The sequence below is a fragment of the Argopecten irradians genome, chromosome 2 (assembly GCF_041381155.1).
Source record: "Argopecten irradians isolate NY chromosome 2, Ai_NY, whole genome shotgun sequence".
In the NCBI taxonomy this organism is placed as follows: domain Eukaryota; kingdom Metazoa; phylum Mollusca; class Bivalvia; order Pectinida; family Pectinidae; genus Argopecten; species Argopecten irradians.
In genome coordinates, this window is record NC_091135.1 from 3,428,874 (window position 1) to 3,670,580 (window position 241,707).

Sequence of the window (241,707 nt, forward strand, 5' to 3'; positions counted from 1 at the left end):
TCGATTAGTGTTGTTGTTCGATACTGCTAGTACAATCAGAAGCATGATTATTTTATAATATCGATTAGTGTTGTTGTTCGATACTGCTAGTACAATCAGAAGCATGATTATTTTATAATATCGATTAGTGTTGTTGTTCGATACTGCTAGTACAATCAGAAGCATGATTATTTTATATTTTTTAGTTAAGGATGTATTTTTCTTAGCAGTCAAAATTTCTTGTAATAAACTTTTTTTTCTCATATAAATTTTTGGAAACAGGAGTTCAGACCATTGCAGAAAACGGAAGAAAAAACAGATGTCCGTGTTCTCGTTTTTGAGCTATTGTCTCTCAAAGATACCTAATTGACAAGATATTGAATTATATGTGAATTTTACCGTTTTGACCATAAACATGATAGATTAAAGCCGTTACTTCCTAATGAGGTGTTTGATATGTATGGGTGTTGACGGACTTTTTGTTCTAGTGGTCTTCTTTAAAAATAGACCTGTTATGATTAATAAGACACATGTTTTTTCTCAGAATAACAACTTATGCTACCCCTTAATTTTAAACTACAAAATCCACCATTTTCAGCCATTTTTGCCAAAATTAACCCGTTCTAGAAAGAGTTCTGGTATAAAACTTTTATAAATATTTTGTATATCAATAGGGAAAATATTGCTCTTTCTAAACCAGACAGAAAAATGGGGTCCGTTTGCTTGAACATGTGAAAAAATGACAAAAGTGTATCATTTCACACATAAATGCTCAATATTTTAATTAGCACGATCCTAATACAGATTTTCAACAAAACTTACCTCGATACAGCTAAAACTGCTGGAGCAGTATGATTTAAGTAGAAACAATTTAAGTAAAACTTTGGCTCAACTCAAAGAGAAAAAGACACATTTTCAAAATAGCGTTTCCGCAATTTACCCCGTGCCCCATTTGGTTTATCATCTCATAAACTAAACAAAGTAAGAAGTTAATCCTAAAATAATCGCAGTCGAGATTGTTACGTTTGTTTTTCACCGCGTCATCAACTTTCAAACTGGGGTAGGAGTAGCAACTCGTATTTAAAAATGCATTTTATTTAATTTGAAGTATTAAAAAGTAATATATAGTTTACCGGTAATGAAATGGTATATTTAGTTGAAGAGAATGTGTTTAAATTTTGAAGCGAGTTGAAGGCGAGAGCGAGTGTTAGGGGTCACCACGTGACGGCTCTCCGCCAATCATTTGGAGACATTTTGTCCGACGTGCGATAAATATATGTAATGTATACGCATGCCTAGAAATACTTTCCAAATATTACTAAGATAACCAAACAGAAAAAAATGCATCTCTGATAACGAAGACCACGTGATTGGATCTTTATTACAAACAACAGGGGTGACGGACCATTGGAGGAAATGTCGTAAGTGACACTTAACAGTCCATTAAGATTTTGAAAATATTTCACATTAACGAATCTTACGATCTGCATAGAAGGACGAAAGGTAATATACTTCAACATCTTGACTTTATACTTATACGGCTTATATACCAGATATATACCAGATTTCTGTCTATTTTAAGCAAAGCCTCTTGACCACCTAAATCTATAGTCTGTACAGAATCATAATCATATTTGCGCAAAACTCAAAAACTTGAACTAATGAAATATTGAGCACATCCAGTTCTATACCTTATATACAAAATATACACTATATGTCCCTTGTTTTAGCCTGCTTATAGTAATGTCTTCAATAACAGCTAGGGTAAAACTTAATGTCACAGTTCTTCCAATACGTGTTTATGAGGGTCTTGAATCTGTTCACCGACTCGGCATTAACAATTTCCGAAGGTAGGGAGTTCCAGTCGTTGATCACTCTTATTGCAAATGAATGTTTCCGAATGTTAAGTCTCGTATGAGGTTTCAGTAATCTTTTATTGTGTCCCCATGATAAGATAAATATAGCTATATATAAACAAGTCAAGCATAACGATGTGGGTGTTTGTAAAATCGTTGATACGTTTATGTCATCAATAAGGTGTAAAGAATTAGGAGCTTCTAACGTTAGAAATACCTAAATATTGTATAGACAAATACTATACGGCATGGAACTTTAAACCTATAAATCTGTATTATCTTAATTAAATTCAGCATAACATCAGATGAAATTTGCAAATCAAAATTGCAATTGTAGAGCCTGCATTTCATACAATGAAATTGAAACATTAACATTATATCATCACATTGTGTGGTGATTGTTCCAATCCGTAATTATAACTGGTGATACAATAAAAGTATCCACTTATGCTAAGCCTTGTTCGTTTTCAAAACAGCCCGGAATTCAAACGGTTGTGGTAGGGTTGCCCCTGGAACGGGAAGTAAGGTTGGTAAATCATCGGGGTCAGCAGGTACAAGGTCAAACCTCTGTACCAGTGACGTCAGAATCAGAAAGAGTTCCAGTCGTGCAAGAGATTCACCCATACACACCCGTCTACCGAGAGAAAATGTCAAGACCTGTTTCTCCTTTCCAGTGAGTTGTCCGTCGTTTCCCAGGTATCTGTTGGGATCAAATTTTGCTGGATCAGGAAACATTGTAGGGTCCATTAGTACAGAGTCTAGATTGGCAGTGATTAACGATCCTTTAGGGATGGTCATCCCCCGGAACTGAATGTCATGTTTTGCTCCATAAGGAAGTCCTACGGGCGCAATATTGCCCTTGCGACTGACCTCTGTGATGAAGGCCTGATAGTAAGGCATGTTCGGTTTGTCGTTGAGTGACGGGTACCGACCAGTGCCCACTACAGAACTAATTTCTCCTCGTAACTTTATCTGAATGTCTGGATAATGGAGGAGATACAGAATGGCCCATTGTGTGGTTGCTGCTGTGGTTCCCGTCCCGGCAACAAACAGATTCATAACTGATATCTCAATATTAAAATCATCAAATACGGGATCGTTCAGTTCGTGTTTGGACTTCTCTCTCAGGAACGCATCGATAAAGTCTCGTATGTTGCCCTCATCTAGTGTACGCTTGTGCTCTGCAATTTCTTCTTGGATGAAATCGCGAACAGCGTGAAATACTTTGGTGAACAGTTTTATGCCGATGAGGTCTCCCGGGAAATATCGTAGCCAAGGGATAACATTAATACATCCTCTGAAAGGGATCAAACTGAAAAGCTTTTCCAGTAAAGCTAATAGTTTCTTGAATTTGTCGTCATCGTACTCGAATCTATCCCCAAACACGATACTACAAATGACGTTGGAGACAGCGGTCTCAATAAGCCTATTAGCATTATAAGGCTTACCGTTCTGTTCGTTGATCACTCCGAGAAATGCCTCCACTTCCTCCAACACACGACCTTCTAAAGTCTTCTTCCCGAATCCAAACTCACGAAGACAGGCGATGGAAAGTGTACGTGTGCGTTTCCAGTGTTCACCAGAGGATGCCACGATTCCTTTATTTTTCATAAGATAAGACAGTAAGTAGCTGCCACTTGGCCGATCAGAGAAATCATCTCCTTGTTTTACAAATGCATCCCTTAACGCGTCACAACCATTAATTACAACAGAGTATGTACGACCGAGTTTAAGACAGAAAACGTCCCCATACTGTGCGCGAAGTTCTCGGTATAAATCCTCGGGTTTTTCTTTCAATAAGAGGGGAATGTGTCCAACAATAAGGTAGCCCGGAGGACTGGGCGGTAGATTGGCCGGTCGGTGTGTGACCCATCTGACAAGTAACATTAACAGTAAAACACAAACGCCTACCGTCACAGCGTTAAATACCAGCAAGCTATCTAGCTCCATTGCAGATTACAGACAGCTTGTATGGCTAAATTGTAGTTTCTAACCCACGGAAAAGTACGATAGCCGACAACGACAAAGCTGCACAAATCATTATCTACAACAGATAATCGGTACATGCATTTTTATGATAGGAGAAACAAATATGTGCGAATGCTGATTGTTTTATATTTCAGCGATCTCACTAGTAACTACCTGTATATACGCTAACTCCTGTGTCAGAGTCTCCCTAGATGTACTGTATGTAACTCCTCTTGCAGTCACTCGCTTCCATATGTTATTTATCCACTAGTGTCGAATTCTTACAAGGTCAAGGCTACGCATATCGTATATACAACTTCACGTTACATATATTATATAGACTAAGGCTTCTTAAACTGCCAAAGGAAGTGGATCAAATCTGAATTTAAATAACAACCCATCTTAGAATGAATGTTACTACTTTTTGTTACCAGACAAAAGGATAAAAAAAACGTTTTACTTGTCACATCATTGACAATGACGAAAAGGAATCGATGTGTATGAGTTTGTAAAGCTGAATTCTCCCAAACAGACGCTCCTTGTACATGCTATAGACATGAGTTAACATATTTACATGGTTATGTGGTGACATATATATGCATCGAGCCATGTGGACTTGTTTAACTCACAGGGACTTGTAACGTAGGTTGTGAGAAAGTCTGTTGTGTATACATGTGTACTATAGGCCTATATACTATATAAAAGGACAAGGGAACCAACGGCTCGCTTGGAAGAGGTACACCTGCCTCTACAAAAGTCGCCGGTATTCCGTCAAACATATATAAATATGTATATATTTAATACTAATATATTCTTAAATAAATTTTCGATACGGAAAACACAACTTCAGACACGAAATAATATATTAACATACCTTTATTTCACTATGAACGCGGAAAATGCAGTCAGATTTCCTCACTGTCGTTTTGCCTGTCCAGTGAAATCTAGGTCAAAGGCACTCATATTCCCTTGTAACAAATTTTGTATGCATTCATTTCACTTTCTGGTGATATTTTCCCATTGCAAATACAAATAGGCTATCTCCGATAACTCTTTCATTAATCCAATCCAACAACTAAGCGAGGAATCACACTTTTTTTTTATCCAGCACTCGACTCTTGTTCGTATAATCCGCCATATTGTAATTGATGATGGGTACCTTTTTAGTGTACCCGCCCTTACCCGATACTGCACTGGAATTCTGTACCCATACTCTGTATAAATTAAGTTTCATGGTTAGGGTTTTTAGAAGTACCTATATTTGAAATACACATATCATTAATTGAAGAATCTAACTTAAGTCGAGACTCTAATGTTTTACTTTACCGCTACCACATTAATATTGTAGCTTTTAGTATACAGGCACTGTGTATATGGGGTTTCCAGTTCGGGTCCGGGTATGGGGTACACAATATCCACTCAAACGTGTTTAACCTAGATTTCAGTGGACAAGCAAAACGACAGTGAGGAAATCTGACTGCATTTTCCGCGTTCATAGTGAAATAAAGGTATGTTAATATATTATTTCGTGTCTGAAGTTGTGTTTTCCGTATCGAAAATTTATTTAAGAATATATTAGTATTAAATATATACATATTTATCCATGTTTGACGGAATACCGGCGACTTTTGTAGAGGCAGGTGTACCTCTTCCAAACGAGCCGTTGGTTCCCTTGTCCTTTTATATAGTATATAGGCCTATAGTACACATGTATACACAACAGACTTTCTCACAACCTACGTTACAAGTCCCTGTGGTTTAACTCAACTGTACATTTTTTTCCATATTTTGCCAATTTACAAACAGCACAACGATCTATAGGTATATCAAATATCACTAGTTCATATATATCAACCTTCTTGTGTCATCGTTGAATTAAACATTTTTTTACCATCCTGAGTATATGTACTGTTTAACATAGCCTGTTTGATTCAACTCTTTATTTAGATTATTGAATTTTCTATTTTCTTTTTTTTTTAAAAAGATGCAGACACAATTAACAACAATGTAATCATATATTTTATTTAAACATTGATGTCACTATTTTTTAACTTCATCGGGGTATGAAAGAAATTTTGTTTGAGATTTTCTTGGGGTAAATAGTAAAAAGAATACTAAGTAAGTGCAATGACAGTGAGTCTCTTTTTAGCACATTATCATTTTTCAGATCAATGTATTGATAAATGTCAGCCTTGATGAAGAGCAGTCCTTTGCTAATGTCGGAACTATAGAAGAAATCATAAAACCGACCACCTAAACTACATGTATATGCTGCTTTGGATAACTCAATATTTGAATCTCTTGGGGAAGAAATCAAGAATTTGTGTTCAAAGAACTCTGGTAGCAGCCTAGAGAACACAGACAAAAACTCTATGCAAAAATTTCTTTTCAAGCAATTGAAATGGAAGGTGGATGCTCCTTTATTCTATCGCTTTTGGATGCACAGTGTTCAGTAAATCCAAAATCAAAAGCTCGAAATCAAAGAAAAACAGTAACAGATGTCCTTGCTGCGCATGTATCTGCTGGCTGTAAATTATGAAGCATATACAACAGGGATATGAAACCTTGACAACACATTCCCTTTGCATGACGCAAAAAAGGCTGCATTATTCCAGTTATTCAAGGTCAAAAAGAAAAAGAAACTATATTAGAGAACTTTTCATTTCTGGTAGCGAAAGTGTGGGGAAAGTATATATCATTTGCAGCTGGACTACCAGATTTCATTACACATCCGTTTATGGCCGAAACTACCACTAAAACCAAAAGGCTATGTTATAGCTATTTACTGAATCTAATCATTAAATTTATCGATGATTTTACAAAACTTAGATAGAGTTATGATGCATGTGTGTGTGTGTGTGTTTATGTAAGTATGTAAACTATATACACATGCTTTCGCGTGTATGTATATAGGTAAATATAAACCCATATTAGATCAGATGTATGAAAGAACAAAGTATTTAATTTACTGTTTTAGTTATAATCAAGATTATTGATCTATAAACTTAAACAGGTCAACATGGGTGTTTTAAAGAAAAAAGAGGCCAAACATGATGAGATGGTGGATATATGTCAGTTTATGAACAAGTATGCACCAAACACTGCAACTCCAGTCAAAAGTTTGAGTGGCGGTGACTATCTCACATTTGAGAGGCATATCCCATCGAGACCAAGATACACCATACAACAGATAAGAAACTCTTGTACCGAAAATGGAAGAATTTCACAACCAAGCTAAGTTGTTAAAGGTAAGTTGATTTTCTGTGGTGTTATCTTTTAAGATTTCTACAATGGAATACTGAATGAAGAAGAGTCAGCTAATGCAGTTGATAATTTGTTATTAAAATTTTTAATAAATTGTCTAGAGACATTTTATGGAAATGTTCTTAATGTCAACAGTTTCTATACAACTCTCGTTATATATATATGACATACGTTTAGTTGATTGATTGATGTATATTATTTGTATTCCAATTTTGTACATATAACTATTAATCATTCTTATATAATGGTAAAGAACACTAACTATTTAAACATGTTCTTTTGGTCTGTTGATAGGTGATGTGGAAAATATTATATTCTCCCAGAGACATTGGAACACTCTATCAAGGAACATTACGGATTCCAGAAATGTTCCTAATGATCATCCATCTGCAAACTTCTATGCATCTTAGTTATGGCAGAAAAGCTTACGGATGCATATCTGGTAGCAGGTGCTATAAAGCATTTCGGAATGAGTTCAATGGCAACACAACCAACGAACAACATGTATGATGGACAGATGGGTGACATCTGGGATGAAACAAAACAACTTTTTGGACCTTGATACAACAGAATTCCCTGATGACGGATCGCAGTAAAATAATTACATATGCAGATATTGTGGCAAAAGATACATCCAAAGTCAAGAACTGCGCAAGCATGAGAATAATATCCATGGCCATCCTGAGCCTCTCTATGAAGCACCATCAGAAGTTCTACCAACAAGGATTACATTTTTAATTACACAAACAGCGTTCGTCTTCTCGGCCTTTTACAAAGGAATCACAATGATTCTATTTCTATGGGGACGGGGAACGCATGATGTTGTTCAACCAGTATCTCTGCCTGCTGTATAAGGTATCGGGATGTCAAAAGTATGCATTTGAATTTTGGAAACTATTTGTCAATCAAAGGTTTTGCTGTCTCCAAGATTTGCACATCAACTTAATGAAACCGGACAGTTAATCACCGTGGAAAGGTTGACACCAATCATCCAAATGATTTGGATCTAGAGCACTGTAACAAAAGTGTTCAAAGATGAGGCATAGCTTCCGGGGTATATTCAGTGACAAAACCATTGCACGGGTTAGCTCTAGCTACATATCTAATTGTGAAAAACTTTGACAAGGAGACTGAAACACATAGCCCCTCTGCTATACATAAGGCAGATCTAACGGAAAATGTCCATATAATTGTCACCCAACTGCTGCAACAGAATGTTTATGATAACATTCCCGGGAGGAGACATGATGCTTTCCCACAAACAAAATCAAATCCTTTCAGAAATCTTGACATGGATGCGGTCACAGACTGGATAAGTAGTTTCTTACGCAAGTTTGTTGCCAAACACTTTTAACCGATACCAGACCAATGGGGTATGTGTTTCATTATAGAGATCGTGGTTCAATATTAACAATTAATTCCTCTATGGCTCAAAGTTACACACATGAATTGATGCAACATATCATTAAGTTTCAAACTAGGGGGAGATAATCTAGCATAAAACTGCTGAGAAAGTGTTATCAACCACTTAGGGTCTGGTGGCCAGTCTGCATTTGTCGGAACTTGCTAAATCTTCACCATGAGAGATATGCCGAGAGCGACCGCTCGACCCGGGAAACGTATAAGCGTTAGATGTTATCAAACATTGATGGTCGAAAAAAGCACAAAGGCGAAATCTGTTACACGGAGAGAACATCTGATGAAAATCAATATGTGCTTATTGTGACCTCTTAGTGTTTGATTACAATGAGTTTTCTCGAGAAGGGAGAAAAAGCGAAGGGAGTTATGTATACATTGTCGACCATTTTGGAATATACTGCCTGCCCCATTTTATTCAAATATCCGAATTCAATCGTTGTATCTTAATTCCGATAGAAAAGTTTGTCTGTCAACATCTTGATTCATAATTTGCAAATACTGTTTCTCTGTGTATAAGGTTACACAGTTCAACTTGTTTTTGTAAGTGTTGATCATTATGGCCTCAGTGTTGCCGTCGTTTTCTATTGATTATTGACCTCTGCTTGATTCTCCAGTAAACGGGACCGGTTATCAAAAGTAACAGGGTCGTCAACTGGTCATAGGATAATTCACTAATAGGACTTCGCTAGACAGACTTGAGGGCGATATATATCAAATACTAGCAAATGGCACAACAAAACTATACTAACTTTAATCGCCATGTTAAAGGACATAATAACAGATGCAAAACATTTTCACTGTCCCAGATACGAGACGTTCTAATGATGACTTGGGGGGAGGAGGAGGGGGATAGACATGGAAATATGTCATGGTGGAAATCGTAGCATTGGACGATATGAGACGTTCTGATGATAAATTTGGGGGATAAACATGGAAATATGTCATGGTGGAAATCGTAGCATTGGACGATATGAGACGTTCTGATGATAAATTTGGGGGATAAACATGGAAATATGTCATGGTGGAAATCGTAGCATTGGACGATATGAGACGTTCTGATGATAAATTTGGGGGATAAACATGGAAATATGTCATGGTGGAAATCGTAGCATTGGACGATATGAGACGTTCTGATGATAAATTTGGGGGATAAACATGGAAATGGTCATGGTGGAAATCGTAGCATTGGACATATGAGACGTTCTGATGATAAATTTGGGGATAAACATGGAAATGTGTCATGGGGAAATCGTAGCTTGGACGATATGAGACGTTCTGATGATAAATTTGGGGATAAACATGGAAATATGTCATGGTGGAAATCGTAGCATTGGACGATATGAGACGTTCTGATGATAAATTTGGGGGATAAACATGGAAATATGTCATGGTGGAAATCGTAGCATTGGACGATATGAGACGTTCTGATGATAAATTTGGGGGATAAACATGGAAATAAACATGGAAATGTGTCATGGACGATATGAGACGTTCTGATGATAAATTTGGGGGATAAACATGGAAATATGTCATGGTGGAAATCGTAGCATTGGACGATATGAGACGTTCTGATGATAAATTTGGGGGATAAACATGGAAATATGTCATGGTGGAAATCGTAGCATTGGACGATATGAGACGTTCTGATGATAAATTTGGGGGATAAACATGGAAATATGTCATGGTGGAAATCGTTGCATTAGACAATATGAGACGTTCTGATGATAAATTTGGGGATAGACATGGAAATATGTCATGGTGGAAATCGTAGCATTGAACGGGGCGGGAGGTTTTAAAAAATGACTGCGAAATTGGCACAAGTCAAAGATCACCACATGCCAAAATTTCAAATCAACGTAAACTTGGTTAAATGGCTTTCTATGCCATCCATCTGTGCTCTTTTGATGATATTTCATTAGATATTTATACCTCCCTATGTTTCTGTTTGTTGTTTACTTTGTTTTTCAGTTCTGGATTTGTATACCTAAATTCTTAGTACTGTTGTGGATTCTATATTTCTTTTGGTGGAATAATATCTGTCAATCTTTTGTTCGCATATTTCCCCCTTTTAACATGTTTTATTGTTCCAGTTGCAATGCTGCCTACCAATGTATAGAACGAATAAATACAAAAAAAAAAAAACCCAAATCAGTTTGGATGATTTTAATGATGATTAAGTGACATATTTTAATAATATTGATGAAATGGTTTAAACCATAAATTAAATCAAATGTATTTATTACAAATGGAATGCTTCTTTTCCATTATAATATCCACTCACTTAACAATTTTGATGTGACTAAAACAGTATTGATTTCACTGTCATTACTCATTTCTCTTCTTCATGCAGACACTGTAAAATTGGCCCATGTCTCCAATTGGTGAATTTTTCTCCATACTTTCCCAATTAACAGTCTCTACTCCTACACAGACTGTCTCCCTCGTTTCCCACGTCCACAGACTGACTATTTTCCACGCCCACAGAGCACTTGCTCTTTTTTAACATTTAAGTCAAAAAATACAATTTCGATTGTCACATCGGACCAATTCAGCACATTTTGTAATCTCGTATTGTTGGTGATGGACATTTCCCTCTGATGTCATTTTCCTGGATTAAAGCACCAATAGCTGTTCCAAGCTTTCTTCCTCTGTAGGACCTTCACTGTTTAACATTTTATATATTGGGTCACTAAACATGTTTCCTAGGTTAAATGTCACCTTCACAAGTCAGTGTCCATTACTGGATCATCTCACACCAATGATCTGTCTGTTACTGATCTGCCGCCAGCTGCTGTAGAAGAAGTCTGCGTCGTTTCTCCAGTTCCCCTTCACTGACATCACTCTCTGTGTCATAGTCTCCCTACAATACACAAAGAACATCAGCAGAGTCACAATAGGATACAGTTAATCAAATCACATTGTTTCAGCTGATCATTACAACAGCTAACGATGATAATTAACTTTATTATGAACATTTACAACAAAGTAGCAAAAATTGTCAAAATATATCAGTGACACTTGATATCACGTATATATAATTGGTCAGTTCTGTATAATGAGATAGATATATTAAATATTATTATATGAAGATCCATGATAATACAAGTCCTGTTTTCAAATTTCTATGTATACCCATGCAGTTCTATGATAACAATTCATGGAATTTGTCTGTGTAGTTTCCCCTCCTGCCTGTTGGAGTTGACAGTCGCAATCTCTCCTTAACCTTCCCTCAAAACTCCTGTGGCATTTATTTATATCATTATCCTCTGCTTGTATAATATTAAGCTACAAAGCATTGTTATGAATATTTTATCTATCAACTGCTGTGTGAATTAAACAGCAATCCAAGCAGACTTTGGTACCTCAGTTTGACTTAAATGTTAATTGTTAGTCTACACCCTCCCAAAAAGATTGATGTAATTCCCTCCAACACCATGGAAGTATTATTTATCAATAGGCACCATTTCACAAAACCGACATGATAATCCAACACCAAGCTGAATGAAAGCTAGTCCCCTAGCAACACAGATAGGTTTATATGTTAACCTTCTCTTACATAGCTTCAGCTTTACTTCTGACATAGCTTATAGTAAAGTTTGACCTCTAAACTATAGATTAATTTGATCTTTGAACTCTGACATAACTTTCTATGACTAAGAATGCAATTACATTATAATCTTTGACAAAAATGCATTGGTTCAAGGTATACCTTTACATGACCGTTAATAAAAAACATGTTTATAATGTATTATTTTAGGCATACATGGATGTAGTATAAAACACAATATCTGATATAGATCCAATAGTAATTCTTGATTTGTTACGTTTTTTCTTCTATAGTTTTTTATGGTTTGTTGGTATCGGGTTTTAAAAGATATTTTTCTTGCTTAACCAAACTAGAATCAAGATTGCAGCAAATGAAGGCAGTGAAAGCGCAGTTAGCAATACTAAACAACCTCTCCCTTCTGATATTAGCCCTTTGTTTCCTCATGGCCTACTATCTGGTGTCAGCAACAATACCATTCTTGTGAGAGTGTTTGATGGTAGTTTGGATTGTTACAAAGACAGTGTTGACTGGCATTTACTGTGTCGAAATTCGGGTTTTTATTGTATTAATCTATTGTGTACTGGACTTTCTGGCTGACAATATTTATCTTTATCGCTGAATAAGCACAAGGTTTTTATTGTGGTAGGGATTTATCATTTATTGTTTGTGTACTGGATTTCTGGCTGACAATATTTATCTTTATCGCCGAATAATCACAAGGTTTTTATCATTTATTGTTTGTGCACTGGATTTCTGGATGACAATATTTATCTTTATCACTGAATAAGCACAAGGTTTTTATTGTGGTAGGGATTTATCATTTATTGTTTGTGTACTGGATTTCTGGCTGACAATATTTATCTTTATCGCTGAATAAGCACAAGGTTTTTATTGTGGTAGGGATTTATCATTTATTGTTTGTGCACTGGATTTCTGGATGACAACAAAATCTTTATCACTGAATAAGCACAAGGTTTTTATTGTGGTAGGGATTTATCATTTATTGTTTGTGTACTGGATTTCTGGCTGACAATATTTATCTTTATCACTGAATAAGCACAAGGTTTTTATTGTGGTAGGGATTGTGTACTGGATTTCTGGATGACAACAAAATCTTTATCACTGAATAAGCACAAGGTTTTTATTGTGGTAGGGATTTATCATTTATTGTTTGTGTACTGGATTTCTGGCTGACAATATTTATCTTTATCACTGAATAAGCACAAGGTTTTTATTGTGGTAGGGATTTATCATTTATTGTTTGTGCACTGGATTTCTGGATGACAATATTTATCTTTATCACTGAATAAGCACAAGGTTTTTATTGTGGTAGGGATTTATCATTTATTGTTTGTGTACTGGATTTCTGGCTGACAATATTTATCTTTATCACTGAATAAGCACAAGGTTTTTATTGTGGTAGGGATTTATCATTAATTGTTGTGCACTTGACTTTTTGCCTGAAAATATATATCTTTATCGCTGAATAAGCACAAGCAAACTAAATGTAAATAGAAATAACTCACAGCACGTTCACATGCACCAGTGGTATCGTGTTTCTACAGCAGAAAGATAGAAAAGTTGGTGTTCTAGGATTAATTTGACTGTCAATTGAAACTAAGGTATCACAACAAACTAGCAAGTCTTCCTTACCAACCTGAAATCTAAGGTAGACCATGTACCCTGTCCCACCTACTGAAATCTAAGGTAGACCATGTACCCTGCCCAACCTATTGAAATCTAAGGTAGACCATGTACCCTGCCCGACCTATTGAAATCTAAGGTAGACCATGTACCCTGTCCCACCTATTGAAATCTAAGGTAGACCATGTACCCTGCCCGACCTATTGAAATCTAAGGTAGACCATGTACCCTGTCCGACCTATTGAAATCTAAGGTAGACCATGTACCCTGTCCGACCTATTGAAATCTAAGGTAGACCATGTACCCTGTCCGACCTATTGAAATCTAAGGTAGACATTGTACCCTGCCCGACCTATTGAAATCTAAGGTAGACCATGTACCCTGCCCGACCTATTGAAATCTAAGGTAGACCATGTACCCTGCCCGACCTATTGAAATCTAAGGTAGACATTGTACCCTGCCCGACCTATTGAAATCTAAGGTAGACCATGTACCCTGTCCTACCTATTGAAATCTAAGGTAGACCATGTACCCTGTCCCACCTATTGAAATCTAAGGTAGACATTGTACTCTGCCCTACGTATTGAAATCTAAGGTAGACCATGACCTATATTACACATGGGAACTAGTTGCAATCTCTTTGTATCTGGATCTACCGCAGTGTCTTTAGCACAGATCATAGAAGTGGTTTAGGAGTTTCATTCTAAATAATTTGAACTATCAAACACCTAAAGGGGAAAAAAGTCACAATATCCTAGCTATGAGATTATGAACCTATCGTAACTGAGACCCCAACAAATCTTTATACCTGAGTCCCACAGCACCTACCTAATCTGGCTTTTCTATATTAGCTGTGAGACTCCAACAACACTTAATATCCTAGCGCCCACAGCTCAAACCTAACATAGCTTTACTATCCTATCTCTGAGATCCCAACAACACTTTTAATATCATAGCTCCCACAGCTCCAACCTAACATAGCTTTACTATCCTAGCTCTGAGACCCCAACAACACTTTTAATATCCTAGCCCCAGCAACTCAAACCTAACATAGCTTTACTATCCTATCTCTCAGACCCCAACAACACTTTGAATATCCTAGCTACAAGAGCATCAACCTGAGCTGAATCCTGCCTAGTAGCTCACATAGTCCTGTAAGTAACTAAGCCTAGTTTAGTAGCTATTTGGCCTCCACCTACGTTGTATAATATATATCCTAACTTAGCTACCTTACCCTAGACTTATCTTTCCTCCTTCTCTTAGACTTAGATGATTTGTGATCATCACGATCAGCATCACTGCCACTGTCGTCCTAAAATACAAGATTTTCTTATCACACAAAACAGCATTCCTAAAACTTTTGTTACCTCCCTTGGAATTCTATTAAGGGTTTGATCTCGTCAATGGGCTATAACTCTAATAGCTAAGTGTGTGGAGAAATTCTCAAATAAAACCATCAAGGGAACAATTTGCACAAAATTATGGTCCTTCTCAGCAATTTGAACTATATATTTTAAGAAAGACAAACAGCATAAGTATATCTTTTAGAATTCTAACATGAATCAAGATTCATCGTTAAAAGCAATCAATCAAGACTTTATTGACATGAAATATATACTAAAGATGGCACCATTTGTCTACACACTTCACTAAACTGAATGATGTTAAAGTGTTTAGATATAATTCATGCAACAAACAATTATGGTCTATTCTATGAAATAAATAAAATTAACAAATCAAAATTCTTCTATAAATATCTGAATTCCCTTATTAATATTCATATTTCTAAGTCACACAGATAATATAAAGCATGCCTATATAATGACAAACAATGTATTATCACTCACAAGCAAAAGCCATTCAACACAATGATAGAAATCACATTTCCATGATTTACCATATTTTTCTTATTAAGAGTGTGTCCTCTTATAAGGCCACCCCAAACTTTTGTCAATAAAATGCAATTCTTTTCATATAAAATTTGCAGTAGCTGGGCCAATTCTGTCAAAGCAGGTGCCAATGAAATAATGTTTCACAAATGTTTGATGCTTAAAACGTCAATATCATGTCGTATAAGTACTGAAATGTTTCTGAATAGAAATGGTGAGATCTCCTTGTTAAATCACAATATACATACACCTTTTTGTTTGAAGATGTGTTTAAAAGATTTAATAAATTATTTACTCTATATTTATAAATGCAGCTTAATAATACACATGTTATAAGCGTTTTAAATTTTCCATTGGCACAAATTGGCAAAAGCAGTGTCCGCCATCCCCTATACAGCCTTTATTACCAACACTAAGCACCCATATTGAAGAAAATTTTGTAAATTAATTCTAACTATATAAACGAGGTCTACAAACCACTTAGCCATTGATCCTCTAATGGAGTGTCCATGTTTTATAGTGACCAGTTATTAATATCAACTGATCTACCTCAACCCCAAACAAAAATCTTACAGTACTTTGATGGCTAGACAGTTGGGGACAGACAATAAATGATGTACACAATATAACACCATACAGACCTATACAATATCGACATAACATATACTGAGAGAGACTCTCCATACAGACCTATACCAACACAACATATACTGAGAGAGACTCTCCATACTGACCTATACCAACACAACATATACTGAGAGAGACTCTCCATACTGACCTATACCAACACAACATAGACTGAGAGAGAGTCTCCATACTGACCTATACCAACACAACATATACTGAGAGAGAGTCTCCATACTGACCTATACCAACACAACATTGACTGAGAGAGACTCTCCATACTGACCTATACCAATACAACAACATTGACTGAGAGAGACTCTCCATACTGACCTATACCAACACAACATTGACTGAGAGAGAGTCTCCATACTGACCTATACCAACACAACATATACTGAGAGAGAGTCTCCATACTGACCTATACCAACACAACATTGACTGAGAGAGAGTCTCCATACTGACCTATACCAACACAACATATACTGAGAGTGAGTCTCCATACTGACCTATACCAACAAAACATATACTGAGAGAGAGTCTCCATACTGACCTATACAAAACACAACATATACTGAGAGAGACTCTCCATACTGACCTATACCAACACAACATAGACTGAGAGAGAGTCTCCATACTGACCTATACCAACACAACATATACTGAGAGAGACTCTCCATACTGACCTATACCAACACAACATATACTGAGAGAGACTCTCCATACAGACCTATATACCAACACAACATAGACTGAGAGAGAGTCTCCATACTGACCTATACCAACACAACATATACTGAGAGAGAGTCTCCATACTGACCTATACCAACACAACATTGACTGAGAGAGAGTCTCCATACTGACCTATACCAACACAACATAGACTGAGAGAGAGTCTCCATACTGACCTATACCAACACAACATTGACTGAGAGAGAGTCTCCATACTGACCTATACCAACACAACATAGACTGAGAGAGAGTCTCCATACTGACCTATACCAACACAACATTGACTGAGAGAGAGTCTCCATACTGACCTATACCAACACAACATATACTGAGAGAGAGTCTCCATACTGACCTATACCAACACAACATATACTGAGAGAGAGTCTCCATACTGACCTATACCAACACAACATATACTGAGAGAGAGTCTCCATACTGACCTATACCAACACAACATATACTGAGAGAGAGTCTCCATACTGACCTATACCAACACAACATATACTGAGAGAGAGTCTCCATACTGACCTATACCAACACAACATATACTGAGAGAGACTCTCCATACTGACCTATACCAAAACAACATATACTGGAGAGAGTCTCCATACTGACCTATACAAACAACATATACTGAGAGAGTCTCCATACTGACCTATACCAACACAACATATACTGAGAGAGGGTCTCCATACTGACCTATACCAACACAACATATACTGAGAGAGAGTCTCCATACTGACCTATACCAACACAACATATACTGAGAGAGAGTCTCCATACTGACCTATACCAACACAACATATACTGAGAGAGAGTCTCCATACTGACCTATACCAACACAACATAGATTGAGACTCTCCATACTGACCTATACCAACACAACATAGACTGAGAGAGAGTCTCCATACTGACCTATACCAACACAACATTGACTGAGAGTGAGTCTCCATACTGACCTATACCAACACAACATAGACTGAGAGAGAGTCTCCATACTGACCTATACCAACACAACATATACTGAGAGAGAGTCTCCATACTGACCTATACCAACACAACATAGACTGAGAGAGAGTCTCCATACTGACCTATACCAACACAACATATACTGAGAGAGAGTCTCCATACTGACCTATACCAACACAACATAGACTGAGAGAGACTCTCCATACTGACCTATACCAACACAACATTGACTGAGAGAGACTCTCCATACTGACCTATACCAACACAACATAGACTGAGAGAGAGAGTCTCCATACTGACCTATACCAACACAACAATTACTGAGAGAGAGTCTCCATACTGACCTATACCAACACAACATGACTGAGAGAGACTCTCCATACTGACCTATACAATACCAACACAACATATACTGAGAGAGAGTCTCCATACTGACCTATACCAACACAACATATACTGAGAGAGAGTCTCCATACTGACCTATACCAACACAACATATACTGAGAGAGAGTCTCCATACTGACCTATACCAACACAACATATACTGAGAGAGAGTCTCCATACTGACCTATACCAACACAACATATACTGAGAGAGAGTCTCCATACTGACCTATACCAACACAACATATACTGAGAGAGAGTCTCCATACTGACCTATACCAACACAACATATACTGAGAGAGAGTCTCCATACTGACCTATACCAACACAACATATACTGAGAGAGAGTCTCCATACAGACCTATACCAACACAACATAGACTGAGAGAGAGTCTCCATACTGACCTATACCAACACAACATATACTGAGAGAGAGTCTCCATACAGACCTATACCAACACAACATAGATTGAGAGTCTCCATACTGACCTATACCAACACAACATATACTGAGAGAGAGTCTCCATACTGACCTATACCAACACAACATAGACTGAGAGAGAGTCTCCATACTGACCTATACCAACACAACATATACTGAGAGAGAGTCTCCATACTGACCTATACCAACACAACATATACTGAGAGAGAGTCTCCATACTGACCTATACCAACACAACATATACTGAGAGAGAGTCTCCATACTGACCTATACCAACACAACATATACTGGGAGAGAGTCTCCATACTGACCTATACCAACACAACATATACTGAGAGAGAGTCTCCATACTGACCTATACCAACACAACATATACTGAGAGAGAGTCTCCATACTGACCTATACCAACACAACATATACTGAGAGAGAGTCTCCATACTGACCTATACCAACACAACATATACTGAGAGAGAGTCTCCATACTGACCTATAATACCAACACAACATATACTGAGAGAGAGTCTCCATACTGACCTATACCAACACAACATAACTGAGAGAGAGTCTCCATACTGACCTATACCACACAACAACATGACTGAGAGAGAGTCTCCATACTGACCTATACCAACACAACATTGACTGAGAGAGAGTCTCCATACTGACCTATACCAACACAACATATACTGAGAGTGAGTCTCCATACTGACCTATACCAACACAACATATACTGAGAGAGAGTCTCCATACTGACCTATACCAACACAACATATACTGAGAGAGAGTCTCCATACTGACCTATACCAACACAACATATACTGAGAGAGAGTCTCCATACTGACCTATACCAACACAACATATACTGAGAGAGAGTCTCCATACTGACCTATACCAACACAACATATACTGAGAGAGAGTCTCCATACTGACCTATACCAACACAACATATACTGAGAGAGAGTCTCCATACTGACCTATACCAACACAACATATACTGAGAGAGAGTCTCCATACTGACCTATACCAACACAACATATACTGAGAGAGAGTCTCCATACTGACCTATACCAACACAACATATACTGAGAGAGAGTCTCCATACTGACCTATACCAACACAACATATACTGAGAGAGAGTCTCCATACTGACCTATACCAACACAACATATACTGAGAGAGAGTCTCCATACTGACCTATACCAACACAACATATACTGAGAGAGAGTCTCCATACTGACCTATACCAACACAACATATACTGAGAGAGAGTCTCCATACTGACCTATACCAACACAACATATACTGAGAGTGAGTCTCCATACTGACCTATACCAACACAACATATACTGAGAGAGAGTCTCCATACTGACCTATACCAACACAACATATACTGAGAGAGAGTCTCCATACTGACCTATACCAACACAACATATACTGAGAGAGAGTCTCCATACTGACCTATACCAACACAACATATACTGAGAGAGAGTCTCCATACTGACCTATACCAACACAACATATACTGAGAGAGAGTCTCCATACTGACCTATACCAACACAACATATACTGAGAGAGAGTCTCCATACTGACCTATACCAACACAACATATACTGGAGAGAGTCTCCATACTGACCTATACCAACACAACATAGACTGAGAGAGTCTCCATACTGACCTATACCAACACAACATTGACTGAGAGAGAGTCTCCATACTGACCTATACCAACACAACATTGACTGAGAGAGAGTCTCCATACTGACCTATACCAACACAACATATACTGGAGAGAGAGTCTCCATACTGACCTATACCAACACAACATATACTGAGAGAGAGTCTCCATACTGACCTATACCAACACAACATATACTGAGAGAGAGTCTCCATACTGACCTATACCAACACAACATATACTGAGAGAGAGTCTCCATACTGACCTATACCAACACAACATTGACTGAGAGAGAGTCTCCATACTGACCTATACCAACACAACATTGACTGAGAGAGAGTCTCCATACTGACCTATACCAACACAACATATACTGAGAGAGAGTCTCCATACTGACCTATACCAACACAACATATACTGAGAGAGACTCTCCATACTGACCTATACCAACACAACATTGACTGAGAGAGAGTCTCCATACTGACCTATACCAACACAACATATACTGAGAGAGAGTCTCCATACTGACCTATACCAACACAACATTGACTGAGAGAGAGTCTCCATACTGACCTATACCAACACAACATAGACTGAGAGAGAGTCTCCATACTGACCTATACCAACACAACATATACTGAGAGAGAGTCTCCATACTGACCTATACCAACACAACATATACTGAGAGAGAGTCTCCATACTGACCTATACCAACACAACATTGACTGAGAGAGAGTCTCCATACTGACCTATACCAACACAACATATACTGAGAGAGAGTCTCCATACTGACCTATACCAACACAACATATACTGAGAGAGAGTCTCCATACTGACCTATACCAACACAACATTGACTGAGAGAGAGTCTCCATACTGACCTATACCAACACAACATAGACTGAGAGAGAGTCTCCATACTGACCTATACCAACACAACATTGACTGAGAGAGACTCTCCATACTGACCTATACCAACACAACATATACTGAGAGAGAGTCTCCATACTGACCTATACCAACACAACATATACTGAGAGAGAGTCTCCATACTGACCTATACCAACACAACATTGACTGAGAGAGAGTCTCCATACTGACCTATACCAACACAACATTGACTGAGAGAGAGTCTCCATACTGACCTATACCAACACAACATATACTGAGAGAGAGTCTCCATACTGACCTATACCAACACAACATATACTGAGAGAGAGTCTCCATACTGACCTATACCAACACAACATTGACTGAGAGAGAGTCTCCATACTGACCTATACCAACACAACATATACTGAGAGAGAGTCTCCATACTGACCTATACCAACACAACATTGACTGAGAGAGAGTCTCCATACTGACCTATACCAACACAACATTGACTGAGAGAGAGTCTCCATACTGACCTATACCAACACAACATATACTGAGAGAGAGTCTCCATACTGACCTATACCAACACAACATATACTGAGAGAGACTCTCCATACTGACCTATACCAACACAACATATACTGAGAGAGAGTCTCCATACTGACCTATACCAACACAACATATACTGAGAGAGACTCTCCATACTGACCTATACCAACACAACATTGACTGAGAGAGAGTCTCCATACTGACCTATACCAACACAACATTGACTGAGAGAGAGTCTCCATACTGACCTATACCAACACAACATATACTGAGAGAGAGTCTCCATACTGACCTATACCAACACAACATATACTGAGAGAGACTCTCCATACTGACCTATACCAACACAACATTGACTGAGAGAGACTCTCCATACTGACCTATACCAACACAACATTGACTGAGAGAGAGTCTCCATACTGACCTATACCAACACAACATATACTGAGAGAGAGTCTCCATACTGACCTATACCAACACACAACATATACTGAGAGAGAGTCTCCATACTGACCTATACCAACACAACATATACTGAGAGAGAGTCTCCATACTGACCTATACCAACACAACATATACTGGGAGAGACTCTCCATACTGACCTATACCAACACAACATTGACTGAGAGAGACTCTCCATACTGACCTATACCAACACAACATAGACTGGGAGAGAGTCTCCATACTGACCTATACCAACACAACATTGACTGGAGAGAGTCTCCATACTGACCTATACCAACACAACATTGACTGAGAGAGACTCTCCATACTGACCTATACCAACACAACATATACTGAGAGAGAGTCTCCATACTGACCTATACCAACACAACATATACTGAGAGAGAGAGTCTCCATACTGACCTATACCAACACAACATATACTGAGAGAGAGTCTCCATACTGACCTATACCAACACAACATATACTGAGAGAGAGTCTCCATACTGACCTATACCAACACAACATATACTGAGAGAGAGTCTCCATACTGACCTATACCAACACAACATATACTGAGAGAGATCTCCATACTGACCTATACCAACACAACATATACTGAGAGAGAGTCTCCATACTGACCTATACCAACACAACATTGACTGAGAGAGAGTCTCCATACTGACCTATACCAACACAACATTGACTGAGAGAGAGTCTCCATACTGACCTATACCAACACAACATATACTGAGAGAGAGTCTCCATACTGACCTATACCAACACAACATATACTGAGAGAGAGTCTCCATACTGACCTATACCAACACAACATATACTGAGAGAGAGTCTCCATACTGACCTATACCAACACAACATATACTGAGAGAGAGTCTCCATACTGACCTTTACCAACACAACATATACTGAGAGAGACTCTCCATACTGACCTTTACCAACACAACATATACTGAGAGAGAGTCTCCATACTGACCTATACAATACCAACACAACACATACTGAGAGAGAGTCTCCATACTGACCTATACGAACACAACATATACTGAGAGAGAGTCTCCATAAAATATACTTACAGATCTAGAAGCATGTTTTTTCTTCTTTGATTTCTTTTTGTGTCTTCTCTTCTCCCTCTCTTCTCGATCATGGTCTATAAGGGAAAATATTTTATATAAATTATAGGTCTCTTTAAAAACATTTTTAATTTTCTGTTTCTCACAATGCGAGATCTTAAATGGGACCAGAGTATTTAAAGTACAAACCTGAGTCTGGTATATAACTTGGTGACCTTGTGAGAACGTAAAGTACAAACCTGAGTCTGGTATATAACTTGGTGACCTTGAGAGTACGTAAAGTACAAACCTGAGTCTGGTATATAACTTGGTGACCTTGAGAGTACGTAAAGTACAAACCTGAGTCTGGTATATAACTTGGTGACCTTGAGAGTACGTAAAGTACAAACCTGAGTCTGGTATATAACTTGGTGAGAGTACGTAAAGTACAAACCTGAGTCTGGTATATAACTTGGTGACCTTGAGAGTACGTAAAGTACAAACCTGAGTCTGGTATATAACTTGGTGACCTTGAGAGTATGTAAAGTACAAACCTGAGTCTGGTATATAACTTGGTGACCTTGAGAGTACGTAAAGTACAAACCTGAGTCTGGTATATAACTTGGTGACCTTGAGAGTATGTAAAGTACAAACCTGTATCTGGTATATACCTTGGTGACCTTGAGAGTATGTAAAGTACAAACCTGTATCTGGTATATAACTTGGTGACCTTGAGAGTACATAAAGTACAAACCTGTGTCTGGTATATACCTTGGTGACCTTGAGAGTACGTAAAGTACAAACCCGAGTCTGGTATATAACTTGGTGACCTTGAGAGTTCGTAAAGTACAAACCCGAGTCTGGTATATAACTTGGTGACCTTGAGAGTACATAAAGTACAAACCTGAGTCTGATATATAACTTGGTGACCTTGAGAGTACGTAAAGTACAAACCTGAGTCTGATGTATACCTTGGTGACCTTGAGAGTATGTTAAATACAAACCTGAGTCTGATATATAACTTGGTGACCTTGAGGGTATGTAAAGTACATACCTGAGTCTGATGTATAACTAAGTGACCTTGAGAGTATGTAAAGTACAAACCTGAGTCTGGTATATACCTTGGTGACCTTGAGAGTACGTAAAGTACAAACCTGAGTCTGATATATAACTTGGTGACCTTGAGAGTACATAAAGTACAAACCCGAGTCTGGTATATAACTTGGTGACCTTGAGAGTACGTAAAGTACAAACCTGAGTCTGGTATATAACTTGGTGACCTTGAGAGTACGTAAAGTACAAACCTGAGTCTGATATATAACTTGGTGACCTTGAGAGTATGTAAAGTACAAACCTGAGTCTGATATATAACTTGGTGACCTTGAGAGTACGTAAAGTACAAACCTGAGTCTGATATATAACTTGGTGACCTTGAGAGTACGTAAAGTACAAACCTGAGTCTGATATATAACTTAGTGACCTTGAGAATACGTTAAGAACAAACCTGAGTCAGATATATAACTTGGCGACCTTGACCTTGACACTGATCGAGATTTCTTCTTTTTCTTTGATTTATGTCTTGATGACTGTTGTTCTTCCTCTGAATCACTGATTGGCTGAAAGGTAGACAACTTGGGTTATTTCTTTTATCAAATGGAAATATAACTATTTTGAAAACAAATTCAGAACTTGTGGGCATGCCACTGACCCTTGATATGTACCTAATTCTCCTAAAGGAAACATTGATATAGATGTGTACCCAATGCTCCTACAGGCAACATTGATATAGATGTGTACCCAATGCTCCTACAGGCAACATTGATATAGATGTGTACCCAATGCTCCTACAGGCAACATTGATATAGATGTGTACCCAATGCTCCTACAGCCAACATTGATATAGATGTGTACCCAATGCTCCTACAGCCAACATTGATATAGATGTGTACCCAATGCTCCTACAGCCAACATTGATATAGATGTGTACCCAATGCTCCTACAGGCAACATTGATATAGATGTGTACCCAATGCTCCTACAGGCAACATTGATATAGATGTGTACCCAATGCTCCTACAGGCAACATTGATATAGATGTGTACCCAATGCTCCTACAGGCAACATTGATATAGATGTGTACCCAATGCTCCTACAGGCAACATTGATATAGATGTGTACCCAATGCTCCTTAAGTTAACATTGATATAGATGTGTACCCAATGCTCCTACAGGCAACATTGATATAGATGTGTACCCAATGCTCCTACAGCCAACATTGATATAGATGTGTACCCAATGCTCCTACAGGCAACATTGATATAGATGTGTACCCAATGCTCCTTAAGGCAACATTGATATAGATGTGTACCCAATGCTCCTACAGGCAACATTGATATAGATGTGTACCCAATGCTCCTACAGGCAACATTGATATAGATGTGTACCCAATGCTCCTACAGGCAACATTGATATAGATGTGTACCCAATGCTCCTACAGGCAACATTGATATAGATGTGTACCCAATGCTCCTACAGCCAACATTGATATAGATGTGTACCCAATGCTCCTACAGCCAACATTGATATAGATGTGTACCCAATGCTCCTACAGCCAACATTGATATAGATGTGTACCCAATGCTCCTACAGCCAACATTGATATAGATGTGTACCCAATGCTCCTACAGCCAACATTGATATAGATGTGTACCCAATGCTCCTACAGCCAACATTGATATAGATGTGTACCCAATGCTCCTACAGGCAACATTGATATAGATGTGTACCCAATGCTCCTACAGGCAACATTGATATAGATGTGTACCCAATGCTCCTACAGCCAACATTGATATAGATGTGTACCCAATGCTCCTACAGCCAACATTGATATAGATGTGTACCCAATGCTCCTACAGCCAACATTGATATAGATGTGTACCCAATGCTCCTACAGCCAACATTGATATAGATGTGTACCCAATGCTCCTACAGCCAACATTGATATAGATGTGTACCCAATGCTCCTACAGCCAACATTGATATAGATGTGTACCCAATGCTCCTACAGCCAACATTGATATAGATGTGTACCCAATGCTCCTACAGGCAACATTGATATAGATGTGTACCCAATGCTCCTACAGGCAACATTGATATAGATGTGTACCCAATGCTCCTACAGCCAACATTGATATAGATGTGTACCCAATGCTCCTACAGCCAACATTGATATAGATGTGTACCCAATGCTCCTACAGCCAACATTGATATAGATGTGTACCCAATGCTCCTACAGCCAACATTGATATAGATGTGTACCCAATGCTCCTACAGGCAACATTGATATAGATGTGTACCCAATGCTCCTACAGCCAACATTGATATAGATGTGTACCCAATGCTCCTACAGCCAACATTGATATAGATGTGTACCCAATGCTCCTAAAGGCAACATTGATATAGATGTGTACCCAATGCTCCTACAGCCAACATTGATATAGATGTGTACCCAATGCTCCTACAGCCAACATTGATATAGATGTGTACCCAATGCTCCTACAGCCAACATTGATATAGATGTGTACCCAATGCTCCTACAGGCAACATTGATATAGATGTGTACCCAATGCTCCTACAGCCAACATTGATATAGATGTGTACCCAATGCTCCTACAGCCAACATTGATATAGATGTGTACCCAATGCTCCTAAAGGCAACATTGATATAGATGTGTACCCAATGCTCCTACAGGCAACATTGATATAGATGTGTACCCAATGCTCCTACAGCCAACATTGATATAGATGTGTACCCAATGCTCCTACAGGCAACATTGATATAGATGTGTACCCAATGCTCCTACAGCCAACATTGATATAGATGTGTACCCAATGCTCCTACAGGCAACATTGATATAGATGTGTACCCAATGCTCCTACAGGCAACATTGATATAGATGTGTACCCAATGCTCCTACAGCCAACATTGATATAGATGTGTACCCAATGCTCCTACAGCCAACATTGATATAGATGTGTACCCAATGCTCCTACAGCCAACATTGATATAGATGTGTACCCAATGCTCCTACAGGCAACATTGATATAGATGTGTACCCAATGCTCCTACAGCCAACATTGATATAGATGTGTACCCAATGCTCCTACAGCCAACATTGATATAGATGTGTACCCAATGCTCCTACAGGCAACATTGATATAGATGTGTACCCAATGCTCCTACAGCCAACATTGATATAGATGTGTACCCAATGCTCCTACAGGCAACATTGATATAGATGTGTACCCAATGCTCCTACAGGCAACATTGATATAGATGTGTACCCAATGCTCCTACAGCCAACATTGATATAGATGTGTACCCAATGCTCCTACAGGCAACATTGATATAGATGTGTACCCAATGCTCCTACAGCCAACATTGATATAGATGTGTACCCAATGCTCCTACAGGCAACATTGATATAGATGTGTACCCAATGCTCCTACAGGCAACATTGATATAGATGTGTACCCAATGCTCCTACAGCCAACATTGATATAGATGTGTACCCAATGCTCCTACAGGCAACATTGATATAGATGTGTACCCAATGCTCCTAAAGGCAACATTGATATAGATGTGTACCCAATGCTCCTACAGGCAACATTGATATAGATGTGTACCCAATGCTCCTACAGGCAACATTGATATAGATGTGTACCCAATGCTCCTACAGGCAACATTGATATAGATGTGTACCCAATGCTCCTACAGGCAACATTGATATAGATGTGTACCCAATGCTCCTACAGGCAACATTGATATAGATGTGTACCCAATGCTCCTAAAGGCAACATTGATATAGATGTGTACCCAATGCTCCTACAGGCAACATTGATATAGATGTGTACCCAATGCTCCTACAGCCAACATTGATATAGATGTGTACCCAATGCTCCTACAGCCAACATTGATATAGATGTGTACCCAATGCTCCTACAGCCAACATTGATATAGATGTGTACCCAATGCTCCTACAGCCAACATTGATATAGATGTGTACCCAATGCTCCTACAGCAACATTGATATAGATGTGTACCCAATGCTCCTTAAGGCAACATTGATATAGATGTGTACCCAATGCTCCTACAGGCAACATTGATATAGATGTGTACCCAATGCTCCTACAGGCAACATTGATATAGATGTGTACCCAATGCTCCTACAGCCAACATTGATATAGATGTGTACCCAATGCTCCTACAGCCAACATTGATATAGATGTGTACCCAATGCTCCTACAGGCAACATTGATATAGATGTGTACCCAATGCTCCTACAGGCAACATTGATATAGATGTGTACCCAATGCTCCTACAGGCAACATTTGATATAGATGTGTACCCAATGCTCCTACAGGCAACATTGATATAGATGTGTACCCAATGCTCCTACAGGCAACATTGATATAGATGTGTACCCAATGCTCCTACAGCAACATTGATATAGATGTGTACCCAATGCTCCTACAGGCAACATTGATATAGATGTGTACCCAATGCTCCTACAGCCAACATTGATATAGATGTGTACCCAATGCTCCTACAGGCAACATTGATATAGATGTGTACCCAATGCTCCTACAGGCAACATTGATATAGATGTGTACCCAATGCTCCTACAGGCAACATTGATATAGATGTGTACCCAATGCTCCTACAGGCAACATTGATATAGATGTGTACCCAATGCTCCTACAGGCAACATTGATATAGATGTGTACCCAATGCTCCTACAGCCAACATTGATATAGATGTGTACCCAATGCTCCTACAGGCAACATTGATATAGATGTGTACCCAATGCTCCTACAGGCAACATTGATATAGATGTGTACCCAATGCTCCTACAGGCAACATTGATATAGATGTGTACCCAATGCTCCTACAGCCAACATTGATATAGATGTGTACCCAATGCTCCTACAGCCAACATTGATATAGATGTGTACCCAATGCTCCTACAGCCAACATTGATATAGATGTGTACCCAATGCTCCTACAGGCAACATTGATATAGATGTGTACCCAATGCTCCTACAGCCAACATTGATATAGATGTGTACCCAATGCTCCTACAGGCAACATTGATATAGATGTGTACCCAATGCTCCTACAGGCAACATTGATATAGATGTGTACCCAATGCTCCTACAGGCAACATTGATATAGATGTGTACCCAATGCTCCTACAGCCAACATTGATATAGATGTGTACCCAATGCTCCTACAGCCAACATTGATATAGATGTGTACCCAATGCTCCTACAGGCAACATTGATATAGATGTGTACCCAATTCTCCAAAAGGCAACATTGATATAGATGTGTACCCAATGCTCCTACAGGCAACATTGATATAGATGTGTACCCAATGCTCCTACAGCCAACATTGATATAGATGTGTACCCAATGCTCCTACAGCCAACATTGATATAGATGTGTACCCAATGCTCCTACAGGCAACATTGATATAGATGTGTACCCAATGCTCCTACAGGCAACATTGATATAGATGTGTACCCAATGCTCCTACAGGCAACATTGATATAGATGTGTACCCAATGCTCCTACAGGCAACATTGATATAGATGTGTACCCAATGCTCCTACAGCCAACATTGATATAGATGTGTACCCAATGCTCCTAAAGGCAACATTGATATAGATGTGTACCCAATGCTCCTACAGGCAACATTGATATAGATGTGTACCCAATGCTCCTACAGGCAACATTGATATAGATGTGTACCCAATGCTCCTACAGGCAACATTGATATAGATGTGTACCCAATGCTCCTACAGGCAACATTGATATAGATGTGTACCCAATGCTCCTACAGGCAACATTGATATAGATGTGTACCCAATGCTCCTACAGGCAACATTGATATAGATGTGTACCCAATGCTCCTACAGGCAACATTGATATAGATGTGTACCCAATGCTCCTACAGCCAACATTGATATAGATGTGTACCCAATGCTCCTACAGGCAACATTGATATAGATGTGTACCCAATGCTCCTACAGGCAACATTGATATAGATGTGTACCCAATGCTCCTACAGCCAACATTGATATAGATGTGTACCCAATGCTCCTACAGGCAACATTGATATAGATGTGTACCCAATGCTCCTACAGGCAACATTGATATAGATGTGTACCCAATGCTCCTACAGGCAACATTGATATAGATGTGTACCCAATGCTCCTAAGGCAACATTGATATAGATGTGTACCCAATGCTCCTTAAGGCAACATTGATATAGATGTGTACCCAATGCTCCTACAGCCAACATTGATATAGATGTGTACCCAATGCTCCTACAGCCAACATTGATATAGATGTGTACCCAATGCTCCTACAGGCAACATTGATATAGATGTGTACCCAATGCTCCTACAGGCAACATTGATATAGATGTGTACCCAATGCTCCTAAAGGCAACATTGATATAGATGTGTACCCAATGCTCCTACAGGCAACATTGATATAGATGTGTACCCAATGCTCCTAAAGGCAACATTGATATAGATGTGTACCCAATGCTCCTACAGGCAACATTGATATAGATGTGTACCCAATGCTCCTACAGGCAACATTGATATAGATGTGTACCCAATGCTCCTACAGGCAACATTGATATAGATGTGTACCCAATGCTCCTAAGCAACATTGATATAGATGTGTACCCAATGCTCCTAAAGGCAACATTGATATAGATGTGTACCCAATCTCCTACAGGCAACATTGATATAGATGTGTACCCAATGCTCCTACAGGCAACATTGATATAGATGTGTACCCAATGCTCCTACAGCCAACATTGATATAGATGTGTACCCAATGCTCCTACAGGCAACATTGATATAGATGTGTACCCAATGCTCCTACAGCCAACATTGATATAGATGTGTACCCAATGCTCCTAAAGGCAACATTGATATAGATGTGTACCCAATGCTCCTACAGGCAACATTGATATAGATGTGTACCCAATGCTCCTACAGGCAACATTGATATAGATGTGTACCCAATGCTCCTACAGGCAACATTGATATAGATGTGTACCCAATGCTCCTACAGCCAACATTGATATAGATGTGTACCCAATGCTCCTACAGCCAACATTGATATAGATGTGTACCCAATGCTCCTACAGGCAACATTGATATAGATGTGTACCCAATGCTCCTAAAGGCAACATTGATATAGATGTGTACCCAATTCTCCTACAGGCAACATTGATATAGATGTGTACCCAATGCTCCTAAGGCAACATTGATATAGATGTGTACCCAATGCTCCTACAGGCAACATTGATATAGATGTGTACCCAATGCTCCTACAGGCAACATTGATATAGATGTGTACCCAATGCTCCTACAGCCAACATTGATATAGATGTGTACCCAATGCTCCTACAGGCCAACATTGATATAGATGTGTACCCAATGCTCCTACAGCCAACATTGATATAGATGTGTACCCAATGCTCCTACAGCCAACATTGATATAGATGTGTACCCAATGCTCCTACAGCCAACATTGATATAGATGTGTACCCAATGCTCCTACAGGCAACATTGATATAGATGTGTACCAATGCTCCTACAGCCAACATTGATATAGATGTGTACCCAATGCTCCTACAGGCAACATTGATATAGATGTGTACCCAATGCTCCTACAGGCAACATTGATATAGATGTGTACCCAATGCTCCTACAGCCAACATTGATATAGATGTGTACCCAATGCTCCTACAGGCAACATTGATATAGATGTGTACCCAATGCTCTCCTACATGTCTACAGCAACATTGATATAGATGTGTACCCAATGCTCCTACAGGCAACATTGATATAGATGTGTACCCAATGCTCCTACAGGCAACATTGATATAGATGTATACCCAATGCTCCTACAGGCAACATTGATATAGATGTGTACCCAATGCTCCTACAGGCAACATTGATATAGATGTGTACCCAATGCTCCTACAGGCAACATTGATATAGATGTGTACCCAATGCTCCTACAGGCAACATTGATATAGATGTGTACCCAATGCTCCTACAGCCAACATTGATATAGATGTGTACCCAATGCTCCTACAGGCAACATTGATATAGATGTGTACCCAATGCTCCTACAGGCAACATTGATATAGATGTGTACCCAATGCTCCTACAGGCAACATTGATATAGATGTGTACCCAATGCTCCTACAGGCAACATTGATATAGATGTATACCCAATTCTCCTAAAGGCAACATTGATATAGATGTATACCCAATGCTCATACAGGCAACATTGATATAGATGTGTACCCAATGCTCCTACAGGCAACATTGATATAGATGTATACCCAATTCTCCTACAGGCAACATTGATATAGATGTATACCCAATGCTCCTACAGGCAACATTGATATAGATGTGTACCCAATGCTCCTACAGGCAACATTGATATAGATGTGTACCCAATGCTCCTACAGGCAACATTGATATAGATGTGTACCCAATGCTCCTACAGGCAACATTGATATAGATGTGTACCCAATGCTCCTACAGGCAACATTGATATAGATGTGTACCCAATGCTCCTACAGGCAACATTGATATAGATGTGTACCCAATGCTCCTACAGGCAACATTGATATAGATGTGTACCCAATTCTCCTAAAGGCAACATTGATATAGATGTGTACCCAATTCTCCTAAAGGCAACATTGATATAGATGTGTACCCAATGCTCCTAAAGGCAACATTGATATAGATGTGTACCCAATGCTCCTTAAGGCAACATTGATATAGATGTGTACCCAATGCTCCTTACAGGCAACATTGATATAGATGTGTACCCAATGCTCCTACAGCCAACATTGATATAGATGTGTACCCAATGCTCCTACAGCCAACATTGATATAGATGTGTACCCAATGCTCCTACAGGCAACATTGATATAGATGTGTACCCAATGCTCCTACAGGCAACATTGATATAGATGTGTACCCAATGCTCCTACAGGCAACATTGATATAGATGTGTACCCAATGCTCCTACAGGCCAACATTGATATAGATGTGTACCCAATTCTCCTAAAGGCAACATTGATATAGATGTGTACCCAATTGCTCCTAAAGGCAACATTGATATAGATGTGTACCCAATGCTCCTACAGGCAACATTGATATAGATGTGTACCCAATGCTCCTACAGGCAACATTGATATAGATGTGTACCCAATGCTCCTACTTAAGCAACATTGATATAGATGTGTACCCAATGCTCCTACAGGCAACATTGATATAGATGTGTACCCAATGCTCCTACAGCCAACATTGATATAGATGTGTACCCAATGCTCCTAAAGGCAACATTGATATAGATGTGTACCCAATGCTCATACAGGCAACATTGATATAGATGTGTACCCAATGCTCCTACAGGCAACATTGATATAGATGTGTACCCAATTCTCCTACAGGCAACATTGATATAGATGTGTACCCAATTCTCCTAAAGGCAACATTGATATAGATGTGTACCCAATGCTCCTAAAGGCAACATTGATATAGATGTGTACCCAATGCTCCTACAGGCAACATTGATATAGATGTGTACCCAATGCTCCTACAGGCAACATTGATATAGATGTGTACCCAATGCTCCTACAGGCAACATTGATATAGATGTGTACCCAATGCTCCTACAGGCAACATTGATATAGATGTGTACCCAATGCTCCTACAGGCAACATTGATATAGATGTGTACCCAATGCTCCTAAGGCAACATTGATATAGATGTGTACCCAATGCTCCTACAGCCAACATTGATATAGATGTGTACCCAATGCTCCTTAAACTAATGTGTCTTCCTACAGCAACATTGATATAGATGTGTACCCAATGCTCCTACAGGCAACATTGATATAGATGTGTACCCAATGCTCCTAAAGGCAACATTGATATAGATGTGTACCCAATGCTCCTACAGGCAACATTGATATAGATGTGTACCCAATGCTCCTACAGCCAACATTGATATAGATGTGTACCCAATGCTCCTACAGGCAACATTGATATAGATGTGTACCCAATGCTCCTACAGGCAACAAATTGATATAGATGTGTACCCAATGCTCCTACAGCCAACATTGATATAGATGTGTACCCAATGCTCCTACAGGCAACATTGATATAGATGTGTACCCAATGCTCCTACAGCCAACATTGATATAGATGTGTACCCAATGCTCCTACAGGCAACATTGATATAGATGTGTACCCAATGCTCCTAAGGCAACATTGATATAGATGTGTACCCAATGCTCCTACAGGCAACATTGATATAGAGATGTGTACCCAATGCTCCTACAGGCCAACATTGATATAGATGTGTACCCAATGCTCCTACAGGCAACATTGATATAGATGTGTACCCAATGCTCCTACAGGCAACATTGATATAGATGTGTACCCAATGCTCCTACAGCCAACATTGATATAGATGTGTACCCAATGCTCCTACAGCAACATTGATATAGATGTGTACCCAATGCTCCTACAGCCAACATTGATATAGATGTGTACCCAATGCTCCTACAGGCAACATTGATATAGATGTGTACCCAATGCTCCTACAGCCAACATTGATATAGATGTGTACCTAATGCTCCTACAGGCAACATTGATATAGATGTGTACCCAATGCTCCTAAAGGCAACATTGATATAGATGTGTACCCAATGCTCCTACAGCCAACATTGATATAGATGTGTACCCAATGCTCCTACAGCCAACATTGATATAGATGTGTACCCAATGCTCCTACAGGCAACATTGATATAGATGTGTACCCAATGCTCCTACAGGCAACATTGATATAGATGTGTACCCAATGCTCCTACAGCCAACATTGATATAGATGTGTACCCAATGCTCCTACAGGCAACATTGATATAGATGTGTACCCAATGCTCCTACAGGCAACATTGATATAGATGTGTACCCAATGCTCCTACAGCCAACATTGATATAGATGTGTACCCAATGCTCCTACAGGCAACATTGATATAGATGTGTACCCAATGCTCCTACAGGCAACATTGATATAGATGTGTACCCAATGCTCCTACAGGCAACATTGATATAGATGTGTACCCAATGCTCCTACAGCCAACATTGATATAGATGTGTACCCAATGCTCCTACAGGCAACATTGATATAGATGTGTACCCAATGCTCCTACAGGCAACATTGATATAGATGTGTACCCAATGCTCCTACAGCCAACATTGATATAGATGTGTACCCAATTCTCCTAAAGGCAACATTGATATAGATGTGTACCCAATTCTCCTAAAGGCAACATTGATATAGATGTGTACCCAATGCTCCTACAGGCAACATTGATATAGATGTGTACCCAATGCTCCTAAGGCAACATTGATATAGATGTGTACCCAATGCTCCTAAGGCAACATTGATATAGATGTGTACCCAATGCTCCTACAGCCAACATTGATATAGATGTGTACCCAATGCTCCTACAGCCAACATTGATATAGATGTGTACCCAATGCTCCTACAGGCAACATTGATATAGATGTGTACCCAATGCTCCTACAGGCAACATTGATATAGATGTGTACCCAATGCTCCTAAAGGCAACATTGATATAGATGTGTACCCAATGCTCCTACAGCCAACATTGATATAGATGTGTACCCAATTCTCCTAAAGGCAACATTGATATAGATGTGTACCCAATTCTCCTAAAGGCAACATTGATATAGATGTGTACCCAATTCTCCTAAAGGCAACATTGATATAGATGTGTATCCAATGCTCCTACAGGCAACATTGATATAGATGTGTACCCAATGCTCCTAAGTTAACATTGATATAGATGTGTACCCAATGCTCCTATAGGCAACATTGATATAGATGTGTACCCAATGCTCCTACAGCCAACATTGATATAGATGTGTACCTAATGCTCCTACAGGCAACATTGATATAGATGTGTACCCAATGTTCCTACAGCCAACATTGATATAGATGTGTACCCAATGCTCCTACAGCCAACATTGATATAGATGTGTACCCAATTCTCCTAAAGGCAACATTGATATAGATGTGTACCCAATTCTCCTAAAGGCAACATTGATATAGATGTGTACCCAATGCTCCTACAGGCAACATTGATATAGATGTGTACCCAATGCTCCTACAGGCAACATTGATATAGATGTGTACCCAATGCTCCTACAGGCAACATTGATATAGATGTGTACCCAATGCTCCTACAGCAACATTGATATAGATGTGTACCCAATGCTCCTACAGGCAACATTGATATAGATGTGTACCCAATGCTCCTACAGCAACATTGATATAGATGTGTACCCAATTGCTCCTACAGCCAACATTGATATAGATGTGTACCCAATGCTCCTTAAGCAACATTGATATAGATGTGTACCCAATGCTCCTACAGGCAACATTGATATAGATGTGTACCCAATGCTCCTAAAGGCAACATTGATATAGATGTGTACCCAATGCTCCTACAGCCAACATTGATATAGATGTGTACCCAATGCTCCTACAGCCAACATTGATATAGATGTGTACCCAATGCTCCTACAGCCAACATTGATATAGATGTGTACCCAATGCTCCTACAGCCAACATTGATATAGATGTGTACCCAATGCTCCTACAGGCAACATTGATATAGATGTGTACCCAATGCTCCTACAGCCAACATTGATATAGATGTGTACCCAATGCTCCTACAGCCAACATTGATATAGATGTGTACCCAATGCTCCTACAGGCAACATTGATATAGATGTGTACCCAATGCTCCTTAAGTTAACATTGATATAGATGTGTACCCAATGCTCCTACAGGCAACATTGATATAGATGTGTACCCAATGCTCCTACAGCCAACATTGATATAGATGTGTACCCAATGCTCCTTAAGTTAACATTGATATAGATGTGTACCCAATGCTCCTACAGGCAACATTGATATAGATGTGTACCCAATGCTCCTACAGCCAACATTGATATAGATGTGTACCCAATGCTCCTACAGCCAACATTGATATAGATGTGTACCCAATGCTCCTACAGCCAACATTGATATAGATGTGTACCCAATGCTCCTACAGGCAACATTGATATAGATGTGTACCCAATGCTCCTACAGGCAACATTGATATAGATGTGTACCCAATGCTCCTACAGGCAACATTGATATAGATGTGTACCCAATGCTCCTACAGGCAACATTGATATAGATGTGTACCCAATGCTCCTACAGCCAACATTGATATAGATGTGTACCCAATGCTCCTACAGGCAACATTGATATAGATGTGTACCCAATGCTCCTACAGCCAACATTGATATAGATGTGTACCCAATGCTCCTACAGCCAACATTGATATAGATGTGTACCCAATGCTCCTACAGCCAACATTGATATAGATGTGTACCCAATGCTCCTACAGCAACATTGATATAGATGTGTACCCAATGCTCCTACAGCAACATTGATATAGATGTGTACCCAATGCTCCTACAGCAACATTGATATAGATGTGTACCCAATGCTCCTACAGGCAACATTGATATAGATGTGTACCCAATGCTCCTACAGCCAACATTGATATAGATGTGTACCCAATGCTCCTACAGGCAACATTGATATAGATGTGTACCCAATGCTCCTACAGGCAACATTGATATAGATGTGTACCCAATGCTCCTACAGGCAACATTGATAAAGATGTGTACCCAATGCTCCTACAGGCAACATTGATATAGATGTGTACCCAATGCTCCTACTGTCATCATTGATATAGATGAAAAAGAGAGATATGTGTTTCCAAAAACGAAATTATCTATATAATAAGAACTTGTTTCATGAAAATCCATGAAAAAGATAGTTACCCCCTAAAGTTACACAACTGTAAAAGCTTATATCATACTTACAGATTTTGACCTTGAACGTGAGCGTTTATTTTTATGTTTCTTGGACTTCTTCTTTTTAGAGTGTTGATGATAACAAGTTTCCTCGAGGACGATGATGAATTCTTTATACAGTCGAATCCTCTCAGCCTCCAACGTAATGGCTTCATAAGCTGCCTCCTTTTCTATACGTGTCCGCACCTACACAACAACAGGAAAGGTTTAAAGGGGGTAACTATCAGGAAATTGATGTGGAGTTATTAATCAATTTTATAAAAATGAAAATATTAATTAGTACAAGGTTCTGCGAGGGTGGTGTAGTCCAGTTTGTATCTCAGTGTCAAACGACTCTGACTTATATAATGACACTCGACCATGACCATGACTTACATAATGACACTCGACCATGACTTACATAATGACAATCGACCATGACTTATATAATGATAAAAGCATAATGTGAAGGTCCAGTATTTATATTTTACCAGACAACAGAATACAAAGATTTTTCACATGGGGTTCTCAGCAAATCAAAGATGATTAGCCAATGTTAAACAAAAACATTACAAACTATTCCTCACCTCTTCCCAACGATGTTCTACTTCAATTGGAGGATTCAAATTCTTTAGCATCGTCTTGAAATTTCCTTCCAGCTTCCGCAACTGTTCATAGATAGTTAAGCGAAAAAATCATGGTTCAGTTTTTTTTAACTTAGATTAACTTGCTACTTTGATAAAAAAAAATTATGGTTTTATATGTTTTGTCTAAAACAGAATAAATTGATGTTCTAAATAAAGATATGTTATGAAATTTCAATTGATAATGGTAATGAAATAAATTTTACTGAATTTCAAGTATAATACCTATTTAAGATTCTGCAATTTATGGCCAAACTAATCAAACAAAATTGTTTTACTGTATTTTGATGCCTTATATATCCGTTACCTTTCTGGCCTCCTCTTTTAGCCTTTCCCGCTCTCTAGCTTCTGCCTTCTCTATCAACTAAAAACAAAAACAATGGCAGGTTTCATAATTTTAGGTCATTTCCCCTCTGTAATCTCATTACTTCTTCCCATCAAATGAGCCAATATAATTGTACGTTCAGCATTAGATAACAATGGATTATATTCTATACAAGAAATCCTTTGAAGATTCATCTTTAATTCTGTTTATTCTGGAATAAATTCTTTTCAGATTTCTCAATGGTTTAGGTTTTTCGTGTAATTTACATATCATTCCAATTTTAAAAGAGACCCTCTAAAGGTTAAATGTGAACTTTCCCTGGTCTACTGACCAATTAGTCCACCTACACTGTTATAGGTTAACTTGATGTTCCCTGTGTCCAAGCCACCAGATCGTTTATCTAACACAATAGCTGATGCGAAATCTTCATAAGACGTCGAGACCTCGACCAGAAATCCTCGCTCGCGCAGGATCTCCTTGACAACTTTTTTCTCATCATGGAATCTCGCTTTGAGATCCTCGACGTAAAATTTGAACAAGTCTAGTGGCGTGGAGCCGGGCTGTCCGAGCATGTTAGTGAAGCGAACGTCTTGACTAATCACAGGGTACAGGTCCATCCACAGGGACATGGAGTTCAGCTTGGCCTGTTCATGGAGTTCATCCAACAGGACCTGGAATCAATCATAACATAGATCCATCATAATTAGTTTTAATTGAGGCATTGGGGTGACATGTCAATTATTCATGAATACTGAATTTGAAATTTGGTTGAAGCTAGTGATGATCCTTTCGCATCATATAAAAGTGAAGTCATTAATTATACTTAGAAGAACCATGGAAAAAAATGGAACCAATGGTCTATATGAAGATCATACACAATTATTCCAATTAGAAGCACAGTTGTCCTACATAAGTCATATTCATCAAATACAGTACCTGAACCGTTTAACGTTCCCAGCCTAACGCAAACACAAAAATATCATCCGTTAGCTAACGCTAACGATTGCTAACGCTAACAATTAACGATTAACGATAAACGATTAACGCAATACCGGCTAACGATTAACGATTAACGCAAAACGATCGGCTATGATAAACCGGAAACACCATTGTTATAATCACGGACCCGGCTTGACGGTAAATAAATTACAGATCTTGACGTTCTGAAATACAAACTAAAGTACAAGAAAAACTGGAGTATGTTCAGGATTAAAGTTTCTGTATATCATATAAACATTTGCCTATGAAAACTATATGGACATGATGAAGTCAAAGACGACAGTACTCAATGCAAAGTTTCCACTTTACATGTACAAAATGTAGGTTTACAAAATAAATTACATGTGCAACTGTATATTTGGAGAAAGAATGGTATTATTCTAAAGTGTCTCATATACCCGATATTTTATGAAATAACAAATTGTTACAACATCTCTTTACTGATAATAACACAATGAAGTCAAACACGACTGTACTCGATACGAAGTTTCCACTTCACACGTACAAAAAGTACGTTTACAAATTACGTGTACAACCGTATGTATTACGAGAGAATTGTATTATTCTAAGTGTCATATTTGTCTGACATTTTAAGAAATAACAAACAAATTGTTACAACAACACTTTATTGATAATATTACCGTCACAATGTCAATAACTTTAGTGAAGCGATCAGGCATATACTGGTACTTAAAATAGTATCATGGTATTGAAATGACCAATAAAATATATTTTCACACAAACACATTTAAAATGCAGTAAATCAAATTTTCATGTATATGTTTGATTTCTATAATCGATGTTTCATAACTCAACAATTGTAATAATTAACATCTTACAGTGTTTCCCGCATCAATCACAAGTTTCAGGTTGGGTTTTTTTCAGATTGTCGAAAGGCTCTTTCGCTTACCATGGAAAATTGTATTCTCGGAATATTTGTTTCATAACGGATTACACGCTGTGTATTACTAGGGTGTGCATTCATAAAAGCTCATTGCTTACAATTGACTAGGCATCGATTTTAGGGTCGTACATGTACATTTACAAATGCACATACAAACGCCACAGCTACTGTAATAAAGATTGAACATTTGAATTCCTGTTTCGCCATTTGCAGTTCTCTCATTTTATAGTTCATGCATATAATAAAGATATAAAGAATGAAAATATTTCACATCCAGTTATGTTACTGTAAAATTGCATTGCGACAATTTTCTACGTATATTTGTAACTGGTGTAAGAAATATAGTTATTTGATCACATTTCACATAAAGCAACTCTTCAATTTACAGTTTAAACAAATTAATTATTCATACAATGTATAAGTGTAAGCTAATTCATTCCAACGTAATATATAGGAAAGCATATTGCACACATCAAAACTTTGAAATACGACATTACATATATATGTGTACGTGAAATGTACTGTCACAGTGTATGGGGCACAGGTAAGTTGGGTATAAAGTTAATCTCCCTCCCAAGAAGGTGTTAATTACAGGTGATCTCCGCCCGTGGCCAGCTACAGGGGGTCGACACAAGGTAACACCAGTTGTGACCTATATACCTGTGCAGGTAAAATACCCGTGCGCGTCACGCTGGGAATTGAAGGGTTCCAGGTACAAATAACAACGAACACATGTGAGAAGGTGCCCGTGACTGTTCAGATTTTATTGATATGAGCTTAAACGTATATCCGTGTCTGATTTGACACGCGTACAGTACGTGTGAAGGCTTACAATGTAATTATATATAATTAACGTACCCCTGCACAGTTCGAATTCTCTACACGTGTTCTACATGTAGTTGTAGGTATACTCGTACAGTGCAAACATTTACATCATTTTATTCAATTTCATATAAATACAAGTACTATATAATTAATTGCGTTTAAAAATATGTACATGTAAATGCCAAATCTCACCTATTCCCCGTGTTCAAACTCGTCATATTAATGATTTTCAAATTTCACGAATTTATTTACAAATCTCCCGAGTCTTTTTTTGCGTTCTTCGTACATCGAAAATATTTAACATAACAAGAACAATATTATGCAGCGCGTCTGTAATAACGTTTTTATATTTTTATTATCTGTTTTAGCTATTTTCTTGTGTAATCTTTCAGTTGTCGTGGATTCTTTCTAAAATAATGCTTTTGACATTCATATTCTGTAAGACAGTTTCGTTATTATTTGAATTGCTTTCGCAGAAATCATAGTAACAACAAACATATATAAGATACATGTTTCTGATAAGAATAATAATAAAAGTGAAAATCACATTAAGTTTTGAAATGTCATTTAAATACGAGTATTTCAGAACGTTTTCACGGATAGGATCGTCATGTATGCGATCTTGTTACTGTACATATTTTTATTTCAACCACTTCTAACAAACATATTTACATCCAAAAGAGATATAAAATGCAATACAATACACTTTATTCATTTTTTTTACTTCATAGATGTTATGATAATCGCTTCTACGCGAAGCGGTAAACGTAATATCTTAGTAGATAAAAACGAACATTATATCCGGATCGTCAAAGCATCTCACTGGCATTTGGTTCTATTTTTAGTGGTTAACGTTAGCGGAAGTGGGTCCTGCTAACGATTAATGCAAACGATTTCTAACGCAAACGATTGTAAACGCAACTAACGATTAACGATTGCTAACACAAACGATAACGATTAACGATAAACGATTGCTAGCGCTAACGATTGCTAACGGAAATAACGCAAACGCAAACGAAACGCAAATTTGGGAACGTTAAACGGTTCAGGTACTGTAGCTACTAATCTATAATTAACTATTAATAATTAACAACACTCTACCAGAAATCCCTCTCTGTTTTTGCGTTGCTGACGTTTTACTCGTCTCCTTTCTCTCTCCTTCTCATCATCAAATTCCTGTTCCAGCATCCGGATGTGGTCCTCAAAACATACCAGGGCATCCTCCTTGTCCATATCTACATCAGAAAGACAGGTAATTTATCTATATATCTACATGTCTATATCTACATCAGAAAGACAAGTAATTTATCTATATACCTACATGTCTATATCTACATCAGAAAGACAGGTAATTTATCTGTACACCTACATGTCCATATCTACATCAGAAAGACAAGTAATTTATCTATACAATCCTTGTCTATATCTACATCAGAAAGACAAGTAATTTATCTGTACACCTACATGTCTATATCTACATCAGAAAGACAGGTAATTTACCTATACAATCCTTGTCTATATCTACATCAGAAAGACAGGTAATTTATCTATACAATCCTTGTCTATATCTACATCAGAAAGACAGGTAATTTATCTATACAATCCTTGTCCATATCTACATCAGAAAGAAGAATTTATCTATACAATCTTGTCTATATCTACATCAGAAAGACAGGTAATTTATCTATACAATCCTTGTCCATATCTACATCAGAAAGATAGGTAATTTATCTATACAATCCTTGTCCATATCTACATCAGAAAGATAGGTAATTTATCTATACAATCCTTGTCATTCTATGTCATATCTACATCAGAAAGACAGGTAATTTATCTATATATCTACATGTCTATATCTACATCAGAAAGACAAGTAATTTATCTATATACCTACATGTCTATATCTACATCAGAAAGACAGGTAATTTATCTGTACACCTACATGTCTATATCTACATCAGAAAGACAAGTAATTTATCTATACAATCCTTGTCTATATCTACATCAGAAAGACAGGTAATTTATCTGTACCTACATGTCCATATCTACATCAGAAAGACAGGTAATTTATCTGTACACCTATGTCTATATCTACATCAGAAAGACAGGTAATTTATCTATACAATCCTTGTCTATATCTACATCAGAAAGACAGGTAATTTATCTATACAATCCTTGTCCATATCTACATCAGAAAGACAGGTAATTTATCTATACAATCCTTGTCTATATCTACATCAGAAAGACAGGTAATTTATCTATACAATCCTTGTCTATATCTACATCAGAAAGACAGGTAATTTATCTATACAATCCTTGTCTATATCTACATCAGAAAGACAGGTAATTTATCTATACAATCCTTGTCTATATCTACATCAGAAAGACAGGTAATCTATCTCTACATCTCCTTGTCCATATCTACATCAGAAAGACAGGTAAGTTTTCTATACACCTCATTGTCTACGTATATCTACATCAGAAAGACAGGTAATTTATCTATACAATCCTTGTCCATATCTACATCAGAAAGATAGGTAATTTATCTATACAATCCTTGTCCATATCTACATCAGAAAGATAGGTAATTTATCTATACAATCCTTGTCTATATCTACATCAGAAAGATAGGTAATTTATCTATACAATCCTTGTCTATATCTACATCAGAAAGACAGGTAATTTATCTATACACCAATAAATCCTCAAAAATGTCTATATCTACAGAAAGTAACTGTTTTAGTTACCTAATGAGACATGTTATCGGTATTAATTGATATACAAGCGAGAATAATCTATAGATGGTCCTATGACCTACATAGGATCTGCACAAGTAACATAACATGTGGTAATGTATCCAGACATCTTACCAACCCAGCCACCAGGTGACCCCAGTAACTATTGATTGTCTGAGTCATCTGTGAAGCCTGGGTTAGAGATGGTAAGGGAAGTAACCCTATTATTCATATATTAAATCATAAACTTACTGTGTAGGTCTGGGTCGTCTGTGAAGCGTGGGTTGTCCAATAACATCTGCTGAGCCTCAGACCAAGTGGTACTGTTCGTCAGACTTGGCATGCTGTCAAGAATCTCTGCGAACACCTTGGTGTTTCTCTTACGTAGTGCCTTGGATTCTTCCTGTTGGGGAGGCAAAACAAAAACTGATGATCTCAAAGGTACTTAGTAGTTCTGGTAGTCTCCAGTAATTATCGTTATCAAGAGGTTCAGAGATCTAATAATGGGCTTACAGCTTTCTGGGGTATAAGGTAACCAAATTAGTTCAAAGCAAAAAAAACTTTGTCATATATTCAAGATCTATTTGCAATTTTTGCAATTTTTACCCCACAAAATATTTTTTATCCTAGTGGATAAGACATCTGAATATAAACCTTTATCTTCCCTGGTGACATTAAACTTGTTTACTTAAAATAATGATATTTAGTTTAAAGGAGTGAAATGTATCAAATTTTAAAGATATATTCTCAACAACTCGCATAACTTATGGTCTCAGTTGTCAAACAAAACAATAAATGACATCTTAATGGTTAAGCCCTCTTGTTCCAAATGACATTGACCAACATTGAAGGGTTAAAGACACCAAACCTGTTAGAATCCTATACTTTTCTAATATATCTGACATACCTTTTCTTTTTTGGCTAACATGTGAGTGACATCATCAAACAGCTCTCGTCTGTCTCGGTCGTGTACCACCTTCCACACCTCCTCACCACCAAACATATCATCTGCTTTCCTGGTAACAACATCAAAAGGACCAAGACTTTACCGTGAGGTAGAAACATGCACTGAAAGGCTGATCAGTATTTTCATGCAAATCTATCAACTTAAATAGCAGAAAGCAAAACTTTTCAAACAGAGAACTTTTGTAGCTGTATATAATCCATAAACATATACATAACCAATACATTCTGTATAGTAAGTGTTACTATGGGGTAGGATTTCCATCCTATTTCTTTTTTCCTTTTCTAGCTTTCCTGTATACATAACTTCAAATTGTGCTTGTAGTTAAATTTTACAAAAGTTGAGAATTTTCAACAGGATTAACAGAGTATGCTTTGTAATTATAAAGATTACCAGTATTTGAGAGGAGAGTATGCTTTGTAATTATAAAGATTACCAGTATTTGTGTATGCTTTGTAATTATAAAGATTACCAGTATTTGTGTATGCTTTGTAATTATAAAGATTACCAGTATTTGAGAGGAGAGTATGCTTTGTAATTATAAAGATTACCAGTGTATCTTTGTTTGTAAAGATTACCATGCTTCGTAATTATAAAGATTACCAGATTCCAGTATTTGAGTATGCTTTGTAATTATAATGATTACCAGTATTTGAGAGGAGAGTATATTTGTAATTATAAAGATTACCAGTATTTGAGAGGAGAGTATGCTTTGTAATTATAAAGATTACCAGTATTTGTGTATGCTTTGTAATTATAAAGATTACCAGTATTTGTGTATGCTTTGTAATTATAAAGATTACCAGTATTTGGATGCTTTGAATTTAAGTTAAGTATGCTTTGTAATTATAAAGATTACCAGTATTTGTGTATGCTTTGTAATTATAAAGATTACCAGTATTTGTGTATGCTTTGTAATTATAAAGATTACCAGTATTTGTGTATGCTTTGTAATTATAAAGATTACCAGTATTTGTGTATGCTTTGTAATTATAAATTTACCAGTATTTGTGTATGCTTTGTAATTATAAAGATTACCAGTTTTGTGTATGCTTTGTAATTATAAAGATTACCAGTATTTGTGTATGCTTTGTAATTATAAAGATTACCAGTATTTGTGTATGCTTTGTAATTATAAAGATTACCAGTATTTGTGTATGCTTTGTAATTATAAAGATTACCAGTATTTGTGTATGCTTTGTAATTATAAAGATTACCAGTATTTGTGTATGCTTTGTAATTATAAAGATTACCAGTATTTGTGTATGCTTTGTAATTATAAAGATTACCAGTATTTGTGTATGCTTTGTAATTATAAAGATTACCAGTATTTGTGTATGCTTTGTAATTATAAAGATTACCAGTATTTGTGTATGCTTTGTAATTATAAAGATTACCAGTATTTGTGTATGCTTTGTAATTATAAAGATTACCAGTATTTGTGTATGCTTTGTAATTATAAAGATTACCAGTATTTGTGTATGCTTTGTAATTATAAAGATTACCAGTATTTGTGTATGCTTTGTAATTATAAAGATTACCAGTATTTGTGTATGCTTTGTAATTATAAAGATTACCAGTATTTGTGTATGCTTTGTAATTATAAAGATTACCAGTATTTGTGTATGCTTTGTAATTATAAAGATTACCAGTATTTGTGTATGCTTTGTAATTATAAAGATTACCAGTATTTGTGTATGCTTTGTAATTATAAAGATTACCAGTATTTGTGTATGCTTTGTAATTATAAAGATTACCAGTATTTGAGAGGAGTGTATGCTTTGTAATTATAAAGATTACCAGTATTTGTGTATGCTTTGTAATTATAAAGATTACCAGTATTTGTGTATGCTTTGTAATTATAAAGATTACCAGTATTTGTGTATGCTTTGTAATTATAAAGATTACCAGTATTTGTGTATGCTTTGTAATTATAAAGATTACCAGTATTTGTGTATGCTTTGTAATTATAAAGATTACCAGTATTTGTGTATGCTTTGTAATTATAAAGATTACCAGTATTTGATGCTGGAGTTCATTTTGTCACTATTCAGTAGGAATTGCTCCAAGTCTTCTTTGGCTTGTTTAGCTCTCAACCTCTGTTCCTCCTAAATAAACAAACAGAGAATCAATCAAATGGCTTGTTTAGCTCTCAACCTCTGTTCCTCCTAAATAAACAAACAGAGAATCAATCAAATGGCTTGTTTAGCTCTCAACCTCTGTTCCTCCTAAATAAACCAACAGAGAATCAATCAAATGGCTTGTTTAGCTCTCAACCTCTGTTCCTCCTAAATAAACAAACAGAGAATCAATCAAATGGCTTGTTTAGCTCTCAACCTCTGTTCCTCCTAAATAAACAAACAGAGAATCAATCAAAATACGACAAAATGTAATTCCTTGATCTATAAATATCTACAAAAAGGGTAATATGTCATAGCATATGACTGAAAAGATAATATTGTATGAAGTTCTTTATGGTAAAATAACATGAGGTCCTTAAAGAATCATAACACCAAAACGACAAGGAGAGTCCTTCATCAATTACTGTCAGATAGAACCCAATATTATTACAAAAACTCCATCTACCAGAGGGGAACCCAATATTATTACAAAAACTCCATCTACCAAGAGGGTCTAGCCAAAGATTATTTTACTCTTAACAAGGTAAAGTAAACAAGACCCTGATAAATAAAATTTGATTTGTTGTTGACAAAATTTGATGTAAAGCCTTTGTCCACATAGTTAAATTCTAATTTTAAAAAATCCCTAGACATTTTTTGTGACTTCATTCAGATATAAGATGCATGTATTGTACCTTTTCTTCTTTGACTCGCTGTGTCTTATACTCATTAAAGGCCTGCTTACGCTCGTTGAGTTGCTTTAGAGCCCCGTAACGTGGATCATTGACGATAACCTTCATAGCTTGTTCCCAAGTGGCAGTCGATGACACAGACTGTGACAGAAATATAAAGCATTTGAAAAATCTACCAAGTTCATATTTACGTGTAACATAAAATGTCATACTTAAATAAATAAAAATAATGAAAAAAAAACAGAGAATATTGTGTCATTTTCCACCATTAACTCAATCGTCCTGCATCATCAAGACACATTTAGGTTCACCTTAACCAAACACAGGACCAACCCATTATGAATTTTCAGGGGTGAATAAATTAAAAGTTGGAAAAATTCAACTGACTCTCAATATCACAAATCATGGCTGAATTTTTGTTGTTGATAGACCAATAATTTTATAACCTGAAAAAAAATGTTTGTTATACAAAAGTCTCTATGATTGAACCATAGTAAAAACCGTAACTCAGTCACAAGTTTCTAGCTTTTTTTGTGTCTTTTTTAAGTCCTGTCTCCATCTATATTAATGGTACACCTTTCGGTGATAGTGTTAAGGTCCATATGTCTTGAGACACCTGGCACCTTTCAGGTTTCTCACCTTTTCCCTAAGTAGTGATTTAAACGCCTCCATAGCCTCCTTCCTGCTTTTAAACACTAATGGGACTACTTCTTTTTTAGGAGGTTTTTCGTCCTCACTCTCGTCTCCGCTGTCTATCTTGTCGGCCTTCTCCTGTGGTGGTATTAAAGCCCCTCCAGATGGTGGTGGGAGTTCTATCGAGGCGAGCGTGGCCTCCATTGCGGCTTGGATCGCCGAGGAGGGTTTGGATGGCTGAGCTGGTAGGGTGATTCCAGAAGGTGGAACAGCCGACACAGGAGGGGTGGCCGTTCTAGGGGTGTCAACAACGGTCTTTTTTCTGTGTAAAGTACAATAAGTATCAGATAATGCTAACGTATGTATTGTTTTACATGTTCATAGTGTAGCTACCTTGGTACTTTCCCATAACTAGTTAATGTTTCACACGTCTTATCTAATGTCAGAGCTAAATAAATATTCTGTATACATATATATATCATCAATAGTCAGTTTACCCACCACTTTCTAACTTGGTAATGGTGTAAAGAAAGTAACATTTCTTACTGAAGAAAAATACTAAATTGTCTGCTTTTTTTCATAGGGAAAAATGCAATTTGTCAGCGGTGGAGTATCTTTAAAGAAGATATTGTTTAAATGATTCCATCAACATTATTTTTCTTTTTACAGATGATAAAGATAGCCAAGATTTTTAATCATAGAACATTTTCAGTTATATTTTTTTGTTTTCCTCCAATAGTTTATAACACTAGGACAGAGTAGGTATACAAACATTAAAACACATAATAGACAAATAAAACTATTAATGCTACTTACTTTGCTTCACCTTTAACAATTTCTGGAAAGAAAAAGAAAATTATTCATGAGCAGCAGACAAAAATTCCTGATACCAAATAACTTGTGACTGAATATGAATTGTTAAGAAAATTAACCAGATTTAGAGAGATCATGGTTACCAGAATATACAACAGAATGTTTAGATGGAGTTGACAAATTTCACTTAGAATTAAACAAGGTCTTTGAGTTATATGTTCCAATTAATGAGTATCAACTCTTATTTCCTCCACAACTCACACATGATGCACAGAACTTTTACATAAAATTATATTTTATAGAACTATGAGAGTTAATCAGGGTCAACTCTGACTTCCTCCAAACCTTGTATGCCTGCCACACAGCAGACTGATTACATGACAACACTCACCCTCCAGTTCCTCCAGCTCCTTAGGTTTGGTCCACTTGGATTCTTTAGTGAGCGCATTGTGGTAGTACACCTTGCCTGTGTCAGACTTGTACTCCTTCCAGGGACACTGTGAGAGCTGTAACTGTTAAAAAGAACATCTTCAACGGTAAATAATGTCTATTACAACAACTGTTCAAGGAACGTCGTCAATAGTAAACTAATGCCTATTATGACAACTGTTAAGGGGACAGTTCAGTCTAAGAGTACATTAAAATTTACACATATATCAGAAACAAACCAGTTGTAATGAAATTGACTTAAGTTGGTTTTACTACGATATGCCAGAAAAGCCCACTGTGGTGGAAGGTGTGTGAAATGTTCAAACTTGCTCGCTGTCCGCCATTACACATATAGTGGTCGGATGTTTTGTATGCCAAACTCTGGCCCTTGCCAGTGGAGTAAAGCAACTTTTGTATAGAACTTCTCAAATCACTTTCATAGTAGTATGTTTACCGTATCACGTGCATTTCCCTGTCTAGAGAACTATTTCATCAACTCCTTGTTAGTTATGCATTGCATTTGTTTAGCTTTAGTAGCATTAACTCAGGTATGAGACTTTGAGTACAGCATACATATTGTACCTGCTGAATGGTATTGCTATACAATTTGGAATTTTAATGGTTTCAATTAAAATACTTCACATCAAGTGGATTTTTTTTCCCAATATTCTATGTTTTTATGTCTCGTAAGAAATGTAGAACAATACTGTTATGCCATATTTTCCTTTGTGGTAATGTAACAGAATAAACCTTGATAGTCCCTTTAAAGTTAAATATTCAATGAGAAATAAATCAAGTTCAATCAATCACTAAAATTAAAACTAGATATATATGCCTGTAAGATACAAATGTCTTCCACACATTATCCCCCTCCCAGCTTTTACCTGCTAGTCTACAAAAATCCTTACCATATTTGACCAAATAAGCTCCCAGGGTGTTTAAAAATTGAAAAAAATTAATAAGGTTCTTAATAAGACAAATATATTGCAAAGCTATACAGTTTTGGTCTTTATTTATGCCCAGGCAATTAAAATTGAGGCCTCAAAAGGGGGAGGGGCGTTTATAGGGATATAAGCGCTTATTTGGTCAAATATGGTAATTGTAATGACATGTGAAATTATGAATTGAGAAAACTTACCTCTGCCTTGGATTTCATGTCGTCTGGTTTCTCCCAGCTAGACTGTTTGGTCATGTTGTTGTAATAGTACGTCCTGCCATCAGGTGCCTTGTGTTCTGTCCATAACGGCTTCTGTAATCATAACATATTGATATAGAATTTAGCAGTAGAAAATACACATAGATCAGAATTATTGCTGGATCAATACACCAGGAACTCTTGCCGTAACGTTGTCATATACAGACGACAGAAAAACATGACATCTAATTCCCGTTGTCATATACAGACGACAGAAAAACATGACATCTAATTCAATACACCAGGAACTCTTGCCGTAACGTTGTCATATACAGACGACAGAAAAACATGACATCTAATTCCCGTTGTCATATACAGACGACAGAAAAACATGACATCTAATTCCCGTTGTCATATACAGACGACAGAAAAACATGACATCTAATTCCCGTTGTCATATACAGACGACAGAAAAACATGACATCTAATTCCCGTTGTCATATACAGACGACAGAAAAACACGACATCTCCTCCCCTTGGTCATATACGGACAACAGAAAAACGTACTGTCTCATCCCCATTGTTGTATACAGACGACAAGGTACTATGATTAGTTGTGTCCGGCAGATGACATTTTGATAGGAGAAAAGTACACATTTTCTGTCATGCGACCCTAATTGCTTGAAATTCCTGCAATATGCTCCAATTGTCATCACCAATGTAAACAATATGGCGACTATCATAATCATTCTACTGTCAGTAAAGTACAAACCTCGGAAAATAATGACATTTATGTTATCGAACACATTTGTGAATGCCACGAACATTGGTTTTCGTTTTTCTACATTATTTCCAACCTCATCAGAACACACAATAAACACTCTGCCATCTTGCTCATATGTCCAGGTAGGAGCCTTATAATGGCTTCCGGTCCGGAAATTACGGTACGGAAAGAGTAAATGGAATAAGATTAAGAATATTTTGCTTATAATCAGTAATATATTCTTACCTTGTCTGATTTACCGTCTGTTAGGGTTGGAGAATTAGAGGCAGATCCAGACTGAGCAAGATTTGAAATCTGAGGGTTTGGTCCTGTAAAAAATTAATACTTCAACAGCTTTCATTTTGAAATATTTTCTAAAATATAAAGCATCATATCTGAATTTAAAGCGGATATGCTCATGTCATAGGAAAGTATTGAATATCAAAATTAAATTTACATTAACAATATTAGTTGTATTGTAGTAATGTTATATATCAACAACATGTATCAAAATAAAATCTCTGGCTGACAATATCAAGGTTACGTTGTATTGAATCTATTGCAAAAAATATAAAGATTAAGTCATACAAAATATTTAAAAATATCAGAACTGAATCTCTTGCTAACAATACAAAGATTAAGGAAAACTCAATTATGAAATGAAATGATAAGGGAGTCATTGAGATAAAGGGGACCATTACCATGGATACGGAGATCTTACCTGGAGGAAACATAGGAGGCATACCTCCAGACATCGGAGGCATGTTAGGTGGAAATCTAGGAGGAGGAATTGATCCTGTTGGAGGGAAACCTACAAAACATAGAATCATTGTATCACAAATAAGCAACTTAATATGACTTGACAAAGTACATATGCTTCAATTCTAACAACTGAAAATTCCAACAAGTAAGATAATTAATCCTACAAAACTTCATAGATCATTTATGTATATACACATGTAAAAAAAATTAATATTGGCCATTATTGTTAAAAGTTGTTCTAGGTTTAATGACAAAAATGAATTAATTACAGTCATTTTGTCTTTTTGGGGTGTAAATTGTAAATTGATTAGTTCTCCTGAGTAAAATAGGTTTTACGCACCTTGTTTCACAGTGTATAAAATTATAAATATTACAGAAAAATAATTTTACCATAAATGTAATGTTGTTTTTGTAAGAGATTATATGTAAGACATAAATACATACCTCCTGGTGGCATGCCCGGTGGAATCATGGGAGGATTATTCATGTCTGGTCCTCCCATTGGTGGGGGTATAAATCCTGGGGGCATCTAAACAAATACATACAAACTTAACAGGGTAATACTACTAAAGTTCTAAGTAATGATGTATAAATCTGTATCATGACGGAGTCACTATAGCTAATGCTTCTGTGACAAATTTTGTGGCCACAAATTGCAAGCTAAGAAACTGTAACAATCATATAATATAACTTAAAGAGTACAGTCAAATTTTAGACAAAAACCAAAGGGCAAAGAAAAATGGTCTTTATACACAGGATGTATTGTGTTGAAATTGATAATTTTGTACCCAAGCTTTTAAAGTAATTTTATTTAGCAGATGTTGTTTATACAGAGGTGGTCTGTAAGGAAGGTTTTATTGTATTTTACTGTGATAATGACTCACACCAAACGGGGGTCTCATCATCTGGTTAGGTGGGCCTCCAGGCCCAGGTCCTGGGTTATTGTTGGACTGAAACATCATAATATCAAATGATTAATTAGTGTCAGGTATCAGTTAAGATTTCATCATTGATGATTGGATAAAATTGGTAAGTGTCAACTGATCGATTTTCGATTATTAATCGGTTATTTGTTTGTTACTTAATTTCTTAGAAATGTCAATTAACTTATTTTTAACAATTGCATGAATTTTTTGATAAGAGCACAGCTCTCTGCGCGGCCGAAGGCCATGTAGAGCGAAGCTCTACTAACCATAACACTTGTGTGAGCATATAGATTCAAATACATTCCAGTACCCCTTGGACTTTGAAATCGTGTCCCGCGGGAAAAGTCTTGCGCCTTCATGTAGGCAGTCATGTTTTAATTCCCATTATCAGCACGATGAGATTTGAAATTTTCTGTACTATACGAAACGTGTCATCGGGATACGCTTTAAGATTATTATAATTTACACATATACAAGAACAACGCAACAAATGTTTTGGTCAAAAATATTTATATTCTCTGTATGTTCTCAAGCGCACGGCATCGTCAGCAGTGACGTCACAAAACCTGACATCAAAGATGACGGCACTGATTCCCGCGTATTTTTGATAACATGTGTGGCATATTGCCAAGTTTTCTCCGCATCTGATGGAAAGTAAATTGAACTATAACATTTGGATTATCTCGAATTCTTTCTAACTATTGATATCCTGTACATGTCAGTGAAATATATTTTATTGTTAATCTTGTAGAAAAATGTAAACAATATTAAATTATGATATTATATAATCCTGTATGTACATGACATGGAGCTGCGCTCTTCTTAGCTGCAATATTGTAGCTCAAAAGACTTTTAGACAGAAAATGGTGTCGTCTTTAGAGCTACAATTGGTGCCTATTACTGCTAATGGAGCAAAGTAATGATTATGCAAACCGTTATAAAACGTTTATTTGCATTTTATCTTACTTGTTCCATATCGCTTACTTACTAGGCAATAAAACTGAACCACATAGATTATCAAATTCCCACCAATGCATTATTTTTTACGTAATACATATAAAGGTCTTTCTGAAGGGGATTTTTACGGTAAGTCCAGAAAATCGTGAATATGACGTTTTGTGAGCGGTACGGTAGATATTAAGAATTGTAGTTATGTTTGTTTTGGACAAAAATAATATGTAAATGCATGTATACGCATAAAATAATTGGAAACCTACAAAAATGTACAGAAAACTGTGCCCGAGTGATTTTAGGAGGCAGTGCTCCACTACGACACATAGGGACACCCGGCCGAAAGGTATAGCAGGCCGGGTACGTATATTAGTTCTACGCTCTTCTGAGACTTTGTTATCACTAATCAAAACTGACCCGGTAGGCCACGCTTACACACATATTTACAATTACCAACATTAGGACAATTCGAAAACCTTTCCGAGTAAAACAGAATTAAACTATCACATTGATTAAAACTGAATAATATTTCATCAAAATGATTATGATAAAAACAATAAAATAACACAACAGCGTCTTCAAAACGTGCAATATAGACTCACCGCCATCGACAAATTTACAGGAAGTGGTAATATATAGAATAAAAACAAATGGGAACCGGAATATCAAATCCGGAAATTGTTTCGCGTCAACAATGCAACATAGGCTTATCAAGAATACCGCCAAGGCTAAATTTTCCCTGTGTTTATGGTCTGTATTTCATACACAATAATATAAAATATTAAAAAAGACCATGGCATTTAATCCAATTTATATTTCAAGCAGTTTTGAGACTATTTATTATGTTAGAGTTGCCTCCCTTTAACCTCGTTTGCCAGTTTTACTACATGCAATAACTTTTCCGACCTTTTTCGCTTTGAAATATTTGTTTTTTAAATCATACGTGCCTTAAAATCTACCCGAAAATATAAAGCTAGTCGATTGGAAAGCGCCCTCTCCCTCTCTCTCTCTATCTAGATCTCTCTAATCCCTCTCTCTCTTCCTCGTTTCTCACGTCATAATAAAAAAAATTCACACAGAAATAATAATTTTCATATTACTGTATCCAGAAACATATACACATACGATCGGCAGATGTACCTCTGTATAAGCTTAGGGGTTTTTGGATTAACTTTAAATAGTTAAATACAGCAGAATAACTTTGAAATGTTATAAAAGTTCAGTAATTTTCAGATGGTTCGAGTACAATTTTGAAAAGAAAAAATCATATTTTAACTTATAAATTAATAAAACAAAATGCACTTTCGGTTTTGAATGTCTGATTTTCGAAAAACCAGGTAAAATTGCCATTTTTATGCTTTCAAAAATCATATTAAACAACATCAATTTAAAAACTGGAGGTAAGAGAACAAAACAGGTAACTTAGTTCTTTGATGTACATCAAAAGAATCGACTTGGTCTATTAAAACTGACAGTAAAAGTTAAAAAGCCTGCATTTGAGATTTATAAAATAGTTTCTGAGATATCCCCTAGTTATGACAGGGTCGTATCCATGGAAGGTAGCCATTTTTCTTTTGTTCTGCTTGGTTACCTTCCACTGGCCAACCTCTATATAAAGCACGGGGCTTGACACACGTGCGTAATAGACGTCTCCTTCTACTCTGTGCTTTCTCTTCATACTTTGCTGTTCCTACTCCATTTCCAATCTTTTCGCGTATCCAGAAACGATAATTCACACACGTGCGTCATTCTTAATTGCTCCGAACGAGCGAGTAACTATAGAACTTTATAAATATACTTCAAGATTAAAATCAAGACCCAATCAATTAAATGGAAACCAAATAACATCGAGAAGTTGCATGCATGTATGTAGCAGTAGTGCTTCACAACATGGGCGCCAGATGTCACAGTTTCACGTTTATTAACCAGACAAAGACATAGACGAAACAAAAAACCCTGAAAGATACAATGGCCTGTATAAGAATAACGGTATGTATAATGTATACATACGTAGCTTACAAGCAGCGCGTATTTGATAAATGTCGAATGAACAAAACCTTCATCATGGTCATATATTGTTTTCCAACTCCCTACATGGGCTCATTTCTATATTGTTCATATAGAGAAGGATTGTAGAACCTCCCACGTTTGGCTTTAAATGCTAATTCATTTGTGAGATCATGACTTGTTTCAAACAGGGAGTTCCAATGGTCCACGCGTCTTGAGAAATTGCAATGTTTCCGAATGCCGAGTCTCAAACGAATTATTACTTTAATATGGTCATGGTCTGTGTTCGACTCAAATTTTCGACACTTCCTACATGTCACTTATAAGTCGTCTGAATTCTAAGGTACCGGAATATAGCAGGGTTTATTCTAGATCTCAAATGAACATTGACATTTCTTTTCTTTCTTATGGGCAATTGTGGTAGAATTTGTTTGCCCCGTAGTTCACGTACATGTATGACACTGGTTCTCTCCGGAAAGTCGCTTCGAAAGACCCTATACTAAGTATACATAACAGTAAAGAAAGAGAAAAAAAACATGCTTTCAATTGTTACATTTTACAATACAGCTATCTGCGTTTAAACTCACAAATGCGATTTTTTACCTTCAATTGGAAAAAAATCAACCCCGCAGTTGCTTGGTTAATTAAACTTCCCCACAGGAAATGTCAACCTAAATGTCAATGTTAACACCATTCGTTATTTTCAGCGTTTAATTTGTTCTGTTATAATTGTTTCCAGATTTGTACTTCAGTGGAGTTGTTGTCACGCGCTGTCATTTTAATATCCAGCTTTGGTTCTGTAAACACACAGTTAAAACTTCGTCACAGTGTGTATGATATAATGTAGATATAGGAGGAATTGGAGTTTAAACATCGCTGGCATTACGGGAAGGTACAACGAAGCTCAATTAGAAAATTTAAAAAAAAAAACCCACAATGTATCATGCCGATAGGCCATTGGCTACATCTTCATCTTCATTATATATGTTTTTCATCGTACTGCATAGTTTCATGGTTGGTCCCACTATTAGAAATTTTTGTATTTGTTTAGACCCAAACGAGTGACGTATCCATATACATATTGTTTATACATGTACTAGACGATAAGCAGTACTTAGAATAATCTTATATGGTACATAAAGACTTATTTCTGGCTTCAAGCGTAGATAATATCGAAAAGGCAGCAGTGATTCTCAACTTATTGTTACCTGGCGTCGAGGCCTTCAATTATTTCGTTGGCATCTTGGGCTCATTTATGCATGTTCATATATTGCAGTGGTGGTGTGGTCCCATAGAAGAGAGCGGTGAACCTCCCGTGATTGGCTTTCCAATGATAATGCATTCGTGACTTGAATCCGGATTCAGGGTTTCTGAAGCAATGTTTTTTTTTCAAGTAGTTTTAAAGTTCCAGCAGATACTACTCTTTGTGAGAAACTGCTTTTCCAAATGTTGAGTACTGAACGATTTGTAAAAAGTTTTTTTATGTTCGACTCAATGTCTCTACACTATGTCACTCCCAAGCCGATTCTTAGAGGAACTGGAATATAACGGGTGTTATTCTAGATCTCAAATGTACGTAGATATTGTTTCTGTTTCGTGAGAAATTATTGTGTTTCCCCATACATGTATATAGTACATGTGTGACACTCTTTGTCTATTTAAGTAAGTCATCGCTTTGGTGACTTTAATGTGTACACGTGAATCCATGTTTCCTGCGTTGCAATGGCTGTAAACAAGCTATCTGTTTTAAAACAAAATGATTTTTTCCCACCGAAACACTTGCAAACGGGATTATTTTTTTCCTTCAATTAGAAAACACCCAACTCCGCAATTGGTAATATCGGAAAACCGAATTGCATCACGTGGCCGACATCGGCGATACCCGTATAGATCGGAACCTCCCGAGAAAGTTTAAAACTTAGAGAGGCGGAGAAAAAAAAATTGTAGAACACTTTAAATATTTTTCTATGCCAAAAATACAAGTCACAGACAATACAACTTTCACAAATTTGTTTGTTTGTTTACTTAATTAACGTCCTATTAACAGTTATGGTCATGCAAGGACGGCCTCCCATGTATGCGGTGTGTTGCATGTATGTTGTGAGAGGTGTGTGTTTTGGGAGACTGCGGTATATCCACGAAGCATCTTCTTGTATAGTGGAACTATTGCCTTTTAGTTAAATCTTCGTTACAAAGTGTGATATAAGGTACAGAGACAGGGAGGGACAGAGCTGACCAACTCATGGTGTAAACATCGCTAGTATTACGGGAAGGCCAAAGGAGGCTTTGGTTTTTATCTTCAACTGACTAACATGTTATCAAATCAGTTCCATTTTCCGTTCAACCATTAGATACATTATATTAAATTAATAAAAAAAAAAACATTAAAAATCAATGTGATACAAATCAAAACGATGTCAAAATATGAAAGACGACAAAATACAAATGAAATTGTACAATGCAAATGGAAAAAACATAATGATAATAAAAGTACTGAATCCTGTTATGTTAGCTAGGTGCACCTCTTGTGTAAGAGATCCCAAGTTTTTAATTGCAATGTTCCATTGTTTTTGACGCCTGTTCTCAAAGTTGGGACGTAATGGCGGCATCCCGTGATTGAAGATATGAAAGCGTTAATGTTGATGATGACATTTTCTATTCCCTTTTGACACTTCAATATTCCCTGATATAATGAACTTTACAGCTATTGATAGGTATAATACGATTACTAAACGACAGAGGTACCTAGCGGGTAATAATACTGTTATAAAATCTAATTAGTGTTGTATAATTCCCGACCTTTTACGACTATGATGGCACCGCAAATTTAAATAGATCACGGAAACTGAAAGATTGAGTACACGTGTTCTTTTATCACGTGCTAAAATGAAAATTGTAAGTTTACATTATGGCGAATGTGCATCAGTGATGTTAGGGATATCATGTAAAAGTTTGGTCACACAGTAATTAAAGCCGTAAGATTTGTTCTTTGTAGACTTGTTCAGTCCTTCTACGACTCACCAGTGATGTTATAGACAACATTCAGCAGACTCGTCCCTCTAGGCTCGTCAGTGATGTTGGAGACAGCTCTCTTCTAGGACTCACCAGTGATGTGAGAGACAACATTCAGTAAATTCATACCTTTAGGCTCGTCAGTGATGTTAGAGGTAACATTCAGCAGATTCATTCCTCTAGACTCGTCAGTGATGTGAGAGACGACACAGATTCATACCTCTAGGACTCGTCAGTGATGTTAGAGGACAACATTCAGCAGATTCATTCCTCTAGCTCGTCAGTGATGTTAGAGGTAACATTCAGCAGATTCATTCCTCTAGACTCGTCAGTGATGTTAGAGGTAACATTCAGCAGATTCATTCCTCTAGACTCGTCAGTGATGTTAGAGGTAACATTCAGCAGATTCATTCCTCTAGACTCGTCAGTGATGTTAGAGGTAACATTCAGCAGATTCATCCCTCTAGGACTTGTCAGTGATGTTAGAGAACACTCTTCTAGGACTTGTCTGTGATGTTAGAGACAACACTCTTCTAGGACTTGTCAGTGATGTTAGAGACAACACTCTTCTAGGACTTGTCAGTGATGTTAGAGACAACACTCTTCTAGGACTTGTCAGTGATGTTAGAGACAACACTCTTCTAGGACTTGTCAGTGATGTTAGAGACAACACTCTTCTAGGACTTGTCAGTGATGTTAGAGACAACACTCTTCTAGGACTTGTCAGTGATGTTAGAGAACACTCTTCTAGGACTTGTCAGTGATGTTAGAGACAACACTCTTCTAGGACTTGTCAGTGATGTTAGAGACAACACTCTTCTAGGACTTGTCAGTGATGTTAGAGACAACACTCTTCTAGGACTTGTCAGTGATGTTAGAGACAACACTCTTCTAGGACTTGTCAGTGATGTTAGAGACAACACTCTTCTAGGACTTGTCAGTGATGTTAGAGACAACACTCTTCTAGGACTTGTCAGTGATGTTAGAGACAACACTCTTCTAGGACTTGTCAGTGATGTTAGAGACAACACTCTTCTAGGACTTGTCAGTGATGTTAGAGACAACACTCTTCTAGGACTTGTCAGTGATGTTAGAGACAACACTCTTCTAGGACTTGTCAGTGATGTTAGAACACTCTTCTAGGACTTGTCAGTGATGTTAGAGACAACACTCTTCTAGGACTTGTCAGTGATGTTAGAGACAACACTCTTCTAGGACTTGTCAGTGATGTTAGAGACAACACTCTTCTAGGACTTGTCAGTGATGTTAGAGACAACACTCTTCTAGGACTTGTCAGTGATGTTAGAGACAACACTCTTCTAGGACTTGTCAGTGATGTTAGAGACAACACTCTTCTAGGACTTGTCAGTGATGTTAGAGACAACACTCTCTTCTAGGACTTGTAAGTGATGTTAGAGACAACACTCTTCTAGGACTTGTAAGTGATGTTAGAGACAACACTCTTCTAGGACTTGTCAGTGATGTTAGAGACAGCACTCTTCTAGGACTTGTCAGTGATGTTAGAGACAACACTCTTCTAGGACTTGTCAGTGATGTTAGAGACAACACTCTTCTAGGACTTGTCAGTGATGTTAGAGACAACACTCTTCTAGGACTTGTCAGTGATGTTAGAGACAACACTCTTCTAGGACTTGTCAGTGATGTTAGAGACAACACTCTTCTAGGACTTGTCAGTGATGTTAGAGACAACACTCTTCTAGGACTTGTCAGTGATGTTAGAGACAACACTCTTCTAGGACTTGTCAGTGATGTTAGAGACAACACTCTTCTAGGACTTGTCAGTGATGTTAGAGACAACACTCTTCTAGGACTTGTCAGTGATGTTAGAGACAACACTCTTCTAGGACTTGTCAGTGATGTTAGAGACAACACTCTTCTAGGACTTGTCAGTGATGTTAGAGACACACTCTTCTAGGACTTGTCAGTGATGTTAGAGACAACACTCTTCTAGGACTTGTCAGTGATGTTAGAGACAACACTCTTCTAGGACTTGTCAGTGATGTTAGAGACAACACTCTTCTAGGACTTGTCAGTGATGTTAGAGACAACACTCTTCTAGGACTTGTCAGTGATGTTAGAGACAACACTCTTCTAGGACTTGTCAGTGATGTTAGAGACAACACTCTTCTAGGACTTGAGTGATGTTAGAGACACACTCTTCTGGGACTTGTAAGTGATGTTAGAGACAACACTCTTCTAGGACTTGTCAGTGATGTTAGAGACAACACTCTTCTAGGACTTGTCAGTGATGTTAGAGACAGCACTCTTCTAGGACTTGTCAGTTGATGTTAGAGACAACACTCTTCTAGGACTTGTCAGTGATGTTAGAGACAACACTCTTCTAGGACTTGTCAGTGATGTTAGAGACAAACACTCTTCTAGGACTTGTCAGTGATGTTAGAGACAACACTCTTCTAGGACTTGTCAGTGATGTTAGAGACAACACTCTTCTAGGACTTGTCAGTGATGTTAGAGACAACACTCTTCTAGGACTTGTCAGTGATGTTAGAGACAACACTCTTCTAGGACTTGTAAGTGATGTTAGAGACAACACTCTTCTAGGACTTGTCAGTGATGTTAGAGACAACACTCTTCTAGGACTTGTCAGTGATGTTAGAGACAACACTCTTCTAGGACTTGTCAGTGATGTTAGAGACAACACTCTTCTAGGACTTGTCAGTGATGTTAGAGACAGCACTCTTCTAGGACTTGTCTGTGATGTTAGAGACAACACTCTTCTAGGACTTGTCAGTGATGTTAGAGACAACACTCTTCTAGGACTTGTCAGTGATGTTAGAGACAACACTCTTCTAGGACTTGTCAGTGATGTTAGAGAACACTCTTCTAGGACTTGTCAGTGATGTTAGAGACAACACTCTTCTAGGACTTGTCAGTGATGTTAGAGACAACACTCTTCTAGGACTTGTCAGTGATGTTAGAGACAACACTCTTCTAGGACTTGTCAGTGATGTTAGAGACAAACACTCTTCTAGGACTTGTCAGTGATGTTAGAGACAACACTCTTCTAGGACTTGTCAGTGATGTTAGAGACAACACTCTTCTAGGACTTGTCAGTGATGTTAGAGACAACACTCTTCTAGGACTTGTCAGTGATGTTAGAGACAACACTCGTCTAGGACTTGTCAGTGATGTTAGAGACAGCACTCTTCTAGGACTTGTCAGTGATGTTAGAGACAGCACTCTTCTAGGACTTGTCAGTGATGTTAGAGACAACACTCTTCTAGGACTTGTCAGTGATGTTAGAGACACTCTTCTAGGACTTGTCAGTGATGTTAGAGACAGCACTCTTCTAGGACTTGTCAGTGATGTTAGAGACAACACTCTTCTAGGACTTGTCAGTGATGTTAGAGACAACACTCTTCTAGGACTTGTCAGTGATGTTAGAGACAACACTCTTCTAGGACTTGTCAGTGATGTTAGAGACAACACTCTTCTAGGACTTGTCAGTGATGTTAGAGACAACACTCTTCTAGGACTTGTCAGTGATGTTAGAGACAACACTCTTCTAGGACTTGTCAGTGATGTTAGAGACAACACTCTTCTAGGACTTGTCAGTGATGTTAGAACACTCTTCTAGGACTTGTCTGTGATGTTAGAGACAGCACTCTTCTAGGACTTGTCAGTGATGTTAGAGACAACACTCTTCTAGGACTTGTCAGTGATGTTAGAGACAACACTCTTCTAGGACTTGTCAGTGATGTTAGAGACAACACTCTTCTAGGACTTGTCAGTGATGTTAGAGACAACACTCTTCTAGGACTTGTCAGTGATGTTAGAGACAACAACACTCTTCTAGGACTTGTCAGTGATGTTAGAGACAACACTCTTCTAGGACTTGTCAGTGATGTTAGAGACAACACTCTTCTAGGACTTGTCAGTGATGTTAGAGACAACACTCTTCTAGGACTTGTCAGTGATGTTAGAGACAACACTCTTCTAGGACTTGTCAGTGATGTTAGAGACAACACTCTTCTAGGACTTGTCAGTGATGTTAGAGACAACACTCTTCTAGGACTTGTCAGTGATGTTAGAGACAACACTCTTCTAGGACTTGTCAGTGATGTTAGAGACAACACTCTTCTAGGACTTGTCAGTGATGTTAGAGACAACACTCTTCTAGGACTTGTAAGTGATGTTAGAGACACACTCTTCTAGGACTTGTCAGTGATGTTAGAGACAACACTCTTCTAGGACTTGTCAGTGATGTTAGAGACAACACTCTTCTAGGACTTGTCAGTGATGTTAGAGACAACACTCTTCTAGGACTTGTCAGTGATGTTAGAGACAACACTCTTCTAGGACTTGTCAGTGATGTTAGAGACAACACTCTTCTAGGACTTGTCAGTGATGTTAGAGACAACACTCTTCTAGGACTTGTCAGTGATGTTAGAGACAACACTCTTCTAGGACTTGTCAGTGATGTTAGAGACAACACTCTTCTAGGACTTGTCAGTGATGTTAGAGACAACACTCTTCTAGGACTTGTCAGTGATGTTAGAGACAACACTCTTCTAGGACTTGTCAGTGATGTTAGAGACAACACTCTTCTAGGACTTGTCAGTGATGTTAGAGACAACACTCTTCTAGGACTTGTCAGTGATGTTAGAGACAACACTCTTCTAGGACTTGTCAGTGATGTTAGAGACAACACTCTTCTAGGACTTGTCAGTGATGTTAGAGACAACACTCTTCTAGGACTTGTCAGTGATGTTAGAGACAACACTCTTCTAGGACTTGTCAGTGATGTTAGAGACAGCACTCTTCTAGGACTTGTCAGTGATGATAGAGACAACACTCTTCTAGGACTTGTCAGTGATGTTAGAGACAACACTCTTCTAGGACTTGTCAGTGATGTTAAGAGACAACACTCTTCTAGGACTTGTCAGTGATGTTAGACGTGTAAGATGACAACACTCTTCTAGGACTTGTCAGTGATGTTAGAGACAACACTCTTCTAGGACTTGTCAGTGATGTTAGAGACAACACTCTTCTAGGACTTGTCAGTGATGTTAGAGACAACACTCTTCTAGGACTTGTCAGTGATGTTAGAGACAGCACTCTTCTAGGACTTGTCAGTGATGTTAGAGACAACACTCTTCTAGGACTCACCAGTGATGTGAGAGACAACAGTCAGTATATTCATTCATCTAGGACTCGTTCGTGATGTTCGAGACATCTTTCAGTAGTTTCATTTTTATAGATAACACATAAATCGCTGTTCTGTCACTCAAGGATTCGTATATGTGATGCACGGAACACCAGTCAGTTGACCCTGTAGGACTTATGATGCAACGTTAAGGCCAACTAGATAACTCTTTCACAACTGTAGAATATCATAGAGTTATGTTGTATTTTTAGGTCTTGTAGTTATTATATCAGCATCCTGTTTGTTCTGAGTGTTCCGACTACCAGTAAAGGCATCGTTGTAAAGGGTATACGGCACTTCGCATAAGGAATATCTTACAGACCCCTTACACCATTGCGGACCGAAATATTATTAATTCCAAGTATAGACCATATAATTACCGCTATCTTTCGTAGGCGAGACTGTGTATTAACGTCTTAAGAATCTCCCTATAGTCTATGTAATATAGAGCTCCACTAAATATACAGACTCATGGTATATTAAATTTGCGTTTCCCAATAGCGTGTAGACTACACGTTTCTGTACTTTCTCATGGCATGTTGCCATTTTGGTAGATCTATATTATATGTGGTTTCTGAACATGCTCATAAAGATCTGTTATGGCTAAATAACGGGAGAAAGCCGTCCACACCAGCTGGTGTCAGCGCCTGGGAATTCGGGGGAGCAAGCTGTATAAGACACACGTGTATCATATACTTACAGCCCACGTCCGAGGCTGGTAATCAACTGTAATTAAAGAGACAGACAAACACTAAGCCGTGGTATTACACAGCAAGAATTATATACTGAGCACAATTTAAGAACACTTCGTTATACTTCTACTTTGTCCGGTCGTATTCGTTAGTTAAATCACGTTATTTGTATGTGTAGAAATATAACAAGGGATAATATATTGGTTAATAGCATATATACACCGGTTATTATAATACATGTATATACATGTACATGGTGATGGTACCGTATCATCAGTCAACAATTGGAAATACGTGTTCTTCGGCTAAACCTAAATCAAGTTTCTTATTTCTTAAAAGTCAATAAAGCTCCAGATTCTGAATCAGATACTTTAGACGGTAAAGGTTTTGTCCAATTCACCACAGCTAGATCCAGCATTTCTATATTTCACCCATAAGGTGATCACAAATTGCTGACGCTAGGAAACGACACGTGGACCTTAAAACTTTGCTACCATGGTAACATGAAAGAATTATAACCCCAATCACATTCCTTACACGAACAAAAACTAATCGGATTCTGCCCTGTAGAAATACGTGGTGTTAATAAAGACAAAGCTTTGCATAGACCTATCAATTTGTATGACAGTGTTCAGCACCGGTATCGTCTTCCCAGCGCCATCAATCCAGTATCTCCCCTGTCGGCACCAGACGAAAACGCGCCAGTAGTACGGTTACACTTACTGTTAAAACCCGTAAATAATTATATCGGATCATTATTTCCTGATGAAGAAACGTGACTGTCTGATCTACAGAAACTGTCACCCATTACGTAAGCGATACATATCTAACTAGTTAGAGAATGTTAGAGATTATCTTCAAACCCGAGGTAGGCTTTATACTCGGGACCCTCACATATCAATGAAGCTCAATTGAGGTAAAATAGGTAATACATCTAATATTATTAAATTGTTAATCAAACGTCGTTACGAAGCTCATATTAGGTCATCCGAAAGCGACATGTAATATAAGGCTGGATTAACAATGTAGGGCATACTGAAATGACTCCAATGAAAAAAAGGCGGAGGCCTTAGATCATTGTCATAACAATCAACCAAATCGTGATTTGCAAGCGCGTCTGGAGGCCATGTTCAGACTACGTATGAAAGCTCATCAACATAACAAAACAAAAGTACCTAAATATGGTAGTTGTGTAGGGACAATGATAACCGATTAAGGATCTCGGAGGGTCATTTTGACCATTACCATTACCAACACTTTATTTCATTAAAGGTTATTCGAAATCAAAAACAGCCATGCAATCGGGATTGACTCCACGAAATGTCGCCCAACACTTCAATGAGATTCAAAGAGTGATTATGGAGTTTGGTCACGTTTTTAAGCCGGATGAGAAGAGGTAGGTTACGATTTGCGACAGCCTGCAATGACTACATCCAATTATTTGATCTTTAGATAAAGCTAATCGGTTTCTATTCTTTTCTAAGTATTATTGGTAAATCCGTCTTCTGTAAGAGATCCAGTGGATGTTAGTAGGTATATATTTCACGATGTTTATCTTACCTTAGTTATGTTAAGTCACAGCAATCTTGTCCCTTTGTGCTGACTCAAAGACGTTGTGTACTGCTGCAGGGTGTGGTGGGGTGAAAAAACCCGTTGGAAGACTTTCCTCCAAGCTTGATGTCTCACTTAGTCACTAGTCTGACGTTTTGACGGCTCTCTGTCACTACCCTAATAGACGGAATGCTGTTGGTAGACCGTGTCTCTCCGTTAGATTTTTACATAGGCAAACCAGCTGCTAAAGTTGTATTCCAACACACGAAAGTGTTTCATTTCAGAACATTTTATTGTAATATTAACTCAACAATCCTGGTGCTTCTTCGACTAGTTGAAGAAAAGGATCTTACGTTTAGTAGCAAGTGTTATCATCCTCTGCCGCAAAGTTTCCATGGAGATGCAGCATGACCCGGAATCAAAGGCAAGCATTCTTTCTAGCGGACCTTTTTCAGGAAAAGTTTCTCGCATATTTAGCATGACAGACTTCCAAGTTGTTAAATCAATTATTTTTATAACGGGAATAGTAAAACATTTTAGTGTAACATGATTGCAAGAAGTATGTCAATGCGTATTTTATAAGTAACAATGTTACGCAAATGGGTGAAGATATATTGGTGTCCCTGCATTCGGAGGTAACTCTCCATATCATCCCTCTTCACGTCTTGTAATCCTGCAAATTTATTCCTGTTTACCACTGCGTCTTGTGCGCGATATTAATTACTGAGAACTTTAGGGATTGCTTATCCGATCTTTGGAAACAAGCTTTGTCATGGCACTCAGTACGCTGCTTGCATACCCTCGTCAGCAGTTTTGCCACATCGAAGCGAGTGCACCCACATTGTTTTCTTCCTCAGTGTACGACTGTAAAGAAGTGGCCATCAGTACATAAATTGATAGATGGTTTTCAATGTATCCATCCACTGTTGCTATCATCAGGTTGACTGAAATATTCGAAATGTCTTGTTCATCTTCTACATACTTCACTGTTATCTATAATCGACAGCCAAGTGCTAGTTTACGGCTGTTGACTAGATCAGAAGATGAAATAGTTTCAAATACGGCGGGCATATATTACATTGCCCCCATTAACCGTAAATTTGTTTTCTGGTTACCGTAATTTCGTGGGTATTCGCAACACTAGGATACAGCCAAAGGAAAGTTTTAGGTATATTATATGATTTTATACATATTTCTAACAATTGATGTGCAAGAAAATCGAGATATGGAAACTACGGATGCCTATATCCACCAGTAAATTTCAATACGAATTGAAATATTTGCATGCACAATATGCATGAGACTATGGTACTGCGTGAACCTGGGTATTTTAGCTCTAATGGCACTTCAGGTGCTTCCATTGCCATGTCCCAGTTGTTTCATGTGGAATGTATTGTTAGATTGACTGATGGAGTTTTACCGTCGATAGGGAAGACTATGTGGCATGTATACGTATTGTTACTGTCGATTAGGAAGACTGAGAGTATGATGGAGCTTGAAGTTTCACGTCGATAGGGAACTAGGCCGTATAGGTCTGACTTGAGCCGCATCGATAGGAAGGGCATGAGAAGATGGCTGATGATACCGCGATAGGAAGCTATGAGGCATACGTTACTGTATTTGTCAGATTGGCTGATGAGGAGTTTCACCGTCGAGGAGATATGAGGCGTTACGTATTGTTAGATTGCTGATGGAGTTTTACCGTCGATAGGGAAGACTGTGAGGCATGTATACGTATTGTTAGATTGGCTGATGGAGTTTTACCGACCGTCGATAGGGAAGACTATGAGGCATGTATACGTATTGTCAGATTGGCTGATGGAGTTTTACCGTCGATAGGGAAGACTATGAGGCATGTATACGTATTGTCAGATTGGCTGATGGAGTTTTACCGTCGATAGGGAAGACTATGAGGCATGTATACGTATTGTCAGATTGGCTGATGGAGTTTCACCGTCGATAGGGAAGACTATGAGGCATGTATACGTATTGTCAGATTGGCTGATGGAGTTTTACCGTCGATAGGGAAGACTATGAGGCATGTATACGTATTGTCAGATTGGCTGATGGAGTTTCACCGTCGATAGGGAAGACTATGAGGCATGTATACGTATTGTCAGATTGGCTGATGGAGTTTCACCGTCGATAGGGAAGACTGTGAGGCATGTATACGTATTGTCAGATTGGCTGATGGAGTTTCACCGTCGATAGGGAAGACTATGAGGCATGTATACGTATTGTCAGATTAGCTGATGGAGTTTCACCGTCGATAGGGAAGACTATGAGGCATGTATACGTATTGTCAGATTGGCTGATGGAGTTTTACCGTCGATAGGGAAGACTATGAGGCATGTATACGTATTGTCAGATTGGCTGATGGAGTTTTACCGTCGATAGGGAAGACTGTGAGGCATGTATACGTATTGTCAGATTGGCTGATGGAGTTTTACCGTCGATAGGGAAGACTATGAGGCATGTATACGTATTGTCAGATTGGCTGATGGAGTTTCACCGTCGATAGGGAAGACTATGAGGCATGTATACGTATTGTCAGATTGGCTGATGGAAGTTTTACCGTCGATAGGGAAGACGAATGAGGCATGTATACGTATTGTCAGATTGGCTGATGGAGTTTTACCGTCGATAGGGAAGACGAAGAGGGCATGTTTAGGTATTGTCAGATTGGCTGATGGAGTTTTCACCGTCGATAGGGAAGACTATGAGGCATGTATACGTATTGTCAGATTAGCTGATGGAGTTTTACCGTCGAGAAAGGGATAGACTATGGGGCATGTATAGGTATTGTCAGATACGTAGTCAGATTGGCTGATGGAGTTTCACCGTCGATAGGGAAGACTATGAGGCATGTATACGTATTGTCAGATGGGTTTTACCGTCGAAGGGAAGATGTGAGGCATGTATAGTATTGTCAGTTGCTGATGGAGGTCGATAGGGAAACTATGAGGCATGTATACGTATTGTCAGATTGGCTGATGGAGTTTCACCGTCGATAGGGAAGACTATGACGGCATGTATACGTATTTTTCAAAAATGGCTGATGGAGTTTCACTGTCGATAGGGAAGACAGGTTACAAATCTAGTGACAGTTAATGTGTAGCTTTTCCAAAGATGGTACATCATGTATGGTCATGGCCGTTCACCCACCTAGCCTGTTCTCCGGACAGATCTTCATTTGATGGTCCAGTCTTTGTTAATCTGATCTCTCTGTCACTTTCAAACAGCCAGGTCTTCATTAGCAAGGGATACCTAGCTGTGGTCTTAAAATGTTTCCGTACAAATGTATGCCTTACTATAGTAAGGACCTGATGTTGCTGGTCTTGGATGGTATCATGGTGTCCTGTTTTTGTGAGATTACTGGTCTGGTCTTGGATGGTATCATGGTGTCCTGTTTTTGTGAGATTTGCTGGTCTTGAATGGTATCATGGTGTCCTGTTTTTGTGAGAGTTGTCTGGTCTTGATGTATCATGGTGTCCTGTTTTTGTGAGATTACTGGTCTTGGATGGTATCATGGTGTCCTGTTTTTGTGAGATTACTGGTCTTGGATGGTATCATGGTGTCCTGTTTTTGTGAAATTACTGGTCTTGGATGGTATCATGGTGTCCTGTTTTTGTGAAGTTACTGGTCTTGGATGGTATCATGGTGTCCTGTTTTTGTGAGATTACTGGTCTGGTCTTGGATGGTATCATGGTGTCCTGTTTTTGTGAGATTACTGGTCTGGTCTTGGATGGTATCATGGTGTCCTGTTTTTGTGAAGTTACTGGTCTTGGATGGTATCATGGTGTCCTGTTTTTGTGAGATTACTGGTCTTGGATGGTTATCATGGTGTCCTGTTTTTTGTGAGATTACTGTGTCATGGATGGTATCAGGTTCCGTTTTTGTGAGATTACTGGTCTTGGATGGTATCATGGTGTCCTGTTTTTGTGAGATTACTGGTCTGGTCTTGGATGGTATCATGGTGTCCTGTTTTTGTGAGATTTACTGGTCTTGGATGGTATCATGGTGTCCTGTTTTTGTGAGATTACTGGTCTTGGATGGTATCATGGTGTCCTGTTTTTGTGAGATTACTGGTCTGGTCTTGGATGGTATCATGGTGTCCTGTTTTTTCTGGTGAGATTACTGGTCTTGGATGGTATCATGGTGTCCTGTTTTTGTGAGATTGCTGGTCTTGGATGGTATCATGGTGTCCTGTTTTTTGAGATTGCTGGTCTTGGATGTATCATGGTGTCCTGTTTTTGTGAGTACTGGTCTTGGATGGTCATGGTCCTGTTTTTGTTGAAGTTACTGGTCTTGGATGGTATCATGGTGTCCTGTTTTTGTGAGATTACTGGTCTTGGATGGTATCATGGTGTCCTGTTTTATTGAGATTGCTGGTCTTGGATGGTATCATGGTGTCCTGTTTTTGTGAGATTAGGTCTGGTCTTGGATGGTCATCCTGTTTATGGATTGCTGGTCCTGTCCTGTTTTTGTGAGATTATGTCTGGTCTTGGATGGTATCATGGTGTCCTTGTTTTTGTGAGATTACTGGTCTTGGATGGTATCATGGTGTCCTGTTTTTGTGAGATTACTGGTCTTGGATGGTATCATGGTGTCCTGTTTTTGTGAGATTACTGGTCTTGGATGGTATCATGGTGTCCTGTTTTTGTGAGATTACTGGTCTTGGATGGTATCATGGTGTCCTGTTTTTGTGAGATTACTGGTCTGGTCTTGGATGGTATCATGGTGTCCTGTTTTTGTGAGATTACTGGTCTGGTCTTGGATGGTATCATGGTGTCCTGTTTTTTGTGAAATTACTGGTCTTGGATGGTATCATGGTGTCCTGTTTTTGTGAGATTACTGGTCTTGGATGGTATCATGGTGTCCTGTTTTTGTGAGATTACTGGTCTTGGATGGTATCATGGTGTCCTGTTTTTGTGAGATTACTGGTCTTGGATGGTATCATGGTGTCCTGTTTTATTGAGATTGCTGGTCTTGGATGGTATCATGGTGTCCTGTTTTTTTGAGATTTGCTGGTCTTGGATGGTATCATGGTGTCCTGTTTTTTGAGATTGCTGGTCTTGGATGGTATCATGGTGTCCTGTTTTTGTGAGATTACTGGTCTGGTCTTGGATGGTATCATGGTGTCCTGTTTTTGTGAGATTACTGGTCTGGTCTTGGATGGTATCATGGTTCCCTGTTTTATTGAGATTGCTGGTCTTGGATGGTATCATGGTGTCCTGTTTTTGTGAGATTGCTGGTCTTGGATGGTATCATGGTGTCCTGTTTTTGTGAGATTACTGGTCTTGGATGGTATCATGGTGTCCTGTTTTTGTGAGATTACTGGTCTTGGATGGTTTCATGGTGTCATGTTTTTTGAGATTGCTGGTCTTGGATGGTATCATGGTTCCCTGTTTTATTGAGATTGCTGGTCTTGGATGGTATCATGGTGTCCTGATTTTTTGAGGTTGCTGGTCTTAGATAGTATCATGGTTTCCTGTTTTTGTTGGCTTTCTTTCAGACACCATCCTTATATTATAAATATAACAGATAATATTGTCTTTATAACCACCCTTAGTATTTGTCATAGCAAAACTGATGGCAGTTAAGGAAAGACCACCTACTAATCACATGCCTATCGACACTTCCTTTGAAGATTTACATTTTTCGATGCCCAGCTATAAAACGGCATCTGGTCTGTTATTAGATTCTTCTGCTTTATATCAAAGGACAAATTACAAAATATATATCTGGCTTGTAGATTAAGAGCATAGAGGTTTCTGGTTTATCAACCTTTAGTTTGTGAGTGGAACAACTGTTAGATTGGCTTTCATGATAAGTTTGTCTATGTTTTTATATACAGATTTCAGCTTACGGTTAAGGTCCTCAGTAACGTTGACAAGCGGCGTGAGAAGTCATTCCTTTTAAGGCTGTGGTAATATTGGATTGTAACTCGGCTAGGTGTGGCTAATGCATAATGGAGAGTTCTGAAATTGTTCTCTGGTAGTTTGCTGTACCTTCCTAGAGTTATTCCCAGCCACTGCAAGTTATAGTTACAGTATTTGTCTTGTTTCCTAGTAAAATAATTCGGTTCATAATTGGTCCATTTCCTACATATTTACTTTCATTTCAAGGTCGTTAAGATGATTCCTAGCTGGCTTGTCTGAGAACCCCTCGGATTTCTATGTACACTGTAGTGGTGGAGTGAATGACGTTACCAAGATACATGTAAAATGTCTATGAAGTAGATTTTGGAAACTGGCTTAGTTACACTGCTATCTTGTTCTCTTTGGTCTTGAGTATTTTTTTTCTCTATTTCTTAAGGAATTTGTCTATTCTGTACACTTTAAGCTTTGGTTATTTCAGTTCCTTTATATATCGTGATATCTGTAAAGTTCATCAGTATTAGTTACTATAATCAGTGACTGGGTAAGAGTTAAGTATTGAAAGATTAGCCTAAACCATTTGTACTACTTTGAATCACCAATGCATCAGGATGCTACCAGCAAACTTTGGCCAAATTACGACCAGGAAGTAGTTAAAGTCAGTCAATTATTGACAGATGCTGGATGATAGATGACAAACAATGGTATGGCATAAACTCAACTTGCTTCCTTTGAACCAGGCGATCTATTAGTCAAAAGCAGATTCCTTTTAAACTCCCGATCAATATGCAGTGAAATGCTCCTGCTTATTTGTTATTTAGTAATATTAGGAATATTCTTTTTAAGATACAGCATTCATTTGTTACAGCAATTGTACACATGTAATATCAGAGCTCGAATTTCATGCTGTTTTGCTTGCTTTTTGCAAGTAGTTATACCAGAATAGCAAGTGGAAAAAATATGCACTTTCTTATTTTAACAAGTGGATTTTATCAGGGACAACTGTGAAAATGACATAATGATTGTGAAAAATTGTTTTAATGTAAAATATGGGGACACAGTTCTTACTATAATGTTGTTGATATAACTATACACCTCACATCGTCATGTAAAAATAAATGATTTTAGATACAACAAAACTGTAATTTTAATACAGAGATTTAATTACAAGTAAAAAGGCATTTTAGCAAGTACAAATTTGGGGCACTTGCTATTAAAAGTGACAAAAAATGTAGAATTTGAGCCTTGAATGATTATTTAATTATCATAAAAAGACTTCAGTCTGTAGATTTTACTTATTGCTGAATTTAATTACTGATATTAGAAAATAATTACTGGAACAAAATCCAGAAATCAAAGTTCATTACAATTTCTGAAGTAAAGAATTCTTCTGACATTAGGTTGATGTATCGCATGATGGATCATACTTTGAAGATTTTTAAGTAAGATGCGGTATAGCTATCAAGCATACCTAATGGCTCTAACAAAGAATATCAGAATTTGATCCCCTGGGAATGATTTTTCCAGTAATATAACGGTATCAATGTTCCTGAAGTGTTGTTAAGATCAGTGGTGGTTCCTGAAGTGTAGTTAAGATCAGTGGCAGTTTAAGGTACATATGTAAGTCTAGCTTTGTTGTATAGAGTGTGTTGAGAGATGATCACTCATTGATAATGATCAGGTGGTGACATACTGATAATGCTGTGACAGTGAGCAATAGTGTGAGGATTCACAGCAGTCAAATGACATGTTAAAATTTAGTTTGAACAATAAAACATGGTACTGGCACTACAGGAGGTTATCACTAACTGTAAATTATTGTTACAGGTTGACTGATGAACTGCACTGAAACATTCATCTGTCCTGCTAAATGTTGACAAAAGAGCGTTAAAAGTGCATTGATTACACAAATAGTTCACATATGTCACTGATAGTACTGAATAAATCTCATGATTGCAATAAAACCCATTTGTTGTTCCTTGTGAATATCTTGTTTGAAAATTACTGGTAATTTTTATAACTGAATTGTAATGTTACTTTGGTCAAGAGAAATTACAGTTTTATAATACAAATGAGAAAACAATAAGATGAAATTTGTTTCCAAATACCTTTTATCAACAAGAGTCCCGGAGGGTCTGTATCGCTCACCTGGTTTGTAATGCAAAGTAATGTTCTGAATACAGGATCATTGTTTCTTTTCTGAAGGCATTGAAAGATTTACCTCTATTTCCCCTATTGGGCCCCAACTTTCTGCTCAAGGGGGTCAGAGGCAAAATTTATTCAAACTCTGTTTCCATTCCCCAGAGAATGTTTTGGACCAAATTAGGTTACAATCCATGCAGAACTCTATGACTATACATGTCTAGTAAAGATTTAAAGGATTTACCTTTCTTTGCATATTGGACCCTGCCCTTCCTTCCTTGGGGGGATCAGATTCAAAGTTTATATAAACTGTGTTCTCTGCACCAGGGAATGTTTCTGGCCAAATTTGGTTACATCAATCCATGCAGAACTCTATGACTAGTAGTGATTTAAAGGATTTACCTCTTTTTTCATCTATGGGTCCCCGTCCCTCCTGCCCTAGGGGGGTCAGAGCCAAAATTTATATAAACACTATTCCCCTTCCCCAAAAGATGTTTCTGACCAAATTTGGTTAGAATCCATGCAGAACTCTATGACAAGTACCAATTTATAGGGTTTACCCCCAGGGATCCAAAATTTATGCAAACTCTGTTCTCTTTATTCCAAGAATCTGGCCAAATTTGGTTAGAATTCATGTAGAATCTATGACTAGTAGTGTTTTAAATAAAATGTTGATGGACGGGTGACAGACGTCGTGCCATGGCATAAGCTCGCTGACCCTTCGGGCCAGGTGAGCTAAAAAATTTCTGATTCCTTGAAGCACAAGTTCTTTGCATCTTAGCCCTTGCATACTTCAGGGATTTTTTAAAATCACCCGAAACAATTAAGTTTGAATTATCAATCAATTAATATGTACTTATTTGTTTTTGATTAAGACAAATATTGAAAGATAAAGAAAATAACAACATTACAACATTGTCACACAAGGTTTATTGTCAATGAAGTATTTCTTTATTGGGCTTTTATCAGAATTGTTCAAAGTTACAGCATTTGTGTTTGACCATATCTAGTATCTGAACTAACAAAAGGGGATGAAGTCAGTTTATCATGGCTATCACGCACATGGATATGTACATATTATCTCATTAATCTGTCCTCCTCAAACTTAAATACTCTTACACAGCAATAAGGAATGGAGTTATATGTAACGGGCACAAATTGAACTTAATTTTAAATACCTGGTAATATCACTCACTGAACTTATAACATCAGGTAAAGAGTCTCCTGCCAGTTAACATCAGCAGTTATCAACCCTTTTAAGACAACTGAGCTCACAAATGGAAAATTTTACTGGGAGATTAGTGGTTTTCCAACTGGGATCCCAGCAGGATAATTGGGCGGGATTCCTAGTCAATCCCATTGGGATCCCAGTCAAATCCCACGGGGATCTCATTCAAACCCCACCAGGATTCCAGTCCAATCAAATCATTGGTTCCCAGTCAATCCTGGCGGGATACCGGTAGAAAGTTCAGATGAGATTCTAGGGAAATACAAGTGAATCCTAATCTTTTGCAATATTTTCAATGAACAAAAAAAATGATATTACTGGATATCTGATTGTAATCCCATTCACATTTTCCATGGGGTGAACCGCCAGATATTTACCTAATGGTACAACCATTTTGTATTATTGGAAACAACAAGGGACATTGGCCGTTTATTAAGTAGCAAAGCATCACTAGTCCATGGTACTATTATTTCACTGTTGGATATCTTAAACCATGCCCTGATCCAGTGGTGTTGCATTTTTTTCTTTTTCTTCTGTGAGCGCTCTGGATGGATGACCATAGACAGCAAATGATACACCCTGTAATATACAAAACAGATACACCCTGTGATATTATAAAAAACAGATACAACCTGTAAAATATACAAAACAGATACAACCTGTAATATATACAAAACAGATACACCCTGTAATAACCATTAATTACCACACAACAAAAATTGAGGAAACTTAAATGTGTTGTTGTTATAAGGCTAATACAATTCTTTTTAGGAGAATGTTCCATGCTATTAGTGTTGATTCTAACAGAAGCTATTGCCTGTTACAGCTGTTGTGTTTGATCTGCCTTGTAATCTGTCTCTGACAGCTGATCTCTTATTTAAAAGTTTAACAGAAGAACATTCACCACAAATCCTGTAATGATCTTATCTATATTGATCAAGTCTCGATCCACAGTTAGTAATGCAAAATCATGAGTGGCCATTGTCTTCATAGTAGTTGGGGACATGCAAGAGTTGATGTTGTGAGTTTTAGTATCAATAAATGATCTAATAGCTATGACATTTCTGGAGGAGTTGGGACATGTAGGGGTTGATTTTGTGAGTTTTGTATCAATAACTGATCTAATAGCTATGACTTTTCTGGAGGAGTGGGCACATGTAGGGGTTAATTTTGTGAGTTTTGTATCAATAACTGATCTAATAGCTATGACTTTTGTGGAGGAGTTGGGACATATGAAGAAGTTGATGCTGTGACCTTTGTATCAATAAATGATCTAGGGTGACTTTTCTGCTCTAACAATCTAAATACCATCTCTATGGACAGCTATTTCTCTGATTACCTTGACAACAAAATCACATGCCAACTTTCTAATCATGCTAATTCAGGAACATTCTAGTCACGATAAATCTCTTATCTTAAATACAAACAGCAATTCAAAAATATCTCTGGTTTCTCATTGTCAATTCCAGCTAGTTAGCTGATAACTGACTCTGTAGGAAAAGTCATGTAAAGATTGACTGAAAATTAAAATTGTAATGGCTGAAAAGTCAGACAGACAAACACTTGATGTCCTGCATGGGCTCAAAAGAAAATCATTTCTGAGCATCAATTTATCAGTCTTCAAACTGTTACTATAATGACATTTTAAGTAGCATGTGTAAATTGTATAATTGCCATTAATTAAGTCATCATCCTGCTTTTGACTGATTATGTCAGAAATTATGAACATCCAGACTATTTATTGAAATCTGAATTGTTACCTTCAGAGCCTTTATGGGAAACTGTCTGTGCCCTTTATTCTGCTGATTAACAGACTTAAAAGGCCATGTAGCCATTAGTGAAAACAACACAAGCTGCTTTGGTGTAAAGGGCAAACCGACGTCAACTAATTACTGAACTTTCTTTGCCATCTAAATATACCCACGAAACCCGCATGTGGCTCTTTGGCTTTCACGACCACAATTACAGAAATCAATATAATCCCTCTCATTGGTCTGACATATAAACTATCCATCCTAAACTATAGACAAAAGCGTAGGAGGGCCAAAGTAACAATTCTACAATACTACAGGGATTGTGTGCATTCTAAAGCAACTGTATGTATCAAGTAGAGTTATACAGAACAATATACTGCATGCCTTACACTTACTTAATGGACATATCTATTATGACTAAAGATTATTTCCTCAACACTTCACATTTCTGCAGTTTAATTGACAAGTTTATCAAACATTTAAAAGAATCAGAGCACCTAACAGTCAGTTGTAGTCAATACTGTGGCCGAGCAATGAAAAGTCAGTTGTAGTCAATACTGTGGCCAAGCACTGCATGAAAAGTCTGTTGTAGTCAATACTGTGGCCAAACACTGAAAATTAGTTATAGTTAATATTGTGATCAAGCACTGAACATTCAGTTGTAGTTAATATTGTGATCAAGCACTGAACATTCAGTTGTAGTTAATATTGTGATCAAGCACTGAACAGTCAGTTGTTGTCAATATTGTGACCAAGCACCAAAAACAGTCAGTTGCAGTTGATATTGTGACCGAGCACTGAACATTTAGCTGTAGTCAATATTGTGACTGAACACTGAACAGTCAGTTGTAGTTAATATTGTGATCCAGCACTGAACAGTCAGTTGTAGTCAGTATTGTGTGACTGAACACTGAACAGTCAGTTGTAGTTAATATTGTGACCAAGCACCAAAAACAGTCAGTTGCAGTTGATATTGTGACCGAGCACTGAACATTTAGCTGTAGTCAATATTGTGATCAAGCACTGAACATTCAGTTGTAGTCAGTATTGTGACCGAGCACTGAACAGTCAGTTGTTGTCAATATTGTGACCAAGCACCAAAAACAGTCAGTTGCAGTTGATATTGTGACTGAGCACTGAACATTTAGCTGTAGTCAATATTGTGATCAAGCACTGAACATTCAGTTGTAGTTAGTACTTGTGACCAAGCACTGAACAAGTTGTAGTCAATATTGTGACCCAAGCACTGAACAGTCAGTTGTAGTTAGTACTGTGACCAAGCACTGAACAGTCCGTTGTAGTTAGTATTGTGACCAGCACTGAACAGTCAGTTGTAGTCAATATTGTGACCAAGCACTGAACAGTCAGTTGTAGTAGTGACCAAGCACTGAACAGTCAGTTGTAGTCAATATTGTGACCAGAGCACTGAACAGTCAGTTGTAGTCAATATTGTGACCCAGCACTGAACAGTCAGTTGTAGTCAATATTGTGACCAAGCACTGAACAGTCAGTTGTAGTCAATATTGTGACCAAGCACTGAACAGTCAGTTGTAGTTAATATTGTGACCAAGCACTGAACAGTCAGTTGTAGTTAATATTGTGATCAAGCACTGAACAGTCAGTTGTAGTTAATATTGTGACCAAGCACTGAACAGTCAGTTGTAGTCAGTATTGTGACCGAGCACTGAACAGTCAGTTGTAGTCAATATTGTGACCAAGCACTGAACAGTCAGTTGTAGTCAATGATATTGTGACCGAGCACTGAACAGTCAGTTGTAGTAGTCAATATTGTTGATCAAGCACTGAACATTCAGTTGTAGTCAGTATTGTGACCGAGCACTGAACAGTCAGTTGTAGTCAATATTGTGACCAAGCACTGAACAGTCAGTTGTAGTTCAATATTGTGACCAAGCACTGAACATTCAGCTGTAGTCAATATTGTGACCAAGCACTGAACAGTCAGTTGTAGTCAATATTGTGATCCAGCACTGAACAGTCAGTTGTAGTTCAATATTGTGACCAGCACTGAACAGTCAGTTGTAGTTAATATTGTGACCAAGCACTGAACAGTCAGTTGTAGTCAATATTGTGACCCAGCACTGAACAGTCAGTTGTAGTCAATATTGTGACCAAGCACTGAACAGTCAGTTGTAGTCAATATTGTGACCAAGCACTGAACAGTCAGTTGTAGTCAATATTATGACCCAGCACTGAACAGTTAGTTGTAGTCAATATTGTGACCAAGCACTGAACAGTCAGTTGTAGTCAATATTATGACCAAGCACTGAACAGTCAGTTGTAGTCAATATTATGACCAAGCACTGAACAGTCAGTTGTAGTTAATATTGTGACCAAGCACTGAACAGTCACTTGTAGTTAATATTATGACCAAGCACTGAACAGTCACTTGTAGTTAATATTATGACCAAGCACTGAACAGTCACTTGTAGTTAATATTGTGACCAAGCACTGAACAGAATATTACAACTGCTGACCATTAATGTATGTTTGATAGAGCATGAAGAAGACTAATTACATAAATAATTATCATGTTTTATTTTTATTTCAATGCTTTTTATGGTTGCCCAAATTAAACCTTAAAACATTTTTTTGTAACAACTAGAGCTACTTTAATTCTCACAGGTCCATGTTTAAAACTGTATGAAGTAGATGGCTGGTACTGACATGGCAATTTGTACTGGTGCCTTAGGGTCTGGGAGACATGTGTGGAGTATGATGACAATTCATGATTTTACAAGAAGGGAAGAGTAAGCCTTATGTTATGTTGACAATTCATGATATCTAAACATCACAGGCAATGGTAACACGATGATTTAATAGCCACACCATGATAGATTGCTGACCATGCTCCCACAGACATTGCACTGTTAGCCCATTAGTTAAAGGGACCTATCTTGATCCTCAGTCCAAGGCCACCAACCTATAATGGCTCACTAATGTTACAAGACTTCCTCTCCATCAGGGTAGAATACCACGTAAGTCGGATCTTCACAATAACCAGAGAGTCTCAAACGCTGTGGACTAATTGTTGTTGATAAGATTGGAGAGACTAGAATATGGTTGTTGTCATCAAAGAGAAGTTACTGAAATATTCACATGACAATCAAATCACCGTATTCTGATATATAAAAATAAATATAATTTATCAAAATCTAATTCTATAAACCAACTTACTTTTGCATGTAATCAAATTTTGTTTATTTTGAATATTGAATAAGAAATCTCTAACCGACACATGCACAATAGAGTCAGGCATGAAAACATGAAATTAAATCACCATGAAAATAAGTTGGTTTGATCATCGACTTCTCTGCCAAACTGGCCCCTGTATGTGGACTGAATTACATACTTGGTATTCAGGTCTTCATTACTGGCGTTTATTTAGGGTAGAGAGAGAATCATTATTGATTGTGTAATCATCCCATCTCTCTATAGAATTCTCACTTAACACTCAATTTCAACTCCATTGTAAAATTTTATATCTCTTCATACCAAAGCCATCAGAAACTGTTGTTCCAATCTGTTATAGTCTGATAATTTTGCCAGTACGCGAGCACTGATGGCAGATATTTCATTTCAATACCTTTCCCCCTACATTCTGTTATTTCCCCTTGAGGGTTAACCTCTGACACAATAGGGGAAGTTGACATCCAAAATGGTAGCTACTTTCAGCATTATCAATTATTCAGTGAGTTTTATCGTAACATTCTCCCTATCTTGAGACAAAAATGGTTTTTAAAACCTTGCAGCTTTCTAGTTTACTTCGCTAAATGTCTAAAGGGCAGAATGATCAATTTGAAATTAGTTTCATACGGAAAGTCTCATGGTTACCCAATCCTTATAGAACTGGACTTCGTCTACATGTAACAATCAATTTATCCTTCATGTTCGTTGGTTTCTGATCAATGTATGCTTCATACACAAGTTGCCTGGTTTCTGAGGAAAAAAACAAGAGGCTCAGAGGGTCTGTATAGCTCACCTGGTCAATTTTGTGGCCTTGTCCTTTAGGCTGATCATTTCTACAATTTCGATTCCCAATATCCCCATCTCATAATGATGCAACAATTAAAATTTGGTTGTAAAATGCTACAAGAGGTCAGCAGAGACATTGACTGAAGCCGGCTGTTTGATGGACGGACAACACCAGAGATCATGATATACATATATGACATATAAGCTCATAACCTTGGTCCTTTGGACCAGGTGAACTAACTAGACTATTGCTTTGTGGGGTTGCAACAATGCCAATTATCATGACTCACAATTGCAGTTGTAACAGAGTACGATTTGTTGTGATGTCAACAGTGACACTGTACAATTTGTTGTGAGGTCAATAGCAGGAGTCAACACTGTACACTTTTTGTGAGGTCAATAGCAACACTGTACAACTTTTTGTGAAGTCAATAGTAACACTGTACAACTTGTTGTGAGGTCAATAGTAACACTGTACAACTTTTTGTGAGGTCAATAGTAACACTGTCAATAGTACACTGTACAACTGGTTGTGAGGTCAATAGTAACACTGTACAACTTGTTGTGAGGTCAATAGTAACACTGTACAACTTGTTGTGAGGTCAATAGTAACACTGTACAACTTGTTGTGAGGTCAATAGTAACACTGTACAACTTTTTGTGAGGTCAATTCCACTGGTTATTATTCTGTTCTCCTATCTACATATAATCAGTTATGGAGCGCTGTTAAATAACAATGCATTATCTCCCGTTACTGAAAACTATAATTTAATCACTGGGGAGAGTAGAGTTATAAAATAGACAAGTCAAGGTCTCCTCAACATTTAGTTCTTACAGGTCAACAAACTGTTTTTGTCAAAAGGTGTAAAGATCTAAGTCTGCCTCAATGGTACATCCAAATCCAGCAAATTAAACATTAATTGAAAGTTGTCCTGTTTAATAAGAAGGAACCTTTACAGAACATTTTCCAAGCTGATTTTGAGCTCGATTAAGACTGTGTAATTAGGTATATGGAATTAAGTTATAATTATAGTCCTTCTACCACAATAGGTCGTGTTATTCTACTCTCTGGCTTTTGTGTAGACTGTACTGTGTGTTGGATAAATATATTGATATTCCACTATTTAACTAGCATTTGTTATAAAAACATGTCCTGAATTAGCATTATAAAACTTGATTCATTTGCTTGGTTTTTTCATTAAAATAATTAAATCTCCGTGAATATATCAGGCAAAGAAGTAATTCAAACAATGTAGACAAAATACAAGTAATTCAAACCATGTAAATAAAATACAAGTAATTCAAAACATGTAAACAAAATACAAGTAATTCAAACAATGTAAACGAAATACAAGTAATTCAAACCATGTAGACAAAATACAAGTAATTCAAACCATGTAGACAAAATACAAGTAATTCAAACAATGTAAACAAAATACAAGTAATTCAAACCATGTAGACAAAATACAAGTAATTCAAACAATGTAAACAAAATACAAGTAATTCAAACCATGTAGACAAAATACAAGTAATTCAAACCATGTAGACAAAATACAAGTAATTCAAACATTCAAACATGTAGACAAAATACAAGTAATTCAAACCATGTAGACAAAATACAAGTCAAAATTCAAACAATGTAAACAAAATACAAGTAATTCAAACCATGTAGAACAAAATACAAGTAATTCAAACAATGTAAACAAAAATACAAGTAATTCAAACCATGTAGACAAAATACAAGTAATTCAAACCATGTAGACAAAATACAAGTAATTCAAACCATGTAGACAAAATACAAGTAATTCAAACCAATGTAGACAAAATACAAGTAATTCAAACCATGTAGACAAAATACAAGTAATTCAAACAATGTAAACAAAATACAAGTAATTCAAACCATGTAGACAAAATACAAGTAATTCAAACCATGTAGACAAAATACAAGTAATTCAAACAATGTAAACAAAATACAAGTAATTCAAACCATGTAGACAAAATACAAGTAATTGAAACAATGTAAACAAAAATACAAGTAATTCAAACCATGTAGACAAAATACAAGTAATTCAAACCATGTAGACAATAAAATACAAGTAATTCAAACCATGTAGACAAAATACAAGTAATTCAAACCATGTAGACAAAATACAAGTAATTCAAACCATGTAGACAAAATACAAGTAATTCAAACAATGTAGACAAAATACAAGTAATTCAAACAATGTAGACAAAATACAAGTAATTCAAACAATGTAAACAAAATACAAGTAATTCAAACAATGTAACAAAATACAAGTAATTAGACAATGTAAACAAAATACAAGTAATTCAAACAATGTAGACAAAATACAAGTAATTCAAACCATGTAAAAAAATACAATAATTCAAAACCATGTAGACAAAATACAAGTAATTCAAACCATGTAGACAAAATACAAGTAATTCAAACAATGTAAACAAAATACAAGTAATTCAAACAATGTAGACAAATACAAGTAATTCAAACCAATGTAGACAAATACAAGTAATTCAAACAATGTAAACAAAATACAAGTAATTCAAACCATGTAGACAACTAACAAGTAATTCAATAACCATGTAAACAAAATACAAGTAATTCAAACCATGTAGACAAAATACAAGTAATTCAAACCATGTAGACAAATACAAGTAATTCAAACCATGTAGAACAAAATACAAGTAAATTCAAACCATGTAGACAAAATACAAGTAATTCAAACCATGTAGACAAAATACAAGTAATTCAAACAATGTAGACAAAATACAAGTAATTCAAACAATGTAAACAAAATACAAGTAATTCAAACAATGTAAACAAAATACAAGTAATTCAAACAATGTAAACAAAATACAAGTAATTCAAACCATGTAGACAAAATACAAGTAATTCAAACCATGTAGACAAAATACAAGTAATTCAAACCATGTAAACAAAATACAAGTAAATTCAAACATGTAGACAAAATACAAGTAATTCAAACCATGTAGACAAAATACAAGTAATTCAAACCATGTAGACAAAATACAAGTAATTCAAACCATGTAGAACAAAATACAAGTAATTCAAACCATGTAGACAAAATACAAGTAATTCAAACCATGTAGACATACAAGTAATTCCAAACCATGTAGACAAAATACAAGTAATTCAAACCATGTAGACAAAATACAAGTAATTCAAACAATGTAGACAAAATACAAGTAATTCAAAACAATGTAAACAAAATACAAGTAATTCAAACAATGTAGACAAAATACAAGTAATTCAAACAATGTAAACAAAATACAAGTAATTCAAACAATGTAGACAAAATACAAGTAATTCAAACCATGTAGACAAAATACAAGTAATTCAAACCATGTAAAAACAAAATACAAGTAATTCAAACCATGTAGACAAAATACAAGTAATTCAAACCATGTAGACAAAATACAAGTAATTCAAACAATGTAAACAAAATACAAGTCATTCAAACCATGTAGCCAAATACAAGTAATTCAAACAATGTAAACAAAATACAAGTAATTCAAACCATGTAGACAACATACAAGTAAATTCAAACCATGTAGACAAAAATACAAGTAATTCAAACAATGTAAAACGAAAATACAAGTAACATTCAAACCATGTAGACAAAATACAAGTAATTCAAACCATGTAGACAAATTACAAGTAATTCAAACCATGTAGACAAAATACAAGTAATTCAAACAATGTAGACAAAATACAAGTAATTCAAACAATGTAAAAACAAAATACAAGTAATTCAAACAATGTAAACAAAATACAAGTTAATTCAAACAATGCAGACAAAATATACAAGTAATTCAAACAATGTAAACAAAATACAAAGTAATTCAAACAATGTAGACAAAATACAAGTAATTCAAACCATGTAGACAAAATACAAGTAATTCAAACCATGTAAACAAAATACAAGTAATTCAAACCATGTAGACAAAAAATACAAGTAATTCAAACAATGTAAACAAAATACAAGTAATTCAAACCATGTAGACAAAATACAAGACAATAATTCAAACAATGTATAACAAAATACAAGTAATTCAAACCATGTAGACAAATACAAGTAATTCAAAACCATGTAGACAAAATACAAGTAATTCAAACAATGTAAACAAAATACAAGTAATTCAAACCATGTAGAGAAAAATACAAGTAATTCAAACCAATGTAACAAAATACAAGTAATTCAAACAATGTTAACAAAATACAAGTAATTCAAACCATGTAGACAAAATACAAGTAATTCAACAATGTAAAAACAAAATACAAGTAATTCAAACCATGTAGACAAAATACAAGTAATTCAAACCATGTATGAACAAAATACAAGTAATCAAACAATGTAAAACATAAAAACAAGTAATTCAAACCATGTAACAAAATACAAGTAATTCAAACCATGTAGACAAAATACAAGTAATTCAAACCATGTAGACAAAATACAAGTAATTCAAAACCATGTAGACCAAATACAAGTAATTCAAACAATGTAAACAAAATACAAGTAATTCAAACCAATGTAGACAAAATACAAGTAATTCAAACCAATGTAGACAAAATACAAGTAATTCAAACAATGTAAACAAAATACAAGTAATTCAAACCATGTAGACAAAATACAAGTAATTCAAACCATGTAGACAAAATACAAGTAATTCAAACCATGTAGACAAAATACAAGTAATTCAAACATGTAGACAAAATACAAGTAATTCAAACAATGTAAACAAAATACAAGTAATTCAAACAATGTAAACAAAATACAAGTAATTTCAAACAATGCAGACAAAATACAAAGTAATTCAAACAATGTAAACAAAAATACAAGTAATTCACAAACAATGTAGACAAAATACAAGTAATTCAAACCATGTAGACAAAATACAAGTAATTCAAACCATGTAAACAAAATACAAGTAATTCAAACCATGTAGACAAAATACAAGTAATTCAAACAATGTAAACAAAATACAAGTAATTCAAACCATGTAGACAAAATACAAGTAATTCAAACAATGTAAACAAAATACAAGTAATTCAAACCATGTAGACAAAATACAAGTAATTCAAACCATGTAGACAAAAAACAAGTAATTCAAACAATGTAAACAAAATACAAGTAAAAAATACAAGTAATTCAAACCATGTAGCGACAAAATACAAGTAATTCAAACCATGTAGACAAAATACAAGTAATCTCAAACAATGTAAACAAAATACAAGTAATTCAAAACATGTAGACAAAATACAAGTAATACAAACAATGTAAACAAAATACAAGTAATTCAAAACCATGTAGACAAAAATACAAGTAATTCAAACCATGTAGGACAAAATACAAGTAATTCAAACAATGTAAAAACAAAATACAAGTAATTCAAACCATGTAGAACAAAATACAAGTAATTCAAACCATGTAGACAAAATACAAGTAATTCAAACCATGTAGACAAAATACAAGTAATTCAAACAATGTAGACAAAATACAAGTAATTCAAACCATGTAGACAAAATACAAGTAATTCAAACAATGTAAACAAAATACAAGTAATTCAAACCATGTAGACAAAATACAAGTAATTCAAACCATGTAGACAAAATACAAGTAATTCAAACAATGTAAACAAAATACAAGTAATTCAAACCATGTAGACAAAATACAAGTAATTCAAACAATGTAGACAAAATACAAGTAATTCAAACCATGTAGACAAAATACATGTAATTCAAACCATGTAGACAAAAATACAAGTAATTCAAACAATGTAAACAAAATACAAGTTAATTCAAACAATGTAAACAAAATACAAGTAATTCAAACAATGCAGACAAAATACAAGTAATTCAAACAATGTAAACAAAATACAAGTAATTCAAACCAATGTAGACAAAATACAAGTAATTCAAACCAATGTAGACAAAATACAAGTAATTCAAACCATGTAAACAAAATACAAGTAATTCAAACCATGTAGACAAAAATACAAGTTAATTCAAACCATGTAAACAAAATACAAAGTAATTCAAACATGTAGACAAAATACAAGTAATTCCAAACAATGTAAACAAAATACAAGATATTCAAACCATGTAGACAAAATACAAGTAATTCAAACCATGTAGACAAAATACAAGTAATTCAAACAATGTAAACAAAATACAAGTAATTCAAACCATGTAGACAAAAATACAAGTAATTCAAACCATGTAGACAAAATACAAGTAATTCAAACAATGTAAACAAAACTACAAGTAATTCAAACCATGTAGACAAAATACAAGTAATTCAAACAATGTAAACAAAATACAAGTAATTCAAACCATGTAGACAAAATACAAGTAATTCAAACAATGTTAAACAAAATACAAGTAATTCAAACCATGTAGACAAAATACAAGTAATTCAAACCATGTAGACAAAATACAAGTAATTCAAACCATGTAGACAAAATACAAGTAATTCAAACAATGTAACAAAATACAAGTAATTAAACAATGTTAACAAAATACAAGTAATTCAAACAATGTAAACAAAATACAAGTAATTCAAACAATGTAGACAAAATGCATGTAATTCAAACCATGTAGACAAAATACAAGTAATTCAAACAATGTAAACAAAATACAAGTAATTCAAACCATGTAGACAAAATACAAGTAATTCAAACCATGTAGACAAAAATACAAGTAATTCAAACCATGTAGACAAAATACAAGTAATTCAAACAATGTAAGACAAAAATACAAGTAATTCAAAGCAATGTAAACAAAATACAAGTAATTCAAACAATGTAAACAAAATACAAGTAATTCAAACAATGTAGACAAAATGCATGTAATTCAAACCATGTAGACAAAATACAAGTAATTCAAACAATGTAAACAAAATACAAGTAATTCAAACCATGTAGACAAAATTCAAGTAATTCAAACCATGTAAACAAAATACAAGTAATTCAAACCATGTAAACAAAATGAATGTAATTCAAACCATGTAGACAAAATACAATGTCAAATTTTCAAGGCAACCTCCCCTTTATCAAAATACATTTTGATATAACAAACATGATCACATGATACAGAATAACCAATAAAAGCTACAAGAAGACAATGAAAGGTAACAAACTGATATAGGCATTGCGCCTGTTGTCTAATTCTTCTAACAATACTTTGTATTTTTTCTTTATATTTGTATTGTTAATAAAATATTCTTAATGACTGAAAGAACACAAATAATAATAAAACCCTTCACGAATTAACCAGGGTACATAGCATTGATGTCAAAAGAACGCTAGATATGAAACTGTTGAAATTGGGCAAATATAAAATTAAATTTTGTAGCGAGATTGGACTGGGTAGATCATTAGTGGGTAGTTCAGTCGGTAGAGTTTCCTGTGATAAACAATAATATTTCCAACCTACATACACAAACCATTAACATGTCTGCCTTGTGCTCTATACATGATTTTCTGTACAACATCATTGTAAAGTGAAAGTGACAGTATTTTTAGCCAGGGAGTTATGGACAAGATCTTCGTATCTATAATTCGCCAGTGTTAGAAGGTGACAAGTGCAGACTAATCTCTATCTAGGCAGGTAAAAATAGCATTAGCCACCAAAATAGAAACATAGGAATAAAAGTGTTGTATGGTTAAGTTACAGACCGGTGAGACATTAGAATGATGACTGGTTACCCAACATATCTTCTGTCTAGTCAGTTACACAAGTTACTAGCTTCTATTACACTACTGTTATAGGTCTGGTTTGGGCCCCCAAACACACTGGGTTTTTTTTTTTTAAAGATGCTCAATCGCCGACAGAGCATAAATGATATTCATCATTTGAACAATAATTGGTGTTTAATACGTGTGGACATATGTCTAATTAAACACAAACAAGAGATCCCAGAGGGATATTGGCGCCCACCAAAGAATGATCTATGTCTGACAAACGAAAGAGGGATCTTTTCTCTGCTTTTCAAACTTTTACTACATATTACTACATATGAAATTTGAGAAAGATCCTTTGAGAACTATCTGAGATATATAACGGTAACAAATATCAATTATCAAATTCCAAGATGGTGGCCTGTCGGCCATCTTGTTGACCAATTGGTCCTAAAATTCAACATGCACAACTAGACCTGTACGGGAACCTGCAAAAAACAAGAGATCCCAGAGGGATCTTGGCGCCCACCAAAGAAAGATCTATGTCTGACAAACGAAAGAGGGATCTTTTCCCTGCTTTTTAAACTTTTTCAAACACACTGCATATAAAATTTGAGACAGATCCTTTTAGTACTTTCTAAGAAATAGTGGTTACAAACTTCAACAATGAAATCTAAGATGGCGGCCGGTTTGTCATCTTGTTTACCGATCAGTCCCGAAAGGCATTATGGATCAGTCCTTAAATGTACTATGCACAACTAGGGTACAAGGGGAAACTATGCATGAAATTTGAGAAAGATCCCTTCAGTACTTTCTGAGAAATAGCGATAACTTACTTTAACTATCCAAATCCAAGATGGCCGTCAGTCAGTCATCTTGTTTACCGATCGGTTCCCAAAATGCAATATGCACAACTAGGGTCCTAGGGGAACCTGTATATGAAATTTGAGAAAGATCCCTTTAGCACTTTTTGAGAAATAGTGATAACAAACTTTAACCATTAAAATCCAAGATGGCCGCCTGTCGGCCATCTTGTTGACCAGTCGGTCCCCAAAATGCAATAATGCACAACTAGAGTCCTAGGGGAACCGACATATGAAATTTGAGAAAAGATCCCTTCAATACTTTTTGAGAAATAGCGGTAACAAACTTCAACTATCAAAATCCAAGATGGCCGCCTTCACCGATCGGGTCCCAAAATGGAACATGCACAACTAGGGTCCTAGGGGGAAACCTATATATGAAATTTGAGAAAGATCCCATCAGTGCTTTTTGAGAAATTAGTGGTAACAAACTTTAACTATCAAAATCCAAGATGGGCCGCCTGTCGGCCATCTTGTTCACCGATCCGTCCCAAAATGCAACATGCACAACTAGGGCCCTAGGGGACCCTATATATGAAATTTGAGAAAGATCCCTTCAACACTTTTTGAGAAATAGCGGTAACAAACCTTAACCATCAAAATCCAAGATGGCCGCCTGTCGGCCATCTCGTTGATCGATCGGATGGTCCCAAAATGCAATATGCACAACTAGGGTCCTAGGGGACCCTATATATGAAATTTGAGAAAGATCCCTTCAGCACTTTCTGAGAAATAGCAGTAACAAGAATTGTTAAGGACGGACGGACGGACGGACGGAAGTACGGACGACGGACCACGGACGAAAGGCGATTTGAATAGCCCACCATCTGATGATGGTGGGCTAAAAATTGGAGACAGATCCTTTCAGTACTTTTTGAGAAATAGTGGTAACAAGCTTCAACTAACAAAATCCAAGATGGAGGCCTGTCGGCCATCTTGTTCATCAATCGGTCTCAAAATGCAATATGCACAACTAGACCCCTAGGGGAACATAGTCATACAATTTGAGACAGATCCCATCAGTACTTTCTGAGAAATAGTGGTAACAAACCTCAACTATCAAAAATCAAAGATGGCGGCCTGTCGGCCATCTTTGTTCACCGATCGGAGTCCGAAAATGTGATATGCACAGCTAGACCCCATGGGGAACCTGCACATGCAATTTGACACAGATCCCTTAAGTACTTTTCTGAGTAAAGCGGTCATCAGATGGTGGGCTAAAAATAATGTAAAATAATTCATTTTGCCTTTGGTGCATGCGCAATCAGTACTTCATTCCATATAAGATATAATGCCACAGAATTTTTTCGGGATGCAAAAAATTATTTTTAATATTTTTAACTTGAAGTAAAATTTGAATCTCTAACTTTTCAATGATGGTAATGGTGTAAAGTAGGTTACTTTTGTAACTGAAGAAAAATACCAAATCGTCTTCTCCAGTGTTTTTTATAGTGAAAAAGTGCCATTTTTTTCAGCGGTGGAGCATCTTGAAAAATAAGTGTTAAAGATATTACCAAAGTTGTTTAAGTGTTAAGATATTACCAAAGTTGTTTTATTTGAAATAGTTAACTCAACCTTAATTCAAACGTAATATGGAAGTTTTCTAATTTTGAAGCTTTATGTTGTGGTGGTACCCATCCAAAATATGTATAAAGTAATTATTTGCAAATTTGAAACTTATGTATTTTTTCATAGTTTTGTCAATACAGTACTATTAATCTTGAGTTATTATTTACTGAGAATATGAAGGTGGTTACCATATCAACGGTAACTGTAATGACCTGTACACAACCATCATACCTATTGTATCATAGACGCATGTACTCATTATTTAAAATTCAACAATTTGATCACTATGTATCGGTTTTGAATCTTTAATGGTGTTTGCATGGGACCACAAATGCTATATTTTAACCTTACATAGTCCTTTTTTTTCCAAATATACATATATCATCTTTTTTTCTTTTTCTTATTTTTTCCTTAATTTGTCCTAGCCTTTTCTTATGTGAGACCATCATCTTCCATTGACTGGTGACATTTTTATATCAATTATTTAAAAATCAGTTTAAGATCAGGGATTAATTAACATATATGTCAATTAATGCTTAAATTCATTATTTAAATACCGGTAGAAAGTATTAAACACATTAATCTGTATGGGATTCTTCTTCCCACTGATGTATATCCAGATTGGTGATGTATAATAAAATGTAAATTTCAGATAACTCAATTAATTTGAGACAGTTAAACCTGCACGTATCAGATATCATCTACCACTGGCAACTACGTTCACTGCCTGCACAAATCTCAGCGATTTCTATATTTCTACTTTAATTTTGCCTTGGTGAAACATGATTTCAAGGTAATTGAATTATGAATGATTTGTTAATCTTTAATTCTACGATTGTAATATTACACTTAATATAAAATAGATGATATTGTGTCAGGCTTACACAGATGAAGACTTAAAACCATTTCAGAATTACGTAATACATAACATTTCCAGCAGAAATGATGAATTAGGGAATTTAAATCTCTACCATTACAATTTAAATCACATTGATTTTCCATTTCCTTTATGTTTCTGCAGCTATAGAAAAAAGCTATTCGAGTATTTCCCATCTGTTACTCCTATGGTATATAATGAATGAAATGAAGGTTAAGATCTTCCAGCTGACCAGCTATACATACTCAATATCAGATCTCTGGCTCCTTTAGGAACTGACAACAAGCCTTGAAGATTAACCTAATTGACCTTAACTGAAGGTCAAGGTTATTTATTTGAACAAACTTGGTATCCTCTCATCTCTATAAAGTGAGGCCAATCCCAGGTCTCTATTTAGGACCAATTAGTTACCGACAACAAGTCATTTAAGGATTTTAACCACATTTTGACCTAAGTGACCTTGAATAAATATGTCAATGTCATTCTTCGAACAAACAATGGTTAGTGCATGATAACCCAATGTGTAACAGGACTGGTGCAATATCACGTCTTTGGGATTTTATGTTTTCAAAAGAAAAAAATTAAGAAAACAGCTAGTTGACAAGCATAAACAAAATTGCTTAAATGGATAAATTGGGAGTTGATTACGAATTCGTTCTGATGGAAGTGTTCAGGCTGTTTTCAATATTAAGGGGGCCACACGGTGGCCGAGTGCTTAAGATGTCTTGACATATTACCACAAAGTCCCTCCACTTCTGGGTGGCGAGTTTTGAATCCCATGTGGGGCAGTGTGCCAGGTACTGAACCGCGTGGTCAGTAGTTTTTTTTCATTTTCGGCTTCATACTCCGGCCTTTCTAACTGGCAATTAGTCCTTACATGACCTAGGCTGTTAATAGGATGTTAAAACTAATAAACAAAAAAACAACCCCCAAGATACAAATTTTTTCTTCGATACAAGGCTGGACCAATTGTCCCAAAATTCATTCTGTATTACTCAAAATCCAAGATGGCTACCTGCCCCCTCCACCCCACTGCCATAATGAAAACCTGTATACAGGTGAACTATATCCCTGTGCTGCTATGTATACCAACACAATGTTTAATCTGTGGCAGCAGTTGTAGAATTGAATCCACGTACTTTTCTAGTGAACCTAAGGGACAAAGGTAAATCTAACATGTGGCATTCCCATCAGTACTTCTAATCCGAAAACAGTGAGTCCTAACCTGTAAAATACTATGGTTAATTAAAGACTTACAGAGTGAAGCATGACAGGAGTAACTTTTTCGCTAACTAAAAAAATGAACCAATGTAAGAGCTTCCTATCATGTTACAGAGTATTTGTCATCTATAATCTATACAATGTAGCTATGTTGTTACAAAGATTTACACATGAAAAAAAGACTAAGGAAAGAAGAATGTAACATGTGGAATCTTAATTTTCTCTGAATTCTCCATATATAAACCAAGATTATATGGGACAAAGAGGTAATTCTAACAGTGTGGAGAAAATATTGTTGAATTTTCCAAGCGATATCTGCTCCTTTAATCGAGACATAAAAACAACAGAATTACATATTAAGGACAGTCACAAATGTTCACAAAAACACAAACACATATAGAACATACAGATAAACTACAGGGACAATTGCGATGGGTATTGTCTGGATGATCTCTTCTGTATATATATATGTATGATTAGTTCAGAATCGCCTTAGGCTTACAAGGTTTATCTAATGAAAGGCATATTAAAATGGTGTACAGGTTAAATCAAGAAATTATGAATTATCTACATGCGTAGACACTAAGTGTAACAAATGTGAGCGCCGTCTGCTTGTTTCTGACCATTACGAAATGTGAGGAAACTCCCCCGCAGTAGGATCTTGGTAAGGGTAAAAAGGAAGACAAATTTACATAACCCAATGATAGCAGATGAAGCAGACAGACGAAAAATTATCATCTGAAAAATTACAAGGAGAAAATTTTTAGATCCTACATAACTGTGACAATATAAAGCAATTAGATGAGAGAATTAGGAGAACTAATTGCAAAGGGCAAAGAGAAAAAACAAACAAATTATGAGAGCACACGAGAGATTATTATGTCATCTAAAACTTTTCTGCTCTATTTTCAATTTTAATGTGCAGAAAACATAAACCACCCTAATGAAACATGAATAATAAGCATGTACATGACATCTAAATGACATAACCATGAGAAGAATTTTATACAGTCGAACCATTCATAATACAACACAAACACCATAAACAACCAATCAGAATTGAGCTTGACTTTGCTGACAAAATACAACTAACACCATAAACGACCAATCAGAATTGAGCTTACTTTGCTGACAAAATGCAACTATCACAATAAACGACCAATCAAAATTGAACTTACTTTGCTAGCACTGGCATCACCAAACCGCCTGTGATTATGACAGAAATGGTTTTGTCTAGAAATCACTTTAAAACCAGAAAACTATTCCAAAAGGGAACAATCAATGAGAGAGAAACAAATTTTATTGCTGTGGTAATATATCAAGCCAGCTCAAGGTGAAAGCTAATTTCTTCCAAATGTCTTCAACAATAAGAAGTGTTATTTTCTTTGTTTCCCTGTCACGTTCTGGGAATATAATCTTGTTGAGCTCTTATAGGAAGGCGTAACATGGTTAATGTTTCAAAGGACGGTTACCCCCTACCCCAGGGAATCTAATGCAATATTAACTAATTGGTTTCGTGTAACTGGCTTGTTGGTTTTTAAAGTCTTAGGGACAATATTAGTAGACAAGAGTCTACCACACATCAAACACTTGGATCTAATTTCACTGTGGACCGCCTCCAGCTAGATATTCTTGCAAACTTTCACATTTTACATCACACAGAAAAACAGAAGGGAAAATGTCAACTGTAAAAAAATAAAATATTGAATCCCCTGGCAAATCTGAGTGCAGCTCAAGAAATTATTTTCAATTTAAACATTTTTTTTTTATCTTTGGAGCAGATTCCCAAAGTCTTTATATGAAAGGTTAGGTTGATCTTAAACAGCAACAGTGATTGTGATCCTACCCACGCGATGTTCAAACAAATGGCCTGCAAACATAGTTACAATTTTATTGCAACGTTTCATATTTTGCGAAAAAAAAAAAAAAAAAATAACCAATGTGTACTTGACAGGAATCCTCGGTAGATTATCAGTCACGTTCAGAACCCTCCTCAGAGAATCAGCTCACTCGCAGTGTAATATTGGCATTAAATCACTTTGTGGAAATTCATGTGAGTTTGCAGTCAGTAAACATGGAACTTTTTTGTAGTTTTTATGGATTGATATTTTTAACCTGCTTGTTGTTCATTAACTTGTGCCACAGTTCAAAACAAGTGATTGCCACTTTGACTCAAAGTTCTTAATGCAGTAATAGTTAAAGTGCAGAAATGATTTTTAGGATCTATAAAAGTCTAACATAATTCACCAGTTCTTTAACACGATCCCTCACCTCTAATTTTTTAATATATTTTGTGTGTTTTGGAGATATCTGGTGGTAATATTGATAATGTTTCCTTTCTGGAAAGCCTAATGTATCTTGTTGATTCATGGGACTATTAGCCGATAAGTTTTGAGGAGGTCTAACCGTCTTTTATTATTGTTATTGGTTCACAGCTCAGTTTGCATGTTTTAGAAAGACAATTTATTGGATTTCCTTGATTGGTGTCCATGATGTGTCTGTTCAGGGAAGATCATACTGTATCCTACCATCACCCTAAGTAGAAATTTATCTGTTTTAGAAGGTCTCGCATTTTCATTCTTACCTTGGTTCGTAGCCGTATTTTGCCTGTTTCAGGAAGGTCTTGTGTTCGTTGCGATGGTTGATCTGAAACTATGGTGACTTTTTTACGCAGAAGACGAGCTCTTTTTTTCTCCTCTGGCCCACCTAGAGTGTTGAGAATGGTCTCAAAGTCATCCCAGGCGGTCTGGCAGGCATACAGTTCTTTACCTGAAAATAAGAAAATTATGTAAAATACACTTGAGAAAGTACCCAGAGCAACAAACTGATATCATTCGAAGATCACTCAATACATCTCAAGAATTTAAAATGGGATTCAATTAATTTTGGCCCAGTACACAATAAATAGATATAAAACCAGATGTTATTTGTAATGATCTTGAATACAAAAGCTGACAGACACTTTGTAGTTTATGAAGGTCCAAGGGGCCTGCAGTGCAGTAACAAAACAAGGCTGCATGCCCTTTGTAGGAGTTTAGACAAGGTTTACTTTTTCATTTAAATCTATTAAAACTTAATAAATATCAAAGAAACACAATTTAACAAAGCATGACAATTTATTGACTCGTGCCCTATCCGGGCCTCGAACTCACAATCTACGGCACCCAATCACCTAGCCAAACATACCTGCGTCTTCTACCACTGCGCCACATCCACGTCCCCATTACAACTTAATGAAATATATGTAAGACGCACATCAATTCCTTTGCCTCCCTATAATTGTTTGGGGAGGAATGGATGTGATGGGTCAGGAAATGGAATGCAAAGGATATAATTTTAACAATATTTCTTGGTTACAATGACCTTGATCTTTGACCTTTGGGCCTAAAAACCAACTCGTTATTACCTTTGGGCCTAAACACCAACTCATTATTAGCTTTGGGCCTAAAAACCAACTCATTATTAGATAAGTACTAAGGAGTGCATTTAGAATATTAATTAGCTTTGAATTAATTAAGTAGAATTATTATAAATATTACCATGAAGGAATCTGTGTAGTTCAGGAAGAGCAGGATGATTTCTTTCTTCTTTTGCTTGTAATGTGAGGATTTCCTCTGGGAAAACAAAATGGCAGCCTCCATGTGTTACCGCGGAAACCATGGTAATGAGTGTTGTAATATCTAAGTTTACTTTACGGATTTGTAGTGAGTTATTAGAATGACTTTTCCCTGTAGCACTCAGCATCTCTGATACATCATATTTTGGGACGGAGAGTAAAAGACAAGAAATAAATAAATCTTTCTCATTAGATCCTACACTAGATATATGACTGTGTGACTGATCGAGATTCGATGGTGTAGTGTGGATCAGCTGAACTGGAGTGTTTGAGGAATAATCCCTTGTATCACGACCAACTGATATCTGGTCACAGCTCCCTGTACTCTCTGTACATATACTCTGGTGTGTTTCCGTGTGACTAAATTTTTCTGCGTTTGGTGAGGTGCTGCTGATTTCTGTTTTAGGTAACATACAACTTTTGTTTATTAGAAGTCCGTCAGAATGAAGTAGCTCTTTATGTGGCACAAGTTCTTGTTTTGTTAACTGAGGTTCAGATACAAAAGATTCCTTATGTGATACAGGTTCTAGTTTCGTTAACTGAGGTTCAGTTACAATAGGTTCTTTATGTGGCACAGGTTCTTGTTTTGCTAAATGAGGTAGCTTTTGGCTTGCACGATTTTCTGAATAAAAAGACTCGTTTGAAACAAGTAGTTCTGTTTTTGATGCAAGTTGGTCTTGATCTAGAGCATGTAATTGTTCGTTAGACACAGGTAAGTCAGTATAGGATCCAGGTAATCTATCTGAGTCAGAAATATTTGTCTGATCTGTGGATCTTTCATTGTCAGAAGAAATTTCGTTATTTTCCTCATCTGTATAATCCTCGCTATCCTCGATACTGTCTTCATCATCACTGTCCTGGTATATATCATCGAGGACCTGAAGTTTGGCTGTAACCTCTCGGTCGACCTCTACCCTTTCACCCCATACTCTCACTCCTTTGGCCTCTAGAGCCTCAGCCATCGGTTTGGTCACTTGGCTGTAGAAAGCGAAGTGGACGGTGGGTGGACGGAAGTTAACAGGGTTAGTGTTGGCACATGTAATGTAGTCATCAGCCTGACTAACAATATCACGGTCCCCGAACTGTCCTTCACCTTAAACAGAAAAATATAAAGATTCCATTATTACCACTAATATAGAGGAAGATACCATAGGATATTGAACCCTGTGACAACTAAATAACATTAAGTCTGTTCCTTTGAACCAGAAATTATCCTACAATCCCGACTAAAGGTGATGAACGAACCATTTGGTAATTACTACAAGGGCCTGTCGTATTTAAAACAATGTCTCAAACATACTTTCCTTTTCACGAATGCATTCCTGTATAATATTAGATATGCTCTGATTTTTCACTTCTTTCATTGACTAATACACTGTCACGTGGAGGGCGATATTTAGCTTTCAACTTGGTGTTTCCATTTTTAGAAACATTTTTGGATTTGGTCCATAAGGTGTTATACTGCCCTGGTAGAATATCAAATAATGACCTTGTGCTACGCTCTCAGTCATTATTTAATTTTACCAGGACGGTATAAAACCATAAGGACATCAGCAAAGGTCCTTCATTGATAATCAATCAGAATATATCTGATAAACCAAGACAGACTCCTAAAATGTTCACCTTTCAGGTTGACAAAATCGGCTCAAGGTTTTTTCGTCAATATAACGGTGGTCTTTATATGTAAGTTTATACATGATCTCAGTAAATATTACACCCAGTTATATATTTCAATAGTCATACACATTATGTAATAATGATAATAAGGTAAACAGAGGAATATAACTGTTCAATCTAAAGCTTGTCTAAAGAATCCTGTCTATAATTCACATGTACAGCTGTGAAGACTAATCTAAAACTTGTCTCCTGCATGTGTTATATGCTATAGAGAAAGTTACAGCCACAGATGTAGAAGTTGGAGTGGCCAATTGTGGAGACAATCAGATGACATATACAGGAGTGCTACCAATCAATACATAGACTGAGAAAAATTTCCTCTCAGAAAAGGCCACATTTGGTCACCCATATTGTTACCCTGGCCACACTTGGTAACTCATATTGTTACCCTGGCCACACTGGGTAACTCATATTGTTACCCTGGCCACACTGGGTAACTCGTATTGTTACCCTGGCCACACTTGGTAACTCATATTGTTACCCTGGCCACACTGGGTAACTCATATTGTTACCCTGGCCACACTTGGTAACTCATATTGTTACCCTGGCCACACTGGGTAACTCATATTGTTACCCTGGCCACACTTGGTAACTCATATTGTTACCCTGGCCACACTTGGTAACTCATATTGTTACCCTGGCCACACTGGGTAACTCATATTGTTACCCTGGCCACACTGGGTAACTCGTATTGTTACCCTGGCCACACTTGGTAACTCGTATTGTTACCCTGGCCACACTTGGTAACTTGTATTGTTACCCTGGCCACACTGGGTAACTCGTATTGTTACCCTGGCCACACTGGGTAACTCGTATTGTTACCCTGGCCACACTGGGTAACTCATATTGTTACCCTGGCCACACTGGGTAACTCATATTGTTACCCTGACCACACTGGGTAACTCATATTGTTACCCTGGCCACACTGGGTAACTCATATTGTTACCCTGGCCACACTTGGTAACTCATATTGTTACCCTGGCCACACTTGGTAACTCATATTGTTACCCTGGCCACACTTGGTAACTCATATTGTTACCCTGGCCACACTGGGTAACTCATATTGTTACCCTGGCCACACTTGGTAACTCATATTGTTACCCTGGCCACACTTGGTAACTCATATTGTTACCCTGGCCACACTGGGTAACTAACTCATATTGTTACCCTGGCCACACTTGGTAACTCATATTGTTACCCTGGCCACACTGGGTAACTCATATTGTTACCCTGGCCACACTGGGTAACTCATATTGTTACCCTGGCCACACTTGGTAACTCATATTGTTACCCTGGCCACACTTGGTAACTCATATTGTTACCCTGGCCACACTTGGTAACTCATATTGTTACCCTGGCCACACTTGGTAACTCATATTGTTACCCTGGCACACTTGGTTACTCATATTGTTACCCTGGCCACACTTGGTAACTCATATTGTTACCCTGGCCACACTGGGTAACTCATATTGTTACCCTGGCCACACTTGGTAACTCATATTGTTACCCTGGCCACACTTGGTAACTCATATTGTTACCCTGGCCACACTTGGTAACTCATATTGTTACCCTGGCCACACTGGGTAACTCATATTGTTACCCTGGCCACACTGGGTAACTCATATTGTTACCCTGGCCACACTTGGTAACTCATATTGTTACCCTGGCCACACTTGGTAACTCATATTGTTACCCTGGCCACACTTGGTAACTCATATTGTTACCCTGGCCACACTGGGTAACTCATATTGTTACCCTGGCCACACTGGGTAACTCATATTGTTACCCTGGCCACCACTGGTAACTCATATGTTACCCACACGGTAACTCATATTGTTACCCTGGCCACACTAAGTAACCCATGTCCTTACCCTGGCCACACTTAAGTAACCCATGTTGTTACCCTGCCACACTAAGTATAACCATGTCCTTACCCAGACCACACTAAGTATAACCCATGTCCTTACCCTGACCACACAAAGTATAACCCATGTCGTTACCCTGACCACACTAAGTATAACCCATGTCGTTACCCTGACCACACTAAGTATAACCCATGTCGTTACCCTGACCACACTAAGTATAACCCATGTCGTTACCCTGACCACACTAAGTATAACCCATGTCGTTACCCTGACCACACTAAGTATAACCCATGTCGTTACCCTGACCACACTAAGTATAACCCATGTCGTGGACTACCTAGACACACACTAAGTATAACCCATGTCGTTACCCTGACCACACTAAGTATAACCCATGTCCTTACCCTGACTACACTAAGTATAACCCATGTGGCTACCCTGACCACACTAAGTATAACCCATGTCCTTACCCTGACCACACTAAGTATAACCCATGTCCTTACCCTGACTACACTAAGTATAACCCATGTGGCTTACCCTGACCACACTAAGTATAACCCATGTCCTTACCCTGACCACACTAAGTATAACCCATGTGGCTACCCTGACCACACTAAGTATAACCCATGTCCTTACCCTGACCTACACTAAGTATAACCCATGTCCTTACCCTGACCACACTAAGTATAACCCATGTCCTTACCCTGACTACACTAAGTATAACCCATGTCGTTACCCTGACCACACTAAGTATAACCCATGTCGTTACCCTGACTACACTAAGTATAACCCATGTCCTTACCCTGACTACACTAAGTATAACCCATGTCGTTACCCTGACTACACTAAGTATAACCCATGTCCTTACCCTGACTACACTAAGTATAACCCATGTCCTTACCCTGACCACACTAAGTATAACCCATGTCCTTACCCTGACCACACTAAGTATAACCCATGTGGCTTACCCTGACCACACTAAGTATAACCCATGTCCTTACCCTGACTACACTAAGTATAACCATGTTGTTACCCTGACCACACTAAGTATAACCCATGTCGTTACCCTGACCACACTAAGTATAACCCATGTCCGTTACCCTGACCACACTAAGTATAACCCATGTCGTTACCCTGACTACACTAAGTATAACCCATGTCCTTACCCTGACTACACTAAGTATAACCCATGTCTACCCTGACACACTAAGTATAACCCATGTCGTTACCCTGACCACACTAAGTATAACCCATGTCCTTACCCTGACTACACTAAGTATAACCCATGTCGTTACCCTGACACACTAAGTATAACCCATGTCGTTACCCTGACTACACTAAGTATAACCCATGTCCTTACCCTGACCACACTAAGTATAACCCATGTCTTACCCTGACCACACTAAGTATAACCCATGTCCTTACCCTGACCACACTAAGTATAACCCATGTCCTTACCCTGACTACACTAAGTATAACCCATGTCCTTACCCTGACTACACTAAGTATAACCCATGTCCTTACCCTGACCACACTAAGTATAACCCATGTCCTTACCCTGACTACACTAAGTATAACCCATGTCCTTACCCCGACTAACACTAAGTATAACCCATGTCCGTTACCCTGACCACACTAAGTATAACCCATGTCCTTACCCTGACCACACTAAGTATAACCCATGTCGTTACCCTGACTACACTAAGTATAACCCATGTCGTTACCCTGACTACACTAAGTATAACCCATGTCGTTACCCTGACCACACTAAGTATAACCCATGTCGTTACCCTGACCACACTAAGTATAACCCATGTCGTTACCCTGACTACACTAAGTATAACCCATGTCGTTACCCTGACTACACTAAGTATAACCCATGTCCTTACCCTGACCACACTAAGTATAACCCATGTCCTTACCCTGACCACACTAAGTATAACCCATGTCCTTACCCTGACCACACTAAGTATAACCCATGTCCTTACCCTGACCACACTAAGTATAACCCATGTCCTTACCCTGACCACACTAAGTATAAACCCATGTCCTTACCCTGACCACACTAAGTATAACCCATGTCCTTACCCTGACTACACTAAGTATAACCCATGTCCTTACCCTGACCACACTAAGTATAACCAATGTCCTTACCCTGACCACACTAAGTATAACCCATGTCCTTACCCTGACCACACTAAGTATAACCCATGTCCTTACCCTGACCACACTAAGTATAACCCATGTCCTTACCCTGACCACACTAAGTATAACCCATGTCCTTACCCTGACTACACTAAGTATAACCCATGTGTCCTTACCCTGACCACACTAAGTATAACCCATGTGGCTTACCCTGACCACACTAAGTATAACCCATGTCCTTACCCTGACCACACTAAGTATAACCCATGTCCTTACCCTGACCACACTAAGTATAACCCATGTCCTTACCCTGACCACACTAAGTATAACCCATGTCCTTACCCTGACTACACTAAGTATAACCCATGTCCTTACCCTGACTACACTAAGTATAACCCATGTCCTTACCCTGACTACACTAAGTATAACCCATGTCCTTACCCTGACCACACTAAGTATAACCCATGTCTGGCTTCCTATACCCTGACACACTAAGTATAACCCATGTCCTTACCCTGACTACACTAAGTATAACCCATGTCCGTAGTTACCCTGACCACACTAAGTATAACCCATGTCCTTACCCTGACCACACTAAGTATAACCACCCTGACTACACTAAGTATAACCCATGTCCTTACCCTGACTACACTAAAAAACCCATGTCTTACCCTGACCTGACCACACTAAGTATAACCCATGTCCGTTACCCTGACCACACTAAGTATAACCCATGTCGTTACCCTGACACACTAAGTATAACCCATGTCCTTACCCTGACCACACTAAGTATAAACCATGTCCTTACCCTGACCACACTAAGTATATAACCCATGTCCTTACCCTGACCACACTAAGTATAACCCATGTTGTTACCCTGACGTATAAACCACACTAAGTATAACCCATGTCGTTACCCTGACCACACTAAGTATAACCCATGTCCCGTTACCCTGACCACACTAAGTATAACCCATGTCGTTACCCTGACCACACTAAGTATAACCCATGTCGTTACCCTGACTACACTAAGTATAACCCATGTCGTTACCCTGACTACACTAAGTATAACCCATGTCCTTACCCTGACTACACTAAGTATAACCCATGTCCTTACCCTGACCACACTAAGTATAACCCATGTCCTTACCCTGACCACACTAAGTATAACCCATGTCGTTACCCTGATTACACTAAGTATAAACCCATGTTCGTTACCCTGACTACACTAAGTATAACCCATGTCGTTACCCTGAATACACATAAGTATTAACCCTCGTTACCCTGACTACACTAAGTATAACCCATGTCCGTTACCCTGACACACTAAGTATAACCCATGTCGTTACTGACCACACTGTATAACCCATGTACACTAAGTATAACCCATGTCGTCTACCCTGACTTACTCTAAAGTATAACCCATGTCTTTTACCCTGACTACACTAAGTATAACCCATGTCCTTACCCTGACCACACTAAGTATAACCCATGTCTAAGTTACCCTGACCACACTAAGTATAACCCATGTCGTTACCCTGACCACACACTAAGTATAAAACCATGTCGTTTACCTGACCACACTAAGTTATATAACCCATGTCGCTTACCCTGACCACACTAAGTATAACCCATGTCGTTACCCTGACTACACTAAGTATAACCCATGTCGTTACCCTGACTACACTAAGTATAACCCATGTCGTTACCCTGACGACAACTAAGTTATAACCCATGGTTCGTTACACCTGACACACTAAGTATAACTAAACCATGTCGTTACCTGAATACACTAAGTATAACCCATGTCGTTACCCTGACCACACTAAGTATAACCCATGTCGTTACCCTGACTACACTAAGTATAACCCATGTCGTTACCCTGACTACACTAAGTATCTTCATACTATAAACTGTATACAAATGCAATTTGAAAAGCATCGACATATTAGCCATATGGTTTTTTAAGAGATTTTAAGAAGAGTCTATAGACACAGTCAGAATGACCTGGTGAGACACTTTCACTAGAGAACCTAAACAATACTTATATCAGATATTTTAAAACTACTTGATTAGTACATTCCAGTACAACACCACCTGGCTTAATTTGTGAGAGCACCTTAGCTAAGCATTGTTTGCCATATCTTCTGAAGTTTAGAATTTATAGTACCAATGAAAGATGCTTCATCATGATCTTGTCTCTTATTTTCACAAAGGTTTTCTCTTTAAGGATAATCACGAGTGATTTTATTTCCATCTTAATATAAGATACTGAAAATTGTTAAAGTGAATAGTCGGGCAAAGAAAACAAGTCTAAATGCGAATTTGGCCTTCCAAAAGTTCTCACATATTAATACAACGGTCAAGTTCTGCTTACGTTTTCCCCAGTTCTGACCATTGGAAATAAAGAAAAGTTGAAAGCATCTGCGTTGAAATGTACAGACATAGTCAGCCGAGGAGGAGGGGGGTTTTAGGATTCCGATACTTTGCTGACAAAGCATTGATACTCCTTTTTTTATTCAAATGAACAATTAAAAGTGTTTTAATCGATGTTTATGTAATGTCTAATTAACACAAAACATAATAAAAAAATAATTTGTTTTGCCTTTGGAGCAATGCGCCAATCAGTAAATTCAATATAAGGAATATAGTGCCAGAAAGAATTTTTTCGGGAACAAAGTAATTAATTTTTTTATATTTCTTTAAGTAAAATTCTGAAGCTCAAACTTTTCAATGGTGGTAAAGGTGTGAAGTAAGTAACTTTTGTAACTGGAAAAATACCAAAATTCTGCTCCTAATTTGATAATTACCATTTCTTCGTGGAAGCATCTTTAATTAATATTTCTACGTAGGAAGACTGATTTTGACGAGAAATTTTATTTTTCTATTTCATAAGAAATTATACTGGATACATTCACACCATTTTTACCGACTTCAGCCATCCTTGCCCGACTGTTCGCTTTAAATATTTAATTAAGGTTTTGTAATTGCTATATGACTCCATTAGCAACTCCTCTCTAAACCTCAGCTTTATCTGTTGTCTCAGCATTATTATAAGCTTAGTGATACACAACGGCATGTCTCTAAGTTCTGGTATAGGCATAGGGCAAACATTAGCACTGTACATGACCTTTTACTACATTGGCCAAGATCGAAGCTGTTCTTCTCCATTTTAGATCATGCAGATCTTATTTCTACTGTCATTTCTCAGAAAAGAATTATGACCATAAATTGAGAAGCTTTACGGAAAGGAGCAGGCGAACAATGTGATTTTTAGGGTGAACAGAGTTTGCTGTAGGAAGACAATGTTGTATGAATTGAAGTTGCTGAGGACAGACAATGTAATTTTGTAGTGAATTGAAGAAGTTGCTGGAGGACCAGACAATGTTATTTTGTAGTGAAATTGAGAGTTGCTGGAGAGGACAGCCCAATGTATTTGTAGTGAATTGAGAGTTGCTGGAGGACAGACAATGTATTTGTAGTGAATTGAGAGTTGCTGGAGGACAGACAATGTATTTGTAGTGAATTGAGAGTTGCTGGAGGACAGACAATGTATTTGTAGTGAATTGAGAGTTGCTGGAGGACAGACAATGTATTTGTAGTGAATTGAGAGTTGCTGGAGGACAGACAATGGAGGACAGACAATGTATTTGTAGTGAATTGAGAATGGAGGACAGACAATGTATTTGTAGTGAATTGAGAGTTGCTGGAGGACAGACAATGTATTTGTAGTGAATTGAGAGTTGCTGGAGACAGACAATGTATTATGTAGTGAAATTGAGAGTTGCTGGAGGACAGACAATGTATTTGTAGTGAATTGAGAGTTGCTGGAGGACAGACAATTGTATTTGTAGTGAATTGAGAGTTGCTGGAGGACAGACAATGTATTTGTAGTGAATTGAGAGTTGCTGGAGGACAGACAATGTATTTGTAGTGAATTGAGAGTTGCTGGAGAACAGACAATGTATTTGTAGTGAATTGAGAGTTGCTGGAGGACAGACAATGTATTTGTAGTGAATTGAGAGTTGCTGGAGGACAGACAATGTATTTGTAGTGAATTGAGAGTTGCTGGAGAACAGACAATGTATTTGTAGTGAATTGAGAGTTGCTGGAGGACAGACAATGTATTTGTAGTGAATTGAGAGTTGCTGGAGGACAGACAATGTATTTGTAGTGAATTGAGAGTTGCTGGAGGACAGACAATGTATTTGTAGTGAATTGAGAGTTGCTGGAGGACAGACAAGGTATTTGTCCTGAAAGGGGAATTGACAGATAAATTGGCACAGACCACAAAGTGGTTATTAGGACGACAGGGCGGCTATCCAATGTCAAACTCCACAATCGCTGACCTGAAACTAGATTTCAGGAACTATTGATTATCAATGCAGAGAAAAAACAAGTGTGGGTGATTGAATGAAATCAGGATATGGCTAACCTCTTATCGCTTACAACTGATTCTCACCAATCTACAATTGATTCTCCTATTTCAATGGCTAGTCCATGTGAGCCAGTGATCATCACGTCAGCTGGGTACAGCGGCCTACCAATCACATTCATGTCTAACAACTATCACGTCAGCTGGGTTACAGCGGGCCTACCAATCACATTCATGTTTACAACTATCAACATCAGCTGGGTACAGCGGCCTACCAATCACACATTCATGTTTTAAACTATCTCATGTCAGCTGTGTACAGCGGCCTATCCCAATCACATTTCATGTTTACAAAACTATCACGTCAGCTGGGTACTGCGGTAACAATTGCATTTCATGTTTTCTACGATCACGTACTGGGTACAGCGGCCTACCACATCACTCATGTTTACAACTAATCACAGTCAGTGGGGTATCAGCGGGCCTATAATCACTCATGTTTTACAACTCACACGTCTGCTGGGTTCTGCGGCCCTACCAATCACACTTATGTTGTATACAACTATCTCGTAAGGATGGGTACACAGCGGCCTACTCACAATCACACTCATGTTTACAACTATCACGTCAGCTGGGTACAGCGGCCTACCCAATCTCACTCATGTTTACAAACTATCACGTCAGCTGGGCATCAGCGGTACGCCGCTACACAAACACTATTTCATGTTTACAACTCTATCACGTCAGCTGGGTATACAGCGGCCTACAATCACATTCATGTTTACAACTAATCACGTCTCAGATGGGTACAGCCGGCCTACACAATCACACTCATGTTTACAACTATCACGTCAGCTGGGTACAGCGGCCCCTACTCTACATTCATGTTAGTACATGTTTAAACTATCACGTCAGTGGGGTACAGCGGTACCTACCAATCACATTCATGTTTACAACTATCACGTCAGCTGGGTACAGCGGCCTACCAATCACACTCATGTTTACAACTATCACGTCAGCAGCTGGGTACAGCGGCACCCTACCAATCACACTTCATGTTTATCAACTATAACTGTCAGCTGGGTACAAGCGCCCCCTACCCTCCAATCACACTCTTGTTTTACAAACTATCACGGTAAGCTGGGTTTACAGCGGCCTACCAATCACATTCATGTTTACAACTATCACGTCAGCTGGGTACAGCCTACCAATCACATTATGTTTACAACTATCACGTCTACAGCAATCACCTACATTCATGTTTACTACTATCACGTCAGCTGGGTACTCCCACGGGCCTACCCAATCACATTCATGTTTACATCTATCACGTCAGCTGGGGATCTATCAGCGGTCCGGCCTACCAATACACCACTCATGTTTTACAAACTATCACGTTCAGCTGGGTTTACAGCGGCCTACCTATACCATCACAAATCATGTTTACACAAACTATCACGTCAGCTGGGTACAGCGGGCCTACCAATCACACTCATGTTTACAACCTTTCTATCACATCAGCTGGGTACAGCGTTTACTAACGTTCACCTACCAATCACACTCATGTTTACAACTATCACGTCAGCTGGGTACAGCGGCCTACCAATCACACTCATAGTTTACAACTATCATAACGTCGCTGGGTACAGCGGCCTACCAATCACACTCATTGTTTACAAACTTTCACGTCAGCTGGGTACAGCGGGCCTACCAATCACACTCTTGTTTACAACTATCATGTCAGCTGGGTACAGCGGCCTACCAATCACATTCATGTTTACAACTATTCATGTCAGCTGGGTACAGCGGCCTACCAATCACACTCATGTTTTACAACTATCACATGTCTCAGCTGGGTACAGCGGGCCTACCAACCAATCACAACTCATGTTTACAAATACACTCATGTTTATCACGTCAGCTGGGGTACAGCGGCCTACCAATCACATTCATGTTTACACAACTATCACGTCAGCTGGGTACAGCGGCCTACCAATCACATTCATGTTTACAACTATCATGTCAGCTGGGTACAGCGGCCTACCAAATACCAATCTACAACTCATGTTTACAACTCATCACGTCAGCTGGGTACAGCGGCCTACCACAATCACATTCATGTTTTCAAACTTATCACGTCAGCTGGGTACAGCGGCCCTTTCTACAATCATGTTTTACAACTATCAAGTCAGCTGGGTATCAGTGGGCCTACCAATCACAATTCAATGTTTGTAAATATCACGTCAGATGGGTTTTATAGCGGCCTACCAATCACACTCATGTTTACAACTATCACGTCAGCTGGGTACAGCGGCCTACCAATCACACTCATGTTTACAAACTATCACGTCAGCTGGGTACAGCGGCCTACCCAATCACATTCATGTTTACAACTATCATGTCAGCTGGGGTATAGCGGCCTACCAATCACACTCATGTTTACAAACTATCACGTCAGCTGGGTTCTGCTGGGGGGTTACGCCTACCAAATCACACTCATGTTTACAACTATCACGTCAGCTGGGTACAGCGGCCTACCAATCACATTCATGTTTACAACTATCACGTCAGCTGGGTACAGAGGCCTACCAATCACATCAATGTTTACAACTATCACGTCAGCTGGGTAGAGCCGCCTACCAATCACACTCATGTTTACAACTATCATCACGTCAGCTGGGTACAGCGGCCTACCAATCACACTCATGTTTACAACTATCACGTCAGCTGGGTACAGCGGCTTACCAATCACACTCATGTTTAACAAACTATCACGTCAGCTGGGTATAGCGGCTACCTACCAATCACACTCATGTTTACAACTATTCACGTCAGCTGGGTTACAGCGGCCCTACCAATCACACTCATGTTTACAACTATCACGTCAGCTGGGTACAGCGGCCTACCAATCACATAAAATCATTGTTTACAACTATCACGTCAGCTGGGTACAGCGGCACTCCCTACCAATCACACTCATGTTTACAACTATCACGTCAGCTGGGTACAGCGGCCTACCAATCACACTCATGTTTACAACTATCACGTCAGCTGGGTACAGCGGGCCTACCAAATCACACTCATGTTTACAACTATCACGTCAGCTGGGTACAGCGGCCTACCAATCACACTCATGTTTACAACTATCATGTCAGCTGGGTACAGCGGCCTACCAATCACACTCATGTTTTACAACTATCATGTCAGCTGGGTACAGCGGCCTACCAATCACACTCATGTTTACAAACTATCACGTCAGCTGGGTACAGCGGCCTACCAATCACACTCATGTTTTTTTTACAACTATCACGTCAGCTGGGTACAGCGGCCTTACCAATCACACTCATGTTTACAACTATCACGGGTCAGCTGGGTACAGCGGCCTACCAATCACATTCATGTTTACAAGTATCACGGTCAGGCTGGGTTACAGCGGCCAACCTACCAATCACACTCATGTTTACAACTATCACTCGTCAGCTGGGTTATAGCGGCCTACAATCACACTCATGTTTACAACTATCACGTCAGCTGGGTACAGCGGGCCTACCAATCACACTCATGTTTTACAACTATCACGTCAAGCTGGGTTATAGCGGGCCTACCAATCACACTCATGTTTACAAACTATCACGTCAGCTGGGTACAGCGGCCTACCAATCCACACTCATGTTTACAACTATTTCATGTCAGCTGGGGTACAGCGGCCTACCAATCACAATTCATGTTTACAACTATCACGTCAGCTGGGTTACAGCGGCCTACAAATCACACGCTCATGTTTACAACTATTGCTCGTCAGCTGGGTACAGCGGAGGGCCTAACCAATCACACTCTCATGTTTTACAACTATCACGTCAGCTGGGTACAGCGGCCGTACCAATCACACTCATGTTTACAACTATCACGTCAGCTGGGTACAGCGGCCTACCAATCACACTCATGTTTACAACAATCAGGTGTTTACAAGTTTGCCTAACAATCTACTCACGTCAGCTGGGTAGATAGGGTTATAGCGGCCTACCAATCACACTCATGTTTACAAACTATCACGTCAGCTGGGTTACAGCTGGCCCTACCAATCACACTCATGTTTACAAACTATCACGTCAGCTGGGTACAGCGGCCTACCAATCAACTCATGTTTACAACTATTTACTACTTCAGCTGGGTTACAGCGGACCTACCAATCACACATCATGTTTACATCTATCATGTCAGCTGGGGTACAGCGGCCTACCAATCAACACTCATGTTTACAAACTATCACGTCAGCTGGGTACAGCCGGCCTACCAATCACATCTCATGTTTACAAACTATCACGTCAGCTGGGTACAGCGGCGCCTACCAATTCACACTCATGTTTACAAACTTATCACGTCAGCTGGGTACAGCGGAGTGCGGCCGACCAATACACACTTCATGTTTACAACTATCACGTCAGCTGGGTACAGCGGCCCTACCAAATCACATTCATGTTTACAAGTATCACGTCAGCTGGGTACAGGGCCGGCCTTACCAATCACACTAATGTTTTACAACTATCACGTCAGCTGGGTTATAGCGGCCCTACCAATCACTATCATGTTTACAACTATCAACGTCAGCTGGGTACAGCGGCCCTACCCAATCACACTCATATGTTTACAACTATCACGTCAGCTGGGTACAGCGGCCTACCAATCATACTCATGTTTACAAACTATCACGTCAGCTGGGTACAGCGGCCTACCAATCACACTCATGTTTACAAACTATCACGTCAGCTGGGTATTAGAGGCGGCCTACCAATCACACTCATGTTTACAACTATCACGTCAGCTGGGTACAGCGGCCTACCAATCACACTCATGTTTACAAACATATCACGTCAGATGGGTACAGGGGCGCCCTACCAATCACACTCATGGTTTACAACTATCATTGTACAGCTGGGTACTTAAGCGGGCCCTACCAATCACACTCATGTTTACAACTATCACTGTCAGCTGGGTACAGCGGCCTCCCTACCAATCACATATCATGTTTACAACTATCACGTCAGTGGGTTACTAGCGGGCACTACCAATCACATTCATGTTTATACAACTATCATAGTCAGCTGGTTGGTACAGTGGCCTACCAAATCACATTCATGTTTACAAACTATTCACGTCAGCTGGGGTATAGCGGGTGCCTACCCCTACACTACTACATTCATGTTTACAACTATCACGTCAGCTGGGTACAGCGGCTTCACTAACTAATCACACTCTATGTATACCAACTATCACACTCAGCACAGCAGCCTTCCAATCACTCTCATGTTTACAACTATCACGTCAGCTGGGTTATACAGCGGCCTACCAATCACACTCATGTTTTACAAACTATCACGGTCAGCTGGGTTACAGCGGCCTACCACTCCATCTCTCACTCATGTTTAAATACTTATCAATGTCAGCCTGGCGGTACCAGACCGGCCCTTACCAATCACACTTCATGTTTACAACTATCACGTCAAGCTGGGGGGTACAGCGGGCCTACCTTCAACATTCATGTTTAATAACTATCACGTCATGCTGGGGGTTACCTGCGGCCTCCCAATCACAACTCATTGTTTACTAACTATCACGTCAGCTGGTCAGCGGCTTGGCGCTCAATCACAGCATGTTTACAACTATCCATGGTCATCGGCCTCATGTCCAATTCATGTTTTACCAACTATCACGTCAAGCTGGGTACAGTGGCCCCTACCAATCACAAACCCCAGGTTTACAACTATCACGTCAGCTGGGTACAGCGGCCTACCAATCACACCTCATGTTTACAACTATCACGTCAGCTGGGGTACAGCTGGCCTAAACTACCAAATCATACTCTCATGCTAACAACTATAACGTCAGCTGGGTACGGCGGTCCTACACAATCCACACTCATGTTTACAAACTATCACGTCAGCTGGGTACAGCCGGGCCTACCAATCAACACATCATGTTTTATAACTATCACAGTCTGCTGGGTACAGCGGCCTACCTAATCACAACCTCTTGTTTACAACTATCACTGTCAGCTGGGTACAGCGGCCTACCAATCACACTCATGTTTACAAACTATCACGTCAGCTGGGCTTCAACAGCGGCCTACCTGAAACCCTCCTACCAATCACACTCATGTTTACAACTATATCACGTCAGCATGGTTATTACAGCGGCCTACCAATCACACTAATGTTTACAACTATCACGTCAGCTGGGTACAGCGGCCTACCAATCACACTCATGTTTTCAAAACTATCATGTCAGCTGGGGTACAGCGGCCTACCAATCACACTCATGTTTACAACTATCACGGTCAGATGGGTACAGCAGGCCTACCAATCACACTCATGTTTACAACTATCACGTCCGCTGGGTACAGCGGCCTACCAATTCACACTTCATGTTTTACAACTATCACTGTCAGCTACGGGTACAGCGGGCCTAACCAATCACACATCAATGTTTACAACTATCACGTCAGGCTGGCAATCATGAGTTCTACGCCTACCAATCACCTGTTCAATGTGTTTACATACTATCAATGCAAAATGGGTTACATGCTGTCACACTTATTCCACCAATGATTCCCGTAACAGCTTAATATCTTGTGTTAATGTAGGTAAATAAATGAATATTCAATACAGATTCCCAATGGCTCACCAATCTACCAAACTCATGACAGAGAGACAGTTGGTGGTCACTTCCAGTATGAGTTGGGGGCCGTAATAGTCTTTCATTCAAAATGAATGGGTAATACTCCTACTCAAAGGGCCAATCCCCCCGATTTACTAATATGGAGCGTTATAATCACAGAAATCTCAATGTCATACTGTGGCCATACTTCATTTTAGCTGTCCTATATCACTGCATATTTGTCATTTCTAGAGATTCCTTCAAAATGTTTGAAATCAACTATTACCATATATGTCCTTATGCCTTCTTCGGTCCAGGTGAGCTAAAAACATATGTCAGCTTGCATAATGAATCCTGAAGGTTCAAAATTTCCAATAGTTAAAATACCTATCGTGTGGTTTATCTCAAATTCATAAGACAAAAATAGTCATGGCAATAACTGAAGCAAGGGCCGTGTGTTTCAAATGTGCCAGGAAAATGGTAAATTATGAAAGAGTTGTATTGAATTTTGCTAGAGAAATTTTGAGTAAGTAAAGGTACAAGACAGCCTAAAATGAAGTATTGGCCACACCACTAAACGTTAAGGAATTATGTACATAAATTTAATTAATGTGAACAGTTATAAACATTTAACCAATGAATCTTTTGTAAGGTTATAAATAAACCATGAATCTTTTGTAAGTGAACAGTTATAAATAACCATGAATCTTTTGTAAGTTAACAGTTAATAAATAACCATGAATCTTTGTAAGTGAACAGTTATAACCAACCATTGAAATCTTTTTGTATGAGTGAACAGTTATAAATAACACATGAATCTTTTGTAAGTGACAGTTTATAAATAACCATGGAATCTTTTGTAAGTGAAAGTTTTACAATAACCATGAATCATTTTGTAAGTAAACAGTTATAAATAAACCAACGAAATCCTTTTGTAAGAGAACATTATAAATAACCCATGAATCTTTTTGTAAGTGAACAGTTTAATAAATAAACCTTGAATCTTTTGTAAGTGAACAGTTACAAATTAACCTTGAATCTTTTGTAAGTTAACAGTTATAAATAAACATGAATCTTTTGTAAGTGAACAGGTTATAAATAACCATGAAATCTTTGTAAGTTAACAGTAAGCAAATAACCATGAATCTAGGTAAGTTAACAGTTATAAATAACCATGAATCTTTTGTAAGTGAAACAGTTATAAATACCAACATGAATCTTTTGTAAAGCACAGTTATAAATAACCATGAATCTTTTGTAAGTGAACAGTTATAAATAACATGAATCTTTTGTAAGTAACAGTTACAAAACCATGAATCGTTTTGTTAAGTGAAAACAGTTATAAATAACCTTGAATCTTTTGTAAGTGAACGGGTTATAAATAAACCATGGAATCTTTTGTAAGTGAACAGTTTATAAATAACCATGAATCTTTTGTAAGTGAACAGTTATAAATAACCATGAATCTTTTGTAAGTGAACGGTTATAAATAACCATGAATCTTTTTGTAAGTGAAACATGCTAGTTATAAATAACCTTGAATCTTTTGTAAGTGAACAGTTATAAATATCCATGAATCTTTTGTAAGTGAACAGTTATAAATAACCATGAATCTTTTGTAAGTGAACCAGTTTATAAATAAACCATGAATCTTTTGTAAGTGAACAGTTACAAAATAAAACCATGAAATCTTTTGTAAGTGAACAGTTTATTAAATAACCATGAATCTTTTGTAAGTGAACAGTTATTAATTAACCAGTGAATCTTTTGATAAATGAAACAGTTATAAATAAACCATTAGAATCTTTTGTAAGTGTGAACAGTTTACAAATAAACATGAATCTTTTGTAACGTGAACAGTTATAAATTTAACTTGAATCTTTTGTAGTAAACAGTTATAAAATAACCTTGAATATTTTGTAAGTGAACAGTTATAACCAACCATGAATCTTTTGTTAAGTGAACAGTTATAAATATAACACATGAATCTTTTGTAAGTGAACACTGTTATGTAAATTAACCTATGAATCTTTTGTAAGTTAGTAGAACATACAGTTATAAAATATCCAACTTGAATCTCTTGCGTAAGTGATACAAGTTTATAATAACCATGAATCTTTTGTAAGTGATCAGTTAGTAAACTAACCAATGAATCCTTTTGTAAGTGAACCAGTTATAATATAACCATGAATCTTTTGTAAGTTTGAACTAACCAGTTATAAATAACCATGAATCTTTTGTACATGTGAAAACAGTTATTAAAATAACCTTGAATCTTTTGTTAGTGAACAGTTTATAAATAACCCTTGAATACTTTTGTAAGTAAGTGAACACCTTGCAGTCTATAATAATAAACCATAAATGAATCTCTTTGTAAGTGAACTGTTATACAATGAATCTTTTGAATCATGAAATTTGTAAGTGAACAGTTATAAATAACCTTGAAATCTTTTGTAGCTGAACAGTTATAACACAACCAATGAATCTTTTTAAGTAAAGTGAACCAGTTATAAATTACTCTTTTGAAACAGTTTAAATCTTTTTGTAAGTGAACAGTTACAAATAAACAATGAATCTTTTGTAAGTGACCAACAGTTATAAATAACCATGAATCTTTTGTAAGTGAACATCGTTATAAATAACCAGATGAATCTTTTGTAAGTGAACAGTTATAAATAACCATGAATCTTTTGTAAGTGAACACGTGATATAAATAATAACCTTGAATCTTTTGTAATGTGAAAGTTATAAATAACATGATACTTTTGTAACAATGAACAGTTATAAATAACCATGAATCTTTTGTAAGTGAAAACAGTTATAAATAACCATGAATACTTTTTTGTAAGTGAACAGTTATAAATAACCATGAATCTTTTGTAAAGTGAACAGTTATAAATAACCAATGAATCTTTTGTAAGTGAACAGTTATAAATAACCATGAATCTTTTGTAAGTGAACAGTTATTATAATAACCATGAATCTTTTAGGGGGGTAAGTGATCGGGGTTATAAATAAACATGAATCTTTTGTAACTGCAACAGTTATAAATAACTTATGAATCTTTTGTAAGTGAACAGTTATAAATAACCATGAATCTTTTGTAAGTGAACAGTTATAAATAACCTTGAATCTTTTGTAAGTGAACAGTTATAAATAACCATGAATCTTTTGTAAAGTGAAACAGTTATAAATGAACCATGAATCTTTTGTAAGTGAACAGTTATAAATAACCATGAATTTTTGTATGTGAACAGTTATAAATAATCCATGAATCTTTTGTAAGTGATCAGTTATAAATAACCATGAATCTTTTGTAAGTGAACAGTTATAAATAACCATGAATCTTTTGTAAGTGAACAGTTATAAATAACCATGAATCTTTTGTAAGTGAACAGTTATAAAATAACCATGAATCTTTTGTAAGTGAACAGTTATAAATAACCATGAATCTTTTGTAAGTGAACAGTTACAAATAACCATGAATCTTTTGTAAGTGAACAGTTATAAATAACCATGAATCTTTTGTAAGTGAACAGTTTATAAATAACCATGAATCTTTTGTAAGTGAACAGTTACAAATAACCATGAATCTTTTGTAAGTGAACAGTTATAAATAACCATGAATCTTTTGTAAGTGTGAACAGTTATAAATAACCATGAATCTTTTTGTAAGTGAACAGTTATAAATAACCATGAATCTTTTGTAAGTGAACAGTTACAAAATAACCTTGAATCTTTTTGTAAGTGAAACAGTTATAAATAACCATGAATCTTTTGTAAGTGAACAGGTTTAAATAACCTTAACTCTTTGTAAGTGAATCTTTTTGTGAAGTGAACAGTTATAATAATACCATGAATCTTTTGTAAGTGAACAGTTTATAAACTAAACCATGAATCTTTTGTAAGTGAACAGTTATAAATAAACCCATTATGAATCTTTTGTAAGTGAACAGGTTATAAATAACCAAATGAATCTTTTTGTAAGTGAACAGTTATAAATAACCATGAATCTTCTTTCAAGTGAACAGTTATAAATAACTAATCATTCTTTTCTAAATGTTTAAATAAATCATGTATATTTTGCAAGGTGAACAGTTATAAATAACCATGAATCTTTTGTATGGTGAATCAGTTATAAAGCTAGACCATGAATCTTTTTGTAAAGTGAACGGTTTATAAATAACCATGAATCTTTTGTAAGTGAACAGGTTTTATCAATAACCATGAAATCTTTTGTAAGTGAAACTAGTTATAAATAACCATGAATCCTTTGTAAGTCATGTTATAAATGTAACGTTGAACTTTTCTAAGTGTTACAAAATAACCATTCAATCTTTACCTGTAAGTCCTTGAACAGTTTACAGTTATAAATAACCACTTGAATACGTTTGCAAGTGAATTAGCTTTACATAATAAACCATGAATAAATTGGGATTGTTTATCGAACAGTATAAATAACACAGAATCTTTTGTAATGAACCGGTTATAAATAACCCACATGAATATCATCTTGTAAGCCAACGCTTATAAATATCCTTGATAACTTGTAAGTGAATCTGTAATTAACAATAACATTTTATCTCATGTACATTGATTCCAATACAATATAACAGTTAATATTACTCTTGTAAGTGGACACGTAATACGAAAAACCGTAAATATAAACGTTTGTATGTAATGTGAAACATTACAAATACCATGAATATTTTGTAAGTGAACATTTTATAAATAACCTTGAATCTTATCTAAGTGAACAGTTATAAATAACCATTAATCTTTGTAAGTGAACTCAGTCATTATCATATTAGTTTTAACTGTAAATAGACATATATCAGCCCCAATCCTTCATGTTTCTATAGACAACTCATCACGTCAAGCTCGGTCTCAGCGAGATCCCTACCAATGCGACCTCCTATTTACAACTAGCACATTCAGCTGGGTACAGCGGCCTACCAAGTCCAATCACTATATTACTCTATATTCAAATGCGCCAAAAATGGTACTATAGTATGTCACATTCCGCCAATGATTCGTAAACAGCATAGTATTCTTGTGTGATTAATGTAGGTAAAACAAATGAATAATTACTCACAACATGGCACCACGTTCTACACAACTCTCTGATGAGTAGACCAGTTGGTGGTCCCTCCAGTATGAGTTGGTGGCCCATAATAGTTTACACAACAAGTGGTTGGAGAAAATGGAACTTTGTTTCTCATCATGAAATGAGTTTATTAAGATTCTACATTAACTAAGTTGCCTAACTAGACTACGACTGTATCAGTGCTTTTGTCACTTATATTCTAAAAAGAACACTAAAATGTGTGAAAATAAATGTCCATATCCATTAAGCGCCCCCCCCGAGTTTGAGTGATCTGTTTTCTACCAATCGCACATTAAATCTTCTATCAATTTGAAGGCCCCAAAAACAACAACATTAATTATATTTGATCGATAATTATTATGCAAATACGGACTAGTTGATAAGCATCATAAGCAACTTAACAGGCGCGCTCATTAGTATTCAAATAATCTTAATTTGCAATAAATAATGTAGTATAAATATAAACTGAACCATTATTAATTATAGAACAACTAATCCATGCATTCCTACACAAAGCGTGACGTCTTTATTGAATTGAGATTTACAATAGGTACTTGAACACTAAAAATTAAAGTCTAATCTACATTCGAGATGGATGTGTCATATAAGGCCAGCATGATTATCCTACTTCCTTGCTTAAAAATCAGCACACCATTGTAAGACATACACCACTAAAAAAACAATTATGCATTTTGTGTTGACAGTTCCATGCTATGAAAGCTTTCGTACATTATTGTTCACACATTTGGTTTTCAACTAGCTATTGGTTTAGGTCATACAAGCAGCAATCAGAGTACATCAACATACGGCGTTTTTATTGGGTAATTGAAGACATCAACAACTCTTGTGTAATGGGTCAATGGGAAAAAAGATTGATTCGGGGTCAAAGTATAAAATCTCTACCCAACAAAAGACCGAAGGTGATAATTCCACACTAGTGAATAATCAATATACATATCCACTAGTGGAATAGTCAAAAAATAATTATTGCAACAAAGACCGAAGAGAACATGTTTATACAATGACCATGATTTTGTCAGTGATATAACAAGGACCCATTATATAGTAGAACCACGAAGTATGGCTGTACATGTATTTATTATACAGTTTTTATATCAACATTGTTTTGCATTATAAATTACAATTATTGACCAGGCGCGGTGAACCAGTAAAGGTCCATAGAACAGGTGAAAGTGTAACAGTAAAGGATCATAGAACAGGTGAGGTGTACATATAAAGGTGATCATAGAACCAGGTGAGAGTGTAGCAGTATAAAGGTCATAGACAAGGTGAGGGTTGTTACAATATAAATGTCATCGAGAATAGGTGAGTTGTCTAACCAGTAAACGTTCATAGACCCAGGCGAGAGATGTTACCAGTAAGTGTCATAGAACAGGTGAGGATGGTACCAGTAAGGGTCATAGACCAGGTGAGGTGTAACAGTAAAGGTGTCATAGAACAGGTGAGGTGTACCAGTAAAGAACATAGGCCAGGAGAAGGTTACCAGTAAGGGTCATAGACCAGGCGAGGTGTACCAGTAAAGGGTCATAGACCAGGAGTGAGGTTACCATAAGGGCTCATACACCAGTGAGGTGTACCAGTAACGGTCATTGACCAGGATGAGGTATACCAGTCAGGGTCATAGACAGTGCAGGTGTAGTACCAGTAAAGGGTCATAAACCAGGTGATGGATATACATATAAAGTGTCCATACACCAGAAAGAGTGAGAGTGGTACCAGTAAGAGGTCATAGACCAGGTGTGGTGTACCAGTCAGGGTCAAAAGACCAGAGTGAGGTCATTGACCAGTGAGGTGTACCATAAGGTCATAGACAAGGTGAGGTGTACCAGTAACGGTCATAGACCAAGGTGAGGTGAGTACCCAGAAAAGTCATGAGCAAATGAGCTGTACCACAGTAAACAGGACATAAGATAACCTTCATAACACAGGGTATTCGTTACAGTTTTCCTTATTCCTCAAGTGGTACAACACCCACTGGAACTCTGCAGGTGTTTTTTTTTTAACTAATTATGTGTTATTTGACAAACAATTGGAATAGGGGTCAGAAGATCTCAGACAGAAGCCATTTAAGCCCAGTCAATAACATCCCAACATCTTGCTGCTAGTTTTCCTCAGATAACTTAACAGCAAACCAATTTTCTCAAGAAATATAAGACAATCCTATGTTCATGGCCCAGTCTCCAGAACAGTCCCTCCAAAACCAAGTCAGATAAAACTATGGGCCCTAGTCACCAAGAACAGCCTCCAAAACTCAATCAGCACAGTAGTATGGCACTATGCCTAGACTCACATCCACAATACAGATTACCCATCCCCAAACCGAATCAGAATCATACACTAGTTTGGCCCCTAGTCCTCAAACAGATCCTCCAAAACCAATTCAGATGTAACTATGGCTGCGCGCGAGCGTCTGCCAGAACTCAGCCTCCCAAACCAATCAGATATAACATTTATGGGCCCTAGAACTCCAAGAACCAGCCGTCCAAAAAACCAATCCATATGTCACTAACTGCTGCTCTAGTCTACGCATACACAGCCTATCCAAATCCAAAAAAATGAAACACGTAGGGGCCATCTAATACGGCCACTAGCACATCACAGATCCATTCACGCACACCAATATGGCCCTGGTTTCTATACACCTCCCAATATCCCAAAACCAATCTCAGCAGAGAACAAAGGTAGTGCACCTATCTACATCCTCCCACGAAACAGACCTCACCAAAACCAAATCAGATATAACTATGGTACTAGTCTCCACAATAAACATGAGTTACCTCCAAAACCCAATCCAGATATAACTCATGGCCCTAGTCCTCCAAACAGGTCGTCTCTTACTCACATAAACCAATCAATATGAAACACTATGGCACCTTCGAGCTTCTCCAAACAGCCTCCACAACCAATCAATAAAACTATGGCCCTATTCTCCAGAAACAGCCTCCAAAACAATCAGATATAACTATGGCCCTAGTCTCCAGAACAGGTCACCAAAACCAATCAGATTTATAACCTATGGGCCCCTAGTGCGTCTCCAGAACAGCTCTCCAAAACCAATCAGATATGCATAACTATGGCCCTAGTCTCCAGAACAGCTCTCCAAAAACCAATCAGATATAACTATGGCCCTAGTCTCCAGAACAGCCTCCAAAACCAATACAGATATAACTATGGCCCTAGTGCAGCCTCCAAAACCAATCAGATGTAAATAAACTATAACTACGGCCCTAGTCTCCAGAACAGCCTCCAAAACCAATCAGATATAACTATGGCCCTAGTCTCCAGAACATGCCTCCAAACCAATCAGATATAACTATGGCCCTAGTCCTCCAGAACAGCCTCCAAAACCAATCAGATATAACTATGGCCCTAGTCTCCAGAACAGCCTCCAAAACCAATCAGATATAACTATGGCCCTATGTCTCCAGAACAGCCTCCAAAACCAATCAGATATAACTATGGCCCTAGTCTCCAGAACAGCCTCCAAAACCAATCAGATGTAACTATGGCCCTAGTCTCCAGAACAGCCTCCAAAACCAATCAGATATAACTATGGCCCTAGTCTCCAGAACAGCCTCCAAAACCAATCAGATATAACTATGGCCCTAGTCTCCAGAACAGCCTCCAAAACCAATCAGATATAACTATGGCCCTAGTCTCCAGAACAGCCTCCAAAACCAATCAGATATAACTATGGCCCTAGTCTCCAGAACAGCCTCCAAAACCAATCAGATATAACTATGGCCCTAGTCTCCAGAACAGCCTCCAAAACCAATCAGATATAACTATGGCCCTAGTCTCCAGAACAGCCTCCAAAACCAATCAGATATAACTATGGCCCTAGTCTCCAGAACAGCCTCCAAAACCAATCAGATATAACTATGGCCCTAGTCTCCAGAACAGCCTCCAAAACCAATCAGATATAACTATGGCCCTAGTCTCCAGAACAGCCTCCAAAACCAATCAGATATAACTATGGCCCTAGTCCTCCAGAACAGCCTCCAAAACCAATCAGATATAACTATGGCCCTAGTCTCCAGAACAGCCTCCAAAACCAATCAGATATAACTATGGCCCTAGTCTCCAGAACAGCCTCCAAAACCAATCAGATATAACTATGGCCCTAGTCTCCAGAACAGCCTCCAAAACCAATCAGATATAACTATGGCCCTAGTCTCCAGAACAGCCTCCAAAACCAATCAGATATAAAACTATGGCCCTAGTCTCCAGAACAGCCTCCAAAACCAATCAGATATATAACTATGGCCCTAGTCTCCAGAACAGCCTCCAAAACCAATCAGATATAACTATGGCCCTAGTCTCCAGAACAGCCTCCAAAACCAATCAGATATATAACTATGGCCCTAGTCCTCCAGAACAGCCTCCAAAACCAATCAGATATAACTATGGCCCTAGTCTCCAGAACAGCCTCCAAAACCAATCAGATATAACTATGGCCTAGTCTCCAGAACAGCCTCCAAAACCAATCAGATATAACTATGGCCCTAGTCTCCAGAACAGCCTCCAAAACCAATCAGATATAACTATGGCCCTAGTCTCCAGAACAGCCTCCAAAACCCAATCAGATATAACTATGGCCCTAGTCTCCAGAACAGCCTCCAAAACCAATCAGATATAACTATGGCCCTAGTCTCCAGAACAGCCTCCAAAACCAATCAGATATTAACTATGGCCCTAGTCTCCAGAACAGCCTCCAAAACCAATCAGATATAACTATGGCCCTAGTCTCCAGAACAGCCTCCAAAACCAATCAGATATAACTATGGCCCTAGTCTCCCAGCCTCCAAACAATCAAATAACAGCCCTAGTCTCCAGAACAGCCATCCAAAAACCAATCAGATATAACTATGGCCCTAGTCTCCTCAGAACAGCCTCCAAAAACCATCAGAATCAATAACTATGGCCCTAGTCTCCAGAACAGCCTCCAAAACCAATCAGATATAACTATGGCCCTAGTCTCCAGAACAGCCTCCAAAACCAATCAGATATAACTATGGCCCTAGTCTCCAGAACAGCCTCCAAAACCAATCAGATATAACTATGGCCCTAGTCTCCAGAAACAGCCTCCAAAACCAATCAGATATAACTATGGCCCTAGTCTCCAGAACAGCCTCCAAAACCAATCAGATATAACTATGGCCCTAGTCTCCAGAACAGCCTCCAAAACCAATCAGATATAACTTGGCCCTAGTCTCCAGAACAGCCTCCAAAACCAATCAGATATAACTATGGCCCTAGTCTCCAGAACAGCCTCCAAAAACCAATCAGATATAACTATGGCCCCTAGTCTCCAGAACAGCCTCCAAAACCAATCAGATATAACTATGGCCCTAGTCTCCAGAACAGCCTCCAAAACCAATCAGATATAACTATGGCCCTAGTCTCCAGAACAGCCTCCAAAACCAATCAGATATAACTATGGCCCTAGTCTCCAGAACAGCCTCCAAAACCAATCAGATATAACTATGGCCCTAGTCTCCAGAACAGCCTCCAAAACCAATCAGATATAACTATGGCCCTAGTCTCCAGAACAGCCTCCAAAACCAATCAGATATAACTATGGCCCTAGTCTCCAGAACAGCCTCCAAAACCAATCAGATATAACTATGGGCCCTAGTCTCCAGAACAGCCTCCAAAACCAATCAGATATAACTATGGCCCTAGTCTCCAGAACAGCCTCCATAAACCAATCAGATATAACTATGGCCCTAGTCTCCAGAACAGTCCAAAACCAATCAGATATAACTATGGCCCTAGTCTCCAGAACAGCCTCCAAAACCAATCAGATATAACTATGGCCCTAGTCACCAGAACAGCCTCCAAAACCAATCAGATATAACTATGGCCCTAGTCTCCAGAACAGCCTCCAAAACCAATCAGATATAACTATGGCCCTAGTCTCCAGAACTAGCCTCCAAAACCAATCAGATATAACTATGGCCCCTAGTCTCCAGAAACAGCCTCCAAAACCAATCAGATATAACTATGGCCCTAGTCTCCAGAACAGCCTCCAAAACCAATCAGATATAACTATGGCCCTAGTCTCCAGAACAGCCTCCAAAACCAATCAGATATAACTATGGCCCTAGTCTCCAGAACAGCCTCCAAAACCAATCAGATATAACTATGGCCCTAGTCTCCAGAACAGCCTCCAAAACCAATATATAACTATGGCCCTAGTCTCCAGAACAGCCTCCAAAACCAATCAGATATAACTATGGCCCTAGTCTCCAGAACAGCCTCCAAAACCAATCAGATATAACTATGGCCCTAGTCTCCAGAACAGCCTCCAAAACCAATCAGATATAACTATGGCCCTAGTCTCCAGAACAGCCTCCAAAACCAATCAGATGTAACTATGGCCCTAGTCTCCAGAACAGCCTCCAAAACCAATCAGATATAACTATGGCCCTAGTCTCCAGAACAGCCTCCAAAACCAATCAGATATAACTATGGCCCTAGTCTCCAGAACAGCCTCCAAAACCAATCAGATATAACTATGGCCCTAGTCTCCAGAACAGCCTCCAAAACCAATCAGATATAACTATGGCCCTAGTCTCCAGAACAGCCTCCAAAACCAATCAGATATAACTATGGCCCTAGTCTCCAGAACAGCCTCCAAAACCAATCAGATATAACTATGGCCCTTAGTCTCCAGAACAGCCTCCAAAACCAATCAGATATAACTATGGCCCTAGTCTCCAGAACAGCCTCCAAAACCAATCAGATATAACTATGGCCCTAGTCTCCAGAACAGCCTCCAAAACCAATCAGATATAACTATGGCCCTAGTCTCCAGAACAGCCTCCAAAACCAATCAGATATAACTATGGCCCTAGTCTCCAGAACAGCCTCCAAAACCAATCAGATATAACTATGGCCCTAGTCTCCAGAACAGCCTCCAAAACCAATCAGATATAACTATGGCCCTAGTCTCCAGAACAGCCTCCAAAACCAATCAGATATAACTATCTAGTTAGTCTGAGTGATTTGTTTTAGAGCCATAATGTACAAGCTACATATTACATTTTATGTCACCATGATGCTCATACTGAGCAGTAATTGGATGCATAGGTAAAAGTCTAGCAAGGCAGAATACAAAGGAAACATTACTGCAATATGAAGATTTGAACCTAGAACCTCTGAACTCATGACTTGTACTAACTTTATGGTCAATGTGATTTAAGTAATTCAGCAACATTCCTTGTATCTGGAATTAAAGGTTTATATAATGAAATCACCATCCTATGCAGCCAAAGTCACTTTCTTCTTCATCAAGTCTGTTATTTCACTTGTTTGTTCGGAGGAATCAAGGCCAGTCCCGTAACAGAAAAGCTATAGCCCCATTATAAGGTTTCAGGAGAAATCCTGTTCTAGAGATTGTGGGCTATATGTCTTATTTAGCTGACACATTGTGACAATGTAACAGATCCACAACCAATGTCATGAGACTTGTCATCCATTGTACTTATACTGACTGTTTCCTGATTGTCACCAAAGCCACGACAAATCCCGGATGTGTTTTATAATCAGGAATCCATGCAATCCCCTCCCTAACCCAACAACAAAATCATTCTGAGATTCTATACCATGACAAAATAATCCAGCAGCACACCGACAAGATATGTTTTAATCCTCGAGCTACAACTTAGAGATAGATGTCGTCTGCTGATCTGTCCGAGAGACTCTGAAGCAGTCGAAGGCTGATCAATCATAGAAACTTCCACTGCAGAAATCACTAAGGCAATTTGATCTATACTGTGGAGAAGCTGATCAAGTGTATAGAAACCTATGGTGTCAACACTATGTATAGTAATTTAATCTAAAATTACTTTAAATATATAATAGAGAATATTATGAATTAGGACTATTTTTTTCCAGAACTTTTCCATCATAATTTTAAAGGCCAGCATGGTAAAACTTGTGAATGTTCTGTTCCAAGGCTTATGTTTATGGTTTCCTAGATACTGGAAATCATTTAATGTTCTTACATAGAATTTCTTAATTAACACTGAAGTTATTTAATTATTATTTACAACACTAAAGCAATTCAATATTTTTTCTTCTGAGGCTCAAAATGACTCACTTAGATATTTTTTTTATAATCTGAGTTAAAGGGACAATTCAATCTAAGAGCACAAATATCGGAAACAAACTAGTTCTAATAGAAATTAGATTAATTGGTTTTACTGTGATATATGTCAGAAAAGCCCACTGTAATGAAATATATGTGAAATGTTCAAACTCGCTCTCTGTCCACCATTACACATTGTAGTCTGACATTTTTTATGCCGAACCCTCAGGCCCTTACTTGTTGAGTAATGCAACGTTTGTCTAGAACTACTCAAATCGCTCTTACAGTAGTGTGTTAACCTTCTTAGGTAAATTGTCTTGCCTGAAAAATCATTTCATCAACTCCTCAGTGGAATATATGTATGTTATTTGATTAACGTACATGACATTGGCTCAGGTATTGGTAGTGTGTACATATATTATACCTTCTTAATCGTATTGCTATACATTTAGAATTAGTATCAATTAAGATATTTATAACAATGATGTGGAATTTATCAATATTTCTTGATATATGTTTCATAAAGAATGTAGAACATATTTTTGTCATATTTTGCTTCGTGGTTATGTAACAGAATTAGCGTGACTGACTATTATATTATTTAAGCAATATTCTCAATATCTTTTAGGTTTATGAAGACATAGACAAACAAGAACTACACGTAATTATAAGTATCAACCATACCACACTGTTGTTTTATTACATAACTAAACTCACTTGTGTTGAACACGGTTGAATTGAATACATCAGATGAGTCAAATGGTTCAATAAGTCCCAATTTTTTTTTTCTTTTTTTCTTACCAATTTCATCCTATCTATATATGATACAATGTGAATGAAATCTTTATTCAAACTTATCCGTGTTTTACTGTATAATAAAATACTTAAAAACATCTGAAAGTAAAACAAGGGTCTAATAGGCCTGAATCGCTCACCTGCTATCTGGTAATCATGGTTCATACTTAATTAACAAATAGGTTATCTAGAGAGAATAGAATTTATATCATGCTCCAGCATATCAGGTCTCGTCTCACGGTTATTAAGAATTTATTTAAAGATTTTAGCCTATTTGACCCCTGTAACCTTGAATGAAGGTCAAGGTCATACATGAAAACAAACTTACTAGCCCTTCATCCTAGCATGTCAGAGGCCCAATATCAGGTCCCTAGACCACTTGGTTAATAAGAAGAAGTCATTTAACAATTTTAGCCTATTTGACCACTGTGACCTTGAATGGAGGACAAGGTCATTCATTTGAACAAACTTGGTAGCCTTTCATCCCAGCAGCCAGGGGCCCAATATCAGGTCTCTAGGCCTCTTCGTTAATAAGTAGAAGTTGTATAAAGATTTTAGCTTATTTGACCACAGTGTGACCTATGAATGAAGATTATGATTATAGAATTTACCTGTATAATAAGCATGATAGGTTTTATCTAATAGCCTTGATGCAAGTAAAGTAATGAATAAATTACTACATCATGATATTTGACTAATATAATTACCTGCCCATATAAGGTGCAATGCTTGTGCTTTCCTAGCGATGACCTTGACCCACACTTGACCTTGACCTGCCACAATGTCCACATGCAGGTTTTCTGTACGGTTGGGTGAGCGGATGGCCTTCATCATACATTCCACACTTGGTATAACCTGCATGGCATGTAGAATTCCAGCAAAGTGACTGAGATTACTGCTCTTCAGTTGGCACTCATTGATAGGACCTCTCGTCTTCTTACTCAACTGTGAATGGTAAAGCATGACAATGACGCTTGTTACTGGTTCAGTTTCTGATTTTCAATTACCTAATACACAGCTTTAAGGATGTGCAAGCTTTTGGAAATGGGGGAGGAGGGCAGGGGAGCCAAAGTACCACAAGTACAAAGTAAATACTCCAAAGATGTCATATCTCAAACTGAATGAAATGCATTCTAGGTCAGTAAGTCAAAGGTCAAGGTTACTGCAGCTGCAAATAACTTAATAGTTTGAGGAATACAAGGTATTCAAGTCATTTCAGGACAGGAATGCCTACATATAGTGGTCAGACCAGGGCTTGAACCCGGGACCTTTGAACACTAGCCAGATGCTCTATCGATTGAAATAGTTGGTCACTAATGTTCACAAACAAGATCACATTTGATTTCTCAGCCAATATATCTGTCTCCATAAAGAGGATATACCTACAGATAGTTTATGATGCTGTTGTAAGCTGTGGTAAGTAATTGATATACAGAGGAAACAATACTGATAATTCATGAGATTAGAAACGTTACAGAACATCATATACAAAAGCTTTTCTCAGGCTCTATAAATCCTAGGCTACAGATAGGAATCACTAACGAGGCATCAAGGTTGGACTTACAGAAATTAGACACCATAAATATCCTAATTACCGATAGATATGTCATGTTATATTTAACTGACCATTTCCCCATATTATCTCCTATTAATAAACAAAGCAAGAACCATGCACAGTAGCTAGAGAACATGAAGACTTTCTCTCCACATATTATTGTCATGCAGCCACCATGCCTTTGTAATATTTCTGCAGTCTTTAATGATCTAGTTCTGTTTCCATAGGCTGTAGTGGAAATGATCCCATGGACACTATATTATTTCACATGACGTCTTGAAATCGGATGATAGCATCAAAACATCTGCCTGACGTAGAGGACTTCAGACAACCATACCAACAATAAATGTGTTACCAATGAGTGGTGCTCTAATGCATGTATATAGCCCACATAGGTTTTAGGTAGTGGATATAGAGACGTCATAAAGCAGGTGTCATGTAGACAGCAACGTCATAAACGTATTATAGGGTGATGATTTAACCCGTCATAAACGTATTATAGGGTGATGATTTAACCCGTATAGGCCTACTGTACATCATATTACTATCATTACTCACATACTCTATGAAGCTATAATATGTCTATATAAGACTATGTATCAGTCACTTTTCAACCATTGATTTTACCCACACAATATATTATAATCCAGGAGAAAATGCCAGACCATAATTCTGAAGGCTAATTTCTCCCCGGATCCTTATAAACCCTATCAGATATTTCTCATCTCATCCTAACCTTAAACCATTCATTCCAAATATATCCATCTAATTCAATCTTAATTAAAGGAGCCGTCCGAAATCCTGTGACAACTTTCCACCTGATTAAAGCAGATTGTCAGGAAAACCACGTACACGACCAGTGGGGAAAAACCTGAGATGTCTACAGGACATCCTTTAACATATCAACACTCCAATCAAATGGAAGAGAAGTTGAGCAGACATAATCAGAGAATACTTTTGATGAAATTCTCCGATACTTTACCATGCCATTTCTGATCAAAGGTTAAGGTCATGTGAGGACAAAAATAAGTCTGATGTTTAATATACATGTAGCTGAAAACCTACATGGGTTTTCAGAGAAAAATCTCTGTACTGAAAGCAGCTTTTTATACAGATTATTTCAAAAGGCCAAAACTACATCCCATAAAATTTTCACAGTGAAGTTTCTGGAAAGTACCCTGCTAATATATTTGTAGTTTTACTGTTGTCATAGCAACATTTTCTATATTTAGTGGATCAAAATTTTGGTAATCATCAAAATATTATAATACCATAAAATTATTATAACTAACCAGGCCATATCACTGATGTAAATCAGGTACTATAAATATAGAACTAGCCTTTTAAACATCTTAGAGTATCCTTACTCAACAGGGTCGCTGAAGCGTGATATATGCATTATGTTCAGCATCCGGACCATGCAATCTTAACTATTGGACCATGAAATCTAAATAAATAAAACTTTTGCTCTTTCATCGCAGTAAGGTTAATCTGTATGCAGAGCTAATCTACCTTGCATAAAGACAATCAAAGTTTACCTTATATATACCAAGGTCAGTGAAGTGTGAAAATTTAGGACAAAAACAGGATGATCCACATTATGTGTACGTAAGAGCAATTTTTAGTAGCTATGCATCCTTGATGAAAGTTTAAATTAAAGTTAAAAGCTTTCACAGTGAATGAAATTAAAATGTCTTTGCTTGGTGAATCAACCAAATTAATCAGTGAAGCTCAGAGATTGAGGTACAACATCCCTACAAATCCTACAGAACCATCTCACTGGAGTCCTTCAATGACCATAGTTTGATCACAGTCAGTCAGTGAAGCTCAGAGATTGAGGTACAACATCCCTACAAATCCTACAGAACCATCTCACTGGAGTCCTTCAATGACGATAGTTTGATCACAGTCAGTCAGTGAAGCTCAGAGGTTTAGGTACAACATCCCTACAAATTCTACAGAACCATCTCACTGGAGTCCTTCAATGACGATAGTTTGATCACAGTCAGTCAGTAAAGCTCAGAGATTGAGGTACAACATCCCTACAAATCCTACACAACCATCTCACTGGAGTCCTTCAATGATGATAGTTTGATCACAGTCAGTCAGTGAAGCTCAGAGGTTTAGGTACAACATCCCTACAAATTCTACAGAACCATCTCACTGGAGTCCTTCAATGACGATAGTTCGATCACAGTCAGTCAGTGAAGCTCAGAGATTGAGGTACAACATCCCGACAAATTCTACAGAACCATCTCACTGGAGTCCTTCAATGACGATAGTTTGATCACAGTCAGTCAGTGAAGCTCAGAGATTGAGGTACAACATCCCCACAAATTCTACAGAACCAATCTCACTGATGGAGTCCTTCAATGACAATAGTTTGATCACAGTTATTTTTCACACTAAGCCAGAAATGGATGGAGATATGAGAATTAAAGATCAGTGAACACAATTTTCACCACAAGTTTACAGACTCAGGTGTTAAATCAGCTAATATAAAAAAGCTAGAAATCTTTGTAAGATATCAAAGACTTATAGTCTTCAGTATGAGAAAGCTATGAAGCTGTCATTTAGACACTAGTTATAACTATATTGTGACCAACTATCACTATACAGTATAACAGAAAGCTATGAAGCTGTCATTTAGACACTAGTTATAACTATATTGTGACCAACTATCACTATATATACACAGTATAACAGAAAGCTATGAAGCTGTCATTTAGACACTAGTTATAACTATATTGTGACCAACTATCACTATACAGTATAACAGAAAGCTATGAAGCTGTCATTTAGACACTAGTTATAACTATATTGTGACCAACTATCACTATACAGTATATAACAGAAAGCTATGAAGCTGTCATTTAGACACTAGTTATAACTATATTGTGACCAACTATCACTATACAGTATAACAGAAAGCTATGAAGCTGTCATTCAGTCACTAGTTATAACTATATTGTGACCAACTATCACTATACAGTATAACAGAAAGCTATGAAGCTGTCATTTAGACACTAGTTATAACTATACAGTATAACAGAAAGCTATGAAGCTGTCATTTAGACACTAGTTATATCACTATACAGTATAACAGAAAGCTATGAAGCTGTCATTTAGTCACTAGTTATAACTATATTGTGACCAACTATCACTATACAGTATAACAGAAAGCTATGAAGCTGTCATTTAGACACTAGTTATAACTATATTGTGACCAACTATCACTATACAGTATAACAGAAAGCTATGAAGCTGTCATTTAGACACTAGTTATAACTATATTGTGACCAACTATCACTATACAGTATAACAGAAAGCTATGAAGCTGTCATTTAGACACTAGTTATAACTATATTGTGACCAACTATCACTATACAGTATAACAGAAAGCTATGAAGCTGTCATTTAGTCACTAGTTATAACTATATTGTACCAACTATCACTATACAGTATAACAAGAAAGCTATGAAAGCTGTCATTTAGAGACACTAGTTATAACTATAAGTTGTGACCAACTATCACTATACAGTATAACAGAAAGCTATGAAGCTGTCATTCGGTCACTAGTTATAACTATATTGTGACCAACTATCACTATACAGTATAACAGAAAGCTATGAAGCTGTCATTTAGACACTAGTTATAACTATATTGTGACCAACTATCACTATACAGTATAACAGAAAGCTATGAAGCTGTCATTTAGACACTAGTTATAACTATATTGTGACCAACTATCACTATACAGTATAACAGAAAGCTATGAAGCTGTCATTTAGACACTAGTTATAACTATATTGTGACCAACTATCACTATACAGTATAACAGAAAGCTATGAAGCTGACATTTAGTCACTAGTTATAACTATATTGTGACCAACTATCACTATATATACACAGTATAACAGAAAGCTATGAAGCTGTCATTTAGACACTAGTTATAACTATATTGTGACCAACTATCACTATACAGTATAACAGAAAGCTATGAAGCTGTCATTTAGGACACTAGTTATAACTATATTGTGACCATACAACTATCACTATACAGTATAACAGAAAGCTATGAAGCTGTCATTAACTAGACACTAGCTTATAAACTATATTGTGAACAACTATCACTATAGACAGTATAACAGAAAGCTATGAAGCTGTCATTTAGGGCACTAGTTATAACTATATTGTGACCAACTATCACTATACAGTATAACAGAAAGCTATGAAGCTGTCATTTAGTCACTAGTTATAACTATATTGTGACCAACTATCACTATACAGTATAACAGAAAGCTATGAAGCTGTCATTTAGACACTAGTTATAACTATATTGTGACCAACTATCTACACTATATATACACAGTATAACAGAAAGCTATGAAGCTGTCATTTAGACACTAGTTATAACTATATTGTGACCAACTATCACTATACAGTATAACAGAAAGCTATGAAGCTGTCATTTAGTCACTAGTTATAACTATATTGTGACCAACTATCACTATACAGTATAACAGAAAGCTATGAAGCTGTCATTTAGACACTAGTTTATAACTATATTGTGACCAACTATCACTATCATATACACAGTATAACAGAAAGCTATGAAGCTGTCTATTAACTATAGTCTATCACTATACAGTTATAACAGTAAAGCTATGAAGCTGTCATTTAGACACTAGTTATAACTATATTGTGACCAACTATCACTATACAGTATAACAGAAAGCTATGAAGCTGTCATTTAGTCACTAGTTATAACTATATTGTGACCAACTATCACTATACAGTATAACAGAAAGCTATGAAGCTGTCATTTAGACACTAGTTATAACTATATTGTGACTATCACTATACTATCAGAAAGCTATAGCTGTCATTTAGACACTAGTTATAACTATAGAAAGTATGATGAAAGCTGTCATTTAGTCACTAGTTATAACTATATTGTGACCAACTATCACTATACAGTATAACAGAAAGCTATGAAGCTGTCATTTAGACACTAGTTATAACTATATTGTGACCAACTATCACTATATATACACAGTATAACAGAAAGCTATGAAGCTGTCATTTAGACACTAGTTATAACTATATTGTGACCAACTATCACTATACAGTATAACAGAAAGCTATGAAGCTGTCATTTAGACACTAGTTATAACTATATTGTGACCAACTATCACTATACAGTATAACAGAAAGCTATGAAGCTGTCATTTAGACACTAGTTATAACTATATTGTGACCAACTATCACTATACAGTATAACAGAAAGCTATGAAGCTGTCATTTAGACACTAGTTATAAAACTATATTGTGACCAACTATCACTATACAGTATAACAGGAAAGCTATGAAGCTGTCATTTAGACACTAGTTATAACTATATTGTGACCAACTATCACTATACAGTATAACAGAAAGCTATGAAGCTGTCATTTAGACACTAGTTATAACTATATTGTAACTATACAGTATAACAGAAAGCTATGAAGCTGTCATTTAGACACTAGTTATAACTATATTGTGACCAACTATCACTATACAGTATAACAGAAAGCTATGAAGCTGTCATTTAGTCACTAGTTATAACTATATTGTGACCAACTATCACTATACAGTATAACAGAAAGCTATGAAGCTGTCATTTAGACACTAGTTATAACTATATTGTGACCAACTATCACTATACAGTATAACAGAAAGCTATGAAGCTGTCATTTAGACACTAGTTATAACTATACAGTATAACAGAAAGCTATGAAGCTGTCATTTAGACACTAGTTATAGCTATATTGTGACACTATATATACTATACAGTATAACAGAAAGCTATGAAGCTGTCATTTAGACACTAGTTATAACTATATTGTGACCAACTATCACTATACAGTATAACAGAAAGCTATGAAGCTGTCATTTAGACACTAGTTATAACTATATTGTGACCAACTATCACTATACAGTATAACAGAAAGCTATGAAGCTGTCATTTAGACACTAGTTATAACTATATTGTGAGCCAACTATCACTATACAGTATAACAGAAAGCTATGAAGCTGTCATTTAGTCACTAGTTATAAACTATATTGTGACCAACTATGACACTATACAGTATAACAGAAAGCTATGAAGCTGTCATTTAGACACTAGTTATAACTATATTGTGACCAACTATCACTATACAGTATAACAGAAAGCTATGAAGCTGTCATTTAGACACTAGTTATAACTATATTGTGACCAACTATCACTATATACAGTATAACAGAAAGCTATGAAGCTGTCATTTAGACACTAGTTTATAACTATATTGTGACCAACTATCACTATACAGTATAACAGAAAGCTATGAAGCTGTCATTTAGACACTAGTTATAACTATATTGTGACCAACTATCACTATACAGTATAACAGAAAGCTATGAAGCTGTCATTTAGACACTAGTTATAACTATATTGTGACCAACTATCACTATACAGTATAACAGAAAGCTATGAAGCTGTCATTTAGACACTAGTTATAACTATATTGTGACCAACTATCACTATATATACACAGTATAACAGAAAGCTATGAAGCTGTCATTTAGACACTAGTTATAACTATATTGTGACCAACTATCACTATACAGTATAACAGAAAGCTATGAAGCTGTCATTTAGACACTAGTTATAACTACTATTATTGTGACCAACTATCACTATACAGTATAACAGAAAGCTATGAAGCTGTCATTTAGACACTAGTTATAACTATATTGTGACCAACTATCACTATACAGTATAACAGAAAGCTATGAAGCTGTCATTTAGACACTAGTTATAACTATATTGTGACCAACTATCACTATACAGTATAACAGAAAGCTATGAAGCTGTCATTTAGACACTAGTTATAACTATATTGTGACCAACTATCACTATACAGTATAACAGAAGAAAGCTATGAAGCTGTCATTTAGACACTAGTTATAACTATATTGTGACCAACTATCACTATACAGTATAACAGAAAGCTATGAAGCTGTCATTTAGACACTAGTTATAACTATACAGTATAACAGAAAGCTATGAAGCTGTCATTTAGACACTAGTTATAACTATATTGTGACCAACTATCACTATACAGTATAACAGAAAGCTATGAAGCTGTCATTTAGTCACTAGTTATAACTATATTGTGACCAACTATCACTATACAGTATAACAGAAAGCTATGAAGCTGTCATTTAGACACTAGTTATAACTATATTGTGACCAACTATCACTATACAGTATAACAGAAAGCTATGAAGCTGTCATTTAGACACTAGTTATAACTATATTGTGACCAACTATCACTATACAGTATAACAGAAAGCTATGAAGCTGTCATTTAGACACTAGTTATAACTATATTGTGACCAACTATCACTATACAGTATAACAGAAAGCTATGAAGCTGTCATTTAGACACTAGTTATAACTATACAGTATAACAGAAAGCTATGAAGCTGTCATTTAGACACTAGTTATAACTATATTGTGACCAACTATCACTATACAGTATAACAGAAAGCTATGAAGCTGTCATTTAGACACTAGTTATAACTATATTGTGACCAACTATCACTATACAGTATAACAGAAAGCTATGAAGCTGTCATTTAGACACTAGTTATAACTATATTGTGACCAACTATCACTATACAGTATAACAGAAAGCTATGAAGCTGTCATTTAGACACTAGTTATAACTATATTGTGACCAACTATCACTATACAGTATAACAGAAAGCTATGAAGCTGTCATTTAGACACTAGTTATAACTATATTGTGACCAACTATCACTATACAGTATAACAGAAAGCTATGAAGCTGTCATTTAGACACTAGTTATAACTATATTGTGACCAACTATCACTATACAGTATAACAGAAAGCTATGAAGCTGTCATTTAGACACTAGTTATAACTATATTGTGACCAACTATCACTATACAGTATAACAGAAAGCTATGAAGCTGTCATTTAGACACTAGTTATAACTATATTGTGACCAACTATCACTATATATACACAGTATAACAGAAAGCTATGAAGCTGTCATTTAGACACTAGTTATAACTATATTGTGACCAACTATCACTATATATACACAGTATAACAGAAAGCTATGAAGCTGTCATTTAGACACTAGTTATAACTATATTGTGACCAACTATCACACTACTATCACTATCACTATACAGTATAACAGAAAGCTATGAAGCTGTCATTTAGTCACTAGTTATAACTATATTGTGACCAACTATCACTATACAGTATAACAGAAAGCTATGAAGCTGTCATTTAGACACTAGTTATAACTATATTGTGACCAACTATCACTATACACAGTATAACAGAAAGCTATGAAGCTGTCATTTAGACACTAGTTATAACTATATTGTGACCAACTATCACTATACAGTATAACAGAAAGCTATGAAGCTGTCATTTAGACACTAGTTATAACTATATTGTGACCAACTATCACTATACAGTATAACAGAAAGCTATGAAGCTGTCATTTAGACACTAGTTATAACTATATTGTGACCAACTATCACTATATATACACAGTATAACAGAAAGCTATGAAGCTGTCATTTAGACACTAGTTATAACTATATTGTGACCAACTATCACTATACAGTATAACAGAAAGCTATGAAGCTGTCATTTAGTCACTAGTTATAACTATATTGTGACCAACTATCACTATACAGTATAACAGAAAGCTATGAAGCTGTCATTTAGACACTAGTTATAACTATATTGTGACCAACTATCACTATACAGTATAACAGAAAGCTATGAAGCTGTCATTTAGACACTAGTTATAACTATATTGTGACCAACTATCACTATACAGTATAACAGAAAGCTATGAAGCTGTCATTTAGACACTAGTTATAACTATATTGTGACCAACTATCACTATACAGTATAACAGAAAGCTATGAAGCTGTCATTTAGACACTAGTTATAACTATATTGTGACCAACTATCACTATACAGTATAACAGAAAGCTATGAAGCTGTCATTTAGACACTAGTTATAACTATATTGTGACCAACTATCACTATAACAGTATAACAGAAAGCTATGAAGCTGTCATTTAGTCACTAGTTATAACTATATTGTGACCAACTATCACTATACAGTATAACAGAAAGCTATGAAGCTGTCATTTAGACACTAGTTATAACTATATTGTGACCAACTATCACTATACAGTATAACAGAAAGCTATGAAGCTGTCATTTAGACACTAGTTATAACTATATTGTGACCAACTATCACTATACAGTATAACAGAAAGCTATGAAGCTGTCATTTAGACACTAGTTATAACTATATTGTGACCAACTATCACTATACAGTATAACAGAAAGCTATGAAGCTGTCATTTAGACACTAGTTATAACTATATTGTGACCAACTATCACTATACAGTATAACAGAAAGCTATGAAGCTGTCATTTAGACACTAGTTATAACTATATTGTGACCAACTATCACTATATATACACAGTATAACAGAAAGCTATGAAGCTGTCATTTAGTCACTAGTTATAACTATATTGTGACCAACTATCACTATACAGTATAACAGAAAGCTATGAAGCTGTCATTTAGACACTAGTTATAACTATATTGTGACCATACAACTATCACTATACAGTATAACAGAAAGCTATGAAGCTGTCATTTAGACACTAGTTATAACTATATTGTGACCAACTATCACTATACAGTATAACAGAAAGCTATGAAGCTGTCATTTAGACACTAGTTATAACTATATTGTGACCAACTATCACTATACAGTATAACAGAAAGCTATGAAGCTGTCATTTAGACACTAGTTATAACTATATTGTGACCAACTATCACTATACAGTATAACAGAAAGCTATGAAGCTGTCATTTAGACACTAGTTATAACTATATTGTGACCAACTATCACTATACAGTATAACAGAAAGCTATGAAGCTGTCATTTAGACACTAGTTATAACTATATTGTGACCAACTATCACTATAACACAGTATAACAGAAAGCTATGAAGCTGTCATTTAGACACTAGTTATAACTATATTGTGACCAACTATCACTATACAGTATAACAGAAAGCTATGAAGCTGTCATTTAGTCACTAGTTATAACTATATTGTGACCAACTATCACTATACAGTATAACAGAAAGCTATGAAGCTGTCATTTAGACACTAGTTATAACTATATTGTGACCAACTATCACTATATATACACAGTATAACAGAAAGCTATGAAGCTGTCATTTAGACACTAGTTATAACTATATTGTGACCAACTATCACTATACAGTATAACAGAAAGCTATGAAGCTGTCATTTAGACACTAGTTATAACTATATTGTGACCAACTATCACTATACAGTATATAACAGAAAGCTATGAAGCTGTCATTTAGACACTAGTTATAACTATATTGTGACCAACTATCACTATACAGTATAACAGCTATGAAGCTGATTTAGGAAGCTATGAAGCTGTCATTCCCTAGTCACTAGTTATAACTATACAGTATAACAGAAAGCTATTGAAGCTGTCATTTGACTATAACTATTATTGTGACCAACAATCACTATAGTATAACAGAAAGCTTATCATTTAACTACTATTGTGACCAACTATCACTATACAACAGTAGCTGTGAACCAACAGTCACTAGTTATAACTATAGTGATAACCCAACTGTCATTTAGACACTACTATACACAGTATAACAGAAAGCTATGAAGCTGTCATTTAGACACTAGTTATAACTATATTGTGACCAACTATCACTATACAGTATAACAGAAAGCTATGAAGCTGTCATTTAGTCACTAGTTATAACTATATTGTGACCAACTATCACTATACAGTATAACAGAAAGCTATGAAGCTGTCATTTTAGACACTAGTTATAACTATATTGTGACCAACTATCACTATACCACAGTATAACAGAAAGCTATCTGAGATGTTTCTGTTTGTTTTGCATATGTTTCCATGTAACATTTTAACCATTTAATAAAACACCATTTAAAAACACCATGAGCTTACCTGTCATTTAAACACTTTGACAGCTTAAAAATATTTGTGACCAACTTTCATTAACATTAAACAGATATGTCATTTAGTAACTGATTCCTATAGGGAAACCTTAAAAGTTAATTATCTTTGATTACAATAAGTGAAATGTTGCAATTTCTTTATTAACATTTATTTATTTAGTCTATGGTTCAATATGGATTTCACCTAGCTTTTCTTGTGTTTCTTTGTACCTGAAGATGGCCAAGAGGCCGAAAATTTGTGGAAGGGATATTTATACTATTAATGTTAATATATATTCTCCCTCTGGAGAACTAGTATTTGGAAGTCTTTATTAACGAACCAAGAAAAATGAAAACTTTAAATGAATGACACTTCTCAATAATAGTGTGGTTATCTATCAATGAGAATAGACATGTAACTTATTAGAAATAGACTTTGTTGTTGCCAGTGATTTTAATTCTGAAGAATCCTGGTCACTCTGGAGGATTTAACAATCAGACCATGTTTGACTTTGAGGTATTGGAGTCTAAGTTTCAATGCCCAAAGGGTTGTCATAGCTATCTAGTGTTTGGTTAGGGATTTATATAAGAAGTTAGTTATTTTATACCATATAGATACAGGTATATATATTTTTTAATTAAGCTGCAAGGTATGATTTAGACCCCATATGACACAGTCCAGCTGATTCAGACAGACTGGCATGGTATGATTTAGACCCCATATGACACAGTCCAGCAGATTCAAACAGACTGTATTCAGTAAGCTTCATCAAACAAATGTCACACAAAGAGGACATTGTTCCTTTACATTGATCTTTTCAACATTGATTGTATTATCTAAGCATTATCTCTTTCTAGAATACATTAACCGAATTAATTATCTGAACATATCTCTTTTTAGAAATAGCATATGTTTCTTTCTCTTTTTACATGATTATTTACAAATTGACAGGACTTAGTAACAACATCTGGAGGTTTGTAAACGATCACTCTGGAGGTTTGTAAACGATCACTAATTGTTCAAACCTATTGTTGGTAGCTCACATCAATGGTGAGAGTAAACCTATTGTTGGTAGCTCACATCCATGGTGAGAGTAAACCTATTGTTGGTAGCTCACATCAATGGTGAGAGTAAACCTATTGTTGGTAGCTCACATCAATGGTGAGAGTAAACCTATTGTTGGTAGCTCACATCAATGGTGAGAGTAAACCTATTGTTGGTAGCTCACATCAATGGTGAGAGTAAACCTATTGTTGGTAGCTCACATCAATGGTGAGAGTAAACCTATTGTTGGTAGCTCACATCAATGGTGAGAGTAAACCTATTGTTGGTAGCTCACATCAATGGTGAGAGTAAACCTATTGTTGGTAGCTCACATCAATGGTGAGAGTAAACCTATTGTTGGTAGCTCACATCAATGGTGAGAGTAAACCTATTGTTGGTAGCTCACATCAATGGTGAGAGTAAACCTATTGTAAACCTATTGTTGGTAGCTCACATCAATGGTGAGAGTAAACCTATTGTTGGTAGCTCACATCAATGGTGAGAGTAAACCTATTGTTGGTAGCTCACATCAATGGTGAGAGTAAACCTATTGTTGGTAGCTCACATCAATGGTGAGAGTAAACCTATTGTTGGTAGCTCACATCAGTGGTGAGAGTAAACCTATTGTTGGTAGCTCACATCATGGTGAGAGTAAACCTATTGTTGGTGAGAGTAAACCTATTGTGTCTCACATCAATGGTGAGAGTAAACCTATTGTTGGTAGCTCACATCAATGGTGAGAGTAAACCTATTGTTGGTAGCTCACATCAATGGTGAGAGTAAACCTATTGTTGGTAGCTCACATCAATGGTGAGAGTAAACCTATTGTTGGTAGCTCACATCCATGGTGAGAGTAAACCTATTGTTGGTAGCTCACATCAATGGTGAGAGTAAACCTATTGTTGGTAGCTCACATCAATGGTGAGAGTAAACCTATTGTTGGTAGCTCACATCAAGTGGTGAGAGTAAACCTATTGTTGGTAGCTCACATCAGTGGTGAGAGTAAACCTATTGTTGGTAGCTCACATCAATGGTGAGAGTAAACCTATTGTTGGTAGCTCACATCAATGGTGAGAGTAAACCTATTGTTGGTAGCTCACATCAATGGTGAGAGTAAACCTATTGTTGGTAGCTCACATCAGTGGTGAGAGTAAACCTATTGTTGGTAGCTCACATCAATGGTGAGAGTAAACCTATTGTTGGTAGCTCACATCAGTGGTGAGAGTAAACCTATTGTTGGTAGCTCACATCAGTGGTGAGAGTAAACCTATTGTTGGTAGCTCACATCAGTGGTGAGAGAAACCTATTGAGTAGCTCACTTCAACCTAAACCTATTGTTGGTAGCTCACATCAATGGTGAGAGTAAACCTATTGTTGGTAGCTCACATCAGTGGTGAGAGTAAACCTATTGTTGGTAGCTCACATCAATGGTGAGAGTAAACCTATTGTTGGTAGCTCACATCCATGGTGAGAGTAAACCTATTGTTGGTAGCTCACATCAATGGTGAGAGTAAACCTATTGTTGGTAGCTCACATCCATGGTGAGAGTAAACCTATTGTTGGTAGCTCACATCAATGGTGACAGTAAACCTATTGTTGGTAGCTCACATCAATGGTGAGAGTAAACCTATTGTTGGTAGCTCACATCAATGGTGAGAGTAAACCTATTGTTGGTAGCTCACATCAATGGTGAGAGTAAACCTATTCACATCAATGGTAGCTCACATCAGTGGTGAGAGTAAACCTATTGTTGGTAGCTCACATCAATGGTGAGAGTAAACCTATTGTTGGTAGCTCACATCAATGGTGAGAGTAAACCTATTGTTGGTAGCTCACATCAATGGTGAGAGTAAACCTATTGTTGGTAGCTCACATCAATGGTGAGAGTAAACCTATTGTTGGTAGCTCACATCCATGGTGAGAGTAGAACTATTGTTGGTAGCTCACATCAATGTGAGAGTAACCTATTGTTGGTAGCTCACATCAATGGTGAGAGTAAACCTATTGTTGGTGGCTCACATCAATGGTGAGAGTAAACCTATTGTGTTGGTAGCTCACATCCATAGTGAAGTAAAACCTATTGTTGGTAGCTCACATCAATGGTAGAGAGTAAACCTATTGTTGGTAGCTCACATCAATGGTGAGAGTAAACCTATTGTTGGTAGCTCACATCAATGGTGAGAGTAAACCTATTGTTGATAGCTCACATCCATGGTGAGAGTAAACCTATTGTTGGTAGCTCACATCAATGGTGAGAGTAAACCTATTGTGTTGGTAGCTCACATCAATGGTGAGAGTAAACCTATTGTTGGTAGCTCACATCAATGGTGAGAGTAAACCTATTGTTGGTAGCTCACATCAATGGTGAGAGTAAACCTATTGTTGGTAGCTCACATCAATGGTGAGAGTAAACCTATTGTTGGTAGCTCACATCAATGGTGAGAGTAAACCTATTGTTGGTAGCTCACATCAGTGGTGAGAGTAAACCTATTGTTGGTAGCTCACATCAATGGTGAGAGTAAACCTATTGTTGGTAGCTCACATCAATGGTGAGAGTAAACCTATTGTTGGTAGCTCACATCAATGGTGAGAGTAAACCTATTGTTGGTAGCTCACATCAATGGTGAGAGTAAACCTATTGTTGGTAGCTCACATCAATGGTGAGAGTAAACCTATTGTTGGTAGCTCATCCATGGTGAGAGTAAACCTATTGTTGGTAGCTCACATCAATGGTGAGAGTAAACCTATTGTTGGTAGCTCACATCAATGGTGAGAGTAAACCTATTGTTGGTAGCTCACATCAATGGTGAGAGTAAACCTATTGTTGGTAGCTCACATCAATGGTGACATCAATGGTGACAGTAAACCTATTGTTGGTAGCTCACATCAATGGTGAGAGTAAACCTATTGTTGGTAGCTCACATCAATGGTGAGAGTAAACCTATTGTTGGTAGCTCACATCAATGGTGAGAGTAAACCTATTGTTGGTAGCTCACATCAATGGTGAGAGTAAACCTATTGTTGGTAGCTCACATCAATGGTGAGAGTAAACCTATTGTTGGTAGCTCACATCATCCATAGTAGAGAGTAAACCTATTGTTGGTAGCTCACATCAATGGTGAGAGTAAACCTATTGTTGGTAGCTCACATCAATGGTGAGAGTAAACCTATTGTTGGTAGCTCACATCCATGGTGAGAGTAAACCTATTGTTGGTAGCTCACATCAATGGTGAGAGTAAACCATTGTTGGTAGCTCACATCAATGGTGAGTGAGAGTAAACCTATTGTTGGTGGCTCACATCCATGGTGAGAGTAAACCTATTGTTGGTAAGCTTCACACCATAGTGAGAGGTAAACCTATTGTTGGTAGCTCACATCCATGGTGCTCAGAGTAAACCTGATGGTAGTCTCACATCAATGGTGATAGTAAACCTATTGGTTTTGGTCAGCTCACATCATGGTGAGTAAATAGTAAACCTATTGTTGGTAGCTCACATCAATGGTGAGAGTAAACCTATTGTTGGTAGCTCACATCAATGGTGAGAGTAAACCTATTGTTGGTAGCTCACATCAATGGTGAGAGTAAACCTATTGTTGGTAGCTCACATCAATGGTGAGAGTAAACCTATTGTTGGTAGCTCACATCAATGGTGAGAGTAAACCTATTGTTGGTAGCTCACATCAATGGTGAGAGTAAACCTATTGTTGGTAGCTCACATCAATGGTGAGAGTAAACCTATTGTTGGTAGCTCACATCAATGGTGAGAGTAAACCTATTGTTGGTAGCTCACATCAATGGTGAGAGTAAACCTATTGTTGGTAGCTCACATCAATGGTGAGAGTAAACCCTATTGTTGGTAGCTCACATCCAATGGTGAGAGTAAACCTATTGTTGGTAGCTCACATCAATGGTGAGAGTAAACCTATTGTTGGTAGCTCACATCATGGTGAGAGTAAACCTATTGTTGGTAGCTCACATCAATGGTGAGAGTAAAACTATTGTTGGTAGCTCACATCAATGGTGAGAGTAAACCTATTGTTGGTAGCTCACATCAATGGTGAGAGTAAACCTATTGTTGGTAGCTCACATCAATGGTGAGAGTAAACCTATTGTTGGTAGCTCACATCAATGGTGAGAGTAAACCTATTGTTGGTAGCTCACATCATGGTGAGAGTAAACCTATTGTTGGTAGCTCACATCAATGGTGAGAGTAAACCTATTGTTGGTAGCTCACAATCAATGGTGAGAGTAAACCTATTGTTGGTAGCTCACATCAATGGTGCGAGAGTAAACCTATTGTTGGTGGCTCACATCAATGGTGAGAGTAAACCTATTGTTGGTAGCTCACATCAATGGTGAGAGTAAAACCTATTGTTTGGTAGCTCACATCAATGGTGAGAGTAAACCTATTGTTGGTAGCTCACATCAATGGAGAGAGTAAACCTATTGTTGGTAGCTCACTCATCCATGGTGAGAGTAAACCTATTGTTGGTGGCTCACATCAATGGTGAGAGTAAACCTATTGTTGGTAGCTCACATCAATGGTGAGAGTAAACCTATTGTTGGTAGCTCACATCAATGGTGAGAGTAAACCTATTGTTGGTAGCTCACATCAATGGTGAGAGTAAACCTATTGTTGGTGGCTCACATTGTGAGAGTAAACCTATTGTTGGTAGCTCACATCAATGGTGAGAGTAAACCTATTGTTGGTAGCTCACATCAATGGTGAGAGTAAACCTATTGTTGGTAGCTCACATCAATGGTGAGAGTAAACCTATTGTTGGTAGCTCACATCAGTGGTGAGAGTAAACCTATTGTTGGTAGCTCCACATCAGTGGTGAGAGTAAACCTATTGTTGGTAGCTCACATCAGTGGTGAGAGTAAACCTATTGTTGGTAGCTCACATCAATGGTGAGAGTAAACCTATTGTTGGTGGCTCACATCAATGGTGAGAGTAAACCTATTGTTGGTGGCACAGCTCACATCAATGGTGAGAGTAAACCTATTGTTGGTAGCTCACATCAGGTGGTGAGAGTCCTATTGTTGGTTAGCTCACATCAATGGTGAGAGGTAAACCTATTGTTGGTAGCTCACATCAATGGTGAGAGTAAACCTATTGTTGGTAGCTCACATCAATGGTGAGAGTAAACCTATTGTTGGTAGCTAACCCCCCCCCCCCCCACATCAATGGTGAGAGTAAACCTATTGTTGGTAGCTCACATCAATGGTGAGAGTAAACCTATTGTTGGTAGCTCACATCCATGGTGAGAGTAAACCTATTGTTGGTAGCTCACATCAATGGTGAGAGTAAACCTATTGTTGGTAGCTCACATCCAATGGTGAGAGTAAACCTATTGTTGGTAGCTCACATCAATGAATGTGACAGTAAACCTATTGTTGGTAGCTCACATCAATGGTGAGAGTAAACCTATTGTTGTATGCCTCACATCATGGGTGAGAGTAAACCTATTGTTGGTAGCTCACATCAATGGTGAGAGTAAACCTATTGTTGGTAGCTCACATCAATGGTGGAGAGTAAACCTATTGTTGGTAGCTCACATCAATGGTGAGAGTAAACCTATTGTTGGTAGCTCACATCAATGGTGAGAGTAAACCTATTGTTGGTAGCTCACATCAATGGTGAGAGTAAACCTATTGTTGGTAGCTCACATCAATGGTGAGAGTAAACCTATTGTTGGTAGCTCACATCAATGGTGAGAGTAAACCTATTGTTGGTAGCTCACATCAATGGTGAGAGTAAACCTATTGTTGGTAGCTCACATCAATGGTGAGAGTAAACCTATTGTTGGTAGCTCACATCAATGGTGATGAGAGTAAACCTATTGTTGGTAGCTCACATCAATGGTGAGAGTAAACCTATTGTTGGTAGCTCACATCAATGGTGAGAGTAAACCTATTGTTGGTAGCTCACATCAATGGTGGAGAGTAAACCTATTGTTGGTAGGCACACATCCATGTTTGATAGTAAAACCTATTGTGGTAGCTCACATCAATGGTGAGAGTAAACCTATTGTTGGTAGCTCACATCAATGGTGAGCGGTAAACCCTAGTGTTTGGTAGCTCACATCAATGGTGCTCACACATGGTGAAAGTAAAACTATTGTTGGTAGCTCACATCAATGGTGAGAGTAAACCTATTGTTGGTAGCTCACATCAATGGTGAGAGTAAACCTATTGTTGGTAGCTCACATCAATGGTGAGAGTAAACCTATTGTTGGTAGCTCACATCAATGGTGAGAGTAAACCTATTGTTGGTAGCTCACATCAATGGTGAGAGTAAACCTATTGTTGGTAGCTCACATCAATGGTGTGAGAGTAAACCTATTGTTGGTAGCTCACATCAATGGTGAGAGTAAACCTATTGTTGGTAGGCTCACATGGAATGGTGAGAGTAAACTGCCTATTGGTGGCTGCACATCCAATGTGAGAGTAAACCTATTGTTGGTAGCTCACATCCATGGTGACAGTAAACCTATTGTTGGTGGGCTCACATCAATGGTGAGAGTAAACCTATTGTTGGTAGCTCACATCAATGGTGAGAGTAAACCTATTGTTGGGTAGCTCACATCAATGGTGAGAGTAAACCTATTGTTGGTAGCTCACATCAATGGTGAGAGTAAACCTATTGTTGGTGGCTCACATCAATGGTGAGAGTAAACCTATTGTTGGTAGCTCACATCAATGGTGAGAGTAAACCTATTGTTGGGTAGCTCAACATCAATGGTGAGAGTAAACCTATTGTTGGTAGCTCACATCAATGGTGAGAGTAAACCTATTGTTGGTGGCTCACATCAATGGTGAGAGTAAACCTATTGTTGGTAGCTCACATCAATGGTGAGAGTAAACCTATTGTTGGTAGCTCACATCAGTGGTGAGAGTAAACCTATTGTTGGTAGCTCACATCCATGGTGAGAGTAAACCTATTGTTGGTAGCTCACATCAATGGTGAGAGTAAACCTATTGTTGGTAGTCACATCAATGGTGAGAGTAAACCTATTGTTGGTGTTGGTAGCTCACATCAATGGTGAGAGTAAACCTATTGTTGGTAGCTCACATCAATGGTGAGAGTAAACCTATTGTTGGTAGCTCACATCAATGGTGAGAGTAAACCTATTGTTGGTAGCTCACATCATGGTGAGAGTAAACCTATTGTTGGTAGCTCACATCAATGGTGAGAGTAAACCTATTGTTGGTAGCTCACATCAATGGTGAGAGTAAACCTATTGTTGGTAGCTCACATCAATGGTGAGAGTAAACCTATTGTTGGTAGCTCACATCAATGGTGAGAGTAAACCTATTGTTGGTAGCTCACATCAATGGTGAGAGTAAACCTATTGTTGGTAGCTCACATCAATGGTGAGAGTAAACCTATTGTTGGTAGGCTCACATCAATGGTGAGAGTAAACCTATTGTTGGTAGCTCATCATCAATGGTGAGAGTAAACCTATTGTTGGTAGCTCACATCAATGGTGAGAGTAAACCTATTGTTGGTAGCTCACATCAATGGTGAGAGTAAACCTATTGTTGGTAGCTCACATCCATGGTGAGAGTAAACCTATTGTTGGTAGCTCACATCAATGGTGAGAGTAAACCTATTGTTGGTAGCTCACATCAATGGTGAGAGTAAACCTATTGTTGGTAGCTCACATCAATGGTGAGAGTAAACCTATTGTTGGTAGCTCACATCAATGGTGAGAGTAAACCTATTGTTGGTAGCTCACATCAATGGTGAGAGTAAACCTATTGTTGGTAGCTCACATCCATGGTGAGAGTAAACCTATTGTTGGTAGCTCACATCCATCCATGGTGAGAGTAAACCTATTGTTGGTAGCTCACATCAGTGGTGAGAGTAAACCTATTGTTGGTAGCTCACATCAATGGTGAGAGTAAACCTATTGTTGGTAGCTCACATCAATGGTGAGAGTAAACCTTTGTTAGTACATCATGGTGGAGTAAACCTATTGTTGGTAGCTCACATCAATGGTGACAGTAAACCTATTGTTGGTAGCTCACATCCATGGTGAGAGTAAACCTATTGTTGGTAGCTCACATCCAATGGTGAGAGTAAACCTATTGTTGGTAGCTCACATCAATGGTGAGAGTAAACCTATTGTTGGTAGCTCACATCCATGGTGAGAGTAAACCTATTGTTGGTAGCTCACATCAATGGTGAGAGTAAACCTATTGTTGGTAGCTCACATCAATGGTGAGAGTAAACCTATTGTTGGTAGCTCACATCAATGGTGAGAGTAAACCTATTGTTGGTAGCTCACATCAATGGTGAGAGTAAACCTATTGTTGGTAGCTCACATCAATGGTGAGAGTAAACCTATTGTTGGTAGCTCACATCCATGGTGAGAGTAAACCTATTGTTGGTAGCTCACATCAATGGTGAGAGTAAACCTATTGTTGGTAGCTCACATCAATGGTGAGAGTAAACCTATTGTTGGTAGCTCACATCAATGGTGAGAGTAAACCTATTGTTGGTGGCTCACATCCATGGTGAGAGTAAACCTATTGTTGGTAGCTCACATCAATGGTGACAGTAAACCTATTGTTGGTGGCTCACATCCATGGTGAGAGTAAACCTATTGTTGGTAGCTCACATCAATGGTGAGAGTAAACCTATTGTTGGTAGCTCACATCAATGGTGAGAGTAAACCTATTGTTGGTAGCTCACATCCATGGTGAGAGTAAACCTATTGTTGGTGGCTCACATCATCAATGGTGAGAGTAAACCTATTGTTGGTAGCTCACATCATGGTGAGAGTAAACCTATTGTTGGTAGCTCACATCCATGGTGAGAGTAAACCTATTGTTGGTTGATCACATCCATGGTGAGAGTAAACCTATTGTTGGTGGTAGCTCACATCAATGGTGAGAGTAAACCTATTGTTGGTAGCTCACATCAATGGTGAGAGTAAACCTATTGTTGGTAGCTCACATCAATGGTGAGAGTAAACCTATTGTTGGTAGCTCACATCAATGGTGAGAGTAAACCTATTGTTGGTAGCTCACATCAATGGTGAGAGTAAACCTATTGTTGGTGGCTCACATCCATGGTGAGAGTAAACCTATTGTTGGTAGCTCACATCAATGGTGAGAGTAAACCTATTGTTGGTAGCTCACATCAATGGTGAGAGTAAACCTATTGTTGGTAGCTCACATCAATGGTGAGAGTAAACCTATTGTTGGTAGCTCACATCAATGGTGAGAGTAAACCTATTGTTGGTAGTACATCAATGGTGACAGTAAACCTATTGTTGGTAGCTCACATCAATGGTGAGAGTAAACCTATTGTTGGTAGCTCACATCAATGGTGAGAGTAAACCTATTGTTGGTAGCTCACATCAATGGTGAGAGTAAACCTATTGTTGGTAGCTCACATCAATGGTGAGAGTAAACCTATTGTTGGTAGCTCACATCAATGGTGAGAGTAAACCTATTGTTGGTAGTACATCAATGGTGAGAGTAAACCTATTGTTGGTAGCTCACATCAATGGTGAGAGTAAACCTATTGTTGGTAGCTCACATCATGTGAGAGTAAACCATGACCATCAATGGTGAGAGTAAACCTATTGTTGGTAGCTCACATCAATGGTGAGAGTAAACCTATTGTTGGTAGCTCACATCAATGGTGAGAGTAAACCTATTGTTGGTAGCTCACATCAATGGTGAGAGTAAACCTATTGTTGGTAGCTCACATCAATGGTGAGAGTAAACCTATTGTTGGTAGCTCACATCAATGGTGAGAGTAAACCTATTGTTGGTAGCTCACATCAATGGTGAGAGTAAACCTATTGTTGGTAGCTCACATCAATGGTGAGAGTAAACCTATTGTTGGTAGCTCACATCAATGGTGAGAGTAAACCTATTGTTGGTAGCTCACATCAATGGTGAGAGTAAACCTATTGTTGGTAGCTCACATCAATGGTGAGAGTAAACCTATTGTTGGTAGCTCACATCAATGGTGAGAGTAAACCTATTGTTGGTAGCTCACATCAATGGTGAGAGTAAACCTATTGTTGGTAGCTCACATCAATGGTGAGAGTAAACCTATTGTTGGTAGCTCACATCAATGGTGAGAGTAAACCTATTGTTGGTAGCTCACATCAATGGTGGAGAGTAAACCTATTGTTGGTAGCTCACATCAATGGTGAGAGTAAACCTATTGTTGGTAGCTCACATCAATGGTGAGAGTAAACCTATTGTTGGTAGCTCACATCAATGGTGAGAGTAAACCTATTGTTGGTAGCTCACATCAATGGTGAGAGTAAACCTATTGTTGGTAGCTCACATCAATGGTGAGAGTAAACCTATTGTTGGTAGCTCACATCAATGGTGAGAGTAAACCTATTGTTGGTGGCTCACATCAATGGTGAGAGTAAACCTATTGTTTGGTAGCTCACATCAATGGTGAGAGTAAACCTATTGTTGGTAGCTCACATCAATGGTGAGAGTAAACCTATTGTTGGTGGCTCACATCAATGGTGAGAGTAAACCTATTGTTGGTGGCTCACATCAATGGTGAGAGTAAACCTATTGTTGGTAGCTCACATCAGTGGTGAGAGTAAACCTATTGTTGGTAGCTCACATCAATGGTGAGAGTAAACCTATTGTTGGTAGCTCACTCATGGTGAGAGTAAACCTATTGTTGGTAGCTCACATCAATGGTGACAGTAAACCTATTGTTGGTAGCTCACATCAATGGTGAGAGTAAACCTATTGTTGGTAGCTCACATCAATGGTGAGAGTAAACCTATTGTTGGTAGCTCACATCAATGGTGAGAGTAAACCTATTGTTGGTAGCTCACATCAATGGTGAGAGTAAACCTATTGTTGGTAGCTCACATCAATGGTGACAGTAAACCTATTGTTGGTAGCTCACATCAATGGTGAGAGTAATTTAAGTAAGAACATCATCTTGTCCAAACAACCAGTTATCATGTCTATATAGGTTTTCTGTTATCGGTATTGTTTTTGCTTTGTTTTGTTTCCTCATTGCAGAATATAAATTCTAGCAGTTTGACCCTTCTTTTAAAAAATCTGTAAATTATAATAACATATTCAAATTAATATCAAAAGGACATGGTTCAACCCACCAATACAAACCTAACGGCAGCTTTCTTAAAATGTTGCTGCTTTGTTGGTAAACAGCTGGTACCTGTTTTTGACGAAGTAACAGTGTTCTAGTATTTGACAAAGAAACAATGATCTCATTTTTGACTACCAGGTTAGTAACAGTGACCTAGTTTTGACTAAGTAACAGTGACTAAGTGACAGTGACCTAGTATTAGACTAAATGAAAGTAACAGTGCAGACTTAATGTTTGACTAAGTAACAGTGACCTAGTATTTGGATTACTGTACCATAAGGAATGTTATACACTGGTACGTTTTTACCAGTTAAAATGTACCCATTAAGCAATATTGACCTGTAAACAGAAAGGATACATCAATTAAAACCTGTGTTGCTTATGGACAAAAAAATTGACCTATAGCTACTGAAGGAAATGATATAGCTGTCTTAAATTACGATGGTGGTTAAAGATGTATACAGAAACTAGATATCAAAGAATTGTAAGAAAATGTCACATTTCAATCTGTTGAAAGCTCCATTGTTATAAAGCTTAAACTGTTTGATTTGTTTAGTTTATGATTGGCTTGAAATTACTCCTAGCTAGATCACAGTATTATGCTATGTACAACCAGAGTCACAAACTGATGAAAGCTGATCCAGATTTCTAAAACCTTTTAGGGAATTATGAGTTATAAAAGCGTGTTTACAGTAGGTTGTGTGGCTGATTAAATTGTTGTATCCAAAATGGAAGTAACATCAAGCTTATAAATTATTGTAAAATTTGTTAGAGGTAAAATTAAGAGCCAACTAGATTTAAGTAAGGCCCATTGTTGATGTAACTAAATACTCTAGAGGAATAACAGAAACTGGAAGTTGATTCATCAGCAGCCTGATATCATACTGCCGACAGTCACATCATTAGAGAATGGAAAACTACACTAAAGCACACAAAGGAAGCTTCTTAAATCTCACTCTTCACAAAATTCATTTGGAGTGGAGTCTGTACTGCAGAAACTAATTTAAACTTTTTCTGTCAAAGGAAAATTGAATTCCATTTGAAATGGAAATATTCCATTATAGGAATGTTTAAGAGAAAGCAAAAATGCAGGCTCTAAAGAGTGCTGATTTAAAAGGCGGATTCATGTCTAATTAACAATGCTGCTCCACTGTGATCTCACCATTCCGCTGACTTTACTCCCCCTATTGATTTTTGTGTTGCTCCACTGTGATCACACCATTTTGTTGACTTTACTCCCCCTATTGATTTTTGTGTTGCTCCACTGTGATCACACCATTCCGTTGACTTTACTCCCTCTATTGATTTTTGTGTTGCTCCACTGTGATCACACCATTTTGTTGACTTTACTCCCCTATCAATTTTTGTGTTGCTCCACTGTGATCACACCATTTTGCTGACTTTACTCCCCTATTGATTTTTGTGCTGCTCCACTGTGATCACACCATTTTGCTGACTTTACTCCCCCTATTGATTTTTGTGTTGCTCCACTGTGATCACACCATTTTGTTGACTTTACACCCCTATCAATTTTTGTGTTGCTCCACTGTGATCACACCATTTTGCTGACTTTACTCCCCTATTGATTTTTGTGTTGCTCCACTGTGATCACACCATTTTGTTGACTTTACTCCCCCTATTGATTTTTGTGTTGCTCCACTGTGATCACACCATTTTGTTGACTTTACTCCCCTATCAATTTTTGTGTTGCTCCACTGTGATCACACACCATTTTGCTGACTTTACTCCCCTATTGATTTTTGTGCTGCTCCACTGTGATCACACCATTTTGTTGACTTTACTCCCTCTATTGATTTTTGTGTTGCTCCACTGTGATCACACCATTTTGTTGACTTTACTCCCTCTATTGATTTGTGTGCTGCTCCACTGTGATCACACCATTTTGTTGACTTTTCTGACTCTATTGATTTTTGTGTTGCTCCACTGTGATCACACCATTTCCGCTGACTTTACTCCCTCTATTGATTTTTGTGTTGCTCCACTGTGATCACACCATTTTGTTGACTTTACTCCCTCTATTGATTTTTGTGCTGCTCCACTGTGATCACACCATTTTGTTGACTTTACTCCCTCTATTGATTTTTGTGCTGCTCCACTGTGATCACACCATTTTGTTGACTTTACTCCTCCCCTATTGATTTTTGTGCTGCTCCACTGTGATCACACCATTTTGTTGACTTTACTCCCCTATTGATTTTTGTGCTGCTCCACTGTGATCACACCATTTTGTTGACTTTACTCCCCTATTGATTTTTGTGTTGCTCCACTGTGATCACACCATTTTGTTGACTTTACTCCCTCTATTAATTTTTGTGTTGCTCCACTGTGATCACACCATTTTGTTGACTTTACTCCCTCTATCAATTTTTGTGTTGCTCCACTGTGATCACACCATTTTGTTGACTTTACTCCCCTATTAATTTTTGTGCTGCTCCACTGTGATCACACCATTTTGTTGACTTTACTCCCTCTATTAATTTTTGTGTTGCTCCACTGTGATCACACCATTTTGTTGACTTTACTCCCCCTATAATTTTTGTGTTGCTCCACTGTGATCACACCATTTTGTTGACTTTACTCCCCCTATTAATTTTTGTGTGTTGCTCCACTGTGATCACACCATTTTGTTGACTTTACTCCCTCTATTGATTTTTGTGCTGCTCCACTGTGATCACACCATTTTGTTGACTTTACTCCCTCTATCAATTTTTGTGTTGCTCCACTGTGATCACACCATTTTGTTGACTTTACTCCCCCTATTGATTTTTGTGTTGCTCCACTGTGATCACACCATTTTGTTGACTTTACTCCCCCTATTGATTTTTGTGCTGCTCCACTGTGATCACACCATTTTGTTGACTTTACTCCCCCTATTGATTTTTGTGCTGCTCCACTGTGATCACACCATTTTGTTGACTTTACTCCCTCTATTAATTTTTGTGTTGCTCCACTGTGATCACACCATTTTGTTGACTTTACTCCCCCTATTGATTTTTGTGCTGCTCCACTGTGATCACACCATTTTGTTGACTTTACTCCCCCTATTGATTTTTGTGCTGCTCCACTGTGATCACACCATTTTGTTGACTTTACTCCCCCTATTGATTTTTGTGCTGCTCCACTGTGATCACACCATTTTGTTGACTTTACTCCCTCTATCAATTTTTGTGTGTTGCTCCACTGTGATCACACCATTTTGTTGACTTTACTCCCCCTATTGATTTTTGTGCTGCTCCACTGTGATCACACCATTTTGTTGACTTTACTCCCCCTATTAATTTTTGTGCTGCTCCACTGTGATCACACCATTTTGTTGACTTTACTCCCTCTATTGATTTTTGTGTTGCTCCACTGTGATCACACCATTTTGTTGACTTTACTCCCTCTATTGATTTTTGTGTTGCTCCACTGTGATCACACCATTTTGTTGACTTTACTCCCCTATTGATTTTTGTGTTGCTCCACTGTGATCACACCATTTTGTTGACTTTACTCCCTCTATTGATTTTTGTGTTGCTCCACTGTGATCACACCATTCCGCTGACTTTACTCCCTCTATTGATTTTTGTGTTGCTCCACTGTGATCACACCATTTTGTTGACTTTACTCCCCCTATTGATTTTTGTGTTGCTCCACTGTGATCACACCATTTTGTTGACTTTACTCCCTCTATTGATTTTTGTGTTGCTCCACTGTGATCACACCATTTTGTTGACTTTACTCCCTCTATTGATTTTTGTGCTGCTCCACTGTGATCACACCATTTTGTTGACTTTACTCCCTCTATTGATTTTTGTGCTGCTCCACTGTGATCACACCATTTTGTTGACTTTACTCCCCTATTGATTTTTTGTTGCTCCACTGTGATCTCACACCATTTTGTTGACTTTACTCCCTCTATTGATTTTTGTGTTGCTCCACTGTGATCACACCATTTTGTTGACTTTACTCCCTCTATTGATTTTTGTGTTGCTCCACTGTGATCACACCATTTTGTTGACTTTACTCCCTCTATTGATTTTTGTGTTGCTCCACTGTGATCACACCATTTTGTTGACTTTACTCCCTCTATTGATTTTTGTGTTGCTCCACTGTGATCACACCATTTTGTTGACTTTACTCCCCCTATTGATTTTTGTGTTGCTCCACTGTGATCACACCATTTTGTTGACTTTACTCCCCCTATTGATTTTTGTGTTGCTCCACTGTGATCACACCATTTTGTTGACTTTACTCCCTCTATTAATTTTTGTGTTGCTCCACTGTGATCACACCATTTTGTTGACTTTACTCTCCCCTATTGATTTTTGTGTTGCTCCACTGTGATCACACCATTTTGTTGACTTTACTCCCCCTATTGATTTTTTTGTGCTGCTCCACTGTGATCACACCATTTTGTTGACTTTACTCCCCTATTGATTTTTGTGCTGCTCCACTGTGATCACACCATTTTGTTGACTTTACTCCCTCTATTGATTTTTGTGTTGCTCCACTGTGATCACACCATTTTGTTGACTTTACTCCCTCTATTGATTTTTGTGCTGCTCCACTGTGATCACACCATTTTGTTGACTTTACTCCCCTATTGATTTTTGTGCTGCTCCACTGTGATCACACCATTTTGTTGACTTTACTCCCTCTATTGATTTTTGTGTTGCTCCACTGTGATCACACCATTTTGTTGACTTTACTCCCCTATTGATTTTTTGTGCTGCTCCACTGTGATCACACCAATTTGTTGACTTTACTCCCTCTATTAATTTTTGTGTTGCTCCACTGTGATCACACCATTTTGTTGACTTTACTCCCCCTATTTTTTTGTGTTGCTCCACTGTGATCACACCATTTTGTTGACTTTACTCCCCTATTGATTTTTTGTGTTGCTCCACTGTGATCACACCATTTTGTTGACTTTACTCCCTCTATTGATTTTTGTGTTGCTCCACTGTGATCACACCATTTTGTTGACTTTACTCCCTCTATTGATTTTTGTGTTGCTCCACTGTGATCACACCATTTTGTTGACTTTACTCCCCCTATTGATTTTTGTGCTGCTCCACTGTGATCACACCATTTTGTTGACTTTACTCCCTCTATTGATTTTTGTGTTGCTCCACTGTGATCACACCATTTTGTTGACTTTACTCCCTCTATTGATTTTTGTGCTGCTCCACTGTGATCACACCATTTTGTTGACTTTACTCCCTCTATTGATTTTTGTGTTGCTGTGATTTCCTCATTTATACAGTAAATTTTCATTTCTCTTAGTTATATAAGCCCACATGTATGAATCCATATTGTTTATTTTTTTCATTATGAAAATCTCTGGCACCAAATCTGAAGCACTTTCAAGCCCGCTTCCAGATTTGATCTCCATTTTCAAGGTTAAGGTGCACTTTGCTAAAACAAATGGAATATCAAATACGATACTGAAACCAATATGCGCCTCTTTTAAGAATATTTAGGTTTGTGGTTAATTACCTTGTTCCATTAGTTTGTGAAAAATGAGTGTAACTTTGGTTCCACTGAATTAAGACACAGAGTGACACCTTAAATAGCTATGTAGGTATCTGATACACTGTGCTAGGAAATGTCTTACAAACTGAAGATATCTTACAAGATTTAGACTGCTACACACAAGTTTCAAGGTATTAAATAACCATTAAAGCCATTTATTCAAATGCCAGTGGAACGAATAGTGACAGCTTTAAAACCACAAATGGTTTTCCTTTTATTGATCCAGGGGGCGTTTTGTAAAGGTATAATCAATTCCCTGTAATGTCTTTTTGTCTTCTCTGCATTTTAATGGGTTTACGGGCTATTGAGGAGACCCTTATCATGTCAGCTGGTGATGTAGAAGAAAGCATGGAAATTGTATAGGAAGGTGTAAAGATATTTAAGTTTAAGTATGGAAAGTGTATAATAGAGTTAGAAGATATTTTCACTAATTGTAGAAATTGTACAAGAGACTGTTGAGATGTTCGAGTGTAGAAATTGTACAAGAGTGTGTGGAGATGTTTAGTGTAGAAATTATACAAGAGTGTGTGGAGATGTTTAGTGTAGAAATTGTACAAGAGTGTGTGGAGATGTTTAGTGTAGAAATTGTACAAGAGTGTGTGGAGATGTTTAGTGTAGAAATTGTACAAGAGTGTGTGGAGATTTTTGAGAGTAGAAATTGTACAAGAGAGACTGTGGAGATATATGAGGGTAAAAATTGTACAAGTGAGACTGTGGAGATATATGAGGGTAGAAATTGTACAAGAGTGCAGGAGTTGAGATGTTTGAAAGAAAATTGTTGAGAGTGTGTGGAGATTTTGAGTGTAAAAATTGTACAAGAGAGACTGTGGAGATGATTTTTTATGTAGAAATTGTACAAGGAAGTGTGGAGATGTTTGAGATTAGAAATTATTTAAGAGAGTGTGTAGATGTTTGAATGTAGTAGAAATTGTAAAAGAGAGACTGTGGAGATGTTTGAATGTAGAAATTGTACAAGGAAGTGTGGAGATGTGTTTGAGAGTAGAAATTATTTAAGAGAGTGTGGAGATGTTTAAAATGTAGAAATTGTACAGGTTTGAATGTAGAAATTGTATAAGAAAGTGTGGAGATATTTTTAGTGTAGAAATTGTCTAAGAGAGTGGGGAGATGTTTGAGTGTAAAATTGTACAAGTGAGTGTGGAGACGTTTGAGAGTAGAAATTATACAAGAGTGTGTGGAGATGTTTAGTGTAGAAATTGTACAAGAGTGTGTGGAGACATTTTAGTGTAGAAATTGTACAAGAGGAAAAGAAGACAGTTCAAGTGAGTGCAATAACAGTATGTATGTAACCATGCACCTTTGGACTAAAATTATTGTTAGATTGTGGTATAGCCATCAGCTACAACACAGATTTTAAAGCTGCTATTGATCTCATCCCCCGAAAAAAACAATGAAGGATATTTATAGAGGCAGAATAATGCACCACATGTGTCTGAAACTAGTGGGACTGAAAATGTTTACAGAAATCAGAGTTTGTTTGTTCATACCAGAGAAAAGATGGTGTAACTTTGTAAGGGTCTGGGCGGAGACGTCAAGCTTCCATATTTCTATTGTAAACAAGATCATCTGTGGTGAATTTATATGTGGACAACCCCATGTCTACAAGTGTTCTACTGGTTCAGGATCCTTGCCATATAGTTAGGGAAAGATTTACTTAGACCGGCTTTACAACCTCCTGGTGGGAACCTGGGCTAGGATTTTATACTGATAAATCTAACTTCTGTTCGGGACAGGAGTTCCATCTTTGTAGACAAAAGAAATGCCTTCAGCGTCTACAAATGTTTGTCTGGTTTTTAACTTAAATCTGATTAGTTACAATACATAGCCTCTCGTCAGGTCTGTCTATCAGTTACAAATGTATTCTCTTTGCTTGAGCGAATTATTTATCAACCCAAGTTGCTCTCTAATAAAATATACATGCATTTTATGTATTTCCTAAACTGATGTACCACACTGAGTAACGTACTACTCTGGTAGTCCTCCACCTCTGAGTCAGGAGTTGGAATCCCACAATTGGAGTAGTTGTCACAGGAACTGATGGTCTGTGGTTTTTCTCTAAGTACTAAATATAATAGCCTGAATACCTTCTCTCTTTCCACTCTTCACTTTTATATGTAGTAAATTATATGTTGTTATTATCTCTGATATTTTATTTTGTTTAAGTAAATCTAATGGCTGCTGATATTAATCATTTTGAAATATTTGTAAAAAGATAAGAGAAGATGAAAACATCCCCTTAAAGATGGAAATGGCTGCAGTGTTCTTACCAACACAATTAGCTTTTTTTACTACAAATCCTTGTGAAGAACCAGATGATAATTTTGTAATCTTTCAGTATATATAGATATACCAAATACAAATAGTGTATTAACCTCCAAATGACCTTTGCCTGGTGTGTCCAGAATTACTCGGAACAAATTACCTAAATCAGAGACCCTGTTGGATATGTGACCTGAAAAACATCATAAGTTTACAATCCAGCAGTACCAATAATATTCTACATACCATATTTAACCCAATAAGTCCCATCTCTATAGACTTATAACATTCTACATACCATATACAACCCAATAAGTCCCATCTCTATAGATTTATAACATTCTACATACCGTATACAACCCAATAAGTCCCATCTCTATAGACTTATAACATTCTACATACTGTATACAACCCAATAAGTCCCATCTCTATAGACTTATAACATTCTACATACCATATACAACCCAATAAGTCCCATCTCTCTATAGACTTATAACATTCTACATACCGTATACAACCCAATAAGTCCCATCTCTATAGACTTATAACATTCTACATACCATATACAACCCAATAAGTCCCATCTCTATAGACTTATAACATTCTACATACCATATACAACCAAATAAGTCCCATCTCTATAGACTTATAACATTCTACATACCATATACAACCCAATAAGTCCCATCTCTATAGACTTATAACATTCTACATACCATATACAACCCAATAAGTCCCATCTCTATAGACTTATAACATTCTACATACCATATACAACCCAATAAGTCCCATCTCTATAGACTTATAACATTCTACATACCATATACAACCCAATAAGTCCCATCCTATAGACTTATAACATTCTACATACCATATACAACCCAATAAGTCCCATCCCTATAGACTTATAACATTCTACATACCATATACAACCCAATAAGTCCCATCTCTATAGACTTATAACATTCTACATACCATATACAACCCAATAAGTCCCATCTCTATAGACTTATAACATTCTACATACCATATACAACCCAATAAGTCCCATCCCTATAGACTTATAACATTCTACATACCATATACAACCCAATAAGTCCCATCCCTATAGACTTATAACATTCTACATACCATATACAACCCAATAAGTCCCATCCCTATAGACTTATAACATTCTACATACCATATACAACCCAATAAGTCCCATCCCTATAGACTTATAACATTCTACATACCATATACAACCCAATAAGTCCCATCTCTATAGACTTATAACATTCTACATACCATATACAACCCAATAAGTCCCATCTCTATAGACTTATAACATTCTACATACCGTATACAACCCAATAAGTCCCATCTCTATAGACTTATAACATTCTACATACCATATACAACCCAATAAGTCCCATCTCTATAGACTTATAACATTCTACATACCATATACAACCCAATAAGTCCCATCTCTATAGACTTATAACATTCTACATACCGTATACAACCCAATAAGTCCCATATCTATAGACTTATAACATTCTTCGTTATATATACAACCCAATAAGTCCCATCTCTATAGGCTTATAACATTCTACGTACCGTATACAACCCAATAAGTCCCATCTCTATAGACTTATAACATTCTACATACCATATACAACCCAATAAGTCCCATCTCTATAGATTTATAACATTCTACATACCATATACAACCAAATAAGTCCCATCTCTATAGACTTATAACATTCTACATACCATATACAACCCAATAAGTCCCATCTCTATAGATTTATAACATTCTACATACCATATACAACCAAATAAGTCCCATCTCTATAGACTTATAACATTCTACATACCATATACAACCCAATAAGTCCCATCTCTATAGACTTATAACATTCTACATACCATATACAACCCAATAAGTCCCATCCTATAGACTTATAACATTCTACATACCATATACAACCCAATAAGTCCCATCCCTATAGACTTATAACATTCTACATACCATATACAACCCAATAAGTCCCATCTCTATAGATTTATATAACATTCTACGTACCATATACAACCCAATAAGTCCCATCTCTATAGACTTATAACATTCTACATACCATATACAACCCAATAAGTCCCATCCCTATAGATTTATAACATTCTACATACCATATACAACTCAATAAGTCCCATCTCTATAGATTATAACATTCTACATACCATATACAACCCAATAAGTCCCATCTCTATAGACTTATAACATTCTACATACCATATACAACCCAATAAGTCCCATCTCTATAGACTTATAACATTCTACATACCATATACAACCCAATAAGTCCCATCTCTATAGACTTATAACATTCTACATACCATATACAACCCAATAAGTCCCATCTCTATAGACTTATAACATTCTACATACCATATACAACCCAATAAGTCCCATCTCTATAGACTTATAACATTCTACATACCATATACAACCCAATAAGTCCCATCTCTATAGATTTATAACATTCTACATACCAATATACAACCCAATAAGTCCCATTCTATAGACTTATAACATTCTACATACCATATACAACCCAATAAGTCCCATCTCTATAGACTTATAACATTCTACATACCGTATACAACCCAATAAGTCCCATCTCTATAGACTTATAACATTCTACATACCATATACAACCAAATAAGTCCCATCCCTATAGACTTATAACATTCTACATACCATATACAACCCAATAAGTCCCATCCTATAGACTTATAACATTCTACATACCGTATACAACCCAATAAGTCCCATCTATAGACTTATAACATTCTACATACCATATACAACCAATAAGTCCCATCTCTATAGACTTATAACATTCTACATACCATATACAACCCAATAAGTCCCATCCCTATAGACTTATAACATTCTACATACCATATACAACCCAATAAGTCCCATCTCTATAGACTTATAACATTCTACATACCATATACAACCCAATAAGTCCCATTCTATAGACTTATAACATTCTACGTACCATATACAACCCAATAAGTCCCATCTCTATAGACTTATAACATTCTACATACCATATACAACCCAATAAGTCCCATCTCTATAGACTTATAACATTCTACATACCATATACAACCAAATAAGTCCCATCCCTATAGACTTATAACATTCTACATACCATATACAACCAATAAGTCCCATCCCTATAGATTTATAACATTCTACATACCATATACAACCAAATAAGTCCCATCCTATAGACTTATAACATTCTACATACCATATACAACCCCTATAGATTATAACAGTACATACCATATATCAACCCAATAGTCCATCTCTATAGACTTATAACATTCTACATACCATATACAACCCAATAAGTCCCATCTCTATAGACTTATAACATTCTACATACCATATACAACCCAATAAGTCCCATCTCTATAGACTTATAACATTCTACATACCATATACAACCCAATAAGTCCCATCTATATAGACTTATAACATTCTACATACCATATACAACCAATAAGTCCCATCCCTATAGACTTATAACATTCTACATACCTATACAACCAAAGTCCCATCCCTATAGACTTAATCATCTCTAATAGATTTATAACATCTACATACACTTATAACCATTCTACATACCGTATACAACCCAATAAGTCCCATATCTATAGACTTATAACATTCTACATACCATATACAACCCAATAAGTCCCATCTATATAGACTTATAACATTCTACATACCATATACAACCCAATAAGTCCCATCTCTATAGGCTTATAACATTCTACATACCGTAATCGACACAATAAGCCCCATCCTAATAGGCTAGGCCCCATGCCCTTTTTTGAAGCCTCAAATGTATACCCACATCTATTTACACATTAAAAACATAATTTATATCGAATGATTGATCTTGTGAAATAACATTTATTGTAAATACATACGCTATATCTTTATTGAAAAAATTATTGATGCTCCTATCTATATCCATGTCAAAATTGCAGAATAAAAAAAATCCCACTTTTAAGTAATAATTGTGAAATGGTATATGAAGTGATGCCATGAGAGTGTCTACTATGATAATAAAGACCTTGTTGACAGGGTCTCTCTGACAGGATGAAGTTATAGAGAAGAAACACCTGCTCTGATCTACTCGTCCTGTGATAATTAGAGCCTGTTTACAGCACCTACATGGCCCTCCTAGTCTGATGTAAACATGTTTTCACTCACACTGCCAATCTCCAGTACTGAATCAGACCCTTCAGTTCAGATTGGTACAGTTTTTGTCACAAAGGTCTTTATCAATATCTCAGTATACATGATACACTGGTAATGATCTTAGAACATGAATATTCATTAGCTGATCATTAACAACAAATACTTCTGAAGACAAACAGAATCAATATACTGTATATGACTTAAGATAACAATCACAAGGTGGCTCAAATCTTCTCTATAGACTAACCAAGGCTTAATTGCCTCCACTGTCCGTATACACATAAAATGTACGACCACATGAGACTATATGCCACATTACTATCAGTGTACTGTAATTGTAATATATAGCCACAATGTAAACTCACCATGTGGATTTCTACCAGTTGTACTAAAGTGATGCCGCACCACCAGATGGAATGCATTTGGATTTTTTCAATAATGGTGGCACCCATATGAATTACAGCGGGGTATGAAATCCCGGTGGGATTCAGGCGGGATTTGAAATCTGACAAGGATCCCCGTTTAGGAAACTGGGATCCCACTTGGGTAAACTGGGATCCTGCATGATGGGGGTCCCCGCCAGGATTTCACATGACCAGGATCCAGGCTGGTCACAGAAGAGTTACTCACCTTTTTTGGAACTCAAAGTTAAGATGTGGGCTACCAGGTTGGGTAGTCAAAGTTTAAATTGTGAAATTCTTTTTGAATTTTAGGATATCAGTGTTTTTGGTAAGTTTCATAATGTTACCAAAGTCATAATATAAGGCTAAAGAAAAGAAATTCATAGATTGCATTCAGACTTTTTTTAATAGAAATGACCAGTAACCTTCAAGCATGATCTTTCTGAGTGATGAAAGTGCAAAGTCATTTATTGATAAATAAGTTACAAGTAGGCATGCAATGGTAGCAATTATCAGTAGTTATTAGTTTAACTGAGTTTAAATATTATTTTGTTTGTGTGTAGCATTATAAGTCTACATAATTATGAAAAGAACAAAGCTTTCTTGCAATTAAAAATTCAATATTAGTTGAAGGCCAATTAAGGAATGGCTTGTCAGTTGATAAGAATGTTTTTGTTCACTGTTTAGCTATTGTAACAAATCTCAAGTTTTATGTGATGAAAAGTATTGTTTCTTTGTTTCAAATAAAACTGCATACAAATATCAAATTTTCCTGTTCATTAAAAGAAGGAAAATTATTTATGACTAATACTGCAAAAGATGGGATTCACCATTTCCATAGGATGTCACTGGGATTTTGTCCCAGAATCCCGACGGGACATGAATGGGATCTCGCCAGGATATGACGGAGATCGATCTTACAGGGATATGACTGGGATCCCAGTCCTTCCCAGCGGGATCCCACCGGGATTCCCAGTCATATATCCTCTTGGGAGGTAAATTACAATACCCTTTGATTATAAAAACAAAACGTTTTCTGTGTTAATAATAAAATGGATACAAAAGAATAGTGGACTAGTCCTTCAGAAAAAACCCAACCCAACCAATAAAAGCCAGTTTCCAAAAGATTGATTTCCAACCATCCCTTTTGAGGACTTAACATCCTTAGTGACTGATGGACAAACAGAACCTAATTGACCTACAGAATTCCCTATAGAGGACATTAATGTTCACCAGGTGTACTGTTTGACACAGACACTCAATGTCTGTAAAATGTACTGTTTGACACAGACACTCAATGTCTGTAAAATGTACTGTTTGACACAGACATCCAATGTCTGTAAAATGTACTGTTTGACACAGACACTCAATGTCTGTAAAATGTACTGTTTGACACAGACATCAATGTCTGTAAAATGTACTGTTTGACACAGACATCAATGTCTGTAAAATGTACTGTTTGACACAGACACTCAATGTCTGTAAAATGTACTGTTTGACACAGACACTCAATGTCTGTAAAATGTACTGTTTGACACAGACACTATAGAGGACATTAATGTTCACCAGGTGTACTGTTTGACACAGACACTCAATGTCTGTAAAATGTACTGTTTGACACAGACACTCAATGTCTGTAAAATGTACTGTTTGACACTGACATCCAATGTCTGTCAAATATTGATGGCAGTTCCTTATTAAGTTTTCTTACAAATTTGGATCAATGAACCTTTCTATAACTTGGTATTACATAATCTGATTGACCAAGATGAATAATTAATGTGACACAAACGAGCTCAGTGGGAAATCAATGATGTGGGATGGGTGATAATAGCTGTTTACTTAACCATCAATCTTGTTCCTTCACATTATTTTATAATAACCTCTTATACATTTATGTATTTTGATTTAAATGTTTTTTTATTTGCATCAAATATATATACAGTGGGAACGGTCACAAGTAACCCTACTTATTTCAAGCCCTCTTCCAAATACAAATAATGAATACATGCATACACAATAAGATGAAAATATATTTACATGTGTACAATTTGGAGAGGGGGAGATTTATGTAAAAGCTTCATAACTGATGTTTTCTATCTTTTTTAATTAATACATTTATTAAATATTCTGTTACCTATATTTTTGTATACACATGTGTAATATAATTGCCACTTTTTATATCCAATGGTTTTGATGAAGAAAAAACAGGAAATTGAGCAATATTCAGATGTATTTGATTACCAGGCAATCTATACCAGAAAAAAAACAGCGTTAAGCGGATTGGCATTTATATATGTTTACATGCATCGGTACCTGTGAGCTGACACACAAAGCTCTGTAACCAATAGCTGGTTAGCTGACACGTAAGCCAGATCTATATGTAAACAAGTTATAAACGCTGTATTTCCTTCTAATCCAGCAAACTCTATACCAACAACATAATTATCACATGTTATCATGTGAGCAATGTAGATGTTTGTATTCTTATCAATTCTACAGATAATATAGTGTCCAATATGTGTGTTGTACAAATTAGGCATACTGAAATCATGAGGAAGTCAAAATGTATTGATGCCTTATATATAGACCGAAGATCGGGTGAAAAAAAAGGCTCACAATCATATGAACTCTAACATTAATACATATACAATTAAATATGTGACATAACTCAAATACCAGTCCTGGAATAGCACCAAAGGGACGTAACTCTGACAATCTAACAAACAGGCATAACTCATTAATTCAGTCTTAAAAAATATTATCATTACAGAGGGAAAACTCTGGGGGTAAGTACCCAAGGGGCATAACTTTAGGGTAAGTTACTAATGGGTATAACTCTGGGGTATGTTACCAAGGGGTATAACTCTGGGGTAAGTTATCAAGGGGTATAACTCTGGGGTAAGTTACCAAGGGGTATAACTCTGGGGTAAGTAACTCAGAGAGGATAACTCTGGGGTGAGTTACCAAGGGGTAAAACTCTGCGGCAAGTTACCAAAGGGGATAACTCTGGGGTAAGTTATCAAGGGGTATAACTCTGGGGTAAGTTACTAAGGGGTATAACTCTGGGGTATGTTACCAAGGGGTATAACTCTGGGGTAAGTTATCAAGGGGTATAACTCTGGGGTAAGTTACCAAGGGGTATAACTCTGGGGTAAGTAACTCAGAGAGGATAACTCTGGGGTGAGTTACCAAGGGGTATAACTCTGCGGCAAGTTACCAAAGGGGATAACTCTGGGGTAAGTTATCAAGGGGTATAACTCTGGGGTAAGTTACCAAGGGGTATAACTCTATGGTAAGTTACCAAACTCTGGGGTAAGTAACTCAATGAGGATAACTCTGGGGTAAGTAACCAAGGGGTATAACTCTGGGGTAAGTAACTCACGGGTAGACAACTCTGGGGTAAGCAACCAAGAGGCATAACTCTGGAGTAAGTAACTCAGTGGTTAGACAACCCTTGGGTAAGTAACCAAGGGGTATAACTCTAGGGAAAAGTCATGAATAATCCCTTACAATTGTGAAATCACAACTCTAACAATTACTTTGAAACAGATACCTCTACTAATAGCAATGATTTTCAGTCATTAAAAAGAAATGTATTTATGGAAATGACCAAAGGACATATTACTCTTGGTAAAGTCATAAATAAGCCCTACACTAACAGATATATAAGTCATTAGAAATAGAATGCAGACATACAATTTAAAGCCATGTAATTACTGCGACACTATCACGTAAATGATTTACAAATCGCTAGAACAAGAACACCAAAGCAGAGTCACAGACATTGTAGAGACAATTTGCGGGAACAATTCTGACAGAAATGTTAAAAAGGTCATTCTACATAGAAATCTATGAACCATTTGTATAGTTCTTGGCAGTGATGGCTGACAATCACCAAAAATAACATCAGAATAATTCCTATAGGTCAGTTGTGTGTGGCAGTCATCCCCAAGGGGCCATAACTCCGATTAGAATCAGTTCAGTGTACAATGATTTGGATTTCCAATTAAAAAATCCATCCTAGTCATGCCCTATACCAGTATATAGATGGGCCCCATGTGATGGCTGTCCACAAACCAATACAGAGCTGATTACAATTTGTGATTTTCTAGTAAAAAAAAAATCTGATCAAGAGGCCACTTAGTTTATATACATTTGTAACTGTCAGCAAAGCTAGCACAGCTAGATCAGGAGAGCTAGCCAGGCTCCTCTGAGAATTATATTGACTACATTGTAGCATTTATGCAGCCATCACCAAGCACAGTTACCTATGGCTGTGTATTCTATACACACTCTATAACACCTGTGTATCTATACACACTCTGTTATTCTACCAGCATACAGAGCTGATTACAATTTCATTGTAGGGCAAGTCTACTCATCTTACACACAATAGTAACCGTAGCATTATACAACCGCTAGTCGCGTTGTATTAAAATCCATCCTAGTCATGTGTATATAGATGGGCCATGTGATTTCTATTTGTGTAAAAAAAAAATCTGATCAAGGGCCACTTAGTTTATATACATTTGTAACTGTCAGCAAAGCTAGCACAGCTAGATCAGGAGAGCTAGCCAGGCTCCTCTGAGAATTATATTGACTACATTGTAGCATTTATGCAGCCATCAGTCACTACAGGACATAAATGGATGAAAGTCTGAGTACCCTGAGAAAAGTTACCAACACATTTCAGTAGGATTTCACATTAAAAACCTTTTCTTAAAAATGAACTCTTAACAACTTAAATATCAAATTTTATAATGGTTCTGGTAGCATAAATGTAAATGTAATTACATAACCACTCCACTATGGTATTGTGTAATTATCTATGGAAGTACTCTGATGAACTTAATCATTTTATATCTACTACTTCCTGACAAGTTCCTGCTAACATTTAACTAAAATTTACAAGCCAGATAATATATACAATGGTCACTTTTACAGTAAACATGCCAGGAATTATCACTGATAATTACAGACAAGAGATTGGCTCACAATAGAGGAAAGATTTATGGGACTGTACATATAAACGTAAAATTGGGATAACCTAAAATCTTGATAATAATTTAAGCAGTGGCTTATTTTAATTTTTTGTAAGAAATCTTCAAGTCCATCTTATTCATAAGTTGAGTATATGAATTTTTAACAAGACCGTCTTATTTCAAAATTGATAAAGAAGTGACATACATATGCAATATGTAATACCATATATCTTGAAATCAAAATAATTTGTTGGCCTATTCATTTATTTATGTCTTTGATTTGGATTGGCCCTAATTTTTTATGTCATTCATGCATCGCATATGTAGGGCATATTTTCAAAGCCAGTATCTATGTTTTCAAGATATATTTGACTGGAAGAAATGCACCAGGCTTATACACTTTACTGTTATGATTCAGGCTTATTATCAAGGTTTTAGAGTAATCTGATAATTTCCTCACTTAAGGTCTCTTATAATACCAATACAAGATATCCTAGTAGTAGGGTCCAAAAAACAATAGATACAACTCACAGCTGCATGAGAAAATTAAACATTACATCTACTGGAGATGATACTGAACTGAGGTAAAGTCAAGGTATCACTACATGGTGATCTACAGTATCACTGCCAGACATGATAAGTTGTTTTATATTCACATCCGTCTGAGGTTCTCTGTGAAGTATCTGCATTTGAAGCCTAAAATATCCAATGTCGAAATCTCAATTATCAAAAGATGTTCTATGCACATGGAATATATTTTGAGCAAGACATTAATTTGACAGCTAAGAAGTAATAAAGGAGAAATCAGTGAGATAGTTTGGTTGAATCGTATCCATCCCAGAAAACGGTGGCAAAGTGCAATTCTGAGTCGACACTGTGCCGAAAGCAAGGAAATCCAATTACATATGTACTGGAGTATACACTCCATATATCTCACTTTGTGGTACACAAGCTGTAGGCACTGTCTAACTATGTACTAATTGGCAGTTTAGTAATTTACTCCAAACTCTTGTAAATAATATATTAGAATAGCTGAGAAAGCTGTCAGTTACAATTAGGGTGATACTGATGACACTCGTAATCAATACATACCTGTGCATTATACACCTGTACACAGGTAGGTATATATGTAGGTATATATTATATAGATAGTGTGTTGTAAGACGCCACTAAAGGACCCATAGTAATCAATGTGATTCATTACGCATGATACATGAGATTTGAAGACACATTTTTTATGTATAGTTTGTATCATTTAAATGCTTACACTGGGTCCACTAATAGGCACATACTTACAATAATACTGCCAATGTTTTGGCCAACCATTTCTTTGAAGCATAATGCAGATTAGCTGCAATATCATAGCTCTTAGACTTCAGCAGATACTGATGTAGTCTTTAGAAGGGTATAGTAGGCAGGGTACGAATATTCGTTGTAAATTTACAGATACATGATGCAACATTAATGGTTTGGATGTATTCAGGCTTTAGAGTGTTTGTCTAACCCCAAAACTGAGGAAATGTCTAAGGGGTTTCAGTGGTACCATCAATAGGTATTAAAATGGGACACAACAGGATACAATGGGACAGAACAGAGAGAAAGGGATGAAAATGGGTTATACACTGTGTATACCTCTAGTCCCTACGACATGACAGGACTGGGCTTTTTCTCACTGGTTTGGGAATGGGGCCTGTGGCTTTGAATTTGGGAATATGTGCAACAAAACCAGGATTTGGGGAAAATTATGAAATATGAAATAAAGCATAACAAATAAGATTTTTTATTTCCAATGTAGTTTATGTACTTTTCTGAAGCCAATTCACAACTATTTAAAGTCTTAACCAACTAAGTTCATGCAATATTTTTGGATAGTTTTCAAGAAATTTTGATTTTGGGAAATTTAAGGCTTGATTTGGGAAAAATTTAGAGGTTTTGCCATGGGGAATGGGGCCGAATTTTGGTCCCAAATCATGTTGAAAAAAAAACCTGCAGGAGCATGATAAAAGTGCCATTTTCATCAAAAGCAGGTCACTGGTGTAGAGTGGCCAATATTAAATCTGCAAACTTGTTTTGCACAATTTTTCTATCTACGACAGAAGTAATCAAGAGATAATTATTTGGTGAAAAGATTATATACGCATTAAAACACTTATATTCACTGATCCAGAGCATACAAGTTACTGTCTTTTGTTCGTTTAATAATGTGTTTGTTTCAAAGTATATATTTTTCATACATAGATCAAATTGTATTTGATTTGGCATTTTGGGACTGAAATAAGTTCTTTATAAGTTAAGGTGTAATGTGTTATAAGAAGTGGTGGCTTAAGAGGCGGGTTTTACTGTATTAACCTGACTATAAAATGTATACAAATCTGTTGTAATAATACGCTTCCTTTATCAGACCAGCGCGTTACTATATTGCTATAATAGTATGTTAACAAATTTCTTCTCTCTCTATGTTTCAGGTTGAGACAATGGAGCAGACAGCAGACTACAAGATGACAACCTCACATACCGTATATCAATAGTGACAACTCTGTATCAGGGTTAATTGATTCTTATGTTTAGAGTGATCCCCCTTTGTCTACATCCTGTGATATTTCACCTGTTTGTTGAGTTATCTACCCTTCCTGTACATTCCATACCGATTTACTACAAGGATTTGTCTGATTGCAATGATTCCAGATCATTTGACAATGGAATCCAGTCAGGCCCCATCTTATATGGAAACAGTTCAAGTGACTTCGTCGACGACCTCTAGTATCCAAGTGGCATGGGAAGTGAACCATGACACGAGTGCTCATGTGGAAGGTTTCCGTGTTCACTACCAGAAAGTAGCCAGTACATACATACAATATGGCCCTATGTTGTCAGCCTCTATTGGACAATATAGCATACAGAATCTAGTGGCAGACACGTATTATAAGGTATGTCTTGTCATGTATCGTAATGACACCCAGCCAATTCGTGAGTGTATTGATGCATCAACGACAAATTGGCATATTCCTGTGTCCATTGGCAGCAGTATTGGTGCTATTCTGGCACTATCTATGATTGTACTAGTGGTACTTGTGTCCAGATGTCCCTCGGTTGTCAAGTGGCGAGGTAAACAGTACAAAAAATCTCAGAAATATGACAGCATGTCATCACATTACCATGACGACCATTTTGAATTTAGTGACACAGCAACACATGGTCACGACGACGAATTTGTGTCGGAGTTTGATCCCAGCTGTAATGACTACTCTTTTGAAAATTCTCATAGCAACTATCATTCTAAAGAGCATCATTCAAAGGAGCATCATTCGAAGGAACATCGAAGCAACGAAAGGATGTGTAATGGAAACAGGAACCATGTTTCTAGCATATCTCACACCCAGTCTGCGAAGTACATGGGAGCGCGTCCCAAAGTGTACATCCCTAGCCATCACCATTCCTACCATCACGCCAACTCTAGCCTTCAACATTCCATCGAACGTCAGCAGAGCCTCGATCTGGGTCAGCGAGAGGATCTCAATCATAACCACCATCATAACTCCAGCTCACATCATCACCACCATCACCACCACAACGATCGCGCACACCATCATACGGGGGTAACACTTACAAGTCCAGTGCAGTCCTACGGGCCTGCTGAGCTGGAGTCTAACTCGGCATATATTCGTCCAGACGAGGGCCCTGAAGAAATTGTGTACAGTGAGGAGCGAGCCTCCAGCCCACCACATACAATACTTCAGAGTGCAACAGACTATGAAATGAAGGAGATTAAAAAGGCTTGTTCTCCAGAAAACTGTGTACTTCAGAAAAAGTTTATAATACTTCAGGAATCTTAGACCACCATGGTCAAGAGGAGCACACAGTATAGAAAAGTTATATAATACTTCAGGAATCTTAGACCACCATGGTCAAGAGGAGCACACAGTATAGAAAAGTTATATAATACTTCAGGAATCTTAGACCACCATGGTCAAGAGGAGCACACAGTATAGAAAAGTTATATAATACTTCAGGAATCTTAGACCACCATGGTCAAGAGGAGCACACAGTATAGAAAAGTTATATAATACTTCAGGAATCTTAGACCACCATGGTCAAGAGGAGCACACAGTATAGAAAAGTTATATAATACTTCAGGAATCTTAGACCACCATGGTCAAGAGGAGCACACAGTATAGAAAAGTTATATAATACTTCAGGAATCCTAAAAGACCACCACGGTCGAAAGGAACATGCAGTATAGAAAAGTTAATACAATACTTCAGGAATGAAACATGCAGTGTAAAAAAGTTGATATAATACTTCAGGAATCTTAGACCACCATGGTCAAGGGCCAGAACACAAAGCAATGCTGGAAAACACACTGGAACATTGTACTTCAGTTGACTTCAGATAATTGAACTCCAATAAGCTCTTCTTTATAATTAGATGTATAGATATGGAATTCCACAGGTAGAAACCTGATTGTATACTCTTGGTAAATGAGTCTGATGTCTATCCTGTCAAGGAGTTACTACTTGACATGAGCAATAGTGCAATTAAGTCATACCAAGGGTACATGTACATACATTAGACACAGACAAAGGTATAAGATAGTATTGTCTAATAGCATTGGTAAGAAAACACATACCGTATGCGACCCAAAAAACAATTTTGTATAGTTTTTGTCTTTATTTATGCCTGGGCAATTGAAATCGAGGCTTTAAAATGGGGGAAGGGCACTTATTGGGTCTAATACGGTATTCTTATATCTGTCGGGTGATCAAGATATGTAGCATTTCTTACTTTTATAATAAGTGATAAAGTGTTATCTGTTGTATATGGTTGACAGTAATTTATGTGATAGGTGTATAAAGTTATTTTTAGATTGCACCTGCATAACCACTCACCTGTGGGATAAATTATCAATTTCATTTTTCAATAGCTTTAAAATGTAGAGGGGATCATGTAGAGCTATCGTTTTTACATTAATTAGTTATGAGCATACTGAAATAAGATATCATTGTGATTGTTTTAAATAATTCATCACTTTAGTTTGTATCATGTTCAGTGGTTTGGACATGTATGGTATGGTAGACAGTATGTATGAAGTACAACTATGGTGCAATAATTCTATATAAGACAATAGTCTAATATTATTAATCAAATGAGTAAGTGGACAGGTAATTAAGTCATGAGAGAGATACTGAACCAAAGTTATAGGAGCAAGTAAACAGGAAGTCAGTATATCATACACGGTATAATCATCGTCAGAGACCACGGTTGATTGCATTACATTACGCTACACTTATCAACCGTGGGTCAGTTCGGCCAAAAAATCTTGTTCAATGATGTCAAGTCTATAAATAGAAACCAATCAACAAACCTCGAAGTAAGAACTCTTCAGGTTTGGAGGGGATAGTGATAAGTGTAGAGGTGGGTGTGGAGACCTGTCACTTCGGTGACAATCACATCACCCACAACAAATCATACAGGTGTATGGATCTAAAAACAATTCACTAAATAACATGGCTATGTGTTTCAGATGTTAAAAATAACCCGAATGGGAATAACATGTAATCTGTGTGTCAGCGGTAATCAACGCCATTATTTGTTTATATGTGCCTTCCATAAAGCGTATGATAGCTTCAATCTCATTGGCTAAAACATTGACAGGAAAATCTGGCTGAACCAATCAGATTGAATATATCAACAAAAGATTGTTTGGCTAAGCTGGCCGATGGGTGATTACATGTAGGTCTATGTGCACTTATCACCAATATCTACTGTACTTTGTAGGTCTTAATTTGACGATGTAACAAACACTGAAAGACTAACTTTAGACAGACACATTTTACCCTGTTTATGAGTGTTACAACCTTAATACATGTATCATCAAAGACCTTCTGCTTTTCTTAATAGAATTTCCATACTAACTTTGAATCAATGAACACTGTACATATAAATTATGAAACTTACCATGAGTACCTAATTGACAAATGTTCGTTTTAATAATATCAATTTATTTATGTTCAAGTGCTGATTGAAAACAATGGTAAACAATCCCAGGCTGAGATCCGGGATCACACGGACAAACATCTGCCCTGTTCTGTGTAGGTAAGAGGAATCAATATGGAGACTCAGACCACTACAGCCCGTGGTATAATAGATATCTCCATTTATAGGTCGCCGACTCGCCATCAGCTTAAAGGTTCAATAGACTTCATACAGTAAACCCTAATCTTAGCTTCACCATATACCTGTGTATAAAAACCATCTGCTTAATACAGCCATTTTTTGTTTTACCTGTGGATGCACTAATTAGCAGAAAAGGCTGTTTTGTCTTTGTCACTGCGGTCGTTGCAGACAGGTTTGACTCTTGTAGTCTTCATAGATAGGGTTGTTTGTCCTTGGAGTGGTCTTTATACACACAGGTTTGACTGCAGTAGACTTTATAGACAAGTTTGACTGTAGTGGTCTTTATAGACAAGTTTGACTGTTACGGTCTTTATAGACAAGTTTGACTTTAGTCTTTATAGACAAGTTTGACTTTAGTGATTGACAGGTTTGGCTCTGGTGGTCTTAATAGACAGGTTTGACTACAGTGGTCTTTATAGATAAGTTTGACTGCAGTGATTGACAGGTTTGGCTCTGGTGGTCTTAATAGACAGGTTTGACTACAGTGGTCTTTATAGATAAGTTTGACTACAGTGGTCTTTATAGATAAGTTTGACTGCAGTGATTGACAGGTTTGGCTCTGGTGGTCTTAATAGACAGGTTTGACTACAGTGGTCTTTATAGATAAGTTTGACTGCAGTGATTGACAGGTTTGGCTCTGGTGGTCTTTATAGACAGGTTTGACTGCAGTGGTCTTTATAGACAGGTTTGACTGCAGTGGTCTTTATAGACGAGTTTGACTGCAGTGGTCTTTATAGACAGGTTTGACTGCAGTGGTCTTTATAGACAGATTTGACTGTAGTGGTTGACAGGTTTGGCTCTAGTGGTCTTTATACACAGGTTTGACTGCAGTGGTCTTGAAAGACAGTTTGGGCTCCAGTGGTCTTTATATAAAGGTTTGGGTCTGGTGGTCTTTGTAGACAGGTTTGGCTTTGATGGTCTTTATAGACAGGTTTTACTCTAGTGGTCGTTGTAGACACATTTGGCTTTGAGTGGTCTTGAAAGACAGTTTGGGCTCCAGTGGTCTTTATATAAAGGTTTGGGTCTGGTGGTCTTTGTAGACAGGTTTGGCTTTGATGGTCTTTAGAGACAGGTTTTACTCTAGTGGTCGTTGTAGACACATTTAATGCAATTGTAAAATCCACAGTTATAGAGTATCAGTTATGTTCAGTAGGCTATTTTCTATCAATATTTTTTATAGTTTTTATTTTTTGATAATTTTTTTAATTACATATATTTAGCACAAATTCAGCTATAGAAGTAAGTCAATGGTTAACACAAGGCAAAATACATGTGTTAATGGCATTAGACTTTATTGTACTACCAAATTTCCACATTTTAGCTTTTCAAACATTCAAGTTTTCAAACATTAGACTTGCAGTTTCACTGTCTATTTTTTTCAAGAATTTGTTCAAATGGTTTTGTCTTTTGGTGTCAACTATTTATATATTGCATTAAACATGATGTACTCTATATATACTTATACATTTAGTATTTTTGTATATGGAATATTGAAATGATTTAGAAATAAGAATGTAGGTTGGTAAACCTATTTATATTGTCAGTGTGCAGACGAAGCCACCACAACCACGAGTGCAATCTACATCACTGTTACCAGTCACACTGACGTCAGCCAAACACTGAAATATCAATCTGTGGTCAACATAACAACTAGAACTAGAGAACTCTTCAGTGAAAATGTAAATTTTGTACCCTGGCTTTTCAATACAAATGAATTTAATCAGCACAGTTTGAAAGAAAAGTGTGTGTATTATTTAGTGACTTAATACTGTAAAAACATGAATTTATTGTTGTGTAGAATTTCAGTTGTTTGGATTTCTGGTTCTGTCACCAGAGAACTGATATCCGAATTGTTCATGTTCATCGTATTTTATGATCAAGTCATTTTGAATGACTGTTCGTTATTATTTTTTCAATTTAACCCATATTGATTGGAGTATCATTACGCTATCTACTGCCTTATAATACATCTTCTCTGATTGGCTGCTAACTCAAACACTCCATATACATACATTTGGAGACTTCCGCCATCAAATAAATGTAATGTTGACAGTAAGCAATTAGTCACAAAAAGCAATATTTATTATTTTATCCGAACAATGTACAGTATCACTTTTTAAATCAATAAAAAAAAACATGTATTGTGTCATGTCTGATGCAACCAAATGTATCATTTATATATTGTTATGTAGCTAAATTATGTAACAGAATTTTAGATTGTTTTCTATGTTTCCCAAGTTCTATAGATATATCAAAGGTTACTTTTTTGTTCTCTAGGATTCCTCCCCCCCCCCCCCTTAATCGTTTTGATAATGGTGACAGTTTATGACTCCATAAAATGGCCACCACACCCTAAATTACAGAGAAGATTTTCTCAGCAAAATTCTAATACTGGATTATATCCCTTAGTTTGAAAGCTAGAATTAGACATGTCATAGAGACAAAAATTACTACCCGGGTAAGCCAAATGTTAGTGATGTTTTTAATATTCTAGAGACTGTTGGCCAGTATAATGACTCCAGTGTAACATACTTTCTTTATATATCCTTATTTTCCTGACACAAGAACCGCCACCTTTCTCGAACCATTCCTTATTACTTCTTTGCCCAGAGATAAGCTCATGTAGTGCACTTAAAAAAACACCTTACTTTTTCAATTTAAACGATTATTACAAGTTTAAGTTTTAGGCATTTAAAGTCTTAAAGTCATCCTTTAGTTTATATATATATTTTACCTGTTATTGCTATATGTATTACCTGAAGCACCATTTGATGACATTCTTCCCAGAAACAAACTAGACCAACTTCCTGATCATCCTCTCTGCCTTACCATGTAATTTAAATCTACATCCTAACATCATGAATTTTCTTACTTAATTACCATAATGTATTCCCGGACATTCTACGCAGAAGAAAATTATATAGTATATGACATCTAAATATATAAGTGTCAGTTTTTCAACCTACTCCCCATTCCACAATCACTTCCCCAAACCTTGATCCCTTTTCCCCGACAAACCTCACCTTCTCAACTTTCAAACTTTCTTCTATACGCCTATCACCCTTCCCTTAACAATTCCTCCCCTTAATTCTTCATCCAAACCCCAATCCTTAACCCCTAACCCGAGGGCATCAGGTATGCTGCCCCCCCTCATCTTTGCCCCATCCAAACTCTACCCTATCTAGATAAATATGCCTTATCTCTATGAAGACCCATGATCACTATGTACACAGATCAATGTTGGTACTTGGTACATCCACAATTTTATTGGTATTGTATGTTCATTGTTTATGTGTATATTGTTCCATGTTTACCTGTGTATTGTTCTCTGTCTACCTGAGCATTGTTTTATGTTACTACATTTCTATAAATAAAGTTTCTTTTACAAAAATGTTGCCAGTTTTTTTTTGTTCTAATAAAAGTCATGCGTTTTGATATATAAAATATGACAACCAAGAGACCCTATACAAGGATAATATTCAAATGTATAGTCAAAACCTCTGTGTACATCAACACAATATCTCCAAAATTCTTTTAACCAACTTCAACTTATCTTAATGGAGGTCAAAGGTAAAAGAAATAGGTCACAGTCACCAGATTTAGACTGTCTTGCTGACACACTGCCTCACTTAAGTGAACATATGATTAGAATATGAAGCTGATGTAAAAAGAGCATGTAGAATATAAGAGCCCAGACAATCCAAAAAATGTCAGATACACAGACCTATTAAAGGTCACTGGGTATCAATGAAGGTAAATCATTAACTACTCGATCATTCCAGTTTTCAAACTGTCATGACTCGTCATATTGATAGTTTCATTTCCATGGACTTAATTACAGGTAACATTTGTTTAATTGATCATGTTCATTAAGTCGAACTCTTTCGAGATATTATTGATATTAGGCTACATAAAAAGTTTCATTGAGTTTATATATATGTATAGTGTCATTTTCTCAAGTGATTTTGTTTATATGTTCCAATAATGATATTTACTTCACAAAGGGCAATAACTCTGTATATTATAAGCAAATATACTTCCCATCTTTAAACTCTTCCAATATCTTATCATTGACATGTTAGACTATATTTAGAAAGTTTCCTGGTGGTCAGTTATTAATTACTAGAGATATATTACTATGCTTACAAAGAAAACTACTCCATAAACACGTACACTATGCCTTGACTACAATAGACAATCACAGCTGCATTTATGGTCATACTGAACTAAGAAGGCCTTAATTCAGCTCAGAGCATTATGTATAATCTACAAAGCAATCACATGTATTGGTTTTTTTCACAAGATGGTGTTAAAAGGGTATGATTATATACTGAGTAAAAATAGCATTTTTAATCTTAACAGTTAGCTATAATTTTCAATGCATTGTACTTGGCCAACCCTGCTCTAGGGTGAAACAAGGGTTAGGAATTCCAATATTTTATAACAGACAGCTTTTGGCTAATGTACCTTTGCATGCTGGGATAGAGTACACAGGCAGCCATTTAACCCCTATAGTGTCAGACAGGATCAGCCTAAGGTCTTCAAAATTAAATTAAGCCTACCAAAGGAAATATCCCAACAACATTAAGTACTAGGAGACCTTATATCTTCACAACACGGAATAGCAATTTAGGCCACTAACCCAACAAACTAGTGTGATAATGCTAATTAAGCTGAGTTTACCAGAGAGTCATGAACTGATGAGTAATTGTAATCATATCATGAAAAAATGAAAATATCAGAAAAATAAACTTATTATTATTCACCAGTATGATAACCGCTATAAACCTGAAATTTTAAACTTTCTATCATTTAAAACAAATTATGTTCTGACAATTATTAGGAGATGACTGCAGTGATATGAGCTGTTAATTAAAGCAATTCAGATACCAACATATAACATACCAAGTAATATATTTAGGTATATCCAATAAGTGAAAAGTCTCTGGGATTGGAGACTTTTTAGGCCTAAAGATTTAGCCAATTGAATACCACATATTCGATGGACTACAATTTACAATATTTACTGGACGGTCAGTGCACTGTTAGTGTAATTCAAGCTATAATATTATAGTTAACTGCACGGTCAGTGCACTGTTAGTGTAATTCAAGGTTACAATATTATAGTTAACTGGACGGTCAGTGCACTGTTAGTGTAATTCAAGGTTACAATATTATAGTTAACTGGACGGTCAGTGTACTGTTAGTGTAATTCAAGGTTACAATATTATAGTTAACTGGACGGTCAGTGCACTGTTAGTGTAATTCAAGGTTACAATATTATAGTTAACTGGACGGTCAGTGCACTGTTAGTGTAATTCAAGGTTACAATATTATAGTTAACTGGACGGTCAGTGTACTGTTAGTTTTATTCAAGGTATGATGTGAAAAGGGAAGCAATCCAAAGTTTTTCAAAGGAAAACCATGTTTTCATTTTAAAGGGAAGTAACTCAATATCTACAAAGTTTGTTCAAATAATTTTGCCGTTTGTGTTTTGTTTATATTGATAGAACCTTTTTGTAGCACATCACAATACAATACCCCAGTAATAAAACATGTCTAGGTCACAAGACTAGTGGTTTAAGTTTTGACACTTCTAGAATCTTTAAGAAGTTTTGTGTACGAGTTCTAGACCTGGGCCCACGTCCATTTCCTGGTGGAGAGGAGTACTAGACTAATTATCTTCTGTCATTATACATCATGAAAATTCCCACGAACTTATGTAAACACCAGGCGCACATCTAGAAGTGTGTAAGTATCATCTTTAGTGACAACAATTAGTAGACACTTAGTTTGTAAACACCAGGCACACATCTAGAAGTGTGTAAGTATCATCTTTAGTGACAACAATTAGTAGACACTTACAGTTTGTAAACACCAGGCACACATCTAGAAGTGTGTAAGTATCATCTTTAGTGACAACAATTAGTAGACACTTACAGTTTGTAAACACCAGGCACACATCTAGAAGTGTGTAAGTATCATCTTTAGTGACAACAATTAGTAGACACTTACAGTTTGTAAACACCAGGCACACATCTAGAAGTGTGTAAGTATCATCTTTAGTGACAACAATTAGTAGACACTTACAGTTTGTAAACACCAGGCACACATCTAGAAGTGTGTAAGTATCATCTTTAGTGACAACAATTAGTAGACACTTACAGTTTGTAAACACCAGGCACACATCTAGAAGTCTGTAAGTATCATCTTTAGTGACAACAATTAGTAGACACTTACAGTTTGTAAACACCAGGCACATCTAGAAGTCTGTAAGTATCATCTTAGTGACAACAATTAGTAGACACTTACAGTTTGTAAACACCAGGCACACATCTAGAAGTCTGTAAGTATCATCTTTAGTGACAACAATTAGTAGACAACAGTTTGTAAACACCAGGCACACATCTAGAAGTCTGTAAGTCTTTAGTGACAACAATTAGTAGACACTTACAGTTTGTAAACACCAGCGCACACATCTAGAAGTGTGTAAGTATCATCTTTAGTGACAACAATTAGTAGACACTTACAGTTTGTAAACACCAGGCACACATCTAGAAGTCTGTAAGTATCATCTTTAGTGACAACAATTAGTAGACACTTACAGTTTGTAAACACCAGGCACACATCTAGAAGTCTGTAAGTCATCTTTAGTGACAACAATTAGTAGACACTTACAGTTTGTAAACACCAGGCACACATCTAGAAGTCTGTAAGTATCATCTTTAGTGACAACAATTAGTAGACACTTACAGTTTGTAAACACCAGGCACACATCTAGAAGTCTGTAAGTATCATCTTTAGTGACAACAATTAGTAGACACTTTTTGTAAACACCAGGCACACATCTAGAAGTGTGTAAGTATCATCTTTAGTGACAACAATTAGTAGACACTTCAGTTTGTAAACACCAGGCACACATCTAGAAGTGTGTAAGTATCATCTTTAGTGACAACAATTAGTAGACACTTACAGTTTGTAAACACCAGGCACACATCTAGAAGTGTGTAAGTATCATCTTTAGTGACAACAATTAGTAGACACTTACAGTTTGTAAACACCAGGCACACATCTAGAGTTGTAATCACTTAGTGCAACAATTAGTAGACCTTATGTAACACAGGCCACATCTAGAAGTGTGTAAGTATCATCTTTAGTGACAACAATTAGTAGACACTTACAGTTTGTAAACACCAGGCACACATCTAGAAGTTGAAGTCTTTAGTGACAACAATTAGTACAGTTTGTAAACACCAGCCACATCTAGAAGTGTAGTCTTTAGTGACAACAATTAGTAGACACTTACAGTTTGTAAACACCAGGACACACATCTAGAAGTCTGTAAGTATCATCTTTAGTGACAACAATTAGTAGACACTTACAGTTTGTAAACACCAGGCACACATCTAGAAGTGTGTAAGTATCATCTTTAGTGACAACAATTAGTAGACACTTACAGTTTGTAAACACCAGGCACACATCTAGAAGTGTGTAAGTATCATCTTTAGTGACAACAATTAGTAGACACTTACAGTTTGTAAACACCAGGCACACATCTAGAAGTCTGTAAGTCTTTAGTGACAACAATTAGTAGACACTTATAGTTTGTAAACACCAGGCACACATCTAGAAGTGTGTAAGTATCATCTTTAGTGACAACAATTAGTAGACACTTACAGTTTGTAAACACCAGGCACACATCTAGAAGTGTGTAAGTATCATCTTTAGTGACAACAATTAGTAGACACTTACAGTTTGTAAACACCAGGCACACATCTAGAAGTGTGTAAGTATCATCTTTAGTGACAACAATTATAGACACTTACAGTTTGTAAACACCAGGCACACATCTAGAAGTGTGTAAGTATCATCTTTAGTGACAACAATTAGTAGACACTTACAGTTTGTAAAACCGGCACACCAGTGCACATCATCAAGAAGTTGTAAGTTCATCTTTAGTGACAACAATTTAGTATGACACTTACAGTTTGTAAACACCAGGCACACATCTAGAAGTCTGTAAGTATCATCTTTAGTGACAACAATTATAGACACTTACAGTTTGTAAACACCAGGCACACATCTAGAAGTCTGTAAGTCTTTAGTGACAACAATTAGTAGACACTTACAGTTTGAAGGTACCTCCAATCAGCACGGCATTTTTTCTCCAGCTTATGCATTCCTTTGATAGTTTGATGTTGCTGACACTTCTGTACAAGGGCTTCAGCTTCCTGTAGATATACCAACAGTAACTTGCCACAACTCTCAGTCTCTCCCTTATCAGCTGCCATCTCATTAAAGGATCCTCTACTATACGCCATCTCCAACAAATCTAAAAAATAAAGTTTTTTTAATACAGATGATTCCGCTTATACTCACTTGGAAACATTGAGACTTCAAATTATTTATAGTTGGAATTAAACGGAATTTTTTAACCATGACCAACTGTGGCAGTTGTGCGCATGAAGTTTCTGTTCCACAAACCGTTAGCAATGACGGCGGCGAACATCAAAAATGACTAACTGTATCTTTTCTGTGCAAATAATTTAATAATGAATTTTGTAAAACAAAGTGCCGGGTATCAGTCTGATCAGTAATATTGATTATCCTGATAATATCATATATATATCGAGCAGGGCCGTCGCGAGACAGGTGTGACAGCATGCCGCGGGGCATCGGCGAACACCTGATCTGTACAGGTAAATATTTCATTTGAATCATCGAGTGTGACTCACCTTAATGATTCCATTAAAAATGACCGATGAAAAAAGTTTGATACATCAAGAACTTTGATTTATAAAACATTGATTCATACATGGGTTTGTCAGCAATGTTATATTGTGAAAAAATTCAGGACCAAGCAAAAAGTTTGATACAGCAAGAAATTTGATCCATTCATTGAAGCTCGAATCATTGAGGTTTTACTGTATATAGTATGTTTCTGTTTAGAAACTCTAGAAGAAATAATGCTAGATCTCTTCGTGTAAATATTATACTCATGGGTCTGTAAACATGCAATATGCTGATATGAAACATGGTGGAATACGATATATCATGTAAATTAAATTTGAGTACATGTATGCAATTTCTTCAAAAATTAAATGAGCTGCACTCTCAGAAGGCTTTGCCTTAATTCATATTTAGAGCTTTATTAACCATAATACGGTGTGAGCATATAGATTCCAATACATTCAAGTACCCCTTGGACTTTGAAATTGTGTCCCACAGAAAAAGTCTCACGCCTCCATGCAGGCTGACATGTTTTATTTCTCGTCGTCAGGACGAGATTTGCAATTTTCAGTAAAGAAGAGACGTGTCATCGGGACACACTTTGGAATTACTCTAAGGGGTTTTAGATATTACACAAAGACAAGATTGACACAAAAATGTACTGGTCAAAACAGATATACTCGGTGTGTTGTCAAGCGCAGGCACAGTCGTATAGATGGCCTACCGGCTATCAAAATCCTGTCATAAAAGATCTGTCAATAATGTTGAAGACTATATTGCCTTTTAGAATTGTATTTTACTAAGAGTAACGAAAAAAATCAATGAACACAATATAAGTTCAAACAAATTTGATTTCACAAACATGTACATATGAATCAAAGTCTTGAAGTTACAATCCTGTATATTTATATTTTACATGTACATTTATGTAGCTGTGCTCTTCGGATGCTTTGCCTTCAATTCATATTAGCTTTATATCGCTATAATAGCAATACTTAAAAAAAACATGTGCTCAATCTGGTAACTGTCAGACTTATACATGTATGTCAAGAGCTGATGCATAACTCGATATCCAGCTGGTGATAAAAAAACGAAAATGACGTTGAGAAATGGATTCACAAATAGTGGTAAAAGCGATAGATGGATGGTATAATCACCAACCTGAAGAGGGGAACTTCCACTAAAATTGTTTTTACATTAAAAGTTCATGGTTGATGCAGAAGACAGCTGGTGACAAACACCTGTCATTTTGATTTACATTCCTGTCAAACGTTTTTGAGACCTACACGAGCAAGGTTTCCGAGACGCTCTAATATTACTACACACAAGAAATTGTATGAATTGATAAATGAACCAAAATCTAAGTTATGCTACTTGTGAAATAACAGAGAAGGTATTTTATGATGATTGATGAATGGAGAATGCATTTCTATGTCCATTTATCAAAACTCGATATTCCATTCAACACAGACAAGATGCAAATAAAAATAATCTGGAAATTTGTTCCGTTTTAGTTTCTTGGTTTAGTTTATATATTAGTGAATAGAGTGAGCTCCCCTTCATCAAAATGTCGGAAGGTCTGGAAGCGCAGTTAGCAGTATTAGCAAACGAAAATGCCTTCCTCAAGAAATACTTTTCCCTAAGGAAGAAATGTGAGCAACTTCAACAGGTGAGTACCATTATAACGCATACAAAAGACCCATTATAAGGAGATAAACTGGAGCATTTAGATAGAAGAAAGTCGCATTAGGCCTACGTTTCACTGAAAACCAGATAAAATAGTTTATTTTCATCTTTCAAATAAATTTGGCTCTAATGTTAGACTTGAATATGAAGCCTTTTTTAATACATTATTATTTTTGTTATTCTTTGTTGATTCAAATTGATTAGCACATAATTATTTGTATCTGGCGAAAGCTGAGACTGTACCAATAAATAAAATTGGAGCCAAATCTATTGGTTTCCGGAATTATCGGCCAAAAAAATTGACGAAATTCAGAAGTTTCACTTATTTTACTAGTGTTCCTGTAATTGAAAAAGATATTTTTATTTTACAGGCAAATGAAAAAGTGGTTAACAGAATTCAGCATGTAAAGAAGCTCATTAAAAGATGGAAAAGAGAACGAAGGTAAACTAAGCTCCTAGAAAAAGAAAGTGAATTACAAAAGCATTTTGTTTGGTAACAGGAAAGCTGACTAGGGCTCGTCCCTATGACCTCTGAACACTAGCCGGTTACTTTACCGCTTGAGCTTGCTATTGATGATCAACCCATGGCCAGCTGTCCAGCTTGTCCTGTTACTCATCCCTAGGCCTCCAATTCAGAAAGTCATTGCCCTCAGACACAATAGACCGTCATATATACCAACACCATGGGTATTTTGTTGGATGGCCTTTTCTTTTTCTCTCTTTTCTTTTTTTTTTGTTGTAACAGGAGATCTAAAATGTATTGGCCAACAAGCTAGAGTAGACAATTCAAGAATTCTACATGTATCAATTGAGTTACCTGCATGCATATCTATGTCGCCGATTATTTTATTGGGATATCGAAACAAAGATTATGAGGATAAATTATGTATGGTGTCCGTGAGGTGAAATGTATGTATACTGCATTAGAGGCCTTATCCGAGACCTGTCACTGTGCTCTGAGTCTTATGTGGCACAATAAGATTAGGTGGATGACATAGTTTTAAAATGAAAAACAAAAATATTTAACCAAAGTAGCAATATTTATATATAAGTACAGAATTTAACTTCACTTCAACGTTTATGATAGTGCTGCTGTCCTGTTACATAATCTTGACACCTTTAATTTGTCATCAAATCCACCATTCTTACTGTTGCTTCAGGTATCTTGTCAGCAAGTTAGATGAATATGGGGACTCTTACCAGGACTCACAGGTACCTCTTATGTGGGAGGTAAGTTGAGTTAATTACAGTTCTGATACAGTGTCTTTACTATAAGTATCTGTTATTTGGAGCAATCAATCATTTAGTTGTCTAGACACCATTGTTGTTGTTAAAGGACAATATTAATTCTCAATTCGGCAATTTTTTGTCTTTAGGAGGATCAAATCTTCAAAAGAATACGTCCGACAAAGAATGGAGGGGAGCTCATTCCAGATAATAGTCCTCCCAAAGTAAAACAGGAGCGACCTGTGGCTGAAATTTTATCGTCTATTAATCCAATTCTGGCTGCTCATGGCATGGCAGAAGTAGGATCTCATGGCAGTCCGACAGCAACATCTTCTGGAAAATCTAAGAAGGGGAAGTCGGACAAGGAAAAGGATCCTAGCGCTCCAAAAAAGCCAGCTAATGCCTTCCTTATGTTTTGTCAGCAGCAGAGAACAACAGTTCAGGAGGCCTACTTTAAGGTGAGTCACTGTGACGACTGTACAGGAGGCCTATAACAAGATGAGTCACTCTGACAACTATACAGGAGGCCTCATACAAGGCGAGTCACTGACGACTGTACAGGAGGCCTCAGCTCGCTATTAGTCCTATCGTATAAGTTATGTCACATTATTAATGCAAACATGTGACATGTTTAGTTTTTGTATCAAGTTCAAGTGATTTATGTTTGGTATATATCACATACATGCATAGCTACTGTCTAAACGGATGATTTAACAGACAATCCTTTGTATATGTTCTTTCAATGTGCTTTTTTGTTCTTGTTTAGACACTATCTTAGGATGTGTTTCTTTTTGTTCTTTTTGTGTCTGATAAAGGTGCACACTGTCTTGAAAATTTTACAACATGTCTGTCCACACTCCACAAAATTAAAATTACATGCTTCTTTGCTCCATATACATACATGCATAATTGCTGTAAATGCTGGTCAACTTTGTGTTGTCAAAACTTGCTGGAAGTTGAGGGCTTGAAATTGATGATTATTTTACTTCTAGGAAAACAAAGAGGAGATCTCTAACCATGAACTCACCAAACGGTTGGCTCACCTGTGGAACAGTCTGAATCCAGAGCAGAAAAAGGTAAGCTTCTAAGGGGAAATAAACTCCTATTCATTTTAATCTAATTGAAAATTTTAAATGATTCGGTGATACTCACACACATCACCGTAAGATAATTTTTCAGTTAAATATATATTAATTGCCTGCATATTTTAATACTGCTAAAGGGCTATGTATGGTTTGGGCCGTTTTTTGGCCCTCAAATTTGTCAAATTTTCAAAACTATTATGTTGTATTTAAATTTAAATTTCCACATTCTCATAATTTATGCATATTTTGGATGGTTACCATGGCAACTACAGCTGCAAAATTATAAATTAGTCATTTTAGTTAAATCAGAGATGTACTAAATATGTATATACGTAAAATACAGCAAATTAATCAATAAATAAAAATTTTGAAAATTTTATGGATTTGGGGGCCAAAAAGGGCCAAAACCATACATAGTCCTTTAGTTAAAGAATTTTAAATATCTCTATGCTTAGTGGTGAAAATTTCTGGACCAGCACAAACTTAGCCTGTATGAATATTGAAGGATTGATGAAATCAATATTTAAAACCTAAATACAAATCCTTTATCAACTGTATGTTGTTTTATGTACACAATGTAAACAAGTTTCAGTTTTACTTTCAGTTGACCATTAGTTATAAATTTATTGTTTCTAATTCCAATATTTTATTATGTACAATGTACACCATTTCGTACTTAAAATGAATTTCTTTAATCCTACATTCTGGCTTTGCAGTATTACGATTTGATACAAAGGAAATTACCATGAGTAGAAATTGAATAGGTATTTTACAGGTTATTTTTCTCCTTTGTTACAGGTATTTTACAGGTAATTTTGCTCCTCTGTTACAGGTGTTTTATGACCTTTATGAACAGGAGAAGGAGCGATACGATCGTGAGGTAAAGGAGTACCACGAGCGTGAGGGAAGTGTTGCAGCAGACAAAGCTGCTAGCGAAGCCAGTGCTGCTGCTATGGCAACAGAGGCCCACAGTGCTGTTAGTGCCATTATAATGGACTCGTAGAATTTCGTCGTTATCAAATTCTGGCTACAGTGTGTTTGAGGATGTCATTTCGATAAAGGTACATTGATGATACAGTGTTAAATGCTTTTAATATCCTTTGATGCAAACTATATACTGTTTCGTCTTGCATTTCAGAAGTGCAATATTACCATTACAAGGGGTTTCATTATCAGGTGGTACCCAGTACTTTTTGCTTGTTAAACCTAGCTGTGGAGCCACAGGGACCTGGCACGAAAATTTAGGCTTAATTATATTAGATAGCAAACAGATAATATAGAAATGTACCCCTGAAATTGCAAGTGTACTGCATCTCCTGAAAGTTAAATGAAACCCCTGCCATCATTGAATTCTCTAAGGACTTCAAATTAGTGTCAAGTTTTATGATTACATTGTTTAATTTAATAAGCCAGGAAATTGAAATTACATTTTATAGTTATTCCTACTTTAATGCAAGATTTAAAAAAAAAATTTTTTTAGAGTTTTTGGAATTGGTTAAGTTGCCCTTAATATTATGTAAAATTACTTCATGATGAATAGAATCTCACTTTATAAATTCATACTTTGCTTTCATTTTCAATCATGTCATTATTTTTTGGGGATCACATTTATTCTCCAATGATCTGTTCACATTGATGAGAGTTTTGTCAATAACTCCTTGATGGTGTTTGCACAGTGTGACTTACAGCTGACACATACATTTATACCTCTGCTGTGTCATGTTCCACACATCCTGATTCATATCATTATATTTGCAGCAATATTTCAATAAGTTTCAAACTTCATTTCCCAGGCCATTCTTTAAAAATTATTGTCTTTGCTGGTGAGTTACTGCCATAGAAGTGCTTGGTTCATAAGATCAGTGTGCCACAGTAGTCTGAATGTTAAACTTTGATCCATTAATATAGTGTTTGACATTTTTTTATTTTCCTGGTTTGTAATCTATTTTGAAATAATAGGACTAGTCAAGCCTACCTTGATGTTTGAGATCAGTGACAGGATTGACATCCTGATCTCCATAGTTTCTCTCTTCCACTCACAAATAACCAATACTAGTGTTACTGTATCTAAGCAATGTGTCGGCCGTAAAGGAAGTGATGTATCTAAAGATTGTGTTCAGTTATATTGGTAGTGGGTGTTAGAGAGAGTTGTTGTATTGTGTTTATTTTACCTGGAGTGATTGTTTTGTTTGTGTAATTTAGAGTCGTGTAATCAGTGAACAGTTCATATTGCTTGTAATTTATATCATTTGATTTTGTACAGCAGGGTTGAATGTTCTAAATTTTAATAAGTATTTTTGTAACAAGTGCTGCATGTAAAATGAACAGCTATGCTATATGGCAAGCTATGCTTGTGTTAAGTGTTTTTATATGAAATTAAAATACCTGAAATTGATATAAATTGAATCATTTTGATATGTGATGAGTACACCAAGGTCAACAGAACACAGACTGCTTTGTCCAAACTCTGTAGGAAACTTTCCCTTCTCTTACACATAGGAAACATTGTTAAGATTCCTGTCCTTAATCAAGCCAAGACTCTTGAAATCTTCAGCTAAATTTCTTAATAGAAGCTCAGTGTCCTGACTCCTGAGTGATGAAAGTAATTTTTCTACATCTTTACTGTGCAACTCGCATTCATTACCTTGATAGGTGATCGCCACTCCTATGCAATTGTAATGAGAATATTAAAGTGTACCTTCTAAACCAGTTGTCACTAGGACCAGCATATTTCCAGGTTTCTGGATTATAAATGTTTTAATTACTGTAAATTAAGAAGGAAAATGTCATACAATTAAGCCAGAATAGAGAGGGATCTGGATTGGACAAGGACTGGTTTAGACAAGTTATATTGTTATACCCCTATAAAATAGTTTCTTTATAAACTCTATTGACAAAAATGCCAATAAATGAACTGTTCCGTAGAGCAGTCCAAAGAACTGTTAAAATCGACTGTTAAAATGTGCTGGTGGACCGGAGTGACATCACACCTACAATTTGTGACGTCAATGCATTGTTTTGAGTCAATGGGTATAACAAAACAGTTATCGACTAGGTTTTCAGGCAACAGATGATTTGTTGGACCCTCACACAAACTGTTGCCCTCGGCCTTCGGCCTCCGGTAACAGTTTGTCTTCAGGTCCAACAAATCATCTGTTGCCCTCAATCCCAGTCAACAACTGTCTACTGTATATTGACGGATTGACTAATTTGCTCATCTAACTACCTAGACAAAAACCAAAAGCAGACATCTGTTTATAATAATTTAATAATCATAGAAGGTGCTTTAACACTTGCAGTGCTTAATAGACTACAAAAATAGTAACAAGGAAAAGACAATCACTATCTCAGGTTTTACAGCATTACAAAAATAGTAACAATGAAAAGACAATTACTATCTCAGGTTTTACAGCATTACAAAAATAGTAACAATGAAAAGACAATTACTATCTCAGGTTTTACAGCATTACAAAAATAGTAACAATGAAAAGACAATTACTATCTCAGGTTTTACAGCATTACAAAAATAGTAACAATGAAAAGACAACACATCCTCAGGTTTTCCTGTGTTACAAAAATAGTAACAAGGAAAAGACAATCGATCACTATCTCAGGTTTTCCAGTACCGGTATTACAAAAATAGTAATAATGAAAAGACAATTACTATAAATATCAGGTTTTACAGCATTACAAAAATAGTAACAATGAAAAAACAATCACTATTTCAGGTTTTACAGTATTACAAAAATAGTAACAATGAAAAGATAATCACTATTTCAGGTTTTACAGTATTACAAAAAATAGTAACAATGAAAAAACAATCACTATTCAGGTTTTACAGTATTACAAAAATAGTAACAATGAAAGATAATCACTATTTCAGGTTTTCCAGTATTACAAAAATAATAACAATGAAAAAACAATCATTATTTGAGGTTTTTCAGTATAACAAAAATAGTAACACTGAAAAACAATCACAACTTTGTATCAGGACGTCTTATCAACACAGACATCTCGGTCCCCATCGGATTAAAGTCCATTTGACAATTAAAAGATCAACAGGACAAATATTTCACCATACGATTGATTAAAATATTGGATAAGTTTAATTTGTCAATAGTTGACTTTAATAGCAAATGTTAACATTGTCACCACTGTCACGAAAGCAACATTTAAGTTTCGTCATTGTCAAAGGCGAGACAAAAATAACAAAAGAAATGTTAAAAAATGTATATAAAAGTCACTTTTGTAAGCTGATTCACAACAGTTGTCTCAATAACACAGACTTTATCATGGAATTTTTTTATCATGCATACAGCTGTTTAGAACATGTACATTAAACACTACAGTCTCCTGAATGCCATTTCTCTATGATGCAAACCTTTAACACCTAAATTGCTATTTTTTGTGAATGTCAAAAGTCAAAATATAGGTCAAAGTTTTCTGTTATTATACGTAATGTATAGCATACACCTGTAGCACTTTAGTTAGGTTTTATGTTGCAAATACATTGTACTGTAAAATAATGCACTTATTTTCGAGTAATCAAGTTTTAGCACAAGATAGATTTTGAACAGGTTAACAATGATGAATGCATGCATGCATAATAATTGTTCTACCTAGAGAGAAAGCAGTCATAGTTAAGAACAAAGCATCTAGTGTATTGCTCCCATAGAATAAGTTAGGGCCCCCGCATCGAGATGAGGTGCCCCTATATAGTAATCAGGTTGTCCGTCAGGTCTGTCCGTCCGTCCGTCTGTTCCGTTTTTAGGGTCACTCAGAGAACGAATCTCCAAGATGACCTCATTCTAATATCGCCTTTGTCCGTCCGACGTCCGTAACGTCCGTGCGAGTCGCGTCGTGCGTGCGTGCGTCGTGCGTCGTTGCCGTCGTATGTCCGTAAAACAATTTTACAATTTTCACCTCTTCTCCAAAACTGCTGAAGCGTAATTTCAATGTAAAATTTTGCACGAAAACTTCTAATAGGGGCTAAAGGGGTATAAAAATTGACTAAAATTTCAAAAATCTTCTTCTCCACTCACAGATGTATGGAATTAAAATACTCTTCATCCTAAGGTCCTTTACAAAAATTGTGAAATTATATGACCCTGGGGTCTCGGGTTTCCCCCTGGGGAGGGGGTTAAGTTTACTATAGTTTATATATGGAAAACACATTTTTTAAGTATTATTTGATCATTTGTAATAGGAAATGAGTCAAAAATTGTCAGAATTACCGATTATGAGATGGCCATTGAATCCTAGTAACCAATTTGTCCATAACTGACCCCCCAGTGGCCCTTAGGGGCGGGGTCAAAAGGGGGTCAAATAGGCTATAACTTCAAAAATCTTTTGAAATTTGGAAATGGTAGAATTACATACTCTTCGTGAAAAGGTCTTAGGTCCTTTACAAAAATTGTTGAATTATTATGAAATCATCTCAGGTTTTCCCCCTGGGGAGGGGGTTAAGTTTACAGCATATAAACACATTTTTAGTACTTTGTTTCATTTGTAATAACAATGAGTCAAAATTGTAATTAGGATGGCCATTGAATCCTATTAAAATTTTCCATAATTTTGACCCCCAGGGGCCTTAGGGGCGGGGTTTATTTTAAAAGGGGTCAAATTGGCTATAATTTCAAAAACTTTCATTTTTTTGAAATCCATGGAAATGTTTCAGGTAAATCACATACTCTTCGTAATGGAAAGGTCTTGATGTCCTTTACAAAAATTGTGAATTATTTGACCCTGGGGTCTCAGTTTTCCCCCTATGGGGAGGGGGTTAAGTTTACTATATGTTTTATATATGTTTGAAACACACATTTATGGAGTATTGTTTATCATTATGTTTTATACCTTGGTTGAGTCAGAGAATGAAAAGTCAGTTTATATGAATAGCCATTTTGAATGAGTACCCTATTGTCCCAACACTTGCCCCTCAGGGGCCTTAGGGGTGGGGAAAAGGGGTCAAATAGGAAACACAAAAATTACCTGTCCTTCTTTTGTACTAAGACTCTTGAAAATCCAGGAAAATTTTAGAATCCCCAACTCATAGATGGAAATTGAGTGGTCCTTTACAAAAATTGCATTATTACTGCTATCTCATGTTTCCCCCTGCAATTGTAATGAGGGGGTCAGTTCTAAACCAGTTGTCACCAGGAATACAGGGAAAACACATTTATGAGCATTTTTTGCTATATGAAAATTTTCATAGAAAAGTCGAACTTTTTGTTTAATTACCAGAAATAACATTCAAATGAACATATCTATATTTGTCCTGGTCAAAACCCCCTCCTCAGGCCCCGGGGGGGTCAAATAGGCTAAAACTTTAAAAATTTTTCTTTTGTACTGAAATGGTTTTGATATCTTAACTTAATATAATCAGGTCTAAGGTTTTTATGAACATTTGAATTTATCATTTCCCCCTGGGGACTGGGTTTTGACCTACTGTATAAAGGGTCCAAAAACATTTTTTCAATATTCAACAAGTACTGTATAATAGGAAATTAGTCAAGAAGTCAGAATTACCTATGGATGAATAGCATCTTATTGACCCAAAATTTTATGACTGACCCGGCTTTTAGGGGCGGGGCCAAAACACCAAATGTAAAACTTCAAAAATCCACCCTTTGCAACAGCTGGTAGAATCAAATATCCAATCTGCATCAGAGATAAAGGTATTTAAAGTCATACAAAAAATGTAATTCAATGCCCTACCCCATACAATTACCCCTCAGGCCCCCGGGTTTACATAGGACACAAAAACACATTTACATTTGTACAATGCCTTTTTTCATACCCTATAAATAGTCAAACATGGGTTAGAATTATTAGTCTGAGATAGCATTTGAGTAACATCAAAAGACATCACATCCTCATATTTTCCTGGTTACAAAGAAGACAGGAAAAGCCAGAGTACGTTTAATGGAAATAATGGACAAAAATATCAAATGAATTTGACCCCGCCCCTCAGATTTGATGGAACCAAATAGCCCCTTCATAATTAGTAACAATGAAAAAATCCCCACTATAAGGATGCTACCATTGCATTATGGGTGCTATCCCATGCTTGGTTTCAGAGAAGAAGTCGTTTATATGGAAATAGCCAAATTGACCCCATTTGACCCCGCCCCTCAGGCCCCCGGGGGGTCAGCCCCATCATTTGTACAATTTTGAATCCCCACCCTATAAGGATGCTACCATTGCATTATGGGTGCTATCCCATGCTTGGTTTCAGAGAAGAAGTCGTTTATATGGAAATAGCCAAATTGACCCCTTTTGGCCCCGCCTCTCAGGCCCCTGGGGGGTCAGCCCCATCATTTGTACAATTTTCAGTTAGTAGCCCATAAGGATGCTACCAGTCAAATTTTGTTGAAATCCGACCAGCGGTTATGGAGAAGAAGTCGATTGTTGACGGACGGACGGACGGACGGACGACGGACGACGGACGACGGACGACGGACGACGGACGACGGACGCCGGACGCCACGGTATGGCATAAGCTCACCTTGGTCCTTCGGACCAGGTGAGCTAAAAATGTATATAAAAGTCACTTTTGTAAGCTGATTCACAACAGTTGTCTCAATAACACAGACTTTATCATGGAATTTTTTTATCATGCATACAGCTGTTTAGAACATGTACATTAAACACTACAGTCTCCTGAATGCCATTTCTCTATGATGCAAACCTTTAACACCTAAATTGCTATTTTTTGTGAATGTCAAAAGTCAAAATATAGGTCAAAGTTTTCTGTTATTATACGTAATGTATAGCATACACCTGTAGCACTTTAGTTAGGTTTTATGTTGCAAATACATTGCTACTGTAAAATAATGCACTTATTTTCGAGTAATCAAGTTTTAGCACAAGATAGATTTTGAACAGGTTAACAATGATGAATGCATGCATGCATAATAATTGTTCTACCTAGAGAGAAAGCAGTCATAGTTAAGAACAAAGCTTCTAGTGTATTGCCCCATAGAATAATTACCACTAAAGTATGCACATTTACTGTACATATATTTATACCTCTACCATGGTAATCCATATACATCATGTCAAAAGTTATCCAAATGTAATGAGCTTAAATCAATAGAACACACTCAAAAAGAAATATTAATTAATAGACTAGTTATTGACTAATGATGCATGACTTCTGAACAGTTCACAAAACACTACTAGATTTGTATAAACAACATACTTACAGACATCGATGAAACATTCACCGATCTGAACAGGAGTTGAATTTGACTAGATGTTGATCTAACTGAGGTATCACATCAGCTGTTTACAAAACTATATAATTGACAGGTATGCATGCCCATTCATGACAAACTCAGATATTTGTACCAGTTGTTTACCCAAATCATAGGTAACACAGATATTTGTACCAGTTGTTTACCCAAATCATAGGTAACACAGATATTTGTACCAGTTGTTTACCCAAATCATATAGGTATCGCAGATATTTGAACCAGTTGTGTACCCAAATCATAGGTATCGCAGATATTTGAACCAGTTGTGTACCCAAATCATAGGTATTCATAGGTTACCTAAATCCACAGATATTTGTACCAGTTGTTTACCTAAATCATAGGTAACACAGATATTTGTTCCAGTTGTTTACCCAAATCATAGGTAACACAGATATTTGTTCCAGTTGTTTACCCAAATCATATAGGTATCGCAGATATTTGAACCAGTTGTTTACCAAGCATAGCAAATCAAGTTGTTTATGCAAATCATAGCAGGTAACACAGATATTTGTACCAGTTGTTTACCCAAAGCATAGGTATGACAGATATTTGAACCAGTTGTTTATGCAAATCATAGCAGGTAACACAGATATTTGTACCAGTTGTTTACCCAAAGCATAGGTATCGCAGATATTTGTACCAGTTGTTCATCCCCAAAAATTCATTCCTATCACAAGTTTGAACTAGTTGTTTATCCCCTATCGTAGCTATCACAGATAAAGTGCTTCTCCAGGCAGAAGAACAATATTCTACCTCAATACTTAAGTTATCTACATAAATCTGTGATAGTGAACATAACAAGACACAAATAATAGTTAACATATTATTTAACAAGGATTGTCAAACACATCAATTTCTTAGAAATTGTATTATCACAGTATCAACTACAGAGTTAATTAAAGAGAAATAAAAAATAAATAAAAACACTATTTTAACAAATACACTGTCTTTAACAGGAAGATAATATTAGGGTCTAACTCTTCAAACAACTATAATCAAACAGACGCTAACAGTTTACATACAGATCAACGGAAGCATCTTGGGAATACAATAATAAAGATAAAATTGCACATTGGTTTTGATATATCAGTTCTATAGTAAACATTTCACACAGACAACAATCTAATTAAAATTAGATCTTCTATGTCGCTCTCCGTACCGTCAGTTACGAGCGGACGGCACGGAGAGCGACATAGAAGATCTAATTAGATTGCACAGACAACTACATACTTTCAGCTTTCTGCTTCAACTTTACAAATATCAAATGAAAAAAACATACATTTCAAAGATTACCAAAATAATTTAATATATGTCAGGAATAAAGTATATCACAATGCACCATAGAAATGAATACTGGACGTGAGGTTTACTAATAAACCCTTTATATCTCTGTATACACAATTTCTAGTGTATCAATGAACACACGAACCACATCAGACCAACAACACCAGTGTACACTAGTGTAGTACATTTATACTGTAGAATTTGGTTTATCAATTAATTATTATTCAATTACCACTATAACAGAAATCTTAATCGTCCACTAGCTGGTGTAAGAAACATCAATCACCAGGGAGTATTTACATTGTACAGTGATAAGAATGTAATATCACTTTAATTACTACTAAATTACTTATTTTATCAATACTACAAATGAATCAATGAACTCATCATACAAATGAAATATGTGCAATATATCTCATTGAAGTATTGCTTTAAAAAATAATAGGAAGATCAAAGATGATTCTCTAAAATGTTTGGTATATTTTTTATAAGCTTTTTAGAAGAAAAAACATTTCTGCTACCAAAAAAGCAAACTTTTTTTTTTCTTTATTGCAATTAATATAGTTATTGCCTTTTATAATGTCTATATAAGATCGCGGAGTGTGAGATTTCCAAAAGCATTCCCCTCTAAAGCAAGATCATTATTTTGACGACCGTGTTCCATCTTTTTCTTACGACTTTTAGTTTGACGTAGAGCTAGATGTTCACCGAACTGTCGTCTGGGGTTACGTGGCGGTCTCCCGGCTCTAATGGCTGCACTCCTGTCTTCTGGTGACTGACCATCAGGGCTGTTTCCCACGTACAAATCTTTATAATGCTGCAAATACAACAATCATGTTCTATAGATAAAACTCAACCAACTGTTTACCGGTTTTTAAACTTGATTTTGGGATCATTTTTATTTTATATAATATATAGTACCTGAAAACATTACTGTATAACAGAGCAAGAGTACGTAGTGTGCCGTCAGCCGGGCTTGAACCCACGACCTCGGACTTACTGGTCTGCCGCTCTACCGACTGAGTTAAATGGAAATTTCCGCTAGCCCAAAGCTAGAAGTCAACCGTATAACTATGTACAATTAAAACCTGCTAAAACTGTTTGTGTGTGAAGATCCATACTGATCTATTTCTATTAGTCCCTGTGTCATTTAAACTGGAAGCCCATTAATCAAAATGGAACTGAGACCGTTTAGTGATTATTTGGGTTTCTACCACAATAGGCGCTGTTATTCAACTCTCAGGGTATCAAATAAACGATGCAGCTGTTGATTAACAATTTGTTTATACCACACGTGGTATAAACTCTGTACGCATTCTGATTGGCTGGCACAATAAACTTTGACCGAACTACGTCTTTCTCAGTGTCGTATCACCTTTTGTCAACGTCATCAATAATCGAGTGACGTCATGCTATGCTGTGATATCGCCGCTTGACACCAAAACTGCTGTTGGATTGCATACTTATCCTCGTCGTATTTCTATCGGCTTAAATCGGATATCATTGTGGTAGAAACAGGTCACACGACTCGTGGTTGTTGGATATGAATTTATTCCACACTCGTAAGTTATTTTTTAAAAGTTACAAAAGACACTCGCTAAAGCTTGTGTCTTTTGTAACTTTTAAAAAATAACTCACTCGTGTGGAATAAATTCCATATCCAACAACCACTCGTTGTGTAACCTCTATTTATCTAACACCTAGATACCTGCAGTCTGTTCAGGATCTCATCCTCATTAGGACAGGGCTCCGCACGATCTCGGCTCCGGGAACGGTTACTATGGTTACTGCCTGATGTGCTTCCTCGTCCACGATCTTCGGAGATAAAGCTCAACATGTATTCTATGTCTGAACACCAAACGGAGAGAAAGAAAAAAGAAACAAAAGCATGCAGTTAGTCTAATTAAACAGCATCTACAAGAAAATGTAACAATTATACTAAAAAGCAGCATGCAGTTAATAAAATTGGAAAATTGAAAATGGCATTTTAGATAAAATCTATTTCTAGACTTAAAAAAGTGAAAGCAAAACATTAGTAATGATGTTAAGAAAAATAAAAAGCATGCAATAACATGTATATATAAGACACTCTGAGCAGATAAGTTCAGAAACAAGATAAAAAGGATTAAATTCTTAAGGTAAAGAATTTTTTAAATGATTTATTTGCGTTGATGTTATTACAGCCTGACAATATGTAGTATGTAATATCTAGTACAGTCAAGCTATAAGCTTGTTAATGTGAAGTTGATGAGACTATACATGATGGTAAAACATGGAATAATTCCAGTATTCAATTTGAAATTACAGAATATACTTGAATATATAGTGATACAAATGGTCTGACTAACAACTTAAAATCCATTTTAGCATAGTCTTATAGTAATATTTATACATGAGACATGTTTTTTGTTTATCTGATGTAAAATGTTTGATCAAGTTTCAAAAACGGAAGGAAAAACCTGAGTTGACAAGGTGTGTAGGTTATAGTGATTAAGGGTTGATCATTGACTGATGTGTACCTGTATATGGTAATACAGTATATTTACATTCACTTACCACTTTCATTATATAATATGACTGAAGGCAAGGCCTTAAAGGGCGCAGCCAGATGTTTCAGTAATCTTTCATTATGCAATGTTCATACGTTCAATTAATGGAAATAACGGAGCCGAATTTTCTGTTTATTTTTATTCATATATTCACACCTCAAACCCTCATTTACCCTTATTTGAGAAGCAAATCCACATAAGAAAAGGACGAAATTTTTATTTCTGTAACAGGTATTCTGTTTTCGGCCAGCTGATTATATTGGAAGGTTGTCTATCACTTGAACGCTTGCAAATAAAGAGCAATAGCACTGAGCTTCTGCCAGATGAAGATTACGTTTTTCGGATCACACAAGGGTTTGAACTGCTTGATTATATAATGAGCTGACTTCAAAGCATCACATTCATGCTGATGGAATTTTTTACAGTGTGGGAAAAATGGCCGCCGCAAACTGAAGCTGTCAGTGTGTAGGATTGAATTTGAAAGATTGCATTTTTTCTTATATTTTCATGGTGTGTTACCTTAGAAGTGCTTCGCACTTCATGCCCTTTGGGCACGAAGGGCTGCGCCCTTATAAACTAACCAAGGCAAAGTAAAGTCTATGAGGGTATAACTGACACCCAAAATGTGACCTTTATGACATCACTAATGTTGACATGGTAACATCAATTGATCACCATCAAAGTGGCTGTTCCCCATGTGGATTAAATCGTCATTGGTAAACAGTTTTCCTAGTCTAATTTAACAATTTGAATGCAGAGACCCCTAATGAATTAACAATGCAAATATAAGTATTAAACTAATTTTCTATGGAATTTATGGTCTATATAGATGCCAGAGCTTTGCAGGCAATCATATTACAACGCGCTAGCACTTATTATGAAGATTGTCTGTAAAACTCTGGCATCTATATAGACCATAGATTCCATAGGAGGCAATTAAATGCTTAAAAGAATACAAGTGGCAACGAACATATTCTATGGAGCGTGTTAGCACTCGATCCATAAATGAATATGTTCATGTTCATACTTCTGTATACGCAGTCAGAATGAAGACCAATCCTTATAAATGTATTTACATCCCTGTTATATAGACAGAATAAAGCTGGTAACTATGGTTGCTAGGCTATTTAGACTATGAATTAGCAGTTGCTTTGGTTGCTAGGCTATATAGACTATGAATTAGCAGCTGCTTTGGTTGCTAGGCTATATAGACTATGAATTAGCAGCTGCTTTGGTTGCTAGGCTATATAGACTATGAATTAGCAGCTGCTTTGGTTGCTAGGCTATATAGACTATGAATCAGCAGCTGCTTTGGTTGCTAGGCTATATAGACTATGAATTAGCAGCTGCTTTGGTTACAAAGCTCTATAGACTATGAATTTGCAGCTGCTTTGTTTGCAAGGCTATATAGACTATGAATTAGCAGCTGCTTTGGTTGCTAGGCTATATAGACTATGAATTAGCAGCTGCTTTGGTTGCTAGGCTATATAGACTATGAATTAGCAGCTGCTTTGGTTGCTAGGCTATCTAGACTATGAATTAGCAGCTGCTTTGGTTGCTAGGCTATATAGACTATGAATTTGGCTATATAGACTATGAATTTGGGTGATCGGGTGGTGTAGTGGTTAAGCCACTCGCCTTTCACCTAGCCGGCCGGGGTTCGATCCCCGGCACGGACGTGAAAAGGTCAGGGGTCACCTGCCCGATCACGTGGGTTTTCTCCGGGCACTCCGGTTTCCTCCCACACTAAGACCCCTCGCGCGCTTACATCCGGGCCATCGAGAGTGATTTACATAAGTTGTATAACTTGTTTCTCAATCGATGTAAAATAAATAAAGTTTATATTTAATTAGCAGCTGCTTTGGTTGCTAGGCTATATAGACTATGAATTAGCAGCTGCTTTGGTTGCTAGGCTATATAGACTGAATTAGCAGCTGCTTTGGTTGCTAGGCTATATAGACTATGAATTAGCAGTTGCTTTGGTTGCTGGGCTATATAGACTATGAATTAGCAGCTGCTATTGACTTGATTAGGCTAGGCTATATAGACTATGAATTAGCAGCTGCTTTGGTTGCTGGCTATATAGACTATGAATTAGCAGCTGCTTTGGTTGCTGGGCTATATAGACTATGAATTAGCAGCTGCTTTGGTTGCTAGGCTATATATATAGACTATGAATTAGCAGCTGCTTTGGTTGCAAAGCTATATAGACTATGAATTAGCAATCAGACTTCACAAAGCCAAAGAAAAGAAAAATATGTCAGCTTGTAGGAAGAGATGTTAGTGAAAGCAAAAGAACAGTTAAATAAGTTACTTATATACTACACAGGCAAACAAAATATAATTTACTACATGTCAAGACTATCATTAAGTATATTTATTTTTTCAGGACTAAATATTTTAAGTCTTTACTTGCAGATTACAGTATTAATCTTATCTGTATAATCTGTCTTTATATATTACAGAGTTATCTACCCTTTATATATATTCTAAAGTTGTTATTTTGTGAGTGAAACCAGCCATGTTCTTTTCTCATAATAAATACCTACCCACAAAGGTAAATAATTCTGTAATACACAAATACTGAATAAACCTGTTACGGTATTCACAAAGAAGGTATTTCAGAAGTTGAATTGTGTAATTCATTTTAAGCTCGTTACCAGATTTATATTTATAGAGTAGATGAAAATAATAAGTAATTTCGTTATACTGTAACAACAAAATATCATTATGTCCATACCTGCCTGTCTGCCTCGAGTCCTGATGCCGGGCTGACCCTCGCTGACCACACTACCTGTGCTACTCTCACCATTAGGGGATGCTGTCCCATTAGTACATGATCTGTGTGACTCTGATGCTGATTTGACCTCTGGTGTTGACCTCACTGAGGTCATGACAACAGAACCCGAGTCAGTCTGTACATCTGTGTCGAAGGTTCGATGCCTGGGGAAGGGTCTGTGTTTCAGTGAGATAGAGCTGTTGAGAGAGGCTGTTTCCTGGTCTGACTCTCCTATCGTAGGATAGTCTGGTGTTTCGTGTTCCTGTTCTGACTCAATCAGGGGAGGTAAATCTCTCACAAACGGTGACCTCATATCAGTACTACTGAGCATGGAATTACGGATACTGTGAACTCGCTGAGGTGTGGAAGGAAGGCTCCGATTAAGGTCTGCCATGATTTCATCTTCGTCTGGAGTATGTAACATGGCTAGATGGTTCATTATTGTCCTCTGTGTGGGAGTCATTGGACCCAGGGCATCGTCAACGTACTGTTCCTGTGGCACCACAGGCATAGAGTGAATGTCAAACTGGGGAGTTTTCTTTTCCTTCACTTGTCTTGTCTCTTTCGGCTTGGGCCTTTGATTTTTTATGGCTAGTTTTTTGTTGAGAGTTGAGCGTCGAGCCTGTGCACGCCCGAGGAGTCGGTTTCCAGGAAGTTCCTCAGCCGGGGTTGTCTCACTGCCCCCAGAGGCACCGTCGGAACTATCAAAAACGCATGATAGTTAATCAACATTAAACATAACAAATGAACGAAACATACATTTGTATTAAAGGCTTTCTATTGTTGTACTGCTACAGTGTCAACCATTTATTGTATCAGAAAAGTTCCAAAACATTCTTTCTAGACCAAACAGAGGAGAAGTTTGAAATGTTGTGATTGGTCACATAGTTAAAGTGCCCCTACCTAGCTTTACTTCAATACATGTATAGAAATCAAGAATTGATAGGACTAAAATAAACATTATCATTTATGAAACAAGTTATATGGTAGCTGATCTCTACAAAAGATGTCCATACCGAATAACTCTCCCTGCAGGATTTAATATTTGCGATTCAAAGATGGAGGATTATTGGCTGTGACACCTATGTACAGATTCTCAATTCACACCAACCACATCTGATTAGCCCTGAGCAACTACATGTAGCATATCACACTTTTTTGTAAAATTGAGTAGCATGTAGAACATGATATTTTTGTTTTGCTCTTTTGGATTCACACATTTCTATTTCAACAGGAAATTTTTAGTGTAGGTATACGTAGCTTCCAAAAATACACAATGTGTATACCTGTTCCCCAAACTGACGCCACTGAGTGTGAAACTGGAGCGTAGAGGGTTGACATGATTGTTGTCAGAGCTATGTTGTGCAGATTTCAGCTGGGGTTGTGTTCCAGGCAGACGTCGACCAAACCCACGGAGAGCACTCTCTCTGGCAGCAGATTCCTCTGTCTGCCGAACGATTCCAATTCCTGGCACCTCCAGCACAAGTTCCTTCCTACCAGACTGGCTTTCTCTAGCTTGTCTTGGTGCCCTGTGAAGGGTTGTATAACAGGTAATGTTAAAAGCACATTACAAATGAATATGTGTTACGTAGAAATACCAACATTAATTTTAAACCTAATTTAGCACATTACACATACATGTACATGTAGTTATGTACATCACCATGAACATCAAATAGAATTTGTATGTATTTATATACTGCTTAAACATTTTATCTTAGATGACAGTGAAATCATAATATTTCCAATATTCCAATAATCGAGTTTTAAGCCTTTCATTGTTCCGAGTACCCTTTTTTGATCAGACAAGTACCTGGTACGATGTTCTGTATCGTCCATCTGGGCGGAGATCGGATCCCAGACTGCCTGACCGTCGACAGGACACGTGGGATGAGAGTGGAGTAGCCAGTTGTCTATACAGTCTCGGTGGAACTGTGGAGACGCAATTATCTGGTATCAGTCTTTCTCACATTAGCTAATCAAACTAAAATTATACAGTAACTCAACTGCAAAATTGTTCAGACAAAGTTTGATATACAATAGCTCTTGTTCATTATTATAAAGTGAAGCAAAAATGTTTTCCTTATTTCCATATGTGTATAGAGGATTTCAATAATAATAAGTTTTTTTGTTGATAAACAGCTGAGTGTTTACCTTGTGCTTACAGCGTGGTAGTTTCCTTACGAACTGTCCGACCTGATATCCACGGAGACAGACTCGACACTGCATCCCCGGGGCCAGCAGTGGTCCGTTGTCTCTCACCTTCTCCAGGGGGAATGAGTTCACCACACTCTCAGGGATATCGCTCTGCTGGGTGGATGTGTTACTGAAGAAAATGTAAATCAACGTCTGAATAGTTAACACTCATCCTCAGATGATTAATAGAATCATTCCTTCCCTAGAGGGTGTGACAACGAAATCACAACCCAAGGGCTAATTCATGAACGTCTAACCCGAGGCATGTCGAGGGTTGAACATTCAGGAATTCCCTCGAGGGTTGTGATTTTGAAGTCACACTCTCATAGGTAGGGAATGATTCTTTTTCTCCCTTTAATATACAAATTAAAGAAAAACAAGAGATAAAAGTATAAAAAGAAGCATTTTCACCGTGACATGATCATGGTTCTGTTGACTGCATGTCAATATTTAATGACGTCATTGACAATGCATGCCATAGTTACATCACACGAAGTCATGACGTCACTTAAATGTCGTCAGGTTCCAAAGGTTAGCATGAGCAATCTGTCATACCCTAGGGGTTGATAAAGAAATCTCTCACGGCTAAAACCTGTGACACATCTGTGAATGGTGGGAGAAGTTTATGTCAGTCACTTAAAACCTGATGGTAAGGGCACCATTCCTTGAATGATAATTAGCCTTAAAGTCAGGGAGTTCAGGACATGATACCGAGATGTTTTAGTCTTGTAACATATAAGGAGATAATTTTATACCAGTAAAAGTCTGACCAACTCCTGTACCAAGTAAAGCTTTATCATACAAGTTATTCTGAAAAATCTGGGTTATTTTCAATATTTTTATATTTACCTGTCAAGTTGCATGAGAAGATCATAGTCATTTTCTGAGAGTTCACGGTTTGCCAGGCTCTCAGCTACAGCCTGGGGAAGTACAGCTCCGTACATCCTCTGGGCCGACTTCCAGTGTTGGTTACGCTTCTGTACACGAAAACAAACAGTGCGTTGATAGCAAGAGAGGGTTATCATCAAAAGGACATAAAGATCATTAATATACTGTCAAACCTGTCCATTGTCAAAGAAAAAATGGTGGAGTTGAAAATTGCTATTTAGGACCCTAAGAAAGCAGTCAGAGCAGTATTGCCAACTCACCCGATTTCCCTGGGTTGACCCGTTTTTTGGACATTTTAGAATGCATAACCTGATTGACCCAGCGGGTTATCAAATAACCCGATTTTCAGCACTTGGACCATAGTGTCAAAAATCTCACAAAAAAATATGTCAGATCAAGCCATAAGCACAATTTTCATTACATCTCAGGGCTTAAGACTCATATCAGGCCCTTGTATAATGCAGGTAGCTTTGTTTGTGTTTACACAAACTTTAATAAAGGTATGAAATTGTAGCAATTTAATCTGTTCAGTCATGCATCACGATGTCTATGATCGTTTTTAGCCAGAGCCAGCTAGCAAAATTAGACATAGCCAATTAATACTGTTCAAAATCAGAAATAATCTCTTCAAAATTCCCCAAAAGCACAAACACTTGTGATTTCAGACAAAGATTTACTCTCATAAATAGTCAACATGAACAGTGTCCTGTTGCAGTAGGCAGGCACCCGTTTCATAATGGCCGCCATTTTGTTTAGTCAAAGATAATTATAATAATGAAACCAGACATGTGTAGAACAAAAAATCAGAGTTTTATTAAATATAATTTTAAAGATTTTAATACAATATTTTATTAATTATCAGATATTAATTATATCATTACAAAAAACATAATAAATATTATTGAATAACAATATGAAAATAATAAATATATGCATATTTAAGGCTTTTAAAAGTGTTAAAAATTACACTAAAATGTTGTTTCGCATATGACCCTTGTTTTGACCCTTTCACCCGTTTTTTCAAAGGTGATCACCCGATTTGGCCTCATCAGAGGTTGGCAATATTGTCAGAGGTCTTTATACAGAGGTGTCAATATGGCATCTTTTACTGTATATATCAGCAAGAAAAGGGCATTCTCATGTATTACATACAAACCAAATAAACTAATTCATTGAAGTACAGATATCAGTTATTATAAATAGGACCATGTAGAACAATTAACTTTCAATAAATGAGAAAAAGCTAAAATACTCACATGACGATACTCAAATGGATGCTGAGTATGAGTGGCGGTATTAAAACAGGTCTGGCACAGATGGAAGTTGGTACACACACGACACCTGTAATTATAATGGTATAAACACTTGAACAAAATTATAGGTAAATTCTAAAAAGCTGTCAAACATTTTTCAACCCTAACTCTTAGTAACCAAAAAGGAACTGTCAACACAGTACATGTATAAGTAAAGTTAGAATTTGATAAATCAGCACAGGCCAACAGACAAAGTTCAAGGTCATATTTGATGAAATTACATCCAATACAATCTGATTAACCATATCAACAGATTGTTATATTATATACTACAAACGTATGTACATTTTTGGATATGTCTTTAATCAGATTAGATTCAACTGTTATTACTATAGCAGTGTTTAAAGGCCCACTATACCTTTCCAAAACGGCTTTTAATTTTTAAAATGAGAATGTAAAACAAGATCGCTAATTTATAGAATCACAAAAGTAATTAAATACTACACTTGTCATCGCCTTAAGAACAATTTAATTCAAATAAATAAAATGTTAATTTTCATAACGCGGGTTGTCTTATGTAACCCACCATCGTTCTTAATACTACGCGGTAGTTGAATGTCACCGCGCCAGACGGCAAAACAGCGAAATGAATATCCGCTGTTATTAAATATTACGCAGGAAATTTTGCATATGTTTGTATATGTAACCTCATCTTAGGCCATCGCTATATATTTTCTTAAGCTATTTATGTTTTTTATAAACCTTTAAATTTTGCTCTGGAAAGATATTGGGCCTTTAAAGCTATGTCATCAGAAGCCTGTACAAACCTGTAACATTTCCCTTCTATTGGTGATATATGACAGCTTTGACAGTCTGTCCCCAAGTGCCGGTCCATTCTGCCCCCTTGGGTAGCCCCAATTGCATTCCGACTTTCCTGTTTGAGCAGCTCTATGGGTCCGAAATCCTCACGACAAAATGGACATTTGATGACGGTATCGCCTGAGGATTTCTGATGGTCCGCCCAAACCTTCATACATTTGATATGGATACTGTTTCCACAACCAAACCTGTTCAATATCAATTCAATAAATTACTACAATACAGTCATTCTGACATCTGATAACAAAGTCAACAATTTATTTTTGTTGTGGTTGTTTTTTTAGGTGCTCAAATATTAGGATGATTACTTTCAGTAAAGAGAAAAACAAAACAAAAGGTGGTAGAAAAACATAAGATGATGAATAAACAATATACCCGGTACTCATCTTTATTCTCCTACATCATGTAATTTTTCATATTAAAAGCCAACTTTATATGTGGTTCAAAATTCAACAATTTCTGTAAAAAGTAAAATTTAATCTTTAGCTTTCACGGTATGCATACATGTATTTAATTCAATTATTTCTTAATATTAAGCAGATCAAATCTTGGCAATCATTGCAATATCCCAGAAAATCACGAAAATATCATCCAATTGAAAAAACACAGGTATACGGTATGTTATACATGTATTGGGTCCACCTCACCTCCCCTATCTAGCTCACCTTACCTGGTATGAAGTACTCACTTGCAGAATGTAACAGGTAGATGTTTTGACAGAAGTTCGTCCTGACAGATAGGACATACATCATCGTCTCCGATCGGCCGCTGCTGCAGCATCTCCTTTCCAGCATCTGTGCCACCACTACTGACAGACTTAGCCCTCTGCCACCGTGGCCCTTGTGGCTGCTGCTGTTTTTGTTTGGCAGCATGGCCATGAAGAATAGCATTGATCTCTCGCTCAACCAGACCAAGCTGCCAGGTAACTGAGGTGACGAAGGAAAATCCACCATAAATATGATGAAAAACATAGACTTCAGGTTTTTTCCTTTATTTTCTTATTTTACTAAGTATTTATCTAAATGTATTCACAAATAACTGGTATATGGTTTCATTTTTTTGCATTTTGCATGAATAAATTTTGTCATTGAACGGGGAGTTAAACTTACTGGAGTCATTCTGTGGTACCCTGAACTTCTTTAGTAGCAACCAGCAGATGTGTTTACACAGGTCTCGATCCTTCTTAAACTGGGGACAAGTACACGTGTGTGGGTCACCTAGGTACGCCTGTAACAAATATAGCTAATTAATACCAGATAAAGGAGGTACACATGTGTGGGTCACCTAGGTACGCCTGTAACAAATATAGCTAATTAATACCAGATAAAGGAGGTACACATGTGTGGGTCACCTAGGTACGCCTGTAACAAATATAGCTAATTAATACTAGATAAAGGAGGTACACGTGTGTGGGTCACCTAGGTACGCCTGTAACAAATATAGCTAATTAATACCAGATAAAGGAGGTACACGTGTGTGGGTCACCTAGGTACGCCTGTAACAAATATAGCTAATTAATACCAGATAAAGGAGGTACACGTGTGTGGGTCACCTAGGTACGCCTGTAACAAATATAGCTAATTAATACTAGATAAAGGAGGTACACGTGTGTGGGTCACCTAGGTACGCCTGTAACAAATATAGCTAATTAATACTAGATAAAGGAGGTACACGTGTGTGGGTCACCTAGGTACGCCTGTAACAAATATAGCTAATTAATACTAGATAAAGGAGGTACACGTGTGTGGGTCACCTAGGTACGCCTGTAACAAATATAGCTAATTAATACTAGATAAAGGAGGTACACGTGTGTGGGTCACCTAGGTACGCCTGTAACAAATATAGCTAATTAATACCGGATAAAGGAGGTACACGTGTGTGGGTCACCTAGGTACACCTGTAACAAATATAGCTAATTAATCCTAGATAAAGGAGGTACATGTGTGTGGGTCACCTAGGTACCCCTGTAACAAATATAGCTAATAAATACCAGATAAAGGAGGTACACGTGTGGGTCACCTAGGTACGCCTGTAACAAATATAGCTAATTAATCCTAGATAAAGGAGGTACACGTGTGTGGGTCACCTAGGTACGCCTGTAACAAATATAGCTAATTAATACCAGATAAAGGAGGTACACGTGTGTGGGTCACCTAGGTACGCCTGTAACAAATATAGCTAATTAATCCTAGATAAAGGAGGTACACGTGTGTGGGTCACCTAGGTACGCCTGTAACAAATATAGCTAATTAATACTAGATAAAGGAGGTACACGTGTGTGGGTCACCTAGGTACGCCTGTAACAAATATAGCTAATTAATACCAGATAAAGGAGGTACACGTGTGTGGGTCACCTAGGTACGCCTGTAACAAATATAGCTAATTAATACCAGATAAAGGAGGTACACTGTGTGGGGTCACCTAGGTACGCCTGTAACAAATATAGCTAATTAATCCTAGATAAAGGAGGTACACGTGTGTGGGTCACCTAGGTACGCCTGTAACAAATATAGCTAATTAATACCTAGATAAAGGAGGTACACGTGTGTGGGTCACCTAGGTACACCTGTAACAAATGTAGCTAATTAATACTAGATAAAGGAGGTACACGTGTGTGGGTCACCTAGGTACGCCTGTAACAAATATAGCTAATTAATCCTAGATAAAGGAGGTACACGTGTGTGGGTCACCTAGGTACGCCTGTAACAAATATAGCTAATTAATCCTAGATAAAGGAGGTACATGTGTGTGGGTCACCTAGGTACCCCTGTAACAAATATAGCTAATTAATACGGATAAAGGAGGTACACATGTGTGTGGGTCACTTAGATACGCCTGTAACAAATGTGGCTAATTAATACCAGATAAAGGAGGTACACGTGTGTGGGTCACCTAGGTACACCTGTAACAAATATAGCTAATTAATACCGGATAAAGGAGGTACACGTGTGTGGGTCACCTAGGTACGCCTGTAACAAATATAGCTAATTATTCCATAGATAAAGGAGGTACACGTGTGTGTGGGTCACCTAGGTATGCCTGTAACAAATATAGCTAATTAATACCAGATAAAGGAGGTACACGTGTGTGGGTCACCTAGGTACGCCTGTAACAAATATAGCTAATTAATACCGGATAAAGGAGGTACACGTGTGTGGGTAGGGTCAGATAAAGGAGGTACAGTGGTGGGTCACCTAGGTACGCCTGTAACAAATATAGCTAATTAATACCAGATAAAGGAGGTACACGTGTGTGGGTCACCTAGGTACACCTGTAACAAATATAGCTAATTAATCCTAGATAAAGGAGGTACACGTGTGTGGGTCACCTAGGTACGCCTGTAACAAATATAGCTAATTAATACTAGATAAAGGAGGTACATGTGTGTGGGTCACCTAGGTACGCCTGTAACAAATATAGCTAATTAATCCTAGATAAAGGAGGTACACGTGTGTGGGTCACCTAGGTACACCTGTAACAAATATAGCTAATTAATCCTAGATAAAGGAGGTACACGTGTGGGTCACCTAGGTACACCTGTAACAAATATAGCTAATTAATCCAGATAAAGGAGGTACACGTGTGTGGGTCACCTAGGTACACCTGTAACAAATATAGCTAATTAATCCTAGATAAAGGAGGTACACGTGTGTGGGTCACCTAGGTACACCTGTAACAATATAGCTAATAATCCCAGATAAAGGAGGTACATGTGTGTGGGTCACCTAGGTATCCTGTAACAGCTATAAATCCCAGATAAAGGAGGTACATGTGTGTGGGTCACCTAGGTACGCCTGTAACAAATATAGCTAATTAATACCGGATAAAGGAGGTACACGTGTGTGGGTCACCTAGGTACGCCTGTAACAAATATAGCTAATTAATACTTGATAAAGGTATAATATGCACCAATTTAGCCTGATGGAGTTGGTTGTGGATAATAAGACCTTCCAGGATGTTTTGTCAGTTTATAAGACCTTCCTATGATCTTTGTACAACAAGTTGATACATCACTGCATCAATATGTCAGGTCAGGTTAACAGGTAAGACATGGTGTATGAAAGGTCAGGACATTTATAAGACACTCAACTATGTTTTTTGTACCAGGTTTATAGACCAATATTTGTTTTGTCACTTTTATTAAAACAACATTGGGTAAAATTTTGTTGGCTAAACTTGTATAATATTAACAGGTTCAAATAATGATTTCAATTTAATGTTTTGTGTTTATAAGTTTATAGATTCCTATGTTTTGTCAGGTTTATAAGACCTTCTATGTTTTGTCAGGTTTATAAGACCTTCTATGTTTTGTCAGGTTTATAAGACCTTCCTATGTTTTGTCAGGTTTATAAGACCTTCTATGTTTTGTCAGGTTTATAAGACCTTCGTATGTTTTGTCAGGTTTATAAGACCTTCCTATGTTTTGTCAGGTTTATAAGACCTTCCTATGTTTTGTCAGGTTTATAAGACCTTCGTATGTTTTGTCAGGTTTATAAGACCTTTGTATGTTTTGTCAGGTTTATAAGACCTTCGTATGTTTTGTCAGGTTTATAAGACCTTCCTATGTTTTGTCAGGTTTATAAGACCTTCCTATGTTTTGTCAGGTTTATAAGACCTTCGTATGTTTTGTCAGGTTTATAAGACCTTCGTATGTTTTGTCAGGTTTATAAGACCTTCCTATGTTTTGTCAGGTTTATAAGACCTTTGTATGTTTTGTCAGGTTTATATTCTATGTTTTGTCAGGTTTATAAGACCTCTATGTTTTGTCAGGTTTATAAGACCTTCCTATGTTTTGTCAGGTTTATAAGACCTTCCTATGTTTTGTCAGGTTTATAAGACCTTCGTATGTTTTGTCAGGTTTATAAGACCTTCGTATGTTTTGTCAGGTTTATAAGACCTTCCTATGTTTTGTCAGGTTTATAAGACCTTCCTATGTTTTGTCAGGTTTATAAGACCTTCCTATGTTTTGTCAGGTTTATAAGACCTTCCTATGTTTTGTCAGGTTTATAAGACCTTCGTATGTTTTGTCAGGTTTATAAGACCTTTGTATGTTTTGTCAGGTTTATAAGACCTTCGTATGTTTTGTCAGGTTTATAAGACCTTCCTATGTTTTGTCAGGTTTATAAGACCTTCTATGTTTTGTCAGGTTTATAAGACCTTCGTATGTTTTGTCAGGTTTATAAGACCTTGTATGTTTTGTCAGGTTTATAAGACCTTCGTATGTTTTGTCAGGTTTATAAGACCTTCCTATGTTTTGTCAGGTTTATAAGACCTTCTATGTTTTGTCAGGTTTATAAGACCTTCCTATGTTTTGTCAGGTTTATAAGACCTTCCTATTTTTGTGTTTTGTAGGTTTATAAGACCTTCTATGTTTTGTCAGGTTTATAAGACCTTCGTATGTTTTGTCAGGTTTATAAGACCTTCCTATGTTTTGTCAGGTTTATAAGACCTTTCTATGTTTTGTCAGGTTTATAAGACCTTTCTATGTTTTGTCAGGTTTATAAGACCTTCCTATGTTTTGTCAGGTTTATAAGACCTTTGTATGTTTTGTCAGGTTTATAAGACCTTTGTATGTTTTGTCAGGTTTATAAGACCTTCGTATGTTTTGTCAGGTTTATAAGACCTTCCTATGTTTTGTCAGGTTTATAAGACCTTCCTATGTTTTGTCAGGTTTATAAGACCTTCCTATGTTTTGTCAGGTTTATAAGACCTTCCTATGTTTTGTCAGGTTTATAAGACCTTCCTATGTTTTGTCAGGTTTATAAGACCTTCCTATGTTTTGTCAGGTTTATAAGACCTTCCTATGTTTTGTCAGGTTTATAAGACCTTCCTATGTTTTGTCAGGTTTATAAGACCTTCCTATGTTTTGTCAGGTTTATAAGACCTTCCTATGTTTTGTCAGGTTTATAAGACCTTCCTATGTTTTGTCAGGTTTATAAGACCTTCTATGTTTTGTCAGGTTTATAAGACCTTCCTATGTTTTGTCAGGTTTATAAGACCTTCCTATGTTTTGTCAGGTTTATAAGACCTTCCTATGTTTTGTCAGGTTTATAAGACCTTCCTATGTTTTGTCAGGTTTATAAGACCTTCCTATGTTTTGTCAGGTTTATAAGACCTTCCTATGTTTTGGTAGGTTTATAAGACCTTCCTATGTTTTGTCAGGTTTATAAGACCTTCCTATGTTTTGTCAGGTTTATAAGACCTTCCTATATTTTGTCAGGTTTATAAGACCTTCGTATGTTTTGTCAGGTTTATAAGACCTTCGTATGTTTTGTCAGGTTTATAAGACCTTCGTATGTTTTGTCAGGTTTATAAGACCTTCGTATGTTTTGTCAGGTTTATAAGACCTTCCTATGTTTTGTCAGGTTTATAAGACCTTCCTATGTTTTGTCAGGTTTATAAGACCTTCCTATGTTTTGTCAGGTTTATAAGACCTTCCTATGTTTTGTCAGGTTTATAAGACCTTCCTATGTTTTGTCAGGTTTATAAGACCTTCGTATGTTTTGTCAGGTTTATAAGACCTTCGTATGTTTTGTCAGGTTTATAAGACCTTTGTATGTTTTGTCAGGTTTATAAGACCTTCGTATGTTTTGTCAGGTTTATAAGACCTTCCTATGTTTTGTCAGGTTTATAAGACCTTCCTATGTTTTGTCAGGTTTATAAGACCTTCCTATATTTTGTCAGGTTTATAAGACCTTTGTATGTTTTGTCAGGTTTATAAGACCTTCCTATGTTTTGTACCTTAAATGGTTTCTGCTCTCCCTCCTCCTGTAGCAGAAATCCTGTTGGACCAGTCTCTCGCAGGATGTACATGGTGGCATTGAGGGCTTCTGTTTGGCGCCAGTTGACAAGATCGTTACAGTTTCGACGCCACGCCACACTCCGCGACATCCTGCCTGCAAACATTTACAAACAAAAGTATGGAGGGTTAAGCTGATTATATAGTTCTGCTTTCCAAAGAACTGGATATTGATATAATAAGTGAGTCTTCTATACATAGCCATATAAAAGGTTTTGTATATTTACAGGAGATGGACTTGTGTAGTGTATATTGGATATTAATCATCAGTGACCTGCTAGCTCTTCTTGTAATTTAGAGGACCTCTTGCCCTGTTTATAGTGCTGTTATCTCACTGAATCATGACACCAAAGACACAAAAAAAGTACATGTCATCCAGTCACATTATACTGACAACAGGCAAACCAGTCGTTTCACTCCCAGAAATTACCACTTATATAGACTGGTGTGTCTCGGTCAGGGGACAGAACTCAAAGCCTTACTCACAGGGATAAATTCTCAACTGAAAGCCAAAAGTGAAGCGGTGCCAAGGAAGACGCTATAGGAAGACAAAAAGTCAGTTAGAAACAAGTAAAAAGATAGGATCCTAAATTTAGTTACCTCTTATGATCAATCATGCACATAAGGGCAGCAGGTATGTCCTACCTGCAGGGTCATTGTGGTTAACAGCATGAGTCATGATATTATTGGCTATTTTACCTAAGTAAAGAAATTTACTTAGGTATGTGGATGTGAGAGATATAGGCCCATGGTTTTCTAAGTTGAGATCGGTTCCTTCCTTAAAGCAGGGGAGACACATTCCACAGGGGGGAGATTTGTAACATGGGTGTGGCAAGACTACATTTTGCATATATGTGAGGAAACATGTACTTAAGTTACATAATCTTAGTCTTGAAGGAGAAAAGTGCAATACTGGTTACCAAATTAAGAGGAAAAGAAATCTAATAGTTGGAAATTGTACAATGAAAGAATTATAAGAAATAGTAGTTTTATAAGAGAGAGAATTTGGAAAGAGCACAGTGCTTCAGATCGCTTGCGTGAATAGGTATCTATGTATTTATAATTATGAGTAAATTTCACAGTAAAATTATTTGAAATTGCGTCAATATCATGAAAAAAATTTGGATAGCTGGGTCATTCCCGACTCCATTTTTATTCAATTAGAAACTGCTCAGGAGTTGCGCGGACCCTTAATGGAAGCTTTAAATTATTATGTTTACGTTGACTGTAAGCTCTTCAAATACAAGGATTAACAGCAGTTTAAATATTGCAGTCCCCTCTGTTGAACATGGCAATACAGAGGTATTTTAATATACGTTGAATTTAAAATGTACATTATGTTTTGAATTTAAAACAGACAACGCCTTCACTTGGGGAATAATCAATATATTCAGAAAAGTGTTCTAGTACAACATGAAATGTCGGATGATCATGCTGCCGAAATTGCTTTTAAAAGCTGTATTTGTCATCACAACGATGATGTAAAAATAGAGGTGTACTGTACACGTTTTACAGTTAACTGTTGCATGAATTTGAATGAATCGAATCACGGAAAAAATACCTGTGTGAAGTTTTCATTTTATGGAAAGTGGAAATCTAATGTACCAATCCTACTAATTGATTATTTCATATTTAAAAAGTTGGCGATGGGAAAACCCTACTGTACAATAAATAGCATTTGGGGTAAAATTACTCCTTGCTAATGTATTTAGATGTTTGTTCTAGTTATCTAGAGCACTGAGAGAGAGTGAGTGTCTGGAAAGTCAGCTATTAGCAATCTGGTTAAAATACAGATTTAGATTTTCAATAGGCATATACACTAGGCCTACAGTAAATGTTAGATTGGTCGGTTGAATGTTCGGAAAGCAATCTGTAAATAACCATTGCCGTTGATGCGACTCAGGACTATGAAAAAGGTTATGTAAAAAGTAAACCATTAAAAGAATTACTACCATGGACAGTATTCAGTAGATATGGTATAATCTGAAAATTCGACGCCAGTGAGTAGAAAATAACAATACGAAAAATTGACTTAAGTATCAAGCTTCGTTTTTACCTCTGTGATTTAAACTTTCAGCAAGTGCACGTTAGGACGCCATGTTGTTTATAGCCTCGGTTTGATGTCACTATGCAAAATGTAATACTGTACACGAGAAGGTCTTATTCATGTATTGAACGAGAACTCGATTCTGATAATTATATGAACTCAATCCAGTAATATAACAGTTGGCGATGTTCATTATGGTTTCGTTTTGTCATTTATATCCTTACTTTTATATTGTTTAAAAAATGTTCAATTTTATTATCATTGATACGGAATATTGATATTTTTAATATTAGTAACCGGACTGAAACACCATCAAAAATATATCCACTTTGACAAGAATGGATAAAAAATCCTTGACTTGGGTTACAATTTGTTTTTCCAAACATTGTAAAAGTTGACTCATGATTTGCATTGTCAATTTTCATGACGCGAGTCGCTTTACATACTTACATGTACAGGGGCATAGGAAAGCGGGGGGGCAGGGGGGGGCAACCCCCCCCCCCCCCCCCCCCCCCCCCCCCCCCCCCCCCCCCCCCCCCCCCCCCCCCCCCATTTTCGCCGACTGAAATTTTCTAAAAATGCTTATTTGAAAGAAAAAAGGGTCCTCCTGCATATTTTTCGTACTTCATTCTAGAAAATTTTCCGCTGCGCGGCGCATTTCTTAAAACGTTCAAGCACATAATGTCAAACCTTAAATAGTAAAAATTCAATACACACAAACTAGACTAAAAATGTCCATCAAGGGATTCTATGTACTATTTAAAAAAAATGTCTCTTAAAAGATCAATTTGTTTATATGTCTTAGCGAGACAATTAATTCATTTTTATGTTACACAACAATGTGCCGATGGTGTGAAGCCGGTATATTCAGATCGAGTAGGGTTGCATAATGTTATGACGACACAATTATCATTTCTAAATGCAGGTAGCTTTAAATCGAAAAATTACCATGTTAAGAACGCTTTATAATCATTAAAATTTATCGTAAAACTCATCTCAGCCATTCTAAATCGTAATTTTTTTCTCGAGGGAGACCCCCGGACCCCCCTAACACCAAATTCTCGCGCCTTTGGGCGCTCGCAAATACATCAAATTTTAAATGCATCGTAAAACTCATCTAAGCCATTCTAAATCGTAATTTTTTCCCAGGGGAGACCCCCGGTTCCCCAAAACACCAAAATCTCGCGCTTTCGGGCGATCGCAAAATTATCAAAATACATAAAACTCATCTCGGGGGTCACCCTCAGACCCCTAATAAAACACCAAAATCTCGCACCTTCGACGCTCACACGCTAATTTGGCCAATTTGCGTTTTCGTAATTTGTCTATAAATGTGTACAAGGATTAAATTTAGTGATATATGAAAAATGTATATAAAGCATACATGGTTGGGAGTTGAATTAATCTCCTCCTGTAGGTGCGGCGGGGGGGGGGGGGGGTTACAAAATATTGAGGATCTTTGCCCCCCCCCCCCCCCCCCCCCCCCCCCCCCCATGACGTTTCATCTTCCTACGCCACTGATGTATGTATTTCCAGGTTAAACGGTCCAATAACGGTTTCTTAAAAAATATCACTTCGCCCGACGGCGAAACACATGTGGTGACATAGATAATATACTTACATACATCAGAGATATAAATAGTTTATTTAAATCTCTGCATACATGTAGGTTACGCAGGCCAATCAAAAACACCATCAGAACATGATCCTATTGGGATGTTGTCAGATCCTATGAAACATTATAAAAGTGTTTATTATAAGGATCTGTATTTTAATCAGAATGATCGGTGTATTAAAATACAAAATAGAATTACAATTTAATTGTACGTTCTTTACGATTAGAGTCAGTACTCGTCGGATTATTGCCCGATGTAAAGAAATATATACATGTGCAAATGAATCTGAATCTGGGTATTCTCGATCGATGTGTTTATCAATAAAACACAACCCCCTCATGATCACGTGGCAGAAATGCTACTGAGTGTTGATACGTATACCTATGGCAAGCCAATGCAAGTTACTTTTTTATTCCGAATTTTCTGATATCGAAAATTTTAATTCCTATACGGGGAATTCTATTTCCCGATATCGGAAATAAGATAAGTTTATTTCTGGATCAGGACTTGTGTGTGCAAGTCCTCGCAAGTCCTCTATATATACCGGACTCAGTTATACAAATTCATGACATATCATATGGGTAGAACAATTCATGTTGCCATAATTATCAATCAATTATTATATTATAATACATGTACATTGTCAGTTTAATAAATTCAACAAGTCATTTCGGTTCTGTAGTTAAAGAATAGTTCTTGGTTTCTCCAGTATCGGTATCCAGTAAATTCTATTGCCGATATCGGAAAATGAATTTCCCATTTCGGAAATTCTATTTCTGATATAGGAAATTCCATCTCTGTTATCAGGAATTACTAAGATTGTCCGAAATCGGGAATAGAATTCCCCATATCGGAAATAGAATTCCTGATATCAGAAATAGAATTTCCCATATCAGAATTAGAATTTCTGATATGGATAATTGTTTTCTAATTAATTCCTGATATCGAAAATAGAATTTCCGATATCGGAGTTAGAATTTCAAACAACAGAATTAGGATATCCGATCGGAAATTAAAATTAATTTCCTATATCAGAAATTTAATTCCCATATCGGAGTTAATAGAATAAAAAATAACTTGGCTTGCCATATATACCTACATTGTGATTGCAATAGTTTTGAAATTATATATTGTGAGAAAAAGCCTCCAAATCGATCTTTCATTCGATCAAATTACACAGCAACGTATACGACTTGTCAGCGAGAAATGTGTTATATATAAGAATATTACACACAATTATTTCTGAAATTAATCTTGCACAGATAGATCTAGCCCATATCTAGACCGAGATACTCTGGCCCTGACACCTGCAGACTTAGACATTATGACAGATAGCTGTCTGGTTTAGCCTGAACCAGACATCTATCTGTCATAATGTCTAAGTCTGGTGTCAGGACCAGAGTATCTCGGGCTAGCCCATGTCAAGTCAGTAACTATATAACGGTTATGTTCATATCCCCTTGTTTTTCTTGAGATTTATATATATTTCTATTGGATCTATGGCGAATATAGATGCCAGAGCTTTGCATCCATATACTTCATAGGTAAACAGTTTAGATATATCGTCTCAAACCCATGCTATGATAATATTGATTACTGATGGTCCCTTCATTTGGTGAAAAATCACTATTAGGATATCTCGGATACTTCTTTAAATTGGCACGATACATAGGCTGAATCTATGTTGAAGTAATTATCTACACAAGTAATAAATAAAAAACAAAAAAGTATAGAAACTGCTGCTTTATTTAGACAGTGTAATCTAAACAATAGATAAACAACGGAAACATAATATGATTTTTATCATACAAAATCTTACTTTCCGTGAAAAGGTTGCCAAATATCTCAGTACAAAATTTGAGATATCAACGGTCCAGTTCATTCATGGATAGCAAATTATAGGACTTGCCTCTATTGGTTTTTACGTATACCAATAATATAATTTTCAGATGGATCAGTTACATGTGAATTGTTGGTTATGTTCATGATTGTAATAACTGACAGTGTTATATTAGTTAAAGTGATCTATGAACAGTCGGGCAAGGATGGCTAAAGTCGGTAAAAATGGTTTGAATGTATCCAGTATAATTTCTTATGAAATAGAAATAGAATATCTCTCGTCAAAATCTGTCTGCGTACGAAGAAATTAATTAGTCAGGCATGCCTTAGGCATTGCCTGACTATAGGCATAGCGACCATTTGAGAAAAATACTTTCACTGCCTTTTACTACCTTCAGTGAAATCAATGCGCTGCTGAAGATAGTCCCTGGCTTTTCAGTGATTTCGAAGCTGTATTTTATAGTCAGCATCATTCAATGCGGAAGAAAAATGTATGAAAATCAAAATGAAAGTTTTAGGTAGAAGTTATTTTTTCTTTGATTTGTCTTTATCAAAGATATGCCAAATATCCGTGCTTTTTCAGATAAGAAATGGCTGATCAATTTCCCTCCCTGAAATAAAACCATATACTGGTAATTGTTTTCGCTGTTCCGCCAATGGAGCCTGTGAATAGCTTAGACAACGGCTTCAGATTAATGCGCCTCGTGTACTGTTACATTGGAGGCCAAGTGACAAACGCACATGCTTGTGTGTATTGTTTTACTTATTCCGGTGTACCTGTTTACACTGGTTCCTATCCAGTTTAACATTCCTGGAGCTTTAAGTTGCTGATAAAATTTGGTTGGTGACAAATGTCTTTTTCAGACTTTGTAGACAACATGAGGCCTAGCACATTTTTTAGCATAAGTGTAGTAAATGTTAACAAATTTTAAAATTCTAAATGTAAAACCTGTAATGAATTTATGTTTGGTTTGATTGACATTACTTTGAATCTTTGAATGATCAATAGATAAAATAGTTATAACACAGAAAGACGTCTATAATCATGACTCATGAGTGTGACCTATTTTTCTGAAATTGTCGCATAACAATAACAAGAGGCCCAAGGGCCTTACCGGTCACCTGAGTTCTGATGCATAAATAAAGAACAAAGTGCAAAAAAAAAAAAAATAGAAAATATCTAAGACATAAACTCCCCGCCGCCATATGAAACTAGCACACTGAAAGGTGAGAAAGCAAGGGCAAATTCATCTTGTGGCAATTTATATATTGATCCAATTATTATGGAACCTATACACCTAAAATAAGTTGACTCCTTGTAATATTTTGACGCACGACGACGGACAACAGACGACAAGAATAGGTCAACTGAGACTTCGTCTCAGGTGACCTAAAAACGACATTCAGGAGAAACAACAAACAAAATATGGTCATTGTTAGTACATTAAATTTAAATAATACTTAATATTTAAATATTATCATAGGACCAAAGAAATTGATATCTGAGATGAGTGCGAAACTTACTGATCTTGCATTTTTGAATTTTCAAAATTAGGTCAGTGTGACCTACTTTTCTACATATTGTAATAGAACAATAAGAATTGATATCTGGGATGAACAAAACACACCGAACATGAATTTGGTAAAATTAGGTCAGTGTGACCTACTTTTCTACATATTGTGATAGAACAATAAGAATTGATATCTGGGATGACCAAAACACACCGAACATGAATTTTGTAAAATTAGGTCAGTGTGACCTACTTTTCTACATATTGTGATAGAACAATAAGAATTGATAACTGGGATGACCAAAACACAACGAACATGAATTTTGTAAAATTAGGTCAGTGTGACCTACTTTTTTAAAAATTACCACAGGACAATGAAAATTGACATTTAGGGTGACCAATAGATGGTGAAGGGGAATTTTGCAAAATTAGGTCAGTGTGACCTAATTTTCTATATATTGTTATAGAACAATAAGAATTGATATCTGGGATGACCAAAACATACCGAACATGAATTTTGTAAAATTAGATCAGTGTGACCTACTTTCCTAAATATTGTGAAAAACAATAAGAATTGACATCTAGGATGAATCAGTAGATGATTTATTATGGATACTTCTAGTGTAGAATAAGTAGATGATTTATTATGGTCAATTTATGTGTAGAAATCAGATTTTATGATGGATACTTCTATTGTAGAAATCAGTAGATGATTTATGATGGATACTTCTATGTGTAGAAATCAGTAGATGATTTATGATGGATACTTCTATGATGATTATGTGTACTTCTAGTGTAGAAATCAGTAGATGATTTATGATGGATACTTCTAGTGTGTAGAAATCAGTAGATGATTTATGATGGATACTTCTAGTGTAGAAATCAGCAAGATGATTTATGATGGATACTTCTAGTGTAGAAATCAGTAGATGATTTATGATGGATACTTCTAGTGTAGAAATCAGTAGATGATTTATGATGGATACTTCTAGTGTAGAAATCAGCAGATGATTTATGATGGATACTTCTAGTGTAGAAATCAGAGATGATTTATGATGGATACTTCTATGTAGAATCATGGATTTATGATACTTCTAGTGTAGAAATCAGCAGATGATTTATGATGGATACTTCTGTGTAGAAATCAGAGATGATGATTATGATGGATCTTATATGTGTAGAAATCAGGATAGATGATTATGATGGATAGTGTAGAAATCAGAGATGATTTATGATGGATACTTCTAGTGTAGAAATCAGCAGATGATTTATGATGGATACTTCTAGTGTAGAAATCAGTAGATGATTTATGATGGATACTTCTAGTGTAGAAATAGAGATGAGTGTTTAGTGTAGAAATCAGTAGATGATTTATGATGGATCTTGTGTAGAAATCAGTAGATGATTTATGATGGATACTTCTAGTGTAGAAATCAGTAGATGATTTATGATGGATTCTTCTAGTGTAGAAATCAGTAGATGATTTATGATGGATACTTCTAGTGTAGAAATCAGTAGATGATTTATGATGGATACTTCTAGTGTAGAAATCAGTAGATGATTTATGATGGATACTTCTAGTGTAGAAATCAGTAGATGATTTATGATGGATACTTCTAGTGTAGAAATCAGTAGATGATTTATGATGGATACTTCTAGTGTAGAAATCAGTAGATGATTTATGATGGATTCTTAATGTGTAGAAATCAGTAGATGATTTATGATGGATACTTCTAGTGTAGAAATCAGTAGATGATTTATGTTAGTATAGAAGTTAATAGAAGAAAGTGTTGAAATCAATCAGTAGATGATTTATGTTTGACAAATAATGCGTAGAAATCATTAGATGTTGGATACTACAAGTATTGAAGTCAGTACATGATTTATAATAGATAATATCAGTGTTGAAATCGATAGATGATTTAAAATGGATACTGCATGTGTAGTAACTAGTATATCAGAGATGCATTGTTATGTTTAACATTTAATAGAATTTTACAGTTAAACAGATATGGTTTCCTTATGCAAAATAAGATTTTTGTGTTATTTTCAATTTGTAAAATTACAAGTAAAACATATATTAATCACTGGATAATAACTTCTGTTGAATGGCAGAAAAAATATACATTTTTAAAAATTTTCATTGTTCTCAAAAAGCTGGAACATACCCAGTTTTTGCATCACCGCACTCTCTTGAGCTGTAGGAATTTACAGATCTTTTTTTATTTGCAATTGTTACCTCAATTTAACATAACTAGCAATGTGTTGTCAATAACATTCCAATGAACATGTAAAATAGCCTCACTGACATGATAACAAAATGTATGTTGAACTTTTTTCTTAGCTTTAATGATTTTATTTCATCGCAAGATGATTCAGCAATAACAGTGAAATCTTAAAATTCATTTTGTATTACATTATACAAATGTGTTTCATGATGATAATCTGCTTAAATGTTCCACGACAATACAGTATCTTTTTCAAATTTTGTAATAAAACTATTAGTGTAAATAATAGTGTTAATTGTTCATTAAATACTTGCATGTACATTCCATAAAGTTACCTCTATCACAACTGCAGTAAATGCTACAATATATAATGAAACATTGTGTGATTGATACAAGAAGTTAACCGTTATTGTCACAAATTTTGACCACCACATGACCTGATAAAAACAGCAATGAAAATCTCTAATTCTCCATCAGCTATTACTGTGCCTATGGGAATTCTTATTTGTAAAGGATATTAAATGAACAGTACCCCGTATTTGATATTGAATGATATCAAAGATATTTTATTAACACTCGGCATATTGTTTTAGTATAAGATAATCAAATGTGAAAAGAACACTATTGAATAATTTTGTTGACTTGTCTGACTACATTGATAAAAGCATGAGGAAATTAAAAGTATTACCGTAGTACATTACCTATTAATGCTACGTGTATATATGACCTATATCGCTAGGCATGCCTGACTATGAGTACTTTCAGTACTTTGATTTTAAGTATAGGAATCCTAAAACTTCCTCCCGGCTGACTATGTCGGTGGTTACATTTCCACGCAGCCTCGCTTTCAATGCTTCAACTTTTATTTATTTCAATGGTCAAAACTGGGAAATGTAAGCAGAACTTTACCATCGTATTAATATGTGAGAACTTTTGGAAGGCCAATGAACGCATTTAGACTGGTTTTCTTAGCCCGACTATTCACTTTAATACTTTACATGAACTTATAAATCAAAATGAATTAAACAACATTAACATGGTCTAAAAATGCAACGCTGTTTGTACCCCAAGAGTCATATATTTGCGCCTGTTATATTAAGATTTTGGACCGCTGCCCGGTTTATATGTGATCATTTTTTGAACAGTCACTTATAAACCAGTTATAGGTAAATCCTGAGCACAGCTCGAAGTGTTAAGGCATATAAGCAATTCCAGAAGAGTTTCAAAACAAGAAATACATGTTTGTATCTTGAACAACATACACATAGACAATATTGACCATATTTAGAATTTCAAACTGAATGTATTAATTCCATCTTTGAAAATAAACTCTTTTTAATGCATCCTGCACTGTTTTTCGATGGTAATATTCTTTTAGGACTAAATGTACACTGTCACTTCTTCTGCAGCATAGCATGTACACGAGCGTGTTCCATGTTGCACGTACATAACATTTTTTCCACTTTCACTCTTACATTATGTAAGCTCCTACCAGCCACGTCTGTTAGAATAGGTGAGTATGCCCTTAAATCCAATTTGACATAATTTTCGTATTCACAATCTCTTTGTTGGGTTTAATCAACTCTCACATGTTGCTTAGTTGACCAACACACCAATAAATATCCTGTATCGAATTTCTTGTAATATCCTTATATTTTTAGCACTTTCCATTTTCTTAAATTTTTATTTATTTTTTTTTAAATTTTTTAAAGGGACAATTCACTCAGGCTAATTCTTTTACATAACCAAGAAGCAAAATATGGCATAAATGTATTGTTCTACATTTCTTATGAAATATATAACATAAGATATTAACAAATTCCTCGTCATTGTTTAGTACATGTATTTTAATTGGTACCGTTGTAATTACAAATCGTTGATCGATACGATTAACCAGGTATAATATGTACGCTGTACCCATATCCGAGCCAAAGTCACGCATGTTAAACAAATGAACTACATAACCACTGTGGAGGTGATATAATGACTTTTTAGGCAAAACAATTCACCTAATAAGGTAAACACACTTCTGTCATAGCAATTTGAGCTGTTCTAGATAAAAGTAGCATTATTCTACGAGCAATGGACTGGGTTCGGCATACAAGATATTCGACCACAATGTGTAATGGCGGACAGCGAGTGAGTTTGAACATTTCACACGTATTTCACCACCATGGGATTTTCTGAAATATCACAGTAAAACCGACTGATCTAATTTCCATTTGAACTGGGGGTTTTCCGATATATATACAAATTTTAATGTTCTCGTAGAATGAATTGTCCCTTTAAGGTATGCAAATATCTTATTCATGGTCCACTACACTGTTATATCGTTTTTTAACGTTCAATTTGTTTTAAATACTTTGTTTTGGTGAGTTTCTTTCAGGTAAAGCAAAGCTGATGTTGGTTTTATCCCATCCATTTCTCGAATATTGTTGATTCATGGCGAGATGCGATAACATAGCTTTTGATAATACCATGTCTATTTCAATATCTCACATCGATCTTCGACATAACTTTTCTCGTTGGAAAGTACTGCGCTCCAGCTAAGACAATAATATATCTGCTATAAGCTACAAATATTTAGTACAATCAAAACTATACATTTATAAGAAACAACCCTACGATGAAACAACAATATATATGGCGTATTTTTTTCGCTACCAGGGTAGGTTTTCTCCGAGTTAAGTACAAATATCGAAGTAAAAAGTGTGAAATTTCACCTCTATACAAAGTGTAAGAAATGACCGCCAAATTGGTCATTTCTTAAAATTTGTGGATAAAAAAAATCTACAACCAATATAAGTCTAAGTTTTTGACATATTTTACAAATGGAAACTTGCTACTAATTGAGACAATTAGTTTTTGAAAACCACAAAAACTCTTCGACTAATGTTGAAACGAGACTTCAGCGAGACTGAAACCTCACCGGAGCAGATCAATCCGAGTTGGTCTCATTTACTATAGTTATTTTAATTATTGATACGAAATACCACTATACGTCTATTAAATACGTATCTGGTGTGTTCAAGACAATGCGTTGATTGAAGCGTTTTGACCTTTACATCAAAAATGAATAATAACAAAATTTAAAAAGGGACGAGGGGACTAGACCCACGCCCCTTTCACCCCATATCGATCTCAGAAAGATATAATACTAAACTTTTAACAAACAATCAAAAATCAAAATATAGGTGAATTCAGATGATATAAAAAATAATAACATAACATAATTTTAACATTCTTAACAGACGTTTCCTTTTTACGATTTTAGCTTCTACGTGTAACGCTTTTTGATGTCAAATGTCTTCAATTTGAATGTTCAAGGCGTTCTATTTTCTCTCGGGCGGGATTATTGTATTGTATAAGTTGATCCCCACCGAGAGAGTCTCTATATTCCCTGAGGGCTCTTGCTTTGTCCCCGATCAATTCGTAACAGATCCCCAAGAGATTGTGGACAATCCACCATTTACTCACTCCCTGGTTTTTGTAATGCTTCACGGTCTGGAGTTGGGTCAGTGCTGTATCACGTCTTCTGGTATCACCAAGCTCATGGTAGCACAGGAAAGACAGGAACATGGCGTAAGGCAGAGGCGGTATGAGTATGCATGTGTCCTTACAGTGTTGTAGTTCATGATGTAACTGAGATGGGCACATCTGTGGAACTTTTTTTGGAAAAGCAATAATTGACTCAAATGCCTGCTGACATTTGTATAGAAGGTTATAGCCACGGCCACAGTAGAGATGTTCATATCTGTCTCCATCCTCTTTATAAAGATCAACACCAACAAAAACTCTCCATGACGAGATCACGTGTCCACACATTTCCAGTGTTTTGATGTAATTCCCGGTCTGATAGTGATACGTTGCTAACGTCAGTAGACCGGGACTGGAGCACACTGATGCAAGGGGTGCCATATACACCTTAGATTTTCTAAGCCTTTTGTATTTGTCTTTATTTCCTATGCAAGAAATTCTCCCCTCAAATGTCTCCATTCCTTTAACAGCCAATGCGTTACTCATATGATAGTAAGTAATATAATCATCCATATCGGAGTCTGATTTGTAAAAGAGTCTACAAAGTAGTGTCATTAGTCCAGCAGATGTCTCAGATATTCTGACTCCCATTGTCTCCATCATGATGTATAAATCACATTCGCGTTCTAACCGGGCCGGCGTAGTTAGTACTACTTCCCAGTGGCCATGTTTTACAAGGGTGATACGCTCTCCTATTTGCGGTTTGAAGAATGTTCCTATTGATAAACATCCCCATGTCTTATTATGTAGATAGACGAGGAAATGAAGTAGACTTTGCTGAACTTCTCCATGAACTTTTCCTAAGAACATATTGTTGTTGCTAATGAAGTAATTAGGACAATATGCTGTTTTTACCCACGATGTCAAAATATTCAAACATAGCATGAAGCACAAAAATATATTCCTTTCTTGCCAAAACGATTTTGATGTGCATTCTAATGCATAGAATAAAACTGTTTTGATGATATAGGATGACACAATATCTTCATCTCTATATATCTGCTTCAACTTGTCGGATATCTGTTTTAAAATGTACTTGAGAAGGCAATACACTAGGAACTGAACATGGCTCACAGAATGAATGAGTTTGCGTTCCGCCGATGCAAACGAAATCCTCCACTGAAGGAATGTGTCGGAGGAGGTTTTGTCTCCTACAGGGACAAGATAACAACCGCCTTGTACTATTTGATGTATCAAACCTTTACCTGGCCAATCATGTAACCGTGGTCTGCTCACCCACTCGTCAGCTTCCCTTGGCCAAACATTACATCTAAATCCAAATACAACATCCATATCAGTATCCATTTTACTTTGTTCACTTAATATAGCACCAGCAGGTCCATGTGTTTCTATTGGTATTTGGAAATAAGAGCTTTGCATTTCTCTACATAACTGTTTAAACATATCACTGGATATGAAAAGTAAATCTTCTACACGTACGATTGACTCCTTGATTGATCGATAGACCATATGCCCCCGTTTAACCAACTCTAAATTTACATATCCAGGTCGGCTGTGGGCATCTCTCATAATAAAAACACTTTTGCCAATACTATCTGATGTGGTACTAGTGTCCTGATCCGGACATATAACTACAACATTGTTGATAATCTCCATGCAATCGATGTCCGAGCTAAACATACTCACTCCTTCTGACAAACTTCCTGTTAATATAAGGTCCACATCTTTATATCCGACTGTATCTATTTGTTCGTCCAGAAGTAACAGCTTCCTCCTGATAGCCACCATCTCCTGGTTCCCCATCATCCTATCCAGGACGTGGTATAGTATCCAGGAGTCCCCGTACAGCTCCCCCTGGTCCGACATCTCTTCGGTTATATGTCGGATATACTATTATAAATATAAATAAAATGTAAGCAATGCATGAACAGTTAATAAACAAAATGAAAATGAAATGAAGGGAAAAAAACAAGAGTCATAATTATGTATAATATATAAGACCTTTTAGAGACAGTTCATTAGCGATTGACAATATGTAATGCCAAGAGTATTTCAAATATTTACCATATACTTAACATAAACATATTTAACAAACGGGTAAATAACTATAATGTTTTATGAATCAATCTTTTATATTTCCTTGATGATGTCTTTCTCATGCCTTCTCATAATGTTCGTTATGAATTGAAAGTAACTATGACTTACCAATTTATGTTATTTCAAACATCATTGGTTGATTCAGAATTCGTATTTTGCATTAACTTCACGCCATAATGAACAGCCCATCTTTGTGGAAAGTGTATCCAAAATGTGTTGGTGTTCAGGGCTACATCTTTCTGGAATAACAATATATATACATTTTTTTAAATATTTATTTCATCATAAAATATTTACATTGTTCTTTATAAATTATAAACGTAATCTCCAAGCAGACCCTGACTCCCTTGGATTGTTAAAAACAATACAAACGAGCCAATAATCCAAAACGAAATTAGATTTCCTTCTTCAGTTTGGCATGTACATTTGTATCACAAAATATTTCATGTCAAACAAGAAAATATGATTATAAAGTAAACTAGATTGATGTACAAGTAAATATGAGATACATTCGTGCAAAATAACATTTAACGTCAGATATTTCATAGATTGTGTATTCATGAGTGATGTACGCTGTCGCATTTGTCAGATTGAGTTGTGTTTGTATAAGATAAGATATACTAGGAAGATTGTTTTTTATTCAATTTAAAGACATGTTTTTAACATAAAAAAAGTATAAAAAGATATGAAGTAGGATAAATACTGAACACAACTGAAATTCTTAGTACCTATAAAATAATCATTGTTTCGGTATAATAATTAGATGTCGTGTTGTATGATGGTTTCCTTTCAGAGGAATCGGTAATAACTAAGAAAGGTCTTAAAGAATAATTTAAAAAATTATACCTTGCAACATTTATATACTTTAATTCTTCTCCTAAAATCAATAAAGCAAATTTGCCACACAAGCGCAAAGTAAATTATAATACAAACCTATTGTTTTACCACCCCCACCCCCTCCCCCCCCCTTTATGGAAATAATTGCAATATTATTAGTTAATTCCATTACGCATAAAATCGCTAAACTTTAGCCCAAAAATTTTACTACTTGATAATTTGCTTGTGTGTAAAGACCAATACATCTTCACGCTATTAATTACTATTGTGAACTCCCGGGTAAGTTACTAAATCGCGTTATGTAAACATATGTTTAAGGTATGTTCTGTCAACAGGAAAAAACAACTTAACCTGTGTGAGTTTTATTTTTTTTGTGCCATTAGATATGTAGATGTGTGACTATTAATCACTAATATAGAATACCAATATTTAAAAGGATTGTATCGATTTTGCGTCAACTCAAAGTACGTCGTTTTTGATAAATTGGTCCGCTCCGTTATACAATAGTAGAAAATGTTTAGGATTTGATATTTTGTTCAGATCAATTGAAGCGCCATAAACGTTCAGAGCATAGGGAAAGGTAAATTTAAAAGCATCAAAATTTAATAATCCTATTTTGTTATAAAAACGTCCTGCCACCAAAATATCTCATTTTACGGTGTATTATTCCCATTTTGTTTACTTTTATTGAATCTCCAAACATGCAGTTATAAGCAGGTACAATGAGTACGTTCTACTTATACCAGAGCCGGATATCCGTAAGGTACATAAAATGCAATAGTCACCTTGAAGTTTCTATTTGCCTTTTTAAAAGATAAAGTAAGATATAATTTATAAAAGATCATCCATAAGGAAATGCAAATAACACCGAATTGTGCTGTTATAAGTAAACATTGCACTTCTCAATTGTTGCAATAATCTTCTTGTTCTCGATATTGCATATGTTCAATGGATATAGAAACAATCAATTATTAAACAGTAGTCATCGCTGAGATGCCACAGACTGTCCAATATTTTATCTTATAGACAACTTTCGCCTCGTATCCCTTTAGTATGATTGATTGTACAAAGTCATACCCGCTATTATATACAGCCAAATAACATTATACCCCGATAGGCATTTTGATTTGGAGACCTAAATATCTCCAGATAAAATTTTGAATTGACTAATTATTGCAATGCAAAATGGATTCACTTTTGACATTGTATAAATACACAACATTAAAATGGTTCCTTCAGAAAATATCATCGTGACGTCTATAGAGTTTTGTCGTCATGATGGTATTGTTATCGTGACGTCATATAATTGTTCTCTGCGTGCAAGCTGTCTTACCGGGTTAGGAGGAAAATCTCCCTTTCTATGCATGGACAGAGAAATCTCTTACTTGACAATTAATGTCCAAATGTATTTTCTTTTTTTATCTCACACTAGGGTCAAGACAACATACACGAAATATTTGCGCGTTCTGACGTCGCAGTAAATGTATCATGGCGTCGCAGCAAATGTATAATGACGTCGTAGTAAATCCATCGTGACGTTGTAGCAAAATTATCGTGACGTCGTAGCAACATTATAGTGACGTCGTAGCAACAGTATCGTGACGTCTCAGTGACAGTATCGTGACGTCTCAGTAACAGTAGCATTGCATCTTAGCAACATTATTGTGACGTCTCAGTAACAGTATCGTGACGTCTCAGTAACAGTATCGTGACGTCTCAGTAACAGTATCGTGACGTCTCAGTAACAGTATCGTGACGTCTCAGTAACAGTATCGTGACGTCTCAGTAACAGTAGTCGTGACGTCTCAGTAACAGTATCGTGACGTCTCAGTTACAGTAGTGCGTCCTCAGAACAGTTCATCGTGTCGTCTCTGAAACTGTATCGTGACGTATCAGTAACAGTATCAGAGTTCAGTAAAAGGTATCGTGACGTCTCAGTAAACAGTATTCGTGAACGTTCTCAGTAATACATTAATCGTGAACGTCTCAGTAACAGTGTCGTGACGTCTCAGTAACAGTGTCGTTGAAGTCTCAGTAAAGGTATCAGTATCGTGACGTCTCAGTAGTCTCAGTGTCTGTAGCGTGGAGTTCTCAGTAACGGTATCGTGGACTTGTCAGTAACCCTATCATCCGTAACGTCTCTGTAACAGTGTAGTGACGTCTCTCAGTATTCAGTATCGTGAGTCTCAGTAACAGTATCGTGTCGTCTCAGTATCAGTAATTCGTGACGTGCTCAGTAACAGTATCGTGGACGTCTCCCGTAACTGTTTCGTGACGTCTAAGTAACAGTATCGTGACGTTCAGTAACAGTGTCGTGACGTCTCAGTAACAGTGTGTGAAGCTATCAGTAACTTATCGTGACGGTCTCAGTAACTGTGTCGTGACGTCTCTGTTTTAACGGTATGTGTCGTCGTAACGTAACATCATCGTATAACGTCTCAGTAACAGTGTCGTGACGTTCAGTAACGGTTTATCACGAGCGGTCTCAGTAACAGTATCGTGTCACGTCTCAGTTACAGTATCGTGACGTCTCAGTAGTATCAGTATCGTGACGTCTCATTAACAAATACGATTTACTAGTATAACAGTAACGTTCACAGTATTCAGTATCAGTATCGTGACGTACCATGTAACATCAGTAACAGTCATCAGTAACAATGTAAACGTCTCAGTATGGGTATCGTGACGTCTCAGTAACAGTATCGTGACGTCTCAGTAACCAGTATCGTGACACCATTACACAAATACACCATGTATATCAATGTAAATTTCGTTCAGTAAGGTATCGTGACGTATCAAAAGTAACAGTATCGTGACGTCTCAGTAACAGTATCGTGACGTCTCAGTAACGGTATCACGACGTCTCAGTTACGGTATCGTGACGTCACATAGCTGCAATATTGTAGCTCAAAAGACTTTTAGACAGAAAATGGTGTCGTCTTTAGAGCTACAATTGGTGCCTATTACTGATAATGGAGCAAAGTAATGATTATACAAATTATTATAAAATGCTTGTTTGCATTTTTTTTCGTACTTTGTTTGATATCGCATGTTACCTACTAGGCAAATAAAATTGAACCATATACAAATACCATCAAATCCTCATCGAGGCATTTATACAAATTTTTTTTTACATAATACATATGGAGATTTTCTGAAGAGCAAGTCCACAAATTCTGAATTATGACGTCTTGTGACCGGTACGGTACATATTAAGAATGGTATTACACCATTTTTTTTTTGGACAAAAAATAAAATGTAAATACATGTATACGCATAAAAAAAAATAATTTGGAAACTTACGAAAAATTGTATATATTAAAACTGTGCCCAGTTTTTTAAATACAATGCTCCACTAAATACACATAGGGACCAATTCGTACCCGGTAAAACAGGATATCATATAGTACCGTGTACACATATTTCGTTCTGACGTCTCAGTAACAGTATCGTGACGTACAAAGTTACGGTATCGTGACGTCTCATAACAGTATCGTGAATCTCAAAGTAACAGTATCGTGACGTCTCATGTAACAAATACACGTATGACGTCACATACATGTTTTTATCGTGCTCTCAGTAACGGTATCACGACGTCTCAGTAACAGTATCGTGACGTCATCAGTTATGTATCAATGACGTCTCAGTAACAGTATCGTGACGTCATCAGTAACATTTATCGTGACGTCTCAGTGACAGTATCGTGACATTCATGTCAGTAACAGTATCGTGACGTCAGTAACAGTATCCTTTACGTTCAGGTTAACAGTATCGTGACATCTCAGTAACAGTATTCGTGATATCTCAGTTACGGTATCGAACGAATTCAGTAACAGTATCGTGACGTCTGAGTAACAGTATCGTGACGTTCAGTAACAGTATCGTGACGATCGATCAATCGTGACGTTGTACGCAAATTATCGTGACGTCTCAGTAACAGTATCGTGACGTCTCAGTAACAGTATCGTGACGTCTCAGTAACAGTATCGTGACGTCTCAGTAACAGTAGCATTGCATCTTAACGATGACGACGACTGTGACGACAATTTATATAGACTTCTCATTCAAGTTATTTAAAGTTGCCGAATCTATAATAGTAACAGAACATGGGTGTTCACTTACCTGTTTTTATTTCTCCAGGTATCTAGTCATGTTTGTATAATAAGTCATTTCTCTGTCTATAATCCATATAATTCATTTAAGATAATACAGGTTCAATACTTGATAAATCGAACTGAGACTTTACAGTTTTGCTGGTTTACTGATCCGAATCATGTTTGTTCTTAATTTTTCTCGGTGATTCCGACGTTTGAAAGTTTTCGATGTGTTCCTACATAAACTGTCACGATCTAAATGCAATTTTTCTACCTTATTTTGTTAATATTTTGAGTAAAACACAAACCACAGACGCCCTGTCTATATACACACTATTTGTTTATGATTGTTGCTATACACTCATACCGTTTGACTATATGACAGTATTGTTTATATAGATTGGGGAATTTTACTTTTGTTTTGCATATAAAATACACTAGCAGGTCGATTCTAGTACGTCACAGACCGGGATTTCCACAGTCGAATGTTCCAGCTGTGTAAATCACTGACAAAGGACAAAAAAGTATAATGGTCTACATGTTTCTTGTACTTTTTATAAAGAACTGTATAAAAAAAAACAGAGGTGAGGTTAGTAATATGATACAAGGATTTGAACAAAGAACGAACGAAAAGCATAGTAAAATCAAATATATCAATTATTATATAGTAAAATATTTCATAATACAGGTATGGGCTGGCTGTAAATGAAGGCATAAGATCAAACTTGGGTTTTGTCGAAATAACATAATACAAATACTACAAACTAACATGTATAAAAACACATACCCTTATAAATACATTATGTATACCATGTTACATGTATGTAGTATGTAAAAGGCCGCAGCATTGTCCAAATTGATCCCCCTAAAAGCTATCAATATTGTTTGCATGACAACTAAAAGTTTATTACTTCACTTGATGCCTTGGGCCTACAAATACATGAACATGTAATTCCAACACAATATACAATTACTGATTATACATGTATAATAAAATTATCTTAAATACCAAATACACCTTACCACTCACTTCATATGTAATACATGTGTAATACACCTTATAACACACGTTTATAGTGTACAAATATAAATGTACATATACAAATACACCATGTAAATACAAATACATCACCATATTTATATATATGTACGGTGAAATCTAGTGATTCTTTTCTCATTTAATGTATAAAACATTATATCATTTGTCAGAAATAATTCATTAAAATACAATATAGCCAAATTTAATGATTACAGTTTTCAATTTAGCAATAAGTATAAACTTTTCAGCCTTTTTATACAAACCACTCTTGTTAAATCAAATAACCATTTTCATAAATGCAGAATAGAAAAAATCAACTTTCACCTCAAATAAAATACTTTAGGCAATATACGAGTATGTATGCACAACACATTTTTCTTGTCATATGATTAAACAATTTGAAATATATCCCCTTTCATATATTACAAAAGTCAACATTTATTCAAACCTTTCCCCGAAACTGGTGAATATAGCAAGTTTGGCAATCGTCATTACAGGCAATCCTAATAGGGTGGACAATAGCTTAACACGTAACAATAGCTAACATAAATTAAATAGATTATTGTCGACATTTTGGTGTGGAATTACATACAGAACAAAAAATGATTTTATAGAGCTGATTTGTATGTAAGGACATATTCCCCTCAGTTCGATCATTTTAAATCCGATGAAATGTTTGTACTCGTTATTCATTCTTTTTAGTGATAGTATTATTTTTAAATAAACAAATATTAATCATGGAAAAAGAATAACCGCGTTAGTCCAGATCTGAAGGGAACAAATCGATCCTTTAGTGTATGTATTATTATAACAGGGTCTTTTTATTGGAAATATTGAACGTTACTTATTTAAAACAACCCATGAGACCAGATAAGTACGGAGGACCATGGCAGACAGTCCGGACACGACAACATGGCAGACAGACCGGACACGACCAAGGCAGACAGACCGGACACGACCAAGGCAGACAGACCGGACACGACCATGACAGACAGACCATGGTTCCATTGTTCACGCTCAGGAAGCGTATCTAAGGTAACAATAGGCATTTAAAGTCTATCATTAACTCCTTTCTGGTACGACATATTGGAGTCACACAAATTTCAATGTCTGTGGAGTAAACTGATCTGTGTACTTCATCCACTAGGACATCTGATAGTGAACTTAGGTAGTAATGCTATGGTGCAAGCTCTTTTTCTTTTTCATAACGATTTGATATGGTTTTATGGATGTAAATACTTAATTTGTATAGAGAAAAAAATAGTTCTCATGTATTGTGAACTTAGATCGTAACACTATGCTATGATACTACTTCATGATTTCAATAATAAAGTTGAAAGCTTTCTGTCTTTTACATTACGATTTGAAAAGGCTTAATGAATTCAAATACTTCATTGAGAAATAGATTCTATGTACACATATCTACTTGTGTATGTGTGTGGAGACTACGCGCGAAAAACAGGTGTTCCGGAGGAGTAAGCGGTATCTACATGTACGTGATCCCCAACAACCGGCGTACACATCTAGGTCATATCCAGGCTATGGTCAATTGGAAAGAAATTGTCGAAATGGAACCATTGGATATATCAATCAATCTAAGACTTATGAACCCATTGTGGTAATACTGTTTATGTTTTGGGTTATTATAACAGTACCTTGCTGGGTATGTATATGTACATGTAGAAATAAATTATTTAAACCAATAAACCGGTAACTAATAATGAAATTTTGGATTCAAAAAAAAAATATTTTGTTTAATTGACTTAGGCCAAAGAAAAGATATCTGTTTAGGGTTACATTGGCAAAAAAGTAGGGTCGGAGGTAGGGATCTGTTTTTTTTTTGTTTTTTCTGTTGTTTTTTTTTTTTTTTTTTTTTTTTATTTTTTTTTAAAAATAATTCGGATGAAATAGCGTGCTTTTTATTAAACCGATATATGGCTACTATTTATCAATAAAATGATTAAACATTAGTGTCTCTCACCTTGACTTTTTATTTAACAAAGAATAAATGGAGATTTGACTAATGAAGAAGGTATTAACAGATCGGCCTAGAGTAAAACTATTAATAGGAGTATCATTTTAGGTACAGAAATAATTAAGGTCGGGGGTAAAAATTAGGGTCGGTCGGGTAACCCTAAACAGACATTTTGTTTTTGGCCTTATTACTATTGTATATTATTATTATATTTTTCATTAAAATAATAACCCAAATTAAGAAAAGTGGACAAATAACAAAAAATGCCAACCGGTTCCGATGAAACAGATTTTATTGTTAAAAACAAACTCCATAATCTTACTATACATTAATAATGACCGTTAGAGAATGTCTTTCGAATAACACACATTATGCCTATCACATCAATTACAAAAGTAATTGTGGTCATGTATTAAATCACACCAGGTACAGACTGATGCGATACTGCTCTCTATAAACACTATGTACAGTGTGCATAGCTTCGTTGATGTCTAATGGTAAAATGTATTGTAATAAACAAATAAAAACCCCGATTTTCAAAAAACAAAACAAAAAACCCAACATTTTTTGAAAATTCAAGATCGAAATAATCCATTTTCCTCACTCTTATTAAAGGTTTTGCTAGATGTTGCGTAATGTGATGTAAGAGTCTGTGGTATATTTGTATAACCCAACAATGCAAAAACCTTTAGGGAATATAAAAAATCATAAATCATTAAAACAGTTTAATAGGGACAAGTCCGAACAAAATCATCGGATATTAGTTACTGCCAAACGTGATTATAAAAAATTAGAGTATAAATTGAAAAGGCAGTATTAACGACGTGAAGGGAATACCTTGGATTTCTTGAAATGATCAAACCCTCGGCAATTCTATAAGTTAATAAAAAAGAGACCCAGATCAGAGTTACATCTACCCTATGTACTGATGAGTTTTATTCACACTTTAAAGAGTTAATGAATGATAAAAATGAAATCTGGTCTCAATCTTCCAGAGTGCTTATTTTTATGGTTAAGATTCTGGTAAAGTCCATTTGGGAACATTGAAAAAAAAATTTTTTTACATACAAATCCCTGAAATTTTAAAAACACATTTGGTGAATCTTATCCTTAGTGGTCGAAGCAGAAGAATCTGTGTGAATGTCAACTTATGTCTGTCTTGTGTAATGGGTATATTGAATTTTATGTCTAAATTTACACACATAAATCCCAAAAATTCAAACTTTTTAATAAAAACTTGTTTCTGAAACTGAAACTCGCAGATAGATATATTGAAATATAAGCTAGGTAGCACGGGCTTTACTTTTTTAAAAATACTGTCTGCATGATATCTGGGTTTGTATATCACCTTGATCCCTCAATGGACGCCGCCATATTGTGTTAGTCAAGCAGCTATAGTTAGGTGGACTTAACTGGAAACTACGAGAGATCGGTACAATGCCACCTGCAAAATTTCATACGTTTTTCAAATAAATGTTCTTACACACAAACTGTGTCATTTTTTCGGAAATCAAAGCTTGTTTTCTTCCTTTTCTTTATACCAATGCGTGAGCGCTCCTTATTCTTTCAGTCTACTTTCGGTTTCGAGTCACAGGAAATTACTGCGCAGAAAATGCCCCCGCTATATTAAATGAAGCATAGTAAATTGTATTACAAAACTATTTTTTCTTAAATATGAAACACATTAATCAATTATTGGTATGGATTTTACCATTATATCTATCATTTATGTCCGCGATTATTTGTAGAGAAGGTACTTCCGGGTGTACGAA

At 36.7% G+C, this 241,707-nt stretch overlaps 7 protein-coding genes across 11 annotated transcripts; 2 read left to right on the top strand and 5 right to left on the bottom strand.

Moving 5' to 3' along the window:
* Nucleotides 1-730: 730 nt before the first annotated feature.
* On the bottom strand, nucleotides 731-4,076 carry LOC138314164 (cytochrome P450 2C3-like). The gene has a single exon (XM_069254346.1). The coding sequence runs from the start codon at nucleotides 3,783-3,785 to the stop codon at nucleotides 2,286-2,288; it is 1,500 nt and encodes a 499-aa protein (XP_069110447.1). The 5' UTR covers nucleotides 3,786-4,076; the 3' UTR covers nucleotides 731-2,285.
* Nucleotides 4,077-10,634: 6,558 nt separating this feature from the next.
* LOC138314165 (pre-mRNA-processing factor 40 homolog B-like) lies at nucleotides 10,635-55,648 on the bottom strand. 4 transcript variants are annotated; one of them, XM_069254347.1, is made up of 23 exons: nucleotides 55,610-55,648; nucleotides 54,015-54,080; nucleotides 53,575-53,659; nucleotides 53,090-53,179; nucleotides 52,615-52,697; nucleotides 51,609-51,719; nucleotides 50,433-50,553; nucleotides 50,045-50,066; nucleotides 49,235-49,550; nucleotides 48,599-48,736; nucleotides 47,800-47,891; nucleotides 45,727-45,835; nucleotides 45,072-45,222; nucleotides 43,186-43,319; nucleotides 39,704-40,027; nucleotides 39,339-39,395; nucleotides 38,975-39,055; nucleotides 38,418-38,594; nucleotides 24,835-24,946; nucleotides 23,355-23,428; nucleotides 14,912-14,989; nucleotides 13,560-13,592; nucleotides 10,635-11,346 (listed from the first exon to the last, which is right to left on the bottom strand). In XM_069254347.1, exons 1-23 carry the CDS (start codon nucleotides 55,613-55,615, stop codon nucleotides 11,257-11,259), a joined length of 2,550 nt encoding a protein of 849 aa, XP_069110448.1. In that variant the 5' UTR covers nucleotides 55,616-55,648; the 3' UTR covers nucleotides 10,635-11,256. The 4 variants fall into 4 exon arrangements, with proteins under 4 accessions (XP_069110448.1, XP_069110450.1, XP_069110449.1 ...); XM_069254349.1 differs by lacking the exon at nucleotides 14,912-14,989; XM_069254348.1 differs by lacking the exon at nucleotides 13,560-13,592.
* Nucleotides 55,649-76,389: 20,741 nt separating this feature from the next.
* LOC138314166 (UPF0415 protein C7orf25 homolog) lies at nucleotides 76,390-187,560 on the bottom strand. Its single transcript, XM_069254352.1, has 6 exons — nucleotides 187,436-187,560; nucleotides 185,674-185,876; nucleotides 129,760-129,997; nucleotides 98,242-99,411; nucleotides 97,287-97,471; nucleotides 76,390-77,285 (listed from the first exon to the last, which is right to left on the bottom strand). The coding sequence occupies exons 2-6, from the start codon at nucleotides 185,863-185,865 to the stop codon at nucleotides 77,193-77,195; spliced, it is 1,878 nt and encodes a 625-aa protein (XP_069110453.1). The 5' UTR covers nucleotides 185,866-185,876; nucleotides 187,436-187,560; the 3' UTR covers nucleotides 76,390-77,192.
* LOC138312615 (probable zinc transporter protein DDB_G0269332) lies at nucleotides 166,252-175,203 on the top strand. The gene is made up of 2 exons (XM_069253424.1): nucleotides 166,252-166,713; nucleotides 173,836-175,203. Exon 2 carries the CDS (start codon nucleotides 174,046-174,048, stop codon nucleotides 175,201-175,203), a length of 1,158 nt encoding a protein of 385 aa, XP_069109525.1. The 5' UTR covers nucleotides 166,252-166,713; nucleotides 173,836-174,045.
* Nucleotides 187,561-187,787: 227 nt separating the features above from the next.
* On the top strand, nucleotides 187,788-192,673 carry LOC138314167 (TOX high mobility group box family member 3-like). Its single transcript, XM_069254353.1, has 6 exons — nucleotides 187,788-187,943; nucleotides 188,332-188,402; nucleotides 189,121-189,190; nucleotides 189,337-189,645; nucleotides 190,180-190,263; nucleotides 191,105-192,673. Exons 1-6 carry the CDS (start codon nucleotides 187,842-187,844, stop codon nucleotides 191,273-191,275), a joined length of 807 nt encoding a protein of 268 aa, XP_069110454.1. The 5' UTR covers nucleotides 187,788-187,841; the 3' UTR covers nucleotides 191,276-192,673.
* A 6,331-nt stretch (nucleotides 192,674-199,004) lies between these two features.
* On the bottom strand, nucleotides 199,005-219,274 carry LOC138314168 (uncharacterized). 2 transcript variants are annotated; one of them, XM_069254355.1, is made up of 13 exons: nucleotides 219,211-219,274; nucleotides 217,097-217,251; nucleotides 211,465-211,582; nucleotides 211,044-211,281; nucleotides 210,304-210,543; nucleotides 209,480-209,564; nucleotides 208,185-208,312; nucleotides 207,294-207,465; nucleotides 206,953-207,071; nucleotides 206,426-206,668; nucleotides 205,101-205,840; nucleotides 201,520-201,626; nucleotides 199,005-200,628 (listed from the first exon to the last, which is right to left on the bottom strand). In XM_069254355.1, the coding sequence occupies exons 2-13, from the start codon at nucleotides 217,244-217,246 to the stop codon at nucleotides 200,395-200,397; spliced, it is 2,574 nt and encodes an 857-aa protein (XP_069110456.1). In that variant the 5' UTR covers nucleotides 217,247-217,251; nucleotides 219,211-219,274; the 3' UTR covers nucleotides 199,005-200,394. The 2 variants fall into 2 exon arrangements, with proteins under 2 accessions (XP_069110456.1, XP_069110455.1); XM_069254354.1 differs by having other exon boundaries at nucleotides 201,520-201,659.
* Nucleotides 219,275-228,223: 8,949 nt separating this feature from the next.
* Nucleotides 228,224-237,429, bottom strand: LOC138314169 (uncharacterized). Its single transcript, XM_069254356.1, has 3 exons — nucleotides 236,950-237,429; nucleotides 232,099-232,229; nucleotides 228,224-231,783 (listed from the first exon to the last, which is right to left on the bottom strand). The coding sequence occupies exon 3, from the start codon at nucleotides 231,757-231,759 to the stop codon at nucleotides 229,705-229,707; it is 2,055 nt and encodes a 684-aa protein (XP_069110457.1). The 5' UTR covers nucleotides 231,760-231,783; nucleotides 232,099-232,229; nucleotides 236,950-237,429; the 3' UTR covers nucleotides 228,224-229,704.
* Nucleotides 237,430-241,707: the final 4,278 nt, after the last annotated feature.

What these genes read in the sequence shown, in the direction of transcription:
- LOC138314164 (XM_069254346.1), bottom strand. Translation starts at nt 3,785, where the DNA reads ATGGAGCTAGATAGCTTGCTGGTATTTAACGCTGTGACGGTAGGCGTT.
- LOC138314165 (XM_069254347.1), bottom strand. An exon ending in TGATGAGACCCCCGTTTGGT is followed by an intron (nt 53,660 to 54,014) that starts GTGAGTCATTAT and finishes GTATTTGTTTAG; the next exon opens with ATGCCCCCAGGATTTATACC. An exon ending in AGCGAGTCAAAGAAGAAAAG is followed by an intron (nt 47,892 to 48,598) that starts GTACAATACATG and finishes TTGTTTATTTAG; the next exon opens with GAGGAACAGAGGTTGAGAGC.
- LOC138312615 (XM_069253424.1), top strand. Translation starts at nt 174,046, where the DNA reads ATGATTCCAGATCATTTGACAATGGAATCCAGTCAGGCCCCATCTTAT.
- LOC138314166 (XM_069254352.1), bottom strand. Translation starts at nt 185,865, where the DNA reads ATGGCGTATAGTAGAGGATCCTTTAATGAGATGGCAGCTGATAAGGGA. An exon ending in ATTGGAGGTACCTTCAAACT is followed by an intron (nt 129,998 to 185,673) that starts GTAAGTGTCTAC and finishes TACCATTCACAG; the next exon opens with TTGAGTAAGAAGACGAGAGG. An exon ending in AAATACGGCTACGAACCAAG is followed by an intron (nt 77,286 to 97,286) that starts GTAAGAATGAAA and finishes TGTATATTACAG; the next exon opens with GGTGTATCATTTGCTGTCTA.
- LOC138314167 (XM_069254353.1), top strand. Translation starts at nt 187,842, where the DNA reads ATGTCGGAAGGTCTGGAAGCGCAGTTAGCAGTATTAGCAAACGAAAAT. An exon ending in AATGTGAGCAACTTCAACAG is followed by an intron (nt 187,944 to 188,331) that starts GTGAGTACCATT and finishes TTTATTTTACAG; the next exon opens with GCAAATGAAAAAGTGGTTAA. An exon ending in AGATGGAAAAGAGAACGAAG is followed by an intron (nt 188,403 to 189,120) that starts GTAAACTAAGCT and finishes CTGTTGCTTCAG; the next exon opens with GTATCTTGTCAGCAAGTTAG.
- LOC138314168 (XM_069254354.1), bottom strand. Translation starts at nt 217,246, where the DNA reads ATGTCGCGGAGTGTGGCGTGGCGTCGAAACTGTAACGATCTTGTCAAC. An exon ending in TACCACGCTGTAAGCACAAG is followed by an intron (nt 207,072 to 207,293) that starts GTAAACACTCAG and finishes GCGTCTCCACAG; the next exon opens with TTCCACCGAGACTGTATAGA. An exon ending in GGCGTCAGTTTGGGGAACAG is followed by an intron (nt 205,841 to 206,425) that starts GTATACACATTG and finishes CGTTTTTGATAG; the next exon opens with TTCCGACGGTGCCTCTGGGG.
- LOC138314169 (XM_069254356.1), bottom strand. Translation starts at nt 231,759, where the DNA reads ATGTCGGACCAGGGGGAGCTGTACGGGGACTCCTGGATACTATACCAC.